This window comes from Meles meles, chromosome 16 (assembly GCF_922984935.1).
Source record: "Meles meles chromosome 16, mMelMel3.1 paternal haplotype, whole genome shotgun sequence".
In the NCBI taxonomy this organism is placed as follows: Eukaryota; Metazoa; Chordata; class Mammalia; order Carnivora; family Mustelidae; genus Meles; species Meles meles.
In genome coordinates, this window is record NC_060081.1 from 12,455,908 (window position 1) to 12,699,386 (window position 243,479).

Genomic DNA, 243,479 nt, shown 5'->3' on the forward strand with positions numbered 1-243,479 from the left:
GAGTTTGGCTTGGCAGACACACCTTCCATTCCTGTGCCTGCACCCAGGGGTGGCATGCCTGGGCTCACGGCTGCCTGGCTTTTGAAAGAGAAAGGAAAAGACCAAGTGGCCCTTTCCAGCTTGAAGACCTCCACGGCAGCTGCGGCGAGTTCCAGCCAGGCGGGGCCGTGAGATGCCCTCTGGCACACACTGGCTGAGAAGGGACGCACTAGGACAGCTGTGGCGTGTTTATCTTGCTTCTCAGCCAAGATCATCACCTTAGATAGAGCCAGCCGCAACTATCTGACGTTTTTATTATGTACAGCTTTTCCACAGGGTCCTGAGGAAAGAGTCCTTCTAAATACAACAGCACAGCCACCAAGTCAAACAAACAAACAAAAACAAATCGAAGATCTCCTTCACTCTTGTTCTCTTCCACAGTATTCGTTCCTCTATTTTGCTCTTTAGAATAGAAATGTACTCAAATTCTCAGAGGCTCATTTTTTCTCACAAAGGATGTTCTAATTCAAGTCAGGTTAAGTGCCGCACAGAATTTCATTGCTAGCACACATCATTTCTGTTTTGCAAAGTGCCTTTCCACCTGTCATCTTCTTCAACATTCACAGCAAGCGAGGCCAGGCATCATCATCCCTGTTTGACAGGTAAAGAAAGTCAGGCCCAGGGAGCTTAAGTGCCTTGCAACGTCACATAATTCCAGAGTGAAGCTGGTGAACTGGTCAGGCTCCTGGCAGGAAACAGATGGCCCACTCAAGGCAGGTGATTGATGACTCGCTTACAAAGAGAGGAATGGAGTCTAAGGAAACCAGAAGGAGCAGGGGAGGCAGCAGTTTCAGACCTGGGAGCCAGAGGGCACCATGCCGAGGGGCAGCCTGACAAGGCTAGGACCTGGGGTAAGGGGATTCCCCTGGCCTCAGACCCTCAGCAGGAAGGAACCAAGGAATGCCCTCCCACCTCCCAGTGTTGCTCCCTGCTGGCCAGACTCAGCAGGAAGCCCACACCCCTCAGCCTCCCCAGTCCAGAGAGGCTGGAGAGTGATTAGCAGGGGCCAGTGGAAGATTCCAGCACTGCCAGGCTCTGGAATCTGACACACACAGGGCTCATCCCAGCCCTGCCACTTACTGGCTGTGTGACCTTGGGGAGAGGTTAGATTTAACCTCTCTAAATCTTGGTCTCTTCATGTAGGTGGTAGGGATGGTGCAAGTACCGAACTCAGACTGGAAGAGGTCAGGGAAGGGCTCGGTAACAGTGGATGTTCTGGGGGCTGATCTCATCTCCACCTCGCCTCGCAGACCTCTAAAGCCGTCCTGGGAGTTCTTCCAGTTTAGTCTCCTCTCAGCTGGGGGCTACAGATTTGCTATGAGATACTTCTAGAGCTTTGAAAAAATACATGTAGACCTAGTGATAGAAATTATTACTTGGACAAATTTCGTGGATTTAAAGCTATATCCTAACTTCCTCTACATACATCTAAAGCCTTCAGATTTATGAAATGGAAGGGATGGGTTGAATCCACACTGAAACGAAATACAGGTTAGGGGCACCTGGGTGGCTCAGTTGGTTGAGAACCCAACTCTTGGTTTTGGCTCAGGTTCTGATCTCAGGGTCATGAGATTCTCTGTATCTGGCCCCTCCCTGCCCTCTCTGAAAATAAAAAAATAATCTTAAAAAAAAATACAGATAAAAATAAGGAATGGAACTGTGTACTACTGAATTTGGTAATGAGTTCTAGCTTGATGGGAATTGTTAACCAAGGAAAAGTCTCTTTCTTAGCCAAGCTCCAGCTGCACCACCCTTGAACCCCAACCTCACATCTTTCAGCTCTGCAGGTCTGCGCATGACTCTCCAACCGCGGGGACGGATGTTCCTTTAGATGCTCACCTTTCAGGGCCTGGCCGGGTCAGCCGAGGCATTCAAGAACTGAGAGAATAAAGAGGTTAGAAAGAGGTGGATAGAGAAGGAGAGCAGGCCCAAGAAGAGAGGAACGTGAAAGGCGTGTGGCATCAGAGGGGTAAGGAGGATGGCATGAGATGGGGGATGGAAGTGGACAGAGGAGATTAGTAGAAGGAGCTGGGGGCTTCATCTGTGCTGGCAGCAGATGGGTTCACAATGGGGGGAAGGTTTGAAGAGGTAAAGACAAGAGAGAAATAAAGCCTATGGGTTTGACCAGTAACATCTTTTCAAGAGTTTCTGCTTCTGGGGCGCCTGGGTGGCTCAGTGGCTTAAAGCCACTCAGGCCACTCAGGACATGGTCTCAGGGTCCTGGGATCGAGCCCCGCATCAGGCTCTGTGCTTGGCAGGGAGCCTGCTTCCTCCCTCTCTCTCTGCCTGTCTCGCTGTCCACTTGTGATATGTCAAATAAATAAATAAAATCTTTAAAAAAAAAGTTTTTGCTTATGAAGAATTCTCGACCCTGAAAACACTTTACGGGCATAGGAAAGGCCTGAGAGCAGTGTACATTCATCAGCAGGATGCCGACTCTGCGTTTTGCCCACGTTCCACTGCTACCCTGTGGTCCTCTGATGTCTCCGCGCACCAGTTACAGTGGTGACAGTGATGGGCTCACTCTCGGGCATTGTGCCACCTGCATGGCACAGCTTCCTATCTACCCAGGGCTTCCCTTGCCTTTAATTTTCACAACAATCCTGTGAAATGCGTCATTTCTCTCATTTTATTTAAATCAAAACTTTTGTGTGACTACAACACACATGCACAAAAGTGCCCTCCATGTAAATGCACAGGTTCATACATTATCAAGGAGGGTCTGCAGAACTGCCTCCCTGTCATGAGATTTAACACCGCCAGCCCCCAGAAGGCCCCCAATCTCAAACCTCTCCCCAACCGAACAAACTGTGACTCAGAAACGTGATTGCTTGGGTGGTACCTGGGTGGCTCAGTTGAGTAAGTGTCCAACTCTTGATTTTGGTTCAGGTTGTGATCTCAGGGTCAGGAGATCAGTCTTCACGTTGGGCTCTGCGCTCAGTCCTCTTGAGATTCTTTCTGTCCCTTTCCCTCCTCTGCCCCTCCTCTCACTCATGCTTGCCCTCTCTCTCTTGCAAATAAGTAAATAAATAAAATTTAAAAAAAAAAGAACGGATGCGCTGGAACACTGAATGAGCCCTGAAGAAAAAAACTTGAAAAGCTCTCCAAGAACAGAGAAGAAAAGGATAAAAAGGAAAAGATGAGAGGGAAAAAAAAGTTATGAAATAATAGAGCTAAGACCTAAAACACAAATATTTCAAAACAAAAACAAACTAGAAAAACTGGAACAGAATAAATAATCCAACATGATTAAGTATTCTGAGAAAAAGAGGTAAAGGAAGATACAGATCTAAGTGATTACATTTCAAACAAAATAAAGGGTTCCTGGATACACTATGAGTAAATTTCTAGGTTTAAATGCATATGTATTACTTTTTTCCACTTCCTAAAGGAACAATATTCAAGCTGGCCAGTAACTTCTATTACTTTTCACTACTAATATGAGACTTTGTGTTGTCTCTTTCTTGTTGACTATCGATCTTGTCAGAGATTTATTTTAGTCTTTCAAAACACCAGCTTTCAGTGTTGATCCTGTTTTATATCCTTGCTATGTTACATTGCTTTTTTATCTTTTTAATATTCCTTCTTTTCACTTTATTTATATTCACTTTTTGTTCTTGTTCCATTATCTCTTAATGTTTGGTTCACATATTTTCAGGCTTTCTTCCTTTCTGATAATTCAATCCCACATTTCTGTGTAAAAATTACTTCAGTTAGCTGCATAAGGTTTGGTTAAGTAGCATATATGTTAATTATTAAACATATTTTCTAATTTATGGTATGGTTTTGTCTTTGATCCTTCTGTTATTTAAAAGAATGCTGTAAATGTACTAGTTTTTATAGTGTCTTTTTGTTATTGACCTCTAGTGATTGTACCGTGGTCAGAAAATGCGCTCTTCTTGATACTAATGTCATTGAAACTTGTCTTGATTCATGCCCTAATACATGGTTAACTGTTGGAAATGTTTTGTGTGCATGTAAAGAATGTGTATTGTTCAGTCAACGTGCTATATATATTAAGTTTATTGCCTTGTTCAAATTTTTCAGATGCTTAGTACTTTTTGGCATGATTGATTACTGAAAGAGATGTATGAAAATCTCCACTTCTGATAATGGACTTGTCTTATACCAAGTCTTTAAAAAATTTTTACTTACTATGTTTAGGTCTTTAAAAAAAAAAAAAAGATTTTATTTATTTGACAGACAGGTATCACAAGTAGGCAGAGTCAGGCAGAGAGAGAGGAGGGGAAGCAGGCTTCCTGCTGAGCAGAGAGCCCGGATGTGGAGGCTCAATCCCAGGACCCTGGGATCGTGACTTGAGCTGAAGGCAGAGGCTTTAACCCACTGAGCCACCCAGGCGCCCCCCCCATGTTTAGGTTTTAAGCATATATGTATACAATTGTGATGTTCTCCGGATGAACTAAAATTTTTATCACTAGAAATGACCTATTTCTGATTTTGAAAATTTACAGTTTGTATTTTAGAGTTGTACCACGTTTTTTTGGGATAGGTCTTGTCCATGCATCTTTTTCAACACACCACTGAAAACAAAAATTTTCTATGTAACTTTACTTTAGAAGTATTACTTCTCTCATTCCAATAGATTTGGGTGTTGGGTGAGAAGGAAAATGCATGGACTTGAGCCACAAGTATAATATGGGTAAAATTCTAGTATTGCAAATTCACTCTTATCTCCTTTATGTAGCAGATTAAGCTCCAGTCACAGCAGTGACAGTGGCTTAGGTCAGCTATTCAGGTTTCCCTGAGCCTGTTTCTTTTCCAATCTGCTAAAGGACAATGATTTTAACCCCTCTCAAAGTTCTCAGAAGCATTAAAAAAAAAGTTCTTAGGGGGCGCCTGGGTGACTCAGTGGATTGGGCCGCTGCCCTCGGCTCGGGTCATGATCTCAGGGTTCTGGGATCGAGCCCCGCATCGGGCTCTCTGCTCTGCAGGGAGCCTGCTTCCTCCTCTCTCTCTGCCTGCCTCTCTGCCTACTTGTGATCTCTCTCTCTGTCAAATAAATAAATAAACTCTTAAAAAAAAAAAAAAGTTCTGAGAAGGATTAAATCATACATGTAAAAACTCAGCTCAGTGTTCAATATTTACAACACTTAACAAATACCAGCTATGGTTATTTTCAAAAAGGTTCTCTCTCTAATCTTGCCTGGTCAATTGTCCAAATTAGCTTTAGAATGATTTTTTCAATTTCTAAAGAGAATTCTTTTGGAATTCTGACTGAAATTAATTTTGTTTGAAACAATGAAGTAATTTGGGGAGATCTGACGTCCCAACAAAATCAAGCTTCTTTAGCCAGGAACATGACGGAATATGTGAAAGCTTTTGCTTTTTATATGTTTATTTTATAAATGGGAATCTTGAAGTTTTGTAAAAATCTTACGGATTCCAAGTAATCACATCATCTGCACATGATCTTTTTTTCCTCCTTTCCCAAAGTTACACTTCCTCAGTGGACTCCTTTATTCCTCAACTTAAGCATGTATATAGTGCTTCATAGTAAATTTGTTACTGATTTCATATTCTTTAAGCATACTGTAATAATTTTTATCAGGGAAATAAATTGAATTATACCATTTTTAGGCATTTATTAAGATGATTAATGGTTTTCCTTTAGTCTAAAAATATGGTAAAATATCCTCTTTTAAAAAATTTATTTAACACATACTGTATTATTAATTTCAGAGGTAGAATTTAGTAATAAAACATATTTTTCCTACAAAAAGCAAACCTTGAATTTCTAGAATGCACGCTAGCCTACATGGTCATGGAATGTTCTAGTGATAAATGGTTGGTATTGATTTGTTCAGAATTCTTTAGACATTTCAATCGATTTAATTCTTTCTTATTTTCTTTGTCAGTTTTTGGTCTTGGGTTCACACTAACTGTATAAAATGAATTAGGATGCTTCTTCTGAACTTTGGGACAATTTACATGGCTTTAAATATTTCCTCCTTGAAATGTTAGAACAATTTGCCTATAAAACACCTGGACTTGATGTCACTTTTAAAAAGAATTCATCCATAATTCATCAAAGACTTCAATGATTTTCTACTATAGATTTCTTGATAAGTTGTTTTCTAGAAAATATTTCATTTCATCTAGATTTTCCAATTTTTCAGCAGAGGATAATATAGAATTTATAATTTAAAAACACTTTTATTTATCCTAATAAATATTTTTGTTCTTTACATGTTTCTCGGCTTCTATTTTTTTGCTATGACTATTTTATTTTTCTTCTTCAGTGTTCTGAGAATATTTATCCTACCTTTAATTTTAATAGTAGTTACCTCGACATTTTCCAAAAGCATTCCTTTATCCTTCATTTCTCTATCAAAGTTAATTTTGAAGTGGAACATTTGACAAAACTTTCAAAACATTGAACATTTCTGATGAAAATATACAAAATTTTACCTACTAGCTCCTCCGTCTGTACCTCAGTCTCAGGCCGCATTAATTCTCAGTTTTTAACATCAGTTAATACAGTTTACCCAAATACCACTAAATTATCGCTGTTCCCATTATCTATCCTTTTGAAGAATTTAACATTTCACTCCATTTTATAAAGAGATTTACAACAATTATTTAAATTTATTTATGTTTAAATGCTTTCAGTTCCACTATGGTCTTTTGGTATGAAGTGGATTTAATAATCCCAATTTTCTTTCGTGTCTAAATGGGTTGGAATCATCTAAGTAGCCTCTTTTCTCAAGAAACGGTATAATTTCTGAATACTTGCATATCTGAAAATGTCTTTCTTTCACTGTCTTCAACTGTGAAGGCATCTTCATGAGCTATAAATTCTTGGATTAAAAATTTCCTTCTCCAAAATGTGAGGGGGTAGTTTCCTATCAACACCTGGCATGGCACAAGGCTGGCTTGGTTTTTCTTCTCTTACAGGTTACTGGCTTTTGTTTGTTCTTGCCTTTATCCTCATAATTTAACACTTTAAATTATAATTTGTATCTAAATTACAGGATGTGTCTAATTATAGAATGCTTTTCTCAGTGATTTTTCTGGAACATGATGAGTTCTTTCAATCTCTACATGCAGATCTTTCTTTGGTCCCCCCAAATCTTTATTCATTCTATCTTTGAACAATGTTTCTGCTCTGCCTGTTCTGTGCTCTTTCAGAAACATCAAGCACCCCATGTTAAAGTGCCAACCTTTGTTCTACCATCGACTGTTCACTCTCTTGTTGGTACCCTCTCTAGGTGCTCCGCATTCTGAGAGCTGCTCTTTGTGTGTGTGACACCGATTCCATTTTCTGAAGTGTCTGCTGTGCATTTTTGTTCCGCGTTCTTTAGTTCCTGTGTCACCATACTCACTCACCTTAGCCCGTTCTCTCTTTACGGCTTTCTGTTTCTGCTTCACAAGTAGCATACTTTCTTATACTCTTTTGAAGAGACCAGAAGTTTCCTGAAAATTTCTCCCAGTTTCTGGATATGAGATTACATAGTTACAGAGCATAATTTTATAAGTGTTTAGGACCATGCTCCTTCTCTTTGTTCTGCAGTATTTTGCCCAAAGTCCCACCAAAGCTCTGCCTCACCCAGACTTGTGGCTACTTCACTCATCTTTGGCTGTAGCAAGACATATCCCTGGGTGTTGGGACTAAGACTTTTTTGTTTATTTTTTAGTTTTTTTTTTGAACTTCTGTTGTACACATATAATTTGGTGATAATTGTTTTGGAAAAAATAAAAATAGAAAAAATTCTTTCTTTAAAGTACTCTGAACAGCACAATAAAAAAAATCACTCTTTGTGAATCTAGGATCTATACAAAAGTTATGATATGAAGATGGCAAGTTAAAAGTTATGGACTTTTGCTTCTGAAAGGGGAGATTGCTAATGTTTTAAGAAAGAATGACAACATGATCTAATCCTCTTTCCCACACAATTACCAATTTTATTCCAAATAATCACATAATTTAAAAATTTTCCTAAAACACTCTTACAAAAAGTAACCCCACTGTCATGAATTCTGGAAATTCCATTTTCTACATTAGTAGTACTTACTAAGTACTACTACTGATTCAGTTCAACTTAGTACTTACTAAGTTCCTCAGTGGACTCCTTTATTCCTCAGCTTAAGCATGTATATAGTGCTTCATAGTAAATTTGTTACTGATTTCATATTCTTTAAGCATACTGTAATAATTTTTATCAGGGAAATGAATTGAATTATACCATTTTTATGCATTTATTAAGATGATTAATGGTTTTTCTCCTTTACTCTTAGTACTTACTAAGTTGAACTGAATCAGTCCAAAAATTCCACAGCTTCTACAGATTTCATATTAAAAGTTAAAAAAAAATCTACTTTTCATGATAAATGACGCTACTGATAACTTTACTTGGTAGACTTTTAGTTACTTTGGCAATTTTCACAATCTTACAAATAAGCAACACACATATCATATACATAAAATAATAATAAGCCAGTCTAATGGTTTGCTTTGGAGGCCAGGGAGTTGCATTTTGTCAAACCCAAATTGAACAGAGTTGAATTTAGGTTAATACAGAGAAAGGCATGCTCTGGATGTGTTGTCCTTTGTAATTCTTGAAGCATCAGATGAATAGTAAAAAGTTCAAAGAGCTTCTTGTTACTCCTGTAAGAGAATAAGTACATTAACTTAGCGCACACTCTCAGGGAGTTTATCTGAAATGACAAGGAGAGATCATTTACTTGTAAATGTGAGCAAATGGCACCTGGCTCCAACATAGAGCAGAACATAGGTTAACTAAAGGATTAATATGCCAAGACAAACAAAACAGACTTTAGGAGATAAGTTTAAAGCCGCAAAGTATTCAAGGAAGAAGAGAATATGCTTTATAATCCTGAAAACTGCACCTTAGTCACTATTAAAATACTTGAGAATATTTTTTTTCCCCTCACAGCTAGAAAGAAAAATACTTGATCATCTTATTTTAAGTAGCAGAGTACTGGGTTATTTTCTGGCTTAGCTCCAACATACCTTTTCAACTGTCCTCCTTCCAATAATGAGTCAGTAATTTCATTTTCAATCAGAATATATCTGAAATATATTTCTTATTTCCTTGTCTCCATGTGTTTACATCTTGAGACTGTCAAATAACTTATGTAACCACCCACTTAATGCAAAACGATTCACATCTCTGTGCTATTAAAGCTTTATTTTAAGACCTTCTTGTGCATTATTCCCCACCCTCTTGCTGGAGCTTTGTTCTAGCTCTCCTTCTGAAATGAATGTAAGCTCTAACACATATCAATAGTAAAATGATTTGGCTCAAGGGAGTACATTAAAAAAAACAACTCTGAGACTACATAAAAAAAATCCCACAAATTAAGAGCTAAGACCCAATTAAACCTAAGTAATGTTACTGTAGCTTCGTGGCACCACAGGTAAATTATAGCAGGTCTTCCTGAGAATTTACCAAATGCAAATCAAGACAACCATGGTACAGTCAGTTTGCAAATGAAGGAAGACAATGAACTGATAAGCTTAACTGCTGCCAGTCCAAAACTTGCTGAGTATGAGATTACAATTTGACAATAATTTACTGTGATGTGATATTGTATGCTAGGCAACAAGGAGAACATAAGGACCCACTGTCACATATCTACAAATAATTTTAAGAGGTATTGTATTTACTGTTCAAGTATACTGAGGTCTGGTAAAACACCAAAGTTCGTGCCATGCAAATGACAGGGGAGGGGAAAGGGAAGGGGCAGAGGAGCTAAACCAAGACTGAAATTTTACTGTTATAAACATGAGATGAGACAGGTGCTTAATTTGCCTCAAAAGAAACATGAGACTCTACCAAGATTAAGAAAATAAAGCTTAAAATCTATGTCCTTTATTTATAATTTAATAACTGGTTATATCAATGTTTGCATCACGGGAAAAGAAGAAAAAATGCAAAAAGAATTACAACAAAATCCAATTAGTGGCATAACAAGCCCATGGTTATTTCCTAAAATAAAACCAGTTGCCAGTTATCATTTTAAATCTCTCCTGCTTGCTTCATTCTCATTCCCTAAATTCAGCTCAGTACATCAATAGGATCTGTAGACATACTTTTAATATCTTTTTTAATTTTCACCTGTGGTATTACAGAGTATCAGTGTGCAGTAGTTCACTCTGATACTGCCACTTGGATGCTAAAAACTGCTCTTTGTTTTGCATACTCTGTAGTATAACCTTAGATATAAGGTTCATTTAGCAGAAATGAACTACAGAAACAAGACATTCCTAGATAACGCTCGAATTCTCATTTGTCACTCAGAATGTATCTTAGACATGCATTAATATATAATGAATCTCAAGATTCTACATTTATTGGAACCTGTGACTTAATAAACAAAGTTGAGTCAGTAGAGGATTCAGAAAGGCCTAAATGATTGCAATAAGAGATCTTCCAATAAAAAACATCTTAGGAAATAAAAAATTCTTACTTGATTTTGGAAAGTTTCTGCAGAATAATACTGAGCTTTTCTAGGATTTGAAGATCAAGTTTTGGGGTTCGAAGTAGCACAGAGCAAGTACGAAAAAATAAAGTGTTGCTACAGGCTTCCAGGAAAGGCTGCAAGGATTCTGTAAAACAAATCACCAGTGCTTCGCTGTTAGGGTGTAGCTAAAAGGAAACTGATAACAAACCAGAACTATGTGAGGTATTCATAAATACTAATTTGGATTTTCATTCTTTTCATACCTAAACTTTGAGCAAAAATACTGTCATTTGAAAAATTAAAACCTCCACTGGCTCTTGTTGAACAATGCAAACCAAAGACAAGACTATTTTCCCTAATATCCAACTTCCACTAGGTAGTATTTAGCAGAAATCCCATGTTTGGAAGAATGGGGAAAGATCATTTCTTCAAAAAGTTCCTAACAGTAGGCTGAGGTTAAATAATTAGCAATAAGAAATATTTGTGGATAGCAATTTTTTAAAAAACCTTACATTTAAGAATTTCATTTAAGTGTCAATGACAATTTACATAATCAATGGCTAGGGAATAACTTTTATTTTTGTAGAATATTTTATTTTTTAATTTTTTAAAATTTTATTATTTTTTTTTTTTGGTGTTCCAAGATTCATTGCTTATGTACCACACCCAGTGCTCCATGCAATACATGCCGTCCTTAATACCCACCACTAGGCTTACCCATCCCCCCCACCCTCTCCACCAATGGAATATTACTCAGCCATCAGAAAGGATGAACACCCAACTTTTGTATCAACATGGATGGGACTGGAGATTATGCTGGTGAAATAAGTCAAGCAGAGAAAGTCAATTATCATATGGTTTCACTTACTTGTGGAACATAAGGAATAACACGGAGAACATTAGGAGAAGGAAAGGAAAAGTGAATTGGGGGAAATTGGAGGGGGAGAGGAACCACGAGAGACTGTGGACTCTGGAAATAACTCTTTAAGGACAAAAGCCAAAGGGTGAAAAGATTCATAAAAGGTTGAAAAATTTTACAAAGTATAAAATTTTTTTTAAAGATTTTATTTATTTTTATTTATTTTTTTTTTTTAAAGATTTTATTTATTTATTTGACAGAGAGAAATCACAACAAGGCAGAGAGGCAGGCAGAGAGAGAGAGAGGGAAGCAGGCTCCCTGCTGAGCAGAGAGCCCGATGCGGGGCTCGATCCCAGGACCCTGAGATCATGACCTGAGCCGAAGGCAGCGGCTTAACCCACTGAGCCACCCAGGCGCCCCAAAGATTTTATTTATTTATTTGAGAGAGAGAGAGTGAGAGAGAGAATGAGAGGGGAAAAGGTCAGAGGGAGAAGCAGACTTCCCATGGAGCTGGGAACCTGATGTGGGACTCGATCCCAGGACTTCGGGATCATGACCTGAGCCGAAGGCAGCTGCTTAACCAACTGAGCCACCAGGCAGCCCCAAAGTATACAATTTTATTGTCTGTTAAAAAAAGTTACAAAACTTAAAAGGCAAAAGCTCTAAAAGACAAAAGCAAACAAAAGGGAAATGTCAAACTTGAAGCAGAGACACTGAGAGGAAATCCCCCTGTAATATATTTACTAGAAGACTGATACTGTTAAAAGAAGCTCTTATAAATTAGTAAGAAAAAGATGGACCTAACATTTTTAGTAATGAACAAAGGGCACAAGCAAGAAATCACAATGGAATAAATACAGAAAAAATATTCAACCTCTGTAGGAATAAAAGAATTAGAATTTGACAGATTTGTATCAAAAGGCTTATAAGCGAGTATATGCTTTGATTTGGCAATTTTGCCTCTAAAAATGTGTCTGAGTCAAATGTATGCAAAGGTTTGAGAATAAGGACCAGTAAAGTTTGCAATAGTTAAAACTAAAAGATCTGTTAAAGAGGTTATAAGTTGAACACAATAATGTATAAAAATGCTTTGTAAGGTGTAAATCACTAATAATGGTAATTAGGAAACTTGAAGAGAAGAAAAATAATAAATTATGGCCTTTACAGTAGTTAAATTCCTATGTAAAAAGGCTCTGCAAAATTCAGAGGAGTGAATACAGGACTTTATTTCACAAGATAAATAAGTCAATAACAAAAAGGACAAAGGACATAAAAATATGATAGCTATGTATTCATCATTCTTTTTGAATCCATAATCACAGCTTAAAAGACTGTCTTTACTGAGTAAAATAAACTATTCAATAATGAAACCAACAAATCCACACTAGTAAAGTCAGAGCAATGTTGTGGTAACAGAAAATGAAAGGTGGTACATGCTAGCAGTGGAACGCAAGGGCAATGGTCACCTATCCTCTGCATGTTACCAAGTAGTAAAAAGTAGGAGGAAAAAATGTAATACTTTCCTCACAGCAGTCTAATCTAAGTACGGACTACACTTAGTTCACCAAAAGTCACATGTGTGTGTATGTGTGTGTGTGCACACGCGCGTGCATGCACATGTATGTATCTCAGTTACAGAATCTTCTTAGAGAATGAAAATGTAGGTTACAAATATAGCACACATAATCCACAAAGAACATTTATGATTACTTTTTTAAAGTAAGTTCCACACCCTGCATGGAGACCAACAACCCTGAGATCAAGACCTAAACTGAAATCAAGAATCAAAGGCTTAACCAATGGAGCCAGCTATCATTAGAAATGGACTGACTGAAATTTCAAGCTGCTTCATTAAAACTGACAGTCTTCTTTTTTCAGATCCTGACACATATGATTTATGTCAACTCTGAACAAGAAAGGTAACTATATTATATGGCTAACAGATTTTAAATCAGTGGATAAAGAAGAATCATCTAAGTCACTACCAAAAGTCCACTGAGGGTTCTTAATGTACCAACAATCTATGGCATTGATCTACAATATGTTCTCAATTTAAAAACCTAAAAACCACATTAAAAAGTTACAGTGTTTTTATTGTACAGTTGACCCTCGAACAATTTGAGTTTGAACTACATAGGCCCACATATACACAATTTTTTTCTCAATAAATACAGTAGAGTACTGTAGATGTATTTTTTCTTCCTTATGATGTTCACCTGATGTTCTTTAGCTTACTTTGTTGTACGAATATAGAATATAATACATGACATAAAAATAATATATCTAACATAAAATAATACATATAACATAAAAAATACGTGTTAATCAACTGTTTATGTTATCAGAAAGGCCTCAACAGTAGGCTGTTAGTAGTTAAGTTTTTGGGGAGTCAAAGATTATATGCAGATTTTCAACTGCATGGGGGATGGGTGCCCCAACCCCAGCATTAGCTATATAAAGTAGCTTGAAAGAGAGTATATCTTCCTTTATTTTATTATACTTTATATGTAAATCAAGACTTGGACTGAACAAAGCACACAAATTTAAGGGTTATTACCACCAAAAGACCCAAGTAAATACTGCAAATAAAAGTGAACTTCCTGGGGTACCTGGGTGGCTCAGTGGGTTAAAGCCTCTGCCTTCAACTCATGATCTCAGGGTCCTGGGACAGAAGCCCGCATCAGGCTCTCTGCTCAGCACAGAGCCTGCTTCCCTCTCTCTCTGCCTGCCTCTCTGCCTATTTGTGATCTCTCTGTCAAATAAATAAATAAAATAATCTTTAAAAAAAAAAAAAGTGAACTTCCTTGTATGACCTGTATAATGGAAAAAAGCCAAGACCATCCAAAAACTTTAATATATCAGCACATTTAAAATGTGAAGCTTATAAAGGTCTTTTAGAAGTAAAACAGATTCACTGGTTTGATTTCCAACCATACTTTTAAATCTATGAGAAAGGCATAAAAAGAAAGAAAATTCTGATATTCTTATATGCATTGTATTAAGTTTAACTCTAAGAAACACTGCAGTTTTAACATTTTTTCATTACTCTGATGTTCATATATATCTTTTAAGCTTAGAAGAACTTCAATTTGGATAAAGGCGGCTAGTACAAAAGTGGGGGGGGGGGATTGAAGGCCCAATAAGCCAAATGACTTGTTTTCTAAAATTCATGTAACGCAGGATAAATTACTTCGCATGATTCCTACATTCTTCACTAATTCACTGATTCCTACATTAAAATGGAAAGATAAAAATGGTTGATAAAATTTCTCTCCCCTAATACTTAGTCATAAGGATCAAAACTTTAAAGCCAAAAAACTCCCCCAAAACCCTCACCTACAACAACCAAAAAAGGGGCTTCTTAGAAGTTGAAGTCACAAACCTTAAAAAATGTTCCAGGATATAAACAAAATTATAGAGTAGGAAGAGTTGGAAATATGGCCAGGGTCCTAGCCCTCCTTAACAATATCTTCCATATCATATACTGGGGTTGAAAAAACCTTGGGAATTCTTACCAATAGCCCCCAAACCTGAAGAAGAACAAACTAAAGAGCTATTGTTACCTATTCAATCTTTTGACTGGAAAACAGAGAAAGGGGCTGACTGCCAGGGGTCTATCTGAAAATAATATTCCTGAGTACAGACTTCAGTGTAGTGTAGAAGCCAGTCTAAAGCCAAAAGAATTTCTCTGTGGGAACAGGATACTCATACCACCCACTTTCCTAACTAGGTGAAATGAACCAAACAAGATATTTAGTCAAATCTCAGAAGTAAGAACAGTCTTGAGAATCTAACAGCATGTTATTACTACATCCATGGGGCACTGAAAAAACATATATATTAAGGAAAATGGCTTTTAAACTGTAGCTTGGAAGGGAGAAAAGAAAACTGGACTTGGCTATGGTAGTAAGAAGAGAGTGCCCCATGCCTTTTATGAGGACACACACAGAAAGTGTGGACAAGGCGGTCCAATCTAAAACAAGAGTAGAAACAGCGTGGCAATCTGGCATACGTATTACATAATCAATCAATCAGTCAATCAATCAATCAATAAGAAAGGATTATGGCAATGCACAAGACAATAAAATGTAAAAGAAAACACAACTCAAAAAACAGATTTCCATAAGACTTTTGAATTATATTTTAACCTATATATTAACCTAATAAAAACATGGCTAGCCAATAAAATAAGAAAAGATGGTCAACAAAAAGATTTTAAAAAGACAGAATTTAAAAACCACCATTAAAAAAACGTATATTTAGGGGTGCCTAGCTCAGTTGATTAAGTATCTAACTTGATCTCAGGGTTGTGAGTTCAAGCCCCGCATTGAATAAAGTGCCATCCCAATCAAATCAATGTCATCCCAATCAAAATTCCACTGGCATTTTTCAAAGAGCTGGAATAAACAATCCTAAAATTTGCATGGAACCAGAAGAGACCCCGAATTGCTAAGGAAATGTTGAAAAAGAAAAATAAAACTGGGGGCATCAGATTGCCTGATTTCAAACTTTACTACAAAGCAGTGATCACCAAGACAGCATGGTACTGGCACAAAAACAGACACATAGATCAGTGGAACAGAGTAGAGAGCCCAGATATGGACCCTCAACACTATGGTCAAATAATCTTCGAAAAAACAGGGAAAAATATACAGTGGAAAAAGACAGTCTCTTCAATAAATGGTGCTAGGAAAATTGGACAACTATGTGTAGAAGAATGAAACTTGACCATTCTCTTACACCATACACAAAGATAAACTCGAAATGGATAAAGGACCTCAATGTGAGACAGGAATCTATCAAAATCCTGGGGGAGAACATAGGCAATAATCTCTTCGACATCGGCCACAGCAACTTCTTTCAAGACCTGTCTCCAAAGACAAAGGAAACAAAAGCGAAAATGAACTTTTGGGACTTCATCAAGATCAAAAGCTTCTGCACAGCAAAGGAAACAGTCAACAAAACAAAGAGGGAACCCACGGAATGGCAGAAGATATTCACAAATGACACTATAGACAAAGGGCTGATATCCAAGATCTATAAAGAACTCCTCAAGCTCAACACATACAAAACAGATAATCACATCAAAAAATGGGAAGACATGACAAGACACTTTTCCAAAGAAGACATACACAAATGGCTAACAGACACATGAAATAATGTTCATCATCACTAGCCATCAGGGAGATTCAAACCAAAACCACACTCAGATACCACCTTACACCAGTTAGAATGGCCAAAATTAGTAAGAGAATAAACAACAAGTGTTAGAGAGGATGTGGAGAAAGAGGAACCCTCTTACACTGTTGGTGGGAATGCAAGTTGGTGCAGCCACTTTGGAAAACAGTGTGGGAATTCCTTAAGAAATTAAAAATAGAGCTACCCTATGACCCTGCAATTGCACTACTCGGTATTTACCCCAAAGATACAGATGTGTGAAAAGAAGGGTCATCTGTACCCCAATGTTCACAGCAGCAATGGCCACAGTTTCCAAACTGTGGAAAGAGCCAAGATGCCCTTCAACAGATAAATGGATAAAGAAGATGTGGTCTATATATACAATGGAATATTATGCCTCCATCCGAAGGGACGAATACCCAACTTTTGTATCAACATGGACAGGACTGGAGGAGATTATGCTTGAGTCAAATAAGTCATGCAGAGAGAGTCAATTATCATATGGTTTTGCTTATTTGTGCAGCATAAGGAATAACATGGAGGAGGTTGGGAGATGGAGAGGAGAAGTGAGTTGGGGGAAATTGGAGGGGGAGACAAACCATGAGAGACTGTGGACTCTGAGAAACAAGCTGAGGATTCTGGAGGGGAGAGGGGTGTGAGGGTTGGGTGAGTCTGGTGGTGGGTATTAAGAAGGGCACGTATTACATGGAGCACTGGTTGTGTTACATAAACAATGAGTCTTGGGACACTGAAAAAAAAATTAAATTAAAAAAAAAAATCTGTGTATAACTTCTGACTCCCCAGGACTTAACTAATGGCCTACTATCCAGCAGAAGTTTTACCAATAACAAATGGTTTATTATCAGATACTTTGTATGCAATATGTATCAGACACTTTTTCTTTTTTAAAGATTTTATTTATTTATTTGACAGACAGAGATCACAAGTAGGCAGAGAGGCAGGGAGAGAGAGAGGAGGAAGCAGGCTCCCTGCTGAGCAGAGACCCCCCCGATGCGGGACTCAATCCCAGGACCCTGAGGTCATGACCTGAGCCGAAGGCAGAGGCTTTAACCCACTGAGCCACCCAGGCGCCCCCAGACACTGTATTCTTACAATAAAGTAAGCTAGAGAAAAAAGGGTTAAGAAAATCATAAGAAATTAAAAGAATTATTCACCACAATCAAGTGGGATTTATTCATGGGTTGCAGGGGTGGTCCAATATTCACAAATCAATGTGATACACTACATTAATAAAAGAAGGGATAAGGACCATATGATCCTCTCAACAGATGCAGAAAAGCATTTGATAAAATACAGCATGCATTCTTAATAAAAACCCTCAACAAAGTAGTTACAGATGGAACAGACCTCAATGTCATAAAGGCCATATATGAAAGACGCACAGCTAATATCATCCTCAATGGGGAAAAACTGAGAGCTTTTCCACTATAGTTAGAAACAAGACAGGCATGTCCAGTCCTCATCATTACCATTGGCGGTCTTAGTCTCAGTAATCAGACAACAAAATGAAATGAAAGGCATCCAAAGTGCCAAGAAGGAAGTCAAACTTTCACTATTTGGAGATGACATGATAGTCTATGTAGAAAGCCAAAAAGACTCCATCAAAATATTGCTAAAACTAATATATTAACTCACCAATGTCACAGGATATAAATTAATGTACAGAAATGTTGTCATTTCTATACACCAATAACAAAGCAGCAGAAAAGGAAATCAAGGAATCACCATTTACAACTGCATCAAAAACCGTACGATACCTAAGAATAAACCTAACCAAAGAGATAAATGATCTGTACTCTGAAAACTACAGAACACTTATGAAAGATGCTGAAGAGGACACAAAGAAGTGGGAAAAAATTCCAGGCTCATGGATTGGAAGAACATTACCATTACCACTACCATACACCATTGTTAAAATGGTGAAATACCTGAAGCAATCTACAAATTTAAGCAATCCCTATCAAAACACCAACAGCACTTTTCACAGAGCTAGAATAACCAATCCTAAAAATGTGTATGGAACCACAAAAGACCCTGAATAGCCAAAGCAATCTTGAAAAAGAAAACCAAAGGGACGCCCGGGTGGCTCAGTTGGTTAAGCGGCTGCCTTTGGCTCAGGTCATGATCCCAGCGTCCTGGGATCGAGTCCCGCATTGGGCTCCTTGCTCCGCAGGGAGCCTGCTTCTCCCTCTGCCACTCTGTCTGCCTGTGCTCTCTCTCTCTTTCTGACAAATAAATAAATAAAATCTTAAAAAAAAAAAAAAAAAGAAAAGAAAAAGAAAACCAAAGCTGGAGGCATCACAATTCCTGACTACAAGCTAAACTGAAAAGCTGTAGTCATCAAGATGGTAAGGTACAGGCACAAAAAGAGACAAGTTAATGAAACAGAATAAAGAACCCAGAAATAGGCCTACAACTAGAAGGCCAACTAATCTTCGACAAAACAGGAATGAACACCCAATGGTTATTTGCAACTTCAACAAATGGTGTTGAGAAAACTGGAGAGCCACATGCATAAGAATGAAAATGGACCACTTTCTTATGCCATACACAAAAATAAATTAAAAATTGATGAAAAACCTAAATGTGAGATAGGAAACTATCAAAATCCTCGAGAAGAACATGGGTAGCAATCTCTTTAACCTTGGCCCCAGCAACTTCTTACTAGACATTGCCAGAGGCAAGGGAAACAAAAGCAAAAAAGAACTACTTCATGAAGATAAAATGCTTTTGCACAGTGAAGGAAATAGTCAACAAAACTAAAAGGCAGCCTAAGAATGGGAGAAGATATCTGCACTGATATTATCAGGTGAAGACTAGTGCCCAAGACCTATAAAGAACTTCTCAAACTCATTATCCCAAAGACAAAGAATCCAGTTAAGAAATGGGCAGAGGACATGAACAGACATTTTCCCAAAGAAGACATACATGGCTAACAGACACATGAAAAGATGTTCGACATAACTCATCATCAGGGAAATATAAATCAAAAACCACAAGGAGATACCTCATACCTGTCAGAATGGCTAAAATCAACAACATAGGAAACAACAGATGTTGGTGAGGATATGCAGAAAGGGGTAACATCTTACACTGTTGGTGGGAATGCCATCTGGTGCAGCCACTCTGGAAAACAGTATGGAGGTTCCTCAAAAAGTTAAAAAGAGACTACCTTACAATCTAGCAGTTGCACTACTAGGTATTTACCCAAAGGAACAAAAGTACAGATTCGAGGGGTACATGCACCCCAATGTTTATAGCAGCATTATCAATAATAACCCATATATCTATATAGGCTATATATGCATATATAGATGCACACACACAATGGAATATTACTCAGCCATCAACAAGAATGAAGTCTTGCCATTTCCAACAACGTGGATGGAGCTAGAATGTATTATGCTAAGTGAAATTAGTCTGTCAGAGAAAGACAAATACCATATGATCTCACTCATACGTGGAATTTAAGAGATAAAACAGAGGAATATATGGGAAGGGGGAGAAAAGAGGGTGGGAAACAAACCATAAGAGACTCTTAATGAAAAACAACAAACTGAGGGTCGATGGAGGGGAGGCAGGTGGAAAATAGGCCAAATAGTGATGGATATTAAGGAGGGCACTTGTTGTGATGAGTACTGGGTGTTGTTGAAGTCACAAATCACTAAAATCTACTCCTGAAACCAGTATTACACTACATATTAACTAACTAAACTAACTACTTAAACTTAACTAGAGTTTAAGTAAAAATTTGAAAAGAAAGAAAGAAACCATAGGAAGACAAAATACATCTACAGTACTATATTTACAGAAAGAAAAAACAATCCATGTAGAATCCATGTAGGCACAGTTCAAACCTGTGTTGTTCAAGGGGTCAACTGATGTATGAAATGGTAAATGAACAAAGAAGTGGATCTGCAGATTGAAAAAGCACAATAGTGACCCAGGAAAATTTGCTTCAAAACATTCAATAGCAAGATATACCCTAAACTTCAAAGATAAAATAGTCATTAGCCCCTTAAGCAAAAGGATAAGTTATCACTAACGGAAAAAAAATCAGACTGTCTTTTCACTTCTCTGTAACAGCAAAAGCACAGTTTGCAAATTTTTGAATAAAAGAAAGCAAGCTTTATACCTCTATACTCAGCACTTCCTTAACTGGGGAGGAGGGGTGTGGGACTCACATGGGAGAGGGAACAATTAAGAGATTATTCAAAAATAAGAACACAGAAATGTAGAAGTTATGGTAAAAGAACTATTCCTGAGCACTGAATATAACTGAATGCAAAACTAATGTAAAGCAAAGTAGTAAGAAAATCAACATGAAGCACATTGCAAATTATGGTCACAGAACAGAATGAAAAATATAAACTGTGATAATGTAAAAAAGAAAAAAAACAACTAAAAAGTCAGGAAGTCAAGGAAGGGGAGATGGAAAGTTCACTAGTGCTGCTGTCTTCATCTTTCCTAGCCAGGAGTCAATAAATGTCTAAAACTGAAAACAGTATTTAAAAGACAGGATACACTAAAATGACTAATATAGTAGGGTGCCTGGGTGGTTCAGCTGGTTGAGTGTCTGACTTGTGGTTTTGACTCAGGTCAGGATCTCTTGGGTCAGGGACCAAGCCCAGCATCAGGCTCCATGCTCAGCATGGAATTTGCTTTGGATTTCCTGCCTCTCTCTCTCCCTCTGGTCCTTCCCCTGCTTACTTACTCTCTCTCTCTAAATTAACTATTTATCTAGTTAATTAATTTTTAAAAATGACTACTAAGGTAAATTTTGTTATATTATTTTACAATTAAAAAGAGAAAAAGAGAGACTCAATGCTTTTTACCTTTTCTTAACAGAAAGAATTTGTGATATAAAATATTTATAACTCAAATCCATTTCATTTTTCCTGTTAAATAGATTTCAGTAAGCTAACTGAAATTTTAATAAAAACTTGAAAAAAAACAGATTTCATTAAGTACATGTATAATATCATTTCTGTAAAAATATTTTCATCTGTTTATCTATTCATCAATATTTTCATATGTACACAACTACAGAAAGGTATCTGAAATAACATTTAATGATGGTCGTTTCTTTTTTTTTAAATTTATTTGACAGAGATCAGAAATAGGCAGAGATCATTTCTGTAAAAGTATTTTCATCTGTTTATCTATTCATCAATATTTTCATATGTACACAACTACAGAAAGGTATCTGAAGTAATATTTAATGATGGTCGTTTCTTTTTTTTTTTTTTAATTTATTGGACAGACAGAGATCAGAAATAGGCAGAGAGTTAGGCAGAGAGAGAGGGGGAAGCAGGCTCCCCACTGAGCAGAGAGCCTAAGGCGGGGCTTAATCCCAGGACCCTGGGATCATGACCTGAGCGGAAGGTAGAGGCTTAACCCACTGAGCCACCCAGGCACCCCAATTATGGTCATTTCTAAATGATAATTTGCATGGTGATGTTTAAAAAAAAACACGCTTTTACATTTATCCTTAGCCTCATCTTTTTTTAAGTTCTAAAAGCTTTTTATTTATATTTAATTTCTAAGTTGTGGTTAAATATGCAAAAAACTTACATTTTAATCATTATTAAGTTACAGTTAGTATTAAGTACATTCACATTGTTGTGCAACCATCCATCTCTAGAAATTTTCCATCTTCTCTAAAAGGAACTGTATCCAATAAATACTAACACCCATGTCCATCTGTCCCCCAGCTCCTGGCAACCAACGTTCTACTTTCTCTCTTTATAGATTTGACTATTTTAGTATCTTGTGTAAGTGGAATCATATAAAACTTCTCTTTTTGTGTCCAGCTAATTTCACTTAGCATAATTCCTCCAGGTTCATCCAAGTTGTAGCAGGTGTCAAAATTTCCTTCCTTTTTAAGGCTAAATGATATTCAATTTTATGTACGTACCACATTTTTCCATGCTTCTTTCAAGATTCTTTCTTTGACTTCTGACAGTTTAATTATCATGTGTCTTCACTGTGAGCTCTTTGGGTTTTTCTGAAGTTCACTGAGCTTTGGAATTCGGTGAGCTTCTTAGATTTGTAAAACTATGTCTTCCCTCACATTTGATAAGTTTTCAGCCACTATTTTTTCAAATAGATTATTGAAGGAGCAGGGGGCACCTGGGTGGCTCAGTGGGTTAAAGCCTCTGCCTTCAGGTTATTGAAGGAGCAGATTATTCTGCCCCCTTCTCTCTCTTCTTCTGGGACTACCATGATATGTATATTGATCAGCCTGATGATGTCCCGTAAGTCCCTTAGGCTCTGCTCTGTTCCCTTTTCTTCATTTTTCCTTCTTTTTGCTCCTCAGTCTCTGTAACTTAAAATGCCCTGTCTTTAAGTTCACTGATTCCTTCTTGTGCTTGTTTATTAAATCTGCTGTTGAAACGCTCTAGTGTTTTTTGGTTCAGTCACTGTATTTTTCAGCTTGAGAATTTCTATTTGGTTCTTTTTTATTAAACTCCAGCACTTTGTTGAAATTTTCACTTTTTCATACACAGTTTTCCTGACTTCTTTTGGTTCTTTGTGTTTTCTTTTAGCTCTTGAGTATATTTAAGACAGTTGCTTTAAAGTCTTTCCTGAGTGAGTTTCTTTGCATGCTTCTTTGGGGATATTTTCGCAAGATTTAGTTATTTATTTTTTTGAATAGGCCATGTTCCCTTTTTTTTGTATGTCTTATAATTTTTTTGCTGAAAACTTATCATTTGAGTGCTCACTTCGGCAGCACATATACTGAAAACTTATCATTTGAAAAATGGCGACCTTTCCTAGTCTTTGCAGACTAGTATGGAAGATCTTCTTCATTAATTAGCAGTACCCTGGGCCCTTGGGAATAATGCAAAGTATAGGCCTAGGGTCTTCTCAGGTCTTTCTTAGGTATAAATCCTATCAGGGTCTATAAGGGCGCTTTTTCTTTTTTTAAAAGATTTTATTTGTTTGAGAACAAGAGATAGAGAGTGAGCGAGCATGAATGGAGGGAGGAGCAGAGGGAAAGGGAGAAGCAGGTGCCAGGCTCAGCACAGAGCCCGATGTGGGGCTCAATCCCAGGACCACGAGATCATGACCTGAGATGAAATCAAGAGTCTGATTCTTAACTGAATGAGCCACCCAGGCACCCTGAGTGTGCTTTTTCTTTTTCCAATTTCCCCTGGCTGCTTTTAAATGTTTTAATTTCCCAGAGTCTCACCCCAGCTTATTCTCCGCACCTCAGATGTTGTACTATACTAGTCTGTCCATAATTTCTTGTCCCAGGCATATGCATGTCTACAGTACCCTGCAGCTTTCAAGTGCCATGGTGCCTACCACTGCCCTTCTCAGACTTCAATCTGAGATCCAAACTATTTATAAATGTCCTAGTCCATGCTCTGAGTCAGGCAAAGAGAGAATCCAATCCTTTGGACCACCCAGATAGGCCAGAATATTTCAAACTTGTTCACTCTGTCTTTTCTATATGAGGGAAAGAGTAATTAATTGAGCTACTTCCTCCCATCTGCCCTGTACCACACCAGCAGTGGGGTGGTGTAAAGGCAAAAAAAGGTAACAAAAGGGGTGCCTGGGTGGCTCAGTGGGTTAAGCCTCTGCCTTCGGCTTGGGTCATGATCTCAGGGTCCTGGGATCGAGCCCCACAACCAGTTCTCTACTCAGCGGGGAGCCTCCCCCCAACACCCACCTGCCTCTCTGACTACTTGTGATCTCTGTCAAATAAATCAATTTTTAAAAATCTTTAAAAAAAAAAGGAGAACAAAATTTCCTAATGTTTTGAATACGGCTTTTTTGGCATATACATTAGGTTGACTGCTACAGATCTTTGACTAGTTTTCAGAGCCCCTATAAAGTTAATTTAGTCAGTCTGTAGTTGTTAACTTGATATTTCTGTGAAGGAATGAAGGCCTGGAGCATCCTAGTCTACCACCTTGCTGATGTCTGTCTCCACCTGAATTTTAAAATAATAAACCTCTACCTTCCAAATAAAGACTTTGAAGAAAACAGAATTTTTAGTGCCTTTATCAAACAGATTATTGTTTCTCTCTTAAGAGGTAGGCACTTCCTAGAACTGGTTCAGGTGCAAGACAATGCCATCAGAAACCCAAATTCTTCATTTCAGACTCTGTTTATTCACGTTATAATTCATGGTCAAAAGGCTCTAGAGGACAAGGCAAAAAGAAGGGTGTAGTGTAGGGACAGTGCCAATAATCTGTTCCCTCTTATCAGAAAGTCAAAATATAGAGTTTCCTAGAAACTCTCAGTGAACTTCCAACATCCCTCTCACTGGCCACACGTGTGTCACGCACATGGCCATTCCCGCCAATGAGAGGGCTGAGTAGGCGAAAGAGAAAGGGATGGGAATGGTGATGGGGCAGCCAGTCCATAAGGTTTGCCACAAGAGGCTAAATTACCTCCTGACAACAATTTTTTTCAATGCTTTCTTGAGTCACAATATTTTATATAATTTTGTAGTTCATAGCTTGGTGGAAGGTATTTAAATCTTCAATTTGAAAGGATTACCGGAAGACACAATCAATCTCAGTTATAGGTTATTTTCAGTAGTAAGGGGAAAGTGATATAAGAACTGCCTGTATCAACATTATACTAATATTTGACAAAATACTATATTAGCAAGCAACTTAAGAAAATAAACACATTCTTATTAATTAAAAGTCAATCACTTAAATCTCACAAGAGAATTATCTATCTAAGATCTGCCAAGATTTCAAAAGCAGCTGTTTGTTTCTAAAAAGTATATGCTATCAGCAATTCAGTACAATCTTTGGTAATGATTACCCTGCCTATGTTAAACATCAATCTGTTGGTAACTAACTAAAGTACTTTATGTAGTTTTTATGCTAAGAATCTAAGTCCTTATTTTCCAAATAGCAGCTATTTTAATCTTTTCATAATTCTAAGGCAAAGTGATAGATCAGAATAAAATTATTAATCAGAATTAATCAGAATAAAATTATTTTAAAAGCAAACTCTCAGCTCTCAGATATACATATTAGCATGTTATTACATGGGACAAAATATATAATTTTTGGATAGTAAGGCTTTTTAATTTCTAGTTCTGATGTTTCAAAAGTTATAACATGGCTGGGACACCTGGGTGGCTCAGTTGGTTAAGCATCCAGCTCTTGATTTCGTCTCAGGTCATGATCTCAGGGTCCTGAGACTGAGCCCTACATCAGACTCCATGCTGAGTGTGGAGTCTGCTTGGGATTCTTTCCCTCTTCCTCTCCTTCCCACTCTACTCCTCCCCCTACTTGTGTACTCTTTCTCTCTCTCTCTCAAATAAATAAATAAATCTTCAAAAGTTATAATATGGCAACATTCAATGTCAACCAAAAAACATCAGCTACCCATCCTTCCTAAATAAAGGTCAATAAATTCCTAAAAAGGAAACAAAAACAACAGTAAGAAGGATATCCACAGGTAATTTTTTGAAAACACCCAACTCTACATAAATTCCCCTCTTTAGTTTTTTCCAAGTCTACCTTCATTCCTTTATGGAACAAGGCGGGCTATAAAACACACTGAAGATTTCCTATTTCTTGAAAGATGACTGGGAGTTTGTCAGGGGCCTGAGGTGAGAGAAGTGTTAGTCCAGGGACAAAGGCTCTTTTTGGAGCAGGACAAACCCAAACAGAGTTCCTAGCCTGCTTAAATCCCTGTTCTTTCCTCTACTTGTCCATTCCTGAAAGAATTCTAAAGCTTCCCCCTCTATCCCCACTTTCTTTTTTAATCCCTGGGACACAGTGAGTGCTGACACTACTTTCTGGTCTGGAATCTCTCAATTCTAGGGTCCTAAGTCCAAGGGAAGCTTCTCTTTTTCTGAAAGACTAATTTATTCCTCATCACCACCTTGGCCATAGCCATGTGACATTAAACAAGTCATTTAATTTCTCAGAGCGTCAGGTAGCCATTTATCTACAGGAATACCATGTTTTATTCACTTTATTTCACTGGTATTGTGAGTTTTTGTTTTTGCTTTACTAATTGAAGGTTTCTGGCAACCCCATTTCAGCAAGTCTCTCAGTGCCATCTTTCCAAAAGCATTTGTTCACTTCGTATGTCTGTGTCACATTTTGGTAATTTTTTCAATATTTTATTATGATTTTTGACTATTACTATATTTGTCACATAACCTGTCATCAGTGATCTTTCATGTTACTATTTCAATTGTTTTGGAGTGCCACAAACCACACCAATATATAAGATGACCCTGTGTGATCTGACTGCTCCACCAACCAGCCATTCCCCTACTCTGTCCATCTCCTCAGGCCTCCCTACTCTCTCACACAACACTACTGAAATTAGGCCAATTAATAACCCTACAGTGGCCTCTACATGCCCAAGTAAAAGGAAGAGCATACTGTAAAGGCATGTACAAAGCCAAGATATGTTAAAAGCTAAACATCTTGCACCAAACAGTTAGCCAAGCTGTGAATACAAAAGAAAAGTTCTTGAAGGAAATTAAAAATGCTACTCCAGTGAGTACATGAATGCTAAGATAGCACAACAGCCTGGATAGATGATCAAACCAGCCACAACATTCCCTTAAGTCAAAGTCTAAATCACAGCAAGGAACTCCTTTCATTGTATGAAGGCAAAGAGAGGTGAGGAAGCTGTAGAAGTCTGAAGCTAGCAGAGGATGGTTTATGAGATTTAAGGAAAGAAGCCATCTCCATAACATAGAAATGCAAGGTGAAGCAGCAAATGCTGATGCAGAAGCTGCAACAAATTATCCAGAAGATCTAAGTAAGATAATGAAGGTGGTTACACTAAATAAAAGATTTTCAATGTAGATGGAACAACTTCTATTGGAAGAAGATGCCATCCAGGACATCATAGCTAGAGAAGAAGTCAATGCACAGCTTCAAAGCTTCAAAGGACAGGATGACTCTCTTGTTAGGGGCTGACGCAGCTGGTGCCTTTAAGTTGAAGCCAATGCTCATTTAACATTCTGAAAATCTTAGGGCCTTTAAGAATCATGCTAAATCTACTCTCCTGTGCTCTGTCAACGGAACAACAAAGCCTGGATGACGGCACATCTGCTGACGACATGGTTCACTGAGTGTTTGAAGCCCACTGTTGAGACCTGCTGCTCAGAAAACTCCTTTCAAACTATTACTGCTCACTGACATGCACCTGGTCACCCAACAGCACTGAAGGGAATATGAAGATTAACGCTATTTTCATGTCTGCTAACACAACCACTATTCAGCAGCCCCTGAATCAAGAAGTAATTTTGACTTCCAGGTCTTATTATTTAAGAAATACATTTTGTAAGGTTATAGCTGCCACAGATGATGATTCCTCTGATGGACCTGAGCAAAATCAACTGAAAACCACCTGGAAAGGATTCACCATTCTAGATACCATTAAGACCATTCATGGTTCAAGAGAGAAAATAGCAACAGGAATTTGGAAGAAGTTGATTCCAATCTTCTTGGATGACTTTCATGGAAGAGGTTCAGGATTTCAGTGAATGATACAATTGTAGAGGTGGTGTAAATAGCAAGAGAACTACAATTAGAAGTTGAGCCCAAAGATGGGACTGAATTGTTGCAATCTCATGATAAAACTTGAATAGATAAGGCTTTGCTTCTTATGGACGAGTGAAGAAGGTGGTTTCTTGAGATGGAATCTAGTCCTGGTGAAGATGCTGTAAAGATTGTTGAAATGACAACAAAAGATTTAGAATATCACATAAACTTAGTTGATAAAGCAGCAGGGTTTGAGAGGATTGACTCCAATTTTGAAAGAAGCTCTACTGTGGTTAAAATGCTATCAAACTCTACAAAGAAATTGTTCATGAAGGGAAGAGTTAATCGATGTGGCAAACTTGTCTTATTTTAAGACATTTGCCTCAGCCACCCCAGTCTTCAAGAACTACCACTCTGGGGGCACCTGGGTGGCTCAGTGGGTTAAAGCCTCTGCCTTCGGCTCGGGTCCTGATCCCGGGGTCCTGGGATCGAGCCCCATATTGGGCTCTCTGCTTGGCAGGGAGCCTGCTTCCTCCTCTCTCTCTCTGCCTGCCTCTCTGCCTACTTGTGATCTCTGTCAAATAAATAAAATATTAAAAAAAAAAAAAAACTACCACTCTGATCAGTCAGCAGCCATCAACAAGGTGGCAAGACCATCCACCAGCAAAAATATTACAACCAGGGCGCCTGGATGGCTCAGTTGGTTAAGTGACTGCCTTCGGCTCAGGTCATGATCCTAGAGTTCTCGGATGAAGTCCTGCATCAGGCTCCCTGCTCGGTGGGGAGTCTGCTTCTTCCTCTGACCCTCCCCCTTCTCATGCTCTCTCTCTCTCTCTCTCAAATAAATAAAATCTAAAAAAAAAAATTACAACCTACTGAAAGCTTATATGATGGTTAGCAGTTTTTAGCAATAAAGTATTTTTTAATAAAGTATTTTTTTAATTAAGATATGTACATAGGGTTTTTAAAGATATAATGCTACTGCACACTCAAAAGACAACAGTATATTGTAAACGTAATCTTTATATGCACTGGGAAACCAAAAAATTCTTATGACTCACTTTATTGCAATATTCACTTTTCTGCAGTAGTCTGGAAGCCAGCCTATAATCTCCCAAAGGTATGCCTATATATGCAAAATAAGTAGCTGAACTAGAGGAGCAGTTCCTAACTCAGTGACTCATGCCATCTTTTTACGACAAAATATTTTATAAAACATTTTCAACATTTCCTTTAAAATACAAAGGAAAAGAAAAAAGAAAAACTAATTTATAATAGTGTACTATTTCAATATGTCAGTGCTTAAAACTGTATTATAAGACATAATAAAGTAGTCAGATGCTTGTATCTGTACAATGAATCAGCGGGAATGAAACAAGTATACATGCAAACTGGTACCAACCAAAGTCTCAAATTAATGATGGAAAAAAAGGAAAGAATTCTATGGTAGGCTAAATAGCAGCCCTTCAAAAGATGTCTACATCCTAACCACTAGCACTTGTGAATGTTATCTCAAGACAAACACTTTGCAGATGTCACTAAAGTAAGAATCTTGAGGTGGAGAGATTATTGTGGATCATCCAGGTGGGCCTAAACACAATCACAAGTGTCCTTATAAAAAGGAAGCAGAGGGAGATTTCAGACAGCGGAGGAAATCACTCCCAGGTCAGGTACCCGCCCTTGTGCCTTAATACCCACTGAAATATGTTAAATTAGTCTGCCTTTCCCATACCTTCCCAGGGAAACCACAAGAAAGTTTCCTGCTCTCAGTTCCCCTGCTGACTGACCCTGGTGCTTCCCCCTATGTGGCCCTGCAGCATGGAATGCCCCCCTGCAGTTACAAACTGTAAGAATAAAGAATTTTTTTTTTAAATTTCTTTTCAGTGTTCCAGAATTCATTGTTTATGCACCACACCCAGTGCTCCATGCAATACGTGCCCTCTCTATTGCCCACCACCAGGCTCACCCAACCTCCCACCCCCACCCCCGTCCTTTCCAAAACCCTCAGTTTGTTTCTCAGAGTCCATAGTCTCTCATGGTTCGTCTCCCCCTCCAATTTCCCCCAACTCACTTCTCCTCTCCATCTCCCCATGTCCTCCATGTTATTTCTTACACTCCGCAAGTAAGCAAAACCATATGATAACTGACTCTCTCTGCTTGATTTATTTCACTCAGTATAATCTCTTCCAGTCCTGTCCATGTTGATACAAAAGTTGCGTATTCATCCTTTCTGATGGAGGCATAATACTCCATAGTATATATGGACCATATCTTCTTTATCCATTCGTCCATCGAAGGGCATCTTAGTTCTTTCCACAGTTTGGCAACTGTGGCCATTGCTGCTATGAACACTGGGGTACAGATGGCCCTTCTTTCCCTTCTTTTCACTACATCTGTATCTGTGGGGTAAATACCCAATAGTGCAATTGCAGGGTTACAGGGAAGGTCTATTTTTAACCTCTTAAGGAATCTCCACACTGTTTTCCAAAGTGGCTGCACCAACTTGCATTCCCACCAACAGTGTAAGAGGGCTCCCCTGAATAAAGGATTTTTTTTTAAAATTTTATTTACTTATTTGACAGACAAGTAGGCAGAGAGGCAGGCAGAGACAGAGAGAGGAAGCAGGCTCCCTGCTGAGCAGAGAGCCTGGTGTGAGGCTCGATCCCAGGACCCTAGGATCATGACCTGAGCTGAAGGCAGAGGCTTTAACCCACTGAGCCACCCAGGCGCCCCTGAATAAAGGATTTTTTAATGATGGTTACCTCCTGATCTGTTGGCCTCACCATACTTGAATAATAATAAAACCTACATTTTCAAAATGACCTAAGAGGCAGAGATTAGAGTAATATAGCCATAAGCCAAGGAATGCCAGCAGCTATCAGAAGATGGAGGAGGCAAGGGACAGATGGTCCCCTAGAGGCTCTGAAAGAAGGGTGGCCCTGTTAGTGCCTTGATTCTGGCCATGAAACTTGTCAGACTTCTGGCTTCCAGAACTCTAAGAGAACAAATGTCTATTGTTTGAAGCACCAGCTTTCTGGTAACTTGTTATAGCAGCCACAGAAAAGTGATACAAACAGCAACATGTCCACATCCCAGGGGAAAGCAGAAACAAGAAGAAAGATGTTTAGTTAATGGCACACACAAAGTAAAATGGAAAGGAAGAAAACTGAATATTTCAGTTGTTACAGTAAATGTAAATGCTAATACTAAGACTAGGAGCTGAATGGGTTATCATAAGTGAGACTTGTTCATTATTTTCCTTTGTGATGCAAACAAACAAAATCAGCAATACATTCTATGAAAAACATCCCCAGAGAGGAGGCGAGACAGCAGAAGAACAGGAGAGCTCATCTCATACGGCCCCTTGAATTTAGCTAGGTAATTATCAAATCATTTGAAATACCTGTGAATTCAACCTGAGATGTATGAAAAGAATTGCTGAAATTCTACAATAGAAAAGCAACCATATTTTGCAAGGTAGGAGGTGTGGAGAAGTGAATCTAAAGGGATATATGGGAAGATAAAGGGCAGGAGGGGAGAGCCTCCAAAAGCTGACTACCAGAAAGTAATTAAAGCCCAGAGCACAAAATCAGAACCTTCAGAAGTCTGCTCTACTGAGAGATGCTCCTGACTGAAAGGTGCTCAGATGGCGAAGCAGGGCAGAATCCTAGGTGGAATAGTGTGGTCCCAGGATCCCTGGGGTCAAAGAAAGGGGATGTCTGAGCAGGAGCAGGGAAAGGGGATGTCTGAGCACTGGAGCAGGGAAAACAGTTATGGTCAGCAAGCCTGGAAATGGGCTCTCAGCTCAGTTGGCCATAAACCTTGAACCACGGCACAATCCAGGAGCAGCTCTTTGTGGGGAGAGGGGGACAGAGGGGCCTGCAAAGGGCAAAAACACAGGGACCCTCTGCCTTCTCCCAGGAGGATCAATGTGGGCATGCACCACAAGAGCCTGCAGAGTTTGGCACACACAAAAGTGAAGACTGCTTATCCCTGAGGATTTACTGAAGAAAGGGGACCATGCTCTTTCAGCTCTGGGGCTGGAGATGAGGCTTGGTCCTTTTTATTTTCATCCTCTACGGAGGCACAGAAAGCCTCCAGGGAGCAAAGGACACAGAGCAACTGGTAGCAGCTTACAATGAGCCCAGCCACCTGGCAAGGGGTGGTGCAACTAACTCCACTCAGGCAAAGACACCTGAGAATCAGCGCAGCAGGCCCTGCCCCCAGAAGACCAGCTGGAACAACAGGTGAACACCAAGTTTATGGAGCACTAGGGGAAAATTGTATATAGAATTTGAGGGTTTTTTTTCTCATGATTCATTTATCTTTGTTTAAAATTTTCCTTTTCTTTTTTCATTTTCAACTAGTTTCTTATTTTATCAATTCTCTGTTTTTAAGTCTTTTTCTAACTTTCATTTCTTACATTTACATTTTTAGATACATTCTCCATTTCTGGCTTCCTTTACTGTATTCATCTTTCGTATATATGTAAGTTTTACTTTCTTTACAATATTGGATTTAGTGTCTTCTAAAAACAGACCAAAATACACCCAAGACCAAGTCATCACCCTGTTTTGTCCATCTGGGAGACTACAGTCTCTCTCCTCCACCCTTTTCCTTTCTCTTTTCTTTTTTACTTTCTCACCTCTTTGGATTTGTTTACTGTGTATTTTGCTTGGGCCATAGTTATTTTTTATTTTCTTCTCTCGTTCATCCATTTTTCTCTGGGCAAAATGACTAGAAAGAGGAATTCACACCAAAAGAAAGAACCATAGGTAATACTCTCTGGTACCGATGTAATTGATGTTGATATAAGTAAAATGTCAGAGCTAGAATTCAGGATAATGACTAAAAAGTTACTAGTTGGGCTTGAGAAAAAGCATAAAAGACACACTAGAGAATCTCAGTGAAGAAATAAAATCTAATCAGGCTGAAATTAAAAATGCTTAAACTGAGATGCAGTTTAAATTAGATGTTCTAACAGTTTAAATTAGATGTTCTAACAGTTTAAATTAGATGTTCTAACAGATGTTCTAACAGGTTGGGAAAATGAGGCAGAAGAGAAAGTAACACAGAAGACAACTTGATGGAAAAGAAGAAAGCTAAGGAAAAGACAAATAAACAACTAATGGACCTTGAGGGGAGGCTTTGAGATATCAGCAATACTATAAGTGAAACAATATTAGAATTACTGAGGTCTGAGGAAGAAGAAAGAGAGAGGAACAGAAGGTAAGTTTGTGCAAATCATAGCTGAGAATTTCCCTAATCTGGGGAGGGAAACACATTTAAATAAAAAAGGTAGGTACAAGCCCCTCCCCCAAAATCAATAAAAATAGAATCAACACCATTGACAGATGAAAGGATAAAGAAGATATAGATATATATATATATATACACACACAATGGAATATTACTCAGTCATCAGAAAGGATGAATACTAACTATTTACATTGACGTGGATGGAACTGGAGGGTGGTATACTGAGCAAAATAATCTGAGAAAGACAATTATCATATGGTTTCACTCATATGTGGAATATAAGAAACAGTACAAAGGCTCATAGGGGAAGGAGGGAAAACTGAATGGGAAGTCATCAGTTAGGGAGAAAAACTATGAGAGACTCTTAACTCTAGGAAACAAACTGAGGGCTGCTGGAGGAGAGGTGGTTAGAGGAATAGGGTAATTGAGTGATGGTCACTAAGGAAAAGCAAGTGATGTGATAAGCACTGGGTGTTATATGCAACTGATAAATTATTAAATATTACATCTGAAACTAATGTTGTACTAAATGTTGGCTAATTGTATTTAAATTTTAAAAATCCCATGAACAAATGTAGTTTATTTTAATAATCTAAAGATTATCATTTTTATTACCTATATTAATCACATGATCCTTTTTTTGGTCCATAGATACAAAAAGTTCATTGACAAAATTCAACATCCACCTTTAAACATAACTGTATGGAATGATGAATATTTTCTTAAAATGATAAGACATATGTATCTCAACCCAAGTCAGCAACACTTTGTTTAATGAAACAACACGAGAAACATTCTCATGAAAATGAGGACTAGATGAAAATGTTTACTATCATTGCTATTATTTAGCATTGTACTAAAGGTGACACACAAATTTAATGAGACAAATAAAATTATAATTTTATTTTAAATAAATTTATTTTATTTATAATTTTATTTAATGAGACAAAATTATAAAGATTGTTATATATATAAAGATTATAAAGATTGTTAAGGAAGGTAATAATATTTACAGATAATATGACTGGAAATATATCTGGAAACCCCAAGAAAAAGAAATGAAAAACCATTACAATCAATAAGGGAATAAAGAAAAACGTTAAATACCCCTAAAAAAGAATTTCTAAACAAAGGGAGAAAGATAGTTTATTGAATAAAGGATAGGTAGCCATCTAGAAAAAGAGCTTAATCCATAATCTCATATCTTTCACTATGATAAACTGCAAATAAATCAGATCAATGTGTTCGTATACATATATATGCATCAGGTAAGCATTAGAGGATAAAATAAGCAGAGTAAGGCTGATAAGGAGAGTCGATGGGGCTCAGTTACACAGGATGGATGAAGAAGGACTCTCTAAGGATGTGATATTGGAGCAGGGACCCAATGGAACAGAGGGAGCAAGCCTTGCCACTATCTGGGAGAAAAGTATTATGGGTGGAAGGATAAAGTGCAAAGACCATGAGGCAGGATCAAGTCTGACATTTGGTGAAAATGCTAAGATGTGAACTGAAAAAGGAAGCCAGAGCCAGACCTTATAGGGCCTTGTGGGCCATTTAAAAAATATCACCTTTCACTCTGCGACAGGAAACCACTTGGAGAGTTCTGGGCAAGCGAATGAGGCACACTTTGGTGGAGGCACTGAGAATATAGTAGGAAGAGTGTCAAGAAGGGAAGCAATGAATGAAACCAGTAAAAGACTACTGCAAAAATACACACAAGATATGAAGGTTTGGCCTTGGTTATAGTAGTGACAATCATAAAAGTACCAGAAAAAAGCAAAAACACACAAGAATTCATTCCAACTCGAGAACACAGAAGGCTTAGCCAAAATCTATAGAAGAAAATCTGACATGATTAATCAAGATTCAAAATAAGATTAACCTTCCTCCTTTCTTAATAATTTGTCTTAAAAGATACAAAGGCAATCTCCAACTTTGATTCCCTAACAACTAGCACAAACACTGAAATGGCTATTTCTGTTTCATATATCCAGGAACTAATCACCCTTTTCTCAATAATCAGCAGATTCAAATATCAAGATGATATAAACAGGTCTCTGAGGAGTGACAGACAAGGATACAAGGGGTGCTACTAGTACCATTTTGGACTCCTCAAGCAACTATAGTTTCTATAAAATCATGTTCTCTGGGCTTAAGTTAGGCTTGTAAACAATTATTTTTTTTAATATTTTATTTATTTATTTGACAGAGAGAGAGAGGTCACAAGTAGGCAGAGAGGCAGGCAGAGAGAGAGGGAGAAACAGGCTCCCCACTGAGCAGAGAGCCCGATGCGGGGCTCGATCCCAGGACCCTGAGATCATGACCTAAGCCGAAGGCAGAGGCTTAAACCACTGAGCCACCCAGGCGCCCCAACAATTATTTTAAACTGTAACAAATTCAGATGTTGAAAACAGCCTGCATATTGCTTTGGTAGCTGAATCTGCTTTGGGGATAACCTAAACCAAAGTTTTGATTGTTTTTTTCTTAAAGTATTATCTTACTCTCAGTACAATTTCAAACACTGTTGTTCACTCTGATGAAAGACACTTGATGACTAAAAACTATTTTAAAGATACCCCCAAAATTTTTTTAAAAGGGCTCAAACAGATATTTTGTACACCCATGCTTATGGCAGCATTATTCACAATAGCCAAAAGTGGAACCATCAATGGATAAGCTGATAAACAAAATGTAGTGTAACCATACAATGGAATATAATTCAGCCTTTAAAAAGGAAGGAAATCCTCACAAAGGGGACATTAAGCTTAAGTGAAATTAAGTCAATCACAAAGAGACGAATACTGTATGACTCTACTCACATGAGGTACCTACAGTAGTCAAGTTCATACAGACAGAAAGTAAAATGGTGAGTGATCAGAGCTAGGGGGAGGAGGAAATGGAGAGTTAGTGCTTAACTGGTAAAGATTATCAGTTGAGGAAGACGAAACAATTCTGAAAATAGATGGAGATGGATGGCTGCACAACAATGTGAATGTACTTAACACTATAAACTGTACACTTAAAAAACTGGCTATCATGGTAAATTTTGTTGTATGTATTTTACCACAATTAAAAAAAAACTATTTCAAAGAAAATGAATAAAAACTAAAACTGATATGTAAATGGCATTTTGAAAATGCTTTAAAAAAATATGCTTCTTACCTATCCACGATTAAACTTCAAATAAGGTGTCTGCACAGACAGTCTTCAACCTCCAAACATTATATCTGGAAGCCTCTGAACCACCTCCTGTACTTAGACTGCTGTGCAAAAACCAGCAAGAAGCTCAGACAGCCAAAGTTTCCATGTCAGCATTGGCTTAGCTGGGCAACATTACCTGTTCAATATACCATACACTGAGTACCAGGTAGATGGATTTAAGAGTGGAGAAAAGAAGAGCAAAGAGCAGCGTGATAGGGAGGATATAGTCACATACAGAAATGTGTATGGGATATAAGAGCTGCCTGAATTACCCATATCACCATACATGTCTATACTAGACTCAATTCCTGAGTCTCTGAACTGTGAGCTATCAGAAGAAACAATTTTGTAACACATAAATAAGGTAAAGGATTAATTTTGTAAATCTTTGACTCTGTGTTCTTTACCTTTTGTTAATTTACCTACTTTTTTCTCCATGTAATTCTCACAATCTGAGAAATTTTCTTTTGATCCAACAATTCTACTTCCTAGGTATCTATTCTTCCTTATAGGTTATCTATTCTACCAAATAAGCTCCTACATGTGCAAATTTGCTTTTGTGAAAGTTAGTTTGTATACAGAAGCATTGTTTACCTTAGCAAAAGACTAGAAACAACCCAAATGTCTGTGAAAATTAACAAAAGGAAATCTCATTTAGAATGGAGTCAGAAGGAGAGCCTGGATGGCTCAGTTGGTTGAGTATCCAATTCTTGATTTGGGCCAGGGTTGTGATCTCAGGGTGGTGAGATCAGGCCCCAAGTAGCACTCCAAACTCAGGAGAGAGTCTGCTTCTCTCCTTCTTCCTCTCCCTCTACCCCTCTCGCTGTTCTCTCTCTCTCAATTCTCTCTCTCCAAAATAAACAGGTATTAAGGAGGGCATGAATGTGGGGCGCCTGGGTGGCTCAGTGGGTTAAAGCCTCTGCCTTCAGCTCAGGTCATGATCCCAGGGTCCTGGGATCGAGCCCCGCATCGGGCTCTTTGCTCAGCAGGGAGCCTGCTTTCCTTTCTCTCTCTGCCTGTCTCTCTGCCTACTTGTAATCTCTGTCTGTCAAACAAATAAATAAATAAAATCTTTAAAAAAAAAAAAAAGGAGGGCATGAATGTAATGAGCACTGGGTGTTATATACAACTGATGAATCATTGAACTCTACCTCTGAAACTAATAATACACTATATGTTAATTAACTGAATTTAAATAAAATAAAAATTTAAAAATAAAATAAAATAATTGGATAAATAAGTCTTAAAAAAAAAATGGTGTCAGAAGGCCAGCAGGGGGGTGCTCATGGCCTACCCCTTGTGGTCAACTGCAGACCCAACAGGAAGTGATGCACCTTGTACATGGATACTACTTTACTAAGCCAGCAGGAGGAAGAAAGTTTTCCTCCTTCCACAGCAAAAGTCCAGCCAATGAGAAATGGTCACAACCCTGCCAATGCAAAGTCACTATACTTCCAACTCCCAGTTTACTCCAATGGGCTTTCTGTTTATAACAGCCCTCCCACCCATCTACCCTCCCAACCCCCAACCACCACCACCACTTTTGTACGAAAGAGCATTCCTCTCCTTTGTTTTCTGGTCTTGTCTGTGGTTTTGCTGTAGTTTGCTTATCCTGGATCCCAATTCTCTGCTATACTGAATAAACCCAGTTTTGCTGGTTGAATACCTGGCAGTTTTATTGTTTAAGGTTAACATATCCGTCAACAGTCATCTTAAAGGAATAAATTTTTAAAGAAGCTCTTTATGTACTAATATAAGATCTCTAAGACCTATTTTTCATAACACAGTAGGCTAACAATCTTATGATAAAAATGAAAAAATAAGAATGTGTGTGTGTATATAGAGACATAGCACACCTACAAAAGAATGTGGGAAAAAACTAGTGAAATTGCTTTCTCCAGGGAAGGGAAAACTGACTGAAAGAAGACTTTTTTTTTTTTTTTTACTTTTTTCACTTTTGTACCTTTGAAATGATTAGCTATGTGAATGTGTTATCTTTTTAACAATATACCCAATTTAAAAAATTCCTTCCTTATGTTAAATATTCAGAGAACTCTTATTAAAAAAATAAAAATAGTATATTCATTATCTATACATTTAATTACTTGATTCCTCAGCTTTCTCTATCACACTAACTGGCAGGTGAGATTTTACTCTCTAACATACACCATGGTTTGTTTTGTTGTCAAAAAATACTGAAGCACATTTCTTCAAGACAGGCTATATAACACAAACTAAAACCTGACCAAAAACGGGTTCATATCATCTTGTGTTACACTAGAAAAGCCTGGCTTATATCGCAAAAAAGACTCTGTTACAGTATCAGATGAGGGAATGAAAGCATCATTAAAGAAATTATGCAACTTGTAATATGCCATAAATTTGACAGCATTCAGAGACCATCAAATGCACAGTTACATGTGCATATCAAATGACTCTTAAGTAGATTTCAAGAGGTAATGCAGGGGTGCCTGGGTGGCTCAGTGGGTTAAAGCCTCTGCCTTTGGATCGGGTCATGATCCCAGGGTCCTGGGATCGAGCCCCACATCAGGCTCTCTGCTCCGTGGGGAGCCTGCTTCCTCCTCTCTCTCTCTCTCTCTGCCTGCCTCTCTGCCTACTTGTGATCTTTGTCAATGGATACATAAAATCTTAAAAAAAAAAGAGGTAATGCAAAGGATTGCTAGGTTAGTACCCTGAGCCCCATATCCCTCAAACTACTTGAAAGCTCTTTTATGCTGGGATGGAAAGCCAATGAATTGATTTTCTTATCAAGTTTCATACACACTTCCTACAAGAAATGTCTCAATAAATGGTAACAATAAATATTACATAAACATATAGTAATAATGAATATTATATAAACATATATATATGCATATATGAAATATTAAGTATTAAGCAACAACTAAAAATAAGGGCTATGCAGAAATATGAAAAAAAAAAAAAGCTCATAATATGACATTCAACAAAGGAGAACAGAAAGGGTAAGTTCAAGGAATTTTAGTGACTAGAAGTCCCCCTGTCTTACTGTTGGGCAGCAAGGCCCTTCTGAATGAGTGCCAGGCCCCACTTTCTGATTTTTCTACTACTCTGCCACTCACTCTGCTTCAGCTACACTGGCTTCCTGGTGTGCCTTGAAAATACCATATCTAACAATTAATACCTGCCCTAACACCTTTGCTCTAGCGGGTCCTGCTCCCTACAACAGTCTTCCAGACCTCTGCATGGCTAACTCTCTTACCACTTTTATAATTCTATGATACTGGTATTATTATCATCCTCACTATACCAATAATTTGACAAAAGACAACTAGACCATAGCTTCATGTTGACAGGGGACCTAATTATCTTGCACTCTGCTGTACTCCTAGTGTCTCACTGAGTGCCAGGGTAAGTGTATCGTCTATAGACAGATATTTGTTGAATGAAATAAAGTTGTATTTTCTAATTTTTCTATAATGAATACATATTTCTTATACAACAAAGTATGCATATTATGATTGCAACTATGTAAAAAATATGTGTATCAGGCAATATGCAAACTCTATCTTATTAAGGTGGTAGTATTAAGAGGGGTGTCAACTTCTTATACTTAAAAAATATTATTATAAAAAAAATTATTATATATACTTCATTTACTAAAAATAAATCTTCCCATTGTTTTTCCCTATAGAACATTCTTTCATTTGAAAGCTTTTAGCTGAGAAAACAGGTTATACGTATGTAGGATTCATGACTAGAAAAGAAAAGTGGGTGTTTTTATACTAAGTTGGTACACTGTTGAAAAATAAATTGCACTTGTCATTTCATTGAAATTACTTTTGCTTTGATCTCCTTAATAATAAAAACATAATAGAATGAGAGAATAAATAGCAAGAAGGGAAGAAGTGATATTGCTCAAATCAAGAAAAATCAACTGCCAATGAAAAAGAGCACCAAACTAAGAAATACAAGTAAGTTCACAAATAACTTTAAGATCCACAGAACATATTTAATGCATGTAGCATAAGGTATTTGATAATTCTTTGCTATATTTAACTGTATTATAATATACATTTTACCCATATTCATAATTTAAACAGTACTCATGTATATTTCTTTGCAAAATACTCTAATATTTTCTTATATTTTGATATTTTAGACAGATAAACATAGACTGATGCAACTAAATGTACACTAGAATCTAACCATGTTAAACAAAGAAAAAGAAAAGAAATACCCAACATCATGAAAATTATTCATGGTTAAAAGTGAGAAAGTAATGTACATATAAAGTAAATGTACATATCTTTGGATAATAAGACTTTTCTTCCAGTTTGCAGCCTTCCAAATTTCTATTATTTTTATAATACAAATAAAAAGTGCCTGCAAAATGTACTCAAATACGTTATTGCCATTCAAGTGTTAAATGGTAGCATGTTACCTTAGACGGGCAGTTTTTAGGCCGCAGAACAGAATGAACTAAATAATACAAATACAAACTTAAGTCCCCCTATTTAAACGAAGTCTGACAAGAAAAGGGAAGTACTGTTTGAAAAATAAAATAAGACTCAAGTTCTTACACAGCTAAACCCAGATAAGTGAATAATAGCTTTTAACCACTGACAGGAAAAAGAAAAAGAAACCACAAAATAATTTTCTAAAATCAACACTACTAAGTTATTATATGATATATACTCATATTACCTCTTCTGGGTAAAAGAGGTATTATCAGAAGCCCTCAATCTAAAAAAACAATGTGCTCATAATATATACATTGAGGTAAATCAATGTATAGATCTTAGTTTACACTCAAAGAAATGCATTTTAAAGTAAAATATACCTAGATCATAAAGAAATACATTTTAGCAGCTTTCAAAAAACAGTAAATACCTATGCAGCTAAAAACATATCTCATAGCTGAAAAGATGAATCCGGGGGAAGAGCACAAGTGGGACAAGAGAAACCACCACTCTGTAAGAGCTTAACATGAAGTATCCAGTGAAGATGGAGTACCCTATTGCTCCTCAAACTACTGTAAGAACTGGTCTGCGACTTCCAATCCAGCACAGAGAATGCAAGACTTTAACAAAATACTGTCTAAAAGAGTTCAACAAAGAGGCTATTAGACTGCGGGGCTCTCATACCTTCAGAAGGGTACCCTACGTAAACAAATCAAATTCTAAAGCAGTCAGTGCACTTGAATCTAAGAAAACAAAATTCAAGAAAAACTAATCATCAATGCCAACCAGATTTCTTTGAATTGTAGAACATGAACCTCAACTATCATAACAGCCAAATAACTGTATTTTCCCCAATAAGGCAAACATTTGTGTTATAGCCAATTAAATAATTTCTTTGCTCTGCTTCCCTATCTTTTCTATAAAAGCCTCTGCCCTAGCACTACCTGCAGAGCACCCCTACCTATTTTCAGATTTGGGGCTATCCCTCTGGAATCACTGTTTGCTCAAATAAACTTTTCAGAATTTGTTTTACAATACCATTAAAAAAAAACACTAGAAATGAAATAAAACATACAAGTCCAAGTTTTTAAAATTATTATTGAACTTGATAAAATTAGTAATTTGACAACTACTACACAAGTTTTAAACACTGTTTCTGCACTGACTTGTGAGACCAATAAGCACTTTGAGTACTCCCGGGCAAGAGCCTGGCCCATTGACACCTTCCTCCAGCCTCTTGCTCCAAAGCCCTAAATGGACACTGGAGGAAGCCCCAAGGCTCAGCAAAGCACTGCAAACACAATGCTTGAAACATGTCACCTCATACATAGCTGGTCACCAAGACCCATTAATTGTGTGACATAAGCAATCTGCAAATCCATTCTTATTTTTTTTAAGATTTTGTTTATTTAGGGGCACCTGGTAGCTCAGCGGGTTAAGCCTCTGCCTTCAGCTCAGGTCATGATCTCATGGTCCTGGGATCGAGCCCCGCATCAGGCTGGCTGCTCAGCCGGGAGACTGCTTCCTGTCCGCCTCTCTGCCTACCTGTGATTTCTGTCAAATAAATATATAAAATCTTAAAAAAAAAAAAAGATTTATTCTTTTATTTGACAGAGAGAGACACAAAGAGAGAAGGAACACAAGCAGGGGGAGTGGGAGAGGGAGAGGCAGGCTTCCTGCTGGGCAGGGAACCCGATGCAGGCTTGATCCCAGGACTCTGAGATCATGACCTGAGCCAAGATCAGATGCTCAACACACTGAGCCACCCAGGCACTCCTGCAAATCCATTCTATCAAGATTTCTCTTCCCACAACTTTTTCCTCTGAACTTAAAAAAAAAGAAAAAGAAAAGGCATGTGTAAATTATAAAAATGGTGAAATGAGTTTCTCATCTCAAATCCAGAAAAAACAGAACATAAAACCAACAGCTAGATAAGTATTTGCTGCATTTTAGTCAATTATTCATTTAACCCCTTCAACACATTTCTTTGGTTAACATTAGGTACTGGGTTTATATTAAAAATAGAAAAATATGGGTGCCTGGGTGGCTCAGTGGGTTAAGCCTCTGCCTTTGGCTCAGGTCATGATCTCAGGGTCCTGGGATAGAGCCCCGCATCAGGCTTTCTGCTCAGCAGGGAGCCTGCTTCCTTCTCTCTCTCTGCCTGGCTCCTTGCCTAGTTGTGACCTGCCTGTCAAATAAACTCTTTAAAAAAAAAAAAGAAAAAGAAAAAGAAAAATATATCAAGCAAATAAATATACTTCAGTCAGAAATTATCAAAGATTCACCCATTTCTAATCTCCCAAAAGTTTTCTGTCACTAAAAATGATATGGCTTTCTAGGAATCCACATTTAGAAACTGCTTTATTTATTCCATTTGCACAAGAAAAGATAACCTTGGATTTAAGTATAATCTGAACAAGGTAAACACGTGAATGAACTGAACGTCTGCTGACTTTACTACTATTTCCCCATATGTGAATGTTATGGTGCCACAAAGCCATTCACCCAAGTAGGTTCACTATTTCATAAATTCATATATTTAGTTTTCCTTTGGCTACAAGATTTCACCTCTGTCAGGAATATTCAGACAGATTTGTTTCTAATGAATAGACATTTGCGTCTGGTAAAATTTTTGTTTTCCTCATTGAGAAAAATCCTGGGTGTTTTAGTCAGTTAAACTCCTGATTTCCACTCAGGTCATGATCTCAGGGCTGTGAGACTGAGCCCTGTGTCGGGCCCATGTGGGGCTCCATACTAAGCAAGGGAGTCTGCTTGAGATTCTCTTTCTCCCTCCCCCCATCCCCTCTCTCTCTCTCTAATAAATAGATAAATCTTTAAAAAGAAAGAAAGAAAGCCGCCCAGGAGCACCTGGGCGGCTGAGTTGGTTAAGCATCTGTCTTTGGCTCAGGTCATGATCCCAGTGTCCTGGGATCAAGTCCTGAATCAGGTTCCTTGCTCAGGAGGGAGCCAGCCTCTCCCTCTGCTTGACACTCACCCTGCCTGTGTGTGCACTCTCTCTCTCTGACAAATAAATAAATAAAATATTTTAAAAATATTTAAAAAAATCTGATGTGGAGAAAGGGGAACCCTCTTACACTGTTGGTGGGAATGCAAGTTAGTGCAGCCACTTTGGAGAACAGTGTGGAGATTCCTGAAGAAATTAAGAACAGAGCTTCCCTATGACCCTGCAATTGCACTGCTGGGTATTTACCCCAAAGATACAGATGTAGTGAAAAGAAGGGCCATCTGCACCCCAATGTTTATTGCAGCAATGGCCACGGTCGCCAAACTGTGGAAAGAACCAAGATGCCCTTCAACGGATGAATGGATAAGGAAGATGTGGTACATATACACAATGGAGTATTATGCCTCCATCAGAAAGGATGAATACCCAACTTTTGTAGCAACGGGACTGGAAGAGATTATGCTGAGCGAAATAAGTCAAGCAGAGAGAGTCAAGTATCATATGGTCTCACTTATTTGTGGAGCATAACAAATAACATGGAGGACATGGGGAGATGGAGAGGAGAGGGAGTTGAGGGAAACTGGAAGGGGAGATGAACCTTGAGAGACTATGGACTCTGAAAAACAACCAGAGGGTTTTGAAGGGGCGGGGGGGTGGGAGGTTGAGGAACCAGGTGGTGGGTAATAGGGAGGGCACGTACTGCATGGAGTACTGGGTGTGATGCCAAAACAATGAACACGGTTATGCTGTAAATAAACAAATAAAAATAAATAAATAAAATTAAAAAAATAAAAAAAATTTAAAAAGAAAGAAAAATCCTATGAAACTTAATTATAAGTCTACCCACTTTAAGCAAGTAATCTTGGGTGTCTGTGTCTCAGTTTTCTAATTTTTCACTTTTTTGCTCTATAACATATATTAGTAAGTTAAGATTTTTTAACAAGGTAGCTATATCCCCAACTATAAGTGAAATATCTTAGCAGTTGCAAATGGCTAAAAATATTAATAAAATATGTCAGAGAATATTTGACATTTGGGGGCAGGAAAAAAGCCTCTAGAAAACCTAATCACAGTGCAATGGTAGAATGTATCTTATTACATCTAGAATCAGAAACATTTTTTTCAAATCTAAGTCCTACCTCCACCTAACTATGGAAGCCATGGACAAGTTACCTGACATTTCTTGGACTCAGTTTTTCATCCCTCATAGGGATGTTGCTAAAGAAAAACGAGAAAGTATATAAAATGAATTAAAAATGTGAAGCCATATGCTGAAGGTACCTAGTAAGAGGTAGAACTATGCTTTACACCCAGCTGTTAGGGATTCACCCACAAGCACCAAGTACCACAGACTGCTTACTACCACAATGAGCAATGACTTTCCAATTTTAGTTTCCACCTTCTGGAAGGCATAAACATTTCACTTTAGAAGTGCTGTAGAAGGAAGGGGGAATAGGAAAGAGGAAAAGTTACAAGTGAAAAAGAATTACTGAGGCAAAATGATTGCTTCTTACAAGTCAAGGGGTTACTTAAGGTTCAAAGAGCAATACCAACCAAAGCAAATGAAAATATTTATGTTCAACATCCCCATACATATCTGGGCTAAATTAGGAACCATCAATAGTAAGTTAAAAGAACTTACTACAGCAATATAAAAAACAAAAAGAAAAAATAAAGCCACATACTACAAAATGTTACAAATATGCATGAAAAAAAGGAGCCACATATACACCTGAGTGCTCCTCCCACTCCCTCAACCCTCCAACAAAACAGTAAGGTTGAAGAAGAAACAGGAATATGGCTTTGTCATATTCTCCCTTTAGATGGGGAGACGAACATCTCCTAAGCAAGCAGGGAATACAGGATTAGATCTGTCAGAATGATGAGACAGGGAAGAATGGACAAGGAAGCTCGAAAACATGAATAACAATGCAGAGTATATGCACATAACTGAGATGAGATGAAGTGAGTACTGGAAATTGTGCAATGTTAATGGAAATTTAGACATATAACTTTAAGAGATGTTATTAATAACAATTACACAACTGTCAAAAATTACTCCTTAACCATTTCTATTCTAAAATACAATATATCTGATATATAGTTATACATTCAGAACACAAAATCCTTGACTGTCATTTCTTTGTGTATCTAAAAACTTTAAAACTTACTAGATTCCACTGTCATCTGAAGCAAACTATCAACAACGTTAGAAAGAAGTCCTTTGCTGGATATTCGTAGATGATTTAGTATTACTGGAACAGCTTGATATTCCAAAAACAAGACTTTTCCTTCATCTGTCTTCAAGTCCAAACAGAGAGAATCAAATGCCTGAGCCAGGTAGTCAGCTGAAAAACAGTATATAAAGTCAACTGTCATTATCAGTCAGGAGTGTAGCTGGTAATTAGAAACAACAAAAAAAAGAAAATACCATCACTTAAATTTAAAAGGGAAACAAGAATTAAATGACCAGAGATCACTGGCTAAATTTACAATCCATTAGAACTCAAATGGTTGAAGGGTGCCTGGGTGGCTCAGTCGTTAAGCATCTGCCTTTTGGCTTAGGTCATGATCCCAGAGTCCTGGGATCAAGCCCCACATGGGGTTCCCTGCTCAATGGGAAGCCTGCTTCTCCCTCTCCCACTCCCCCTGCTTGTGCTCCCTCTCTTGCTGTCTCTGTCAAATAAATAAATAAAATCTAAAAAAATAAACCACAAAAAAAAAAAAAACCCACTCAAATGCTTGAAATGAGAAATTATACTATGATGGGGTATAAATTTCATTCATATTTTAACACCAAAATAACAATAAATTGTTTTTTTATTACAAGAAAACAGTTGATGTTTAATAGTTAGACCACAGTAATGTTTATTTTTTCATATTTGATAACTACCATATGCTTTCAAAAGTGTTTTTATTGGGGTGCCTGGGTGGCTTAGTGGGTTAAGGCCTCTGCCTTCGGCTCAGGTCATGGTCTTGGGGTCCTGGGATTGAGCTCCGCATCGGGCTCTCCACTCAGCGGGGAGCTTGCTTCCTCCTCTCTCTCTATCTGCCTCTCTGCCTACCTGTGATCTCTGCAAAATACATTAAAAAATCTTTAAAAAAAAAAAAAAGTGTCTTTATTTTTACCCAGCATTTGAGAATTTTTTTGTTGCTTCTAAGTGTTTACTTACTTCAAAATGTAACTTTACACAAACTTTTAAACAAGGATTTCTGTCTCTTAATAAAGATCAAACAGCCATTCAAAGACAACTCGAGAGGACTAGATGTGCTCTGGTGTGTTATATTATCTGCCATTAGCACAGCATGGTTTTGCCAAGGCCAATGTTATGATGACACCCACTAGATCAGAATCCCTGCAACTTTTTGAGTTATTGTTTTAGGTTCCTTTGGATAATATCCTGAAATGGAATTGCTGGATCATCTGATAGTTTTATTTTTAATTTTTGTTGAACTCCATACTGTTTTCCATAGTGGTTACATTTTCATTTCCATAGTTCACCTTATTAGCCAAGACATGGAAACATGTATCTGTTAAGTATATATTGACGGATGAATGGATATATAAAATGTGGTATATATATATATTTTTTTAAAAAAGAAACCCTGGACCTTTCTTTCTTTTTTTGCCATATGGTAATTCTATTTTTAATTTTTAGAGGAGCCTCCACCCTGTTTTGCATAGTGGCTATACCAATTTACATTCCCACCAATAGTGCATGAAGGCTCCCTTTTCTCCATATCTTTGCCTGGAACTTTCTTAAAGACGTTCCACAGATGATTGGGAAACCTGTAAAGCCAGGACTGAGTAGCACCAGTTTAACGCCAATCAATGCAAGCAAGATATTAAGATACTTATATCGTTACACTTCAATACACCAAACAACCCAAAGAGTACCCAAAGTACTCTTGTAACAATTTTACATTGTGCTTTTAATTGTACAAGAATATTCCAGTTTCCTAAACTCTTTCAATATACTATTGAAAGGAATTTTTTTAAAAAACTGTGCTGTTCAAACACTAGTGAGTTAATTTTTCTACTGATGATTTCTGGTTAAATAAGGTTCGAGGATACTTTAAAATACATTGAAAATATGACAGAACCACCCCCCATTAAATTTTACTATCTTCTGGCTGATGTGTTGCATTCATCTTTGCTGTTTTAGTTTACATAAACTAAAGAAATGATTTAAAAGCTTAACTACTACTAAGAATGAGAAGCTGGGGGTACTTGGGTGACTCAGTGGGTTAAGCCTCTACCTCGGCTCAGGTCATGATCTCAGGGTCCTGGGATCAAGCCCCACATCAGGATCTCTGCTCAGCGGGAAGCCTGCTTCTCTGCCTACTTGTAATCTCTCTATCTGCCAAATAAATAAATAAAATCTTAAAAAAAAAAAAAAAAGAATGAAAAGCTGAGGATAACCTGTGTGCAATACCTAGGAGAGAACTGAAATACATAAATATATATTAAAATATATATGGAAGAATTTTGAGAAATTAAAATCTGCACCTCAATCAGTTCTTTCTATTCCTTCCAATAAATATATTTGAAATCTAAATCTATTCCTTCACTACTCTTACTTTTGGTAGAATTTAGTTCAAAGAACACTGCCATTATTGTACTTAATTTGGTAATTAAATAAAACAAAACACTGCAAATAAATGTGTATTTAGGTTAACCAAAGTTGCTAGATTCTGTTCAAGTCTGCCTTATTTAGAAACCTATATTTATTTAGTAAACACTCAGTAGAAGAGTATGGATGAACCCCGAACTCAATTCTTCACAGAAACGAAAGTTTTTATCACAGTGCCACCTACTGTATTTGACACAGATTACTTCACTTCTCATTAATACTTCATCTGAGATTAAATAGGCTAAGTGGTACATGATACAGCAAATCTGTGAAATTAAAAAATTGTGCCTAATTAATTTGGGGGGAGATAGTATTTGGTGATTTTATTGTTATGTTGCCTTACCTTTTAGGGAGAAGTAAAAAAATTATATCATTATTTAAATTTCCCTAATAGTGAAGATTTTCTAAAATCAATAACAATTTAACTTCGAAGAGAATATTTTAAAAAATTTCAGTTATCAATTATACCAAAACTGGTTGTTTTAAGCAACAAGTGTTTGATGGTTTATTATGAAGCAATACAAATCTAATGCAGTCTAACAGACCTCAATTCTGAACTCAAGTAAAACCAACTCAGAAGTTAAATAATACTAAATAATGTTTAAGATAATGCTAGCAGGAAGCACTTACTATATGCCACACTCTTTGCTAAACCTTCATATTAATTCTCATTTAACCTTAAAAATTAAATTTAAAAATTGTGGTGAAACACAAAAAAGAAGGGACCTGCCCAATGTCACATAACTAGCGATGGGGGTGAGACTCATCCTTAGTTATCTAACTGTAAACTGAAGTTCTTAATCCTATATTGTTTCTGTTATCTGAGAATGGCAATAATCCCTACAGTTCTTTAGGCCTGAAGTATAAATAAGTACATAATTTACAAAAACATACATCTGCAATATATATCTGCATAAGTTGGGGGCCAAGTATTAAGACGGGCAGGACACCAGAACTAGCTCTGATGCACACAACTAAAAAGGAGAGAGAGTACATTTAGTTAGACAAGAAATTGGTCTCTAAAACAATATTATCAGGTAAGATTCTTACCTTTTAGTTCTCATTTCTTTACATAGATCAAACTAGTATGTACATATTAGTACCTACTACATAGATCTACACAGCTACTTAAAATTGTTGATGACATATAACATTCCACTGTCCTCATGATGATACTGTTGAAGGGCTGGTTATTTAGGGTCAAGAAAAGATCTGAGTCCCTTACAAACACCAGACCCTCAGTTTGCTCTTTTGTAAAAATGACAATACCATCTACCTTGTAAGGTTACTGTGGGGAATAAATTTGAAAAAAACAAATGAATGATTAGAAAAATGCCAACAACACTGCAAGAACTTATTTCCTTCACTATTCCAATTGCAGGTCTGTCAATTATTTACCCTTTATCATTATTAGACAACACAATAAATCTTATTAAAGGTTATGATACATTTTGGTGGCTCCTGTAGGCAGAATGCAGGTCAAAAATGGTAAGCTATAATACAATCAAAATTGTACCTGTTTCGACTCTTAACTACAGAGAACAAAGTGATGGTTACCAGAGGGGAGGCTGCTGGGGATAGAGTGAAATAAGTGCTGGGGATTAAGGAGGATACTTGTGATGCGGACTGGGTGATGTATGGAAGTGCTGAATCACTCTATTATTAGTTAGTTATTAGTTAACACTATTATTATTATACTATTATTAGTTAGTTAACACTGTATGTTAACTAACAGAATTAAAGTTAAAGCTTAAAATACCCCACATTTCTCAAGACAGTTTTGGTAAATATATATTAATCTTATAAGTGAACTATATATTATAATTGAAAATACTGCATATTGAAATATTATAATTTGAAAATATACACATTTTACCAATAAAGACTTCTAGCATTATATTCAGTCATTTCATTTTTGTGAGTATAATGGAAAAAAATTGTATCTTACAGTTAAATTTTACTTCGGAGAATCAGTGTAGCACAGTGACTAAGTGCAGACTTAACCTCTCCATGCCTCAATTTCCTCATTTATAAAATTAAGATGTCAATATTACTGATCTCTCATAACCTTGTTATAATGATTAAGTGAGTTAGTACATATAAAGTGCTTAACCCATAACATAGGAAGTGCTATGTAAGTGTTTATTATTATTTCTTTCTTTATCTCAGGAGTACATCCTCTAAGGAAGTCACAAAATAAGGTCAGGAAGGTGGGATATAGAAATGGATAGAGGTGAGCTGAACCAGACTCTATCAAATACTGGTTGTGTGGCCTTAACATAAATATCTAACCTCTATAAACTCATAACTACTAATATGGGAATAATAATATTCAGAGACAATCTATAAAGGGCTTAGCATTATAGTGTCAAATTCACACCAAATATTATCTTTTTGAACAACATATTTACACTATCTATTCAAAGGAAACCAAGTATTATATATATTTGGGTTATTAAGTATTTAATATTATGTGTGTTACCAAACACATTTATCTATATTTTCTTTACTTTTTATACTAAATTTAATCAATCTTATAATGGATAACTTTCTTTTATAAATAGGAAATATCTTGTTACCGGAGTTAAGACAAGTCTATTACTCTGATTTAAGATTTTTGTGTAAATTTTTAGTTCTCCCAAATTTGCTGCAGCATATAAGACAGTGTATCTTTTATTTTTCTCTATACTTATAATCTTACAATCATTTTCCTAACTGTAGTTAATAGATGTCTTTTTCCTTTTCTGGTTCTTTTACTTGGCTTACTTTGCTCTACCCCAAGATTATATAAACTGAGATCCACCAGCTGCCGTTCAATCTACTGAACCTCTAGAGCACCTTACAATGAAGGCAGAAAACACAAGGTCCAGAAGGAATCAGTTCATCAGCTCTAGAATTGAATACCAATGTGAATTTCACCTTTCAGTCACTCACCTTTTCTAACATTAATCTTCTCTCCCTGAAAGTGTTCCTCAGGGTAATATGAACCTTCATAAGGTATTACAATGGCGTTCCATAAACTGTAAGATAGCATTTCCCAAATTGTCCCCCTCAGAAAATTAGTGCTAAAAAGGTCTGGAAGTTTAAGTTTGGGAAATGTTGCATATAGTGTATTCTAATTCTATAGTTTCATAAAGCCCATTAATAATGCAATTAAAGTATGGCATTATTAAACTTTAGTTACTAAAACATTTTTAACTAAAGACCACAACAGTGAACTGAATGAAAACTAATCACAGATGTGTTAGTCATAAATGGCAAACTAGAGATTGTTTTACAACTTTAGAGAACCATATTGTTGTTTTATGTGCTTTGTTAATCAAAATTAGGAGAGAATCATGGGTGGTAATTTTTATACACCTTAAGACAATATGTAGCTTATTTTAAACACATTTTAGTATTTTAAAAATGTACTGTTTAGATTTTTAAGAACATACGTGACTTATTTTCAGTGAATCATACTCATTCTGCCTGCTTGGTAATGATTTAACTAATTTTAAAATTTTGACTCCAGTTCTCAAAGTTTGTCTGAGGTCAAATTAGACCTAACAGATTCTTTTCTTTTCTTTTTTAAGACTAATTTATTTATTTTTAAAGAGAGAGAGAGAGTGAGAAAGCAGAGCGAGGGGCAGAGAGGGAGAATCTCAGACTCTCCGCTGACACCTGACAGGGCACCATCCCATGACCCTGAGATTATGACCTGAGCCAAAACCAGGAGACAGACACTCAACCAAATGAACCACCCAGGCACCCCTAAACCTAAGAGATTCTTTTCAATCCAATTTATATACAAATACCTCTGGAATCTCCTATAAGGTTTTTAAACATAGTTTTAAGGTATATTTCTAAATGAATTCTGGGTAGTTTCTTATTTATTTCTTTTCAAAAACTTCTAAAACCATTTCACAATCAGAAAAAAATACCCAAACAAATAATTTTTCAAATTACAGGAAGAGTATCAATTGTGTGATCATGTATTTAGATGAAAGATTATAAACTTACAGGTTTTTTACAGTTTCTTAAAATAAATTAATGGGGAATTTAGTCTAATTTTTCTTTTCTTTTTTTTTTGAAGATTTTTATTTATTTATTTGACAGAGATCACAAGTAGGCAGAGAGAGAGGAGGAAGCAGGGTCCCCACCGAGCAGAGAGCCCGATGCGGAGCTGGGTCCCAGCACCCTGGGATCCTGACCTGAGCTGAAGGCAGAGGCTTTAACCCACTAAACTACCCAGGTGCCCCTAGTCTAATTTTTCAACTTCCATTTTACATACAAAAGTTATGACTATACTCAAAAATATACACACTTCTCAGAAGTTATTTACTTCAGAAGTTATCTGCTTTGAAATTGGACAAAATTCATAACAAAATCAAACAAGATGGTTATGAAGTGACTAAGATAGGTAAGAGATAACATAATGTGAATTCTGGTTAGAAATTTTATTACCAATTATCACCAGAAGCTTAAAAATTCACTACATATTGTCAGTATAGAATGAACTGCAAACATACTATCAACTGAAAACAGTTAAGCTGAAGAAAAACATGGTATGAGGAGGCACCTAGGTGGCTCAGTCAGTTAAGCACCCAACTCTTTGATTTCGGCTCAGGTTATGATCTCAGGGTGGTGAGATGGAGCCCTGTTCAGGCTCCAATCTCAGCAGGGAGTCTTCCTCTCCCTCTACCTGCCTCCCCAGCTTGCGCGTGCGCTCTCTCTCTCAAATAAAATAATCTTTAGAAAAAAACATGTTATGATATAATTTGTATGTTTTTAAACGAAGATAAATCAAAAGTGATGTTGTGCTTTGAGAAGTTGATTATCACCATTTGAGGAGCAGCTGTGATCCCACCACGTTTTCCTGTTGAAAAACTCACTGGTCTTCTTGCATGCCATGCTCTTCCACAATTCGAAACTGTAGTTCATACTGTTCCCTCAGGAATGACTTTATTTTCTGCCTATGAAATCCTACACATTCCTGACAGTCCAGCTCAAATGCTAATTCCTTAATACTAAATCCTCTCCTGATCCCCTAAATCATACCAACAGAACTAATTTATCACCTCTTTCGCTTTTTTTCTTTTTTTAAAAGATTTTATTTCTTTATTTGACAGAGAGAGAGAGCACAAGTAGTCAGAGTGGCAGGCAGAGGGAGAGAGAGAAGTAGGCTCTCCACTGAGCAGGGAGCCTGACATGGGGCTCGATCCCAGAACCTCGGGATCATGACCTGAGTTGAAGGCAGCCACTTAACTAAGCCACTCAGGCGTTCCTTATCATCTCTTTAACCAGAAGCACATTATTTAAACTTCTGTGTGGATAATTATAAGATGAAGCAGAAAGAAATATTTACAATCTACTTACCCACCAGACTCTAAGGACTTTGAAAGCAGGTACTATCTTATAATTCTTCCTACTCTCTTAAAAAAGTAACTTGCAGGGGCACCTGGGTGGCTCAGTGGGTTACGCCTCTGCCTTCGGCTCAGGTCATGAACTCATGGTCCTGGGATCGAGCCCCGAATCGGGCTCTCTGCTCAGCAGGGAGCCTGCTTCCCCCCTCTCTCTGCCTACTTGTGATCTCTGTCAAGTAAATAAAATCTTTTTTAAAAGAAAAAGTGACTTGCACAAGGAAGGAACCAAATTCACTAAATCAATATGCATATATGAAGTGCAAACTGTCATTTCTAGACTTACTATTCCTATTGCCCTATTTTGGTGTTTTTAAAATTACTCATTATTATTATTATATATCATGATTGTTTCATTTTAACTTTAAAATTTTATTTTTTTATTTTTTTTATTTTTTAAAGATTTTATTTATTTATTTGACAGATAGAGATCACAAGTAGAGAGGCAGGCAGAGAGAGAGAGAGGAGGAAGCAGGCTCCCCGCCAAGGAGCCCGATGCGGGGCTCGATCCCGGACCCTGGGATCATGACCTGAGCGAAAGGCAGAGGCTTTAACCCACTGAGCCACCCAGGCGCCCCTAAAATTTTATTTTTTTAAACTAAAATATAGTTGACATATTATGTTCCAATAGTTTTAGGTGTACAAAATAGTTATTTGACATTTAAATACACTACAAAATGCTCGACAATACATTTAGATACCATCTAATACATTTAGATACATAGTTACTACAATACTACAGACTATATTCCCTATACTATACATCTGACTTCATTCATTCATTCATTCATTCATTCAAGTAGGCTTCATCTCCAGGCCTAGTGTGTGTTTTGACTCATAACCCTGAGACCAAGAATCAGATACTTAACTGAGTGACTCAGGTGTCCTAGATGTCATTGCTTTTTTTTAATGGCTGAGTGATATTCCTTCCTTCGTGTGTGTGTGTGTGTGTGTGTGTGTGTGTGCGCATGTGTGTATGCATCACATCTTCCTTATCTATTCACATAACAAGGACACTTTATTCCTTACCTTGGTTATTGTAAATAATGCTGCAGTGAGTAAATAACAGGGGTGCATATATATTTTCAAACTATTGTTGTTTTTTCAGGTAAATATCTAGTAGTGGAATTTCTTGGCTTTTTGATAACCTGATAAGAGGTGTTATCTCACTGTGGTTTTGATTTGCATTTGATTAGTGATGTTGACCACCCATATGTCTTCTTCGGAGAAATGTCTGTTCATATTCCCTGCCCGCTTTCTAATCAGATTTTCTTTTTGGGGTTGAGTTGTACTAAGTCCTATACATATTTTGGAAATTAATCCCTTATCAGATATATCATTTGCAGATATCTTCTCTAATTCAGAAGGTTGTCTTTTCATTCTGTGGATGTTTTCCTTCACTGTGCAAAGGCATTACAGTTTGATGTAGTCTCAATTGTTCATTTTCACTTTTGCTGCCCTAGCCTGCCTCTGAGGAGGCAGACCCCAAAACATTTTGCTCACACCAATGTCCAAGAGTTTACTGCCTATGCTCTCTTTTAGTTTTATGACTTCAGGTCTTACTTTAGGTCTTTAATACATTCTAAATTTATTTTTTTATATGGTATAGTAAAGTGGTTCAGTTTTCCCAGTACCATTCATTGAAGAGACTCTTTTCCACCATTGTATATTCTTGCCTCCTTTGTCACAGATCAGGTAAAGGTGGGTTTATTTCTGGGATCTGTATTCTATTCTGTTGATCTGTGTGTCTATTTTTGTGCGAATACCACTCCGTTTTGATAACAAACTGTGGTCGAGTTTGAAATCTTTTCAGAGTAGAGGTCTTTCACTTTAAGTTTATTCCTAGTTATTTTATTGTTTTTGGTGCAATTACAAATGGGACTGTTTTCTTAACTTTATCTTCTGCTGATTCTTTTTTTTTTTTTTTCTGTTGGTTGTAAATACATCATGTTATTTGCAAAACTTTTTTTATTTTTTATAAACATATAATGTATTTTTATCCCCAGGGGTACAGGTCTGTGAATCGCCAGGTTTACACACTTCACAGCACTCACCATAGCACATACCCTCCCCAATGTCCATAACCCCCCTCCCCCTCTCCCAACCCCACCTCCCCCCAGCAACCCCCAGTTTGTTTTGTGAGATTAAGAGTCATTTATGGTTTGTCTCCCTCCCAATCCCATCTTGTTTCATTTATTCTTCTCCTATCCCCCTAACCCCCCATGTTGCATCTCCATGTCCTCATATCAGGGAGATCATATGATAGTTGTCTTTCTCCAATTGACTTATTTCACTAAGCATGATCCCTCTAGTTCCATCCACGTTGTTGTAAATGGCAAGATTTCATTTCTTTTGATGGCTGCATAGTATTCCATTGTGTATATATACCACCTCTTCTTTATCCATTCATCTGTTGATGGACATCTAGGTTCTTTCCATAGTTTGGCTATTGTAGACATTGCTGCTATAAACATTCGGGTACACATGCCCCTTCGGACCACTACGTTTGTATCTTTAGGGTAAATACCCAGTAGTGCAATTGCTGGGTCATAGGGTAGTTCTATTTTCAACTTTTTGAGGAACCTCCATGCTGTTTTCCAGAGTGGTTGCACCAGCTTGCATTCCCACCAACAGTGGAGGAGGGTTCCCTTTTCTCCGCATCCTCGCCAGCATCTCTCATTTCCTGACTTGTTAATTTTAGCCATTCTGACTGGTGTGAGGTGATATCTCATTGTGGTTTTGATTTGTATTTCCCTGATGCCGAGTGACGTGGAGCACTTTTTCATGTGTCTGTTGGCCATCTGGATGTCTTCTTTGCAGAAATGTCTATTCATATCCTCCGCCCATTTCTTGATTGGATTGTTTGTTCTTTGGGTTTTGAGTTTGCTAAGTTCCTTATAGATTTTGGATACTAGCCCTTTATCTGATATGTCATTTGCAAATATCTTCTCCCATTCTGTCAGTTGTCTTTTGATTTTAACTGTTTCCTTTGCTGTGCAAAAGCTTTTGATCTTGATGAAATCCCAATAGTTCATTTTTGCGCTTGCTTCTGTTGCCTTTGCCGATGTTCCTAGGAAGATGTTGCTGCGTCTGAGATCGAAGAGGTTGCTGCCTGGGTTCTCCTCAAGGAGTTTGATGGATTCCTTTCTCACATTGAGGTCCTTCATCCATTTGGAGTCTATTTTCATGTGTGGTGTAAGAAAGTGGTCCAATTTCATTTTTCTGCATGTGGCTGTCCAATTTTCCCAGCACCATTTATTGAAGAGGCTGTCTTTTTCCCATTGGACATTCTCTCCTGCTTTGTCGAAGATTATCTTCTGCTGATTCTTAATGGTGTTCTTGATCTCTGAATGGTTCATTTTTATCTCTGTTAAGAGTCTCAATGATGTCCTCCCCTTTTACATCTTTTTGTTTTTATCTCCACTCTCAAGTTCAGTGAGTATCTTTATGAACATTACTTTAAATTTTGTCAAGCATATTACTTATTTCCATTTCACTTGGCTTAGTCCTCTTCTTTCATTTTGTCTGACTCTCTGCGTCTATTTCTTTGTGTTAGGACAGTCAGCTACTTCTCTTGCTCTTAATGATAATGGCCTTATACAGAAGAGGTCCTGCAATGCCCTGCAGGGCCATGCGCCCTGCTCCCCAAGGCCTGGCACTAGGGCGGCTCTCCGATGTGTACTGTATGTGCTCTGTTGTTAACCTCTTCCCTCCTCCCACTTCAGTCCAGTTATCTGTAAAGGTTCTTTGCCAATTATGGGTGGTGTTTGGTCCCAGCAGGGGTGGGGAGTGTTTTAACAAGGTATGCAGGGGTCTACCCAAGAAATGAGACTTGCCCCTGCCACCACTGGAACTGAGGTCCTGCAAATGTGCAGGTTGGGAGATGTGTTGGCAGGGTTTGCGCTAGTCTTTTGAGGAAGGAGCGTGCAATGCCAGAACTAAGGCAAGTGTGACTGGGAACGGTTGATCTGCCAAAACACAGGGTGAGGGGCTTCATTGCAAGCAAGTTGAGTAATGAGTGTCAGTGCCATGCTGGCAGGAGAGGGAAATGGTGCCTGCCAGCTCCTTTGCTCCTAGAAAGCTCTCCCCATGATCCCTGTCTCTCCAAGCCATGCTCTAAGATGAGCAAATCACTCTCCCTCCCATCTACCCCCAGAGTTTTTCAAACTGATGGCTCTATGCTGTATCTACATGTATGCTGTATGTCCTGCTGTCACGTTAAGTGTAGGGACTCCACTTTCAAACATGGTCAGGGCTCCCCCAGAACCCCAATTTTGAAAATTCCACACATTAAGTCTCACTGGTTGTAAGAACTCATGAAGTTTGGCCCCTCTCACTTTCAAAAGCCAATGTTATGGGAATTCATCCTTCCCATTTGTGGGTTCCCCAGTGTGAAAGTCTGATTTCACTCTTCCCTGCACCACTGGATCTCTCCCTACATGGACAGCCACAGTCTATTTCACTCCCAGACCCTGTCTTTACTCTTCCTACCTTCTTTGATGTGGCCTCTTATCTACCTTTAGTTTGTGGAATTTGTTCTGCCAGTCTTCAGATCATTTCATGGGTTATTTATGCTGCTGTGAGTATATCTAGTTGTATCCATGCAACAAGGCAAGCTTACTCCCTCTACTCTACCATCTTCCTAGCAGATCCTCTAATTTTTGACATTTTAACTATTATGCTTCTCAGTGTGGACCTCTTTGGTTTCATCTTATTTGGGATTCTCTGTATTTCCTGGACCTGGATGTGTTTCCTGCCCCAGGTTAGAGAATTTTTCAGCTTATTTCTTCAAATAAGTTCTCTACCCTTTTGTCCCTCTTTTCTCCTTCTGAACCCCTATAATGCAATTATTAGAAAGCTTAATGTTCTCCTAGAGGTCCCTTAACTTATCTCACTTTTAATAGTCTTTTTTCTTTTTGCTGTTCAGCTTGGATGATTTCCACTACCCTGTCTTCCTAATTGCTGAGCTGTTCTGCATCCTCTAATCTGTGGTTGAATCCTCTACTGTTTCTCCTCCTAAGTTGAGATCATCTTTATTATAATCATTACTTTGAATTGTAGACTGTCTATCTCTGTTTTGTTTAGATCTTTTTCTAAGGTTTTTGTCTTATTCTTTCATTTGGAACATACTCTTCTGTCTCCTCATTTTGTCAGTACATCTCCTGGCCTTGAAAGTAGTAGCTTTATGTAGAAAACATCTGTGGGGTCCAGAGTCACAAGGCACCCTAGTCACCAGAACCCAACCCTCAAGGATGTCCCCTTGTTGGCTATGTGCACATTCCTGTTGTGACTGGGCTGCAACTGATGGGCCACCCAGCGGGCTGAGGTGACTGCTGGACCAGCTGCCTCCAATGCCCAGCAACGACTACTATGGGTGCACTGGTGGGAGGCTCTGGCCCTGGCACAGCTCGATAAGAGGCCCAGCTGCAACTGCTGCCACTGTGCTGGTTGGGGGGAGGTCAATCACCAGTGAGAATGTTTATCTTTGACTGTTGCAGGCATGCTGGACAGTGGGAAGCACTTTAGAAATGTGCCTGAAAGGGTAGGTGCTTTGGGAAGGTCATGTTCACAAATGAATGCTGGTACAGGACAAGCAGGGCCATCATGACAGATGGAGAGTGTCAACTGGCATGGCAGCATCATGCAAGCTAGGCTGAAGGAGGACAAGAAAAATTGCACCTGCCAGCAATTTGTTCCTAGAGAAAGTTCCTATAGATCCCCACTCCTCCAGCACATGCCCTAAAATTAGTCAATAAATCTCTTTCACCTATGGCCCAGGTGCTTTTCAAACTGCTGCCTTGTGCTGAGTGAGACTGTGCATGAGCCCTTTAAGAGAAGAGTCTCCATTTCCCTCCAGCCCTCCCAGAGTTATGGCCTGCTATTTTTCAAAGCCAGACATTATGTGGGCTTGTCTTCTCAGTGCAGATCTTTGGGGTGGGAGTGCACAATGTAGGGTTTGAACCCCTCACTCCTCAGGCAGGTATCTGCACCTGTGATGTGATTCTTGATTCTTGATTACCACACTATGAGTTATGTTCTGAACAAGACCATGTCTCTTCCCCTCCCACCCTTCTTGATGTGGCTTTTTCCTTTTATAAATATTTTGTTCTCTTAAGATTTTGTTTATTTATTTGACAGACAGAGATCATAAACAGGCAGAGAGGCAGGCAAGGGGGTGGGGGGAAGCAGGCTCCCTGCTGAGCAGAGAGCCGAATGCGGGGCTTGACCTCAGGACCCTGAGATCAGACCTAGCTGAAGGCAGAGGCTTAACTCACTGAGCCACCCAGGTATACCTGGCTTTTTCATTTTTTTTTTTTAAGAGTTTATGTATTTACTATTTGACAGACAGAGATCACAAGTAGGCAGAGAGGCAGGCAGAGAAAGAGGAAGGGAAGCAGGCTTCCTGCTGAGCAGAGAGCCCGACATGGGGCTCAATCCCAGGACACTGGGATCATGACCTGAGCTGAAAGCAGAGGTTTTAACCCACTGAGCCACCCAGGTGCCCCCCTGGCTTTTTCCTTTTAATGTTAGCTGCGGAATGGCTGTTCTTCTAGTCTTGAGGTCATTTGCAGAGAGTTACTCTGTATGTAGTTGCATATATTTGCTATATCCATGGAAGGAGGTAAGCTCAGGATCTTTCTAATTTGCCTTTTTTTTTCTACTCTATCACAGTTGCTTTAAAATCTGCTAAGGCAAGCCACTACCCATGCTGCTGTTTTACTTGTTTCAAATTATTACATTCATTGCAAGTATTATTTCAAACTTTCCTACCACTTTCTCAACTTACACACACTATACTTGAATTTTCATTGGTACTGTTACACAAAGCCATTTGGGAGTATCTTATAATTTTTAATATATTTGTTAGGAAGAACAAAAGTCCTTGATTTCCAGAGTGCCTGGGTAGCTCAGTTGGTTAAGCATCTGCCTCCTGATTTCAGCTCAGGTCATGATCTCAGGGTTGTGAGATCCAGCCTTGTATCAGGCTCTGTGCTAGGTGTGTAGCCTGCTTAAAATTCTCTCTCTCTCCTTCTGCCCCTTCCCTACCCTAAAAGAAAAAGTCCTTTATTTCTGCCATTTAATGTCAGCAATAATCTTTTTAAAAATTTTTTTCAAGGTTATTTATTTATTTATTTATTTGAGAGAGAGAGATCAAGAGAGAGAGAATATGAGCAGGGAGAAGGGTCAAGGGGGAAGCAGGCTCCCCAGTGAGCAGGGAGTCCAATCTGGGGCTCAATCCCAGGATCCTGGGATCATGACCTGAGCTGAAGGCAGACGCTTAATCAACTAAGCCACCTAGGCACCTAGCAATAATCTTTGTTACCCTGTCCACTCATCTGCTACTTACCCATACCTTTTTTATAAAGGTTTTATTTATTTTTAGAGAGAGAAAGAGAGAGAATGTGTGCAGGCATGCAAGTGTGTGGGGGGAGAGGGAGATCTCAAACAGACTCCCCGCTAAGCTTGAAACCCAATTCAGGGCTCAATCCCATAACCCTGGGATCATGACCTGAGCGGAAACCAAGAGTCAGACGCTCTAGTGACTGAGCCACCCAGGTGCCGCACCCATATCTTTATTTATACCTATTATATTTCACAAAGATGAAGTTTACAAACACCAAATTAGATTTATATACAAACTTTATAATTTTTTTATATTAAGATTTCTTTTTTTACATATGTTATTGCTGTTTGTTAGTGATATTCATAGCAGGCATACTATACAGTGTTAGATAGTCAAGACGGTAATGATAGTATTGAAAGTCAACAGACTTTGTGAATTCCCTTTGAAGCTCGTTTTCTGAAACACAAATTCTATCAGACTGCTATAATAAATACCAGAGATTGTGTAGTTTATACACAACAGGAATTTTACTGCTCACAGTTATGGAGGTGGAGAAGTCCAAGTATGGTCGCCAGCATGGTGAAGACCCACTTCCTGATTCACAACCTGAACCTTCATTCTCACTGTGTCCTCCCATGGTGTGAGGGCTAGAGATCTCAGTGGAGATTCTTTAAGACTAATCCCATTCATAAGGGCTCCACCCTCATGATCTAAGCCCTCCTAAAGTCCCCAGTTACTAACATCATCATCTTTGGGGGTTAGCATTTCACCATATGAATCTTGTGCGGTCACAAATATCCAGAACAGAGCACATTTTATTCAATAAATTTCTGAGCTAGTTTCATTAAATGTCCTCACTTTATTTTTTTTTAAGATTTTATTTATTTATTTGACAGACAGAGATCACAAGTAGACAGAGAGGCAGGCAGAGAGAGAGAGGAGGAAGCAGGCTCCCCACTGAGCAGAGAGCCCAATGTGGGGCTTGATCCCAGGACCCCAGGATCATGACCCAAGCTGAAGGCCGAGGCTTAGCCCACTGAGCCACCCAGGCACCCCAAATGTCCTCACTTTATACAGAGTATCCAATGAAGAGTTTCCTGCATTTCCAATACTCATCTTTCTTTTTATTAATGGCTTATTGAAGATGGTCAGCATGTCTAATACTGTACTGCACAAAAGTGGTGACAGCACCTAATTCCCTCTCTTATTTTATATCTCTATTGCACTAGTTTTATCAGTAACACAAATTATATTTTATCAAATGATGTTATGATGCATGTTGATATGTGGTGAACTTTATTTTGGACTAATACACCCTTCTCATAAATGATGTTTCAAACAGTTACCACTCAATCTGTTTAACTATGAGAACCATAAACATAAGGAAAAACTAAGACAAGTTATAGTTTCATTTTTTGTTATTGTTGTTGTAAAATTCCATAATCAGGTATAACTAAACAGTACACACTGCAGAGAAAGTAGTAAAATTAAATTTTTGCCATTTCCCACTAAAAAAATTCCAAACAGACTGAGTTATATAACTTAACAAACTGAAAAGATAAAAAGATGGCATATTTAATGTTTCACTATATTGGTATGACTTTAACAAAAATTCTATTTGGTAATCCAAAAACATAACTCATAGCTATATACCAAAACTGTATTAAAAATGGTCAACTTTGATTGAAACATTATTCTTAATTCATTCGTTTCCTTATTCACTATTATTATACATTAAGCACTATGCTAGTTGCAGGGGGATACAATAGTAAACAAGGCAATATTTTTCTTCAGTCAACTTACAAACCAGTGTAGGGACTGATAAAAGTTTTCTAAAAAAGCCACATAACAATATAGGCTTCTAGGGGGCCATATAGTCTCTGTTGCCATTTACTCAGCTCTGTTGTAAAGCGAAAACAGTTTCTAGACAATAGGTAAAAAATAAGCATTCTTGTGTTTAAATAAAACTTTATTTATAAAATAGGTTGTAGGCCAGATCTGGTCAATGGGCTACAGGTTGCCAACACCTGGTCCAGTAAAAATAATGAACTAGGAATTTCAATACTATATGGTATATGCAATGATAGTGGGAGCCATAGGTTACTGTGGAAATATGATCTAAGAGAATCAATAAAGTCTCCTGGGAGGAGACAACAACACGACTGACTACTCCTCTTTCTCACATTCAACAAATAAAAGTAGTTTATTGTAATGTGCCACCATTATAAAATCTTATTCTAAAAATGGAAAACATATTTGACTATGCAAGAATTACTTCATTATGTAGTATTCTCGTCTGTTTATGAAAAATTATGCATAAGCACAAGTGAAAGCTTACCTTGGGTGACTGTTCTGAGAACAATTAAAGTTGATAAAAATCTCAATGGTAAACTGGAGCTCTTAAAGAAAGCAGCTGTCTTTGGTTTATTCTCCACTGAATGTTCTAAAGAATTATCTTGAATTCCCTTAGTTACTACTCCTTTGAATATATCTTCACCCAATCTCCTTAATGTTGATGTCATGGTAGAATGCTGTTAAAAATATGTACCATCTTAGTATATATATTTATGTCCATGATATATTTCAAATACTACAATCAAATATAGAAACTAAAAATAAGTCAACCTTTTTTTCTAATTAAAGAATGGGCTAGAAATATACAAGATTAAAAAGAAATAATTTTATAATCAACTTTTTAAAGTTATTCATGACTTTCTCTAAAAGAAATGAGCAGATTACAAGAACTAAGAAATTAGAAATGTAATTTTCTAAGAAAAAAATAGGAGAATTGAGACAAGATTCAATTTGAAAATGTTTAAGAACATAGGATCATGATATATTTCTGGCACAGAGAAATTAAAGGAACAGAAAAGTAGACACTATAGGTTCTTCATTCCTCCACCATTACTGACAAATGGATTATTGGGTATAACTTACAGTATTAGTTTATAAAGTGATTATCTAGGGCCTCACTGCTTTATAGCTTACTATGATCATAACCATCACAGTGATTTTAGTAACTTTCAACAACTGCAGAAGAAAACGCTGGGTTAGAATCATGGATAATTCTGGGGCACCTGGGTGGCTCAGTAGGTTAAGCGTCTGCCTTCTGCTCATGTCATAATTCTGAGGTCCTGGGATCGAGCCTCATATTGGGCTCCCTGCTCAGTGGGGAGTCTACTTCTCTCTCTCCCTTCTCCCCCTCCCTGCTTGTGCTCTCCCTCTCTCAAATAAAATTTTTAAAAAATATTTAGAATCATGGATAATTCTAACAGTGAATAAACTAAAACAAGACAATGGGCAAAAGAGGAATACTGACATATAAATACTTCTAAAATTATATAGGCTGCATGAAATTCCACATATATTTTAAGAACTAAATAAAGGAAAACCATTTTACACAGCTACAGATGACACTGCATGAGCCAGACTTAGAAGAAACTTAAATATGGGTAACAACTATTTGTTTTAGAATTTCATCATATTAAAATTAGAGAGAGGGGGATGCCTGGGTGTTTCAGTCAGTTAAGTGTCCAACTCTTGATCTTGGCTCAGGTCATGATCTCAGGGTTGTGAGATCCACACCCAATGTGGAGCCTACTTGAGATTCTCTTTCACCCTATGCCCCTCCCCCACTCCTCTCTAAAAAAATAATAAGACAATAAAATGAGAAATACATTGAGATTTTATGGGTATCAAAAGGCACAATGATTGGGTGGTAAGCGGCATAAGAAATGTAATCTAATTTAAATATATGGTCAATAAACCTTAAATCCAAAAAAGGAAGTCTCAGACACTATTGGTAGGAATGTAAATTGGTATAACCATTGTGGAAAACAGTATGGAGGCTTCTCAAAAAATTGTAAAAGAAATACCATACAATCCAGTAACCCCACTATTAGTTATTTACTCAAAGAAAACAGAAACATTAATTTGAAAAGATGCATACACTCCTATGTTTATTGTAGCATTATTTATAATAGGCAAGATATGGAAGTGTCCATCAACAGCTGACTGGATAAGGTGTAAGACAGAGATAGACACATAGATTTTCTCACACACACACACACACACACACACAGAAATATTATGCAGCCAAAAAAACAGATGAGATTTTGCCATTTGTGACAACATGGATGAACCTGGAGGGTATTATGTTAAGTGAAATAAGTTAGACTAAAAAAGGCAAATACCATATGATTTCATTCATATATGGAATCTTAAAAAAAATGAATAAACAAACAAAAACCAGAATCAACCTTTAAATACAGAGAGCAAACTGATGGGTTGTCAGAGGGAAGAGGGGTGAGAAGAGGGGCAAGATAGGTGAAGGTGAGAGGGAGATACAAACTTCCAGTCATGGAAGGAGTAAGTCACAGGAATAAAGCACAGCACAGGGAATATGGTCAATGAAAGTATAATATGCTATATGGTGACATTTGGTACCTGAGCAAAGCGTAAGTATAGAAAAGTTGAATCAGTATGTTGTATACCCAAAACTGAATCAGTATGTTGTATACCCAAAACTAATATAACACTGTATGTCAACTATACTCAAATGAAAAAAAAAATTAAGTTTTTAATCTTATTAGGAAAAGATAACATGTATGTGTTTTAAAACCTTGGTATAAAAATAGGAGAAAATATTAGAAATTCTAGAAGTTTCCTGATGTCTCATATTTCTCAGACTTGGAGCTGAAAAGGCTGGCAACCTGGAAACTACAGACAAGAAAGTCCTAACATAAGTCTGCTCTCTCAAGCCAAAAGGCTAGGAAAAGAGTGGCCTTGCAAGACAAAAAGCTTTTATTTTTTTAATTTTACTTTTAGAGCGGGGAGGGGCAGACGGAGAAAGAGAATCTTAAGCAGGCTTCATGCACAGCACAGAGCCTAATGTGGGGCTCAATTTCACAAGGCTGAGATCGTGACCTGAGCCGAAATCGAGTCAGATACTTAACCAACTGAGCCACTGAGGTGGCAAAAAACTTTTAGACAAAACCACAATACAACCAAACACCATAGAAAGATCGGTGGTCCAACATCTATCTAGATGAGCAATATTCCAAGGACAACCTACACTTCTACCCTCAACTAGGCAGTAACAAAGTGTCCATGAAGGTAATGTGAGGGGTAGTAATGAGGCACTCCCATTCCTCCCAGTTAGGGAGGTATCAGTGGAGGCCTAGTGGGGAACCAGAATACCCCCAGATCTTAACAGAAGCCTAGTGGGGAACCTGGACTGCTACTTAACTAGGCATAAAGAGAAGCCATCCTCTATTTCCTCTGCGAAAGCCGTGTCAATAGAAAGCCAGATAAAATAAAGACCCGGAGCCTTATAATATCAATAAATCAATAAAAAAATCAATTAAAAAAATCAATAATCACACAAAGAACCCAAAAGATCTCAAACTGAATGAAAATCAGTAATTGCCAATACCAATGGCACAAACACATTAGAATTATCTGACAAACATTTTAAAGCAGCCATGATAAAATTATTATGCATTTTTTTTTTTAAGATTTTATTTATTTATTTGACAGACAGAGATCACAAGTAGGGAGAGAGGCAGGCAGAGAGAGAGAGAGAGGAGGAAGCAGGCTCCCTGCCAAGCAGAGAGCCCGATGCGGGGCTCGATCCCAGGACCCTGGGATCATGACCTGAGCGAAAGGCAGAGGCTTTAACCCACTGAGCCACCCAGGCGCCCTTATTATGCATTTTTTAAAAAAATGTAAAATAGAAAATTTCATCAAAGAAATAGAAAGTCTTACCAAAGAAAATATAAAGAACCAAATGGAAATTTTTTAACTGAAAATACATTAACCAAAATTAAAAAACTGAGAGCCTTTCCCCTAAGGTCAGGAACATGACAGAGATGCTCACTCTCACCACTATTGTTCAACATAGTACTGGAAATCCTAGCCTCAGCAATCAGACAACAAAAAGAAATAAAAGGCATCCAAGTCAGCAAGGAAGAAATCAAACTTTCATTCTTCACAAATGACACGAACTTTATGTAGTAAACCCAAAGACTCCACCCCAAAATTGCTACAACTAATACATGAATTCAGCAAATCTGCAGGATATAAAATTAATGTACAAAAATCTGTTGCATTTCTATACACCAATAATGAAGCAGCAGAAAGAAAAATGAAGGGATTGATCCCATTTACAACTGCACCCAAAACAATAAGATACCTAGGAATAAACCTAACCAAAGAGATAAAAGATCTGTGTTCTGAAAACTATAAAACACTGGTGAAAGAAATTAAAGACAACAGAAAGAAATGGAAAAACATTCCACGCTCATAGACTGCAAGAACAAATATTGTTAAAATGTCTATACTACCCAAAGCAATCTATACATTCACAATGCAATCCCTATCAAAATAACAGTAGCATTTTTCATAGACCTAGAAAAAACAATCCTAAAATTTGTATGAAACCAGAAAAGACCCCGAATAGCCAAAGCAATTGTGAAAAAAGAAACCAGAGTGGGAAGCATCACAGTCCCAGACTTCATTCAGGCTGTATTACAAAGCATCAGGGCAGTATGGTACTGGCACAGAAACAGGCACATCATTTAATGAAACAGAATAAAAAACCCAGAAATGGACCCACAACTATATGGTAATTAATCGTTGCAGGAAAGAACATCCAATGGAAAAAAGACAGTCTCTTTAACCAATGGTGTTGAGAAAACTGGAGAGCCACGTTCAGAAAAATGAAACTGGACTACTTTCTCCTACCATATGCAAACATAAAATTAAAATGGATGAAAGACCTAAATGTGAGACAGGAAAACATCAAAATTCTAGAGGAGAACATAAGCAGCACCTTTTCTGACCTTGGCCCCAACAACTTATTACTAGACACTAACTAGATTACACTAGATTACATCATCGGAGACAAGGGAAACAAAAACAAAAATGAACTATTAGGACCTCATCAAAATAAAAAGCTTCTGCATGACAAAGGAAACAGACAACTAAAAGGCAGTCTATAGACTGGGAGAAGATATTTGCAAATGATATATTAGATAAAAGGATAGTATCCAGCATCTATAAAGAACTCATCAAAATCAACACCCAGAATATAAATAATCCAGTTAAGAAATGGCCAGAAGATATGAACAGATGTTTCTCCAAAGAAGATATATAAATGGCCAACAGACACATGACAAAAAGGTCAACATCATCAGGGAACCACAAAGAGATACCACCCTACACCAATCAGAATGGCTAAACTAAACAACACAGGAAACAAGAGATGTTGGTGAGGATGCAGAGAAAGGTGAATCCTCTTACACCGTTGGTGGGAATGCAAGCTGGTGCAGCCATTCTGGAAAACGGTATGGGCATCCTCAACAAGCTAAAAATATAACTACCCTATGACCTAGCAATTGCACCACTAAGTATTTATCCAAAGGATACAAAAGTGCTCAAACAGAACAACCTTATTGACCATGGCCAAATTACAGAAAGAGCCCAAGCGTTGAATGACTGATGAATGGATAAAGAAGATGTGGCATATATATGTATACAATGGAATATTACTCAGCCATCAAAAAGAATGAAATCTTGTAACAAGATGGATGGAGCTAGAATGTATTTTGCTAAGTGAACTAAGTTAGAGAAAGACAGATGTCATATGATTTCATTCATTTGTGTAATTTAAGAAGAAAAACTGATGAACATAGGGGAAAGGAAGGAAAAATAAGATAAAAACAGAAATGGAGGCAGACCATAAGACACTGTTAAGAAAACCTTTGGGTTGTTGGTGAGGGGACTGGGGCAGATGGGCTAAATGGCTAAAGAGGACACTTGTTGGGATGAGCACCGGGTACGATATGTAAGTGATGAATCACTAAATTCTACTCCTGACACCAATACTATGCGTATATGTTTACTAACCTGAGGTTAAATTAAAAAAGAAAAAATACACAAAGAAAAAAAAAAAGGATAGGTTCAACAGAAGAATGTACAACACAAGGAAATAACTTGAATTTAGAACAAAAGAATTTACCTAATCTGAACATTGAACTAAAAAAAACAAAAACAAAAAAACCAAAAAACTAGAGGGAAAAAAAGAGATTCCAGGAACTGAGGAACCATAACAAAGGATTTAGCAACCCACGGGCACCTGGGTGGCTCAGTGGGTTAAAGCCTCAGCCTTTGGCTCAGGTCATGATCTCAGGGTCCTGGGATAGAGCCCTGCATCAGGCTCTCTGCTCAGCAGGGATCCTGCTTCCCCCCCTCTCTCTGCCTGCCTCTCTGCCTACTTGTGATCTCTCTCTGTCAAATAAATAAATAAAATTAAAAAAAAAAAAAAAAGAAATAAAAAGATTTAGCAACCCTGTCCATCAGAATTTTGGAAGGAAAAGAAACATGAGGTAGGGCCGAAAAAATACTTGAAGAAATAATGGCTGAAAACTTCCCAGATTGGCTAAATAAATAAATCTAGAGATTGAAGAAGCTAACCAAACCTCAGAAAAAATAAATCCAAAATTATCAACAAGATACATCATAACCAACTTAAGAAACCTGAAGGAAAAGAAAACAATGGAAAGCAATAACAGAAATCAACATATATGAAGCAAGCAATCCAAGCAACAGTGGATTCCTTATCACAAGCCACAGAAGTTGTCTAGAAGAAATTAGTACAACATTTTTCAAGTATTATAAGAAAAGAACTATCATCTCAGAATCCTATACCCAGTGAAATTATCCTTCAGGAATACAGAGGAAAATAGGACACCTGAAGATGAAGTGAACTAAAAGAGTTTGTCATCAGCAGACCTATTCTGAAAGGCTGCTTAAGAGAAATCCTCTAGGGTGAAATGAAACAATAAAAGAAGGAACCTTGGGGGCACCTGTGTGGCTCAGCAGGTTAAGTCTCTGCCTTCAGCTCAGGTCATGATCTCAGGGTCCTGGAATCGAGCCCACATCAGGCTCTCTGTTCAGCAAGGAGCCTGCTTCGCCCTCTCTCTGCCTGCCAACTTGTGATCTCTCTCTTTCTCTGTCAAATAAATAAATAAATAAATTCTTTAAAAAAAAAAAAAAAGGAGCATTGGAATATCTAGAAGGAAAGGAAGGACTGAATAAGCAAAATATGGGCAAATATAATAGACTTCCCTTCTCCTTCTGAGTTTTATGTTTGACAGTTATGCAAAAATTATATCACTGTCTAATGTGATTCTAAATACATGCAGAAGACATATATATTAGCACAACACTATTATAGAAGGTGGATTAATGAAGGGATAAAAAGGCAAGGTCTCTTTTTCTTTCCTTAAGATTTTATTTATTTGTTAGAGGGAGAGAGACAGAGAGAGCACAAGCAGGGAAAGCAGCAGACAGAGGAGAAATAGGCTCCCCGCTGAGCAAGGAGCCTGATGTGGGATTTTGAGCCCAGGACCATGGGATCATGATGTGAGCTGAAGCAGCCACTTAAAGAACTGAGATACCCAGGTATCCCAAAAGACAAGGTTTCTGTACTTCAACTGAATTAGCAAAATGAAAACACCCGTAGACTGTGGTAAGTTAACTATATACACGGTGATAGCTAGAAGGACTAATAAAAAAACTTTGTACAAAAAGAGAAATACTCAAAACTATAAATAAACCAAAATGGAGTTTTAAAAAATGTTCAAGTGACCCACAGCAAAGCAGGGGAAAAGAAAACCCAGAGAAATGAAAAAGATATACAAAAACAAACAGTAAAGAAAAGATAAAATAACAAACTTAAGCCCTAACATATCAATAACTAAATTAAATATAAATGGCCTAACTATACCAATTAAAACATGGAACTTGATAAAGTTGATTAAAAAACAAAATCGGGGGGGGGGGGTGCCTGGGTGGCTCAGTGGGTTAAGCCTCTGCCTTTGGCTCAGGTCATGATCTTAGGGTCCTGGAATTGAGCCCCGCATCGGGCTCTCTGCTCAGCAGGGAGCCTGCTTCCCCTCTCTCTCTGCCTACTTCTTTCTCATTCTCTCTCTGTCAAATAAATAAATAAAGTCTTAAAAAAACCTAGCTACATGATATCTACAAAAATCTCATTTCACATATAACAATGTAAACAGGACAAAATTAAAAGAATGAAGAAGGACATCGTGAATCTAAGGAAAGTAGAGTGCTTATATTAATATCAGAGAATAGATCTCAGAGCAAAGAAAATTACCAGGTACAGTGAGAGACATTACATAATGATAAAAGAGTTAATCCACTAAGAACACATAACAGTCCTATATTTATATGCACAAAGCAACAGAGCTCCAAAACATATGAGCCAAAAACGATAAACAGGAGAAATACATAAATTCACAATAATATCTGAAGACTTTTCTGAACGAGATACAATTAGATAGAATATTAACAAGGATATAAAGTAACTAAAAAATGACATCAACAAGCATCCACATTTATAGAACACCCACACAACAAGAGCAGAATGTCAATAAAACCAAACCAGAAAAACAGAAAGCTAAAAGAAAGATCTAAAACAAACTTGTAAATCACTCATGGGTCAAAGAAGAAGTCTCAAGGGAAATTTTTGAAATACATTAAATTTGAAGAAATGAAAATGTAACTTATCAAAATTTGTGGGACACAGTTAAAGCAGTGCTGACAGAAAAACAGCACTAAAAATAGCACTATGTTAGAAAAAAAGTAAGTCTCAAATGAATAATCCAAGTTTTTACTTAGTAACCTAAAAAATGACCAAAATAAATCCAAAGCAAACAGAAGGAAGGAATGAATAAAGGGATAAAAATGAAAACTATAAAATAATGAAATAAAAGAACGGTCCTTTTTATTTTTATTTTTTTTTAAAGATTTTATTTATTTATTTGACAGATAGAGATCACAAGTAGGGAGAGAGGCAGGCAGAGAGAGGAGGAAGCAGGCTCCCTACCAAGCAGAGAGCCCGATGCGGGGCTCGATCCCAGGACCCTGGGATCATGACCTGAGCTGAAGGCAGAGGCTTTAACCCACTGAGCCACCCAGGCGCCCCAAGAACGGTCCTTTTTAAAACATCAACAAAACAAACTTCCAGCAAGAAAGACAAAAAAAAAAAATGACATGAATTATCAATACTAGGAATGAGGGGCACCTGGGTGGCTCAGAGGGTTAAGCCTCTGCCTTCGGCTCAGGTCATGATCTCAGGGTCCTGGGATCAAGCCCCACCTCGGGCTCCCTGCTCAGCGGGGAGCCTGCCTCCCCCCCACACCCTCTCTGCCTGCCTCTCTGCCTACTTGTGATCTCTGTCTGTCAAATAAATAATCTTAAAAAAAAAAATACTAGGAATGAAACAGAAGGTATTACTACAAATATCGAGGACATAAAAAGGACATCAAAAGGACATATAGAGAATACTATAAAAAACTTTCCACATGTATACTGAACAGCTTAGACAAAATGGTTCATTCAGTTCCCTGAAAAGCACAAATTTCTACAAATCACTTATATGAATTACATAATATCCCTTAATATAACTATTAAGGAAATTGCATTCATAGTTTTAAAACTCTCAGGGTGCCTAGGAGGCTCAGTAGTTAAGTGTCTGCCTCTGGCTCCGGTAATGATCCCAGGGTCCTGGGATCAAGCCCCACATCAGGCTCCCTGCTCAGCGGGGGGCCTGCTTCTCCCTCTGCCTGCTGTTCCTCCTGCTTGTGCGCGCACTCTCTCTTTCTCTCTCTCTCTCTGTCAAATAAATAAATAATTAATTTTTAAAGACAATTTCGTAGAAGAATTCTACCAAAAGTGTAAAGAAGAATTAACATTAAATCTAACTTCTTTCAGAAAGAGAAGATGGAACACATCAATTAATTTTATGAACATAGTATTACCTTGATACAAAAACAGACAAAGATAGTATAAAAGAATAAAAACTGCAGACCAAGAACTAATGAATATAGACTCTTTAACAAAATATTGGTAAAAAAATGCTGCAAATACAAAAAGAACTACACAACATGACTAAGTGGGCTTTATTTCAGGAATACATGGCTAATTTAGTTTTTGAAAGCCCATCAGTAATGCACCACATTGTCAGGTTAAAGGAAAAGAAAAATCACATGATCATATCAATAAATGCAAAAAAGCATTTGAAAAAAGTTTCAACACTCATTCATGATTTAAAAAAACTCAGAAAAGCAGAAATAGAGGGGAACCAAAGTTGATTTTAAAAAGTCTATAAAACCATAGCTAATATAATAGTTAAAGGACACACTGCGTTCCCCACTTAAATCAAGAAAACACCAATGACATCCATTATCATTCATATTTACCATAGTTGTAGATACTGTAGCTAATGCAAAAGAAAAATTAAAGGCATACATGTAAAAAAAAATAAAAAAGAAAAACAAAAAATTCTCCTTATTTGCAGATCCATGACTATGTAGAAAATTCCAAAGAACCTTCAAGGCAAATCCTAAAACTAGTAAGATCATTGTCACATGATACAGAATGAACAGATTATCAACACAGACACCAAAATTTTTAAAATACCAACTGCAATCACTCAAAAACACTAAATATGCAGCTGATGACCTAACAAATAATGAACAAGAATTTTATGCTTAAAACTACGTATAATGGATGAAAGAAATCAAATTTCTTAATAAAATGGAGAAACATATCATGTTCCTGAATTGGAAGACAACACAGTAAAGATGTCAATTTTTCTCAAATTTATATATAGGTTAATGCAATTCCTATCAAAATCCCTGTAAGATATTTTGTAGATAGAGAGATTATTCTAAAATTTATAAGGAAAGGCAAGGGAACTATTTTAGTTAAAACATTTTTAAAAAATAATAAAATGGGAGATCAAAAAAAAAAAAAAACAAAACAAAACAAAAAAATGGGAGATCAAAATACCCAAATTCAAAATGTATTATAAAGGTACAGGAATCAACAGTATGGAATCGGCAAAGGAAAAGACACAGAGATACATGGAACATAACAGAGAACCCAGAAAGAGACCCACAAAATTATTCCCAACTGACAAAGGTACAGAGGAAGGAAAGACTTTTCAATAAATGGTGCTGGAGCAACTGGGCATTTATTAACCTTGATCTAAATCTCACACCTCATACAAAATTAACTGAAACTGTACAAGGACTTACATGTGAACTGTAAAAGTATAAAACTTTAAGAAAAAAAAAAAAGGAGAAAATCTTCACAGTCTCAGGTTAGGCAACAAATTCTTTTTTTTTTTTTTTTAAAGATTTTATTTATTTATTTGACAGAGAGAAATCACAACAAGGCAGAGAGGCAGGCAGAGAGAGAGAGAGAGAGGGAAGCAGGCTCCCCGCTGAGCAGAGAGCCCGATGCGGGACTCGATCCCAGGACCCTGAGATCATGACCTGAGCCGAAGGTAGCGGCTTAACCCACTGAGCCACCCAGGCGCCCCTAGGCAACAAATTCTTATACTTGACCCCTAAAGCAACATCCACAAAAAGAAAAACTGATTAACTGGAAATCATTAAAATTTAAAAGTCTTCAAAAGACCCTATTAAGATGATGAAAATACAAGAAAGAAAAAAATTTATTTCCAAATGACATACCCAACAAAGGACTAGTATCCAAATATTAAGAACTCTCAAAACTCAACAATGGAAAACAAAGAGTCCATTAAAGAATGGGCAAAAGACACAAACAGACTGACGAGAAAATCTGAGCTATAACTGAAAATTGCTGGAGGCCCAGTGTGAAGAAGCTTGAGAGTTAAAAATGCCAGCTGGGGCCAGTCACAAGGGAGTTCCCAAATTTTACTGGTTTTAGCTCCAGGAGCTCTAACAGCTCTCACAGTGAAGACTAGAGAAAAATCCCCCCATGCTTCAGGTAAGGGAGTGAAAAAGTGACCATTTTGAAATATGACACAATTTTGTTCTTATTAGAACAGGATTAGTCCTCAAGAAAACTACTTTACCAGAGCTTCATCTACGGGGGTTTTATCAGAGTCTAACGGATTTAGGGACTTAGGGGAAAGGAAATAGCAAAATCCAGCCTGCTCTAGCAATTCTATCCCACCTCAGGGGGGGAAAAACTGGGAAGCACTTATGAAGTTCACTGCCCAGGGACACAATCTCACCAAAAGACTGATATTGAATCATACAACTATGTAACACTTCCCCTTCCTGAACATCTTAGGATGTATTAAAGGGACACTTAGAGCAGTCACCTTTACATGGTACATGTCCAGATAACAAGAAAAATTGACAAGGCATGCTGAAAGGCAAAAATCCACAGTTTGAAAAGACAGAATAAGCATCAGAATCAGACTCAAATACAGTAGGAATGTTGGAATATGGATGCCTCTATGTGTGCGTGTGGGTACATATGCATGTTTATGTATGCTTATGTGTAAGTAAAATGAATGACAGGAATGATACAAGGGAATACAGGACAGGAGGAAGAAATCTGCAGTATGTTGTTATAGTAGTCCCCCTTATCTGGAGGGCATGAGTTCCAAGACCCCTGGTGGCTACCTGAAACCATGGACATTACCAACCCATTTATACACTATGTCTTTTCCTATACATACATACCTATGATAAAGTTTAATTTATAAGTTAGGCACAATAAGAGATTAACAACAATAATTAATAATAAAATAGATTATAACAATATAATAAAAGTTATGTGAATGTGTTCTCTCAAAATGTCTTACTGTACTGTGCTTACCCTTCTTATGATTACAATGTAAGATGGTAAAATGTCTACAGAATGAGATGAAGTGAGGTGAATGAAACAGGCATTGTGACCTTACTTAGCGTTAGGCTAATAACAATTCTGACAATAGTCTGGAAGGAGGATCATCTGCTTCTAAACTATGGTTAACTGTGGCTAACTGAAACCACAGAAAATGAAAGCACAGATAAAGTAGGTCTACTGTATTTTAAGACATTCACACTTCATGTAAAGCTATATAGTGTAATTTCAAAGTGGATTTAGATAGTTGTAAATGTATATTGCACACTGTAGGGCAACAACTAAAAAAATAAAAAAAGAAGTATAATTGATATGCTAAGAAAGAATGGAAAGTAGAAGCATATAAAATATCCAATTAAAACCAAAAAAGTGGGGTGCCTGGGTGGCTCAGTGGGTTGAGCCTCTGCCTTCTGCTCGGGTCATGATCCCAGGGTCCTGGAATCAAGCCCCACATCGGGCTCTCTGCTTGGCGGGAGGGGGGAGGGGGAGCTGCTTTCCTGTCCCCCTCTGCCGGCCTCTCTGCCTACTTGTGATCTCTCTCTCTGTCAAATAAATAAATGAAATCTTTAAAAAAAATAAAAACACAAAAGGCAGGAGAAGAGAGAACAAAATAGGAACAAAGAACAATTGTCGATGAATAAAAAATAGTAAAAATATGGTATGTATTAATCCAACAATATCAATAATCACTCTCAATCCCAAGTCAAAATACACCGATTGAGACTATTAGAATGAATCAAAATAAAAGACCCACTATACACTGTCCATAAGAAATCCACTTATTGAATATAAATACAGATTAAAAGTAAATGGACAGAAATATATACCATGCTAACACTAACCAAAAGAAAGCTAGAATAACTATATTAATTTCAGACAAAACAGACTTCAGAGAAGGAAAGTTACCAAGGAAAAAAGGGCACTAAATAATGACAGTCAATTCTCCAAGAATACATAATACCTTGGATACAGTAAATACTTTTTGGATACAACACCAAAGGCATGGTCCACAACGAGTAACTGAGAAGCTGGGCTTCTTTAAAATTAAAAACTACTCTGTCAAAGCAAGAGAAAAAAGCCACAGATTGGGAGGAGAAAATATTTACAAAGACACATTGATAAAGAACTGTTACCCAAAATACAGAAAGAATTCTAAAAAGCCAACAGTAAGAAAACAACCCAATTAAAAAATGGGCAAAAACGTGGAAACCTCACCAAAGAAAATATACAGATGACAAATAGGTATATGAAAAGATAGTCAATGGTATGTCATTAGGGAACTGAAAATTTAACCAACCAGATTTGACTATGTACCAATTAGAATAGCCAAAACACAAAACACTGACAACACCAAATGCTGATGAAGATGTGGAGCAAAAGAAATTCTCATTCACTGCTCCTGGAAATGTAAAATGGTGTAGCCACTTTGGAAGGCAGCTTACAGTTTTTCAAAAAACTAAACATATTCTTACCATATCTATCTAACAGTTGTGCTCCTTGGTATTTACCCAAAGGAGTCAAAAACTAATGTCCATACAAAAACCTTCACATGAACGTTTACAGCATCTTTATTCATACTTGCCAAAACTTGGAAGCAATCAAGATGTCCTTCAATAGGTGAATGGATAGATAAACTGGTACATCTAGATGATGGAATATTATTCAGCACTGAAAAGAAATGAGCTATCAAACCACGAAAAGACATGGAGGAATCTTAAATGACATTGTTAAGTGAAAGAAGTCAATCTGAAAAGGCTATATATTGCATAACTCTAAGCTATATGATACTCTGTCAAAGGAAAAGCTATCACATTATGTAAAAGACAAAGAGTAAAAGGATTAGAGTTTACAGGAGTTAGGAGCAAAGTGTGACTTGGCAGGCACAGAGGATTTTTAGGGCAAACTTTATTAATAATAAATTATTCTGCATTTTATTATATTTGGTGGTTATACACCATTACATTTTTGTTAAAATTCATAGAATATAAAACACCAAGAGTGAATCCTAATGTATGTAAACTATGGACTTGGAGTGAAATGACAGATCAACATAGGTTCATCAACTGTAACAAATTATAGCAATTTGTACCAAATTCTGGTGGAAGAAGCTGAAGTGTGGGAGTCAGTAAATATATGGGGTCAGAGAGTATATGGGAAATCTCTGTGTTCAATTTTGTTGTGAATCTAAATTTTCTCTAAAAAATGGAAGTCTGTATACATTAAAAAAAAGCAACATGAGGAATCTGGTGATTGAACTGTTGTTATTTTGATTATATTAATATTACGGTTATGATACTGTACTAGTTTTGTAAGATGTTACCACTGGGGGTAAAATGGGTTAGGGAGACAAGTGATTTCTCTGTATTAGTTCTTAATACTACAAGTGAATCTACAATTATCTCAAAATAAAAAGCTTAGTTTTAAAAAGTACATACAATCAGACAATCACTAAAATTAAAATATTAGAAATCCATAAATAAATGTTGAATAAACAAACGGGACAGTGGCAAGAATGCTACTTTTCACTAGAAACGTAGATGTAGGCTGGCAGTACAGAATACAGAATAGGATGCACAGTATATATTTATAGGTAAAAATAAATGATAAATTATCTAAAGGAAAATGAAAAGAATATTTGGAAGGAGGATAAAAGAAAATTTCACTCAGTTTCTGAGCCTAGCCTTTTGTGGCTGACAGTAAGCCAACCATTTTCAGAAACAATAATACAAATAGCAAAATTAAATGGTAAAAAGAAGATAGCAACATTACAAGATCTGATAATCCATACGACTTTGTTTAGTGAGACACGTATTAAGACCAAAAAATACAAAGTGATATTTGGCGGAGAGCACATGCACATGCATGCATATGTGCTCACGTGCTTACTTGTGCACCACAGAGACAAAATAGTTGGGACACCACCTAAAGAAAGATATTTTTTCTTAACTTTAACCATCACACTACATAATGATCACATGACTCAATACTACTTAATCATCAGTACTGCACTAAGAGATTTAGCTGTGTGCTTTCTGAATTCCACAGGACCTAGATTACACTACCCAAGCATAAATTTGTTTCTCTCAGTTAAGTAAATGAAAGCTGTAACAGGATTTAACTAGGGAAATAAAATTTTACAAAACTACTACAGCCCAAAGCACAAATGATTACATACGCATGACATTAAATTTAAATTGAATGAACCTTACATGAATAGGTAACATGCATGGTTCATTTTTTAAGATGCTGCAATAATTTTTCTGCTTTGATTAGGCTATTGCAAATCACTGTCCAATTTACTTAGTGTACATTTACTGGCATTAAAATAAGAAATCTTTAATTTCTACTACCTTCAGTAAAATATGGAAATTTATAAGTAAAATAAGGGGGGGGACAGTGGTTTTAACAATGACCAAACAGAGTGATACTTATTTTACAATTTTGAAACTCAAAAAACAATGCTGCATATTAAATCAAACCTAGGGCTCTGAGAAATAATATTTATAAAAGGAGAAAGTAGTGAATAAAGCAAAGAAGGCAGAAAATCCTGTAATATAAACAGAACAAAGGAAAATAAACCTGTAAAAGAACAGGATCAAGACAAATAATACTATTCAGTATTAATACTAAAAGATAGACTACTATTAATCAGTTACCTGTGTTCCCGCATCTAGCTGTCTTAGAGACCAATATATAAATTTTACAAAAGGCTCATGAAGTTTGGTATTCACAAAAGGCATCCACTGTAGCTGCTCTGCCATCACAGGCAAAAGCTAAAGATAAAATGGCAGAAGTTATAAATGCACAGTAATGTTAGATGGTGAAAGTCAATTACCACAATTCCCCCCAAATTTCTTTTTTCAAAAGACAAAAGTTCTGTAATAAAATCCTCACTTTGAAACCAAATGCAACACAATACAGAAATATATATTTGAAATTTTAAATATGTACATCCTTTAACCCAGCACATTACCCATCAAAGATTTTAAGGGAATGAACCTGTATAGACATTCCCTGGACTTCAAATGGACAAATAAATTTATAATACATATATAACCATAAAAATGATAAATAGAATCTGTATTTAGGTGATAAAAGCAGGTTACCAAAGGGCAAATGTAATCAGATCCCATTTATATAAAATATCTGTATGAATTTATATAGAAAGAGATATATGAAAAAACATTTTTTAAAAACACTGAGAGCTCTGCCTTCAGCTTGAAGTCTGCTTGAGAGTCCCTCTTCCTTTCCCACTGCCCCTCCTCTCCACCCTTAGCCCTGCTCACAAAGGTGGGTGCACTTGCGCTGTCTACAATGAATAAAAAATAAAGATATTAATAGTAAAAATTTAGGAATTGAGGTAATACTTTACTCTTAATATGTCTGTCTTGCACAAACATCTTAATAATTAAAGTCAATTGGTAAAAATAATCAACTGTTTAAAAAAGATGTCTATGAAAAAACACTGCCTCAAAAGTATATCATTTTGCTAAAAGATTTAAGACCATAAAGATATTCTAAGCCTTTGATGGAATACTACTACTTCTGGTATATTAGCCTAAGAAAAACACCTAAAATACATCCCACCCCCAAAAGCACAATTAAAAAAATACTTAAAGTCACATTCTTTGCAAAAACAAAAATGCAGAGGTAACTTAATTACCTAGCAATAAGGAAATGGTTAAGTCATGTATATATCCACTCAGGGAACTAAAGATTGTGAACAAGAAAAATATTAATGATAAATTAAGAAAAAACAATAAAAGCTAGGATAAAAAATCATATGTAATCCGATCAATAGGTATGGAAATAAACACATGAGTTTGGAAGGGTATATCTGACCTTTTATAGTACCATCTAGGGACTACTGACCATTCCTCCTCTAGAAATACTCACTGGCTTCTCTGACACCAATTTCTCCTACTTTTCCTTCTACTTCTCTAGTCACTATCTGTCTCTATGGTTGGTTCACTGTCACTCACCTGGTCATAAAATGTTGGGATTCTTCAAATTTAGTATTAACTCATACAGACTAATAATTCCCATATTTACATATCTTTATGCATCCCTTTACATATCTCTTTATATCTCTCTTCCCTGAGCTCTGGTCCCTTATATCAAAACCCAACAGACACATCCATTTTGGTATCAAACTCAGCTTGTCCAGAATTTATCAGATGAAGGAGGCTCAAATCCAGGTCTACTCCAGTATTTATTTTAAGTGAATGCTACTTACATTCACCCAGTTTTACAAAAGTTAGAAACCTGGGAGCCAAACTGGACGCAACAATTTATATACTAGATCCATTACAAAGTCTCATCTTTTTACCTCAACAGCCTACTCCTGATTCCATAACCATGATTCTAACAAAAATTACAATCTTCTTTCACCCAAACTACTTAGGAGTTTCCTAATTGTTCAGCATCTGCTCTGGCACCTTCAAACCTATTTCCATGTAGCAGCCAACAGGATCCTTTTAAAGCATAAACCTGATGCTATTTTCTCCTTAAAGATCTTCACTGTTTTCCTACTACTTAGTTATCATTTTCTGGAATGAAATTTCAAACAAATTTGAAAAATTAGAGACACCTCAAGCTGAAAAATGTCTACCCTGTACTTTTGTGGGTGAATGGAATTTAGCACTACTTAATCTCTCTTAAGGCCATAACTCCAGTAAAACTTATATACTTAATCCCTCTCACCCTATATTTTAATATGAGATTTCAGACTGGGGAAGAGGGCACCTGGGTGGTTCAGTTAAGCATCTTCCTCCCTCCAGCTCAGGTCATGATCCCAGGGTCTTGGAATCGAGCCCTGAGTTGGGCTCCCTGGTCAGCAGGGAGCCTGCTTCTCCCTCTTCCTGCTGCTCCCCCTGCTTGCGTGCAGGCACTCTCCCTACCAAATAAATAAAAATCTTTAAAACTGAATCAAAGTGATTTAGGGTGCCTGGCTGGCTCAGTCAATAGAGCACATGGCCCTTGATCTTGGGATTTTGAGTTCAAATACCTAGCTGGGAGGAGGGAAGCAGGGGAAGAAGAAGAAAAAGAAAGAAGGAAGAAGGAAGGAGAAGGAGGAGGAGAATGAGAACTTTGTCATACCGGTTACATAACACTAAAAGGAAGCATGCAAAAAAATTAAGAATGTGAGGGGCACCTGGGTGGTTCAGTGGGTTAAAGCCTCTGCCTTCAGCTCAGGTCATGATCCCAGAGTCCTGGGATCGAGCCCCGCATCAGGCTCTCTGTGCCGCGGGGAGCCTGCTTCCTCCTCTCTCTCTCTGCCTGCCTCTCTGCCTACTTGTGATCTCTGTCTGTCAAATAAATAAATAAAATCTTTAAAAAAAAAATTAAGAATGTGAAATACTCAACTGAGCTTGACTCTCCGACAAGTTATTAGTACAAAAAATGGGAGGCAAGAAGGATGGTGGAGGAAGTGAAGTATCCCAAGTTTAAAGAGACTTAGGAGACATTAAGAGAACCACAAAAGGATGGTTATAGTTTGTTTTTGTTGTGGTGAACTTACTGTTAATAATTTTATAATTCACACACCATAAACTTCCCCTATTTAAAGTGTACAATTAAATGATTTTTAGTATATTCACATAATTGTTAAATCATCAGTTAGTTTTAGAACATTTTCATCACCTACTCCCCCAAACCCCTAACATTAGCAGTCACCTCAATATTTTCCCCAACTATTCCAGCCTAAGGCAACCACTAATCTGCCTTCCTACATACGTTTACCTTTTCTAGATTTTTCATATAAATGTAATAATACAATATGTGGTCTCTTATGACTTGCTTCTTTCACTGTCAATATCTTCAAAGTTCATTCATGCTGTAGTATGCATCAAATATATCATTCCTTTTTACCACAAAATGCTACTTCACTGTATACACAGACCCTATTTATCCATTTTGGACATTTGGGTTGTTTCCACTTTTTGGTTGTTTCCACTTTTTGGCTATTATGAATCATCTGCTATAAACATTCATGTATAAATTTCTCTGTGCACATATGCCTTCATTTCTCCTACCTAGGAGTGTAACTGCTGACTTATATAGTAAATCAATGTTAAATCTTTTCAGGAAATGCCAGACTATTTTCCAAACGTACTACACGGTTTTACACCAGCAATGTATGAGTTTCAATTTCTTCATTCACATTTGGCTACAGTTAAGATTATTATTCTTTTTTAATCCTAGTGGGTAGGATATGTCAACATGGTTTTGATTTGCATTTCCCAAATTAGTTAATGCTGAACATAATTTCATGTGCTAATTGACCATTTGTATATGATTTTTAGAGAAATGTCTAATCAGATCCATAGTGCATTTTTAATTGGGCTTTCTTTTTATCACTGAGTTATAAGGTTTTTAAAAAAAATATTTCAGATGGAAGCCCCTTATTAGATATGTGATTCAAAAAATATTTCCTTCATCAGTAGGGTTGTCTTCTGACTTCCATGATGGTATCCTCTGAAGCATAAACGTTAAAAAAAAGTGTTGTCTCGGATTTTTTTTATTAGTTAGAATTTTCTCAACAATAGAGGCTTGTCTATCTTCTGTTTGATCTCAACAACAGTCAGCATTTATTGGACATATGTTTTTATCAAGGCACTGTAAGGGGCTAGGGCTGCAGAGATGTAGAAGTCAAACTGGCTGGCAAGGCCCCCAAAGATCACCATGCTTCAACCCTGCTTTCTTCTCTCTGCCCATTTCTCTGTTCACACTTGGTACTCCAGCCATCCAGACCTTTTGTAAACAATTAAAATACATTGCTCTTTTCCCAATTCCATGTTTTCTCACGTTATTTCCACATCCCCCAATCCTAAAATGACTGACAAACTGAATATATCTAAGGTGTATAATGTGATATCTTACTATAGGCATGCACTGTGAAATGACTACCACAGCCAAGCTAATTAACATATTCACAGTTACTTTTTTTTCCCTATGGGCGGGGGCGGGAGGGGCGGGGTAAAAATACTTAAGACCTCTGAGGTGTGAGATGAGATCTCACTGTAGTTTTGTTTTGATCTGTACTTCTCAGATTATCTATGACACTGATTTTTTCATATACCTATTGGCTATGTATTTTTTTAGAAAATCTAGAAAAATTTTTTAGAAAAAAATTCTATTCATGGGGCACCTGGGTGGCTCAGTCAGTTGAGCACCAACTCCTGATTTCGGCTCAGGTCATGATCTCAGGGTTCTGGGATCAAGCCCCGCATGAGGCTCCATGCTCAGTGGGAGTTTGAGATTCTCTTTTCCTCTGCCCCTCCCCACCCCGCGGTGTGCATGCACTCTCTCTAAAATAAATCTTTTTTAAAAATGTCTATCCAGGTCTTTTACCCATTTTTTAATCAGTTAAGTTTTAAATTTTGATAAAACTCAACTTATCTTCTTTCTTTGGTTCCTTGTGCTTTTGTCATATTTAAGAAAACACCACCAAACCCAATGGCACAATTTACTTATATGTTTTTGCCAAAGAGTTTTGTACTTTTTTTTTTTTTAAAGATTTTATTTATTTATTTGACAGAGATCACAAGTAGGGAGAGAGGCAGGCAGAGAGAGAGAGAGGAGGAAGCAGGCTCCCTGCTTGGCAGGGAGCCCGATGCGGGGCTCGATCCCAGGACCCTGGGATCATGACCTGAGCGAAAGGCAGAGGCTTTAACCCACTGAGCCACCCAGGCGCCCCACGTTTTGTACTTTTTACCTCTCATGTGTAGGCCCTGGATGCACTGTGAGGGTTCATTTCTGGATTCTCAATTCTAGCCCCTTGATCTATATATATCTATCCTCATGCCAATATTACATTCTATTCATTACTGTATCTTTGCAGGAACACTTAAAATCAGGATGTCCTTAAAATCAGTGAGTCCTCCAAATCTGTTCTTTTTCAACCTTCTTTTGGATATTCTAGGTCTCTGGCATTTCCATATGAATTTGAGGAGAGGTTATTAATTTCTGCCAAGAAGCCAGCTGGGATTTTATAAAAGTTGCACTGAATACGTAGATCAGTTTAGAAGTATTAGTGTAGTAAGTATTCCAAACCATGAATAAGGATGTCATTCGATCTTAATTAGATCTTTTTAATTTTTCAGCAATATTTCACAGTTTTCAGAGTATGAGTTTTACACTTCTCTTGAAAACCTGATTCCTAAATATTTTTTCTTTTTGGTGTCACTGAAAATGGAATTGTTTTCTTAAATTCATTTTCAAATTGTTCATTGCTAGTGTATAAATACACAATTGATTTTTTGAATAGTGAACTTGTATCCTTTAACCTTAATTTGTGTATTAGTTTTAGTAGTTTTTTTAGTGAATTTCTTAGGTTTTTATATAAACAAGATCATATCATCTGCAAATAGTTTTATTTCCTTTCTACTCTGGATGTCTTTATTTCATTTTCTTAACTAACCACCCTGGCGACAACCTCCAGTACAATGTAGAATAGAAGAGGTGAGAGTACGTATACTCCTTTTCCTAATTTTAGAGAGAAAGCACACAGTTTTTCTTCATTAAGTATAATGTTAGCTTAGGAGGTTCTGTAGATATGCTTTTCCAGGTTAAGTTCCCTTTTATCTCTAGCATTTCACTGCTTTTATCATAAAGGTATGTTAGATTGTCAAATATTTTTTCTGTATCTACTGAGAAAATCATGTGACTTTTATCTTTATTCTACTGATACCATGTATTACGAGCTGATTTCTAAAGGTTAAGTCAACCTTACATTCCTGGGATAAAATTTACTCAGTTATGGTATATAATTCTTTTTTATGTAGCTGGATTCCATTTGCTTGTATTGGATTGAGGATTTTTGAGTCAGTAATCAAAAGAGATTGGTTTCTAGTGTTCTTGTGATATATTTGTTTGGTTTTGTTATCATGGTAATGCTGGCCTCATTTAATGAATTGGTAAGTGTGGGACCCTTCTCTGTTTTTGAGAAAAGTTCATGAAGAATTTTTATTAATTTTTAAAATGTCTGGTAGAATTCACCAGTGACGCAATTTCACCAAAGAAAAGAAGGCCTTTTCTTTGAAGGTAGTCTTTTGATTAATTTAATCTCCTTACTTGTTATAGATCAATTTAACTTTTCTGTTTCTTCTTGAGTCATTTTTGATAGTTTCTGTCTCTCTAGGAATTTGTTATCTATTTTATTAGTCTATAATTATTCGTAGTATTTCCTTATAAACCTATCTACAGGCTGATAATATATCCACTTTTATTCCCAATTTTAGTAATCTTGGATTGGCTTCACTTGGCCAATCTAGCTAAAGGAAATATTGAAAGGGGTCCTCTAAGCAAAGAAAGAGCCTAAAAGTAACAGACCAGAAAGGAACAGAGACAATATACAGTAACAGTCATCTTATAGGCAATACAATGCCATTAAATTCATATCTTTCAATAGTCACCCTGAATGTAAATGGGCTAAATGCCCCAATCAAATGACACAGGGTATCAGATTGGATTAAAAACAAAACAAAACAAAGCAACAACAACAACAAAAGACCCATCAATAAACACTGTCTGCAGAGACTCATTTTAGATTCAAAGACACTTCCAGACTCAAAGTGAGGGGGTGGAAAACAATTTACCATGCTAATAGACATCAAAAGAAAGCTGGGGTAGTAATCATTATATCAGATAAATTAGATTTGAAGCCAAAGACTACAATAAGAGATGAGGAAGAATACTACATTGTACCTAAAGGGTCTATCCAGCAAGAAGATCTAACAATTTTAAATATCTATGCTCCTAACATGGGAGAAGCCAATTATATAAACCAATTAATAACAAAATCAAAGAAACACATCAACAATAATACAATAATAGTATGGGACTTTAATACCCCCCTCACTGAAATGGACAATCTAAGCAAAAGATCACCAAGGCAAAGAAATAAGGCTTTAAATGACACACTGGACCAAATGGACATCACAGATACAGTCAGAACATTCCATCCCAAAGCAACAGAATACACATGCTTCTTTAGGGCACATGGAACATTCTCCAGAATAGATCACATCTTGGTTCACAAATCAGGCCTCAACCAGTACCAAAAGACTGAGATCATTCCTTGCATATTTTCAGACCACAATACTTTGAAACTAGAACTCAATCACAAGAGGAAAGTTGGAAAGGACTCAAACACATGGAGGCTAAAGAGCATCCTACTAAAGAATGACTGGGTTAAACAGGAAATTACAGAAGAATTTTAAAAAATTCATGGAAACAAATGAAAATGAAAACATGAGTTCAAAATCTATGGGATGCAGCAAAGGTGGTCCTGAGAGGAAAGTATATAGCAATATGAGCCTTTCTCAAGAAATAAGAAAGGTCTCAAGTACACAGCCTAACCCTGCACCTAAAGGCACTGGAGAAAGAACAGCAAAGAAAGCCTAACCGCACCAGGATAATAGAAATAGTAAAGATCAGAGCAGAAATCAATGAAATAGAAACCAAAAGAACAGTAGAACAAATCAATGAAATTAGGAGCTGGTTCTTTGAAGGAATTATTAAGATTGATAAACCCCAGGCCAGACTTATGAAAAAGAAAAGAGAAAGGACCCAAATTAATAAAATCATGAATGGAAGAGGAGAGATCACAACCAACACCAAAGAAATACACACAATTATAAGAACATAGCATGAGCAGCTATACACCACCAAATTTGAATGTGTCATGGAATGTGGAAGAAAGGGACGTGGAAGAAATGAATGCATTCCTAGAGACATATAAACAACCAAAACTGAACCAGGAAGAAATAGAAAACCTGAACAGACCCATACCCAGCAAAGAAATTGAAGCAGTTATTAACATCTCCCAACAAACAAGAGCCCAGGGCCAGATGGCTTCCCAAGGGAATTCTACCCAACATTTAAAGAATTAATACCTGTTCTCCTGAAACTGTTCCAAAAAGTAGAAATGGAAGGAAAACTTCCAAACTCATTTCGTGAGGCCGGCATTACCTTGATCCCAAAACCAGACAAAGACCCCATCAAAAGAGAGAATTACAGACCAATATCCCTGATGAACGTGGATGCCAAAATTCTCACCAAAATTCTAGCCAGTTGGATCCAATAGTACATTAAAAGGATTATTCACCATGACCAAGTGGGATTTATCCCTGGGCTGCAAGGCTGGTTCAATATCCACAAATCAATTAATGTGATACAATACATCAATAAAACAAAAAACAAGAACCATACAATCCTCTCAATAAATGCAAAAAAAGCATTTGACAAAGTACAGCATTCTTTCTTGATCAAAACTCTTCACAGTGTAGAGATAGAGGTTACATACCTCAGTATCGTAAATGCTATCTACAAAATGCCCACCGCCAATATTCTCAATGGGGAAAAACTGAGAGCTTCCCCCCTCAGGTCAGGAACACAGTATGGATGTCCAGTGTCACCATTGCTATTCGACATAGTGCTAGAAGTCCTAGCCTCAGCAATCAGACAACAAAGAAGAATAAAGGCCTCTGAATCAGCAAAGAAGTCAAACTGTCCCTCTTTGCAGATATGATACTTTAGTGGAAAACCCAAAAGACTCCACCCCAAAACTGCTTTATTACAAAGCTGTAATCATCATGACAGTATGGTACTGGCACAAAAACAGACACACAGATCAATGAAACAGAATAGAGAGCCCAGAAATGTACCCTCAACCCTATGGTCATCTAATCTTCGACAAAACAGGAAAGAATGTCCAATGGAAAAAAGACAGTCTCTTCAACAAATGGTGTTGCAAAAAATGGAGGGCCACATGCAGAGGAATTAAACTAAACCACTTTCTTACCCTACATACAAAAACAAAGTCAAATGGATGAAAGACCTAAATGTGAGGCAGGAATCCATCAAAATCCTAGAGGATGACACAGGCAGCAACCTCGTCAACGTCAGCCACAGCAACTTCTTCCTAGACATATCGCCAAAGGAAAGCAAAGACAAAATAAACTATTATGACTTCATCAAGATTAAAAGGTTTTGCACGCAAAAGGAAAAAGTCAACAAAACCAAAAGACAACCGACAGAATGGGAGAAGATATCTGCAAATGAATTATCAGATAAAGGGCTAGTATCCAAAATCTAGAAAGAACTGCTCAAACTCAACATCCAAAGAACAAATATTGAATTTATCAAACTCAAACACCCAAAGAACCAGTCAAGAAATGGGCAGAAGACATGAACAGACATTTCTCCAAAGAAGACATCTAAATGGCCAACAGACACATGAAAAAGGGCTCAATGTCACTTGGCATCAGGGAAATACAAATCAAAACGATAATGAGATATATCACGTCACACCAGTCAGGACGGCTAAAATTAACAAGTCAGGAAATGACAGATGTTGGTGGGGATACGGAGAAAGGGGAACCCTCCTACACTGTTGATGGGAATGCAAGCTGGCACAGCCACTCTGGAAAACAGTATGGTGATTCCTCAGAAAGTTGGAAATAGCACTCGTGGGTACTTACTCCTAAGCAATTGCACTCGTGGGTACTTACTCCTAAGATACAAGTGTTGTGATCTGAACGGGCACCTGTACCTGAATGTTTATAGCAGCAATGTCCACGATAGCCAAACTATGGGAAGAGCCTAGATGTTCATCAACAGGCAAATGGATAAAAGCAGATGTGGGGGGTGTGTGTGTGTGTGTGTACAATGCTTTGAAAACAGAACTATACACACACACACAAGTATACACAGTGGAATATTATGCAGTCATCAAAAAAGAAATCTTGCCATGTGCAATGACATGGATGTTACTAAAGGGTATTATGCTAAACAAAATAAGTCAACCAAAGAAAGACAATTGTCATATGATCTCACTGATATGTAGAATTTGAGAAACAAGGCAGAGGGTCATAGGAGAGGGAAAAATGAAACAAGATGAAACCAGAGTGGGAGACAAACCATAAGACACTCTTAATCTCAAGAAACAAACTCAGGGTTGCTGGAGTGGAGGGGGGTGGGAGGCACAGGGTAGTTGGGTGACAGACATCGGGGAGGGTATGTGCTACGGTGAGCGCTGTGAATTTGTGTAAGACTGATGAATCACAGACCTGTACCCCTGAAACAAATAATACATTATATGTTAATAAATCAGAAAAAAAAAAAAAAAAAGGCATCCACATTGGTCAGGAAGAAGTTAAACTGTCACTGAAGTTCCATCAAAACCTATTATAACTGATAAATGAATTCAGTAAAGTTGCAGGATAAAAAATTAATATACAGAAATCAACTGCATTTCTATAAACTAATAATGAAGAAGTGGTAGGAGAGGTTAAGAAAACAATCCCATTTACAACTGCACCAAAAGGAATAAAATACCTAGAAATAAACTTAACCAAGGCGCTAAAGACCTGTACTCTGAAAACTATAAAACAATGATCAAAGAAATTGAAGATGACACAAACAAATGGAAAGATATTCTGTGCTCATTTACTGTTGGAATTAAACATTGTTAAAATGTCTAAACATTCAACGCAATCCCAATCAAAATACCAACAGCACTTTTCACTGAACTAGAACAAATAATCCTTAAATCCATATGGAACCACAAAAGACTCCAAATAGCAAAAACAATCTTGAGAAAGAACAACAAAACTGGAGGTATCACAATCCCAGATGTCAAGATATAATATGAAGTTGTAGTAATCATAACAGTATGATAGAGACACAAAAATAGACACACAGATCAATGCAACAGAACAGAGAGTCCAAAACCCATGCTTATGTGGTCAACTAATCTATAAAAAAGGAGGAAAGACTATACAATGGGGAGGGGCACCTGGGTGTCTCAGTCGGTTGAGTGTCTGCCTTCGGCTCAGGTCATGATCTCAGGGTCCTGGGATCAAGCCCCGCATCAGGCTCTCTGCTCAGCGGGAAGCCTGCCTCTTCCTCTCTTTCTCTGCCTACTTGTGATCTCTGTCTGTCAAATAAATAAATAAAATCTTAAAAAAAAAAAAAGAATATACAATGGGGAAAGACAGTCTGTTCAATTAATGGTGTTGGGAAAACTGGACAGCTATGTAAAAGAATGAAACTGGACCACAACCTTACACCATACATAAAAATTAACTCAAAATGGATTGAAGACACAAATGTGAGATCGAAGACCTGAAACTATAAAACTCCTAGAAGAAAACAATGGCAATAATCTCTTGGACATCAGCTTCAGCAACATTTTTCTAGATGTCTCCTCAGACAAGAGCAACAAAAACAAAAATAAACTATCTGGACTACACCAGGATAAAAGCTTTTGTATAACAAAGGAAACCATTCACAAAACAAAAAGCGATCTACTGAAAGGAAGAAGATATGCGCAAATGATATATCCGGTAAGGGGTCAATATCCACAATATATGTAGAACTTACATAACCCAACACCAAAAACACCCAAACAATCTGATTAAAAATGGGAAGTGAACCCGAATAGGTATTTTTCCAAAGAAGACATACTGATGTCCAACAGAAGACAACAGCCCAACTGATGAAAAAATGCTCAACTTCACTGATGATCAGGGAAATGTAAATCAAAACCATAATGAGGTATTACCTCACACCTGTCAGAATGGCTATTATCAAAGATAAGAAATAACAAGTGTTGGCAAGGTGGGAAGAAAAGGGAACCTTCATATACTGTTGATGGGGATATATAGTCAGTATGGAAAACAGTATGGACATTCCTCAAAAAATCAAAAAAAGAAGTACCATATGACCAAGTAATTCTACTACTAGGTGTTTACCCCCCCCCCCAAAAATACATATGCATTCAAAAAGATAGGTACACCTGTGTTTACTGCAGCATTATTTAAAATAGCCAAGATATGGAAGCAACCCAAGTGTCCATCAATAGAGGAATGAATAAAGAACATAATGGTTATGTTAATATACAATGGAATATTACCCAGCCATAAAAAAGAATGGGATCTTGCCATTTGCAACAACATGGATGACCCTGAAGGGTCCATTTCATTTATATGACCTCATTTCTTTGTAGAATCCAAAAAAATAAAGGAATAAACAAATGAATGAACAAATGGACAGACCCTTATGTACAGACAACAAATGGTGATTGCCAGAAAGGAGGTGGGCTGGAGAATGGGTGAAACAAAAAACGGGATTAAGCAGTATAAACTTTCAGTTAGAAAACAAATAAGTCACAGGGATGAAAACACAGTATAGGGAATACAGTCAATAATACTGTAATAACATATGGTGACAGATGGAGACTACACTTATGGTGAGCACTGAGGATTGTATAGAATTGTTTGGTCAAAAAGCTCCACTACCTAAAACTAGTAATACTGAACATTAATTATACTTAAAAAACAATATGAGCAACTATATAATCTATTTTAACACAAAGAAGAATTTTCTACACACAAAAATTTTCAGGTATCTCCCATAAATGCTCAATTCACAAAAATTATTTGAGCTCCTAAAACCTACAAAGGAAAACTGAGGTCATAGGGAGTTAAGATAATATCCCGTCTCTGAGAATCTTTCAGCTTCCTACAAAAGAGGAAAAAGACAAAGACAAACACAGAGAACAGTCTAATTCTGTATTAAAAAAAAAAAAAAACACCTGATTTTTAAAAAACCAAACGTATTTTATCGTGAGACCCTTCAAAATTAGAGCCATTAAAGGCAGGCCAAAACGGGGATGCTATCTACTATCAGTTATATTATTTACCTTCTTCTGGAAGGACAAACTACATAAAACAATAGAAAAACCCTGTCTTTTATATATATGAACTTGCAAAATTGATGAGAAAATGGAATAAAATGTGTGACATTGAAAAGCAGACAATATTTTCATTAATTCTAAATAATGTGCAACCTAACTAGAAAACATAAAAAAAAATTTTTTAAATTATCGGAACTAATGATTTCAGTGAATTGTCCAATTGCTAAAAATATAAAAATCTTCCAAATACTAACAATATCCAATTTTAGAAAATGGGAAAAAAGTCATATTCATAATACCAAAAAAATTTCCAAACCTAGTAAACTAAATGAAAAAGGAAACATGCAAAATACACATGTATAAAAATATACACTTCATTTAAGAACATGAAAAACTATACAAAATGAGGGACGGGAAAATTCATTATAAAGATACCAATTCTTAATTAATCCAAAAATTAAATGCAGTAACAAGAAAATATAAAAAGCCTTTTAAAAATTATATTAAGGGGCGCCTGGGTGGCTCAGTGGGTTAAAGCCTCTGCCTTCGGCTCAGGTCATGATCCCAGGGTCCTGGGATCGAGCCCCACATCGGGATCTCTGCTCAGCAGGAAGCCTGCTTCCCTTCCTCTCTCTCTTTGCCTGCCTCTCTGCCTACCTGTGATCTCCATCTGTCAAATAAATAAATAAAATCTTTTAAAAAATAAAAAATAAAAAATAAATAAAATAAATAAAAATTATATTAAAATGAGTATTTTAGACAATTACAAATTTCTTTTAAGAATAACCAGAAACTTCCCTGCCCATGTATAAGCATATATTAAAGTCAGAATTAATCAGAACACTGCGGTAGTAGTACAGGAACATACAGATCAATGGACCTGAATAGTTACTAAAAAAAAATAGACCCAACCTCATAAATACATTTCATATACAATATGTATTTCACATACATTTCAAATCAATGGATAAAACAGGAGTTCCTCCACAAGGATAACTTGCTTACCATTTAAAAAATGAAAGTGTATCCCTACTATTACATCAAAATATATCATAGATGAATTAAATATTTCAAAGTTAACCATGAAAAAATAAAAAGCCTAGAAACAAAAAACACAAAGACAAAGATTTTCCAAATGTCAGGGCAAGAGAAGTAAGTCTACTTTAACACTGATACGGTGGTAGAAATAAAAGAAATGGTATGAGTTTAACTACATAAAAATGTAAAACTTTTATATAACATAGCATACTACTATGGAATCTCTAGGCACAATGAACAAAAAAAAAATCTTGAAAAAGAACAAAGTTAAAGGTCTCACACTTCCTAATTTCAAACTTGCTACAAAGCTATAGTAATTAAAAGGGTATGGTATTTGCAAAAAGAGAAATACACAGACCAATGGAACAGAAAGCCCAGAAATAAGACCTCACATACATAGTGAAATGATGTTTGTCAAGGGTGCCAATATTACTCAATGGGGAAAAAGATGATCTCTTCAATAAATGGTGGTGGGAAAACCAGATATCCACATGTGAAAAATGAAGTTAGACCCTTATCCTGTACCAGAGACAAAAAACTGAAAACTAAATGAAGGAAAGACTTAAATATAATTAAAACCAAATAATTTCTAGAAGCATTACTTGGCTTATGGTCCTTTTACTCCATCTTCAAAGCCAGCAAGCATGGGCTGAGTCTCTGACCTGCTTTTCTGCTCTTTTGTCTGGTTAGAAGCTCACAGGATTACTGGGCCTACCCAGACCATTCTGGTCAATCTCTAGTGGAAGGTCAGCTGATTAGCAGCTGTAACTCACTTCTGCCACAGAACATAAGATACGGGGATTAGGATATGAACATCTTGAAGGCCATTATTCTGCCAAGCAGAAAATGCATTTAGAAGAAACATTTTAGGTAAGTGTGAAAACTGGAAATAATTTTATAAAATGGAACCCTGGCCAATATTTAACAATTACAAAATTATTTCTGAAAACATTAAACCAAACGTTAGATGTCTACTCTCAGAAGTTTTAATATATTTCTTGCAGAATATGATTGTCAACCTCTAATGACCATATACACTAACTAAAAATCATGAGTACCAATATCCAAATTAATGTCTGTAACTTAAGAAAATGGTTACTTCTTTTTGTTAATGAGAAGCCCCTTGCAAATACTTTCTATCCTTTCATGACAAAAACAAAACTAAATTATTTTAGTGGAATTTGAGTCTTAAAATAATGTGTTTTCAGGAATTTTATCACTGATCATTTGCCTAACTAGTATAAAATTATTGTTGCCATTTTTAGAGTTAAGCTCTTAACTTCTAGTCTCTATTTTTAAAAAGAAATTTAAAATAAAAGTATGAATTAATTTTAATTAAGTCTGGAATGAATCTTTTGGGAACTATTGGTATGGTTAATTTTCTATCAAAAAGACTTTCAATATTTTTTTCTCTTATAACACATACAACAGGCTTTCTAGTAGTAATCTTCATGAATCATATATATCCAACCAAAGAACAAACCTTTATACACTTCTCCTGAATATCATTTCTCTGAGAAGCAAATCTAAGTAGCGGCTTTTCACCATCCATTCCAGATTCTTCACTTTTTATTTTACTAAGGTGATGATCTGAAATCCAATCCATGAAGACAGTTAAAAGTTCATAAACTTGTGCATTAAGTGGTACCTATAGGTAAAAAAGTAAATCAAACATTTACTTCCATCCATAACCTCAAAATTTTAAGAGCAAGTTTTAAAGTTAGGGATCACAGAATAATTTACCTAATGGTCACTAAAATATGCACTGAATGAAAAAGCTTCCCCAAACAAAGGAAATCCCAAATCAAACATCTCCACTTAACATAAGAAACATGTTAAAGGATGGTTAAGAGAAGAAGAGAAAACCCATCTTAAAAAGGAAATTGAGGACTGACTGGGTGGCTCAGTTGGTTAGGCATTTGATTCTTGATCTTAGCTCAGGTCTTGATCCTCAGGGTTCTGAGTCCAAGCCCTGTACTGGACTCCATCAAGAGCGTGGAGCCTACTTGGAAGGAAGGAAGGAAGGAAAAAAAGGGAAAGGAAACTGAAGGATGCCTGGATGGCTTAGTCCGTTAAGCATCTGCCTTCAGGGTCCTGGGATCAAGCCCCACGTCAGGCTCCCTGCTCAGCGGAGAGCCTGCTTCTCCCTCTGAATGCTACAGCTCCTGCTTGTGCTCTCTCTCTCTAAAAAATAAATAAAATCTTTAAAAAAAAAAAAAAAAGGAAATTCAAAGAACTGAGCCTTATTGCCAAAAAATAATAATAATAATAATTTTCATAAAAATTCTTTATCCAAGTTTGATAACATAGAAAAGTAAAATTGGTCTTAACTCAGGAGCATGAACCACCATAACGAAGATTTTAACAAGTTTAAAGGTTTAGAAAGTTAAACAATTTCTACCATGGAACTTCATATTTTCTTCTTCCCAAAGAAATTTTTTTTTTTTTCTTTATAACATTCTATGAACAGAATATGAAACTTTTCCTGGAAATCCTGTTCTCTCAGAGTCCATCAAAATAGGAGGTGAAGAATAAGGAAAAAATTCCATAAAAATATATAAATTCAATTACACTGATTTTGGTATTCCTTCAAATAACTTTTAGTCAATTTCATTCTACATTTATCACACATCTACCTTAAACAGGGAACTATGCTAGACTTAGTTTCTAAGAAATCTGAAAAGACAGAATTATAAAAGCAAATAAACAAAAAGGTAACATTAACCAGACAGCAATCCATAAAATCAAAATCAGATTATTAAAAACAGAGTTGCATTATTCTGGACAAGGATAATATTTTAATTTATAATTTATATTAAATTTAACTGACATATATTATTAGTTTCAAAAGTAGAATTCAATGACTCCTGAGTAATATGCCATTGTATATACATACCACATCTGCTTTATCCATTCATCTGCTGATGGATATCTAGACTCCTTCCATAGTTTGGCTATTGTGGACATTGCTGCTATGAAGATTGGGGTGCATGTGCCCCTTCAAATCACTATTTTTGCATCCTTTGGCTCAATACCTAAAAGTGCAATTGCCAGGTCATAGGGTAGCTCTATTTTTAATTTTTTGAGGAACCTCCATATTGTTCTCCAGAGTGGCTGCACCAACTTGCATTCCTACCAACAGTGCAAGAGGCTTCTCCTTTCTCTGTATCCTCACCAACATCTGTTGTTTCCTAACCTGTTCATTTTAGCCATTCTGACTGGTGTGAGGTGGTATCTCATTGTGGTTTTGATTTCTATTTCCCTGGTGCTGAGTGATGTTGAGCCATTTTTTTCATGTGTCTCATGGCCATTTGTATGTTTTCTTTGAAAAATGTCTGTTCATGTCTTCTGCCCATTCCTTAACTGGATTTCTGGTTTTTGGGTATTGAGCTTGGTAAGTTCTTTCTAGATTTTGGACACTAGCCCTTTATCTGATAGGCCATTTGCAAATATCTTCTCCCATTCTGTAGGCTGCCTTTTTTAGTTTTGCTGACTGTGTCCTTTGCAGTGGAGAAGCTTTTCATCTTGATAAAGTCCCAACAGTTCAGTTTTGCTTTTGTTTCTCTTACGTTTGGAGACATGTCTAACAAAAAATTATTGCAGCAAAGGTCAAAGAGGTTACTACCTGTGTTCTGCTCTAGGATTTTGATGCATTCCTGTCTCACATTTACATCTTTCAAGCATTTTGAGTTTATTTTTGTGTATGGTGTAAGAAAGTGGTTCAGTTTCATTCTTCTGCATGTGGCTGTCCAATTTTCCCAACACCATTTGTTGAAGATATGGTCTTTTTTTCCACTGTATATTCTTTCCTATTTGTTGATGATTAGTTGACCATAAAGTTGAGGGTTCATTTCTGGGTTCTCTATTCTCTTCCACTGATCTATGTGTCTGTTTTTCTGCCAGTACCATACAGTCTTAATGACTAAAGCTTTGTAATACAGCTTGAAGTCCAGAATTGTGAAGCTTCCAGCTTTGGTCTTCTTTTTCAACACTCCTTTGGCCATTTGGGGTCTTTTCTGCTTCCAAACACATTTTAGGATTGTTCTGAACAGGGGTAATTTTAACCTGTTTTCTTCAAATGGAAACTTTAGATAATAACTTCAATCATCTTAAGTACTAAGTATAAAGGCATCCCCTTTAATAAAACATGGAACGTTGTATGACAGGAAGAAGGTGAGGGTAGGGGTAGTGAAATATTTTCATTTACAACCACAAAAAAGATTTCTATACATATGTGTTACCTGGCAGAGGGCAGTGGCAGGCCAAAGCTGGCCCTATTTATACACAAAATCATAGGTGCAGGCCAGGAGAGAAGGTAGACCTTGGGTTTGGAACCCTCAGGAAAGATGTGCAGGTTGGTGTTGATGCCCTTGCTATGGTCCCCTCCACCCACCTGGATGGAAACCCTGAGGGCCTGGGCCAGCAGGATGGTATAGATGTTGTTATTATCCCTGTACATGACCTCTACCTCCTGGTGGCAGAACTCCTTGACAGTCTGCCCACTCTCAATGGGCACATCTACACTACAGGTAGCCTGAGGTGAGCAGTGCAGAGAGACTAACAGGAAGTCCAAGGTCCTCTAGTTGCTGAAGGAGGCCAACATGTTGACTACTGAGGTATGCTTCTCCATCTGCAATCAGGTCTATAAAACATGGGTGGAAATGTTTTTGGTTTTTTAAGATTTTATTTATTTATTTGACAGAGAGAGAGATCACAAGTAGGCAGAGAGGCAGGCAGAGAGAGAGGAGGAAGCAGTCTCCCTGCGGAGCAGAGAGCCCGATGCAGGGCTCGATCCCAGGACCCTGAGATCATGACCCGAGCCGAAGGCAGTGGCTTAATCCACTGAGCCACCCAGGTGCCCCAGGAAATGTTTAAACTGCGAACTCAGTGAAGGCCTGGGAGACGAGGTCCTCTTTGATCTCGGCAGACACAGGCTTGAATTGCTAAAACTCCTGCTCACATTCAGCAGCACCTCCAGGTGCGAGCATCCAGAAGTGCAAGAGAAGCAGTTCACATAAAGCCTGGTCTTACAGATGTACCAGGACTTTTGGTAAAGATGCTCAATCTTCTGTTGACGGATGTCATCCTCAGCATACTCCCTGTACAGAATGTCAGCTCCAACAGCTCCAAGAACAGAGGGTTCTGCACAGCAATCTTTTATTGAATTTGGTCCGCTGAGCCATGGTATCTTCATCATAGGCCAGCCAGACTGTTAACACCTTTAGAGTCACACCGCCCAATGGTGGCTCCTGATTTTGTTACTGAGATTCCTCCACAACTATCTTTAAATGATGCTGTATTCCTACTTTAAGAAAAGAACTAGAGGATTTATCAAAATTATTCACAGCCTACAGTGAGGTATCACTAGCCACCCATTGAAAAGGTCAAAATGAAAAAGTGAAAATACCAAATGTTGGCATAGTTTTGGAGTAACTAACATTCAAACATTGTTAGTAGGAGTATAAAATGATATAACTGCTTCGGAAAACTGGCAGTTTCACAAAAAGTCAAGTATCTATGACCCAGAAATTCCAGTCTTGGCTGTATTTCCAAGGGGAATGAAAACATCTGTCCACTAAAAGTTTTGTATGTAAACATTCATAGCGGCTTTTTTCATAATAGACAAAAGGTAGGAATAGCCCAGGTGTCTATTAAAAGAAGAATGGATAAGTAAATTGTGACCTATTCATATAGTGGAATACTACCAAGCAATAGAGGAACAAACTACTGATATACCCAATGTCATGATGAGCAAAATAAGGCTTACATAAATGAGTGTACACTATACAACCCCAATGGCCGAAGTTCTAAAATAGTTCTAAATTAGTTCTAAAATAGTTCTAAGTTCTAAAATAGTTCTAAAATTAATTTATGGTGATAGAAATCAGATTAACAGCTACCTCTCACAGGGAAGAACTGAGAAGGGACATAAAGGGAACCTTCTACGGTGACGGAAATGTTCTATATCTAGTTGCAGGTTACATGAATATAGGCATTTGACAAAACTGACTAAGCTATATACTTAACGGTCTCTGCATTATATTACTGTACGTAATTTATATCTCAAAATAAAAAAGTCCTTAGAAAAAATTAGTAAATAAAGTTCGTTCAGGCATGGATTGAAGTCTTGAGAGAAAACATGGAAAGCTTGTGGAATCTTAAAACACAACAAAAAACAAAGCTCTTATTAGGCCTAAGGTCTGTGCCTGAAACACTTGTTTTGCTTTTGTAAATAAAAGTATATTAGAAATATTATACAGATATTTCTCTGTAAAGGAATTATTATGGTAAACCCTTTCATACCAAAACGATGTTTGCCAAAAATAGATTCAAGAACAAAGAGAAAATGTCTTTGTTTTCTATTGGAGAAATTTTCAATCGTATCATACCTTGTGAGTTTTTGAGACTGGTACTTTATCTTGTTTTAAACTTTTCGCTTCATTAGCAGCATGTGAATTTCCCTTCAATCTCTGTATTGTCATAAACTCATACTTCCTCTGCAACAGTACATATCCATGAATTAAAATACAATTGTATTAAAGGTGAGAAAATCCAAAAGCAATCATTTAAAATTCACTTGTGTCAAGAGCAGGCAACTTACCTGTAAATTATCTAAACGAGCTTGAACTCTCTTAGCCTGAATCTCCATCTTCTTATTTTCTTCACTTACTTCATTTAACTAAAGTGAGAAAACATTAAATACTTCAATATAAAACTTAAGCTGATTTCATACTAAAGGTTTTACAAATATATTATCTAGTCTATATAACCAAACAGTGTTAACAAAACAGAGGCAGCATTCATAATTAAAGAAGATCATGCTCATAGTAATTAAACTTACAGAAATCATTTTGAAATGTATAAAAATATTTCTTTTCTTGTAATAATCTTGATACATTTAGTTTCAAGGTTATCCTGGCCTCATACAAGGAGGGTTTTTCTCTTCTTCTATTTATATTTAAGGTATGTGATGTTTCCTCCTTAAAAGAAAGTCATAAGTCTTACTGCTCCTTCTTTTATCTTTTTCTCATGTTTTCAGCAGTCTTAAATCAATGTTCTTACGTATGGTTTTCCTCAACATTTATCCTGCTTAGACGTAACATAATTTATTGTTTTTACAAGTTTTGGATAATACGTGGCCATTTCTCTTCACATATTTTGTTTTTGTCCTATGATCTCTTTTGAACTCCCATGTTAAAAATTTTATCGGAACATATCTCTTTTATAAATTTGTTTATTCTTTCTCCAATGTTTTTATTTCAAAACTTTTTAGGAATCATTAGGAAATGATTTTATTTCAAAACTTTTTAGGATCATTAGGAAATGATCTTCCAGTTTGTTAATCCTGTCTTCTGCTGCATCTCATCTGCTATTAAACCCATTCGCTGGAGTTCTGAAATTCAATTAGTGTATTTTTAAGTTTCAGAATTTCATTTTAATTCCTTTTTATAAATTCTCCTTCTCTAACAAAGTTCCCAATCTTTTTTTTCTACTTTCTTGAACATATTAATCATTATTTTGAAGTCACTGCCTACTAGGTCCAATATCTTGATCATTGCTAGGTATATTCATATTGTCTTGGGCATTTTTGTTCTCTTTATATTGAGTTATGTGATTCTGTCTTTTTATAATTTTTCTTAAATTCTATTTAGTTAACATGCAGTTCAATATTGGTTTCATGAGTAGAATACAGTGATTCATGTGATTCTGTTAATGTAATGATTAATTTTGTATAGAATGACAAAGAAAATTCATAAATTTTGTACATAATTATTTTCTTTCAGCGAGGGCTCATTCTTTTCTTTGCTAGATACCCCAAATGGGGACTTTAAACAGGAACTGAGATCAGTTAAGACCACATTTCAGCTTGAGGAGGGTTCCATATCTATAATTTGCCTCTTCCTAGGATGCGACCCTGATCCTTTCAAATGAAAGCCTATGGTATTCACAAGGACCCTAAAGCCTGATGAGTCTTGAATATTAATCCCTGACTCCTCAGCTTGGCAAGACTTAATGGAAATTGTATTATTATCATCATCATTATTGTTATTATTGCAGACTTATTTATGTCCAATGCTACCATAAATTACTATGCAAGTCAGTCACAGAAATAACTTACCTTTTTATTTAGCAATTTTGAAATATAGTTAAGCTTTGAACCATGCAAGGGTGATGGTCATCGACCCCTGGGCAATAAAAAATTCACATAGAACTTTTCACTCCCCAAAACACTTTACTAGTAGCTTACTGTTGACAAGGAGCCTTAGTGATAACATAAACAGTCAATTAACACATACTTTTTATGTTATATGTATCATATACAATGTTCTTATATTGAAGTCAGCTGGAGAAAACAACAGGTTATTAGGAAAATCATAAGGAGAGACATTCCAAGATGGTGGAAGAGCAGGAGATCTTAGTTTTGTCTGGTCCCAGGAATTCAGCTAGAGAGCTATCAAATCATTTGAAACTCCTGTAAACTGAACCAGAGCTCTAAGAAAAGAACTGCTGTAATTCTACAAATAGAAAAGCAACCACTTTCTGTAAGGTAGGAGGTGTGGCAAAGTGAATCCCAGGCAATATATTGGAAGATAAACCACGAGAATAGGGAGCCACAGAGAGCCGACTACCAGAACGCAATATAGTAGTGGGGCACAAAATCAGAACTTTCAGAAGTCTGCTCTGGGGTGGGGCAGCCCTGTCTGAAAGGTACTCAGGTGGCCAAGCAGGGAGGAATCCTAGGTGGGACAGTGTGCTCTCAGGATCCCAGGGGTAACAGAAAGAACAGGGGTACGTGACTGTGGTAGAGTTCCCAGGCATCAGAGCGGAAAAGCCAGCTACATCAGTAAGCCTAGGAGCAGACTTTCAGAACACTGTTGCCATAAATCACAATCTGCAGAACAGCTGGATAACCTCCCTCTGAGCAGGGAACCAGCAAATAAATGGCAGAACCTCAAGGAGATGACCCTCCTTCCCCAGAAGGAATGGTGCAGGTACACACCACAGAAGTCCGCAGGGTTTGGAGACTTAAAGCAGAGTCACATGCCTGAAACAGAAATGCTCAGTCACAGGTTAGGTAAGCACGGACTGCAGACAGAGACCAGGGACACAGGAATGGTTGACTGCTTCTCCCCAAGGGCACACTGAGGAGTGGGGGCGGTGTGCGGCGGTGGGGCATGAGCTTTCAGCTCTGTGGCTAGAGATCGTGAGGCTGCCATTTCCATTCTCAATCTCTAAAGCAGCACAGAAAGCCTGCAGGGAACAAAAGCAACACAGAGGAATCCAGGGCCAATTACATATCCTGACTCCTGACATGGGGCAGTACAGTTCCTCCTGGGGCAAAGACACCTGACAATCAGTGCAATAGCCCCCTCCCCCAGAAGATCAGCAAGACCATCCAGTTATGACCAAGTTTACCTATTATCCAGTGCTAGGGGAAAACAGTATATAGAATTCATGGGTTTTTTCCTCATGGTTAGTCTTCCAAATTTAATACTTCTTTTCTCTCTCCTTTTCAACCAATTTCTTATTTTGTCAACTCTTTTTTTTCTCTTTTTATTTTCATTTTTACAGTTACATTCTATCCTTTCATTGTATTTAATTTTATTTTTGTATATATATAAGTTTTTCCTTTTTTACAATTTTGGGACCTAGTTTTTTTTTTAAGATTGTATTTATTTATTTGACAGAGAAAGAGTGAGCATACAAGCAGGCAGAGCAGCAGAGGGAGAGGGAAAAACAGACTCCCCAATGAGTAGGGAGCCCATTGTGGGGCTTGATCCCAGGACCCTGAGATCATGACCTGAGCCAAAGGCAGACACTTAACCCACTGAGCCAGCCAGGTGCCCCTTTTGTGTGTGTGTATGTGTGTGTGTGTGTGTTTAAAGGTTTTACTTATTTGTCAGAGAGAGAGAGAAAACAAGTGGGGGGTGGCAGGCAGAGTGAGAAGCAGGAACCCCACTGAGCAAGGAGCCCAAAGGGGGATTCTTGGATCATGACCTGAGCCAAAGGCAGATGTTTAACCGACTGAGCACTCAGGTGTCCCGGGATCTAGTTTTCCAACTAAGAGACCAAACTACATACAGGATCCAATATATTGCTCTGTTCTGTTCACCTGTCTAATTATATTCTCTCCCATTTATTTATTTATTTATTTATTAAAAAAAATTTTTTTCTGTTTCGAGGCTCTTCTGATTTGTTTAGTGTGTATTTATCTGGGGTCATTGTTGCCATTTTAGTATTTTTGTTCTCTCATTCGTCTATTCTCTGGACAGAATAACAAGATGGAAAAACTCACCTCAAAAGAAAGAAGAAGTACTTCTGACTGCCAGGAACCTAATCAGTATGGATATAAGTAAGATACTGGTAACAGAGTTCAGAATAACAATAATAAATACACTAGCTTGCCTTGAAAAAAAGCATAGAAGACACTACAGAATCCCTGCCAGGAAGAATAAAACAACTAAAATTTTATCAAGTTGAAATAAAAAAGGCTATTAATGAGATGCAATTAAAAAATGTAGGCTCTAGGGATGCCCAGGTGGCTCAGTTGGTTAAGCGTCTGCCTTCAGCTCAGGTCATGATCCCAGAATCCTGAAACCGAGTTGCAAACTGGGTTCCTCGCTCAGCGGGGGGCCTGCTTCTCCCTCTGACTGCTGATCCCCTGCTTGTGCTGTCTCTCTGACAAATAAATATATAAAATTGTAAAAAAAAAAAAAAAAAAAATGGAGGCTCTAACTGCTAGGGTGAATGCGCAGAAGACAGAATTAGTGATATAAAAGACAAAATGATGGAGAATAAAGAAGCTGAGAAAAAGTGAGATAAACAACTACTGGATCACAAGGGAGAATTCAAGACATCAGTGATATCATAAAGCAAAACAATTATTAGAATAATTGAGATTACAGGGGGTGCCTGGGTGACTCAGTGGGTTAAGCCTCTGCCTTCAGCTCAGGTCATGATCTCAGGGTCCTAGGATCGAGTCCCGCATCAGGCTCTCTGCTCAGCAGGGAGCCTGCTTCCCTCTCTCTCTGCCTGCCTCTCTGCCTACTTGTGATCTCTCTCTGTCAAATAAATAAATAAAATCTTTAAAAAAAAATAAAAAAAAAGAATAATTGAGATTACAGAAAAAGAGGAAAGGGGAGGAGGAAGAAGGTATACCTGAGCAAATTATACCTGAGAACTTCCCATTCTGGGGAGGGAAACAGGCATTCTAGTTCAGGAGGCACTGAGAATCCCCCTCAAAATCATTAAAAATAGGTCAATACTTCAAAACATAATAGTGAAGCTTGCAAATCTCAAGACAAAGAAAATCCTGAAAGCAGCTCGGGACAAGAGGTTGGTAACCTACAAGGGTAGAAACATCAGACTGGCAGCAGATCTATCCACAGAGACCTGGCAGGCCAGAAAGGACTGGCATGACATATTCAGGGTGCTGAATGAGAAAACTATGCAGCCAAGAATACTTTACCAGCAGGCTGCCATTCAAAATAAGAAGAAATAAAAAGCTTACAGGACAAAGAGAAACTAAAATAATTTGTGATCACTAAACCAGCCCTGCAAGAAATATTTATTAGAGGGGCTCCTTTAAGCAAAGAGAGAGCCTGAAAGTAACAAAGACCAAAAAGGACCAACACAATATACAAAAACAGTAACTTTACAGGTAATACAATAGCACTAAATTCAAATCTTTCCATAGTTTCTGTCAATGTAAATGGGCTAAATGCTTCAATCAAAAGACATAGGGTATCAGACTGGATAAAAAAGCAGGACCAGGGAGCCTGGGTGGCTCAGTCAGTCTGCCTTCGGCTCACGTCATGATCCTGAGACCCTGGGATCAAACCCCACATCAGGCTCCTTGGTCAGTGGGAAACCTGCTTGCCCTTTTTCTGCCTCCCACTCCCCCTGCTTGTGCTCTCTCTCTCTCAAATAAATAAAATCTTTAAAAGTCTTTAAAAAGCAAAACCCATTGATACGCTATCTGCAAGAGACTCATTTTAGACCCAAAGACACCTCCAGGTTGAAAATAAGGGGGTGAAGAACCATTTATTATGCTAATGGACATCAAAAGAAAGCTGGGGTAGCAATCGTTACTCTAGAAAAATTAGATTTTAAAACAAAGACTGTAATAAAAGATTAAGAGGGACACTGTCATAATTAAAGGGTCTATCCAACACGAAGATCTAACAACTGTAAATATGCTGCTAACTTGGGAAAAGCCAAATATATAAACCAATTAATAACAAAATTAAAGAAAAACATTGATAATAATACAATAATCACTGAGGACTTCAACACTTCACTCACTGCAATGGACAGATGATATAAACAGAAGATTAACAAGGAAACAAGGGCTTTGAAGGACACACTGGACCTGATGGACTTTACAGATATATTCATATCATTCCATCCCAAAGCAACAGAATACACATTCTTCTTTCTAGTGCACCTAGAACATTCTCCAGAATAGATTACATATGTGGTCACAAATCAGGTCTCAACCAGTATAAAAAGACTAGGATTATTCCCTGCATATTTTCAGACCACAATGCTTTGGAACTTGAATTCAATCACAAGAGGAAAGTTGGAAAGAACTCAAATACATGGAGACTGAAGAGCATCCTATTAAAGAATAAATGGGTCAACCAGGACATTAAGGAAGAATTAAAATTCATGAAAACAAATGAAAATGAAAACACAACTGTTCAAAACATGCCTGATAAGATCCCATTTATAATTCCACCAAAAACCATAAGATACCTAAGAATAAATCTAAACGAAGAGGCAAAGAATCTGTACTCATAGAACACTCATGAAACAAATTGAGGACAACATAAGGAAATGGAAAAACGCTCTATGCTCATAGATTAGAGAACAAATATTGTGAAAATGACTAGGCTACCTAGAGAAATCTACACATTTAGTGCAATCCCTATCAAAATACCATCAACTTTTTTCACAGAGCTGGAACAAATAATCCTAGAATTTGTATGGAACCAGAAAAGACCCCAAATAGCCAAAGGAATGTTGAAAAAGAAAACCAAAGCTGGTGGCATCCCAATTCCAGACCTCAAGTTACATTACAAAGTATCAAGACAGTATGATACTGGCATAAAAACAGACACACCGATCAACGGAACAGAATAGAGCAACCAAAATGGACCCTCACCTCTGTAGTCAACTAATTCCTGACAAAGCAGGAAGGAATATCCAGTAGGAAAAAAAATCTCTTCAAGTAAATGGTATTGAGAAAATTGGATAGCCACATGCAGAAAAATGAAACTGGACCACTTTCTTTTTTTTTTTTTTTAAGATTTTATTTATTTGACACACAGAGAGATATCATAAGTAGGCAGAGAGGCAGGCAGAGAGGCAGGCAGAGAGAGAGAGGAGGAAGCAGGCTTCCTGCTGAGCAGAGAGCCCGATGCGGGGCTCGATCCCAGGACCCTGGGATCATGACCTGAGCCGAAGGCAGCGGCTTAACCCACTGAGCCACCCAGGCGCCCCAAAACTGGACCACTTTCTTACATCATACACAAAACTAAACTCAAAATGGATGGAAGACTTAAATGTGAGACAGGAATCCATCAAAATCCTATAGGAAAACATAGGTAACACCCTCTTTGACCATGGTCATAGAATCTTCTTGCTAGACATGTCTCCAAAGGCAAGAGAAACAGGACAATTGAACTAGTGGAACTTCATCAAGATAAAAAAAACCTTTGCACAGCAAACGAAATAGTCAACAAAACCAAAAGACAACCAACAACAGAATGGGAAAAGATATTTTCAAATAGCGTATCAGATAAAGGGCTAGTATCCAAAATTTAGAAAGAACTTAACAAACTCAACACCCAAAAAAACAAAAACAAAGACATGAACAAATATTTCTCCAAAGAAGACATACAAATGGCCATCAGACACATGAAAAAATGTCTCAATATTACTTGGCATCAAGGAAATACAAATGAAAACCACAATGAGATACTATCCCATGCCAGTCAGAAGGACTAAAACTAACAAGTCAGGACAATGGATGTTGGTGAGGATGCAAAAAAGGGGGAAATCTCTTATACTGCTGGTAGGAATGTAAGCTGGTGCAGCCACTCTGGAAAACAGTATGGAGGTTCCTCAAAAAGTTAAAAATAGAGCTACTCTACAAGCTAACAATTGCACCAACAGGTATTTACCCCAAAGATATAAAATGTACAGAAGAGGCACCTGCACCCCAATGTCCACCATAGGGAAACTGTAGAAAGAACCCGGATGTCCATAAACAGATAAATGGATAAAGAGCATGTGGTATATATATATATACACAATGCAATAATACTAACTATCAGAAAGGATGAAATCTTTTCATTTACATTGAATGGATGGAACCGGAGGGCATTATGCTGAGTGAATAAGTTAATCAGAGAAAGACAATTATATGATTTCACTCATGTAGAATTTAAGAAACAAAACAGAGGATTATAGCAGAAGGAGGGAAAAATAAAACAAGACAAAATCTGAGAGGGAGACAAATGAAAGACTCTTAATCAAAGGAAACTAACAGCGTTGCTGGAGGGGGAGGGTATGGGGCGATGAGGTAACTGGGTAATAGACATTAAGAAATATGATATAATGAGAACTGGGTATTAGGTAAGACTGAGGAATCACTGAGCTCTATTTCTGAAACTAATACTATATGAATTAATGGAATTTAAATTTTAAAAAAAGAGAGAGAGAAAAAAAGAACATCAAAAAAAAAAAAAAAAAATGAAGAGGGGTGGATGCTGAGGAGGGGAGGAGAAAGGGAACAAAGTGACCCAGATCAGCAGAGCATACTCTTGAGAAGCAGTGGGAAAATGCAATTCCTGGCCTGATCTTTGTCATATCCAGGATTACTAAAGGAGAATAATTCTCCTGAATATAATGAGAAAAAAATAATAATAAAAGTAAGATGGTAGACTCTGACATGAAAAAGAAAGAGAAAATCATAAGGAAGAGAAAATATTTACAAACACTGTACTATACTTATCAAAAAAAAAAAAAACTTCATGTAAGTGGAACACAGTTCAAACCCATGATATTCAATGGTCAACTGTATATGTGTGTGTGTATATAAGTAATTCATCACACCAAAAGCTGGCAAACTATAGCCCATGGATCAAATCTGAACACTTATTGTTATAAATAGCATCTTACAGCCATGCTGATTCACTTACTTATTGCCTATAGCTACTTTTGCATTATGTCAGAATTGAGGCATGACAGACTATATGTCTCACAGAGCCCAAAATATTTACTATTTCATCCTTAAAGAATAAAATTGCTGACTCCTCATCTACACTAAACAGAGTAACCATGAAAAAGCATTCTGCCAGCTGGTACCAAAGGGTTTCTCCCAAGCCCTTTCAGTTTGGTCACATTAGATCAAAAATCCAATTATCAATAGGTCTATCACTTAATAATTCACATATCCACTTCACTCACCACACACCCATACAAACATACAAAATTATTAAGAAATAAAGAAACCCTTCTCAACAAAAAAGAGTGCTAGAGTTGTATAGTGAAAGAGTGAAAGTTGTATAGTGAAACACTTGTGTTGAGCACAGTATACCATATAACATTGTCAAATCATTATGTTTTACACCTGAAACTAATATATTTTGTGTCAACCAACTGTACTTCAATTAAAAAGAGAGAGAGTGGGGTTGCCCGGGTGCCTCAGTTGGTTAAGCAGCTGTCTTCAGCTCAGGGTATGATCCCAGGGTCCTGGGATTGAGCTCCTCATCAGGCTCTCTGCTCAGTGGGGAGTTTTCTCCTCCCTCTCCTTCTGCTCCTCCCTCTCCCTCTGCCCCATCCCCTGACTTGTGCTCTCTCCTCTTGCATTCTCTCTCTCTCAAATAAATAAAATCTTTTAAAGAGAGAGAGAACACACTAGATTGAGAGTGTGATGGGAACAAGTAATCTCTCCAGGGATAAAGCAAGCTTCCAAACTACAGTAAGTGAAGGCCATCCCTACTTCTACTGTGGGAGGCCATAAATGAATTCAGGGAAGCTAAAGAACTTAGATCAAATGAGAAATGTACCTAGTTGTCACTGCCAGTGAGAAAGGTTGTAACAAGCAGTAACTATAGGACATCAAAAACAGAAACTGAAAACATATAGCTACCTAAGGAATTCCAGGATGCATATTATCTCTGAGAGTCTGACCTTAGTTACATTTTAGAATGCATGAAGTCTTTCAGCCCAAAGCTTTCATTTTTGAAGTGACTGGATTTACCCCAATTTCTGCTCACCTACTTCTCCTCTTTACATAAATACAAACATATCATTCTCCTATCTCCCTCGAACGTATTCTTTGTCATCTTTCAGTCAAAAACTGGTAAAAGTTTAAAAAAAAAAAAGAGATACAACCCACAAAAACATTTGCTTTGCAACTTCAGTTTTATTAAGCAGTAACCTAGATCATATCACTTAAGTAATCACAGTACAATATGACAGCCCTCTGTATGACAGCACTTGGTATTCATGCTAGTACAGTGCCTAGCATATAACAGATGTCCAAAAAATAAATGAATGTTAAATAAGCAGTGGTGTAAAATAGCAGTTAAAAGAAGTATTAGCTAAAAACAATGCCTAAAACTCCCCAGATTATCATGTCTTTTTAATTTTTTTTGCTTGTTTTAAATCTATTAATTGCTCTTATATTTAAAAAATTCCAAACTGTAAAAACATCTCAGCTGGGGGCGCCTGGGTGGCTCAGTGGGTTATGGGTTAGGCCGCTGCCTTCGGCTCAGGTCGTGATCTCAGGGTCCTGGGATCGAGTCCCGCATCGGGCTCTGTGCTCAGCAGGAAGCCTGCTTCTCTCTCTCTCTCTCTCTCTGCCTGCCTCTCTATCTACTTGTGATCTCTCTCTGTCAAATAAATAAATAAAATCTTTAAAAAAAAAAAAAAGTCCTTTAAAAAAAAAAATCTCAGCTGGATGCTAAAACAGATGATGAGAAATCAAAAGTTTAAGAATACCATATTTATATTTCCAAGTATTATAGGAAATAAAATTAGCAAATAAAGTTAATTAAAACTTCCTCTAGCTAGAATATATTCCAAGACTGATATATAATTTATTAAATAAGATGATATAAGTTTTAAAAATCTTATAATCTAGTATTTATTAAAATAGGTCTTACCTGCTTTTTTAAGTTATCATTCAGTTCTTTCAGTGCATCAAAAGAGGACCTTAGCCTCTTGCTTTCTTTGTTTCTTTCCTTAAGAACTTCAGTTAAGTGCTCAACTTCTGCATCATGTTGCTAGAAGGGGAAAAAAAAGTCTGATCTAAAAATTAGGTAAGGATTCCATGTCACTAATGCTATTTAACACAAATCAATTAAAAATTAGAACTCCTTGAATCAGGACTTTAATTAGTGCATTTAAGCATATATGACTAATACTGAAAATAATTTATAAAAACTGTGTCATCAACCAATGTAATAACTAAGCATTAAAAGCATTTGTTAAGTTCCTATTAAAAAACTATTTTGTTTCTGCTCAAAAAAAATCCACTGGATCACACTGAAATAATTTCTATCACATCATGGAATGATAAAACAATGAGAGATTTCTTATCTTCCTCAGGAGACTAGTTAGTTATTCATAGCTTTATAAATTAAAATTTAAGATTTAAGTTACCCTTGAAAAGAAATATCCATAGATAGAACTAATTCCTTGTTCTAATTAAGTAGCTAAAATTCTTTACATCTCAAAAAATTTAAAAACATAATAAAATTTCTCTGAGTCTCAAACTATTTTCTGTTTAATCGGCTTTACAAATAATTCAAATAATTTAACCGTGTAATTACATTTATTTTTTAAATTTATTTATTTTCAGCATAACAGTATTCATTGTTTTTGCACCACACCCAATGCTCCATGCAATACGTGCCCTCCCTAGTACCCACTACCTTAACCGTATAATTACATTTAAATGAGATAACACATTTTGATTTAAAGTGTAAATATGTATAGTTTATTTCACATTTTATTCTCAATTTACTTGTAATATATTAAAACAAACAAGTTTCCATAGGAAATCAAGAAACTGAATTACTTTCTTCCAAGTAATCATATAGGTACCATTAAAATAAAGCTGTTATCTTTACACTTAGTAAGAATAACAGACAGACAAATCTAAAGAGAAAAAAAATCAAGAATAAATCTAGGATGGAAACCTCTTGAGAATCCAAGCATTTATTTTCCTGCCCTGTTTAAAATCCAATCATTTGAAAACATTAGCTTTATGTAATTTTATTATTACACTAAATGATTCCTTAAAGAACTTAGTATATATAGTCACAAATAGTTATTTCAAACATTAGGTTAATATTCTCATTCTCCAAATTTTTCCAAATCCAAAAGATATTAAAAATATAGGATATGAGTTCCATCTCCAGAATGGCAAGGTAAGCCCACTACACTCTAGTTCTGTTACTGATTACAACTAAAAATCTTAGACAAAACACAAAAAAGTAACTACCGTAAGGACTGTAAAAAGTAAACAGAAGCAAGGAATTGTAAAAAGGAGTGAAAACATGAAGAAGCAACCCTTAAGAGGGTGAAGTTTCCAGGATTTCTGTTTCTCTTTTTCTCTAGTAGTCTTGCCCCAACACAGGCCCCTGGCTACTAAAGTGCACCTGCAGCATAGGCTGCTAAAACTCTGAGAGAAACTCTACCCTCCCACCCAGGGATGACAGGAAAAGGGCCACTGTGAACCAAGGGATGTGGAGAATATCAGAGAAGAGATTCAGAAAGAGCATCTTTTCATCCTGGTGTACGTAAACTGTTAGAAATCTGGCTAAACCCAAAGCTGCCTAAGCACAGCACTGACAAATGCAGCACAGCAAATCTCTCCAAAAAGTGAAGAGATCAGGGCTCAGTTTAAAAATACTACGGAAGTCTCAGACTAACCCCCCAATTCTGTAAGCACGGGAATGACACAGAGCACCATAATAAATGTCTTGAGAACTGAACTAAGATTTTGTCACTACCTGAGTATCAGACTAAACCTAAGTGGCACATACACAAGACAACTCGGAAGCAACATTATAAAAGCTCTGAAAACTGAACTGAGATTGGGTCACTTCCCACAGAAGGTGAGAAAGAATTTTGGTCTATACCTAATCAGAATGGAGTACGAAAAACGGAGGAGGAAGATCCTTAGCTTACCTCTTCCTGGGAACATACCAAGGCTGCAACTAACGGGAGAACAACCTCCTCTGAGTAAAACCTGAAGTCTACCAGAACAACTCTTCCACAGGTAAAGATACAAAGAAACAGGGACATCAGGAAGGATGGGAGAGGCAGAAATACAATCCGGTCAAAAACAAACCCTGGCACAGCAACACAAAAGCAGGAGGAATAGCACTGATCTGGAGGTCCTAAGGAGTGTTGGGGTTTAAGCTCCTTATCAGGCTTGCCCTGGGGATCTGCACTAGGAAGACTAGTCCCCATAACATCTGGCTTTGAAAATCAGCAGGGCATAAATACAGGAGTATTGAAAAATTAGCATGCCATGCATGCCCTAACTTCTGGAGAGCTGCAAGCTAGTAAGAAACCAAGACTCCACACAGAAAGGGTCTGCACACAATCTCACTCAAGACCCAACACAGAGGTAGCAGTGTGAAAAGTGCCTGTACCATATATAAGGGGTATCTGCTAATTTTAGCATGTGTGCTAGAGGAGCAAGAATCTGCAGGAAATTTCTCTGGGAGAAAAAAACGGGGTGCCATTTTGGGGGCCCTCCTTCAGCCTAGCTGTTCCAATGCCTATGGGTGCCAGTTTTAACACTCTCCATCTATCTTGCTAGCACTGTTCACCTCACTCATTCCCCTGCAAATCTACCCCACACTTCCCACAGGCACCCCTCCTGATCTACTACACCTGGCAGGCAATCTCAGCAGCAGCCACCCTGACACACCCAGTGGGCATCCTTAGTCAAGATGAGCAACCATTCAAAGAAACTCTTGTCTCAGGGAGGGGGAGCCAGATTCACAGTCACCCACACAGACAGCAGCCATAGAGGTGCCTCTCAGCCAGCATGTACCTACAATAGTCATGGCCAGGCACTGCGGCCAGGTGGTGGCCCAGGGAATAGTCCCAGCCTCAACTCCAACAGCAGGAACTGTACCCCAGTCACAAGTGGAAGGCACACACAGGGGACAGCCCTGGAGTACCTGGTTTTGGTGACCAGGGGATTATACTTCAGGACCCCACATATTGCCTTCTGTTGAAAGCCCATATTCAATGCCAAGGAGATGTAGCTGTCTTACCTAATACACAAAAACAGACAGTCAGACATGGTCATAAAGTTACTTTACTTTGGGGAGAAAAATGGATGAACACAGTGAGAACCTCAACAGACACAGAAAAAATAAAGAACCAATCAGAGATGAAGAATATAATAACTGAACTAAAAAATATACTAAAGATAATCAACAGCAGATTACAGGATGCAGAACAGAAATCTGGAAGACAGGGTAGTGGAAATCATTCAAATTAAACAGCAAAGAATATGAAAATAGGTTAAGGGACCTCTAGAACAATATCAAGCATACTAACAACTGCATTATAGAGGTACAGAAGAGAGAAAGAAATGGGTAGAAAAATTATTTGAAGAATAGCTAAAAACTACCCTAACCTGGAGAAAGAAAGAGACATTCAGGTCCAGGAAGCGCAGAGAGCCCCAAACAAGATGAACCCAAAGAGATGCATAGCAAGAATCATAATAATTAAAATATCAAAAATTAAACTTAAAAAGATAATCTTAAAAGAAGCAAGAAAAAAGCAACCAATTATATGAAAGGGAAAGCTAAGGGGAACCTGGGTGGCTCAAGGGGTTGGGCATCCAACTCTTGATTTTAGCCCAGGTCATGAACTCAGGGTCGTGGGATCGAGCCCCATGTTGGGTTCCAGGTGGAGTTTGAGATTCTTTCTTCCTCTCCCTCAGCTCCGCCCCCAACACACATGTGCACGCATTCTCTCTTAAAGAAAGAAAGAAAGAAAGGGAACATTTAATTATGACTATCAGCTGATTTTTCACAGGCTGGAAGGCAGTGGCATGATTTAGTTGAATTGCTTAAATAAAAAAACCTTTGTGGTTGTAAACAAGAATACCTTACCCCACAAGGTTATTATTACAAGGCTATTACTCAGAACTGAAGAGGACACAGGGTTTCCAAAACAACAACAACAACAAAAGTTAAAGTCCTCACCACTGAACAAAGCCCAGATGAAATGTCAAAGGAATTTCCTTAAGTGGAAAAAAATGAGCCACAACTAGAAGTAAAAAAAAAAAATCATTGAAACATTTCACTGGAAAAAGTAAACATACAGTAAAGGTAGTATATTGGTTATAAAGCTAATATGGAGGTAAAAAAGGTAGTAAAATCAACTTTAGTTATAATATTTATAGTTAAAGAAAACACAAAATTAAAGATGTAAATATGACATCAAATACATAAAATGTGGATGGTGGGAGTAAAATGTATTGCTTTTAGAATGTGTTTAAATCTAAGTGACTATCAATTTAAAATAGAGTGCTATAAACATAGGGTGTTATATTTGAACCTCATGATAACCACGAACCAAAAACCTATAATAGATAAACAAAAAATAAAGGAAGCCAATGATAACACTAAGGAAATTTATCTAACCATAAAGGAAGAGAAGAGGGGCGCCTGGGTGGCTCAGTGGGTTAAAGCCTCTGCCTTCGGCTCAGGTCATGATCCCAGGGTCCTGGGATCGAGCCCCGCATTGGGCTCTCTGCTCAGCGGGGAGCCTGCTTCCTCCTCTCTCTCTCTGCCTACTTGTAATTTCTGTCTTTCAAATAAATGAATAAAATCTTTAAAAAAAAAAATAAATAAATAAAGGAAGAGAAGAAGAAAGGTAGAGAGAACAACTATAAAAACAAACAGAAAACAACAAAATTGCAAAAGTACATAAATTGCAAAAGTACATACCCGTAAATGGACTCAATGCTCCAATAAAAAGACATAAGGTGAGTGAATGGATTAAAAAATAAAACCCATGGGGTGCCTGGGTGGCTCAATCATTAAGTGTCTGCCTTTGGCTCAGGTCATGATTCCAGGGTCCTGGGATCAAGTCCCGCATCGGGCTCCCTGCTCAGCAGGGGGTCTGCTTTTCCCTCTCCCACTCCCCCTGCTTGTATTCCCTCTCTTGCTGTGTCTCTATCAAATAAATAAATAAAATCTTGAAAACAACAACAACAAAACCAGTCAAGAGACTAACTTCAGACTTAAAGACACGTACAGATGAAATGAAGAGATGTAAAAAGATATTCCATATAAATGGAAATGAAAAGCTGGGGTAGTTAATACTTACATCAGACAAAATAGACTTTAAAACAAAGACTGTAACGAGACAAAGAAGGGCACTACGTAGTGATAAAGGGATCAATCCAACTAGAGGAAATAACAATTGTAAATACCTATGTCCCCAACACAGGAGTACCTAAATACAGTAAGGGAAACTGATGGAAATATAATAACAGTTGGGGACTTTGTTACCCCACTTATATCAATGGTTAGATCATCCAGATGGACCACCAGTAAGAAAACCATGATTCTAGGGGCGCCTGGGTGGCTCAGTGAGTTAAAGCCTCTGCCTTCGGCTCAGGTCATGATCCCAGGGTCCTGGGATCGAGCCCCGCATCAGGCTCTCTGCTCAGCGGGGAGCCTGCTTTCCTTCCTCTCTCTCTCTGCCTGCCTCTCTGCCTACTTGTGATCTCCGTCTGTCAAATAAATAAATAAAATCTTAAAAAAAAAAAAAAAAAAGAAAACCATGATTCTGAACAACACATTAGACCAGATGGACTTAACAGATATATACAGAGCACTCTATCCAAAACGAGGAGAATACACATTCTTTTCAGGTGTACATGGAAACATGAGCATAGTGGCATGAAACTGAAGATCGGTTACAAGAAAATGGAAAAAACACAAACACTTGAAGGTTAAACATGTTACTAAATAACCAGTGGATCAACAAAGAAACAGAGGAAATCAAAAAATAACTGAGACAAACAAATATGGAAACACATCATTCTAAAATTTCTGGGACACTGCAAAAGAAGTTTTAAGAGGGAGATTTACAGTATTACAGGCCAACTTCAAGAAACAAGAAAAGTCTCAAATAAACAATCTAACCTCACACCTAAGGGAACTAGAAAAAGAAAAACAAAGCCCAAGGTCATAGAAGGAAAGAACAAATAAATGAAACAGACCTGAAAAACTAGTAGAAAATAGAATTAGAATAGAAAAAATGAACAAAATTATAAGATTATTTAAAAAGATAAACAAAAACTACAGCCAGATGCACCACAAAAAAAAAAAGGATTCAAAAAAAAAATCTGAAATTAAAGAGAAGTTACAACTGACACCACAAAGAATCATAAGAGACTATTATTCAAAATAATACACTAAAAACTTGTATGACCTAGAAGAAATAGATAAGTTCCTAGAAACATACAATGTTCCAAGATAGAATCAGGAAGGAATAGAAAACCCGAATAGACCAATTACTAAAACCAAACTTGAATCAGTAATCAAAAAATGCCCAACAGGGGTGCCTGGGTGCCTGGGTGGCTCAGTCTCTGCCTTCGGCTCGGGTCATGATCCCAGGGTCCTGGGATGGAGCCCCGCATCAGGCTCTCTGCTCAGTGGGGAGCCTGCTTCCTTCTCTCTCTCTCTGCCTGCCTCTCTGCCTACTTATGACCTCTCTCTGTCAAATAAATAAAATCTTTAAAAAAAAAAAAAAAAAAAGATGCCCAACAAACAGGTGGCTTCAGAGGTGAATTCTACCAAACCTTCAAAGAAGAGCTCCTATCTATCCTTCTCCCAACTATTTCAAAATTATTTAAGAGGAAGGACAAATTAATTCTGTGAGGCCAGCATTGACCTGATATATTCCAGGGATGCAAGAACGGCTCAATATTCGCAAATCAATATGATATGCCACATTAACAAAATGAAGGATAAAAATCATATGACCATCTTAACAGATGCAGAAAAAACATTTGTCAAAAGGCAACATCCATTCATGATTAAAACTATTAACAAAGTGAGTATAGAGGGAACATACTTCAACATCATAAAGGCCATATATGAGAAAGCTACAGGTAACATCATACTCAATGATGAAATGCTGAAAGCTTTTATTTTAAGATTAGAAATAAGACTAGAATGCCTACTTTCAGCACTTTTATTCAACATAGTATTGGAAGACCTAGTCATAGCAAGGTTGGGAAGGAAGAAGTAAAACTGTCACTATTTGCAAATGACAATATATTATATATAATCAACCCTGAAGAATTCACCAAAAACTATTAGAACTAACATGTGAATTCAGTAAAGTTGCAGGATACAAAAGTAATATACAGCAATCAGTTGTGTTTCTATACTAATATCAAAGTAGCAGAAAGAGAAATTAAGAAAACAATCCCATTTACAACTGCACTGAAACCAAGAAAAATACCTAGGAATTAATTTAACCAAAGAGGTAAAAGACCTGCATTCTGAAAATTGTAAGACATTAATGAAAGAAATTGAAGATGTCACAAATAAATGGAAAGATATCCCATGCTCATGAATTAGTTCAAATAATACTGTTAACATTTCCATATTACCTGAAGTAATCTACAGATTCAATGCAATCCTTACCAAAAATGCCAACAGCATTTTTCACATAATTAGAACAAATAATACTAAAATTTTTTTGGACTACCAAAGACCCCAAATAGCCAAAGCAACCTAGAGAATGAACAACAAACCTGGAGGTATCATACTCCCAGATTTCCAACTTAACTACAAAGCTATAGTTATCAAAACGAGTATAGTGCCGGCACAAAAACTGACATGGAAATCAATGGAACAGAACAGAGAGCCCAGAAATAAACTCATGCTTACTTGGTAAAGTAAACTACTACAAAGGAGGAAAGAACATACAATGAAGAAAAGACAGTCTCTTTAATAAATGATGCTGAGAAAACTGAACAGCTACATAAAAAAGAAATTGCACCACTTTCTCATACCATATACAAAAATAAACTCAGAATGAATTAAAGACCTTAACGTAAGACCTGAAATCATAAAACTCCTAAAATAAATGATGGCAATAAACTCCTGGTCTTAGCAATACATTTTTGTTCTGTCTCTTCAGACCAGTGCCACAAAAACAAAAATAAACAATTAGAGAAAAATATCACAATTCGATCTACATCAAACTAAAAAGTTTTTGCACAGTGAAGGAAACCATCAATAAAACAAAAAAGCAGCCTACTGAATAGGAGAAAATATTTGCAAATGATATATCCAAAATATATTTGGATACTGGCAAATATTCAAAATATAGAAAGAACTCATACAACTCAACAAAATAAACAATCCAATTAAAAAATGGGAAGTGGACCTGAACAAATATTTTTCCAAAGAACATGTATCGATGGTCAATAGGTACATGAAAAAATCAACTTCACTAATAATCAAGGAAATACAAATCAAAACCAAAATGAGATATCACCTTACAACAGTCAGAATGGCTTATATCAAAAACACAAGAAATAATAAGTGTTGGCAGGGATGTGGAGAAAGTGAAACTTCATGCACCATTGGTGAGAATATAAATCGGTGGAGCCACTCTGGAAAACACATGGAGTTTCCTCAAAAAAATTAAAAATAAAACTACCATATGATCCTGCAATTCCACTTCTGGGTATTTACCTAAAGAAAATGAAAACATGAATTCCAAAAGATATATGCACACCTACGTTCACTGCAGCCATTATTTACAACAGCCAACATATGGAGACAACATAGATGTCCACTGATAAATGGACAAAGATGTGGTACAAATACACAGTGGAATACTGTTCAGACATAAAAGAGAATGAAATTTTACCATTTGTGACAACATGAAGGAACACTGAGAGTATTAAGCTAAGTGAAATAAGTCAGAAAAAGACAATCACTGCTGACTTCATTTTCTATGAAATCTAAAAACAAAACAAATGAACAAACAAAACAAAACAGAAACAGACTCATAAAAGAAAGAACTGGTATGCCTGCCACCAGGGGAGGGAGGTGTGTAGGAGTGGGCAAAATGGATAGAAGGTGGTCAAAAGGTACAAACTTCCAATTACAAAATAAGTCAGAGACGTAAAGTATAGCATAGAGAATATAGTCAATAATATTGTCATAGTATTATATAGTGACAGATGGTAACTAGTTTAACGTGGTGAGCATTTCATAATGCATATAAATGTCAAATCACGATGTTGTACATCTGTAACTAACAAAATATATGTCAACTATAATGTATAATAAAGAACTCAACTGGGCTGACTACTTAAAAAAATAAACAGTCCACAGAGGATTAGAACAAGATCCAGAATCTGTACAATATCCAAAAGGTCCCAAATACAATCCAAAAGTCACTGAACCAGAAAATGTGCTAACTCTCAAGAGAAATGCCAATCCTTACATGATCCAGGTGCTGAACATTTAGGTACATTCCCTGAGGTAAATACAAATGAATGCAAATCGAAAGATAAAAATTCTCATAAGGAAAATTAAACATAATTTTTATAAGAACATAATTAGCAATTTTAGAACATTAAAATGTCAGAAATAAAAAATTCCCTAGATGATCTCAGTAGCAACATGGAAATGAAAGAAGAAACAATGAATGTAACAGTAGATAATAGACATTATCAAATCTGAAGAACACAGAAGAAACAGTTGAGGAAAAAGGAGCAAGGCGGTCTATGGTGTAACACCAAAAGACCTAACATATGAGTCACTGGAGACACAGAAGGAAGAGAAAGCAGTTGGAACATAAAAAAATAAGTGAAGAAATAATTGGTTGAAAACTTTCCAGATTTGGTGAAAGACATTAATTTACAAAGCCAAGATGTTCAGTGAACTCCAAACAGGATAAACTCGAAGAAAAGCATGTGGAGATACCTCATAATTAAATGGCTGCTGAAAAATACAGATAAAGAAAAATCATGATTCTATTTACATGACATTCTGGGAAAAGGCAGAAGTACAGGGACAGAAAATAGGTCAGTGGTTACTGGCAGGAGGAGGGGGTACTAGGGGCACGGAGGGATAACTACAAAGGGGCATATGGTAACTTTTGGAGTGCTAGAATTATTTCTTATTAGGATTATAGTGATGATTACAAGATATATGCATTTTTCAAAACAATGAAATTTATTCTACATAAGTTACAAATATAGTTATGTATCTGTTGATATGAAACAAAGTACACCCTACCACCTAGATAATGTTCTTGATAAAAATATGCAACCTTAAAAAAATCCTTAGGAAACAATCAAGCAAATCCAGAATATGACATACTCCATATGACTGCTGGCCTGGAATCTTCAAAGAAAAGTCTCACAAAAGAATCGTTGACTGTTCTAGATTCAAAGAAACCAAAAAGGTATAAAAATCAAGTATAATGCATGAATTCTATCTAGTTCCTTGATCAGAAAATAAAACAAGCAATAAAAGATTTCAATACAGTGGGGCACCTGGGTGGCTCAGCTGGTTAAGAATCTGACTCAGCTTCAGTTCAGGTCATGATCTTGGAATTGTGGGATTGAGCCCCTGGAGTCGGGCTCCATGTTCAACAGGGAGATGGCTTGAGAATCTCTGCCTCTCCCTCTCCATATACACTGGCATGCACACTTTCTCTCTCTCTCAAATAAATGAATAAAATCTTAAAAAAATATATCTTAAGACCCAATTGGGAAAGTGTACGCAGACTGTATATGAAGTTAAATTACTTTATTAGCATTAATTTCCTAATATGATAATGATGCGGCAAACGTCCTTATGCTTAGGAGACACACAGCCCTAAAATTAAGCACTGATAATACTAAGGAAGTATTTAGGGGTGCTAAGTCGTGATTTTTACAAGTTAGTTTCAAACAGTCCAGGAAAAACTACATGGGGGGATGGGAGAGTGGAGAAGAAATAAAGCATATGCTGCAAAATGCTAATAATTAGTGAATCTAAGAAAAACAGAAATTACATTATTCTGAAATCAAATGCTATATAGTTACCTCCTTTATAATCTGAAATCTTGTAAGAACCTCTTCTTCGACACCTTTAATTTTACTCAAAGCAGTTTCATGTCTGAAAAGTAGTTGTTCTCTGTCAACTAAAAAACGTTCCCGCTTTTGAAGTTCTTCAGCAAACTCCTGTTGTGCTGCAGTTTCACACTGTATTAAAATGTCAGATTCAAGTGTTTTTAGAAAGTACATTCACAAATTCTATAAATTGTTTTATTTACTGAGGTTGTAGCTTAATCAAATGGTGTTTACATGGGTACAAGAAAAATATGGATTACAGTAACAGCTAAACTATCATCATAGCATATAAGCGTGCACAGAAAATCTATCTTGTTGCAAAATGATGTGACAACGTAGTGAGACTCGACTCCGAGGACTCAAGAGAATTTGGGGTCCAAAATGCATCTGTATTATGCAGAATAATCCCCCATCCGGCTTCAATTCCACATTCCACTTCAACCTCACCATCTACTCTTTTCCCTATACTCTCCATCTCCTTCCCTTCTTGTCCTTCACTTGGGCTAAAAGACCCCAGCCCTGCATTATAGCACTAATCTCAATGCCACATTGCTCAACACCAATGGAGAAAACACACACACACACACACACACACACACACACACACACACACACACAGTTGGACTATTGTAAACTCTGGGAACCTCTAACTGGATTCTCAATGCAGTCCAGAAATCATTTTATATTTTCATGGTTGTCTCTCTCTCTCCTACTCTTCACAGTGCCTATTTCAAAACCTTCTCCATTCTTTACTTTGAATACCTCATCTCCTACATGATTCTGTGCAGACAGCCTCATCCCTAATTCACAGAGAAAACAGAAGACAGCAGAAGGGAACACCAGCCTCCTGCCCTCAAGACACACAGGTTTCTCCTTCCCTCCCATTACAAAGGCAAACTCAGGATCTCACTGCCTTCTGCCTTCTTTGGACACTGCTGTGCTAGTAATCCCTCTAATATTTTTAATCTTTTCCATCTCATCTGAAATGGGGTTGCTCTTGACCATACCCACTAACTGCCTCTCTTTCACAAAATTCTTTAACACTTTGTCTACACCTGCTGAGTTCTATTTCCCAATCACTCCTCAATTTACTTCAATCTGGCCTCAGCCAGCATCACCTACTGAAATGACTTATCCATTATTACAGCTGAAGGTCACTTTCAGTTCTAATTTTATTGAGTCTCTCAACAGCATTTTATACGATAGGCCCTTTCTTTCAACCTAAAATAATCTCTTCCATTGGACTCTACAACACCACATTCTCCTGGTTTTCCACCTCACTCTCTGGTCATGGCTTCTCAGCCTCCCTTGGGGGTTCTGCTTTCTTTACTGTCATTTAATTACTAATGTTCCTCAGGATTTGGGCTTAAGTCACTTCCCTTCGCATCTTCTCATCTCTCTGCTTACTTCCCTCCACTCACTGGCTAAATTACTGTGTATATGCTAACTTCTCCCAACCTATAACTGCTCAGCTTTTTCTCCTAAGCTCGAATCTCAAGTCCAAACTTCCTATCTGTATGCTCTGAGGTAGGACAAATAAAAATGTCCAAACTGAATTCAACTAGCCATCAGAGAAATGCAAATCAAAACCACAATGAGGTGTCACTTCATACCCACTAGGATGGCCAGAATCAAAAAGACAGATAACAAATGTTGTCAATGATGTCAATCAGTTAAGAGTCTGCCTTCAGCTTGGGTCATGATCCCAGGATCCTGGGATCCATCAAGCTCAGTGTCAGGCTCCCTGCTCAGTGGGGAGTCTGCTTCTCCCCACCCCCCTCCTACCACCTCTGCCCTCCCACCCCTGCTCATGTATTCTCTCTCTCTCTCAAATAAATAAATAAAATCTTAAAAAAAAAAAAAAGTAATGGTGTTGTAAAGAGCCTAGAATGCTACATGGCAGTTAAAATGAATGAAATAGAACTACATTTTCCAAACATACAAATCTCAGAAATATAACAATGAACAAAGCAAGGAAGTTGCAAAAGAAAATCCACAATATGTTATTATTTATGTAGTATTTTAAAACATTCAAAGCAATACATATATTGCTTTGCCATATAATGGATCCACACTAATTTCAAGAGAGTGCTGAATCCTTGGGAGAAGGAAGAGGATATGGGATGGAGGAAGGTTGTTTCAACTTGAATCAAAGCATTTCATTTTCTTTAAAAATATCAAACAGAATTATTAATAAAATTAATTATGCATTAATTATGCAATATGGGCAATGGGTACACAGTTGATATTATAATACTATCTAGGTTCTTCTGTATCTCCTAAGTATTTTACGAACTTTTAAAAACTAAACAGCAAATGAAAAGATAATAGTCATAATAAAGAAATTATTTCCTACACAAAAATTGAAGTTATAAGTTTCAAAAAAACAGAATCTTCTCTCCCTCTAGTTTTGTTCCCTATCTCAGCAAAAAGAATCATTTATCCAACAGCCAAAAGAATAAACCTGCATTTCATCTTTGACTAAAACTCTACTGCACACCTCCCACATCAAAACAATCTCCAAGACCTACTGGATCACCTCTTAAAAATGTTGAGAATCTGGGCACCTGTGGCTCAGTGGGTTGGGCCTCTGCCTTCGGCTTGGGTCATGATCTCAGGGTCCCAGGATTGAGGCCCTCATCGGGCTCTCTACTTAGCGGGGAGCCTGCTTCCTCCTTTCTCTCTGCCTGCCTCTCTGCCTACTTGTGACCTCTGACTCTCTCTGTCAAATAAATAAATAAAAATCTTTAAAAAAAAAAATGTTGAGAATCCATCCACTTCTTTCCATCTCGAAGGCCCTCATCCAACCCAAGACACCACCAAGACATCTACATCTCTTGACAGTCTGCCCTCTGTCTAGATCTCATGTACTGGTGACAGCTTTAAATATCTATATGTAGGGGCACCTGGGTGGCTCAGTGGGTTAAGCCTCTGCCTTTGGCTCAGGTCATGATCTCAGGGTCCTGGGATAGAGCCCCACATCGGGCTCTCTGCTCAGCAAGGGGCCTGCTTCCCCCTCTCCCTCTGCCTGCTTCTCTGCCTACTTGAGATCTCTATCAATTAAATAAATAAAACTTTTAAAAAAGAAAGAAAGAAATATATGTAAATTACTACCAATTTAGACACCCATCTAAGAATATGTTCTAAATGCCAAGCTGATACATATATTTACATTAGGTCTCCATTAAAGTCTCAAACCTAATCCACTCCAAACTAAAATCATGATCTTGCTACCTATATTCACTCTTTCTCCAAGTTGTACAAAGCAGAAATGTATAAAATTATCCTAGATACCTATTCTCCCTATAGCATATCGAACTCATCATACTAGCCCATTTTACCTCCAAAAGCAATCTCTAATCTATTCAACTCCATTTCTCTGCCACCACCCAGTCCAAGTTACCATCACCTCTCACCTGCAGTATTACAGTAGGATACTCTACCCAATCTCCCAACTTCCATACCTATGTCCCTCCAACCAACTGATTTAACTATATATTAGATTAAGCAACTCCTCTGCTCTAAAAATCCTCAGTTACCAACTACATTTTCTTTGACTGAATATATCATCATGCTTCTGGGACTTCTCATATTAGACTATCACAGTCTAGTAGGCTAATCCCCTACCCTTCCTCCAGGGTATAAGTTAAATGATACTTTCTCGGAAAACCTTACCATTCTATCCTAATCAGGTTTCATATTATATCTGAACTAGTCACGTAAATTTATAAGACTAACTATATGGGTACTTACAATTGATTCTCCAAGGCTATGTGTGGCAAGAACCATATATATTTTATCTACTTCTATATATTCAACACTAAGCACGCAAAGGCATATTAACAAGTATTCAAACATATGCCGAATAAAATCACAAAATATGACAAAATGTGTAACTTAACAATGACCAACACAATAGAAAACCAAAAAAATTTTTTACGTTAGATTTGACTATAGATTAAACAAGATTAATTCATTGCACTTCATGTTTTAAAAAATATTTGTCTTTATTGTGTTTGCAATAAATGATATATCTTTAACACTTTGCTTATTCTTTTTAATCTCATAAAGTATTAGCACAGGAATCTTCCCAATGCACTATTTATAACTCTGTCACTCAGTTGCTTAAAAACCTGTAGCCATCCTGAGTGTTCCTTCCCCAGGCTGGTAAGTTCAGTCTAACAAATCACTCCTTTCCAAAAACCTCCCACCTCCAACTCTTGCCACCTGGAATGCCCTTCCCACTCCTCTCTTTTAAATTTTACCTCAGTCAAGTACCAAGTTATGTCTCTTCCTGAACTGTTCACTAGTGATTTTAGGCCAAAATAACCTTTTTCTGAAATGCTATGGTAATTATTACCTGAATTACTCAAACAAAATGAGATACTGGAGTATTTTTTTAGATACTGGTTTTTTAAAAAATGTTTATTTCCTTACATACAAATATAGCAGAATTCCAATTAGAACAATTTTGGTCAGGAATTGTGTATTACACATACTTTTCCTCCCTTCTGTACTCCCACCTAGTGGACACTTGATAAATACATGAAGTACATCCTTTAGAAACAAAGAAATCCCAAAGATGATAAATACCAATGTTCTGCACCGAATTTTGGTGAGAACTGACAAGAGAACTTCTTACGTACACATATGTAAAATAATGAATCACGACACTACTTCAAAAAGCACACTTTAGGGGTACTTAGCTGGCTCAGTTGGAGGAGCAAGTGACTCAGGGTTGTGAGTTCAAGCCCCATGTTGGGTGTAGAGATTAATAAAAAAAATAAATAAACTTAAAAAAAAAAGGACACTTAACCAGATTTTATTTTTTTGTTAAAAAAAAGATTTTATTCATTTGTCAGAGTGAGAGAGAGAGATAGCGCACACAAGAGAGAAAGCACAAGCAAGGAGAACAGCAGGCAGAGGCAGAAGGGGGCTCCCTGCCAGAGCAAGAAGCCCGAAGTAGGACTCAATTCCTGGTCCCCGAGATCATGACCTGAGCCGAAGGCAGATGCTTAATTGACTGAGCCACCCAGGTGTCCCAAGATTTTATTTCTTAAGCAAGGATGAGAGGGAAATAAAGAAATAAACACAAAACAGGAAACAGTTGGAATCTAAGCAATACGCCTATACCATTTATTTTTTCCCCTCAGCTATGAATTTTTCCCTTCAACATTGTAATAAATTTGTTTATTCCTTGTGATAAATTTACGTTTGTTCCCTTTTGACTGTCAACACTAATCTAAAATAATTAAAATGAAATACTCTATATTCAAATTTTATATATGTCTCGTGCTTAGAACGTAAATATATCTCAATTCAGTTTTTAGTTCTTACCTGCAGTTTCTGATGTATTTGAAATAATTCATCATAGATCTGATTAATCTGATGTGGAAGTATTCTCTGCTTGTTTGGTGCTTTAGATGTTGAATAGCTGACACGTCTCAGAGGGGAGTCATTTGCATTACTACAACATTCAGTCCAATTTCTTGAATTTGATGCCACATTAGTTGGCTGGGCAACTGTTAAAAAAGAAATTTAATTATAAAGCTTATTAATTTATAGTTTTAAGTATTCTCAGAGTACTCTTCAGGATGAGTTATTTTAAATATGAATTGTAGTATTGTTAAAAAGTCTCCAGTATTAAAAACAGTATGGAGGTTCTTCAGAAAGTTAAAAATAGAACTACCCTATGACCCAGAAACTGCACTACTAGATATTTATCCAAAGGACACAAAAATAGTGATTCGAAGGGGTACATACAGCTCAATGTTTAGAAACAAAGTCCACAATAGCCAAAATGTGGAAAGAGCTCAGATGTCCATCAACAGATAAATGGATAAAGAAGATGTGATATGTATATATGTATATATATGTGTGTGTTACATATATACATATATATGTATACACATACATATACACATGTACACATATATACACACACACACATACACACACAGTAGAATATTACTCAGCCATCAAAAAGAATGAAATCTTGCCATTTAAAATGACATGGATGGAACTATAGGGTATTACACTAAGTGAAGTAAGCCAAAGATAAATACTGCATGATTTCACTCATAGGTGGAATTTAAGAAACAAAACAGATGAACACAGGGGAAGGAAAGGAAAAATAAAATAAGATAAAAACGGAGAGGGAAGCAAACCATAAAAAAGACTCTTAACTATAGGGAACAAACTGAAGGTGGCTGGAGGAACGTAGGTGGGGGGAAGGGATAACTGAGTGATGGGCATTAAGGAGGGCACTTGATGTAATGAGCACTAGGTGTTATAGGCAACCAATGAATCACTAAATTCTACCCCTGAAATTAATAACACACTATGTTATCTAAATTGAATTTAAATGAAAAAAATTTTTAAAGTCTCCAGTATTACATGCAGAAAGAATTATATACAGCAAATGTGGTAAATGTTAAAATTAGAAAATCTGGGTGAAGACCTTACAGAAATTCTCTATGTTCTTTCTACAATTTTTCTGTAAGTCTGAAATAACTTCAAAATGGACTTTAAAGTGCATAGAAACACTCAGGTATTACCTGCCTAGGCCAAGAAATGTAAAGTTACATCAGAAACCCCTAATCACATTCCCTTCTCTCCTCTAAACCAAATTAACCTAACCCAAATACAGCATTAATCATTGCTTTATTTTTTTTAAATTTTTTACGATCTGGGTAAAAATTTAATAAAAAATTAAGACTTTGTTTTGCCTGGTTTTAAACCCTATATAATGTCTGTAATTTATATAATGATGTAATCACGTAATTTCTATTACCTCCTTTAAATATGTTCTTGTATTAATGACAGAATCAGTTTCACAAATCTTCACTACTTTATCCTATTTTATATTTTTATATGTCAACATTCCACTACAGGTGGATATTTGAGCTCTCTGTCTACACAGGTGCTCTACAGTCTTGCATGTGGCTGCTGATACACAAGCTCAAGAGTTTCTCTGGGGTACATGATTAACAGCAATATTGCTGGACCATAAGGGAAATGTGCAGGTTCAACTGTGCCAGTGATGCCAAACTGCTTGCCAAAGTGGTTATATTAATTTACTCTCCCAACAGCAATGGATGAACAAGTTCCTTTTGCTTCACTTCTTTACCAACACTATATTGCCAGAATTTATTTTCTGTTAGTACTGAAAGTGGTTTTAACTTGCATTAGCCTTCTTGAGAACCCTAGCTTTAAGAAAGGGGTCTCCTATTGCACTCCCCATCTTGGACAGACCTTAGGGAGCCAAAATAAAAAAAAACAAAAAACACAAATTCTTAACAAAGAAAAAAGTTCTAGAGGGCCTGACTGGCTCAGTCTATTAAGCACCACCTCTTGAGTTCGGCTTAGATCATGATCTCAGAGTAGTGAGATCAAGCCCCATGTGGGGCTCTGTACTCTTCTGGGAGTCCACTTGGGATTCTTTCTCCCTCTCCCTCTGTTCCCCCTCCTCCACATGTGCATGCAAGCAGACGCACTCCCCAATAAATAAATCTTAAAAAAAAAAAAAAAATGCACCTCACTCAGTTCAGAAAATGCCCTTAAAGTGAAAGTTCCATTTTTTAAAAGATTTTATTTATTTAGAGTACAGGAGGGGGAAGAGAGGCAGAAGGAGAGGGAGAAAGAATCCCAGGAGACTCCCGTGGAGCACAGAGCCCTACACTGGGCTCAATCCCAGGTCCCTGAGATCACACCATAGCTGAAATCAAGAGTTAGATGCCCAACCGACTGAGCCACCCAGGTGCCCCCAAAGTGAAAGACACTTTCACTGTTTTGCTTGCCTCTCTAGGTTCCCATTTCACAGTCCGTAGCTTAAATATTCCTTAATTATGTCAACTTTTAAATACATTCAACTTTTTTTCTTTTACATTATCCTGTATTTTCTATTGTTTTTCAGTGGGAAAATACACCACGTAGCAAGAAACACAAGTCCAGGCAGAATTACTTTTCACTTTAAAATGCTGAGGTGAATAGAAAGAGGATGATGAAGAGTGGGAAGGGAGAAATAAGCATGTGTTGTGTGTAGACAATATATGCCCCCAAGAGATGCAAAAAGGCTATCAAAAGGGCAACACTGTTCTCAAAGTCCTGCAGCCACTCTGGTTGCCTGTTGCCTTGAAATGCCGACAAAACTATGACATGCAGCCACATGTAGAGAGAGTTACTAAAGAAGTGCCTGATGAAGCTATATCTTAAGTAATCTGGAGTACTGTCTTAAAATATTAAAGGATTATTCAACTCTACCACAGTATTTAATGACTTCCTAACAAATACTAACATGAAGAAATATGAAGACATTATAAAAAATATTCAACTGATTACTAACTTATTTTGGTAATTTTGAGAACATAGAATACTTCTGGAAAATAATGAAGTTCATTTTTCTCTTCTCCTTTAGTTAACAGTAAGCACAGTTAATATCTCATGGCTTACAAAAATATAGAACACAGAAATATACATACACCTGAGGACCAGTGTTATTATTATGGGGTATACTTTATGTGCTCTACCTGACAAAGCTACTTTTTTAAAGATTTTATTTTTAAGTAATCTCTACACCCAGGGTGGGGCTTAGACTTATAACCCCGAGATGAAGAGTCACGTGCTCTACGTACTGAGCCAGCCAGATGCCCTGACAAAGCATCTTTTTAAGTAACTATTCTAAAATGATTACCTCTTTTACCTTTTTCTATGTCTTTAAAAGACTGTTTGGTTATTTTGGAGGTACTAATTCTATGATCATTCTCAATTAACTCTTCTTTTGTTTCTTGTTGCTTCAAATCTTGAAAAGAATCCAGTTCATCATCTAGGCTTTAAAAAAAAAAATCTAACACAGCATTCTGGAAGTTTTCTGCAGCATTTTAAAAGGACAAAACCGCTTTTCAAATATTAACAGCATAACAATTGAAAAAAATGTAACAAGCAAACATTTTTAAACACGGAAAACAAAACGTGAAAAGTAAACCACTGATCCTAAAAAGTCACTACGGTATTTTTCTATACACTCCAATGGGCTTAATTTAAAATGACATATACTTGTAGAACGCTCTATGACTTCCATACTCATTCTTTTGATTCCTAATACTTATGTGAGGTAGATAATACCAACTACTATTAGCTATAATTTTAGCTAAATGAGCTAACATTTAACAGGAAGAAGCTGAAATCTAAAGATTTTAAATAACTGACCTAGCTAGTAAAAGGTAAAAACAGGTGTTCTCTCCAAAAACATGATCTCAAAGTTGAAATTTCTAGAGCAAATGCTGCTCAGAGGAATATAATTCAAGTCACATAAGGCAATTTAAAATTCTCCAGTAGCCATATTAAAAACATAAAGCCACAAAATTTCAACAGTATCTCTAAAAAATTATTTTAATACATAATGAGTATTAAAAATTATTAAGGTATTTTGCATTCTTTCATTCATCTTTAAAATCCGGTGTATATTTCGTACTTGTATTTCAAGTACTCAGTAGCCTCCTGTGCCCTGTGGCTACTATGCTGGACAGCACTATAATCCAGATTAGATCATAAGTAGAGATTGTGAAAAAAAATGTTTAATGTTATAAAAACTTTCATAGTTCAAAAGCTTCAAGTTATAACTTGAAATTACACCCAGACCATTTATGATAACAAAAATGATAAAACTCTTAGTTAAATACAAGAAAATCATTTCCAGATATTCATAATTATCTCAAAAACAATTTTTACTTTCCTTACTCTATATTCAATCTACCTCATGTGCAAATCTTAAAACCACATCAACAAAGCTACTTTGTGAATGCCAAATGAAATAGTAGTAACAATGATAATAAAACATTTAAGTGCTTTTCTATGTTCTAAGCACTGTTCTATGTGCTTTACATGAATGAATGAATGAAGAAAATGAGGCAATTGTATAAAAAACTCAAGCATCCAAATATCAATTACCTTAATAATATACATATATTTTTGGCAGTTACATTTTCTTCTCCCCGTGATTATCTCAACATTCATTTTGTATATGTATACATCTTTATGACTTAACATTATTTCAAAACGTTTACCCCTTCTTGATGCACTTAGCACCTCCTTCTGCCACATATTTATGGCATTTAATTTTATCTAATTCAAAACTTCATTTCTCCTTAGCTTCTACTGTTTTTATATTGGTTTCACCCACTCACAGCCCAGCACTCTGCATGTAGTTAGCATCACCCTAGACTGATTTCTTCAATCTCTCTCAACTACGTAAAATATAGCTTAACACACTAGTAGACACACAATGGATACTGAGTTAAATATCACTGTCCAACAACTCTGCATTCATTTTTATCCTAGGTCCTTTAAAAAAAAAAAAAAAAAAGGAGCAGGGTTTTCATTGGGTCCTGGATGAATAACCAGAAAAATAATTGTTCATTTTTCATACTGTGCAAATAACTTTTCATTATACCACCAAACATAATGCTAGGTTTATGCTTTTATCACAGAGATGCTCAGTAAAAATTAATAAACCAGTCTCTTCAACCATTCAGCAGGCTCAGACTGCTTGTACTTCCTCTCAGAAAAAAAGCAAAGACATAAACAATCCACCCTTTAATCTCAGTTTTTTTGGATACCAAAGGGAGAGTAATACTAAGGAGTCAAGGTACTTTACCAATTCACATTTAAGTGTTTGAATGAACTACAAAGCGGTATTGTGCAAAGCTTTCCTTCATCAGAATAACATCTTAATGATGAACCCACTTTATCTCCAGATGAGAAGATATCCAAACCATCTGTTAACAAAAAGGAAAATAGCAGAGATTACTAAAATCAGATACTAATCTCACTCTGGGCTTCTAAAGGCAGCAAAATTACCTAATGATTTCTTATCTGTATGTCTCTGTAATGAAAACTTTAGAAAATAGGCATCAAATCTTACACAGCACTTTACTGATTTCAAAATGCTCTTTCATTTATTACCTTATTTGACCTTCGCAACAACTAGCTTACTATGAAGTAAGCAGAATAGGCGCCTTTAACCCTATTCCAATGATGTGAAGTCTAAGTTACCTGAAATTATCCAAGTAACAGAACCAACAAATGGAAAGATTAAAATTTAGAATCCAGTCTTCTTTCTACCTAATCATTATATATCAGTCTTCAAATATTAAACATTTTATTTTATAATTTTATATATTTTAAACATTAAACTTTTTTTTATTAGACAGAGAGCACAAGTGGGAGGGGCAGAGACAAAGAATCTCAGACTTTGCACTGAGCATGGAGCCCAACACAGGGCTTGATCTCACAACCCTGAGATCCTGACCTGAACTAAAACCAAGAGTCAGACACTTAACTGACTGCACCACCCAGGCACCCCTAAACACTAAACATTTAACAGACTATTAGCCTCTATCTAAACTGAGTAAAAGGCAAAAGAGCTTCTCTGATAAGAAATTTAAAAAAATTTTTTGGAATCATCTGATTTTTTAACAATTAGTTCCAGAGGCAGAATTTAGTGATTCATCAGTTCTATGTAACACTCAGTGCTCATTACATAAGTGCCCACCTTAATGCCCATTATCCAATTACCTCTTCCCCCGACCCTCCTCTCCTCCAACAATACTCAATTTGTTCCCTATAGTTAAGAGTCTCTTGTGGTTTGCCTACCCCTCTGTTTTTATCTTATTTTTTCCTTTCTTTCCCCTATGTTCTTCTGTTTTGTTTCTTAAATTCCACCTATGAGTGAAATCCTATGGTATTTGTCTTTTTCTGACTTATTTCGCTTAGCACAAAACACTATAGTTCCATCCATGTCATTGAAATCTACGCACCCTTGTCTAACATGCATTTTTCCCCATCAGAAATTAAATGAGCTATACTTTTTAGTTATGTATTTTATTTTTTTAAAGATTTTACTTATTAATTTGACAGAGAGACAGTGAGAGAGAGAACACAAGCAGGGGGGTTGGGGAAGGGAGAAGCAGGCTTCTCCCAGAGCAGGGAGCCTCATGCGGGGCTCAATCCCTGGACCCTGGGATCATGAAGTAAGCTGAAGGCAGACATTTAACGACTGAGCCACCCAGGTGCCCTTTTAGTTATACTTTAAAAAGCTGGAAATTTGGGGCACCTGGGTGGCTCAGTGGGTAAAGCCTCAGCCTTCAGCTCAGGTCATGATCCCAGGGTCCTCAGATCAAGCCCCACATTGGGGCTCTCTGCTCAGCAGGGGGCCTGCTTCCTCCTCTCTCTCTGCCTGCCTCTCTGCCTACTTGTGATCTCTGTCAAATAAATAAATAAAATCTTTTTTTAAAAAAAGCTGGAAATTTGGGGCGCCTGGGTGGCTCAGTGGGCTAAAGCCTCTGCCTTCGGCTCAGGTCATGATCTCAGGGTCCTGGGATCGAGCCCCACATCAGGCTCTCTGCTCGGCAGGGAGCCTGCTTCCTCCTCTCTTTCTCTCTGCCTGCCTCTCTGCCTGCTTGTGATCTCTGTCAAATAAATAAAATCTTTAAAAAAAAAAAAAAAAGGCTGGAAATTTTAGGGCAAATTTCAAAACTAAAATACAATTTTAAGATATTTTTAAGATACCAGACTCAGAAATAATTGGGTTTTTTTTTTCATATTGAAGGAATGTTTCGGAAGAGTGTTTACAAAATTTCAAAATGAAATAAACTTGGAAAAAAACGAAATTCTCTAATGTACCATCTGATAAACTTTTAAAGATACTGTTTCTGCTATCATCTAAAAATTCAATGATTATACTTACTAGTAAAAACATCACTGAAAAAGTATCAGCAAATCAAGACTAATATATGTTAGTTCCAGATTACCACATAATGTTCCAATCGACCCAAGCTCGCAGTATAATTATCTTTATCAAGTACATTTGATAAGTTCTTCCAGTGCAACAGATATTACCCCTGTAACTTGGAAAAGTTTATGCTTTAAAAAAATAGCAATTAGTTTTCCTTACCTAATACACTATTTATTTTTTAACAATTTTAAAGGCAAAAATGCTGTAACTGAAACACCAAAAAGAATTCATTCGATTTTAAAGACATCTTACACATTTAAACCCCCAAAATCTTGATTAGTTTTCTCTCAGATTAAATGTTAAAACTCCCAAATATAAAAAAAAATACTCCATCAGCTTACCTGGGGAGGTTAGAGATCTTCTCTTCCATTTAGCCTGATCAAAACCTGAAAAATCATACTTAAAAGAAAAGAGACATATTTAATTTATATATGAAGAATCAATCTACAGTCTCAAGAGTTCCCCACAAATTATGTATTAAGTATAAGGGATAATTACAGAGGTTAGAGCGGACAAACTGGTAAGACACTACCTTAACCAAGTGGTCAAAATTTTTATCACCAATAATGGGACAAAGCAACAGCACATGTCTCCTAATGAACAGGAGCAACGCATACATCACTCCTGCCAAAAATGCATAAAACCGGTATCTATCTAGTCATGAGGTGTATTCAGAGAAACTCAATTGTCCTACACTCTTCAAAAATATCAACATTATGAAAGGCAAAGACTAAAGAACCTGTTTCAGAATAAAGGCAACAGAAAACTAAATGCAATGCTCATTTGTGGATTGTATCTGCACCGGGGAAAAATTTTACAAAGGACATTATTGAGATAATTGGTGAAATTTGAATACGCACTATACATTACATATTGCTGTGTAAATGGTAAGTCTCCTTAATTTATTACCGTGGATATATAAGACAGTATCTTTATCCCTAGAAAATACACTTAAGTATTCATATTTGGGGTAAAAGTATCACAGTGCCTGCATGCTACCCTTCAATAGTTCAGCGGGAAAACGGGTGTTTGTAAAGTCAAAAGTAGGAAGATAACAGTAACGCAAATGTGGCAAAATGTTAACTGGTGAATCCAAACCAAGTGTCCAAAAGAGTTCTTTGCATTATTCCCGCAACTTTAAGTTTGGAATTATTTCCAAATAGGAAGGGTTTTAAAGGAATTAAAATTGTTTTTGAACTCCGCACCAGTCACCTGTAAATTAACGTGCCATACCACCATGTCTGATACATCATAAACCTTCAAGAGTTTATGGTGAAGGAATTTTTCTGGTAGAAAATCTGTTTTTCCCACATCGGGAGCATCTGCGGCCACAAAAGACTTCTGCTCCTCCCCCCTGTTCGCTAACCCTGTTTCCGGCAGAGCGGCTCGAGGCCCGGAGAGTCACTCCCCCGCCCGGGAGCCTTCCTTCGGCACCTCGGCCCCGAGGCTTCCGGCGAGGCGCCGGCGGGATGCTTCACACCTGCCGGAACCGGCCCGCGGACACAGGGAAGGGTCGAGGTAAAGGGCTAGGCCTCACCTCGGCGAAGCGGTTGCCCCCTAGTCCGTAGCGGCTTTTGAGACGCTCCACTACCAAATCCTGCCCGGGCGGCTTCACTAGTCTCGGCTCCATAGCGCGCCGAGGTCGCCGTTGTCTCCCCGGGAACAGCTCTCAAACACAGAGCTGGTGGGCGCGCAGCGGCGCAGCTCGCGCAACGCAACGGCGACGTGACGCACGGTGCGCCCCGCCCCTCGGGGGGGAAGGTCGGAGCGACGCGGAAACGCGAGGAGGCCCAGCCTGACCGGCGGCGGCGGGCGTGGCCAGAGGAGCGCGGCCGATTTAGCTGAGCCCGGGAGCCGGAGGCGAGGGAGAGGAGCGCAAACTGGAGTCCCTCTCTCACTCTCTATACTATGTTAAAAATGTCCTGGTGTTACAAACGTTTTTCTTGCTGAATGATTTAACGACCAATTCCTTTACTCCTGTGTTAACTGGGCTGATAAGTGGCGTTTTATCTTTGACTTCAATTTTTTGCTACTTGCTACCGAACAAAAAGTCTGGTCGTCCACAGCAGTTACACCTTAACAGGTGTGGCCGCTCACCGGAGGGCACTCAGCCGTAGCCTCAGGCACCCCGACGCCTTCCCGGGAAGCCACCACTTGCTCCGTAACCTGTGCGCCTTGCGTGCATGTGGGAATGCGTACACGCTACGTCCTCAGACGACGTGGCCACCAGGACGGTCCAAACCTGACTTGGTGGCAACCCTCTCTTGGCTCTAATATGGCTTACGTGTGTATTTAGGGTGCGTCTGGACATACGAAAGTAGTGTTCTTTAATCAGGATGGCCTTTGCTAACTGTAAAAAGGCAAAAAATCAAGAATACTTCGTACTGCAAAGCACATAATTCTCAAAAAGGATTACTCCCTTACTTGCCCAGCCATTGGCCTGGGTCCCATATGGATCTTAAAAACAGTATTGGGGGGGGGGGGGTGTACCTGAATGGCTCAGCGGATTAAGCCTCTGCCTTGGCTCACGTCATGATCTCAGGGTCCTCAGATCAAGCTCCACATCTGGCTCTCTGCTCAGCGGGGGGGCCTGCTTCCTCCTCTCTCTGCCTGCCTCTCTGCCTACTTGTGATCTCTGTCAAATAAATAAATAAAATCTTTTTTTTTTAAGCAGTATTAGAATGTAAATTCCCTGTATCAATGTAATGAATGTAAGAGCATGTACTTTTCTTTTTTTTAACAGCTTGTCCCAATACCCAGAACAGGGCCAGGCATTGGTACATGCTCAGTATGTATTGGGATGGTATACCAACCCAAATCCTCTATTAAACCGAGACTAATTGAAAGGAATAACTGAATAACCACTTAATTTTTCTCATTTATACAATTACACTAGTGTGATCCTTTACTTTTCTAAATTGTGAATGTTCAACAGCATGTCTGGACTAACAAATCCTAGATTCTCTGGAGTATCTTTCAAGTTCTTCAAATGCCAAAGGTTTAAAAGATCACTTTAAAAAGCAGTTATCTGAAAATCATTTATACCAATACTCTTTGCCATCAAATATTACAGTGCACAAATAATTTTTTATACTGTTTTAAACAGATTTCTAATGAGACAATATAAAGTCAAGCCAGTTGGGGGGGGGGGGGAATACATGTCGTGAATTTATACATTAGCAATTAAATAACAAAAAAATCACAAAGTCCTTTCCTGAAAAGCAACACAAAGTCTTTGTCATTAATGCTCCATCATTCATTTCCATCATTTATTACTCACTCACAACAGACACGTAACATCCCTCCCCTTCTGTTTGGTGGCTGAATGGGTATTATATGATAACCTATTTCCAAATCCCCAAACAGAATACATGCCACTGTCTTTCATTTAAAAAAAAAAAAAGATGATTTCACTAGGAAGAATACAGGAGGGTAGGAGGCAGTCACTGTTGGTAATCAGAATACACAAAATTTTGTGCTCTAGATTTTTTTTTTTTTTAAGATTTTATTTATTTCTTTGACAGAGATCACAAGTAGGCGTAGAGGCAGACAATGAGAGAGAGAGGGGGAAGCAAACTCCCTGCCAAGAAGAGAGCCCGATGCGGGACTCGATCCCAGGACCCTGAGATCATGACCTGAGCCGAAGGCAGAGGCTTAACCCACTGAGCCACCCAGGCGCCCCTGTGCTCTAGATTCTTTATAGTTGTATATTGAATAGGCTAATGAGAACATCTCCTCCTCACTAACCCTCTCCACCACCTTTTTAGCAGTTTGCCTAACTTTTGCTACTAATCATTTCCAAATAAATTTTTAGTGTGTATGTATCAAACTTGAAAAGAAGTCACTTTCTTGGGAGCCTTGGAAATTATGTGGTAGTCTGATTTACAGAACTTTAATTGTCCTCTTTACTTTGGCTCTAGGATGAACAAACAACTAGATGCACAAGTAATAAGTTTTTTAAATGTCATGGCTGTTAACAATTGTCACTTTATTTTTGCTACAAAATTCACCAGAAAAAAGTACTGCAACAATCTAGTATAAAGCAAATCTTTAACCAAAGAACATGGTATAGACCTTTTTAAAATAGTCATACTTTATCACAACAACTGCAAGGAAAAATTCAAGTTCTATCAGAACCAAGCTGCAGTCTGAGGTAGTAGAAACAGATGACAGAGAAGTTAAAAAACAAAAACAAAAAAAACTATGGAAATACTTGTTTAAAATGTAAAAATTAATTTAATACCTTTGAAAGGGCACAGGAAACTATATATCATTTAAGAAAAGAAGGTACTCTACTTAAAAGTTAATTTAACTATACAGGAGGTGCAAGGATTATAGAAGAGCACTTTGGTTAAGTCTCTACCCTCTGTGGCTCTACCCATTCATAAGTGAGTCTCTATGCATAAATGAGCACACCAATATTTAAAATTACCAAATATATTTCAAATCTAAAATAAAAATTATCCAAGTTGTGGTCCCTTTATTCAAATGGTAAATTTATCCATGCAGGAAATCCAGTATCTTAAAAGGTAAAATTGCATATATCATATTCCTTCAATAGTTTGAGAAGGTCTATTGCTTTTAACAAGATTAGTATTATTCCATTTTAATACAGATATGTCAGGAGTACATAAACACAAGTACACCTGATTTACACCAGTGTTTAAACTTTTATTTCACACCATGCAAGGTCAATTATAACACATTAAAAAGTGACAACAGCTATAAGCTGCAATTGTACATTTATACATTGGAAACGTCCATTTTCAAAAGCTGAACATAATTATTACCATATTGTCACAACAGCTAAGCTTCAATTCAACTGTTTATACAGGTAAAATTTACTAGAAAAAACAATGATTTTATATCTGTCCACATTCTGTGATACTAATTCTTCGACTAACAGACCCTTTAGGAGAGCCAAATGATTCAATCTTTTTCACAGTATCCATGCCATCCTTAACAAACCCAAATACTACATGCTTAAAGTCCAAATGTTCTGCTTTTTTCAGTGTTATAAAAAACTGAGAATTATTGGTATCCCGGCCTCGATTGGCCATTGATAGTAAGCCAGGACCAGTATGTTTCACAGCAAAATTTTCATCTTCAAATTTATCTCCATAGATAGATCGTCCTCCTGTTCCATCATGTTTGGTGATATCTCCCCCCTGAAAGAAGATTTCAATTAATAAGAATTTTGAAGAAAATAATAAAATACACACAGATCTACCACTACAATGTTAAGTCCTAAAAACTCAACTTCCTTGAGAATGTGGTTTGAAAACTAAGAAATACCCATTTTTGAAAGACAAAAATGAAAAGGTCTTTTGCCCACCCTCAATTTCTAGCAGGTTTGAAGGTATCAGAAATTTAAACCATTTTAGGTTGAAAGTTTTTGTGGGGACAGGAAGTTGGAAGTGACACCAACTAATATGCAGAAAAGCTAAAGAAATCTTAAGAAAATTCCAGGTGAAGAGAAACACTCAAATTTCCCAAGTTAGTGTGGTTCACTTTCGTAGACTTCAACTATGACACACAACTAAATACCTACTTGGCAAACAAAATCTGGAATTACTCTGTGAAAAATGGAGTTCTTGAAGCCAAAGCCTTTCTCTCCAGTGCAGAGTGCTCTGAAGTTCTCTGCAGTCTGAGGAACAATGTCTGATAATAATTCCATGGTTATCCGTCCTAGAGGTTCATCGTCTGCACAAACATCAAAAAACACCACAGGATTTGTCTCCTTCGATAACTCTGCTGTCAGTGATACTTGTCCTTTCTGGAGTTTCAATAAATTCTGTTGACATTCTTCAAATTTTTTTTTAAAACAATCAGCCATTTCTTTGGTTTTAAACCTTACTGCAAGCTGTTCCACTTTGGCTTCTCCATCTATTAAACAACAAAACAACACAGGGAAAACCTTAGTATTAAAATAACTGATATAAGCTGTCTTACGTATTTGTTACGGACTTTAGAAAAGACCAAAAAAGTAAAAAGTAGCATTTGGATATAGAACTCACCAGCATAATCTGAGGCAGTCCAAACTAAAGCATTGTTCGAAACATTCAAGGGTTTTAATTCCATTGTTTTGGTGATGACATGGTTTGCACACACTTTAAAAACCTGGTCTCTTCTCATTAGGATCCGGTAATAATTCTTCATTGTATGCCAAAGAATCTTTATGTCTCCTACACCACGCTCTTTCCACTGACTGACCTCTCGATCCCATCTATACAGTTTGGCTCTCTCTTTAAATAAAATTTCTTCATCTTCTTCTCCAGATTTTACTTCTACCTATGACAGCAAATAAAATTATAAACTGCTGCTTTTAACATATTACATGACAAATTCCAAAGATCCAAATTCCACACGATACTGTCTTTGCAATGACATTAACAGAATTTGAACTATAGTATCAAGATAAATGGTAATATCCAAGGGCTAGGAATACACCTGATTTGGATGAAGCAGTAAAGACCTGATTTGTCATGAAATATTTATCTTATATAGCATTCTTCCTCCTTTTGGAAAGTAAATACATTGTTTTATGGGACAGAAGAGATTATAAAAAGTGTTCTTGAAGAGAAATATTAACTACTGATTGGAGTTGAAAACCGACAAAGTAATTTGCCTAAAATAACATTCTTGTCCTTTTTATTGAAAGGATTTTGGCAAGTATTAGACTGGATACTTTTTACTTCCAGAATTATATTAAGAAAACAAGATATTCTAAAAATATATGAAAAAACTTAGTTCTTCCCAACAATTTCATGTAGAATTTATATTTATATATGTATATATATAAATATATATATAGTAATAAAAAAGCTTCCACTTGAAAGGGTAAATATTCTGAAAGAAATGCAAACAAAGTTAGTCCTGCAAGTCAAGCCTATGTCAAGTTTTAAATGTAAAATGTGAAGTTATTAGTAAGAGTTCCATTCTTTTAATATTTACCTCAGGTAATGACACTATTGGTTCAAAATGGATATCTTCATTGTGAACTACTTCTTCATCACTACCATCTTCATCTTCGCCAACTTTACTGGTTGACTGTGCTCCGAACACAGCTGCTCCAGTATTTGCCCACTGGAAATTCTTATCTGATGAATAAATTAGGATATTTAAACAGTGGTATCAAATTTTATATGCTTTTAATCCCCGTTACTTTCTTGAGGCCTGTAATTTCCAGTGATATGACATATACTTTTAGTAAAAATGCTTAAAATTATATTACTCGGACAAATTTAACTCCTATAGTGAGCACAGAGTATTACTCACAGTACAGAGTACTGTTTATGCTTTGAGCTACAAAGATAAGATCATCTGAGCCTCAGGCAAATTTCATGATACTGAATTATGCAAGAACTTTCAGTAATGAAGCACATTCTTAACATATACCCCGGAATTCTGAACAATTAGCTCAGCTCCAAAGGTAATTTAATTCATAAAACATTTCATCACATATGAAAAATAACTTTTGAACCTAAAAATGTCCTCTCAAAGAGGCCACACCTGCTACTTCCAAAGCAGTCAAAGCAGCCTAAACACATTTATAGCTTTTCTACCACAACTTCTTCCTGAAGTAATTAGTGTTGCAGCTTAGATTTCTTGGCCAGGTGGTAGAAGGTAGCACATGGAGAAGCCCACTGACTCCCTACTATCCTCAAGGGATACCAGGCTTTTGGTGCTGAAGACGCCCTACTGCCATGCAAAGAAACAAAGATTGTTACTCTCCCTTGGGCCTTGGAGAAGATGAACACTAGTTACTTCTTCATCCCCATCTCAGCCTGCTAATACATTCCTCACTGTCTTAGAGGAAAGAAACATCTCTTAGCTTTTCATCACTTGTTGATGAATCACTTAGAAAATTCTATATCCGGTGCTAAAAACTTTTAAGGGGCAAAAATATCACAGATCATTTAAAAAGTAACTCAGCACCTTGAAGAAAGCACAAAATGAGTATCTATTAACAGTAACTCCCTCTAAGCCAGATTTAGTGGAGAGGGAAAAAAAAAAGAGAGGAAAAGAAACTTCAAAAAGAGAAAGAAGACAAAAGTCCTTAGGAAGATATTGCAAAAGAGGGGTGCCTAGGTGGCTCAGCTGGTCTAGCAACCAACTCTTGATTTTGGCTTAGGTCAGGATCTCAGGGTTATGAGATCATGCAGTACAAGGGCTCTGCGCTGGGTGTGAAGCCTGCTTAAGATTCTCTCTCCCCCCTCACTTTGCCCCCCACCAGAGCTCTTGCATATATGCACACACACATTCTCCTCTTTCTCTCTCTAAAAACAAAAAACAGAAAACAAAACTGGTTCAGGAACTCCCAAAGAAAATTTTTTAATTACCCCAAAAGACCCTTGAGAGGTATGGCAGAAAATTCCAAAATGTCTCAGTGGTTCTTAATGCTGGGTGAATTGTAAGAATCACACAGGAACTTTTAAGGTATCAATGCCTAGGCTACCATGCCCAGAGAGTCCAATATAATGTTCTGTTTTGTTTTTTAAAAAGAGACTATGGACTCTGAAAAACAACCTGAGGGTTTTGAAGGGTCAGGGGTGGGAGGTTGGGGCAACCTGAGGGTTTTGAAGGGTCAGGGGTGGGAGGTTGAGGGAACAGGTGGTGGGTAATGGGGAGGGCACGTTTTGCATGGAGCACTGGGTGTTGTGCAAAAAGAATGAATACTGTTACGCTGAAAAAATAAATAAAATGGGAAAAAAAAAAAAGGAAGAAAAAAAAAAAACAAAAAATGAAAAACCTCCCAGGAAATTCTAATATGAAGCCAAGGTTTTCTGAAAACCAGGAGGAAGAATTTTATAGTAAAATATAAAGTTATACATGTCAATAATCACAATTTCACAGTAACAGTTCTAGGCAACAGTACATAGGAGACTTCCACTATACAAAGAGGTTTATAAAAACATTACAAAATCTGAAGGAAATATGATAAAATAGTGATTACTGACAAAAGCCAGTGATCTTTAAACAGCAACTCCCTTATTATTTTCTTAGTTTCTGTATTAAATATTACACAACAGAATGACTGAAATGACTGAGAGACCTATATGAATAGAGCTTGCAAAGAAAATGAGTTAAAAAAAAAACAAAATCACAATAAAAAATGAACAGAAGCAGATTAAAAAATCATTACAGAAAAAGAATATGCAAATAAGAGGAAAAAAAAGAGTCCTCTGAACTTAAAAACCAACCAAAACAGAAAGTTTAAAATCAGAAAGGTCCATGCAATGCCAGGAACAAGTTATACATTTAAAAAAACGAAAGAACGAAAGGAAGGAGGGAAGGGAGGGAGGGAGGGAAGGAGTAAGGAAGATGGATACCCACATTCTGGTGAAATTTATGACCTCTTAAAAAAAAACTAAAGAAAAGTAATGAAAAAAATCTAAAGATTAATCAGAAACACAAACAAAAGGAGAACTGTCCAAACCAAAAGGTACTTCTTTGAAAAGACAGCACAAATTCCTGCCAGATCTAAAAACAAAACAGAGTAAGAAATGTAGTTAACAAAGAACTTGGTAAATCACCTCAGCGACAAATGACAAGTGGTGGTGAGAAGTAAATGTCATGAGGTTTGAGTCTAGCCTATTTCACACTTTACTACACAGTATGGATAGAGCACTTTGAAAAGGTTACACTGAAAAACAAGCATCCTAACTCATCAACTTTTATTTGATAATTTTTTATATATGGATAACTACATCTATAAGGCCTTATTATCTTCTGACTTCAGGCTACTATACATTAAAAAAATATATAGCAACTTGACATCAGTGAGGATATGAATTCCAGCATAACAAATAATACCTGAAGGTAATTTCTGCAAGTTTTACGTGTGCGTCTGTAAATGGCAGGTGCTGTGAAAGAAGTCTAAGCATGTGGGAAGAATGCTATTCTGAATTACATAAATCATGTAAATATATATTTTCAATAACATTTATTCCACAAATCAAGCATCTTGTATAAGAACAACTTAGGTGGTGTTATAATCAGAAATATGAAAGTCATTATAAGAAAGAGAAAGTAATATGCCAATAAACTTGAAACAATCAAGTAATATATTGTTTTCTACAAAGGATACAAAATGCACTAAAAACAGAAAGCCACTGAAAAGATGGGAAGCCTCATCAACCATAAATTTATAGTGATAAATCAGCACAAGCCTTATATTCAAACTCAATCAAGGAAACTAGAAAAATAGAAAACTACAAAATCATCTCCTTAAAAAATAGATGCACAAATCTGAAATATTCACAAAAACCAAATCCAAAGTATAATTAAAAGAACAATACACCAAAATCAAGGTAATTCCGAAACTGGAAAGATGGTTCTACATTTCAGGATGGGAAAGACTACCAACAGGATTTATAGTGAATTAAGAGAAAATTCTTGTGGTTTACATTAATAAATGTCAAAAATAATAGTAAAATATAAAAGTCCTTCCTTATTAAAACCCTTAAACAAAATGGAAGGTGAGATGAGGGAAGAAATGTCCAACTTAGTTACAACACTGTGGCAAAGGACTAGTTCTTTCAGTTGTGTTTCATTCTGTAACATGATCTTTAAAATCTCTCCTCTTGATCTTACCTTTAAAATTTTTTTTTTCTTTTTTACAGATTGAGAGAGAGAGAGAGAGAGAGAGAGAGATTACAAGTAGGCAGAGCAGCAGCCAGAGAGGGGAGGAAGCAGGCTCCCTGCCAAGCAGAGAGCCCTTGATCTTACCTTTAGAACCAAAAGCAAAATCCCCAGAATTACTGGAAGCCAAGTCTGCAAATGACAGCCCTGTGCTACTTCCAAATCCAAATGAAACTGTTTTGCTTTCCACTGACAAAAGAAAAAGAATAATTTAACATTTCATTTAATATATATTGAACATCAAAGCTTTTACCCAGGACCCAGAGAGAATGGGTTGGGATGTTCTATACTACCAAAGGGTTTGGGTGTGTGATGTGAAGCATTTGTCTTCTGATTATTTCTCTAAAGGACAGTTATGAAAAACAACCAATTTTGAACTTCTTCAGTGTAAATTGTACAGGTACAATTCTCATGACAAACTATACCAACAGCACACCAAAAATCTTTTTTAAAAATGTAGGGCACCTGGGTGGCTCAGTCATTACGCATCTGCCTTCAGGTCAGATCATAAGTCCTGGAATCAAGCCCTGCCTCGGGTTCCCTCCTCCGCAGAGAGCCTGCTTCTCCCTTTCTCGCTCCCCCTGCTTGTGTCCCTCTCTCGCTCTCTGTCTCTCTCTGCCAAATAAATAGAATCTTTTTTTTTTTTTTTAAAGATTTTATTTATTTATTTGACAGACAGAAATCACAAGTAGGCAGAGAAGCAGGCAGAGAGAGAGAGGAGGAAGCAGGCTCCCTGCTGAGCAGAGAGCCCGATGCGGGGCTCGATCCCAGGACGCTGGGATCATGACCTGAGCCGAAGGCAGAGGCTTTAACCCACTGAGCCACCCAGGTGCCCCTAAATAGAATCTTAAAAGAAAAATTAAAAAAAAAAAAAAAAAAAAAAGAGAGAGAGAGAGATGTAGATCTATACTAAGCCAGATAATAGAACTTACACTTTTCTATAATCTAAAACTCTCATTCACAGGCAGGGTTTCAGGAAAGACCTGCATAAAGAATTTTTCTGTTCTCTATTCTAAATAAGCTCAAAAAAAAAAAAAGAACATCTTTCTCATCTTTGGTCACCAGGAGTTTGGGGGTCTTAATCCTGACAATGTGTAGCTACAGGATCTCTCAGATTCCTAAGCCCTACTTTTATTTTCTGAAAACATGAGATTTTTAGGTCTGAAATTACTTCCTCTTCTAACATATTAGGACTCTCAAGTGCCTATAAATATAGTCATTGTGCATTATTCAAGACTACTTCTGAAACAAATTAGGTAAAACAGACAAGCAATTTTAAAGGAATATAATTATAAAAGATACCCACCCCCAATATCAACTGAAATGAAAAAACATGGAGGAAAGCATATCAGGTCTTGATTACTGTAACTAATTCATCTAATGAAGCACACAGAGAAAAAGACAGAGGCAGTACCATAAAAATTTAACCACCTTATTGTAATATCTACAATTACTTCATATATAAATTTTAATATACTTCAATGATAATTCAAACAATATTCAAATATTCCTATCACAAAGAAAAATCTCCACTAGGCAAAACTTGTTATTTATTCTCAGGTAGAAAGGTCAGAGTCACAGCACTTCATATTCCTTAATAACTACAACTCTAACAATAAAAATACACATTTATATCTTTGTTGACAAGGCAGTATGATTTTCTGGTTATTATTACAAATATTTCATGCCCCTTTATACGTTTCAAATGTGTTTTAAGGGAAGGGAGTTTTTAGAATTGATATTTGAGTCTATTTTCTCAAACACAGAAGTAATGTAATGTATGCCTAGAAGATTTTTGTAAACTTATTAAATTTTACCTTGGCTTGTAGAATCTGCATCATTTTCCTTTCTAGTACACAAATCTACAGGTTTATCCATAGTTCCAGAAGAAACAGGTGGTGAAATAACAGATTTGGTAATAAAATCAGGTTCTTCAGATTTACATAAAAATGGTGCAGTGACTTTACTCCCACCTGTATACATACTGTCAGCCGAGTTAGCTATTTCTTCACTCTGGGATTTCTGCAAAGAGGAAGTAAAACATAATCATGCCATTAAATACTGACCGACAAAAAGGATCATATTCCTATTTTAAAAGAAATTGAGGACTTGAGAATTCTGGACATAATGGAATAAGCACACTTCACCCTATCTCTCCCATTCCACACTCCATCCTATCTTTTCCAATACCTACTACTGAACTGGACTGAAAGAGATAAAGCAAGTATAAAAAGCTTCTGAAAGGTGTATAAAGCAGGAGGATTAATAACACCAAGATTTGAGGCACCTGGGTGGCCCAGTGGATCTCTGCTCAGTGGGAAGTCTGTTTCTCCCTCTGCCCCTCCCCCTGTTCGTGCTCTTTCTCTCTCTCAAACAAATTAAAAAAAAAAAGAAATAAAACAGAGCCATCACTACTCACTTTTAATTGATGGGTATTAAAAGGATAATAAATTTTAATTTAGACACCATAGACACCATTACACCCACAAATTTGATTAACATAAATGAAATGGACCAATTCCTTGAAAGACACAACCTACCAAAACTCACAGAAGAAATAGATAATCTGAATAGGCCTACATCTACTAAAGAAAATGTATCATCAATCAATTAATATCATTCCAAGACCAAATGGTTTCAGTACTGAGTTCTATCAAACATTTAAGAAAGAAAGACTAGCAATTCCTACAATGTCTTCCAGAAAACAGAAGCAGAAGGAACACTTTCTAAGTACATTAAGCAAAAATTAATAGGAGAAACAGACAAATCTACAATTATGCCTAGCAACAGTCTTCTCAATAATAAAAAGAATAAGGGAACAAAAAAGTAATGAAAGATAATATATTGAGACTTGGACAGCACAGCATCAATTAGCTTGATCTAATTAACGTAAAACACTACCCCAAAAGAGCAGACTACACATTCCTCTCAAGTGCTCAACAATCACCAAGACAGCCTTCATTAAACCTGTAAGAACTGGGGCGCCTGGGTGGCTCAGTGGTTTAAGCCGCTGCCTTCGGCTCAGGTCATGATCTCAGGGTCCTGGGATCGAGTCCCACATCCTCGGGCTCTCCGCTCGGCAGGGAGCCTGCTTCCCTCTCACTCTCTCTGCCTGCCTCTCTGCCTACTTGTGATCTCTGTCAAATAAATAAATAAAATCTTAAAAAAAAAAAAAAAACCTGTAAGAACTGAAATTACTCAAAATACATTCACAGACAATAAAGGAATTAAACTAGAAATCAATACCAGAATATGTGGAATATCACCAAATATTTGGGAGCAACATACTACCTAATGCATGTACCAAAAGAATATCTCAAGGAAAATAAGTATTTTAAATTGAAAGAAAATGAAAATACCACATAGTAAAAGTTTGGGGATGGAGCTGAACAGTTCCTAGAAAGAAACTTAGAACATTAACTATACTAGAAATGAAGAATGGCTCCCCTTTGAGAAACCAGAAAAAGAGCAAAATAAATTGGAAATGACCTTCCATGGATCAATGAATAAACTGTGGTATAGCCACACAATGTAATACTACTTAGGGATAGACAAATGCCTATACTGTAGGATTTCATTCATATGCTGGTCTGGAAAAGGCAAAAATATAGAAACAGAATACACATCAGCAGTTGCTAAAAGATATGGGTAGGGGAGGATCTGACTACAAAGGGATGATACGAGGAATTCTGGGTGTGTTGGAATTACTCTATCCTGTCTTTGGTGGGAATCATAAGAATTCAGGCACGTGTAAGAACTCAGAGAAAACAGATACACATGCACAAAAGTGAATTTTACTTCTGTAAATAAAAAAAAATTACTGCAAATGAAATTCCTTAATATACCTGAAGCACAAGGAAAAGAAAATTCATTCTGTTTGTGTCAAATATTTCATGCTATCACAGCAGTATTATTTTAAAAGCCAAAAAGTAAAACCAACCCAAGTGGCCATCAACAGATGAATGGATAAATGAAATGTGGCATATCCATACAATGGAATATTATTCAGTTATAAAAATCAATAAATGAATATATATACTACAATGTAGGTATACTTGAACACATTAAGTGAAAGAAGCCAGACACAAAAGTTATTTATAAGAAATGTCCACAATAGGGGTGCCTGGGTAGCTCAGTGGGTTAAAGCCTCTGCCCTCAGCTCAGGTCATGATCCCAGGGTCCTGGGATTGAGCCCCACATCGGGCTCTCTGCTCAGCGGAGAGCCTGCTTCCTCCTCTCTCCCTGCTTGCCTCTCCGCCTACTTGTGATCTCTCTCTGTCAAAAAAATAAATAAAATCTTGAAAAAAAGAAAAAGAAAAAGAAATGTCCACAATAGGCAAACTTATAAAGATAGTCCATCACTGGTTTCTAGGGCTGGAGGAACTAGGGGGATACGGGGAAGGGTGGTGACTGATGAAACTGTTCAAAACTGATTGTGGTAATGGTTGCAGAACCCTGTGAATATACTAAAAACCTCAGAATTTAATTTAATTTAAAACCTCGGAAATTTAATTTAAAATGGGTGAACTGTATGGTGTGTGAATTACAGCACAATAAATGTTACCCCCAAAAAGTAGGCTAGATTGCTTGGGTGGGGGGAAGGATTTTAATTTAGCTCCTAATGCATCCTCACCTTAGAGGCCTTGAATGGAAAACTCAATACAGACAAATCAAATTACTTCTGTTTTGTTCAATACTGTATCCCCAATTGTCAGCATAGCGCTAGCTCACAGTAAACGCTTATAAACAGAATACACTTGGGCATTTTAAGCAACAGATATCATACTCAAAATTAATTAAACTGAGTGTAAAGCAGGAACAACACACTCTGAAAAAAGTGTAAATCCACATCTCTTAGAGCATATTTTAAATGGTTTTTAGTTTTCTATTTCATCTCTGTGTATCAAAAGGTACTTGCTCTCCTCCAAAATGTATACTTTATTGCAGCATTTTTTTCCAACCTTTATAGAAGAGATTTATCATATTTAACTTTGGTACCAAAAGTATTTTTGGATAGCCACTAATACTACTATTTAATGAACAGTGTGATAGTGTTACAGGATATTTTCTAACAATCACAAATGTTTTAAAATAACACAACTGTCACCTCAAATAAGATACTTCAATTCCTATAAACAGTGTGGTTTATAAAATACTGACAAAATACACCAAGTCCTTGTGTGCCATCTCAAGTGGCATGCACCACAAGGTAGAAAAAGAATAAATGATGAACAATTCAGTCTGTGCATCAGTACTGAAATTATTTTTCAGCTTTCAAATAAATGTTGTAGTAACTTACTAAAAGTTTTGCACATAAGAGGCCATGTTTAAATCACTGTTTAAATCTGTATAATCCAAGTTTTTATTAATATGATTATAGTGTACTTGTTGAATAAATAGCTACAGGATAAAGCCTCTAACAGTGAGGAATTAGAATAACAGTCACTAAATACTGTGAATGTAAATACAATGAAATATATGTAAATACAATGAATCCATGGAAACTGCTGCTGAGTGATTTGAAATACACTTTAGATTGAAATAGTGAGACCACTGCTGCAAAAACTTCAGATTTCCACGAATAAATCTGGTTATAAATGAGGAAGTGGTATCTTTACATCAACTGATAACCATTAATTATATGTATACTGATGAATTAAATTTAAACCTACACATCCTAGGTGGCCAGCTAGACTCCTCAGAGTCAGAGAGACTATGAAGAACAATAAATTTCTTAGACTCGGACCACCACATCTCTCTCTAGCCACATGTCCCTTAAATAAACCACTACATGTGTAACTAATTCCAGGACTCTACTCTATTTTAACCATCTCTCTAACAAAAACACAAATAAAACAACAAAAAAAGCCAGTATTACTTGAGGAGACAGGAACATTCTGAATATAGGCCAATATTAGACTGTAAACAATTACTAGACAGGGACCTTGTCTTCTATTTTCTGTGAAATACAAATTAAGATAACCAAGGTGCTGATATTTATTAAAAGTATCACTACAGTTGTGCTAAGAAAGTAATCAAATCATGAACTGACAAAGGAAGTTATAGGCCAAGGAACTGTCTCAAATATTACTTCCTATCCACTCTGCCCACCAGAGAATAAATTAATTTGCATGGAAAATGAACTAATTAGTACATTCTTAGTATTGTGGTAAACACTCCAAAGGATATTCTGCTCAGTCCACCTCTCCCATCCCCACAAAAACCCAACATACACAGGAGGTGAATCTTTACAGTCCTCTATGCAGAACAAAATTCCTTCTTCTGCCTAATCCATTTTCTTCCCACAACACATTACCACCATTTAGTAAAGACATTCTAGTCTGCGGCATCAACAAAGCCAACTGAATCAGAAGGAAAATAATGGAGATGCTCTTACTTGAGAGTCCTGAACTTTTTGAAATTCTGACTGAAAGTCTTCTCCATTTCCATTGTCCTCATCAGTATCACTGGAGACTCCACAAAAAAATGTAGGTGGAAGTTTTAATGTATCTGCTTTTGCCTTCTCTTCAACTGTTGGTTTCTTCTCCCAAACAATAACACATTCTTTTTCATTATCTGAAAATTCCACAGAACACAAGCAAAAGAAAGTTACAAGAAGTCCAACTCCTCTCCAACAACGGTTCTCAATATAATGTACAATATAATGTCTGTAGACCCAAATAGCAATACCTATGAGAGGTAATGGAGAACAGGATCACCAAGAAAACAATGTTTTACAGTTCATATCATTTTCAAATATTTTAAAACATAAGAGGAATAGTACATAAGTAAAACTGGTAATTACAAAAATGATCAGAAGACTCCTTTTAAACAGAAGATTTTTTTAAAAACTTTGTAATTAGTGGGGCACCTGAGTGGCTCAGTTGGTTAAGGTGTCTGATTCTTGATTCCGCTCAGGTCATGATCTCTGGGTTCTGAGATTAAGACCCACATTTGGCTCTGCATTGGACATGGAGCCTGCTTAAGATTTTCTCTACCCTCTGCTCCTCCCCCTCCCCCTCTCTTCCTCAAATGAATAAATGAATTAATAAAATTTGTAAGAGTATTATAATTAGTAATTTTAACATACCTGTTAGCTTTTCTTCTAATGGTCTACATTTTTCTGAGTCATCCAGATATAGTTTTCCATTAAGTTTCTTGACAGCTGTTTCGAAATCTTCATCTTAAGTATAATTGATTTTATTAAACAAAAGGAATTTCTATTAAGTTTCAGGAATTTTTCTAGCCAGAAATCTAGGAATTATCCTTCAACTTCACACTTTCCCTTACTCCCCACATTGAAAGAACACCCAATTTTGCCAATTCTATATTCCTAATGCCTCTCCTGTCATTACAGAAATTCCATTCAGGCTCTGTTCTTGTTTGAGCTACTCTATCATCTTCCTATCTCCATGTCCCACAACCAAATTCTCTACACCAAACTCAACCAGTCCTACTGCAACTTCCTGAGCATGGGAACTCCCCTGCTGAAAGACTCTGGTATGGCTCACAGAGTTTTCCATAATCAAACACCCATCTGCCTCATTACTCCCCCATCCCTCCAAGTCAACAGGGAAATGAGGATTGCTTTCAATTCGCAAAATGCCTGCTCAATTTACGGTAGCCATCCACAAAATCCTCACTTAATAAATGCAGTTGTTTCAATCATTACATCCATTGACTATTTACAATACATACACTGAGGATAAACATCTTAGCTACAAGGACAGCAGAGTTGGGTTCTGAGAGGCAGGCTTTAAATAAACCATACCCCCCCATTACTAAGATTAGCATGAAAAGAATGCATTTAAAGTAACAAGATTTACCATCCTCCTCTTCTTCACTAATATAATCTGGTTTATTCTTATAGCAGAAGAAAGTTGGAGGAAGTTTAAGTTTGCTTGCAAGATCTTTTTGCTCAGGAGTGGGTGTTAACTCATATACAATAAGAACATCATCATCTGAGGGAAGATCTTCAGGTTTTTCCTTCTCTTTTGCTATAAAGTAAGTCCAAAAAATTACGAAGACAAGATATTAAATAGTTGTATTAACACCAATATCCTAGCTGAAAATAAAGCCACTGAACTTATTTTTAAGTTAAAATAGCATAGTGATGAAAACACATAAACTCTGATGTGGACAAAGCTCTGTAAAGAATTAGAAGTCTGATTTAATGTTCTGTCAAAATGCTTACTGAACACAAAATCTATTTAAAACCAAAAAACTACTGCATTTACTCACTGATCATTTTTTTAAAACTACTATTAATTGCTATAATTATAAAAAGGCATTTAAATAGTGCTGCCATAACCATATTTGGCATACTAAACAATTTTTTGGCAAAATATCCATGCATTTGCAACAACTGAAAAAACTTAGAGAAATCATGAGCAAAGATTAGTATAAATATGAAACTAATGCAAAGCTAACCTTGATTAGTTCCTACAAGAAAAGTTAATAATTGCCAAGGATGGTGGGTGACTGGAGTTGTTAACAATGGCTAGTGACTGGAGTTATATCCAGTTTTGCACATTTCCAAGCATGATAACATATAAAACTAAATTAAAATCACTGTTATCCTTGGTGTAATACTGTAAGAATTTTATCACTGAACATAGTTGTGTTGCTCAAGATATGTTGTTAGATACTAATAGTTTTCATTTCCCTAACCTTGCTTTCAAAGGTCTTTAACAGATTCCCCCGCTTCCTATTACTCCACTCTAATACCAAGGTTTACTGTTATAACGTACCAGGTATACAATGTTGGCTGTTAAAAATGACATCTGATATTTTTCTAAACCCTATCCAAAAGGATAATATTAAAGGGCAACTGTGTTCCATGTGTATACATGCTAGCAGACATTCCTGGCTAAAGATAAATGTTAGAAAAAAACAAAGGTCTTCATTAAGCAGAGTTAAAAATAATAGAATAATGAAGTATAAAGCAGCAAACGGTAAAGACCACATGGATCTACCTCAAAATAATGCTGTACAATACTGAGAAAACATGTCATCCAAGTACATTAAAAACAAAACAAAACAAAAACAGCATTAAAGGATGTTATATACCACCAGTCAAAAAATGTACTTGTTTAAACAGACATTCTTTTAACATGCACACCTTAGTGTTAAGTACTTAATTTCATACAGCCAGTTACTTTGCTAAGGACTACCAGCTGCTAAAAAAAACTGACGTCATCTCATACTGAGAATACTAGCTCTATACCTTCGTTCTCAGGCTGTGAGGAAGGGATGCTGGTCCAAAAAGCCATTGGATTAGATTTAAAAAGGCTAAAATTAAATCCTAGAAAATAAAGAGTATTTCATTTTTTGACATCTTGAGAATCAAAGTGAATGTGATTTTAAAATATAAAAAGCCAGAGTCCCTCAATTTATACCGATTTGGCCATCTCAGATATTCATTTATCCTGGTAGTTTCATTCTTTGCTCATTTAATAAATAGTGGTAAGACTGCCTTATATGACATATAAACATGACAGTACCATGTTTTTTGAGTGACAAGAGAATGATACGTTGAAGAATGAACACTTTACAAAAAAAATCAAACTCAAGCTAATACTCATGAGTCCATGAGTCACTAAACTTTGGTACTGTATTAGGTTCTTGTTCTCTGCACTAAACGTAATATAAATATCTTCCAGTTAGATCTTCTCAATAACTTACACACACGTTTTCTGCCGATGTTTAAACAGTCACAGGGAAACAGATTTAGGCAGAAAAAACAATCTGTACAATTATTTTTGGCTGTTCACAACGCACTATGTTTATGACCCAACTTTTACTAAAACATTAGTATCCTACAAAGAGTATATGCATTAAGCAAAATATTTACACACAATGGATGAAAAATTCTGCTTATACTAAAGACTAAGTGCTTACCCTTTTCTGGTGTTTTAAAGGTGTAATTAGTTGAGGACTCTTCCTTTGGAAAAGCAAAGAGATTTTTGACTTTGCCATCTGAAGATTGTTTGCTATCTGAATTCTTCGACTCTTTGCAATTAGGTTCCACTTTTCTTTCAGATCCACTCTCGACTACTGAACTAATTTCACTACTATTTTTCAAAGGTGCATTAAAACTAAATCCAAACAAAGACCCAGTGGCTGAACTGTTGCCAAATGCGAATGGTTTTGATTTTTCACTACTAAAAATACTTTTAACGGACTCTGAACCAAATACGAACTTCGGAGGAGAAACCACTGCTTTTGTTGTTGCTTCAGATGTGCCAGCCACTTCTCCACCTTCTGAAGTTGCATCCGCTGTGACATTGCCCTGAATTAAATCTGTCCTCTCTCTTGTGGTCTCTTCTAATACAGCAACAGCAATTTTGCCACACGGTGACTCTCTAGGAGTGGCTGAACGAGAAACCTGAGGTGTTATCAAAGAATCTTTTTCTTGGGCTATTTTTGCTTCATCAAATATTTTCTTAAATGAGTCTGCAACATCCTGTAGTTTAAAACGGACGGCTAAATGTTCTACTTTTCTTTCCCCATCTGCAAAATCACAAGCAGTCCACACCCACACTCGTTCTGTCCCTTTCATATTTTGCAAAGTCATATCTGGAGTTATTCTGTGATTGGCACAAAGTTTTAACACCTGGTCCCTTCTCATCACTATTCGAACTTGTTTATTATCATAATTCTGTAAAATCTTTATATCACCAATGCCTCTTTCTTTCCACTGACCAACATCTTTATCATATCTATAGAGTTTTGCTCTGTGACTAAAAACAACTTGTTCATTTTCCTCACCACTGGACACTTCCACTAGATCAGGTAAAGGTACAACAGGTTCAAAGTACTGTCCATCTCTCTCTTCTTCCTGAGTAACATCAGATTCTTCATCAGTGCCAACTGAGGTCCCACTCTGGTTCAGTTTGGCAGGAGACTTAGATGGACTCAAAGCAGACTTAAAACTGAAGTTAAATCCTGTTGTTGACTCACCAAAGCGGAAGAGATTTTTCCTCACGGGGCTACTTGCCAGTGGAGAAGCATGCACTGAGCTACTACTCACACTATCATCCAAAGCATCTTCCCTTAAATCATAGTTGTCCCACTCCAGTGTGGGCCCTGTGTTTTCAGGGTTTGGCTTGCTGGTTGTATCAGAGGCAGTGGCAGCACCTGCATCAGAGCATTCACTCTCTCCATCAGTGACTTTTGTTTGATCATTTGTCAAAAATGTTTTGAAATCTTTTAATCCACTCTTCATTTCTTCTGCTCTCTGGATTAACTTGGCAGCTCTGCCAGTGTCTACAAGTTTATGAGGAGTTTGAAGTGGTATATCTAATAGAAGTCGCTGGCATTCCTCAAATTTCTGCTTGAATTCTTCAGCCAGCTCTGGTGTTTTAAATTTTGCTGCCAGCTGCTCTAGTTTGGCATCACCATCAGAAAAATCACTCGCTAACCACATCCACGCTCTATCGGACCCAGAGAGAGGCTTCAGGTTCATCGTAGTTGTTATCCAATGATTAGCACACACTTTCAGTACCTGTTCTCTTCGCATCAGCATTCTTAGTTTGCCATTGACTTCATTCTTGAGAATTTTTAAGTTCCCCAGACCCCTTTCTTTCCACTGACTTATCTCAGCATCAAACCTAAATAATTTTACCCGCTGTGAATAAAGAACTTTTTCATCTTCTTCTCCTGTTACAAGTTCTACTTTTTCAGGCATCTGAACTACTGGTTCAAAATGGATGTCATCACTATCCTCGGTCCGATAGGCATCATCATCTTTCTCAAGGTCAGCGGAAGTGTCAGCTTTATCAGCCACTTTACCACTTTGTGATGAGAATAATTTTTCTCCTGCACCTGAAAATCCCTTGAAATTAGGGTCTTTTTTGCCAAACTGAAATCCTTCTCCAGAAGTTGATTTTGCTAGATCTGCAAAGGTAAAAGTGCTACCAGTCTGACCAAAAATTATACTGCCACCATTCTTCTGACTACTGATATCCTGAGCCTGAACACCAGTGTCATTTTCAAGGGGCTTTTCACTTTTCTTCTCCTGAATTCCAGACTCCTGAATGCCAAATTTAAATCCATCAGCAGACATAGGGACAGAAAAACTAAATCCTTCTTTTGTTGACTTAGAATCTGTATTAGAAGAACTCTGAAATGTAAATGAAGGTGTACTTTCTTGATCCACATGCCCAAATTTAAATCCTTGTTCTGCAGTACCAAATTTAAAACCTTTTTCAGAAAAGTTACTTTTAAATCCTGTTCCAACTTGACTTCCAGAAGAGTCATTTAACTTAGTTTTTGAGCCCGAAGTGAAAGCTGAAGGAGCTTCTGCAATAGGTTTATGAGTTGGTTTAGAGGCATCACAAGCCAAACATTTCAAGGAAGAACTCTCATTCTGCACAAAGCAAATGCTACAATCCCACTGTCCTTCCTTCTTGGTGAACATTCCTTCAAATCCACTCTTTGGAGCCTTGCATGTATCCGACGAGGCAGATGCTAGAACAGCAGAAGTAGGCTGATTTTGTTTACTTGGATTCTGGCAAGCAACACAGGTGGTAGCGCTTGCCTCATTTTGCACTAAGCAAACACTGCAATCCCACTGTCCTTCCTTCTTGGTGAACATGCCTTCAAATCCACTCTTTGGAGCTTTGCTTGTCTCTGAAGTACTAAACTTAAAAGAGGCAGGTGCTGGAACAACAGAGGTGGATAGACTCAGTTTACCTGGATTCCGACAAGCAACACATACTGTAGCACTTGCTTCATTTCGTAATGAGCAGCAACTGCAATCCCACTGTCCTTCCTTCTTAGCAAACATGTCCTCAAATCCACTCTTCGGGGTTTTACTTATTTCTGAAGTACCAAACTTAAAGGAAGCAGGAGCTGAAACAGAAGAAGTAGGTAAATTCTGTTTTCTTGGATTCTGACAGGCAGCACACTTTGTAGAACTTCCTTCATTTTGTACGAGGCATACACTGCAATCCCACTGTCCTTCCTTCTTAGAAAAAACAGATCGGAAATCACTGTTAACAGGAAGATCTCCCTGGCCAAATTTAAATGAAGCTTGCTGAACAAATGAAGATCCACTCTTGTTAGCAGCCTTTGCATTCTGGCATGCAATGCACCTAGATACAGTTGGTTCGTTTCTCACTAAGCAAATACTACAATCCCAGTGACCTTCTTTCTTTGGAGTCATTGACGCAAATCTATCTGGCATATTTTCTAGGCCAGCTGTAAGAGCAGACACAGTTTCAACTAATGGTGGGCCAAGGAGTTCTTTCTTGTTTGGGTTTAGATTCTGGCATGATACACACTTCTTAGCAGTTGCAGCATTCTTTAATGAGCAGCTGTTACAATGCCACCAAGACCCTTCTTTCTTTGCAATTTGAAATTCAAAATTCAAGTTTCCAGCATCAGATTTGCAAATATCTTTGTTATCGTGACTTGTGGGTTCTTTTACAATTCTCATAGCCTGATTTGTTGTTGTGGCTACATTTGCTCCTAAGGCTTTTAAAATGTTCTGGGCCTCTTCAAACTTGCACTTAAAAAGTGCTGCCTCCTCGGGAGTTTTGAATCTAATAGCCAGTTGTTCTGGTTTGGGCAACTCATCAGCGTAATCAAGAGCATGCCATACAAAAGATCTGTCAGAGCCAGCGTTTGGTGTCAGTTTCATATCCGGACTGATGTAATGATTTGCACAGATTTTCAATACTTGCTCTCGTCTCATGAGAAGGCGAATTTTACCAGATGTTTTATGCCTGAGGATTTTTACATTACCAATTCCACGTTCCTTCCATTCTTTGGATTCCACATCAAAACGAAACAATTTTGCACGATTGCAAAAGAACTCTTCTTCATCTTCCTCACCAGTTTTTACTTCAATCTTATCAGGAAGAGGTACCACAGGCTCAAAGTGAGGGCCATCATCATCATCATCACCATGGGCACTCCCGCCATCTGTTTCATGACTCTTGTTGGCCAGCTCTGGTGCAGGTGTTCCAAATACTGATTTCCCTGGACCATGGAAAGTAAACATGTCATCACTTCGACGAAAACCAGAATTCTTTTGCTGATTTGGACCCATGTTTTCAGTAAATGAAATTCCAGGCACATTTTTGCTTCCAAAACTGAACGTATTTCGAGGTCCAATGGTTTGATTAGCTTTTGGTCCACTGTAGCCATCTCCTTGCAAAGGTTTATCTGAAGTTAAGAGACCTAAAAGGCTTTCATTATTATTGTAAGCAGTAGAAGGGGGTTGTGTTACAACCTGCGGTGAAGAAAAGGTAAAGTCACCATCATTTGACTTGAAATTTGAGTTAAATTTAAAAGGAGTTGGCTGTGTTGTATGTGGAGGTGCTGTCAAAGATGGTCTTATTCCTTCACCTGGCACAGGCTGAACAAAATTAGATTTTCCAAATTCAATAACCTTAGATTCTGCAGGTCTTGAAGCATGAGCTGCAACTGGGGGTTTTGTGAAATAACCTGGCTCTGGCAAAGGTGGATTTGTGCTTGTCTGTTGAACATTGTAATTAAAGTAATCATCACCCCTGGGTGATAGAATTCCTGTTGCAGGAGACTCAAAACGCAATGGAGGACCATACATCTCTTGAGAGAACATACAAGCAGATGAGCTTTGGACTGGTGGTGTGTGCATCTGTTGGGAATAGGCATATATATGTTGTTGAGGTGGAAGCCTATTCATGCCATAAACCGGACCCTAAAAGAAAAAAAGAGTTAAAGATTTTTGTTAAGTTGTCTACAAAACTACAGATAACTAGATACAAACCAATTCTTACAAACCACAAACATGAGCATTATAAGTTAAAGATATCATTACAGTATATACCACAGCATTAAAAGAAGACATTACTTACAAAGATACTTACAGTTATACTCCTTTCTTGGCATATAATGGAAATTGCTTTAACTAATAACAGAATCTTAAAAATCCAATTCTACAATAAATGCATAGAATAAATTTCTTTATTCCTAAATAATGCGTTAAATGATGTTAACAATAATGATGATGATGATGGAGACTAACATTCATCGAGCATTTACTAATGTGCCAACTGGGCACTGTTCTAGGCACTTTACATAATATCTCATTTTAATATCCTCAAAAACCCTATGAATTAAGGGATTATTATCCTCATTTTACATATGAGGCAACTAATGCATAGAGAGATTAAGAAACTTGCCCAAGGTCACAGTGAGCAGAAGAGCCAGGGTCTAAATTCACCCAAGCCATCTGTCTTCAAAGCTTCGTAACTCAACTACAGTTGTAATACTGGTTGTTAATCGACACCTACATAGTCACTTCAGGCCTGAAGTACTTACCACATAGTGGTTCAGCAAGGCCATTCTAGTCCTGTTTCCACCAAAACAAAATGATAAAGGACCCATCACCACCACCATCCCCCCCACTTTAGGGAAATATTCTAAATGTTCACACTTATTTTAACATAAAAATAAGATAAGTAAGAAGCATAACTTCTGTATCTGGAAAGAAATTTAAAATAGCTATATCTTATGGGACATATAAGTTTTAATGCTGAACTACTTCTTGAATTTCTTTGAAGGAAGCCTGAACAATTAAAAAGGAGATATTTATAAATGTATAAATTATTCCTTTGTTACCTTTGTGGGAGTAACATTAGCTGCTGGTCTGAGAAGATACTGGGAATTATATGCTGGTGACTGACTATAATATACTGAAGGGCCAGTAGTTGCAACTAAAAAAAAAAAAAAAGAAAAAAAAAGAAAAGAAAGAAAACAGTTAAAAAAGTCTATACTATAGTTAAGACTATCTAGGCAAGAACTATAAATTACAAAAACAATAGAAATCAAAGAAAGATTTAACTATAGATTTTTTAAAATTTCTATACATCAAAATATACCATAAAGAAGATTATCAAATGACAAACTAGGAAAACCCCTAAATATGACACATGAGGAGTAAGAGAGCAGCACCACAGTGGTCAACAAGAACAAGCGCCTCACAGCAAGCATCAAAAAAGGAGCCAAGAAGAAAGTGTTTGGTCCATTTTCTAAAAAAGATTGGTATGATACGAAAGCACAGTCTATGTTCAACATCAGAAATACTGGGAATACACTAGTCACAGGAAGGATTTAAGGAACCAAAATGCATCTGATTGGCCTCAGGGCCATTTTTTAAAGTAAGCCTTAAAAATTTGCAGAAAGACAAGGTTGCATTTTATAAACTTAAGCTGAAAATGACCCAGTCAAAAATCACCTGCTACATTCATGCAAAGAATCTCACAGGTAACACAAAACGTGTTCCCTGGCTTTAAAAAAAAAAAACAAAAAAAACACATCATGACTGACACTCATGTTGATGTCCAAACTATTTATTCGATCAGTTTTGTATGAGTTTCACCAGGAAACCAAAAACTGGAAGACACTCATGTTCATGGCAAAGCTACCAACAATTACTGCTTAGTTTGTTTTATTAAAGTTTTATCAGAAAACAAAACAACTTAAAAGACCATTTATGCCGTGACATGAAGAAATGGAAACTGTGACCCAAGAGGCACTAAACAACTGATTCTAGAAAGCCCTGAAAAAGACCTAGAAAAGACTAGTCAGTCTAATATGTTCTCTTCACAGTGACTAGAAAAGTAAAAATTGCTAAAGAAGCCCAAGTTTGAATTTGGAAAACGAATGGAACTGCCTGGTAAAGATGGTTATTTTAAACATTCTGGGGAGAAAAAAGGAACAGAACACAGAACAAGCTGATGATGGATATGAGCCAAGAATCATAAAGTCTGAAAATTTAACTAATGACTTTATCAGTGACTAGTCACTCTTAACAATGGAGGGGAAAAAAAGGTTTTTATAAACTTACTAAAAATAATCTTATTAGGAAAAAAGTACCAAATAAACAGATAACTCAGAAAATATAAAAAGATTACAAACTGTTGAACACGCCCAGTATAAAAAATAAAAACTGATACCATGTTTGTTTTTAAAAACTGGTGAAGGTTTTTCAAAACCAATAAATCGCTAACAGTAAGCAAGAATGCAATGAGATGGGCACTATCAGACAATGGTGGTAAAAAAGTGTAAACTGGCATAGCTTTTCCGGAAAGCAATTATCCAACACAAAAGAATTTTTTAAATACCCTAACAATCCTAAGAATGTGTCCACAGCATTATTTATAACAGCAAACTGGTAATAATAAGGGAATAAAATTTGCAGTTCTTCTACATGATGGGAAAACCTGTATTCATTAAAAATATTTTCAAAAAATATTTAAGAAAATGCTCAAAATTCTAATATTTAAAAAACAGACTACTCATCTATATACAACATAATGATAAAAATCTCACTAAAAATTCTTTACATATACAAAGAGAAAGGATCAGAAGGAAATGCTCCGAAATGTTAATTAGTAGCACTCTAAGTGGTATAGTTAGTTTTTAGTTTACATTGCTAGTACTTCTGATTATTTCCTATAAACTTAAGAATCATTGTTTTCAATCATCTTATTTTAAAAAGAAACATTTTGGTATATTTTTACTTTCATTAAGAAAAAACAAAATCTGTGAGCTAGGAATGCGAAACAGGGGACTTGAGCTCTCCACTTTTCAGGGCCACAAAGCTGCTTTGCGACCTTGTCAATTAGCTGTTAGGAGTCTCCCTATTTCTCAGTTGTAAAATGAGGATGTGCTGCTTCTATACATTTCATAGGGTAATTGCAAGAATAAAATGAGACAATGTGAATGTTATGTTTAACAACCAGAAGACCTTTTATGTCAGTACACAGAAGAAATGGAAATTGTGACTCAAAAGGTGCCAAACGATCAATTCCACACAGCACTCAAAAAGCCCTAGAAAAGGCTAGCCAGTTTACTGACTTCTCTATGCCAGACTTTACATAGTGCACAGGGTTTTTAAGTGAGCAATGTATGAACTCCTGACACATCTCATAAATTTATCTATCACTTATGACATTTAGTAAGTTTGACTTCACAGGATTTCCTATTATTTTGCCTACATTAGAAGACACTGTCAAAAGAGGATAGTGAGGCTGCCTTCAGTACGGCCCTATGAACCATCATATAATGTGCTCATCTAAACTGGAACACACTATTCTAAATCTTCCCTGGATTAAAACCAGTTAGAAAAAAAGCACACTACTACCATTTCAGGAATCTATCTCATGTCAAGGAAATCTGTTTTTATCATCATTTTTGGCTATCTGTGGGCAATATATCATACTGGCAAGGGGCTTTCCAGTTAAGACCACTGAAGTCTGAACCCCAACTCTACCAATAATTAGCTGTACAATAATGGATAAATTACATAACCTTTCTAAACCCATTTCCTCATCTATAAAAACAGAATTCATGGGGTGCCTCAGCGGTAAAGCCAGTTAACCATCTGCCTTCAGCTCAGATCAGGATCCCAGGGTCCTGAGACTGGGCCCTGTGTTCAGGCTCCCTGCTTAGCAGGGAGTCTGCTTCTCCCTTTCCCTCGGCCCCTCCACCCCCTGCTCATGCACTCTCTCTCTCTTTCAAATAAACAAACAAAATCTTTAAAATAATAATAATAATAATGATGATATCTACCATTCTGGGTTACCATGATTAAAGGAAATTACATGCACAAAGCACTTTTGCACACAGACAACCCACAGGACATCCTTGGTGCATTGTTTACTACACACTCTAATATACACCTACACATACACAAGTGCTCACAATAATGTGAGGCAAGTTTTATCTCCACATTTCAAACACACAAACTGGCTCAAAAGATCACTATGTACTAGAAAGCACAACTTCAAATTCCAATATGGCCCAGCTCCAACTCCTTCCTTCTTTTTATGACCATGGTATTTCAAAATAAACAAGATTTCCTATCAATGTCCTCTAAGTATATCGCCAAAATAAATCCTGAGAAGGTTTTACTTAGCCATCTCTTAATGCAAATTAATAACAGGTAACATTTTCCAAAGTCAGGAATAGTCTCAGCTTCTCTGACAGATGTATTAAAGGATCAGATAAAGCTTGTTTTGTTTCTGCTTGGAGTTATAAAAATTTCAGTAATACCAAACATGGCTTAAGAAACATAGAAGCAGACATGTATAAACATGTATATAAACAAATGTATATAGACAAGGTGAGTTCACAAGTTATCTGTGTAAAAGAGAAGTACAGTGACTTCACTAAAATCTGGAATTATCCAGCTGCGAACCTGTTAGTGGAGCCCCATGAAAAGTCTGTGATCCCTGATATCCATCAGGCACTGAATCTGGTCCATAATTCTCTGCAGGCCAACGATGAGGGGACCCTGAGTTACTACTATGTAGTTTCAACTCCTGCATTTCTTTCTGTTGGAAGAAAGAAAACATCTGTAAGCAACTGTATCATCTCAGAAATAGTGATGGAGCAAACAAATATTTTAAATTTAAATACTTTAAATACTTGATGATGTGTTTTTAGAGATTCAGTATTTCCAGGAGATCTGTGTTATCAGGTGCTCATTTAAGTAAATGATTCTTAATTAGTTAAAACTTATTTCCTCCCATTCTTTCATTCTTTAGTACCATATTACTTAATTCATTCTAGATTAGAGTTAACTATCACCTAAACTGATAACCTCCTAGGTGGCTTTATCTCCATTTCCATTCCACACGTGCCTAAATTAATCTTTCCAATGGTGAGGGTTTTGTTTTGTTTTGTTTTGTAAGATTTTATTTATTTATTTACTTATCTGAAAAGGCCGGGGAGCAAGAGACAACACAAGTAGGGAGGGGGCAGAGGAAGAGGGAGAAGCAGACTCCTCACTGAGCAGGAAGCTCAATGGGGGCCTCGATCCCAGGACACTGGGATTCTGACCTGAGCCAAAAGCAGACAGTTAACCAACTAAGCCACCCAGGTGCCCCTAAAGTTGAGTTCTAGCCAAGACACTTCCCTGTTCAAAAACACAAGTACCTACAAATTAAACTTCTCTATATTCTTGGTCCTCAGAAGGGTGTTGCTCCAAACACCCTTCCAGAACCTCCTTTCCACACTGCTTTCCCTTCCAGTCCATCTAGGCTACTCAGTGTTCTAAATTACCTCCCAATACTAGCTTTCGACCTACACACAAATGATATAACAAATCTTTCAAGGCTGATGCTCTAATGATCCACTAGGAAAGGAAAAAATAACTGGTACCTGCTCAGAATATATTATGTATATAATAATATAGTCCAGGTATTTTACTTAAATTCTTAATCCTTACACAAATAAGCAATATAATTTTTCTTGAGAAAAATAAAAGATGGAGGAAATAGCACAGCTGGAATTCAAACCAGATTTTACCCCAAATATGTTTTCTTAATACCACTCTGCTGCCTACATGTACAGAAGACATACTGCTTTCTAATGGTAACTATGTGGCTACTTACCAGATCTCTGTTTTACAGACAACTAAATGACAACACCCTCCCCACCCACAGAAACTATAAAATGTCCCTTACAAAACATGCACTTATCAAGAAACTATTTCTTTTTCCAAAGAAACTACAGTGGTATCAATTAGCAGTCATTTTTTAAAACAGTATCAAATATCTGTATATTGGTCTAGGTATCCAACCAGCTGTAAGTGAGGTCACAAACACAGCATTTCTACTTTCCTCTAACCGTGCTTCCAAACAGATATTTCCTAAAAGCCATAAATATGGAGGTCAAAGATACCTTGAATTTTCAAATTAAATGGATTTTCCCCATTCATCCATCTACTGTATTTAGCCCAGAAGCTACACATCCAAAAAAAGAAACTGATGGAATCACCTGGAAAAATTTCGTAGTCACTACAGTTTTGAACATGCAATTAATGCTATAATCATAATTTTAAAATTCAAACAACTAGAAAATGTGCTGAGACCTGGTTTCAGTAATTCCCACATTTCAGATGAGAAGCCAAGCAAAAAGAAAAGACGACCCTGGCTCAAGAGCATTAATTAGTAGCAGAGTTAGTACTAAACCTCAGCTTTTCAGGAACACAATGTTCCACTATACTTCCACAGAATACAACGCTAGGTGCCTAAACCTATAAGGTAAGCCAAGATGGTATGTAATATCATAATAGGCCATGATTGCATAAAACAAACAAAATTTTTGTACAAATTCAAAATTTTGTTCCCCTCCAAACAGCACTTTTGTTAAGTCTTACACATTGCTGATAACACTATAATAACTGCATACACATCACGATATCCCTCAAAATAATTTCAAAAGTATGAGTGCTTTAGTTCTTGCCCAACAAGCATGAAACAACCTACATGTACTCCCAATTCCAAAGAAGTAAATAAAGCTCCTTTGAGCCTAAGAGTTAAGATGATTCATACAGCTAATTTATAAAATCATGAAGACATAACCATTTCCTTACATGATTAAGTCAAAATCTTATAAAGGTACCAAAAAAATAGGAAACTCAGACTACATATCAACACCTAGCTATAAAATATGACACACAACACCAATCAGTCTGAGAAATGAACTCCTAGACCAACGTATAATTAGTTTATTTCACTAGTTCAATTCAGTCACTTGGAAACCACCTCTATGTCAGGAATGCTGCTATGTTTTGGATTAAAGAGTCTTTCCCTTTGAAGGATTCACACCTGGTGGAGGAAGCAGAAACAAGTAATTTCAAAAATATGGTTAAGGCCTAAAGACACATGAAAAGATGCTTAACATCACGGAAATGCAATTCAAAAGCACAATGATATATCACCTCACACCTGTCAGAATGGCTGAAATCAAAAACACAAGAAACAATTAAGTGTTGGCAAGGATGTGGAGAAAAAGGAATTTTCACACACTGTTGGTGGGAATGCAAACTGGTGCAGCCACTGTGGAACACAGTTTGGAGGTTGCGCAAAAAAGTTAAAAACAGAACTACCAGTAATCACACTACTGGGTATTTACCCAAAGAATCTGGAAACACTAATTCGAAGAGATATATGCACCCCCATGTTTACTGCAGCACTATTTACAACATTCAAGATATGGAAGCAGCACAAGTGTCCAATGATAGATGAATGGATTAAAAAAGATGTGGTATATAAATATACAATGGAGTATTATTCAGTCACAAAAAGAATGAAATCCTACCATTTGCAACAATGGGGATGGATCTAGAGAACATAATGCTAAGCGAAATAAGCCAGAGAAATATAAATACCACACGACTTCACTTGTATGTGGAATTTAAAAAAACAAAATAAAGGAAGGGTGGGAGAAAGAAAAAACCGAAAAAAAAAAAAAAAACAGACTCAACTACAGAGAACAGAGAGATGGTTATCAGAGGGGAAGTGGGTGAAGGAACGGATGAAATAGGTGATGGGGACTAAGAATATATTTATCAAAAAAAAAAAAAAAAAAAAAGAATACATTTATCTTGGTGGGAATGCAAACTGGTATAGCCAGCCACTCTGGAAAACAGTATGGAAGTTCCTCAAGAAGTTAAAAATAGATCTACTCTACAACCCAGCAACTGCACTACTAGATATTTATCCAAAGGATACAAACATAATGATTCAAAGGGACACATGTACCCCAATGATCATAGCAACAATGTCCACAACAGTCAAACTATGGAAAGAGCCCGTGTCCATCATATATATATGGATGATATATATATATATATACACACACACACACACACATACACATACAGACATACAATAAATATTACACAGCCATCAAAAAGAATGAAATCTTGCCATGAACAATGATACGGATGGAACCAGAGGGTATTATGCTAAGCGAAATAAGTCAGTCAAAGACAAATATCATATGATTTCACTCACAGGTGGAATTTAAGAAACAAAACAGATGAACATAGGGGAAAGAAAGGAAAAAATAAAATAAGATAAAAACAGAGGGAGGCAAACTAAGAGATTCTTAACTACAAGGAACAAACTGGAGGGGAGATGGGTCGAGGGAAAGGATAACTAAGTGATGGACATTAAGGAGGGCACTTGATATAGGATGAGCACTGAGTGTTATGTGCAAATCACTAAATTCTACTCCTAAAACTAATAATATACTATATGTTAACTTAATTGAATTTAATAAAAAACTGGAAAAAAATTAAAAAGAATACATTTATCCTCATAAGCACCAAGCAACATACAGAACTGCTGAGTCACTATACTGTGACTATACTCTAACCTCAAACTACTGTTAACGCTATGTTAACTACACTGGAATTAAAATAAAGTTTAAAAAACTAAAATTAAAAAATGAGAAAAATAATATAGTTAAATGTCAAGGTAAACTATACAAAATAGTATGACTCTAGTAGCACAGCAAAGGGACATTCTGGACAGTTTTACAAGGGAGTGAGGGAGTGGTCAAAGAAGAAATCTTGGCCTAAGAGAGGCACAGTTTGGAGATATTAAGTGATTTACCTTAATGGCCTCTACTTGTTGACAGATCATTTTCAATAAAGAATTTTGATCTTCTGCCCATCGAGGTGGTGTTTTGGGAGAATACTGAAAAAAATAACAAGAAAGTATTTAAAACATTTAGAACAGAAACATTCTGCAATGAAGTGATTCATTTCTTTCTACTTACCTTGTAACTTTTACTTGGTGATAGAGAATATACGCTGGGAGATGGTGTAGAATGTTTTATTTCTGAGTCTGCATTTCGCAAAGAACCATTTTTATAAAAAGGACCTCCTTCACTATAGTCATCAAGTTCCTGCATGACCGAATTAAGCATCTCTTTTACAGACTCCAGTGGCACAGGCAACTAAAAAACAAGGGCACCAATCAAAGGCTTTAGTTTGCGAAAATAAACTACATACAAAAACTTTATCTTACTAATTTGCTTTTATGTTCTCACTTTTGCGTAATAAGCGCTTTATACTTAACACAGGAACACACATGAGACTGTTGTGTAATCTAAAGTCTTCTGACTCTAAAGTCTATCTCTTCTGTTAACCATAATAATGGTAGAGGTATGTTAACTTGGGAAGTTTTTCCACATGAACAAAATAAGCTACTGATTTTTATTAATTTTCAGTGGGGAGAGAAACACAGATGCTAGAAAGTGCCAGACAGTATCAATCTTAATGTAAGAGCAGCAACATGAATTAATCAACAAAATACTTGGAAGGTTGAACACAAATGAAGTTAATACCAACACAACAGTCTCAAACTGCTGACAGAAAAAAGATAATCCATAACAAATGGGAAAGAGGAGAAATGCTCTGAAGGTATCAGCAACTACTTTCAATTTCAGTGAAATGTTTAACTGCCAAATTAATTAACAACTAGTCCTTAGGCTGCAATATTTGCTTTCATTACACTGCCAAGATAACAAAAATTAGAAACCTTTTTAAATTTCCTAACAAGGGGGCGCCTAGGTGGCTCAGTAGGTTAAAGCCTCTGCCTTCAGCTCAGATCATGATCCCAGCCAGGGTCCTGGGATCGAGCCCCACATCGGGCTCTCTGCTCAACGGGGAGCCTGCTTCCCTTCCTCTCTCTCTCTCTCTCTGCCTGCCTCTCTGCCTACTTGTGATCTCTGTCTGTCAAATAAATAAATAAAATCTTTAAAAAAAAAATTCCCGGGCGCCTGGGTGGCTCAGTGAGTTAAGCCTCTGCCTTCGGCTCAGGTCATGATCTCAGGGTCCTGGGATCGAGTCCCGCATCGGGCTCTCTGCTCGGCAGGGAGCCTGCTTCCTCCTCTCTCTCTCTCTGCCTGCCTCTCTGCCTACTTGTGATCTCTCTCTGTCAAATAAATTTTAAAAAAATATAAAAAAAAAAAAATTCCCTAACAAGTATTTTTATAGAACAAAAAGTTAGATACCCAAGTTTAAGAAATATCAAACCTAAGACACAAAGCAATGCTAATATTTACACACCATTTCTGTGCACTAATAATAAATATTACTACTTTTGAAATTATCAAAATATAAAACCAAAGTAAAACTACTTACCATCCATTCAGCAATAGTAAGAAAGTACAAAGAGCCTGCAGCTTACCTTCTTGGCCACTGAAAGATTGGAATCACTGTCATCTAAAATCTTTATTAGGTAGTCCCTGGCCTTTCTCAGGTAATTTTTGCACTCTTCTTGTTCTTCAGGAGAAAGGGCATCATTTTCAATGTCTTCTGCTTTTCTGTGAAAAATCTACACAAAGAATGCTTTTATGAAACAATTAGGTTTTTAAAACAAACAAAAAAAAAACCATGAATTCACATACCAACATCTACTTACCAGTGCAAGATTCCAGTAAGAAACAACGTTTTTTACAGATTCAAAAGCAGTCATAGCATCTTCTATATTTCCATTAACTACATCCAATATAGCAAATGTTATGTGTGCTTCTTCCTCGTATTCACCAACTTCAGATGCCTAAACACATTTAGTAATTTTTAGTCCAGCTGCCTCTCCCCAGAATATCAAACCCAAGTGATTTCCCAAAGACTTTACAGGACCTAATTAACAGCTCAGCCTTCTTTTCTGCCATGTTTTTGACAGCTAGTGGATTTGGAGAACAAGATAAGGATCAAAGAGCCAGCAATTGATTTAAGCAGTTTATACCTCTATTTCTTTGTTTATAAAAGCAGTTTATACTGGAAATCCATATCTCCAGTTCATTCACAAAGGGATCCTCCATTACCTGAATGTCTGCACTATGAAAATGTTTAAACAGAGGGTCCGTAGGTTCAGGAATACTGCTCTTCTTTTTGATTGTCTTCAACATTGGCAAAACTTTTTTCCAATAATGAACACTTCTGCCTATGTATTCCCGTTGATCATAAAAAGAATTAAGACCGCTGCCCTAAAACAGAAAGTTAGAAGCACACAACCTAAGAAACATAAATAACAGAATCTAAAAATTCCTTTATAAATGGTCTGAACAACTGATTAAAATTTCAAATCAAGACAAAACATAATCTCAAGTCATAGAACTCACTTTCCAAATGTTGGAATAAACAACCACTATAAAACCCGTGATCATTCTAGACCCAACCTTTAAACACTTTCAATGATACTATCTAATGAGGCAACCCCATCTGTTTTTTAAAAGTTGCCATTTTACATAGCCCAAACTCGTCAGTGTCACAGTTTGGTCGCAGAGGTAATACACATCCACACCTAACTTTGCCAAAGAACAGACCTCAAATATTTATAAAGATCTGTAACACCCTTAACTTACAGGGCCTTCTGTTACCAACAGGTAAAACAAAAATTTTGAGGCCGGATAATAATTATCATAACTTAATTATTAAGTAATAATAACAGCTAATACTTCTATAATGTTTACTGTGCCAGGCACAATATATTCTAAGTGTTTATATATTAACTATTAACCATTTTGTGGCAAGATTTAAAAAAATACATTTCACCTGGCATAATGTGAATAAGCTGATACTATTTCTTTGAACTGAATTTAAGACTCACTGAAAAGTCTGATTTTTATAAATCAGATAATGTTCTTAAAAATTCTTACACTTCAGTGAACTCACCGTTTTCTGAAGGCATTTTGCCCAATGCACAAGCAGGGCAGGCTGAAGGCCATGTTTTTCCTGGCCCCTTAGTGTGTTTATGTCATGCTGAACCAGAAGTCGCAATTTTGCTGTGGTTCCAGGTCTAAAAAAAAGTTTATAAAACTGATTTATAAACACAAAATTCAAAACTTACATGTGTGTTAATCACATGAAAATTAAACTCAATCTTCACATGAGAATTAGATAGCTAGGCATTAAGTTTTTAAATAGTTTTTTTTTTTAATATTTTATTTATTTGACAGAGAGAAATCACAACAAGGCAGAGAGGCAGGCAGAGAGAGAGGAGGAAGCAGGCTCCCTGCGGAGCAGAGAGCCCGATGAGGGGCTCAATCCCAGGACCCTGAGATCATGACCTGAGCCGAAGGCAGAGGCTTTAACCCACTGAGCCACCCAGGCGCCCCTAAATAGGTTTTTAAGTTAAAAACTTAGGCTGTAAATTAAAGAAATGTTTTTATTTTACTACTTACATTGTTTTTCTGTGAATTAGATTACAAACTGCATCCCACCAAGATTTTTGTCTTTCTGTACAAAGCTGTTTACAAACAGGAAGTGGCAAGCATAGTGGCTGATAGAAGCTACAGTGAGAACTACATTTCTCCTTTAATTGTAAGTGGCTGGTATATATTACTCCAAGTAGAAATACCTGTTTTGTTTAAAGAAAATCAATTTAGGTTAGAAAAAAATTAAACAAAATTCAAAAATTTAATTTGTTAAAGTCTTTGCTTACTTCAAGATCTAAAATACATATTGATTCGGGTGCATTTGTTTCAAGTCTTGAGGTCTCCTGGGGCAAATGATGAAACAGCTGCTTTAGCCATTTCCGAACTGCAGGTAAGGCAGACAACGAATTCCACTGTAAGCCAAGCCAGGTAAGGTGCTGAAGACTACCATTATGTGCTCGAATGGCACCTGAAATAAAGAGCAAAAACTGGCTTGAGGTTTTGGCAATCTTGCTTATGCCATCAGTTTTGCCAATTACTCACAATAAATGCATCTTAATTTTATAACTGCTTTTCTGTATCAGAGCTGGGTCAAATTCTATGCTAAGCAAAGTCTCATGCTCCTACTAAAGGTAGTCACACTTCATATTTAGGAATTTTAAAAACAAGCTCCTTTCAAGTCCATCTAAGAAAAAAAGGTACTCACTAGAACTCAACAGAACACAGTAGTGACAGAAGCCACGCAGTATGAAATCCTGAAACAACGGATTTTCAGTAGAGTCATTAAAACAATGGGATTCCACAACATTAATCCCTTGAGGTAGTAAAGAGATCTTTTTTTCCACAAGAAACTTAATACCGAAAAAGTTATGGGCTTTTGGAAGCGTAAAGAGGCACAACCTTTCTGGCAACATGGCAATTTGCAAGAAACTTAAAGGTACTCATCAACTTTATTCCAGTAATTCTGGTTTTAGAAAACTCTATGGAAAAATCTGAAATAGAGATACTGTATTTTTCACAGTGAAAAAACTGAAAACATCTTAGAACTCATACAGCAAAAAGTAGCAAGCATATTATGGTTAATTCATATAACAAATTATATTGCCAATAAAGAGGTCATTTACAGAAACAGATAAACAGGGAAAGAATTCATGATAGAAGACAATCACATGTACATTATAAACAACTATTTAGAAGAATAACATTCCATCACTACCACTACCAACCCCTCACACCATCCTACCCCCCCCCAACCAAAAATACCTCAAGGAATACAGAGAAATATTACGTCATTATTTCTGGGTAGTAAGATTATGAGATTATTTCTCCTTTTGCTTTTATTCTCCTAAAATAAAAGGATTGAGATACGGAATATTTACTTCAGAAGATACAACTTACCAACATCATATCTAGCCAAATCATCAGGATCTGGTGCTTGTACATCAATGTTTCCAATATCATCATTACCAAGAAAAGATCTATCCTTAGGTGACTGACTAGAAAACAGAGCATCATACAACGCAGACTGCCCACTTTTATTGGCAAAGGATTCTACAACCTCTTTTAAAAAATCTTGCTTGTCACGACTTAAGTTTAGCAGCATGTGTCCTGAAAAACAAATTATTTCCATTGTTTAAAAAACAGATTATTTTTACTCACATCTCTCAACAGTTTCATTCATATACCCTACGGAGAAAAAAACATGATTATCTCAGAGCTAATTCTCCAACCCAGCAACCACAACTGAACAAAAAGGGTGCTTATGCAAAAAATGAACACAGATTACAGGTTTAACAGTTATCTTTATATACCTGCTAGAGTGAAAAGGAGGAGACCAGAGTATGTCTGAAAAATGCCAAAAGTACTTAAAGTATTTAAATTTTAGATGGAAAGTGTATCATTTAAGTGGCCGTAAGAGAGCACAGCCAAGCTCAAATTCTCTGATCTGATACACTGATTTTCCAACCTAGCTGCTAAGAATCATCCTTGAAAAAGCTTTTAAAAAGTAATTATTTCCAGGCTACACTTCCTAGAGACTGATTCCACAGGTGCAGGGTGAGGAATCTATTTTTAAAAAACACTCCCTTGGATGAAGTTTTAGTATATGCTAGAACATGGCGGAACCTCTAAAACCACTATGCACGTGTCGTATAATTCAATTTATATAAAATGTCCAGAATAAAGAAATCTAAAGAGATAGAATATTAGTGGTGGCCTAGGACTAGAGGGTTTGGGGGGAAAATGGGGAGTGACTGCTAATGGTTATGAGGTTTCATTAAGAGGTGATAAAAATGTTCTAAAACAGATTGCACTGATGGTTGCACAATTATGTGAACACAGTAAAAACCAGAGTTGTACATTTATATCAATTATATACAATGTGAATTTCATCTCAATTAAGCTGTTTAAGATAATAAAAAAGAAAACAAAAAACACCACTCTTTGGAATAATTCTGCTTGTCAGTCACATCAGACTTAGCTCTCCAAAAATTTGCAGACAAGTTCGGGAACATCCAGATCAAAGACTTTATTAAAACACAGTTCATGTTACTAACTGACACTGCAAAAACATCTATGTCAGTCTTGCAAAGATAGATGAGAGATATTAAAAAAAAAAAATGCAGTCATTTCTTCAAGGACTGGAAGTCCACCTCCTACAAAAAACCAAACTGTGGGATAGAGGACCAATACATGCTTGACCAGTAGCCTAACCACAGACAAAGCTGAGAGTAACTTTAATAGTACTGCTTGATCAATACAAAGTTCATTTAATTTTATATTAAAACTGCTTCTTACATAAAACATTATGTTTCTTCAGTTCACTGCTTGATTCGCTAACTACACAAACATCCTGAAAGAGGTGTCTGCTTTAGCAAAACCAGATAATATATAATAGACCTTTAGGATCCATCTCAAATAATCAAAACCAGGAATAAATTTACAAATTCCAAAAGCCTAACAGTAATTAAGTATATATCTTCCATCTTCTTTACTTGTCATCAGTTTCTTAAGGGATCCATGACTTCTTCACCTTTATATCCTCCATAGCAGTATCTTATAAATTACCAATGCTAAATGGCTGGCAAATCAGTTAATTAGTCTTAGTTCAGGAAGTGCTTTAAAATATTCAGAAGGAGGCTCTAGCAGCTAGATAAAGGAGGGGTTAAAGAGTTTCTCTCCATCCAGGAGCAAAAAGTATCAAACATTTGTTACCTTCTGAAGGAGAAATTTCTTCTAATTCTATCTTTATCTCTTGCCCTCACCCAATATGGTCAAGAGAAATAAGTGATTTGACAAATTATCTCCTAAACAGACAGATTATCATAAATGCTCTAACAGAGAAATTTTCCTTTTTCTTTTTAAAATAAATTAAACATTACTATTACCTGATTGGCTTAGACGATCACAGGCCATCATTTCCACCAGATTTTGTCCAACTTCTCCTTTTATTAATTTAATCTTTGGTCTTGGAACCTGATAATTTTAGAATCAAAGGTCTTAATTTAGTGATACCCATATATCTAATAGTAAGATATCCCTTTCTATTACGTTGTACTTTTTTGATGACGAACAGTTAGCCAATGGTTAAACTGGAGCTGCACTATTCCAAGTGGAAAAAATTGGGAATTGAGGAATTTAGATAATATATAAAAGATGCCTACAAAAACTAATTTCTGAGAAATTCTTTTTTACCATAGAAGCACCTTCAAATGCTATACATTTTCAAAGCGTATGGTTAATGCAGGATATCCCTGGGATAGAGTGGGACAGCCAAGAGTACAAAAGGACTCCATTCTTCCTCATCAGAATTCAATGGCTTCAAGACAGATTTTGTTTTAATGCCTAGCTGAAATGCAAATAGACTAATACCACAGCATTCCCTTGATCAAGAGTCTGAAAATCCTACCATTAAAGAAGCTGGCCTAATGTGTGTGTGTGTGTGTGTGTGTTTTTAGGGCCTCTGTGCCAGTCCATGCTTCCCCTGTAAGCTTATAACCATTTGATAATTACAAAAACATGATAATATGAAACTCAAGCATCCAGGAGGTTTCCATTATTTAACCATTCCATGGAAATGTGTGGTTAAGTGAGAGAGAACGTGAGGTAGATGTTTATGTGCTGAAATGATATTAAACGGCAGATAAAGCATATCTCCACTGAGGCAAAAGAGTTTTTAAAAGTAAAGAAAGGGTGTATTTTATGCTTGCATATGCAGAAAAACTTCTAAATAGTAAGAAAAAAAAAAACTGCTAACAGTCATTATCTTATAGAAAAGATATGAGTGAATGGTTTAGGAAGGAAATGAAGTTTTTACTATTAAAAGGGGCCAAAGTTTAAAATAGTTGACTGTATTAACTTTAAAAATCATATATATTTTAAAAATTTAAGATTCCAGTTTCCATTAAAAATAACTGTCACCTACTTGAAGATTCTTTTTTTTTTTTTTTTTTTTAGATTTTATTTATTTATTTGACAGAGAGAGAGATCACAAGTAGGCAGAGAGGCAGGCAGAGAGAGAGGAGGAAGCAGGCTCCCCGTGGAGCAGAGAGCCTGATGCGGGGCTCGATCCCAGGACCCCGAGATCATGACCTGAGCCGAAGGCAGCGGCTTAATCCACTGAGCCACCCAGGCGCCCCTTGAAGATTCTTTAAAATATTAATAGTAACCTTTTAGTACCTACATAAATTAGCAACTTCATTAACTTCCCTAATTTTCACTAATACATATATTCTTCATGAACCTAAATGCTTCTGCTGAGCAAATAAGAAAACTTAACATTGTGAGCTGAGTGTCAAGGGTTTTTAAGAAAATCAGTATCATATGAACTAGAAGGAGGAGCATTCCCTAAAAGTAATTCTACAGTGAATCCTCTTTTCTTTCCCTCAATCAAAAGACAGTTCTCTAAAACTACCAATAATTTTTATAAGCCAGGCTATTGGCAGACTTTCATTTCTTCTCATTTCAGAATTAAAGCAAGCTGTTTAAAGAAAACAAAAAAACTACAAAAATGGACAGGGAAGGGATAATAGCAGGCATCTCATCATCTCAAAATAATGGTTCACGTTTTGGCATATTTCCTTCGGGTCATGTTCTATGTATAAGGAATAGAATCATGTTTTCAAAGATAAATACACTATTATATATGTCATTAATGTTATATACATATTAACATACATACATCTTTCAATTAACATGTTAAAATGTTTATGGTAGGGGCACCTAGGTGGCTCAGTGGGTTAAAGCCTCTGCCTTCAGCTCAGGTCATGATCCCAGGGTCCTGGGACTGAGCCCTGAATCAGGCTCTCTGCCTGCCTCTCTGCCTACTTGTGATCTCTGTCAAATAAATAAATTTTTAAAAATCTTTTAAAAAAACTAAAAAATAAATGCTTATGGTAAACACATTCTTCTATCACAGCTTACGTAACCATCTCACAAAATTTACTTACTAGGTTTCTGTCCAAGTTATGCATGTCCATGTTTTTGAATCAAATTTTACCCATATTTGAGATCTCCTTATTACAGATTTCCAGAAATAGCAGAGTAAAAAAGATCAAAGTCCTCAAAGCGGTCTTCCAGTTACTAAGTCATAGCAATACAGACTGCCATCAACAATGCAGCAACATTATCTATTTCACCTCACCAATACTGTATAAATCTTGTTATTTTTCAGCTATCAAATTAACTATTTCATTTTGACTTCAATTCTACAAATGTATTCATATTTTTAATATGTATCAGGACACACCTCCATGTGAAATACAACAATCTCAGTGAAATGCCAACTGCACCCAAAACCAGAAAAAGCTTACCTGAAATGCTATGAGATAGCACAATGTAGCCAGCTCAGAGAGAGCTCGCCATTGCACTTCACTATGCTGACCCATCTTCAGAAGCAGAGAACCAGCATGCATGTAGAAATGTCCTTTTACTTCTAACAAGGTAGTTGAGAGTTCATCATTTCCACCCACACAAGATTTCACAGACTGAAGAGCACTATCAAAACTGCAATATTGAATATTAAACAGGTATTAAACCTACTGCATTGCAAATAATCCTGGTTTCATGAGTTAATTAAAACAAAGGAATTTATTCCAAACTTCATCTTCCACATCCAAACTAATAATCCTTATTCTCTACTTCATAAATTATGAATCACCTAGTGTTTATTTTTATTCCACATACTTCTTATACTTCAAGCTTAGCCTCTAGAAGGTCTTATTCCAGTTATTTCAGGCTCTTCACAATCACAAAAAAGATACAAATCAAATGACAAGTTTACAGACTATGGTGAATTCTTCATAACTGACCACAATAAAATTGGACAACTAAAATACTTTCCAGTTTCTTCTTGATCACATGGTTTCATTATTTAATTCGAAGTTGTAATTTCTCCAATCAGACAAGTCATTTTCAAATTATAAGTAAGTAACTGATAAGATAGTAAGGTTATCAATAACATAACTGCTCTTATTATATAGATAACTACAGGCCTAAATTGTATTCCTATTATTTGTAAATGTACTAATTAATGCTTCTAAATCCAAATGAACTCAGAATCTTCATTTTGTAAGAAAAGCAACATTTAATAGAAATTGGAAGTATGATTTCTAAGTAGGTTTATAGAAGGTGGGTTCCAGGAACTCCTAGAGTTTCTCAAGACCCCTTCAGGGTATCCATGAAGTTTAAATTATTTTTATAGTACTCCTAAGAAATTGCCTTTTCCACCCTCACATGCTCAGGTAACCAAAAATGTTTGTGTATTTACGTTATGAAAAAGAAAACATCCTAAATATTTTCTAAAATAATCTGAAAGTTAAAATCCTTGTAGACACTACTCTAACCTTACCATCGTAGGACACTTAAGAAAATTCTTCAAGAAAACTATCCTATCCCCAAACATCAGATGGGGAACAAGAATTACTTTTCAAACAAATGGACAGTCCAAACCAGGGACTGACAAACTATTTCTACAGGGCCAAATACTAATCTGGCTATGCAGGCATACAATCTGTGACAGCTGCTCAACTCCACCATTGTAGTATATGAGCTGCTAAAGATAATACATAACAAGAGGCACAAGAGGCACAGCTGTGTTCCAATGAAAGTGTATTTACAAAATCGGGCAATGAGCCATATCTGGCCTACAAGAGCTAGTCAACTCCTGCTCTAAACTAACACTGTTATACAAATCCAAGTGATGTTTTTGTTCAATGAAATTTATTTTAATAAAGTGGAGACATGGTCCTCAAAATCAAAATTTAGGAAAACAGAAAAATCATACATTATATTTTAGTTATCTTGTTTCTAAGCTAAAACAGCAAGAGTTCTCTGAAATACTAGTGCTTCTACTACAACATCTGACAGATGGAAGTCTATTTTGATTTTCACACAAGATTATATCGTTTTTTAAATAAAATATGAAATAACAGAACATTTTCAGGACTGACTCTTTATTAAGCATGCCAAAATTGGATACATATGTATAATAATTTAATCAAGCCTGAAAGATAACACAGTTTTCTAAAAAATCAAAGTCATACAAAACCAATTATAATATCCCCACAGAATTAGTAAGATTCCAAGTAGTTTAGAGCAATGCAGTAAAGATGTTTACACTGATGAACTGAATCACTACAAAAAGAAAATCTATGATGGACACTGAAGTACTTTCCTTAAGTCAACATACCTTTCCAATAATTCTCTACTTTCCTGCACATCTCTAGTGGAGAGCGTAAGATGCATAAGGTTGGCATAGGCCAGAAGTAAATCTTTATTAGTAGTTTGCCAGTTACTTTTATCAGACTCCAAACACTGTAAAGATTCCAGATATTCCTATTTTGTAGAAAAAACACTCAATTACAAAACTTTACCAAGCACTACCAAATTAGTTTTATGTCTATAAACTCCTTTGTCTATCCCTGTACTTGTAAAACTAGATTAATTTTTCATCAGCCTATGAAAACACCAAAAATATATACCTTAATTCTACTTATCTCTCTAATCTACCCATCATAAAGTTGAAAACATCCTAGTAAAAGGTTCATTTCACAGCTGCTATACATAAATGAAAGAAATTTAAGTTTTAGAGAGCAGTGCTTAAATACAAAGTTGATATATTTACCGTCTACAAAGAAGTGTAGAGACCCAAATGTTTTTACCTACCTTAAGGGTCTGTACAACACATGAATTCCATTCTAAACTTGAACGCAAAGCTATGTTTTTCCCTGCCTCATGGCAGTGGCCCACAGCATCCTTCAATCTTTTATTTGAGCGATACAGTTCTACAAGACGGATGTTCACATAGACATCATCAGGTCTTGCATGAAGTTCTGACTGAATCAAGTCAAAAAGTTTATTCCATCCATCTTCACCTTTGCAATCTAAAAGCTGTTCCTATTAAAAGAGCATCATTAATTTAGAGAAATACCACTGCAAGTTTAAGCAAATCATTGTTCCTATGAGCACAATTCCACCATGTCTAGCTTTAGTAAATTACCACCAGAAGTACCATCCTATATAACCCAAATCTCATGGGAGAGAGTAGCTCCTAGCCCAGAAACTAAACCTCAAGAAATTTATGTGGAGAGAAACATCTGGGATGACATAGTAGCAACAGCTGCCCATATACACCTCACAGACTGCAAGGACTATTGCCCCACATCCCTGTACCCCCCAGCCACCACCACAAGCCTAGCCTCCCCCCAGTCAACCCTCATAACCACAGTCCTTATCTCCACTGCTCTGCACCTCCCTAAATCTAACTCAATTCCCTACCTCCTCTGCTCACACTTTAAAGCTTCTACTGTTTTGCTATCTTCTCAGAGTCTTCACCATCTAGCCTTAACTAAATGGAGTATTATCTCAAGATAACCCCCATTACTTCCCTGCCACGGTGGCCTTTTCTCTCCTAGCCTATATACAAGTAGAGTAAATGGGTTTAGTAAACTGCTCACCTCCAAATCAACTCCCCACACACATTATCTGCTTATAATCCTGTCTTCCAAAGGACACGCTATCCAACTCTTCCATTCACTCCTCCTCATGAGCAACTGGAAATACTCCATTCCTAACAGTCCTCACTAGCTAATACAACTGTAATAGATACAAAAATAGCCTGGATACTCAGTTCGTTAATTACCATATCTTCACGACTTTGCTCTATACTCCAGTGTCAGCCATCCATTTAGCACTGACTTGGGTCTTCAAAATCTGTATTTTGGTCATACCATTTGGATCACTATACCTCTCTTATTCTTTCACCTCACTGTGGGCACATGTGCCCTCACAGCCACGTATCTTTGTCCCTACCACATGGAAGGAAAGCTTCTGTCAATACACTAGTATCACCAGCTTTTACTTTTCCATAAAACACGTATTTTCCTTCACTGTCAAGCTAAAATGTCCTAATTCTTAATATCCATAATTACTGCTTGCTTACAGATCACCTCAATTAATTCCCTCTACCTTTCCTTTGAAAAACCCTATCAACTGCTTTCTCTGTGCCTATCTATACACTAACTGTTGAGCAATAGGGGGTGGGGCATTTGGGAATCTAGGGAGATCACAACCAGGCTAACTGACTAACTTTCATAATCTCAAATCTCCAAACTGGTAATGCCTAGAACAAAATCATATGTGACCTCTAAACAGATTCAAATTCTCCATTCCCTGAAAAGGTTACTTCATACTCCTCAACTTTCTTCACATTTCCCACACTTTCCTTCAACCAACACTTTCAACATATGACTACAATTCACCCTTCACTGAGAAAACTGAAGCCATCATTCCACTTTACCTTACCAACTGTACTCACCTTTTCACTGTTCCCTCCACACAGCAAAGACCAAGCTCCCCATTGTGCTGTTTCATTGCCCTCTCCCTTCACCAATCTCTCTACTTCTTACACACCAGTTCCATAAACTTACACTTGGCCTTTCTAGATCTCCAAAAAACCCCTAGACTTCACTTATGTGTAAGTTTAAAAATTTGTGGGGTGCCTGGGGGGCTCAGTTGGTTGAGCATCTGACTCTCGGTTTCAGATCAGATCAAGATCTCAAGAGTTGTAAGATCAAGGTCCACGACAGGCTCTGTGCTCAGCAGAGGGTCTGCTGGAGAGTCTCGCCCTCTTCCTCTTCCTCTGCCCTTACCCCCACTCATGCACTCACGCTTTCTCTAAAATAAATAAATCTTTTTTAAAAATTTTGTAAATAAAAGATCAACACCTTCATGGGTGCTTTTCAAAAACTCTTATATGCAAGAGAAAAAGCCCTTTCACCAATAATTTCATTCATTAAAACAAATACCAAAAAAATATTTACCTTAAGTAAGCCTTAAATTTTAGGAGAAATAGAATTACTCTGCTAAACAGTTATAAGTCTCATGCATTTCAATTTCAAAAAATGGGAGAAGATCTAATATAAGGAAGGTTTGGCTTTAGACAACAGTGTATTTTTTTAAGTTTTTATGTAAGTAATCTATACACCTAACATGGGGCTCAAACTCACAACCCTAAGAATCAAGAGTTGCAAGCTCCAACTGATCCAGCTAGGCACCCCGAGACACCAGTATCTTTTTGTTTTAACATTTTTTTAAAAGATTTTATTTATTTGAACAAGAGAGAGATCACAAGTAGGCAGAGAGGCAGGCAGAGGTGGGGGGAAGCAGGCTTCCCGCGGAACAGAGCCCAATCTGGGGCTCAATCCCAGGACCCTGAGATCATGACCTGAGCCGAAGGCAGAGGCTTAACCTACCGAGCCACCCAGATGCCCCAATGCCAGTGTCTTTAAAGTTACTAAAGAGGGGCACCTAGGTGGCTCAGTCAGTTAAGCTCAGCCTTCAGCTCAGGTCATGATCCTTGAGTCCCAGGATCCAGCCTGGCATCCAGCTCCCTGCTGATTAGGTAGTCTGCTATCCCTACCCTCTGAGACTCCCCCTCTGTTCATGCTCTCTCTCTCTCAAATAAATAAATGAAATCTTCAAAAATAAATAAATAATAGGGGCACGTGGGTGGCTCAGTGGGTTAAAGCCTCTGCCTTTGGCTCAGGTCATGATCCCAGGGCCCTCAGATCGAGCACTGTATCGGGCTCTCTGCTCAGCGGGGAGCCTGCTTCCTCCTCTCTCTGTCTCTGCCTGCCTCTCTGCCTACTTGTGATCTCAGTCTAAAAAAAAAAACTTAAAAATAAATAAATAATAAAGTTACTAAAGAAAATCAACATCCTTCAGAAGCAGCTATTTTACAATACAAGAAAAATAAACTCCTATCAATATATATGTTCCTTAACATCACTGTAATCAAATAAATTGGACTGTCAAGGCCAATAAGGAAATTATGTTTGAGGCTAACACAAAGGTAAAGAAACCTACACACTTAAACTTGACATTTTATATTAATATCTAAAACCCAGCTGCTTAATTATAGAAACAAGAAAACTTGATGTAACTGGTATTTATCTCTAGGGTTTTTAAAAATATTTCAGATTTTAAAATCTGTGAACACTTGTTCATATGAGATTTATAATGGAAAAAAACTGGGAATAACCCAAAATGTCCATCCAAAGTAAATAGTTAAACTGTGGAAAACATCCATACACAAAATACTACTCAGCAATAAAAAGAACAAACTACTGACACACCCAACTTGGACTGATCTCAGGGGCATTATGCTGAATGAAAAAAGCTAACCTCAAAAAGCCACATACTGCATGATTTGAAATTATAAAATTATAAATACGGAGAACAAATTAGTAGTTGCTAGAGGTTAACAATGATGGGAAGAGGGGGGCTCCTGGGTGGCTCAGTGGGTTAAGCCTCTGCCTTCGACTCAGGTCATGATCCCAGGGTCCTGGGATTGAGCCCCGCATTGGGCACTCCACATCGGGGAAGCGGAGAGCCTGCTTCCCCCTCCCTCTCTGCCTGCCTCTCTGCCTACTTGTGATCTCTGTCTGTCCAATACATAAATAAAATCTTTGGAAAAAAAAAAAAAAAGGAATGATGGGAAGAAGGGGGTGGGTAGGACGATAAAAGAGGTAGCATGAGGGAAATGTCTGCAATGATGAAACAGTTTTGTATTTTAACTACAGTGGTAGGTACACCAATCTATACGTGATAAAATGAAAAATTACACACACACACTATATCAATGTCAAATTCCTGGTTTTGATATTGTCTATAGTTACATAACAAGTAGCCATTGCGGAAAGCTAGGTGACAGATACACAGAACCTCTCTGTACAATCTTTCCAACTTCTTGTGAAAAATATAATTATTTCAAAATAAATTCTACTGGGGTGCTTGGATGGCTCCGTCGGTTAAATCGGTCTGACTTCAGCACAGGTTGTGGTCTCAGAGTCCTGAGATTGAACCCTAAGTCAGGATCTGCACTTAGCAGGAATCTGCTTGTCCCTCTCCCTCTGCCCCTCATCCCCCATTCATGCTCACTCACTCTTACCTCAAGTAAAATCTAAAATAAAGTAAAATGAAATAAATTCTAACATGTATATGTATATGCCTATATACAAAGACATATACAAAATATGTATAATAGGGGTGGGGGAGCCATTAAAAACAATATACAGCTGACCCTTGAACAACATAGGTTTGAAATGTACAGTTCTGTTTACATGTGGATTTTTTTCAACAAATACAATACTCTAAATATATTTTCTCCTCATAATTTTTTTATTTTTTTCTCATAATTTTAACATGTTCTTTTCTCTAACATTTTAAATTTAGGAATACAGTATATAATACAACAACATAAAAAGTAAGTGTTAAATGACTATTCATGTTATCAGTAAGGCTTCCAATCAACAGCAGACTCTTAATGAAGTTTTTGGGGAGTCAAACATCTACGCAGGAGCTCCTGGCACTCAGTCCAGAGTATGTGACTCTTGATCTTGGGATTTTGAGTTTGAGCCCCACATTCAGTGTAGAGATTACTTAAAAAAACAAAATCTTTTAAAAAAAATTATATGGAGGGCACTTGGGTGGCTCAGTGGGTTAAGCCTCTGCCTTCGGCTTAGGTCATGATCTCTGGGTCCTGGGATTGAGCCAGGCATAGGGCTCTCTGCTCAGCAGGCAGCCTGCTTACCCCTCTCTCTCTGCCTGCCTCTCTGCCTACTTGCAATCTCTCTCTGTCAAATAAATAAATAAAAATCTTAAAAATAAAAATATATGGCTATTTTCAACTGCACAGGGAGTCGTGGCACCTAGCTCCCACATCATTCAATGGTCAACTACACACTTAAAATTGTTAGCAAATTTGGAAAGACTTTCTCCAAAAGAGTTACTTAAGTAAACTATATTTTACTCAGTAAAAAATAACCATTAGAATTGGTCATTCGTTAATACATTAGTAAAAAATTCCTATTATATTTAGTAATTCTCTATAACATAATGGAGAAACTGTTATCTTTGCTTGAAAACTTCACTGTTCCCTAATACAATCCTTTCCATTTTTTTCCTTAAAGATTTTATTTTTAAGTAATCTCTACACCCAATGTGGGACTCAAACTCACAACCTCAAAATCAAGAGTAACATGCTCTACCAACTGAGCCAGCAAGGCGCCCCAGATTCTTTCTACTTTTAGATGACAGTTCTTTTTTTTTTTAATTTTTATTTATTATTTTTTTATAAACAGATAATGTATTTTTATCCCCAGGGGTATAGGTCTGTGAATTGCCAAGTTTACACACTTCACAGCACTCACCATAGCACATACCCTCCCCAATGTCCATAACCCCCTCCCCCTCTCCCAACCCCCCTCCCCCAGCAACCCTCTGTTTGGTGAGATTAAGAGTCACTTATGGTTTGTAGATGACAGTTCTTTTTTTTTTTTTTTTAAGATTTTATTTATTTATTTGACAGAGAGATCACAAGCAGACAGAGAGGCAGGCAGAGAGAGAGAAGCAGGCTCGCTGTCAAGCAGAGAGCCCGATGCGGGACTCGATCCCAAACCCTGAGATCATGACCTGAGCCGAAGGCAGCGGCTTAACCCGCTGAGCCACCCAGGTGCCCCTGTAGATGACAGTTCTTAAAAACGTGCGTAATAGGGGCGCCTGGGTGGCTCAGTGGATTAAGCCACTGCCTTCAGCTCAGGTCATGATCTCAGGGTCCTGGGATCAAGCCCAGCGTTGGGCTCTCTGCTCCACAGGGAGCCTGCTTCCTCCTTTCTCTCTGCCTGCCTCTCTGCCTACTTGTGATCTCTCTCTCTGTCAAATAAATTAAAAAAATAAAAAAATTTAAAAAAATTAAAAAAAAAAACGTGCGTAATAACCCTAAATTGTCATCCCTTTCACCCAATGAAGCAAAAATTTTGTATCAACAGAGCTCAATTTAAATCCTAACCCTACCATCTAGCTATAAAAATGTAAAATCCCTATAGTAATCATTTCATAAGGATAAATGATGCCATTTATAAAACATAATAGTGCCTAACAAAGCAGCATATACTTAGAAAGGTTTTGAAGAAAAAAATTTTGTTCTGCAATTTTTTATAGATATAATTGACATGTAACATCGTATTATTTAAGGTATACAACAATTTAAGGCAGGTAATAGTGACATGATTTCCACAATAAGGTTACATCCATCACTTCACGTGGTTATAAATTTTTTTTTTTTTTTAAAGATTTTATTTATTTGACAGATAGAGATCACAAGTAGGGAGAGAGGCAGGCAGAGAGAGAGAGAGAGGAGGAAGCAGGTTCCTTGCCAAGCAGAGAGCCCGATTCGGGGCTCGATCCCAGGACCCTGGGATCATGACCTGAGCGAAAGGCAGAGGCTTTAACCCACTGAGCCACCCAGGCGCCCCAAATTATTCTTTTCTTGATGTACCAGGGAGGCTGCCTTCAACTCAGGTCATGATCCCAGAATCCTGGGATCAAGCCCTGAGTCAGGTTCCCTGCTCTGCTCGGCAAAGACTCTGCTTGTCCCTCTTCCTCTGCCCCTCCCCACAGCTTGTGAGTCAGCGCTCTCTCTCTGTCTGAAATAAATAAAATCTTTATTTAAAAAAATATATATTTTATTTATTTATTTGACAGAGATCACAAGTAGGCAGAGAGGCAGGCGGGGGTGGGGGGGGTGGGGAGGGAGCAGGCTCCCTGCTGAGCAGAGAGCCCGACCTGACCTCTATGGACCTGACCTCTATGCGAGAACCTCAAAGGACTGGGGGATTATGACCTGAGCTGAAAGCAGAGGCCTTAAACCACCAAGCCACCCAGGCACCCCTCAAATAAATAAAATCTTTAAAAAAAAATTTTTTTTCTTGTGATAAGAACTTTTAAGATCTACCTGCTCTCTTCACAACTTTCAAATATATAATACAGTAAGGTTAACAATAGTCACTATACTATACATATCCCCAGAATTTATACACTGAAGTCTGTACCTTTTTATCACCTTCACCCATTTCCCACCAACTCCCAAACATACTGGTTTAAGGTTTGCTACTGAAAAGTCATTTAAATTCCAAATATTAGAAATGGCTGTGTCTTAAGTTTTCTCCAACAGTTTTTACTATGTTTTGTTCTGTTTTTACCTTTAGTTTATAAATTGCAGGACTTCCTGGGAAAAGTTTAGCTGCTCTTTCAACCCAGTATTTTGCTCTTCCATCAGTAACATCATTTTTACAAAGCAATTCTGCAATCTTCAAAACAAGATCTTTTTGTGTTGGGTTTAATTCCACTGAACGCTGATACCAGAAAAGAAATAAGTTAGGATTCCTAAAGTACCTACACTCACATATAAAAGTTAAAAATTCAATGCTGTCCACCCTAAAAATTTTTCCCAATGACAACATGGTATTTCAAAGTTGCTTAAGTCAAACTTAAAGTGTACTGGAATTTTTTGCAGATGAATTAAATAAAAATTATGTTTTTATCAGGTAAGTGCTCCAAAAAAGAAAGAAAACCACACTTATAAGAACAGCATTTATGGGTGCTAATCCTCTTTTACAAGTGCTAACTTAATAATTAAATTACAGCGTACTTTGAGCCAAATAATTTAAGATCTATTCTAATCTGTGTTAATAGTATTATCACACCAATACTTATTTTCATAACATCCATAAAATATATTTGAATTATTTATTATATAAATTACTCTGGGTATCATGTGTGTGACTGTGCAAAGGCTGTATTTTAATCTTAAATGCTTTACCTTGTAACATTCAACAGCTTTGTCTATATTTTCCTCCACTTCATGAAGAAGACCAAGAAATCTGTGAGCTTTGGGATCTCTTTCTTGCACATTAATATATGAAGTTATATATCTGTTTAAAAATAATAATACAAAATACAAAAATAATCTTCAAATTATAACATTCAGAACTGTATTTAATTCCAACCTGAAGAGTACATCTTAAACCAAAGCAAACACTAAACTAATCCACAGTTATTCTCATTATTGACTACCACTATTTACTTAAACTAGAATTTGAAAAAAACTCAAAAGTATCCATAAAAAGAATAAACACATACATACAAAATTGACAATATACTTATTTTACCATTAACTACTACATTTACCAAATGTTTTTTAATGCTACCCATACATAAGAAATGAACACATAAATTGCTTTTCCCTGATATTTCGATAAAGCACTAAAAAGTTTTACACAGAAATTAGAAAAAGATTATAGTAAATATTTACCTTTTCTTATTGTACTATTCACCTTTTAAACAAGAAAGTAATACCTAATAATAGTACTGTTCCCAGCTAAAACAAGCAGAGGAAAAATTACTAAATAAACTAACAAATGTAGGTAATATCCATTTCTTTTTTTTTTTTTTTAATATTTTATTTATTTGATAGAAATCACAAGTAGGCAGAGGGGCAGGCAGAGAGAGAGGAGGAAGCAGGCTCCCTGCGGAGCAGAAAGCCCGATGCGGGGCTCGATCCCAGGACCCTGGGATCATGACCTGAGCCGAAGGCAGAGGCTTTAACCCACTGAGCCACCCAGGCGCCCCGTAATATCCATTTCTTAAATCAAGTTAACAGCTAAAAAATAAGCATCTTCTAGGCTCAATAAATATTATATATATATACATAAACAATAAATATATCTATATATACACCAAAAACCAAAACTGGAGGAAAAAGGGTCATATTAAAAAGGAACAAGGTTGACAGTCCCATTGCTGCTAGTTAAATAAAGGTGTTATTATTTTCTTACCTATCAGCATTTTCATCTTCCCATAAATGCCTTTAACCTGTCTGCTCGCCTGCCTCCTAATTTCCCGCTTTAAGGCACTCTAAATCAGGAAATCAAATCACTGAACTTCTTGGCCTTAGGAGGTGAGACAAAGCCTCAGACTGTTACCTACTGAGCCAAAGGTCTTTTATACAAGCTATTCTCCTGTCCAGAATTCAGTTTAATTTTGTGTTCATTGGTATTTATCCAGCTGATTAAAGTGCCAAATATCTAACCAGGAAGAAATTTAAAACAGCTTGTTCTCTTTTATTCCTTAGAAGTGTTTTAAGCCTAATGATTTCTTGCCCTAAGTATAAACAAGTGGCATGCATGCAAAAAATACTCATTCTAGGCTCAATCTCCATGGAATTGAGGCTAGTCCTTTGTATCAGTCTGGAGTGATAAAATACCCTATTTCCAGGACATACATAGGAAGAACTGCTGAAAAAAACATATTATTTTCACCCATTTCAAGTAAGAATACCCGGGTAGAGGCGGGGAATGACTTTAGAAAACTAAAGCATGTTTACAGTTTGGTACTTACTTTTTAGCAAGATCATATTCTTTAACTTCATAGTACAGCTTTGCAAAATAGAATCCTTTCATTGACTTCTAAAAAATAAAATTAAGAGTTCTTTTAATTTTTCATATTTTAAATTTTGTAAAGTATTCATAGAACTAAAAATCTGCCCTAATAAGATTAGTATCAACATACTTGATTCTTGTTCACCTAAAAGGTATGAAAAAAAACTGCCTGCAGAAATGGACATATATTGTAAAAATCATGATTCCATGTTTTGTAATTCTCATCATAACTAAAAATAAATTTAAGAACAGGAGGACAAGACAACATCAGAAATTAAGAATTTATAACAGCAAGAAAGCTGAAAAAACATGTGGTGCCACTCTCTCACTTTACAGATAACTAAACAGATGGAAACCTGCTTTCTTAGGGGAGGCAAGGTATACTAAAAACTTCTCTTGCCATATTTAAGTCTTTATGGGGAAAAATAAGGAAGTACTTCCAACCCATTAAGGCATGGAGGACTCCCTGGTCCAGGTACTGTTTGTTGTTCTTTCTACAGATCAGTGTTTTACATTCAAGGAATTAAAAAGGTAGAAATAAAAGTTGAATACTTCCAGTAATAAACCAAGTCCACACCCTGGCTCTTTTACTTCTGTAAGTTCCAAAGTTTAAGATCCTGGGACACACCAGATTCTATCATAGACACATGATAAGGGTACACAGCCATCAAACATAATTTTTGAAAATTATACAAGGACACAGAAAAAAACCAATATATTAATTGAAAAAAGAAGTCTACAAAGCAGTTGTTTTTATTTATTCATTTGATTTCTTAAAAAATGCAGATTTAGGATTTGTTTGTTGTGCCTGCTATCATTCACCAGGCACTGGGGCACCAGTAGGACACACAAAAAAATCTCTGTCTTCAAGAGGCCTGCATTTTAGGAGAGGTGACAAGCAAACCATTACCTATATAGGAGCAGAAAAGAGTGCTATTTTATAGTATTTCATCAATTATTTTCAGTACACCATATTTCAACAAAGCTAGAATCACTATTTATCTCAGAAATCACAGGAATCCTAACACTGCTGCCTGTTCAGTTGGCAGTGTTTCTTCTTTCTTAGCTGGTAATGGTGGTGGGGCACAATGGCATCATATGATCTATAAAATAAGAGAGTTGTCGGGAAACGTCTTACTAAGGGGATATTTGATCAGATACCTGATAATAAGGTGAAGAAGTGATTATCTAGGGTAAACTAGACAGCAGATGGACTGTTTGCCCACTGTTAACTATGTTTCAATTTTTCCTTTTTAATCAAACCTACAGAGAACACTCTTAATCACACTCATCTTCTTAAAATATTCTTCTCAATGACTTCAAAGACACCATGCTCGCTAGTTTAACTCCCACCTTAGTGGCCATTCCTTCTCAGGCTCTTCCTCACACTGACTTCCCCAGGAACCAGTCCTAAATCCTCTTCTCTTTCAGATCTCCTCTGTGACAAATACTGAATCTCACCTATGACTACTGACAGTATATTGATTCTCAAATATTTGTCTTTGGCTCTCACTTTTCCTAAGCTCTAAACTTATGTGCAAAATATCATCACCAAAATCTGTCAGTTCTACCTTCTACATTACCTCAATCTACCTATTTTTTTTACATCTCTGTTGCTATTACCAAAGTCCAAGCCTGCTATGATCTCCCTCTAGGACGTCTGAAAAGGCTAATTCCTTCCTGTTTCCCTCTATGTATTTTTCCTCCCATCTAATTCATTCACCAAAGGGGTATCATTTCAGACATAAGACAAACCATGTTACGCTTTTGCTTAAAATTTAAAATCCTTCTATGGCTTCCATTATGCTTTGAAAATACCCAAATTTCTCACCAAAGGCTAGCATGACATGGATTTTACTTCATCTGGCCCTTGCATACTATAGGTTAGCCAGTGACTAAAAACAGAATGCATCTCTACAATTGGGGCAGCCCTGGGCCAACAGGCCAACAGCCAGTACTGATATGGTATGATTTCTATCCAGCACTTTCAATATCAGAGTGAGAAATTCAATGAATGTACGTAAATGAAAGAGAAACTACGGTTTCCTTAAACAAATGCCTCATCATCTAGAGACAAATGTGAATGAACGAACAAGATTCTCACTATCCTAGTGAAACCACAACTAAGGGGAAATGAGCTTGAGAGAATCACCTGACCAAAACAGAAATCTCTATTAAGCAAGACTCTAGTCTGGCACAGTGAAACAGTTAAGTGTTGAATAAATGGAAGGCTCCCCATGCCCCACACCTCCCTCTCACCTCCCCCTACATCTTGGGGAGGCAGGGTTGGGTCCAGTATATCTGTTAAAAACATAACACAGGTATTCTAAGTCAAGTGAGTAGAGAAAAATTCCAGAAAAGCAAAAGGGAAAAAAAAAATCTACATTTTCAGTAGGAATACAGACCCAGAAAAGTGGTGTCTCCCAATCCTTCTGATTTTAAGTTTTGAGCAAATGTCAGAGAAGTTACCATACTGACTTTGGACAGTCAAGTCCTGAGAAACCTCACTTTTTGGTCCTTGATGTCACTTCATCCTATCTTTGTGAAGCACATTTCACCTATCACTGGATTTGTTCACTCACTAATAGAGCTAGGTTTACTTAGATCTTCACCCCACATGAGCTGGGTTTAGACCTTCACGAGACTAGCCAGTTTTACTCTGACAATGGATTGTCTCCGTAATAATCCTGCTCAGTACAAGAGAAACCACAGTTCAAACATCGACTGCCTGCATGAGTTTGCCTGATGAACAATTAAGTCAAAGCTAACATCTAGGCAGAACAATGCAGCAGCAAAGTGGTATTTCAGATAGTTTTGAATAGCATTCTCCCACTATCATACTAAAGTATGCCTGCTTCATTATTTCTCCAAAATCCTGTTAATTTCCTTCACTGAATTTATACAGTTCATAAGTATTTTTGTTTGTACAGTTAACTATCCCTCAAAACCGTAAGGCTCGGGGGCACCTGGGTGACTCAGTGGGTTAAAGCCTCTGCCTTCGGCTCGGGTCATGATCCCAGGGTCCTGGGATCAAGCCCCACATCGGGCTGTCTGCTGAGTAGAGGGCCTGCTTCCCCTCCTTCTCTCTCTGCCTGCTTGTGATTTCTGTCTGTCAAATAAATAAATAATAAAAATCTTAAAAAAAAAAACAACAACACTGTAAGGCTCCACTGAAGTAAGACCCTGTGGTTTGCCCACCACCATGGAACCAGGAACATTAACTGCCAGACGTTACATATTCACTATGTATTGAAATACACATAAATTTGTGTACCATTCATTATTTCCTAATAAATTGCTAAAAACTAAATAACTAGTTCAAGGAATGTAAATATCTGAACCATTTATTATATTGCCAGTACAGTTTATAGCATAGTTTATAGTTTATATGCCAGTATAGTCTATAGCCATACAGTTTATAGCAATTTACTTCTCCACTCAGTATTTGAATGCCTCGGAGTATATACTCCTCAAAATTAATTAATTAATTTTTCCCATTTCTTCAGTCATTGCCAACTTGGTAAGCAGAAGATGTACCTGGCATTTCTCTGATTGATAAGACCAATTTTTAATATTCACACTGAAATAGAGTATAAATTCTCTGCTAGTATACTATGGCCATTACCAACTTTCAAAGGGCACAGAAAAGATTCTCTTGCTAATTTTTAAGGGTTCTTAACCATACTGACATCTGAGGGTTTTTTGGTTGTTGTTTTTTGAAGCCAAGAGTCAGGGGTCCAACCAAGTGCACCACCCAGATGCCCCTCAGGGCTTTCTGCAGCTTTCCCAAATTGTCATTCATCTGTGTTAATATGTTTGTGAAATAAAGCTTCAATTTTTATGCAGTAAAAACTATCTTTACTGGTTCTTTCTTTTTTTCCCCCAGATTATATGGTAAAAAAAGGTCTTTCTCATTTGAGTTGAAAACTCATCTATATTTTTTCAGTTTCTCTAAAATTACTTTTAAGTCAAACTCGTTTTGATAAATAATGAAGACAAGAGCCCTATTTTTTAAAAATAAATGATTAAACCAAAAAAATCATTAAACAAAATGTCAATTGTTCAAGCAACATCTACTGTATAATCCATATTTTCTCCATTGCTTTGGAATGTCACTTTGCCATGTCACATAAATCTATGTTATCGCATCTTAACTTAAAACCTCTTTCTCCTACTATACTTCTTAGTCCTCACCAAAGAAGGTATTAAATAAGCAGATATGTTTTAAGTCATAAAAGCATACATGAAGATTAAAAAATTTTAAATTACAGAAAAGTATAAAGACAAGACATACACACACACAAAAAAATCTTTTATTTGTATCTTACACTACCTCCTCTCTTAAGGAAACAATACTGCTAAATAATTTTCACAAGCTCTGACTGACAAAGTGAGGGAAGACATAGGGCAATAATGGGACACAGATGTGGATAGTTATTTAGGGCAAACAAAGAGCATGAATGTGTTTTCCGGCTAAGGAAAAACAGCCAGTTGAGAAGAATCTGAAAGAAAAGGGGGAAATGAGGGCTTAGGAAACTGAAAGGGGTAACAAGAAAAGATGTCAGGAAGTACCTTGAAAAGGAAATTTACAGTTGACAGAAGAATGAATAGGGCCTGGTGGTTCACTGCCAACAGTCTCAGTTTACCAATGAAGAAGTGAGGTAGTCTGTTGAGTAAACGTGTGAAGAATTTGAGGTGCACAGTGAAATTCTAAAACAGAGACTGAAAAAAGTAAGTGATCAAGGACAGGTACAGGCCCACAAATAAATGCTCACCTATACGGTCACATAATCTCCAACAAGGGTGCTAACAACACTCAATGGAGAAAAGACTTTTTAACAAATGGTGCTGGGAAAACTGGATATTCATATGCAAAAGAGTAACGCTGGACCCTTACTTTACACCATCTGCAAAAATGAACCCCAAATGAATTAAAGACCTAAAACTAAGATCCAAAACTATAAAACTCCTAGAAGAAAACATAGAGGAAAAGCTATACGACATTTGATCTTGGGATTGACACCAAACGCATGGGAAACCAAAGTAAAAATAGACAAATAGACAAAAAAAAGTGAATCAAACTTAAAAACTTTTGTATATCAAAGGACACAATCAATAGGGTAAAAAAGTCAACCTATAGAATGGGAGTAATATGTGCAAACCATACAGCTGATAAAGGATTAATATCTAGGATACATTAAAAAAAAAAAAAACTCCTACAATTCAATAATAAAAAAAATCAAATAACCAAACTAGAAAACAGGCAAAAGACTTTATAATAGACATTACTCCAAAAATGATATATGAATTCCTAAAAGCACATAAAGAGCTGTTCAACATCACCAATCAAGGAAATGGAAATCAAAATCACCATGGGAGGGGCACCTGGGTGGCTCAGTGGGTTAAGTCTCTGTCTTTGGCTCAGGTTGTGATCTCAGGGTCCTGGGATCGAGCCCTGCATTGGGCTCTCTGCTCAGCAGGGAGCCGGCTTCCCCCTCTCTCCCTCTACCTGCCTTTCTGCCTACTTGTGATCTCTCTCTGTCTGTCAAATAAATAAATAAAATCTTTAAAAAAAAATCACCATGGGATACCCTTTATATCCACTAGAATGGCTACTATACAAAAAGGGAAAAAAATGAAAATAATAAGTGTTGTTAGTGGTATGGAAAAGTTGGAACCCTTGTGTATTGTTAGTGGAAATGTAAAATGGTGCAACCATTATGGAAACAATATGGTAGTTCCTCACATAAGTAAAATTTAAACTACCATATAATCCAGCAATCCAACTTCTGGGTATATAACCAAAAAATGAACAAATGAATGTAAGCAGAGAGATAAAAATTTTAAGCACAAAAAGAAATGCTAGAGATCAAAAACATTATCACAGAAATGAAGAAAGCCTTTGATGGGCTTACTAATAACCTAAACATGGCTGAGGTAAGAATCTCCAAACTTGAGGCTATCTCAAAAAAAAACTACAAAACTGAAAAGCAAAGAGAAAAAAGATAAAGACAAACAAACCAAAATATCCAAGAACTGTGGAACAACTACAAAAGAAATAACATCCATGAAATAAGACTATAAGAAGAGAAATGATGAAGGAACAGGAGAAATATCTGAAACAATAATTACTATGAAATTCCCCCAACTTAATGTTACACAAAAACCCAAAAATCCAGAAAGCTGAGATCTAGCATGCTCAGAGAGCATCAAGCAGAATAAATGACAATAATAATAATAATATACCTACACATATCCTATTCAAATTACTGAAAACAAAAAATGACATAGAACCTGAAGAAGAAAAAAAAAAAACCTCTATGACAGGAGCAAAAGTAAAAAATCACATTTAACTTCTCAAAAACCATGCAAGCAAAAGAGAAAAACAGCCAACCTAGAGTTCAGTACTCCATAAGAAATGGGAGAAATATTTTTTCACACAAACAAAATTGAAGGAATTTGTCACCAGTACCTCAGCCTTACAAAAGATGTTGATAAATTATTTAGAGAAAAAAAAAAAATGATACAGATGAGAAATTCACATCTATGTAAAATAAATATATGAAGGTAAAATAAAAACAACTGTTTTTCTTTCTCTTAACTGATCTAACATATACCAGTTGTTCAAAATAAAATACCAACACATATTTCCATTATGTATGAGAACTATATACAAAATTTGTATGTTTACATATATGCTCATGTATTTTATACAAAAGTAAAATATGTGATGGCAATGACACAAAGAAAAGGAAAATTTAAGATTAGTTTATTATGAGGTACTCACATTACCCATGAAGTACTGTAGTATTATTTGAAAGTAGACCTGGATTCGTTGTAAATGTATACTGCAAACTCTAAGGCAACCACTAAACAAGTTAAAAAAAAAAAAAAAAAGCTTAAGATGCTAAAAAAGGAGCAAAATTGGAGTCACAGGGAAGGCAGAAAAAGAAAGGAAGACAAAAAAATAGGAAGAACTAGGACAAGAGAAAATAGCAATAAATATGATAGCTCTTAACACAACCATATCAATATTAACTAGAACATCAATGGTAGAAGTCTACCAATAGATAATTTTAATCCACAATGACAATGTCTAAGATTAACTATATGCTGTCTACAAGAAACCCCAATTAAATACGAACACTCATACAGATGAAAGGTAAATGGCTGAAAAAAAGAAAACACTAACTCAAAAAGATAAACGCATCCCCAAGTTCACTGCAGCATTACTTACAACTGCCAAGACATGAAAACAACATACGTGTCCACTAACAGATGAATAAAGAAAATGTGGCACATATATACAACACAATATATTCTAACCACAAAAATACAAAATCCTGCCATTTGCAAGAACATGAGTCAATTTCAAGGGCATTACATTAAATGAAATAACTCGGAGAATGACAAATACAGCATGATTTCCCCTATATATGTGGAATTTCAAAAAACAAAAACAAAAAAAAGACTCAAGATCAGAGATAGAAAAAAGACTGGTGGTTGCCAGAGTTGGGAGGGTGGGCAAAAATGGGATTGAGCCAGGCATGGGGCTCCTTGCTGAGGAGGGATCTTGCTTCTCCCTCTGCCTGCAAGCCCCCTGCTTGTGCTCTCTAGTACACACTCTTTCTCTGCCAAATAAATAAATAAAATCTTAAAAAAAAAAAATGCAGACAAGAAATAGATTACCTAAATAGGTCTATATCTATTAAAGAAACTGAATAATAATCTTCCAAGACTAAAAAGCACAGGTTCACCGGTGAAGTCTACCAAACTTAATAAAAAAGAAATTATTACACTCCTCCAGAAGATATAAGCAAAAAAATAACCCTTAATTCCTCCTATGAGACCAGCATTACCTTAATACCAAAACCAGATAAAAACATTACAAGGAAACTACAGGCAAGCATCACTCACAAACACAGGTACAAAAGGTCCTCAACAGAGTATTAGCAAACCAAATCCAACAATGTATAAAAACGAATTATACGCCAAAACCAAGTGGGGATTTATCCCAGGTATGCAAGGCTGGTTCAACTTTTAAAAATGAATTAATATAATCCATCACATCAACAAGCTAAAAAAAAAAAAACAAAAACAAAAAACTCATGATCACATTAATACATGTAGAAAAACATTTGACAAAAACTCCAACCCCATTCACAATAAAACAAACAAGCAACAAAAACAATGCTCAGTAAACCAGGAATAGAGGCAAATTCCTCAACTTAATAAAGAATATGTACAAAAACAAATATCATAACTTAATGGTAAGGAACTCAAAAGTTTTCTCATTGAGATCAGGAACAAGGCAAGGATGTCCCCTCTCATCAAGGACGTCCCTTTACATCATCATAGTGGAAGTTGTAGCTAATACAGTAACAGAAAAAGAAAAGAGAAATGAAATAAAACACAGATTGGAAAGGAAAAAGTAAAACTATATTTGCAGACGACATGACTGTCCACATAGAAATCCAAAACAAATGATGAAAAAACACTGGAAATAATAAGCAAGTTTGAAGAATATTAGGGTAATACAAAAAAGTCAATCACTTTCTATATACCAGCAATGAACAAGATGAATCTGAAATATAAAACACAGTATCACTTAAATTAGCACCCCCAAAAAGGAAATGAAGGTGATCCCTGAACGTTGTAGGAGGTGGGGGTGCTTCTCCCTCTGACCCTCCCCCTTCTCAAGCTCTCTCTCTCTCAAATAAATAAATAAATTCTATAAAAAAAGAAAGGTGTCAAAGAACTAAATAACTGAAGACATTCCATGTTCATGGATAGAAGATCTGATCTTAACAAGATGTCAGTTTTTCCCAACTTCACCTACAGATTCAGGGCAATCCCAATTAAAATCCCAAGAACTTATTTTGTGGATATCAACAAAGTGATTCTAAAGTTTACTGATAGAGGCAAAAAACCCAGAGTTGCAAAATATTGAAGAAAAAAATTAGGACTGACACTACCTGACTTCAATACTTACTATAAACCTAGACTAATCAAGACAATGTGGTATTAGGTGGTCCCTTCCAAAGAGCTGATAATGTAGCAGAAGTGGAGCAGAAAAAGCGCACCTTCCACAAGTTCACCTACTCTGGCATGGACCTCAACCAGCTGCTGGATGTGTTCTAAAAGCCATTAGTGCAGCTGTACAGTGCCTAGCAGCAGTAGAGGCTCAACTGGGGTTTGTGGAGGAAATGACACTCAATGCTAAAGCATGTGTGCAAGGCCAAAAAGGCTCCCCTGATGGAAAAGGTGGTTAAGATGCACCTGTGGGACACGATCATCCTGCCTGAGGGTGGTAGGCAATATGGTGGGTGTCTACAATGGCAAGACCTTCAAATAGGAGGAAACCTAGCCCAAGATGACTGGCCACTATCTGGGTGAGTTCTCCATTACCTTCAAGGCTGTGAAGCACAGCAGGCCTGGTATTGAGACCACCCACTCCTCTACTTCATCCCTGGTAAGCAGCCTGTTCAGCCAATAAAGGCACAGACTTCTCAAAAAAACAATACAAAAACAAAGTATATTAGCAAAAACAAAAACAAAAAGTATACTAGCAAAAATATAAACAAAATGGACCCATATAAAAACAGTTAACTGATTTCTCACAAAAGAGCAAGGGCAATATAGTGGAGGCAAAACAGTCTTTCAATAAAGATTACTGGAATAATTGACATCCACACACAAAACCATAATAAAAATAATAACAACAACACAGACCTCATACCCTTTGCAAAATTTAACGCAAAATGGATCACAAACCTAAATGGAAACACAAAACTATAAAACTTCTAGGCGATAATGGGAGAAAATCCAAATGACTTCAGGTTTGTTGATGACTTTTTAATATACAACACCAATGGGACAACAAATGAAAGAACTGATATGCTATATTTCGTTAAAATTAAGAATTTCTGGGGCGCCTGGGTGGCTCAGTGGGTTAAGGCCTCTGCCTTTCGCTCAGGTCATGATCCCAGAGTCCTGGGATCGAGCCCTGCATCGGGCTCTCTGCTTGGCGGGGAGCCTGCTTCCTCCACTCTCTCTCTCTGCCTGCCTCTCTCCCTACTTGTGATCTCTATCTGTCAAATAAATAAATAAAATCTTTAAAAAAAAATTAAAGTAAATTAAGAATTTCTGTTCTGGGGCACCCAGGTGGCTTACTCGTTAACCATCTGCCTTCAGCTCAGGTCATGATCTCAGGGTCCTGGGATCCAGCCCTGCATCAAGCTCCCTGCTCAGCAGGAAGCCTATTTCTCCCTCTTCCCCTGTTTGTGTTCCCTCTCTCACGGGGTCTCTGTCAAATTTAAAAAAAAAAAAGATCTTACCAAAAAAAAAAAAAACAAAAACAAATTCTGTTCTGCAAAAGACACTGTCAAGAGGATGAAGACAAGCCACAGAATGGAAAAAATATTTGCAAGAGAAACATTTGAGAAAGGACTATTACCCAAAATACACTAATTATAAGAAGAAAAAAACGAGATTTAAAAATGAATCAATAGGGGAGGAGTGAAGATGGTGGAGAAGTAGCAGGCTGAGACTACATCAGGTAGCAGGAGATCAGCTCGATAGCTTATCTAAACATTGCAAACACCTACAAATCCAACGGGAGATCGAAGAGAAGAAGAACAGCAATTCTAGAAACAGAAAATCAGCCACTTTCTGAAAGGTAGGACTGGCGGAGAAGTGAATCCAAAACGACGGGAAGATAGAACGCGGGGGGATGGGCCAGCTCCGAGAAGCGGCGGAGCAACAGAGCACAAAATCAGGACTTTTAAAAATCTGTTCCACTGAGGGACACTGCTCCAGAGGCTAAACCAGGGTGAAGCCCACGCAGGGTCAGCGTGGCCCCAGGTCCCGCAGGGTCACAGAAGGATCGGGGGTGTCGGTGTGTCACAGAGCTCGCAGGTATTAGAACGGGGAAGCTGGCTACAGAGACAGAGCCGAGGACTGAGCTCTGAGCTCGGGGTTACCTTGAACCGGTCGCGGGCTGGGTGAGCTCGGAGCGCGGCTAGAGGCTGGGGATACGGGAGTGATTGGGCGCTGTCCTCTGGGGGCATACTGAGGAGAGTGGAGCCCCGGGCTCTCAGCTCCTCCGAAAGGAGACTGGGAGGCCACCATTTTCATTTCGGTCCTCCAGAACTCTACGGAAACCGTTCAGGAAACAAAAGCTCCCAAAAGCGAACCAGAGTGGATTACTTTTGTCCGCCCCGGTAAGGGCAGTACAATTCTGCCTCGGGCAAAGACACGTGAGAGTCACTACAACAGGCCCCTCCCCCAGAAGAACAACAAAAAATCCAGCCAGGACGAAGTTCATCTACCAAGGAAAGCAGGTTCAATACTTAGGACAGCAACAGAATTCCAAAGGAGGAGAAAGCAAAGCACAGAACTCATGGCTTTCTCCCCATGATTCTACAGTCTTGCACTTAATTCAATTTTTTTTAATTCAATTTTATTTTCTATTTTCTTCTTCTGCTAAATTTTTTTAAACTTTTACCCTTTTCCTTTTTAATGTTTTTTGACTAGTTTATCAAATATATTTTTTTCTTTCTTTTTTCTATTTTTTCTTTGTTTTCTTTTTTGTTTCTGAACCTCTTTTTATCCCCTTTCCCCCTCCCCCCATGATTTGGGGTTTCTTCTGATTTGGTTAAAGTGCATTTTTCTGGGGTCTTTGCCACCCTTTTACTATTTTATTTGATCCCTCATATCCTCTTATCTGGACAAAATGACAAGGCGGAAAAATTCACCACAAAAAAAAGAACAAGAGGCAGAACCGAAGGCTAGGGACCTAATCAACACAGACATTGGTAATATGTCAGATCTAGAGTTCAGAATGACGATTCTGAAGGTTCTAGCCGGGCTCGAAAAAGCCATGGAAGATATTAGAGAAACCCTCTCTGGAGATATAAAAGCCCTTTCTGGAGAAATAAAAGAACTAAAATCTAACCAAGTTGAAATAAAACAGCTATTAATGAGGTGCAATCAAAAATGGAGGCTCTCACTGCTAGGATCAATGAGGCAGAAGAAAGAATTAGTGACATAGAAGACCAAATGACAGAGAATAAAGAAGCTGAGCACAAAAGAGACAAACATGAGGGGAGGATTAGAGAGATAAGTGACACCTAAGATGAAACAACATTAGAATAATTGGGATTCCAGAAGAAGAAGAAAGAGAGAGGGGAGCAGAAGGTCTATTGGAGAGAATTATTGGAGAGAATTTCCCTAATATGGCAAAGGGAACAAGCATCAAAATCCAGGAGGTGCAGAGAACCCCCCTCAAAATCAACAAGAATAGGTCCACACCCCGTCACCTAATAGTAAAATTTACAAGTCTTAGTGACAAAGAGAAAATCCTGAAAGCAGACGGGAAAAGAAGTCTGTAACATACAATGGTAAAAATATTAGATTGGCAGCAGACTTATCCACAGAGACCTGGCAGGCCAGAAAGAGTTGGCATGATATATTCAGAGCACTCAACGAGAAAAACATGCAGCCAAGAATACTCTATCCAGCTAGGCTATCACTGAAAATAGAAGGAGAGATAAAAAGCTTCCAGGACAAACAAAAACTGAAAGAATTTGCAAAAACCAAACCAGCTCTACAGGAAATATTGAAAGGGGTCCTCTAAGCAAAGAGAGAGCCTAAAAGTAGTAGATCAGAAAGGTAGAGAGACAATATACAGTAACAGTCACCTTACAGGCAATATAATAGCGCTAAATTCATATCTCTCAATAGTTACCCTGGATGTTAATGGGATAAATGCCCCAATCAAAAGACATAGGGTATCATAATAGATAAAAAAACAAAACCCATCAATATGCTGCCTACAAGAAACTCATTTTATATGTGAAGACACCTCTAGATTTAAAGTGAGGGGGTGGAAAACAATTTACCATGCTAATGTGCATCAGAAGAAAGCTGGGGAGGCAATCCTTATATCAGATCAATTAGATTTTAAGCCAAAGACTATAATAAGAGATGAGGAAGGACACTATATCATATTCAAAGGGTCAGTCCAACAAGAAGATCTAACAATTTTAAATATCTATGCCCCTAACGTGGGAGCAGCCAACTATATCAACCAATTAATAACAAAATCAAAGAAACACATCAATAATAATACAATAATAGTAGGGGACTTCAACACTCCCCTCACTGAAATGGACAGATCATCCAAGCAAAAGATCAACAAGGCAATAAAGGCATTAAATGACACACTGGACCAGATGGACATCACAGATATATTCAGAACATTTCATCCCAAAGCAACAGAATACACATTCTTCTCTAGTGCACATGGAACATTCTCCAGAATAGATCACATCCTGGGAAACAAATCAGGTCTCAACCGGTATCAAAAGATTAGGATCATTCCCTGCATATTTTCAGACCACAATGCTCTGAAGCTAGAACTCAATCACAAGAGGAAATTTGGAAAGAACCCAAATACATGAAGACTAAACAGCATCCTTCTAAAGAATGAATGGGTCAACCAGGAAATTAAAGAATTGAAAAAATTCATGGAAACAAATAATAATGAAAACACAATGGTTCAGAATCTGTGGGACGCAACAAAGTCAGTCCTGAGAGGAAAATACGTAGCCGTACAAGCCTTTCTCAAGAAACAAGAAAGGTCTCAAGTACACAACCTAATCCTATACCTAAAGGAGCTGGAGAAAGAACAAGAAAGAAACCCTAAACCCAGCAGGAGAAGAGAAATCATAAAGATCAGAGCAGAAATCAATGAAATAGAAACCAAAAAAACAATAGAACAAATCAATGAAACTAGGAGCTGGTTCTTTGAAAGAATCAAGAAGATTGATAAACCCCTGGCCAGACTTATCAAAAAGAAAAGAGAAAGGACCCAAATAAATAAAATCATGAATGAAAGAAAAGAGATCACAACTAACACCAAGGAAATACAGACAATTATAAGAACATACTATGAGCAACTCTATGCCAACAAATTGGGACAATCTGAAAGAAATGGATGCATTCCTAGAGACACATAAACTACCACAACTGAACCAGGAAGAAATAGAAAACCTGAACAGGCCCATAACCAATAAGGAGATTGAAACAGTCATCAAAAAATCTCCAAACAAACAAAAGCCCAGGGCCGGACGGCTTCCTAGGGGAATTCTACCAAACATTTAAAGAAGAACTAATTCCTATTCTCATTAAACTGTTCCAAAAAATAGAAATGGAAGGAAAACATCCAAACTCATTTTATGAGGCTGGCATCACCTTGATCCCAAAACCAGACAAGGATCCCACCAAAAAAGAGAACTGCAGACCAATATCCTTGATGAACACAGACGCAAAAATTCTCACCAAAATACTAGCCAATAGGATTCAACAGTGCATTTAAAGGATTATTTACCACGACCAAGTGGGATTTATTCCAGGGCTACAAGGTTGGTTCAACATCTGCAAATCAATCAATGTGATAGAAACATTAATAAAAGAAAGAACAAGAACCATATGATACTCTCAACAGATGCTGAAAAAGCATTTGACAAAGTACAGCATCCCTTCCTGATCAAAACTCTTCAAAGTGTAGGGATAGAGGGCTCATACCTCAATATTATCAAAGCCATCTATGAAAAACCCACCGCAAATATCATTCTCAATGGAGAAAAACTGAAAGCTTTTCTGTTAAGGTCAGGAACACGGCAGGGATGTCCATTATCACCACTGCTATTCAACATAGTACTAGAAGTCCTAGCCTCAGCAATCAGACAACAAAAAGAAATTAAAGGCATCCAAATTGGCAAAGAAGAAGTCAAACTATCACTCTTCGCAGAGGATATGATACTATATGTGGAAAACCCAAAAGACTCCACTCCAAAACTGCTAGAACTTGTACAGGAATTCAGTAAAGTGTCAGGATATAAAATCAATGCACAGAAATCAGTTGCATTTCTCTACACCAACAAGACAGAAGAAAGAGAAATTAAGGAGTCAATCCCATTTACAATTGTACCCAAAACTATAAGATACCTAGGAATAAACCTAACCAAAGAGGCTATATGCAGAAAACTATAAAGTACTCATGAAAGAAATTGAGGAAGACACAAAGAAATGGAAAAATGTTCCATGCTCCTAGATTGGAAGAATATATATTGTGAAAATGTCTACACTACCTAAAGCAATCTACACATTTAATGCAATCCCTATCAAAATACCATCCATTTTTTTCAAAGAAATGGAACAAATAATCCTAAAATTTATATGAAACCAGAAAAAAACTCGAATAGCCAAAGGAATATTGAAAAAGTAAGCCAAAGTTGGTGGCATCACAATTACGGACTTCAAGCCCTACTACAAAGCTGTCATCATCAAGACAGTTTGGTACTGGCACAAAAACAGACACATAGATCAATGGAACAGAAGAGAGAGCCCAGAAATAGACCCTCAACTCTATGGTCAACTAATCTTCGACAAAGCAGGAAAGAATGTCCAATGGAAAAAAGACAGCCTCTTCAATAAATGGTGCTGGGAAAATTGGACAGCCACATGCAGAAAAATGAAATTGGACCACTTCCTTACACCACACATGAAAATAAACTCAAAATGGATGAAGGACCTCAATGTGAGAAAGGAATCCATCAAAATCTTTGAGGAGAACGCAGGCAGCAACCTCTTTGACCTCAGCCGCAGCAACATCTTCCTAGGAACATTGCCAAAGGCAAGGGAAGCAAGGGCAAAAATGAACTATTGGGACTTCATCAAGATTAAAAGCTTTTGCACAGCAAAGGAAACAGTTAACAAAACCAAAAGACAGGGGTGGGAGGTTGGGGCAACCTGAGGGTTTTGAAGGGTCAGGGGTGGGAGGTTGGGGGAACAGGTGGTGGGTAATGGGGAGGGCACGTTTTGCATGGAGCACTGGGTGTTGTGCAAAAAGAATGAATACTGTTACGCTGAAAAAATAAATAAAATGGAAAAAAAAAAAAGACAACTGACAGAATGGGAGAAGATATTTGCAAACAACATATCAGATAAAGGGCTAGTGTCCAAAATCTATAAGGAACTTAGCAAACTCAAAACCCAAAGAACAAACAATCCAATCAAGAAATGGGCAGAGGATGGGGCGCCTGGGTGGCTCAGTGGGTTAAGCCGCTGCCTTCGGCTCAGGTCATGATCTCGGGGTCCTGGGATCGAGTCCCGCATCGGGCTCTCTGCTCAGCAGGGAGCCTGCATCCCTCCCTCTCTCTCTGCCTGCCTCTATATCTACTTGTGATCTCTCTCTGTCAAATAAATAAAGAAATGGGCAGAGGACATGAACAGACATTTCTACAAAGAAGACATCCAGATGGACAACAGACACATGAAAAAGTGCTCCACATCACTCGGCATCAGGGAAATACAAATCAAAACAACAATGAGATATCACCTCACACCAGTGAGAATGGCTAAAATTGGGGCGCCTGGGTGGCTCAGTGGGTTAAAGCCTCTGCCTTCGGCTCAGGTCATGATCCCAGGGTCCTGGGATCGACTCCCGCATCGGGCTCTCTGCTCCGCTGGGGGCCTGCTTCCTCCTCTCTCTCTGCCTGCCTCTCTGCCTAGTTGTGATTTCTCTCTGTCAACTAAATAAAATATTAAAAAAAAAAAAAGAATGGCTAAAAGTAACAAGTTAGGAAATGACAGATGCTGGCGAGGATGCGGAGAAAGGGGAACCCTCCTACACTGTTGGTGGGAATGCAAGCTGGTGCTACCACTCTGGAAAACAGCATGGAGGTTCCTCAAAATGTTGAAAATAGAACTACCCTATGACCCAGCAATTGCACTACTGGGTATTTACCCTAAAGATACAAACGTAGTGATCTGAAGGGGCACGTGCACCCGAATGTTTATAGCAGCAATGTCCACAATAGCCAAACTATGGAAAGAACCTAGATGTCCATCAGAAGATGAATGGATAAAGAAGATGTGGTATATATACACCATGGAATACTATGCAGCCATCAAAAGAAATGAAATCTTGCCATTTGCGACGACGTGGATCACGTCGTATCACGTGGTATCAGCATGACACTAAGGGTATCACGCTTAGTGAAATAAGTCAATCAGAGAAAAACAACTATCATATGATCTCCCTGATATGAGGACGTGGAGATGCAACATGGGAGGTTAGGGGGATAGGAGAAGAATAAATGAAACAAGACAGGATTGGGAGGGAGACAAACCATAAGTGACTCTTAATTTCAGAAAACAAACTGAGGGTTGCTGGGGGGAGGGGGGTTGGGAGAGGGGGAGGGGGCTTATGGACATTAGGGAGGGTATGTGCTATGGTGAGTGCTGTGAAGTGTGTAAACCTGGTGATTCACAGACCTGTACCCCTGGGGATAAAAATACATTATATGTTTATAAAAAAATAAGAAATAAATAAAAATTTTTTTTAAAAAATGAATCAATGGGAGTGCCTGGGTGGCTCAGTGGATTAAAGCCTCTGCCTTAGGTTTGGGAGCCTGCTTCCTCCTCTTTACCTGCCTCTCTGCCTACTTGTGATCTCTGTCTGTCAAATAAATAAACAAAATCTTTGGGGAAAAAAAAAAAATCAATCAATGATCTGAACACATCACCAAAAAAAAAAAAAAAGTAATAATACAGACAGAAAATAAGTATATAAAAAAATCCACACTGATTTAACTGCAAATTAAAATAAGATTCCATTACATATGTATCTGAATAGCCAATATCTAGAACACTTACAACACCAAATGATGGCAAGGCTGTGGTGTTACAGGAACTCTCATTCATTGCTGGTAGAAATGCAAAATGGTACATACACTGTAGAAGACAGTCTGGCAGTTTCTTACAAAACTAAACATAGACATACACATGTACACACACACCCCCAAAATCTAAAAACCTAAACATACACTTAAATGATCTAGCAATAGTGTTCCTTGGTATTTACTCAGAAGAATTTAGAACTTAAGTCACCCAAATTCCTGCATACAAAAGTTTTATAGTCAAATCTTTGAAGCAACCAAAATGTTCTTCAGCAGGTGAATGAATAAACTGTGATACATGCAGTTAATAAGATATTATTCAGCACTTTAAAACAAATGAACTGTCAAGCCATGAAGAGACATGGAGAAGACTTAAGTACGCATTACTGAATGGAAAAAGTCAATCTGAAAAGGTTACATACTGTATGATTCCAACTGTAAGATATTCTGAAAAAGGCAAAACTATGAGGACACAAAAGATTAGTGGTTGGGGTGCCTGGGTGACTCAGTGGGTTATGCCTCTGCCTTCAGCTCAGGTCATGATCTCAGGGTCCTGGGACTGAGTCCCAGGACACTGAGTCCCACACTGGGACTGAGTCCCACACTCTGCTCAGTGGGGAGCCTGCTTCCCCCTTTCTCTCTGCCTGCCTCTCTGCCTAGTTGTGATCGCTCTCTCTCTGTGTCAAATAAATAAATAAAATCTAAAAAAAAAAATTAAAAATTAAAAAGATTAGTGGTTGCCAGGGACTAGGGGTAAGGATGATAGGCTGAGCACAGAGGATTTTTAGTACAATAAAACTACTCTGTGTGACACAATAGTGGTAGATATACATCATTATATATTTGTCAAAACCCACAGATAGTACAATACCATAAATGAATCCTAAGACAAACTACAGACTTTGGGTGCCAATGATATGTCAAAATACGTTCAACTGTTAACAAGTATACCACTCTGTGGGGAATACTGATAACGGGTGAGGCCAAGCATTGTGTGCAGGCAGGGAGTTATGCGGGGAGTATCTGTACCTTCTCCACAATATTGCTGTGAACCTTAAGGTTGAGAAGAGACCACAGGAAAGAAGGCAGGAATGATCTGGGAGCAAAACAGACTGTGGCCATCCAAGGTGAGGAGGGAGACAGCACAGTGGAGGGCAAGAAACCGATTATCACACCAAGGAGTCTACAGGGGTAAGATGAAGTCCCATAATACTTGGCTTTGAAAGCAAGAGAGGCCAAGAAATTTAAAAATCAGGGGGATCTGGCTCTGAGAGCCCAGAAGGCATACACAAAGCACAACTAACAGCCTACAGAGACACAGCACAGAAGCAGCAACTTGAAAAATATCTGCGGTATACAGTGAGGAAGAGTTATTTACTAATCTCAGAGTGTGTCACAAAGAGGCAAGGATAACAGGGAATCCCCTCCAGGAACAAAGGAGCTAACAGGGGCCATTTCCCTCCAACGACCCCAGCATAAATCATGACCATCTCTGAGAATACCACTGTGTTTCTGTGGTACCACTGTGGATTTTTTTCAGCAGAAACTCTGCAGGTCAGAAGAGAGTGGGATGATAGATTCAAAAGGCTGAAAGGGAAAAATCTGCAGCCAAGAATACTTTATCCAGCAAGGCTATCATTCAAAATAGAAGAGATAAAAGAGTTTTTCTGACAAACAGAAACTAAGGGAGTTCATGACCAGTAAACCTGCCCTACAAGAAGTTAATTAAAGGGGACTCTGAGTGGAAAGGAAAGACTGTAAGTATGAAAAAGAGGAATCACAAAAGCGACTTTTATCCTTAAAAATAATTTTATCTGTCAAAATCAGTCAACGGACTCACAAAAGGATGTTAATGAATGACACTGTATACCTAAAACATGGGGGTAGGAGGAGAAGAATGGGTTCAAACATAAACAAACATTAACTCATACAGAATGCTAAATGCAGAAGATGTTACATACAAACCTAATGGTAACCACAAATCAAAAGCTGGTAATAAATATGCAAAAAATAAGAAGGATCCCAAGTATATCACTAAACCCAACTAAAAAAGAGCAAGGATCAGAGCAAAACTACACAAAACAAGTAATAAATTAGCAATGTATATCTATCAGTAATTACTTTGAATGTAAATGGACTAAATCTAAATGCTCCAACCAAAAGACATAGGGTGACAGACTGGATTTAAAAAAAAAAAAAAAAAAAACCAAAACCCTTCTATATACTGCCTAGAAGAGACTCATTTCAGATCTAAAGATACTGCAGATTCAAAGTAAGGGGAAAGGAAATATTTATCATTCAAATGGCTGTCAAAAGAAAGCTGGAGTAGCAATAGTTGTATCAGACAAGAGAGACTTGAAAACAAAGACTGTAACAGAGATAAAAAAAGGACATTGTATCATTGTAAAGGGGAAAATCCAACCACAAGACATAACAATTATAAATATTTATGCATTCAACACAGAAGCACTCAAATTCACAAAACAGTTAATAACATAAAGGAACTAATCAACAGTAATAAAATAACAGTAGGGGGGTGCCTGGGTGGCTCAGTGGATTAAGCCGCTGCCTTCGGCTCAGGTCATGATCTCAGGGTCCTGGGATCGAGCCCCGCATTGGGCTCTCCGCTCAGCGGGGAGCCTGCTTCCTCCTCTCTCTCTGCCTGCCTCTCTGCCTACCTGTGATCTCTGTCTGTCAAATAAATAAATTAAAAATCTTTAAAAAAAAAAATAAATAAAATAAAATAAAATAACAGTAGGTACTTCAACACTTCACTTACATCAATGGACAGATCATCCAAACAAAAAATCAACAAGGCAACAGTCGCTTTCAATGACACAGTGGAACACATGGATTCAACAGATACATTCAGAATGTTCCATCCTAGAACAGCAGAATACATATTCTTTACAAGTGCACATGGAACACTGTCCAGAACAAAACACAAATTAAGCCACAAATCACATCAAATTTAAAAAGACCAAAGTTATACCATGCATCTTTCCTGACAACATGATTAGGCAAGCCATCAACCCCAAGAAAAAATCTGAAAAGACCACAAATACATGTAGTTTAATAACATTATATACTACTAAACAATGGGCAGGCCAAGGAGTCAAAAAGGAAATCAAAAAGTACATAGAAACAAACACAGCGGAGCAAAAATCTTTGGGATATGACAAAAGAGGTTTTAACAGGGAAGTTCAGGGGTGCCTGGGTGGCTCAGTCAGTTGGGCATCTGCCTTCAACACAGGTCATGATTCTAGGGTCATGGGATTGAGACCTGCGTGCGGCTCCCTGCTCACTGGGGAGCCTAATTCTCCCTCTCCTCTCTGCTCATGTTCTCTCTTGCTAGCTCTCTCTCCAATAAATAAATGGAAACTTTTTTAAAAAAAGTTTATAGCAATACAGGTGCACCTGAAGAAAGAAGAAAATCCCCAAACAATGTAACTAAAAGACCTAGAAAAAGAATAAACAAAACCCAAGACCAGCAAAAGAATATAATATAAATTAGAGCAAAAATAAATGTTATACAAACTAAAAAAACAAATCAATGAAACCAGGAGCTGATTCTTCGAAATGATCAACAAAACTGATAAACCTCTAGCCTACTGAGGGGAGAGCGGGCTCAAACAAAATCACAAATGAAAGGGACACAACCACCACCATACCAACCACCATACAGAAATACAGAAATACAACTGTAACAGAATATTGTGAAAAATTGCATGCCGGGGTGCCTGGGTGGCTCAGTGGGTTAAAGCCTCTGCCTTCGGCTCAAGTCATGATCCCGGGATCAAGCCCTGCAAAGGACACTGGGCTCAGCAGGGAGCCTGCCTCTCTGCCTACTTGTGATCCCTGTCAAATAAATGAAAATCTTTTTTTTTTAATATTTTTATTTATTTGGTTTTTTTTAATTTTGATTTATTTGACAGAGAGAGATCACAAGCAGGCAGAGAGGCAGCCAGAGAGAGAGGAAGGGAAGCAGGCTCCCCGCTGAGCAGAGAGCCAGATGCGGGGCTCAATCCCAGGACCCTGGGATCATGACCTGAGCCGAAAGCAGAGGCTTTAACCCACTGAGCCACCCAGGTGCCCCAAATAAATGAAAATCTTTAAGAAAAAAGAAAAGAAAAGAAAAACTGCATGCCAACAAAATAGACAATCTAGAAGAAACAGATAAATTCCTAGAAACAAATAACATACCAAAACTGAAGCAAGAAGAGAGAGAAAATATGAACAGACTGATTACCAGCAATGAAACTGAATCGGTAATCAAAAAACTCCCAACAAAAGTCCATGGCCAGACAGCTTCAAAGTAAAAGTCTACCAAACATTTAAAGAAAACTTAATACCTATTCTTCTCATACTATTCCAAAAAGCAGAAGAGGAAGAAAAAGTTCCAAATTCAAATTCATTCTACAAGGCCAGCATTACCTTGATAATAAAACCAGATAAAGACACAACTGAAAAAGAGAACTATAGATCTAACAAACACATTTGTAAAAATCTTCAACAAAATACTAGCAAACTGAATCCAACAACACATTAAAAAAATCATTCACCACAACCAAGTGGGATTTATTCCCAGGATGCAAGTGTAGTTCAACATTTGCAAATCAATCAACGTGGTACATCATGTCAATGAGAAAGGATAAAAACCATATGCTCATTTCGAAAGATGCAAAAGAAGCATCTGACAAAGTACAACATCCATTCATGATATAAACCCTCAACAAAGTAAGTTTAGAGGGAACATACCTCAAAATAATAAAAGCCTTACGTAAAAAACCCACAGTGAACATCATACTCAATGGGAAAATTAAGAGCTTCCCAACGGCTAAGGTCAGGAACAAGACAAGGATATCCATTCTAACTACTGTTGTTATTCAACACAGTACTAGAAGTCCTAGTCACGGAAATACAACAAAAAGAAATGAAAAGCACCCAAATTGGTAAGGAAGAAATAAAACTTTCACCATTTGCAGATGATATGATACTATACATAGACACCATCAAAAAAACTACTAGAACTGATAAATCAGTTCAGTAAAGTCAAGCATACAAAATCAATGTGCAGAAATCTATTGCATTTCTATAAATCATTATGTATGAAGCAGCAGAAAGAGAAATTAATAATCCTATTTATAATTCCACCAAAAATAATACAATATCTAAGAACAAACTTCACAAGAGATGGAAACTATAAAATAATGATGAAATTGCAAACGACAGAAAAAATGAAAAGCTATTCCAGGCTCATGAATTGGAAGAACAAATATTGTTAAGAGGTTGACACCAACAAAAGCCATCTACACATTTAGTGCAATCAAAACACCAAGAGCATCTTTTACAAAGCTAGAACAAACAATCCTAAAATTTGTATGCAACCATGGAAGACCCTAAATAGCCAAGATTGGAAAAGGGAAGAAAAAAAACAAAAAAAAACTGGAGGTACCACAATTCTGGACTTCAAGTTATATTACAAAGCTGTAAACAAAAAATCAAAACAGTTTAGTACTGGCACAAAAACACACAGATCAACAGAACAGAACAGAAAGCCCAAAAATAAACGCACAATTATATGGTTACTCTCCAACGAAGGAGGAAACAACATACAATAGGAAAAAGACGGTCTCTTCAACAAATGGTGTTGGGAAAACTGAACAGCTACATGCAAAAGGAGAAAACTGGACCACTTTCTCAAACCATACATAAAAATAAATTCAAAGTAGATTAAGGATCTAAATGTGAAACCTGAAACCATAAAACTCATAGAAGAGAGCTCAAAAAGTAATTTCTCTGACATCAGCCACAGCAACCTTTTCCTAGACAGGTCTCCCGAAACTAGGGAAATAAAAGCAAAAATAAACTATTGGTACATGAAAATAAAAAGCTTCTGCACTGAAGGAAAGAATCAAAAAACTAAAAGGCAACCTACTGAATAGAAGGTATTTGCAAATGACATATCCAAAATACATAAAGATGGGATGCCTGGGTGGCTCAGTAGTTAAGCATCTGCCTTGGCTCAGGTCATATTCCCAGGGTCCTGGGATTGAGCTGGGCATCTGGCTCCCTGCCTGGCAGGAAGCCTGCTTCTCCCTCTCCCACTCCCCCTACCTGTGCTCCCTCTCTAGCTGGGTCTCTCTTTGTGAAATGAATAAAATCTTTAAAACAAAACAGCAAAACCAAAATACTTGAAGACTTTATACAACACCCCAAAAATAATACAATTTTTAAAAGAACAGAAGACGGGGCACCTGAGTGGCTCAGTGGGTTAAAGCCTCTGCCTTCAGCTCAGGTCATGATCCCAGGGTCCTGGGATCGAGCCCCACATTGGGCTCTCTGCTCCACGGGGAGCCTGCTTCCTCCTTTCTCTCTGCCTGTCTCTCTGCCTAGTTGTGATTTCTCTCTGTCAAATAAATAAAATATTAAAAAAAAAAAAAAAAAGAACAGAAGACATGTACAGACATTCCTCCAGAGACGACATACAAATGGCCAACAGACACATAAAAAGATGTTCATTATCACTCATTACTAGGGAAATGCAATTCAAAACTAGAATGACAGATCATCTCACACCTATCAGAATGGCTAAAATTTCCATCCTTGTTGGCAAGAATGTGCAGAAAAAGGAAACCTCTTGCACTTTTGGAGGGAATGCAAAGTGATGAACCCGTTATGGTAAACAGCATGGAGGTTCCTCAAAAAGTTAAAAGAGAGCTACCATATGATCCAGTAATCATTAAGTACTGGTTTTTTACTCAAAAAATACAAAAACACTAATTCAGAGGCACCTGGGTGACTCAGTCAGTTAAGTGTCTGCCTTCAACTCAGGTTGTAATCTCAGGGTCCTGGGATCCAGCGCCACTTGGAACTGTTGGGCTCAGGGAGTCTGCTTCTCCCTCTCTCTCTGCCACCCCCCTCACTTGTGTGTACAAGCTCGCTCTCTCAAATGAAAATTTAAAACCTTTTTTTTAAAAAGTTTTAAAGGGGCGCCTGGGTGGCTCAGTGGATTAAGCCGCTGCCTTCGGCTCAGGTCATGATCTCAGGGTCCTGGGATTGAGCCCCGCATCAGGCTCTCTGCTCCACAGGGAGCCTGCTTCCTCCTCTCTCTCTGCCTGCCTCTCTGCCTGCTTGTGATCTCTCTCTCCGTCAAATAAATAAATAAAATCTTTAAAAAAAAAAAAAAAAAGTTTTAAAAAGGAGGCGCCTGGGTGGCTCAGTGGGTTAAAGCCTCTGCCTTCGGCTCAGGTCATGATCCCAGAGTCCTGGGATCGAGCCCCGCATTGCGCTCTCTGCTCCACGGGGAGCCTGCTTCCTCCTCTCTCTCTCTCTCTCTCTCTGCCTGCCTCTCTGCCTGCTTGTGATCTCTGTGTGTCAAATAAATAAATAAATAAAATCTTTAAAAAAAAAAGTTTTAAAAAAACACTAATTCTAGAGGACATACACACACACATATTTATTGCTATATAGTTAAATGGGTAAAGATGTGGTACATATATACAAAATGGAGTATTACTCAGCCATAAAAAAGAACAAAATCTTGCCATTTGCAACAACATGGACAGAGCTAGAGAGTATAACGCGAAGTGAAATAAGTGAGAGACAAATATACCGTATGATTTCACTCATGCGTAGTTTAAGAAACAAAACAAACGAGCAAAGGAAAAAATAGAGAGAGAAACCACGAAACAGACTCTTAACTACAGAGAACAAACTGATGGTTACCAGAGGCGAAATGGGAAAGTGGATGGGTGAAATAGGTAATAAGGATGAAAGACATACACTTATGATGACCACTGTATAATCACTGTAATACAATCACTATATTGTGTATCTGCAACTAATAGAACAATGTTAACAATGGAATTAAAATAAAAAAACTTTCAAAAAAGCATTAAAATGGCAGATTCACTACATATATTTTACAACTTAAAACATCAATAACATAACATACCAAAACTCGTCACACTGTACACTTTAAATGGTAAACTGTATCTCAATAGAGCTATATAAAATATCCTCTCGTTTTATGTCAAAATAGTGACGTATTCTCAGAAAACTATTCCAAGAGACTTCAGTATAACCGTATTGAGTATACATCCTTAACAGGATATATTTTAAAAGAACTAAAGGGGCGCCTGGGTGGCTCAGTTGGTTAAGCATCTGACTCTTGATTTCAGCTCAGGTCATGATCTTGCAGTCATGGGAAAGAGCCCCACACTGGGCTCCGCACTCAGTGTGGTGTCTGCTTCAGAGTCTCTCTCTCTCTCTCTCTCTCTCTCCCTCTAAATAATTTTAAATAAATATAGTAAAGAACCACAAGCAATCTTAAACTTCAGTATTAATAAACACCTGAGAAAAACAAGGAGGCTAGAAGTGCAATCATAAGAGCCTCTCTCCCCTACCCAAATCCATAAATTTAAGACATATGAAGCAGTTTATGACAATATACAATAATCAAGATGGCATTACAATGAACAGAGCTTTCTTCCCCCCTTTAAAAAATGAATAGATTCCCACTAGTTACAATATCAACACATAATAGAAAAACCAACTCCAATGTCTATTTTGCTTCAAAATATCCCACTGAAGAATATCTTAGGATAAATGAAGAGCAATTAATTAAATAATAATATACAGAACCATAAAATTGTGGGGAAGTTTGATATTCTTCTGTCTCTGTTCTGTTCATTTTATAAAGGAACTGAAGCCTAAGGAGGTTAAGTGCCTTGTTTAAGGATACATAGGTAGAAAGAAAAAGAGCCAATCCATAATTCAGTCAATCCACGATTCAGGACACTTTCCATGGCACTTTATGCCACTGTATGCAAATATTTAAATTCATTTACACTCTTAACTCTCAAAACTGATGTGGGGCTGAAAAGAGGAACATTCAGACCTGGAGGGACATCACATTAACCCAGCTCTTGCACAGCCAAATCACTCTCCACCATTATACCAGATCCCCAACACACACTGCAAAAAGCTTAAGCAAATGGATTTTTTCTCAGTATAAATCAACAGGCTCCAAACTTGAGGAGTCCTAACAAGGGTAAGGGCAGGAGTTATAGAGGCAGATAAGCAAAGTCTAGATACTGAACAATGAGTTCCCCAATCTCCTTCCCTTGGAAGAGAAGGTTAAAAATAGAAAAAAGACACAAGTAAGAAAGATACGGAGAGCAAACCAGACCCAACCTTCAGTTCACAAAAACGTAAGACTGGGGTGAGGGGAGGAGGGAGCTTGGGATGGGTGGCAGGGTGTAGAGATGCTGAAAGAAATAACACAATGTCCCAGAAATGAAGGAAATGAGTTTTCTAACTTAAAGGAAACTTCCAGAAAATCTATAAGCTATCAATAACAAGAATCACATCAGATTTCTAACAATACAAATGATCAGAAAATAAAGCAATATTTTCAAAATTGGGGGCAACAGGGGGGTTCAGTCATTAAGCATCTGCCTTTGGCTCAAGTCATGATCCCAGGGCCATAGAATCCAGCCTCACATCAGGCTCCCTGCTCAGCAGGAAGCCTGCTTCTTCCTCTCCCACTCCCCTGTTTGTATTCCCTCTCTCACTCTGTCCAATAAATAAACAGAAATCTTTAGGAAAAAAAAACTTTCAGAATTAGAGAAAAAATTATTTCAAACCTAGAATCTGATAACCAAACTATAAATTAGGTGAAAACTTTTTCAGGCATATCATGTTAAAAAAAAAAAAAAAAAATTCCATCTACCCTTCTCAAAGTCAACTGGAGACTGTGCTGCACCAAAACAGAGAAAGTCAAAAGGACATGAATTACAAAAAACCAAGGGTCTAAAAAAGAAAAAAAACTGAAGGTTATTCTCAAGATGATGATAAAGCCAAGCCCCAGCCGTAGAATTGTGTAGCCAAGAGAAGGAGAAGCCAATCCAGACTGCAGCGGTAAGACAAGAGTGCTCCATAAGACAGACTCTTAAAAAAATTTTCAGGCTGAAATCAATGGATTATGTGACCTCTTTGATCACACTTGAGAGCTAAACTGAGTTTGGGTAAAGAATTAGTAATACTTCCTAGATAACTCAACAAACCAAAAAAAATAAAGAAACGATTAGCTCCAGGAAAAATAAACTACACAATAAAGGTGGCTTGAATGCAAAATATGTACCTTATCATAATTACATAAACACAAACTATACATCTAGCCAAAAATTACAACAACAAAACTGGAAGATGAGGGGGAGAAAAATCTGTGGACAGAGATCTGCAGGACAGAGGCAAAAATATAAAAATCTGTGGACAGAGATCTGCAGGACAGAGGCGAAAACATATAAAATGTGGAAAAGGAGACAGAGCAATAAAAGTATGTATTATGTTATTTGGAAGTCTAAAGTATACGGTAAACAAACAACTAGGAGCTGTCAGAGTGCATCTGAGCAGTAGGAATTAGGGGTGTGGATTGGGAGGCCAACTCAACAGAAATCTAGGAAAACTAAATAGAATCTAACTAGAGAATAAAAAAGAAACACAAGTGATACTTTCAACAAGGACAAAAGCAGACATGAAGGAACAGAAAATGACAAAACAAAAAAGACAAACAAATGAAAGCATAACAGAAGCCTGGAAAGGTAAGACTATGTACCCATCATTGCATTCCAGAACTTGGGACATCCCAGAAAGCATCACCAGCTCACATATGGCCAATCTCTACCAAACTGGAAGCCAAGTAAATACTGATCTTTCTACTCTTCAAAGCCCCGTCTCTGCCCCCACCACCCTCTCCCTCTGAAACTATCCAAAGCACCCTGTTCTGTCCTTTCACTTAGACCTAAGTTTATAGAATACCATCACCTGTTACAAAGTTACTCATGTGCTAATAAAAATCCCACTGAAATCCCCAAGTTCTAAAGTAAATGATTTCTCCTGTTTGAAGAAAAACATCTGATTAAAATAATACTCTTTAAATGTAAAACAGAGGTGGCCATAATAACCAGTCTTTAAAATTCTGACTCCATCCCCCTTTATCTGATGGAATAGTTAAGTAGTTCAAGAACATTCTAAATTCTGTCTACAGAATTAAGATCTTAATCTTTTCAGAGCCAGGGTCCCCACTAAAAATCTCATGAAAGCTCTAAACTTGGCTTTTTAAAAAGTATGTCAATTTCAGCAGTACAGAAACCTTTAATGAAGCTCTGTTTTAGACTCCAGCACCACGTTTGTTGTTTATGACTATGCCAGCAGTTAAAATTACAATCTGTATGTAGGTACCTATTCCTCTCTTCTGGTGGAACAAGCTGTAACCTACTCCCTTATTCCTAAAAGAAACTAAACCAGACCCATTAGCAAAATCCTACAAAGACATATACCTAGTATATGATTAAAGATACAGTTATGCAGCTATTATTATCATGTTCATCCCTGGGTTTCTTTTAATTTCCTCATACATCTTTATTCTCATAGGCCCTTACCTAGAAGAGAGCTTGAATGACTGTCCTTTTAACATCAACGTTTAGTACTTACTATGTGCCAGGCATTGCCCTAAATGTTTACCATGAGTCATCCTATATACTCCTATTAATACCATTACTCCAACTTACTGAAGTATTTAACTTGCCTCAAATCACAAAGCTTACAAATGACAGTACTGTGATTCAACTCCCAAGAAAACTGACTCAAGATCCTGTGCACACCACCCACACTTAGCCTTTTTCCTCACCTCCACATCCAGTCACTAAGATTCTGATGAACCCAAAATATCTGGCACAAAATATCTTAAAAGAGAAAAAATATGCTGAGCATGTTGTCCAAAAGGCTAAAAATTTCAAGCCATAGTAACAACGGCCTGTAAGAAATTCAGAATACCCAAGACTGCGTTTAAAAAAAAAAAAAAAAAGCAGATGAAAGAAGCCTTTTAGAGTACAGGCAATGGGAGAGTGGAGTGTGAAGAGTAGGGACAGAATCCTTATAAACGCACAATGACAGATGCTTCAAAATAGAGGAAACTCCCAGTGTCATTTGCGCGGTCTGTCAGGGAGTTGCAAGTGTGGCCACCCCTGCACCAGTCCGCTGGATACGTACGATGGTTGCCCGTCACCGCAGTAAAAGCCCCCCCGGAGGAGCGTCAGTGCCCCCGCGCTGGGTTCCACCGACCTCTAAAGCCTGGAGCTCTAAAGCGGCACGCTTCCGCCGCAGCGGTAACTGTCCGGGAAAGAAGAAACCCGCCGCAAATGGCAGGCTCCGGAGCCCCGGTGACGAAGCCGCGGGGACGCAGCCGAGAACCCCGGGACGCGATGGGCCCGCCAATAAGGACCGTCAGGAGCAGGCCAGGAGGAAGAGGAAGAGCTGGCGCCAACGGCACCCGCCGCGGCCTTCCCACCCCCACCCTTCACCTCAAGCTCACGAGCGCCACGCCGCCCACCGGATCGCGGGAGCCGGCCCGCTTCAACGCGCAGGGAGCGGCAGCCGCCGGGAGCCATGACGCCGGCGCCGCGCGGGGCCGCGGCAGAGCCAGGGCGGAGGCCACCAGGCTCTCCAGGACCCACTCACCTCTCGGGGCGATGGGACGGAACCCTGCACCGAGGCGATGTACCGCTCCACGTCGGCCTTGCTGCGCCTCATCGCGCCACCGACCTGACTCCCAGGGCGCGGGAGGCCAGAGCCGAGGCCCACAGCCGTCGCCGTCTCCAAGAGCGAAGCGCCTGAAAGCCCGTGACGCAGCGCCGTCGCCGGCCGACAAGCGGCCCTCCCCGCGTGCGTGTTGCGTCAGCACTGTGCGCCACGCTGACGTTGGCGTCCCTCCCGCCGCGCACGGCCCTCTGGGCGGCCCGGCTCTTGGCTACGCGTGGTTGTGCAGAGGCCTGGTGCGGTTTACGCTGTGCGGGCGTCTGCTGTGAGGCGTGGGACGGGGAAGTTCAACGCCACGCTAGGACCGAGGAACTAGTAATCGTATCAGCGGGACGGTGTTTTACCGCGCGGGTTCTCAAAACTTTCGGCCGTTTCTTTTTTTAATTACGTGATGCTGTGGAAGGGAAAAGCACTCTCAGTCCATTTTGGTGAGCGTGAAAATTGGAAACCTTTCTGGAGACTGTTGGTTAAATATATTATGTCGGACACGTGTGAGTAAGAAGCATACATGTTAAAATTCATGTATTTCGAAAGAACATGTTATATGAGAAAATTGAAAGTCCATAATTAAAAGGCCACAAATAACTCTTTTGGGACCGTTATAATTGTGTAATTTGAAGAGCCCCCCATTTTTATATTTATATATACAAATATATTTCAATAGCAGAACGGTATTTACCAAATGTTTATAGTAATCATCTAAACGTGAGTCATCTGTATTTTCCAAAGCTTCAAAAATATTTATTTTCTCCCAACCCCCACTCCGAGACTGCTTTTTTCTGAATGGCTTTCTCAGAACAGGAATAAGTCAACTTACTAAAGAAGTCAAATATTCTGACGACTTAAAAACAAAGTCAAATTGGTGATACTCCTGAACTTACATACTGGTCTGGAAAATGCTTCTTTTGAATTCAAGTTATATTTAAACAATAAAGAATAACATTTACAAGTTATATTTAAACAATAAAGAATACATTTAAAAACAGTATTTTGTTTTGATTAAATTATCTGATTTATGAAATTACACAGTTTAATTTGAAAAGGAGGTTTAAAATTCTTTGTATTTTGGTGGTACGATACATCTCCCACACCTGTTCTTTTTTATAAGAAAAACACTTCTGTTTTATAGTCATTCTGTTCTTGAGAGCAATTTAAAACAAGAGCAAAATTCTATTAATGTACAACAATGATTTTCCCTCCTACAAAATCATTTTGGGTCAGGACCCCCAAAGCAGTACAAATGAAGTGAGCCATAACACTTAGTAACAATTTATGTTCACATAAGTGGGCCTGCCTCATTTCTTCTACCATGGATGAAGGCAATAAACTCTACACCTACACAGCCCCTTCATTCATGTTTTCACTACTGAAAACAAGGTACCTGCAGGTTTTTTAGAATATCCAGGGTAATAATTAGCTTAGAACAAGTACCAGAGGAAGCAAAACAAAGAGCAGAAGAATTAAATTATTATCTTCAGGAATATCTGAGTAAATATTGTAGCCATAAAACAAAAACAAGTCATTAAAAAAAGTTTACTTTGGAAATTTGAATTTTAAAATCTTAGTTTAAAATGTTTTCAGTGGTGAAGACATTCGGTATAAAAAGATCATATCCCTATATACATACAATAGGGTTTTAATTATCTGGGAAAATATCAAACAAATGAAATATGTTGAAATTTTTAGCTGGAAGTTTAGAATTTGTGGTTATGGATAATTTTTATCTTTTTTTTTAAGATTTTATTTAGAGAGTATCCATGTGCACAAGGCTGAGTGGTGCAGGCAGCGTGCAGTAGGGGAGGGAAAGAGAGAATGGTAAGCAGACTCCAAGCCCAGTGTGGAGCCCCATGTGGGGCTCAGTCCCAGGACCAGGAGATCATGACCTCAGCCAAAACCAAGAGTTGGGTGCTTAACCGGACAAACTATTCTTATTTTTATCTTTTTTTTTTAATGTAGGCAAAATATAACTATATCCAATCACCTAGAATTAACCTGGCCTCTACAAGCCATCTTCCCAGTCTCTCCTTTTTGATTTTTCCATATCTTCCCAAATTTTTTACAATCAGCAAGTATCATTTTATAATGGGAAGAGAAAGAGTGTTCTCTTTTATCTCAGTCATATTGGACGTGAATAAAAGAAGCAAATGATTCTGAGATTAGTAGTATGACATGTATTAGAAATAACACTTAGGGTGCCTGGGTGGCTCAGTCCTCGTTAGGCGTCTCTTCAGCTCAGGTCAGGATCCCAGGATCCTGGGATCAAGTCCCGCATCGGGCTATCTGCTTAGCTGGGACGCTGCTTCTCCTTCTCCCTCTGCCTGGTGCTCTGCCTACTTGTGTGCTTGCGTGTTCTCTTTCTCTCTAGTAAATAGATAAGCTTAAAAAAAAAAAAAAAAGAACAAAGAGAATATGGTTTGGGATAGAAGATCCTATTTTAGATAGTTGATTTGTTTCCCTTTAGGTGCTGTTTATATATCCAAGTGGAGATACCTAATATATAGATGGAATAGTAAGATGAAGATCAGTGATGGATTGGAAGTCATAAACCTTAAGTGACAGTTGAAGCCATGAGTTTGCCTTGGATGTGTTATTACTAACACAGCCATAGCTAACAAATAAGTACGTGATCTGTTCCATGTCCTTCTCTTAACATTTGACATGTATTAGCTCATTTAATTCTCAACAGCTTCAGGAGGGTACTACTATATATTATCATCCTTGGTTTTACAGATAGGAAACCGAGGGAGTGAACAGCAAGCAACTTTCCCAAGCACACTTACCTAGTAAAATCACTACCATTACTCTGTTTAAGTCAAATAAACTGAAAAGGAGTAGGCCAAAAGGAGAATCTTCTTGGGGAACTCAGATGACTTTTCTTAAGTATGTTTATTATGCTTCAAAACATAAATTTGGGGGACACCTGGGTGGCTCAGAATGTTAAGCCTCTAACTCTTGATTTTGGCTCAGGGTGTGATCTCTGGGTTGTGGGGCTGAGCCCCCACTTTGGGCTTAGCAGGAAGTCTGCTGGATATTTTCTCTCCCTCTTCTCCACCCTCTCTCTAAAATTAATTAATTAAATCTTTTTTAAAAAAACTTAATTTTCACCAAATAGGAAGATGAGTCTGACCTGTGCTTTCAAATAGACATTCTCCATGATGATGTCCATTCTAGTCCACATCTTTTCCCAGCACAAACCAGTTACATTCAAATTTCTCACAAGTAATTACCCATCCTCCAAATCGTACATCTAACTATAATGTTCTCTACAAAGGAACTCCTTAGCAGGGGGATGAATTCCACTCTAATGGCTCCATTACTCATGTTGATGCAAATTCAAGTGAGAGTTGAATCCATAGAAATATTTGGCTTATGACATTTTCCATTAGCAGCTGTTTTACCTGATTAATCAGAGTCCTTAACTTCTGAACTAATTGAACTAACAGGCATTTAACATTGACGCTGGTCAAACAAGTTTCTCTCATCTCAAATACCTATAGCCTCTATTGCTAATTACCATCAACTGCAGATACATCTTTCATATATCACATAATTTCTTTTTTCTTCAGAATCATTCATACTGTCACTTCATCCCATCATTTTCTGTTTTCCCGATTTGTACAATTCTACAGTCATCCTAAACTACTGCTTTATAGACAGCATGAATGTTCTCATGGCCTTTGAACTCAATAGATGATGAGATGTAAAATGTTCATGAAGAACCTCAGAAACAAAAAGAACCAACATGACCGCACATTGCCATTTTTTGGTTCTTGGACATAAGTTGTTTTCATTTTAAAACTTTTGATTTGATTGCCTCTCTGAAAAGAGGCTCTTGCACTTGCCGCTTTTGACGTCCATACAGTCTGAACTGTCTTTCATGTGCTGAAATGGATCTTTCACCCATCAACTGACAGAGGGTTTGGAGCTATCACATGACAGCACAACCCTGCCTGGAATTATGTGAGACAAAGCTTGTACAAATAATAAATTAAGGAATACACACACACGCGTATGAATGTGTATTTGTATGCACATACATGTATGTGTATATGTGTGTATATATGTACATATGTATGTATCTATGGGAACCGAGTCCCCCAAATCAGTGCTGTCTAATGTGACCCAACATGTAACTTAAAATATTCTAGAAACCACACTTTAAAAAGTGAAAAGGAACAGGAGAAACCAATTTTAATAATCTTTTATTCAATCCAATATACTTAAAATATTACAATTTCAACATGCAATTAATAGAAACAAATTGTTAATAAGCTATCTTACCTTTTGTACTAAGCATTTAAAATTTGGTGTATATTTTACATTTACATCTTAATTCAGAAGCCAAGGTTTTATGAAAAATACTTGATCTATTTAGATTTAGATCAGATTGGTTTCATGAAAAATACTTGATCTGTATTTAGATTTAGATTAGAATTAGGGTTAAAAAAATAGATTAATATACCCAAGTTGTTCCAGACATACTTAGAAGTATTCAGGAATTGAACTGAATTTCAAGTTTGTTTGTTTATCTTTTTGTTAATTTGTAAATATGGAATGCTTCACAAATTTGCATGTCATCCATGCTCAGGATGCTGATCTTCTGTGTGTCATTCCAATTTTAGCACATGCGCTGCAGAAGTGAGCACCGGGTATCAAGTTTTTAAATTTAAATTAATTAAAATTAAATCAACTTTAAAACTTCATTGCTCAGTAGCAGAAGCTACATTTCGAGTGCTCAAGTGCCGTATGTGTCTAGTGTGTTGGACAGCACAGTTCTCTATAATTCTGTCGCTTGCTGTTCAGACATTAAACATAAAAAGGAGCAGGTTATGTAACTGTAGCACTCAATGTGGCTGAAGGAAAATCCAAAAGTACAACATCCCAGAAGCTGAAAAGTGGAGCTTTAAGGAGAGAATAATCAACAGCATAAAATGCTACCAAAAGATCAGGAACAGGGGAGCCTGAGTGGCACAGTCAGTTAAGTATCACATTCTTGGTTTCAGCTCAGGTTCTGATCTCAAGGTGGTGAGGCTGAGCCCCATGTCAGGCTGAGGACCTTATTAAAAATACAGAGCTCGCAGTGCCTGGGTGGCACAGTCGGGCATCTAACTCTTGGTTTCAGCTCAGGTCATGATCTCTGGATCATGAGATTGAGCCCCATGTGAGGCACTGCGCTCAGTGCTGAATCTGTTTGAGATTCTCTCTCCCTCTCCCTCTGCCCCTCCTGCTCCTGCTTTCACACTCTCGTTCTCTTTCTAAAATAAGTGAATGGATCTTGAAAAAAAAAAACAGGAATGATGAAAAACTCTTTAAACTTGCTTCCTTAAACTCGATTTTTGAAAGAAATGGTACAGACAAAAAACAGCATGCAAATGGCTAAGAAGGAATTAGGTGGTAAGGAAATGAAGGCACAAAATGATTACTCTCTTTTTAATAGGGAGAATTGATGTTGGTATGAATGGTTAATACTCATCTCAAAAAACTGCCCTTTTGGAGAGTATATAGCTTTATGACTTTTGAGATGTATAGATTCATAGAACTACTTCCACAATCAGGATAGAGAACCAGTCCATCATCCCCCAAGATTCATTCCCATGAATCTTCTACTTCTACCAACTACTTCTGAGTCACCCCACATTCAACCCTCACCATTGATCATTTCTTTTTTTTTTTTAAAGATTTTATTTATTTATTTGACAGAGAGAGATCACAAGTAGGCAGAGAGGCAAGCAGAGAGAGTGAGAGGGAAGCAGGCTCCCTGCCGAGCAGAGAGCCCGATGCGGGACTCGATCCCAGGACCCTGAGATCATGACCTGAGCCGAAGGCAGTGGCCTAAACCACTGAGCCACCCAGGCGCCCCTGATCATTTCTTTACACTCTAGTTTTGTCACTTCAAGAATATCATATGAATGAAATCATATAGTATGTTACCTTTTAATACTAGCTTAGATCACTTAGATAATGCTTCTGAAATTCATCCAAGTCCTTGCATGTAGGTTATTCTCCCTCTTTGCTGAGTAATAGTTCTGTATGAATGTACCGCAGGTTTAGCCATTCACTATATGTAGGACATTTGGGTTGTTACCAATTTCTGGTAATTATGAATAGAGTTGCTATAAACATTTGTAAACGTGTTTTCAATGAACACAGTTTTCATTTCTCTAGGGCAAGAGGTGGCAAACTATGGCCTATGGGCTGGCTGCCTATTTCTGCAAATAAAATGTTATTGCAGCACAGCTTTGTCCATTCATTTACATACCTATCTTATAGCTGCTTTTGCACTACAGTGACATTGCAGAGTAGTTGTGACAGAGACCTATGTCTTTAAGCCTAAAATATTTACTCTCCAGCCCCTTTAAAAAAATCTTTTTTATTTAGCAGAGAGAGAGATCACAAGTAGGCAGAGAGGCAGGCAGAGAGAGAGAGGAAGGGAAGCAGGCTCCCCGGTGAGCAGAGAGCCCAATGCAGGGCTCGATCCCAGGACTCTGAGATCATGACCTGAGCTGAAGGCAGAGGCTTAACCCACTGAGCCACCCAGGGGCCTCTCTAGCCCCCTTTTTAAAAGATTTATTTATTTATTTATCGGAGAGAGAGAGAGAGAGAGCACACACACACGTGCAGGGGGAGTGGCAGAGGGAGAGGGAGAAGCAGGCTCCCCGCTGAGCAAGTCTCGAGGCAGAACTCAATCCCAGGACCCTGGGATCATGACATGAGCTGAAGGCAGACGACCAACCAACTAAGCCACGAAGGTGTCCCAACTCTCTAGCCCTTTAAGGAAAACTTCACTTATATCTGCTGTAAAGATTCAGGATTGGGATTGGTGGATGCTGTGGTGGGTGTTAGGGTTTAACATAAAAAACTGCCGAGCTCTTTTCTAGAGCAGTTATATCATTTTTCCTTTCACATTAGAAATACATGAGAGCTGGGTGCTCTGCATCACTGTCTTCACTTGAGATCATCAGTATTTTTTTTTGCTTAAGCCATTCTAGGAAATATGTAGCAGATCACATCATGGTTTTATTTTATCCCTTAGTAGGAACGTTGTTTCACAGATGTATTTACCTTGTCTGGTAAACTGTGTTTAGGTGTTGAATCAGGTTGTTAGTTATCTTAGTGTTGAGGCTTGAGAGGATTTTGTAATCTGATTGCAAGTTCTATATCAGCTATGTGATGAGCAAACATCTTTTTCTCAGTCTATAGTTTATTTCATTTTCTGAACAGTGTCCTCCACAAAGCAAACGTTTTTTATTTTGGTAAAGTTCAGCTTCCAATTTTTTTCTTTCACGAATCATGGTTTTGATGTCATATCTAAGAACTCTTAGCATAATCGCCAGTCACAAAGGTTTTCTTCCACATCTTACGCTTTTATTGATATATATGACCCACTTTGAGTTAATTTTTGTCAAGAATTTGGGGAGGGGAGTTGCATATGGATATACAATTATTCCAGGACTGTCCTTCCTGCATTAACTTACTATTGCTCCATTTGTAGAAATTAAATGACCGTATTAGCTTGAGTCTATATCTCTTTTGTTTCACTGATTTGTCTTCCTTTCTTCTTCCCTCCCTCCCTCCCTACCTCCGTCCCTCCTTTCCTTCCTTCCTCCCTTCCTTCCTTTTAGAGAGAGAGTGAGAGAGAGGGCATGAGCTGGCAGGGGCAGAAAGAGAGAGAATCTTAAGCAGCTTCCACGAGGGGCTCAAAAACATGACCCTGAGATCAAAATCAAGAGTTGGTGTTTTAACCAACTAAGCCACCCAGGTGCGCCTGATTTATGTATCTTTTTTGCACATACTTCACAGTCTTAATTACTCTAGCTATATATGTCTATTCTTTTTAAGATTTGTTTATTTATTTGAGAGAGTGCACATGAGAGTAGGGCAGGGGGCAAAGGGAGAGGGAGAGAGAGAATCCTTGAGCCGACTCCCTGCCGAGCATGGAGCCTGGCATGGAGCTCAATCCCAGGATGCTGAGATCATGACCTGAGCTAAAATTGAGTCCACTGTTCAACCAAGTGAGCCATCCAGGCACACCTAGCTCTAAATAAGTCTTAAAATCAAGTAGTGTAATTCTTCAAGTAGTACGACTCTTTGTCAGAATTTCTTCTACAATTCTAACCAATATTTTGTGTTTTTTAAAAAGATTTTATTTATTTATTTGACAGAGAGAGAGATCACAAGTAGGCAGAGAGGCAGGCAGAGACAGGGGGAAGCAGGCTCCCTGCTGAGCAGAGAGCCCGATGCAGGGCTCGATCCCAGGACCCTGGGATCATGACCTGAGCCGAAGGCAGAGGCTTTAACCCACTGAGCCACGCAAGTGCCCCCAATACTTTGTGGTTTTAAGCATATACATCCTGTACATGTTTTCTTGGACTGTAGCAATTCATTTTTCACAGAATGACTGTAAATGACACTATTTTTTAGATTTTGGCTTTCAATTGCTCATTGTTAATACAGAGAAATACAATTGATTTTTGTATGTTGACCTTGTATCCTGTGACCTTGCTAATTGCACCTTTTAGTTGTAGGAGGTATTTTGTAGGTTACTTGAGATTTTTTTTAAACATTTTTTTAAAGATTTTATTTATTTATTTGTCAGAGAGAGAGAGAGAGTGAGTGTACAAGCAGGCAAAGTGGCAGGCAGAGGCAGAGAGAGAAGCAGGCTCCCCACTGAGCAAGTAGCCCGATGCGGGACTCGATCCCAGGAGCTTGGGATCATTACCTGAGCTGAAGGCAGCGGCCCAACTGACTGAGCCACCCAGGCATCCCAGTTACTTGAGATTTTACACATTGGCAATCATATTATGCAATCTGTATGCCTTTTATTTCTTTATCTTGCCTTATTTCATGGCTTAGCACTATTAGTACAATACTGAAGAGGACCTGTGAAAGAGAACATTCTTTCCTTGTTTTAGATCTTAAGGGAAAAGACTTTCACCAGTAAGCATAATGTCAGCTGTAGGTTTAGGTAGATATCTTTATCAGGTTAGGGAAATTTCTTTCTATTCCTAGTTTGCTAACAGGTTTTATCATGAATGGACATTCTTTAGGCTGCTATTAAGATTACATTGATGAATTTTTAAATATTAGACCATCCTGTAATTACCAGGATAAACCCCGCATAGTTGGGATGTGTTTTGGTTGTTTGTTTATTGTCATAACATACACATAACATAACATTTACCATTTTAACCATTTTTAAATGTACAATTCGGTGACATTAAATACATTCATGATGTTGTGCAACTGTTACCACTATCCATTTCCAAAAGTTTTTTTATTGTCCCAAATAGAAACTGTACCCATTAAACAATTAACTTCCCATTCCCCCCAGCCCTGGTAACCCTACTTTTTGTCTCTGTGACTTTGCCTGTTACCTCATATACCTGGAACTATACAGTAATTGTTCTTTTGTGTCTAGCTTATTTGGCTTAGCATAATGTTTTGTGTTCATTCATGGCATAGTATTTTCTAGAATTTTATGGCTTTCTGTGGCTAGATGCATACTAACCTTTTATATACTACTTGATTCAATTTGCCAATTTTTGTTGAGGATTTTGCATCTAAGTTGAAAGGCATTCATATTTTCTTTTACTATCTTTTTAAATTTAAATTTAATCTAATTAACATATACTATATTATTAGTTTCAGACATAGAATTTAGTGATTCACCAGTTGTATATAATACCCTGTGCCCTCCCTGATGTCTGTCACCTAATTACACCATCCCCTCACCCACCTCCCCACAACAACCCTCAATTTGTTTCCTAGAGTTAAAAGTCTCTTTTGGTTTGTCTCCCTGTCTGTTTTCATTTTATTTTATTTTTCCTTTCCTTCCCCTATGTTTATCTGTTTTGTTTCCTATATTCCACATGAGTGAAATCACATGGTATTTGTCTTTCTGTGACTGACTTATTTTGCTTAGCATATTACCCTCTAGCTCCATCCACATTGTTGCAAATGGCAAGATTTCATTATTTTTAATGGCTGAGTAATAATATTATTCCATATATATTATATTATAAAGAATATATGATATATCTATCATAACTTCTTTATTCATTCATCTATTGATGGACATCTGGGCTTTTTCCACAGTCTGGCTATTGTGGACATTGCTGCTATGAACACTGAGGTACACATGCCTGCTACATTTGTATCTTTGGGGTAAAGACCTAGTAGTGCAATTCCTGGGTTGTAGGGTACTTCTACTTTTAACTTCTCGAGGAACCTCTGTACTGTCTTCTGGAGCAGCTGCTCCTGCTTGCATTCCCACCAACCATCCTCGCCAATGTCTGTTGTTTCCTGACTTGTTAATTTTAGCCATTCTGACTGGTGTGAGGTGATAGTTCACTGTGGTTTTGATTTGTATTTCCCTGATGCCAAGTGATGTTGAGAGCTTTTTAATGTGTCTGTTGGCCATTTGGATGTCTTCTTTGGAGAAATGTCTGTTCCTGTCTTCTGCCCGGTTCTTGACTGGATTATTTGTTTTCTGGATGTTGAGTTTGATAAGTCCTTTCTAGATTTTGGATAGGAGCCCTTTATCTGATAAGACATTTGCAGATATCTTCTCCCATTCTGTCAATTGTCTTGGTTTTGTCAACGATTTTCTTTGCTGTGGAGAAGATTTTTATCTTGATGAAATCCCAGTAGTTCATTTTTGCCTTTGTTTCCCTTGCCTTTGGAGATGTGTCTAGCAAGAATTTCCTGTGGCCAAGGTCACAGAGGTTGCTGCCTGTCTTCTTCTCTAGGATTTTGGTGGATTCTTGTCTCACATTTAGGTCTTCCATTCATTTGGAGTCTACTTTTGTGTGTGGTGTAAGGAAATGGTCCACATTCATTCTTCTGCATGTGGTTGTCCAATTTTCCCAACACCATTTGTTGAAGAGACTGTCTTTTTTCCAGTGGATATACTTTCCTACTTTGTTGAAGATTAGTTGACCATAGAGGTGAGGGTCCATTTCTGGGTTCTCTATTCTGTTTCATTGATCAATGTTTCTGTTTTTGTGCCCGTACCGTATTATCTTGGTGATTACAGCTTTGTAATACAGCTTGAATTGTTATGCCCCCAGCTTTGGTTTTCTTTTTCAAGATTGCTTTGGCTATTCGGGATCTTTTCTGGTTCCATACAAATTTTAGGATTGTTTTTTCCAGCTCTGTGAAAAATACTGATGGTATTTTGATAGGTATTACACTAAATGTGTAGATTGCTTTGGGTAGCATAGACATTTAACAATATTTATTCTTCCAGTTTATGATGGAATGTTTTCCTATGTCTTTATTTCGTCCTCAATTTCTTTCATAAGCGTTCTGTACTTTTCAGAGTATAGATCTTTTATCTCTTTGGTTAGATTTATTCCTAGATCTCTTATGGGTTTTGGTGCAGTTGTAAATGGATCGATTCCTTGATTTCTCTTTCTTCTTCCTCATTGTTAGTGTATAGAAATGCAACTGACTTCTGTACATGATTTTATATCCTGCAACTTTGCAGAATTCCTGTATGAGTTCTAGCAATTTGGGGGTGAAGTCTTTTGGGTTTTCTGCAGAGTATAATGTCATCTGTGAAAAGTGAGAGTCTGACTTCTTTTTTGCTGATTCGGATGCATTTTCTTTCTTTTTGTTCTCTTATTTCTGAGGCTAGGGCTTCTGGTACTATGGTAAACAACAGTGGTGAGAATGGACATCCCTGCCGTGTTCCTGACTTTAGGAGAAAAGCTCAGTTTTTCCCCATGAGGAGGATATTCACTGTGTGTTTTTCATATATGGCTTTTATGATATTGAGGTATGTTCCTCTGTAAGGGATACTGGTATTTTCTCATTTTCTTTGAGATTTTTCTCTTTGATCCATCAATTATTTAGAAGTCTATTGTTTAATTTCCAAGTGTTTAGAGATTCTCCTGTTTCATTTGTTTTTTTTTTAAGATTTTATTTATTTATTTGATAGACAGAGATCACAAGTAGGCAGAGAGGCAGGCAGAGAGAGAGGAGGAAGCAGGCTCCCCGCTGAGCAGAGAGCCTGATGCAGGGCTCAATTCCAAGACCCTGGGATCATGACCTGAGCTGAGGGCAGAGGCTTTAACCCACTGAGCCACCCAGGCGCCCTCATTTGTTTTTTTGATTCCTAGTTTGCTTCCATTAAGGTCAGGGGATATACTTTACATGATTTCAATTCTTTTAAAATTGTTAAGGTTTGCTTTTTTTTTTTTTAAGGTTTGCTTTCTGATCCAAGATATAGTCTGTTTTGGTGACTCTTCCATGTTCACTGGAAAAGAATGTGTGTTCTGCTGTTGAGTGTTCTACAGATGTCAGACCCAGTTGGTTATGGTCCTGTGTCTTTATTGATTTTCCATCTACTGAGTTATAATGATTATGGAGAGAGGGGTACTTAAGTCCCAAACTATAATTTTGGATTTGTCTGTTCTTCCCTTTAGTTCTTTCAGTTTTGGTTTCCAGAATTTTGAGGCTCTGGTATTAGATGCAGCTGCATTTTGGATTATTGTGCTTGTTAGTGAATTGACATTTTTATCATTATGTAATGTTCTTCTTTATCCCTGATGATTTTCTTTGTTCTGAAATCTACTTTGTCTGATACTAATATGTCTACTCTAGCTCTTCTGATTAATATTCCTATGGTATTTCTTTTTCCATCTTTTTTCTTTTAATCTACCTGTACCATTATATTTAAAGTAGGGTGGGTTTTTTTTTAAGATTTTATTTATTTATTTGACAGACAGAGATCACAAGTAGGCAGAGAGGCAGGCGGGGTGGGGGGGAAGCAGGCTCCCCGCCGAGCAGAGAGCCAAATGCGGGGCTCGATCCCAGGACTCTGGGATCATGACCTTAGCTGAAGGCAGAGGCTTTAACCCACTGAGCCACCCAGGCACCCCTAAAGTAGGTTTCTTAAACAGCATTTAGTTAAGTATTGTTTTATCCACTCTGAAAAATATATATCTTTTAGTATTATGTTTAATCCATTTGTACTTAATGTAATTATTGATTGGATTTATGTCTACCATTAAACCAAATAAATGGTTTTTTTTGTTCCACTTTTCAATTCTCTGTTTACTCTTTTCTGCCTTTTTAGTGTTTTGAATATTTTGAATAATAATATTCTCATTTTGTTTTAATTTATTTATTGTCTGAGTATATCACTTTGCATAGTTTTTTTTTAAGTGTGGCTCTAGGGATTACAATATATTTATAGACTACTTAGATGAATACTGTATCATTTCAAATAGAATGTGGAAACCTAATGACCATATAGATATCTTTTCCTTCCCCTCTTTATGTTATCGGTGTCTCAAAGTACATTTACATGCATTGTAAACTGCACTGAACAATCTTACAATTTTTTCTTTCAATCATCAAAAATATTTTAAAGAACAATAAAGGTAGATACACTAGACAGAGATCACTAAGGAAATAGAAGATTTTAATAATGCTATAAACAAATTAGATCTAAAAGACATCTCCAGAAAACACCCAACAACAGCAGACTGCATGTTACTCTTACGAGCACATGGAACATTCTCCAGTGTACACTATATGCCAGGGCATAAAACAAAACTCAATAAATTTAAAAGAATTGAAATAATAAAAAATACATCTTTCCCACGACAATGGAATGAAGGCAGAAATCAATTACACAAAGAAATCTTAGAAACTCACAAATATGTGCATATCAAACAACATACTTTTTTTTTTTTTTTTGTAGGCTCCATCCCCAGCGTGGCAACACAGGGTTTGAACACACCATCCTGAGATCACACCTGAGCTGAGATCAAGAGTCAGATGCTCAACCAACAAAGCCAACCAGGTGCCCTTAAAAAACATACTTTTAAATAATCAGTGAGTCAAAAAAGAAATCACAAGGAAATTAGAAATATCTTGAAATGAATGAAAATAAATACACAACATATCAAAACTTATGGGATACAGTTAAAGTGGTACTTAGAGGGAAATTTATAGCTGAAAATTCCTATATTTTAAAAAGAATGATCTCAAATGAATAACCTAAACCTGTACCTTAAGACATAGAAAAAGAAGGGGCACCTGGGTGACTCAGTTGGTTAGGTGTCCCACTCTTGATATCATCTTGGGTCTTGATCTCAGGTTCATAAGTTCAGGCTCTACGTTGGGCTCCATGACAGCTATGGAGCCTACTTTAAAAAAAAAGGGAGGGGAGGTGCACCCGGGTGGCTCAGTTAGTTAAGCGTCTCCCTTCAGCTCAGGTCATGATCCCAGGGCTCTGGGATTGAGCCCAACATTGTAAGGGTCTCTGCTCAAAGGGTCCCTGCTTCTCCATTTCCCTTTGCCCGCCACTCCCCCTGCTTGTGCTTTCTCTCTCTGTCAAATACATAAAATCTTTAAGAAAAAGAAGACAGGGGTGCCTGGGTGGCTCAGTGGGTTAAAGTCTCTGCCTTTGGCTCAGGTCATGATCCCAGGACTCTGGGATCGAGCCCCGCACTGGGCTCTCTGCTCAGCAGGGAGCCTGCTTCCTCCTCTCTCTGCCTGCCTCTTTGCCTACTTGTGATCTCTGTCTGTCAAATAAATAAATAAAATCTTTAAAAACAAAAAGAAAAGAAAAAGAAGACAAAGAAAAAGAAGAACAAACTTAACATAAAGCAAGCAGAAGGGAGGAAATAACAAAGATTAGAGCTGAAATTGGTGAAATAGAAACCAGAAAAATAATAGAGAAAACAAAAAAAAAATTTTTAATGGGTAGAAAAGTTGGACATTTCCCCAAAGAGGATATACAAATGGCCAATAATCATATGAAAAGATGCCAAATGTCACCAATCATTAGAGAAATGAAAATCAAAATCACAGTGAGATCATTTTATAGCCCATTATGATGACTACTATCAAAAAAAATCAGGAAATGATGGGGTGCCTGTGTGGCTCAGTCGTTAAGCGTCTGCCTTCAGGTCATGATCCCCGGGTCCTGGGATCAAGCCCCACATCAGACTCCCTGCTCAGCAGGAAGCCTGCTTCTCCCTCTCCCACTCCCCCACCTATGTTCCCTCTCTCACTGTGTCTCTCTCTGTCAAATAAATAAATAAAATCTTAAAAAAAAAATCAGGAAATGAGAAGTGTTGGCGAGCAATTGGAGTCCTTGTGGACTGTTGACAGGAGTGTACAAAAGTACTACCACTATGGAAAACAGTATGACAGTTTCTCAAAAAATTAAAAATAGAATTATTATATGATCCAGCCATCCCATTTATGTGTGTATGTACAAAAGAAGTGAAAGCAGGATCTTGAATTGATACTTGCACACATATCTTCCTAAAAGCTTTATTCACAGTAACCAAGAGGTAGAAGCCATCCATGTCCATTGACAGATTAATGGATAAACAAAATGTGATTGTATTGGTTATATGTACAAAGGAATTTTATTCAACCTTGAAAAGAGGAAATCCTGTCACATGCTATCCCTTGGATGAAGCTTGAGGACAATGTACTACGGGAAGTAAGCCAGTCACCAAAAGGCAAGTACTTGTATGAGGTATCTAAACTAGTCAGATTCAGAGAAACAGCCAACTGAATGGTGGTCACCAGGGGAGGGAGAAGGAGGAAACAGAGCTGTTTAATGTGTGTAGAGTTTCAGTTTTGCAAAAAGGAACAAGTTCTGGAGATCTGTTTAACAACAATGCAATTATACTTAACACTACTGAAATGTACACTTAAAAATGGTTAGGATGGGGGGCGCCTGGGTGGCTCAGTGGATTAAGCCGCTGCCTTCGGCTCGGGTCATGATCTCAGGGTCCTGGGATGGAGCCCCGCATCGGGCTCTCTGCTCCGCGGGGAGCCTGCTTCCTTTCCTCTCTCTCTGCCTGCCTCTCTGCCTACTTGTGATCTCTCTCTCTGTCAAAAAAATAAATAAAATCCTTAAAAAAAATGGTTAGGATGGTAAATTTCATGTTATACATTTTTTACAATTAAATTTTTAAAATTATTTTTAAAAATAGAGAAAATCAACAAAACCAAAAGTTGGTTTTTGAAAAGATTTTGAAAAGTGACAAAACTTTGGTTAGATTGACCAAGAAAAATAGGCTCAAATTACTAAAATCGAGGGGCGCCTGGGTGGCTCAGTGGGTTAAGCCGCTGCCTTTGGCTCAGGTCATGATCTCAGGGTCCTGGGATCGAGTCCCACATCGGGCTCTTTGCTCAGCAGCGAGCCTGCTTCCCTCTCTCTCTCTCTGCCTGCCTGTCTGTCTACTTGTGATCTCTCTCTGTCAAATAAATAAATAAAATCTTTAAAAAAAATTACTAAAATCGAGAATAAAAGAAAGGATATTAATACTGACTTAAAGAAAAAAGATTGTAAGGGAATACTGTGAACACTTATATGCATCATATATTTGTGAATTAGATAATTTAGATGAAGTGGACTAATTCATAGAAAAAAACTACCAAAATGACTCAGGAAGAAATAGAAAATGTGAATAGACCTGTATAAGAGGTTGAATTGGAATTAAAAAACATGCAGGAGCACCTGGGCAGCTCAGTCATTTGAGCTACCGACTCTTGGTTTCAGCTTGGGTTTTGATCTCAGGGTCGTGGGATCCATAACCATAAAAAAAAAAATACATCTTTCCCACGACAATGGAATGAAGGCAGAAATCAATTACACAAAGAAATCTTAGAAACTCACAAATATGTGCATATCAAACAACATACTTTTTTTTTTTTTTTGTAGGCTCCATCCCCAGCGTGGCAACACAGGGTTTGAACATACCATCCTGAGATCGCACCTGAGCTGAGATCAAGAGTCAGATGCTCAACCAACAGAGCCAACCAGGTGCCCTTAAAAAACATCTTTTAAATAATCAGTGAGTCAAAAAAGAAATCACAAGGAAATTAGAAATATCTTGAAATGAATGAAAATAAATACACAACATATCAAAACTTATGGTTTGGGGCTCTGGGCTCAGTGTGGGTTCTCTCTCTCTCTCTCCCTCTCTGCCCCTTCCTCTGCTTTCTGTCTCTCAAATAAATAAATAAATTTTTTAAAAGATTTTATTTATTTATTTGACAGAGAAAGAGAGACAGATCACAGGTAGGCAGGGAGGCAGACAGAGAGAGGAGGAAGCAGGCTCTCCGAGGAGCAGAGGGCCAGACGTGGGGCTCGATCCCAGGACCCTGGGATCATGACCTGAGCCGAAGGCAGAGGCTTTAATGCACTGAGCCACCCAGGCGCCCCAATAAATAACTTTTTAAAAGAATAAAAATAAGGGGCACCCGGGTGGCTCATCCATTAAGTGCTTGTCTTTGACTCAGGTGATGATCTTCAGGTCCGGTGATGAAGCCCCGCCCCAGGCTTCCTGCTCATTGGGGAATCTGCTTCTCCTTCTTCCTCTGCTCCTCCCCTCTGCTCATGTATGCTCGCTCTCTCTCTCTCTAACAAAAATCTTTAAAAAGTAATAAAAATTTAAAAAAAGCATCCAACAATGAAAAGCCCAGGACCAAATGGCTTCACTGGTGAATTCTAAACTTTTAAAGAAAAATGGATGCTATTCCTTCTTAAACTCTTCAAAAAATTAGAAGAGAATGGAACACTCTCTCATGTAATCCCTGACCAAAGTATTACCCTGATTCCATACTCAGGAAAAAAAACAACAAAACTACAGAACAATATCCTTTATCAACATGCATGCAAAAGTCCTCAGCAAAATGTAAGCAAACAATCCAGCAGCTTCTAAAATGGATTACACCAAGTAGGACGTTTACCTACCTGTGAATTAGTTCACATACAAAAATCAGCCAATGTATTACAAAATATTGGTAGAATTAAATGACAAAACCACATGATCACCTCAACAAGTTCAGGAAAAAGCATTTAATAAACCCCAGTCCCTTTCATGATAGATATAATCAACCCAGTAGGAACAGTAGGGAATTCCTCACCTGTTAAAGGGTATCTACAAAACCCCCAGTTGACATTGTATTTAATGGCAAAAGACAGAAGATTTCCTTCTAAGATCAGGAACAAGACAAAGATGTCCTTTCTCACTATTTCTGTTTAACATTGTACTAGAGGTTCTAGCCAGGGCAATTAGGGAAGAAAAACAAATAAAAAGTACTCATGTAGAAATGGAAGACATAAAAATACCTCTTTCTTTTTTCTAAAGATTTTTATTTATTGAGATAGAATGAGAGAGAGAGAAAGAGAGAGAGCCCAAGTGAGCACGCACAAGCACGGGGAGCAGCAGGCAGAGGGAGAAGCAGACGCCCTGCAGAGCAGGGAGCCAGCTGTGGGGCTCCATCCCAGGACCCTGGAATCATGACCTGAGCTGAAGGCAGCCACTCAACCCACTGAGCCACCCAGGCACCCCAAAAATACCTCTTTCACAAATGACATAGTCTTGTATATGGAAAACTCTTAAGAGTTCTAAAAAGAAAAAAAAATCTACTAGAACTAATAAACAAGTTCAACAAGTTTGCATGATACAAGGTCAATTAAAAATCAGTTGTCTGGGACACCTAGGGGGCTCAGTTGGTTAAGCCGCTGCCTTTGGCTCAGGTCATGATCCCAACATCTTGGGATCAAGTCCCACATCGGGCTCCTTGCTGGGCGGGGAGCCTGCTTCTCTCTCTGCCTCTGCCTGCCACTCTGCCTGCTTCTGCGCTCTCTCTCTCTCTTCTGACAAATAAATAAATAAAATCTTTAAAAATAAAACTTTAAAAAAATCAGTTGTCTTCTGTAAAATAGCAATGAACAACTGAAATTAAGAAAACAGTTCCATTTAGAATAGCATCAAAAAGAATAAAATGAATAAGTTTAACTAAAGAAATGTAAACTTGTAGACAGAAAAGTACACATTTCTTTTTAAGATTTTATTTATTTGACAGAGAGAGAGAGATCCCAAGTAGGCGGAGAGGCAGGCAGGCGGAGAGGCAGGCAGAGAGAGAGAGAGAGAGAGAAATCGGAGGAACCAGGCTCCTCACTGAGCAAAGAGCCCGATGCAGGTCTCGATCCCAGGACCCTGGGATCATGACCTGGGCCAAAGGCAGAGGCTTTAACCCACTGAGCCACCCAGGCGCCCCAAAAGTACACATTTTTTTAAAGGAGTTAAAGGAGATCCAAGTAAATGGAAAGATACCCCATTTCATCAATTGGGCAAAATATTTGTCCACCCAAAAACTTGCATGCAAATGTTTATAGCAGCACAATTCATAACAGCCAAAGGTGGAAACAATCCAAATGTCCATCAACTAAATTTAGAAACAAAATGTGGTATACACATTTAGCATATAAAAATATTATCTGGTAAAAAAGGAGTGAAGAACTGATATATGCTTCAATGTGGATAAACCTTGACAACATTATGCTAATTGAAAGAAACTAGTCACAAAGACAACATATTATATAATTGAATTTTAAAAAAGATTTTATTTATTTACTTACCAGAGACAGAAAATACAGGCAGGGAAGCAGCAGGCAGAGGGAGATGGGCGGGGAGCCTGATGCAGGGCTCCATCCCAGGACCCTGAGATCATGACCCGGGCCAAAGGCAGATGCTTAACTGACTCAGCCATCCAGGCGTCCCATATAATTCAATTTATATGAAATGTCCAGAGTATGCAAATTCATAAACACATAAACAACAGAAAGTTGGCTAGTGGTTGCTAAGGGATGAGAGGGGGAATTGAGAGTGACTGCTAACATATATGGGGTCTCTTGTTAGGGTGATGTAATTGTCCTATAATTAAATGATGGGGGTGGCTGACTAACATTGTGGATATACGAAAAAAAAAAAGAAAAAAATCACTGATTTAAATTAAATCCTCTGGAGAGCATAGATATTTTTGTTGAGGCAGACAATCCACCTGGTTAGATTCAAACCACAACTTTCAACTCCCCTTCTGTGGTCTGTGATTCCAAAGTCAGTTCACCTCCCAGAGCATGGATGGGGCTATTCAAGTTCTGGCCCAGTGTGTGCCACCTAGTGGCCAGTTGAGGACTGCGGTCTGGCCTTCGCTGTCTTGAACAGGACCAGGTCTGTGCAGGAGCCGCTCAGAAAGCAGCCCCCGAGTTCATAAACAACATTGTGGGGTCACTTCCTTACGCAGCTCTCTCGGCAATTTCCCCGTTACTTTTGTTTCCTGAAGCTTCTAGTTTTCAGTCTTCTGATCAGAAAACTGAGGCTTGACCTATGCAGTTCTGCCATGCACTCTGCCTCTGGGGCGAAGCCGCAGGACAGAGTTGGAACTAAAGCAACACAGTGTTCATGCTCTTGGGACTACAGCTGCCCCAGACGAAGTTTTTCCCCTTCAGAGTTTTGGCTCCTGGGTCCCAAGTAAACGGGAATTCTCACAGGTTCTTTTCACAGGCTATTCTGTTGGACTGGAAAGCCCCCTGCCCCGTTCTCCCTCTGCAAAGCTCTTTGCCTTGTCTTTCAGACCCCAGTTCAGCCATCACCCCCTTGGGGAAGTCTTTCCCAAAGAAGACCTGGAAGTCTTGTGACAATAGTCACAAGAGATAAGTCTATTTAAATGGACCATTCTCCCTCTGAGCAATCTGTGTATCCTACTCCTATTTTTTTTTTTTTTTAAAGATTTTATTTATTTATTTGACAGACAGAGATCACAAGTAGGCAGAGAGGTAGGCAGAGAGACAGGAGGAAGCAGGCTCCCCGTCAAGCAGAGAGCCCGATGCGGGGCTCGATCCCAGGACCCTGGGATCATGACCTGAGCCGAAGGCAGGGGCTTTAACCCACTGAGCCACCCAGGCACCCCAGCCTATTTCTAATGTCGGTTCTTTCTGCACGATGTTTGAGGCATTTTTTATGACTCCTGGTACACTGTGAGCGTTTCAAGGCTGAAACATTTATTGCTGCTTCACTGGTATGTAGTGCAGTGGCTGACAAAAGTTTACGTTTGGAAAAAAAAAAAAAGTTTACGTTTGGGGCGCCTGGGTGGCTCAGTGGGTTAAAACCTCTGCCTTCGGCTCAGGTCATGATCTCAGGGTCCTGGGATAGAGCCCCACATTGGACTCTCCGCTCAGTGGGGAGCCTGCTTCCTCCTCTCTCCCTGCTTGCCTCTCTGCCTACTTGTGATCTCTGTCAAATAAATAAAATCTTAAAAAAAAAAGTTTACGTTTATTAAATCTTTCTTGAATTTGTTTACTTTTCGTTTACACTCTCCGCACTTCTAATCTGCGTCCTTTTATCTGGCATTGGAAACTCATTAAGCTCATTAGACTTGTGTATGAACTAAGTAGATGATGAGCAAGGGCCTAGGGGATTTGAACATATGAACATTAGTGCATGGACTTTAATAACCTTTGGTCTCTTTAAGGCTCTTGTTTCCTTTGCCTGTATTCTGGTAGAAGTTGCCGAAAAACTTGGTTCCAGATAGTTTAGGACTCATCGTCGCACACAAAATTAGAAAGTCCTAGCTGTCCTCTGAAGAATCTACAATTTGAAAGAGGGAAATAGCCATTTGTAACATTTTCCAAAATAGAGAATAATGTGTAAGAATGATACCTCCTGATTAAATGTGGGACTTGGGGGATTAACTAGAAAGCAGTATGAATAATTTTCAAAATGTTGCTATGTTGACTCCCAATATAATCCCTCTTATGGGGTTTAACATGGTGCTAAAGATAGATGGCAAACAAATATCCTTTTAGCAAGCTGCTCATGCTTGTCTCTAATATTTTGGGGACTGATCTTCTTGGGCTGTATAAACACATCTTAGATTTCTAGGAGGGAATACAAGCCCAGTCTCCTGCTGGTACAATTTTAGATTTAAGAAGCCATTCTGGGGGCACCTGGGTGGCTCAGCGGGTTAGGGCCTCTGCCTTTGGCTCAGGTCATGATATCAGGGTCCTGGGATCTAGTCCTGCATCGGGCTCTCTGCTCAGCCGGGAGCCCACTTCCCCCTCCCTGCCTCTGCCTGCCTCTCTGCCTACTTGTGATCTCTCTGTCAAATAAATAAATAAAATCTTAAATAAAAAAAAGAAGCCATTCTGACCTATGCACCGGTTAGTGACAATCATCAAGTGGGTATCTCCTACTTGATCTTGTGGCGTCAAAAATTCTAATATGACAATAGGATTGGAAAGTAAAAAAGGAAATCCCAAGGTTTTAGAAGGGAGAAGAAATTACATTTTTCCTTCCCAAACACTGAGGTCTCCCCAGGGGAGAAGTCGAGTCAGGTAAGGCAATCACCCCACTCGTACAGTCCCCTGTTGACCTGGTGATTCTAGAAGGTGAGGGGTGAATCCGAGGCACTGAACTCATGATCCGCCCAGTAAGATCTTAAGGTTTGGGGGATCACAGTACAGCTTAGAGAGCAGACCTGGAACAGAGCTTTACTCTCAACTCTGCTAAGTTAGAATTTGTGAGAATTTATGTAGGAGTCGCTTTAAAAAGCTCACCAGTGCTCCACGGAGAAGGAAAATTTGCCAACAACAAAGAGTTAACAATAGTGCAGACACATATTTACCCCTTTAATAAAGCACATTAAAAAAATAAAGTTAGCATTTGCATTACCGTAGCATATTAATAATGGCAAACTGGAAAGCACTACCTGAACTGAATAAATTCTCCCTTCTTCCCTGCCAAAAAACTCCAAACAAAACACTTAAGAACCATTTTAATAACATTTTCAAGATTATTTTAGGGTTACAGAGAGTGAGCTAGCAGCGGGCACTCACCCCTGGCCTCTTCCCCTGCCTGGCTGACCAGTGATCCCCGCCAAGATGCGGCTCTTCTAGGAGCCTTCCCTCCCCCTCTGCTGCTGTGATCTGGCAAAACTCTTTGCTTACCCTCGCAACACTTCCTACGTGGTGCTGTAATTCCTCAACTCTCCTACTTCGAGGAGGAAATCAAAGCTCTGCACCTGCCCCAGGGAGGAAAAGGAGTCCGAGACTCAAATCAGACACCCAGAATCTCTGTGTTCAAGGAGGATGGAGGGAAAGGACAGGATGGTGCAAGGGAAGAGGAATGCCCCTCAAAGGCATCATTTAGTGCCCCAGGGCTGGATGAGGGACATATGAAGATATGCCAATATACATATATAAGGAGACAGAAGAGATCTTTGTTAAGAAGTGAAAA

At 37.4% G+C, this 243,479-nt stretch overlaps 2 protein-coding genes, 1 non-coding gene and 1 pseudogene across 8 annotated transcripts; 1 reads left to right on the forward strand and 3 right to left on the reverse strand.

Annotated features, from left to right (window-relative positions):
• Positions 1-7,944: 7,944 nt before the first annotated feature.
• On the reverse strand, positions 7,945-136,406 carry CCDC138 (coiled-coil domain containing 138). Of its 5 annotated transcripts, XM_045981531.1 has the most exons (15): positions 136,225-136,406; positions 135,029-135,086; positions 132,549-132,669; positions 130,596-130,723; positions 127,232-127,416; positions 121,868-122,026; positions 110,916-111,035; positions 100,337-100,414; positions 100,125-100,232; positions 95,219-95,383; positions 79,652-79,768; positions 63,622-63,814; positions 46,074-46,250; positions 10,492-10,630; positions 7,945-8,665 (listed from the first exon to the last, which is right to left on the reverse strand). In XM_045981531.1, exons 1-15 carry the CDS (start codon positions 136,315-136,317, stop codon positions 8,500-8,502), a joined length of 2,007 nt encoding a protein of 668 aa, XP_045837487.1. In that variant the 5' UTR covers positions 136,318-136,406; the 3' UTR covers positions 7,945-8,499. The 5 variants fall into 5 exon arrangements, with proteins under 5 accessions (XP_045837487.1, XP_045837490.1, XP_045837489.1 ...); XM_045981534.1 differs by lacking the exon at positions 121,868-122,026; XM_045981533.1 differs by lacking the exon at positions 110,916-111,035.
• A 2,230-nt stretch (positions 136,407-138,636) lies between these two features.
• Positions 138,637-220,523, reverse strand: RANBP2 (RAN binding protein 2). 2 transcript variants are annotated; one of them, XM_045980345.1, is made up of 29 exons: positions 220,339-220,523; positions 190,026-190,093; positions 188,449-188,560; positions 187,829-187,981; positions 180,453-180,683; positions 179,977-180,122; positions 178,100-178,292; positions 175,676-175,763; positions 173,688-173,897; positions 172,577-172,758; positions 172,317-172,492; positions 171,808-171,931; positions 170,958-171,119; positions 170,552-170,689; positions 170,318-170,464; positions 168,903-169,082; positions 168,737-168,820; positions 164,527-164,662; positions 160,944-161,038; positions 155,232-160,020; positions 153,158-153,328; positions 152,422-152,514; positions 151,729-151,907; positions 147,305-147,353; positions 145,419-145,520; positions 141,642-141,787; positions 140,705-140,978; positions 140,239-140,573; positions 138,637-139,855 (listed from the first exon to the last, which is right to left on the reverse strand). In XM_045980345.1, exons 1-29 carry the CDS (start codon positions 220,408-220,410, stop codon positions 139,550-139,552), a joined length of 9,141 nt encoding a protein of 3,046 aa, XP_045836301.1. In that variant the 5' UTR covers positions 220,411-220,523; the 3' UTR covers positions 138,637-139,549. The 2 variants fall into 2 exon arrangements, with proteins under 2 accessions (XP_045836301.1, XP_045836300.1); XM_045980344.1 differs by having other exon boundaries at positions 147,149-147,353.
• Positions 195,995-199,562, forward strand: LOC123926724 (annotated as a pseudogene).
• A 4,436-nt stretch (positions 220,524-224,959) lies between the features above and the next one.
• On the reverse strand, positions 224,960-225,062 carry LOC123927331. The gene has a single exon (XR_006815417.1). It is a non-coding gene; the product is annotated as a U6 spliceosomal RNA (small nuclear RNA).
• Between the last annotated feature and the right edge of the window lie 18,417 nt (positions 225,063-243,479).

What these genes read in the sequence shown, in the direction of transcription:
- CCDC138 (XM_045981531.1), bottom strand. Translation starts at nt 136,317, where the DNA reads ATGGAGCCGAGACTAGTGAAGCCGCCCGGGCAGGATTTGGTAGTGGAG. An exon ending in GATTTCAGATTATAAAGGAG is followed by an intron (nt 111,036 to 121,867) that starts GTAACTATATAG and finishes TTCCCCTTCTAG; the next exon opens with CAACATGATGCAGAAGTTGA. An exon ending in TCAGATGACAGTGGAATCTA is followed by an intron (nt 10,631 to 46,073) that starts GTAAGTTTTAAA and finishes TTTGTTTTACAG; the next exon opens with AATCCTTGCAGCCTTTCCTG.
- RANBP2 (XM_045980344.1), bottom strand. Translation starts at nt 220,410, where the DNA reads ATGAGGCGCAGCAAGGCCGACGTGGAGCGGTACATCGCCTCGGTGCAG. An exon ending in TATGTATTTTAGATCTTGAA is followed by an intron (nt 172,493 to 172,576) that starts GTAAGCAAAGAC and finishes TAAACAAAACAG; the next exon opens with GTATTTCTACTTGGAGTAAT. An exon ending in AACAAGTAGAGGCCATTAAG is followed by an intron (nt 164,663 to 168,736) that starts GTAAATCACTTA and finishes TTCTTCCAACAG; the next exon opens with AAAGAAATGCAGGAGTTGAA.